Here is a 240,832-nt window from a genome sequence, read left to right on the forward strand (position 1 = left end):
AGTGTTTTCACTGCGTTTTTGCCATTGAGTTTATGCTACTAAACAATGGGTAGCCAACTTGGCACCCTCCAGATGTTGGACTCCATCTCTCACCATCCCTGATCTTTGGACATGCTGTGTGGGGCTGATGAAAGTTAAGAGTCCAACAGCATCTGGACGGCCCAACATTGGCTATCCTTATACAGTGGTACCTTGGGTTAAGTACTTAATTCGTTCCGGAGGTCCGTACTTAACCTGAAACTGTTCTTAACCTGAAGTACCACTTTAGCTAATGGGGCCTCCCGCTGCTGCCGCACCGCCAGAGCACGATTTCTGTTCTCATCCTGAAGCAAAGTTCTTAACCTGAAGCACTATTTCTGGGTTAGCGGAGTCTGTAACCTGAAGCGTATGTAACCTGAAGCATATGTAACCTGTGGTACTACTGTAGTAAGAATGTAACAGATTCTCATACAAGCCTTCCAAGTGGACATTAGATTTAGATCTTGTTCACCAGGATTTTGACAGCAAGGCAGATCTTGGACAGTATCTGTTGAGGATGCCCTAGCTCTGAATTTCCTTAAGTTGTACAGTTATTCTTTAGAAGGCCTATACCCCCACCAAACTTTGTATTGTGACTATTTTCCAATATATTAGTGATACAATGTGGTTCTGGAAGCCAGCAGTATCAAGCAATCTCCTGTTGTCCAACTTGCCAACCTCTTCGATGATATTCATCAATATGGCATGCCAAATGCTGTTGTAACGCCGTGATGGCGTCACTCAACTGCTGGATGGTATGGGCCATGGTCTGGTTGTCCTGAGCCAAGGTCGCCAGCGCAGCCACCGGGTCGGCCATGGCTTCTGAATTACCCAAACGCACCCCCAGGAAGGGGGAGTGCGGGTTGTGGCGGGAGCAAACTGTGCTAGGCCCGGGGGCTAACCCAAGCCACACGGTCCAGATTTGGTACCGAATCCAAGGATTCCATGAGGAGTCAGTCTAACAGGGCCAAGGCAGGAAACCGGGCTAGGTCAGGCACAAGGTCTCAGGCAGCTTCCAGCAAGCAGCAATGTTGCTCCCACAACCTGGGGCGGGGTCCGGCAGCCTTTTATCTCTAACGGGGTAACAGCCGGTCCTGATCCCCCGGTGACTCATCTCCGTCTTGCCCAAAGGCGAGCACTCAGGTCTCTCCTTCTCTCAGACCTGAGTCTCTGCAGCTCGGGAGATGTCGGTGGGTTACTAGACCCAGAGGCTGCCTCAGCCTCTCCTGACCCAACTGGTAATGGAGCAAATGTACGTGATTGCACAGCAGGCGGCAACGAGGTAATTCTTACATCTGGAGCCAGGGCAGGCTCAGGCTCCTGACTCGGCCCTGCTGGTGCTTGTTGCAGGGGAACCTGTGCAGACTGGGGCTCTTCAGAATCAGGCCCCAGACTCGGTTCAGATGCCGCCTGAGGCAGAGGATCCGGTGCAGACTGAGACTCCTCCAGCTCTGAGTCTGAGCACGAGTCCCAGGCCACCACACCTTTCTTGATTTCAAAGGTGGACAGATGGGGATGTTTTGAAGTGGCTTTCCTAAATGTCAGATAAAGCAACAGGTTGCTCCAGACTGTTAGTTGCACAGAGTTTAAATTAAAAACAATAGGACTTGTCATGACTAACCATCCCCAGTGATTGGAACTGAAGTATGGTCCAACACAATGTCTTTTCAAGGAGAAAATGTTAATAGCTTGTGCTGTCGGTGCTGTTCTATATAGGATGGTTGGGGTGTGTGTGCAACAAGCATTGAAATGTTCCTGACATGCCCTTCCCATAGCCCATAGGGCAAGTAGAGTAAATGTTATGAAGAACATTGTTCTGAAAAGTAACTCACCAAACTGTTTAGTTGGACTGCAGACAAGCTATTGCTTTAGAATTCTGTGATGCATTCAGCTGGTCCTCCAGCAGCAAGGCTTAAGTAAAGTTTCAGTTTGTTCACAATACTGTTCTAGAACTGGCAGAGGCGCCCTTCATCCTCTGCCCTGGAAACTCTTAATGCTTATCCCAGAATTGAGGACAGTTCTGTTTAGTGAATGGTAAAAGAAAAGCAGTTCGTTGTTGCACAAAGGCACTTTCTTCTTACACTGTTTTCCTTCACTTGTTCCTTTCCAAGATCCATCCCTAAAATGTCCTAAGTTACTGTTTTCTTTCTGGAGCCACTTAATATGCGTTCTTCTTTCAGTAATATATGAATTATACATTGTGAAGGAATCCTCCATTTCATAGAATCATAGAGTTGTAGAGTTGGAATTGTGTTGAACCAAAGATGAACTGTTCCGGAAGCTCTGCAACACCATCGTGGTAGTCAAGATAACCCCACAATTAATTGGCAGTTGTTCTAACAATGACCTCATATATGTTTATATTCACTTGCTTTAAGCTAATTGGACTGTTTTGATGTTATCCTTATCTGTGGGACTGGAGTGCTGGGCTCTGAGCCCAGAAAGGGGAACTATCTTTATTTGCCACCTATGCCCTCATGAAGTGATATGAAGTCCTGGGCAAAGTGACTTTTGTGTATAAAGAATGTATGAATGTTTGCTTAGCTGGGGACAACCCATCTATTTGCTGCAGTGCCTGTCCCGTGCCTGTAAAGCCTGGGAGACCTGGTTGGCTGATTTGCTGTAAGTTTACACCTTTCTTTTAATACAAAACTAGAATTTATCACTCCTTTGATATCCCTACATCCACTCACACAGGTTCTCCTTTGGCCCTGTGGTTCAGAACAGGAAGGGACCCTGAGGGTCATCTAGTCCAACTCCCTGCAACACAGGAATCTCAACTAGATCAAATTCAACTTAAAGCTAAAGTACCACACGTAGGGAGGGCAAGATTGTCCTTCAACAGTTTGTACTTGTACAGCATATCTGGTCACTGTCCTCCCCACTATGGTGTGATGTATTTTATTTCTATTGCAATAGTCTTCCGGCATTTTAAAAGACTAGCACTTTTATTATGGCACAAGCTTTTATGGATGATGTTCTGTCTCTACTGCCAGATGCCAGAGACAGTATGCCTTGGTGAATCACAGGTGAGGAGTGCAGTGTTGAACCCAGGTCCTGCTTGCAGACTTCCCATAGGCATTTAGTTGGTCAGTGAGAAGAGGATGCTGGATTAGATGGGCCTTTTGGTCCAGTGCAGCAGGACTTTTCTTATGTTCTTATATCTTAGGAATGCTAAATGTTCTATTTGAACTACTGATTAACAAGGGCTATATAAAGTAACTGGAGGACTAGTTACATAGTGGAGGTCACCCTGATAAGGTGGGTGGAGGGAAGTACTCTTAACTGAAAGTCTTGATGTTCACTGTGCAGAAGCATATTCAATCCTTGGGCATATTGACTACATATGTAGTTACTTACATATGTTGTTTGTCCCTGTCACAACTACCAACAATCAGCCACCAATGGTGAACCATGTAGATCGTGTACAAGGTGGAGAAACAACATGGGTAAACTTTATGGCAGAGGTAGGGAGCCTGTGACCCTCCAGATGTTGTGAACACTACAACTCCCATTGGCCTACCCCTGCCTTATGGGTAAAAAACAGAAAAAATTAACATGAAGTTGCTGTCTAATTCCAACCTTTGTCAACTTTCTGCTCAACGCTAATGTGCCTGATGAAATTTGTATCTGATACCAAATGTTGTAGTGCCATTCATTTTTGAAATCATGGAATAAATATCATGCTTCACTCCATGGCCACGATGTGGAGTTCCAAGCTTACAGTGGGCATTTTTCCAATCTCCTCTCACACTACAGGCACTTGCACCCCTGTGAAGCTGCTCCTGGAATATTACACAAATGGCTGCTATTGGAAATACTGGTTAATAGTCATTCTTCCCCCTCTGCTCACTGTCCTGTCCAAGAAAATAAGTGCTTTCAACTCACACAGAACTTTTTGGCTCCTGGACCAACACATGCTAATACATGAAATTACTAGTAAAAAGCTACAATCAAGAGGTCACTGTAATAAATGGGAAGTTGCTTCACTGGCTTGAAGCCTGCTGAAAAAGCATTTATATATGCAGAAGCACAGAAGGTACAACAGTCATTTTGCCGAATTTCTGTATGCTTAAGACTTTGATTAATACAATTGCAATTGTTTTGCTAATTTTGTTTCCTAAGTATCCACACTCAAAAGCTTTGATGTTTATTTTTTCATAGCCCATCCTTCACCCTACGGGCTCAGGGCAGATTATGTCTATAATAAAATTACAGAAAATGCTGTAAAATTCACAATGAAAAGACAATCAGAAATGGAAGACTATTATTTATGCCAGCTGGGGAAAAGCTGTATTATTGTGTCTAAATTCTAAGGGAGGACAAGTTGTATTTTCCATACGGTAATGATTGCATAGTAAGGTGACTGAGTTTACCCTGACTGGGCTAGAAAGTGCCAGATTTATGTATAGGCTAAGTAGGCTGAAGCCTAGGGCCTCTAAATCCAGGGGGCCTCCCCAGCCCCCAGCCTCCCCTCTCCCCAAATTGCAAACCCAAGACTTCATGCAAGGGCAGGGCAACTCGGTCCCAGCAACTATGAGACTCAGGGCCAGCCAGTGGGGCCCAATTTTAAACTCGAGGGCCCAACTTGAATTTTTTTGTGGGGCCCTAGCTCACAGCCAAAGTCTGCAAAATCTTAGAGATATAAATCCCTGTGCCAAGTCATTTTCACAAGGTCAGCAAAGCCATTCAGAAATCAGTCCTATTATTGAGTTCTTGTGCAAGCTTGTACAGTTCACTTCCGGATTTTTTAAAGGAAAATTGGAGAAGATTTTGATGAGCTTGAGAAACAAAGCAAAAGCAATCTTGCCAAATGCTAACCACAAAACAAGGAGACAAAGAGTGAGGGAACGACAAAGAAATGACAGAAGTGCACCTGATGCCTTAGATGCACTTTCTTTAAGAGATAAGTTTAGGATAAAATCATTTATTCCTATATTGGATGCACTTGAAGCCAATTTAAAAAGAACTACTGTGTACAGTGATATTCCACAATTATTTTCCATTCTTGCTATCCTGATAGCATCCAAACAAGAAATTCAGCAAGGTGTTGAACTGTTTATGGAAGCATACCCAGAAGATATTCCTAATGTGGAAGCAATTTTGTGGCTATTTCTTAGCTTTATGGTCACTAACAGCTCGGGAGAGAGTAGTTTTTCAAGACTCAAAAGAATTAAAAATGAATTAAGGGCCATAATGTCTCAAGAGAGGTTGTCCGCATTCTGTACATTGAAAGTGACAAACTTAGACAAACAAATTTTGATGAAGTTTTCTGATGTCCTTTAGAGGAGACACTGTGAACTGCAGAATTTTAAATACCTGTCATCATCCTTGGCTTCACTCAAGTGATCTTTTTCAAGAAATCGGCAGACTGTGGCAGAAGTTAAAGTCTTTTCTGTTAAACACTGACATCTAGTGGTGAAAAATAAAACTACCCTTTTAAAACGGCAATATTCTACCATTTCCTCTGGTTAAGAACATACAGTTTAGTAAATGTTTATGCATTTTAGTCTTCTGAATTCATTTAAATATTTATGTATTTAATATAAATTTATTATTCAATATTTTATTTAAAAATCAGAACTTTAAAAAAAATCGCACATCAAACATTTCTTTAAAATACCACCTTCCCCTAGCTCCTCTTGCTATATTGTGCTATCTTAAATCTTATTCCTGAAACTCTCTCCCAGCTAACTCCTTTGGTCTTAAAAACGCTTCAAATTATGTAAATTCCAACTGCTGACACACCTTTGAAAAACTACTTCTAGTTTATCCTACATTCCACAATCCTTTTCCACATTTCCATAAATGTCTAACCCTCTTTAGGCTGCAATCCTATACCCTCTTACCTGGTAGGAAGTCCCATTAAACGATTAGACTGCGTAGAATTGCACTGTTGGTAAGCGAACTCTGAAGAACTTCTCTTTGATATCCTGCTGACTATCTCCTCCATCTTTCTAAAACTCCAGAATAAAATATTTTTGTAAGTTTACTCAAATTATTAGCAACTTAACCTAGGAAAACAAAATTTCCTGCTTGATCATTTTTCATGTTGCAACTGTACTCCTTTTACTACGAAATACTGACCATCCTCTAGTCTCACACTCCAAATTTATGCTCTGCTTTTATTATCTTTTTTATGTTAACTATTGCCCCTTTCCTTAACTCAGAAAGGGCAGAGATTTGCTGGTAGTACAGAAGGAGGTCCAGAGGGAGATCGAGCAAACTCCATTGAAGACAGGGAGAGGGAAATTATTTCCAGAAGCAGAATAAAGTAATAAAGTAGAATAAAGTAGCTAGCCAAACTGCTAAGGAAGGTGTGTCTTTTCAAATCATTTTTGAAATGATTTGAAGGCTTAGTGTCTTAGAAGGCTTAGTGTCTTTGGGCACAGGGAACATAAAATTGTATTATCTTGAGGAGCAGTTTCTACAAAGATGCACATTGGCACATAGAACCAGCCAGGTCACTATGGAATAAAGTTAGCCCAAAGGAGTTGTGTGACAGAAATTTATTTATTTTATTAAATTTATATCTCACCCTTCCTTCCAAAGGAACCCAGGAATATAAAAGCAATGGCAAAACTTAGTATTATGAGATATTTGTTTCCTTTTAGCTTAAATATATTCTGTAGGTTTTGCTTTTTGAAAGACAGAGGAAGTGACACATGATAAACCTTTCACAGCAGGGGAAGCCAGTATGGTTCCTGGTTGTTAAGAGCTGTAGTCCAGCAACATCAGCAGGTCACCACATTAGGTACCTCATTAGTTACCTCTGCTTTGCACTTTATGAAACTATGATATTGCCCCTAGGTTACTAATAGTTAACCTAGATGTACTTAGCTAGGTTTTCTAGAAAGACAAGTGTCTATAAATCTAGTAAACAGAATTAAAATAACTGTAAAGGTAATTTTAAACATACTTTATCTGTCTATCTGGCCTCAGAAAATCCTTTGAGCCATCAGATCTGTGTATAACACTTTATAGAAGTATCCACAATCAGTTCATGGTTTTCATCCTTGGCCAGATATTCTATTCACAATGACATAAACTGAGGCAATACTAGGCAAGAACATTGCAATACAGTATACCTTAGATGGAAGTAAGACATGGCAATGTTGTAAGTCTGCATCTTTTATTATAGAATCTACAAAAAGAAAAAGGAAATCTAGGATTAACATTTGGAAAAGTTGGTCCAACTTCATGCAAGATAATCTTCACATACAATCCTCATTCTTTGAAACTTCAGTGATTAAATTCATCTTTTTTTTTAAGAGTTGAATTTGTATTGATGTCTTAGCTTCAATTACCATTTTAATAAACTATTATCAGCTTCCTGAAAATCCTTACTATTTTTAAATTTTATTTCTTAGACCTTATTTTATACAACCTTTGTAGCACAACTTGTACAGCACTGACTCAAATAAAAGTTGTTGTTGTTGTTTAGTCGTGTCCGACTCTTCGTGACCCCATGGACCAGAGCACGCCAGGCATAAAAGTTGTAAGCAGTCAAAAATTTGGGCCAACATCAAATGTTACACTAAGAACTAAGCAACTGCCACCAACCTGAGCTGCTACTACCAGAACTCACCATGAACACTTCCCCTGTTCTCTTAAATGGTAATGGCACCCTCCTGAGACGTGCCAGAACCCACCCAAGAGGTGCCAGAACTGAGTTCCTCCTGAAAAAGAGCCCTGGTAATTTGACATTTCTACATATACCTTGTCAAGGAAGAAGCTAAGTTAAGACATCACATTTCCCCCTTTCTTTTCCTCCTTTCCTCCCACTCCAAATTAGTAACTCAGCAATTTATACTGCAAACTCCTTGTGCTAGAATTTGAAGTATAAGAAGCTGTGCACACCAAGACTACAGTGCTGTAAATAATAGCTTTCTCTCTCAGCTAAATGTTATCCTCCTAGCACGGCAATTTTAAAGCATTTTGCAATGTGCTGCTTCTTAGAGGATCACACATTTTTCTAATGCTTCAACAGACACATTGGAGACTGTTTGAGAAGTTTCCAAATTACCCCAGCTTTGGAATTCAACCGTGCAGAAGGTATGAAAGACAAAAAACCAGCTAGCTAGTGGATGGGCTCTGCTTGGTTTGTGGATGCTCTTTATGCTGCAAATATTTGTTAGTCTGGACACAACTGTTCTGGGTTTATTCAGCCTCCCAAACCTAAAATGTCCAATTGACAAAATAGGGTAGATTGTGGGTCAACAAGTCACTCTCCCAAGCTGGGTTCTAAACAGTGAGGCACACAAGCCTCATACCAAGTGGGCTGCAATAGTATTTTGACATGGAACCCATGGGTCACCCCCCCCCCAACAGCCAGTTAAGCTAATCAAGGTGCCAGGCTTTTGAAAGGAGGTGCAAGGCTCTGGCAGGGTCTTAGAGCTCTCCCACCTCCTTCACAAAGCTGGAAAAGTGCTCCATATGCCTTAGGAAGAAGGAAGGACTCTAGGACCCTGGCAAGAGCCCTTATGCCTCCTGCCCATAGCCTAGCCTAGCACCTCATTTACCCAGCTTTGGGAAGGCAGTGCAAGGACTGCCTCCAACATTCTCTATCAGTGTATGTAGAGGAGCAGAATTTTAAATAGTAATAAAATTTCTGAAACTGGCAGGTTAGCTCATTTATATATTTCATAACTGAGATTCAACTGCACTTCAATTTGGTTTACATTCATGCCAATGCAAAACTGATAAAATGTAACTGTTCTAATTGAGATGTGTATCAGGAAATGCTGATGTGGCACCTGTGGGCACACATGCTTTCCCTGGTGTCTCCCTTGCTGAAAACCCAAATTCTACTGGAGTTATCAGTACTGGTTTTAGTGCTTGGTTGCAGTGTTTGTGTGATGCCCAAAAGAGTTTCTCCAGCTTGTTAAGTATGGCCCCTAAAGATAGGCAACAGCTCATACAATTTCAGTGAAGGGTAGGCTAAGAAGAAACCCAAGACAGGCAATCTCCCTAGTGCATCTGAAACACTTCAGAAAAGTCTCTACAAACTGGGTGAACCGATGATAAAATGGCAAATCAGGTTCAATGCTGGTAAGAGCAAAATGACACATACTGACCAAATCTATACACTAATGGCATCTGAATTCACTGCAGATAAATTCATGGAGGATGGACAAATTCATGTAGATAAATTCATGGCGACTAGCCATAGTGGTTTTATACTACCTCCATGGTTAGAGGCAATAGATCTCTGAATATGAGTTGATAAACACGCCAAGTGGGGAGACTGCTGAAGTACTCATATTCTGCTTGTAGGGATACCCTTTGGCATCTGGGAACAAGCTGCTGGAGTAGATAGATGCCTTGTGAGGAATGGTTGAATGAATTGGGTATGTAGAAGAGACCGAGAGGAGATAGGATAGCCACCTTCAAATATCTTAAACACTGTTGCATGGAGCGAGCTTGTTTTCTCCTGCTCCAGAGCCTAGGACCCAAACCAATGGGTTCAAGTTAACAAGAAGAGATTCTGACTAAACATCAGGAAGAACTTTCTGACAGGAACAGTGGAACAGACTCCCATGAAAGGTGATGGACTCTCCTTTCTTGGAGGTTTTCAAGCAGAGTTTGGATGTCTATCACATATATGATCTAGTTGTGATTCCTGAATTGAGGGGTTAGAGTAGATGACCCTCAGGATCCCTTCCAACTCTACAATACTGATTTCATGATCCACCCAACAAAGGAAGCATGCTTTTTTCTTATTCAATCATTTTCCCATATGCAAATTTAATCAAAACTCATAGGGCAGATCTACAAGGGTTGGTTTACTTGAACATCAGCTGGGGCTGGGGTGGGGGGAGAGATGACAAAAGCAGGACATGACAAAGGTTTAAAAAACTGTGCATAGTGTAGAGAAAGTGGCTATTATTTTTTCAAGGGTTTTTTTTAAAAAAAATTAATTTCTTGGTTGAAGGTTCAAGATATGTAAATGAAAATATTTCTCCATCCAAACGTAATTGGCTACTACACCATTTGGTGAAGGCCAATAGCCAGGAAATGTTTTAAGCAGCAGCAGAAAAATACATGACAGAAAATCCACTTTCGAAGGCAGCACCTGTCAGAGTGCTAAATCCAGACAAACAGGGTTAGGCTAAGGTTACCAGATTTTTTTTCAATGAATCCAGGGACACTTTTCAACTTCCTACTAAATAGATGGATTTTGTCAGGAGACTGATTTGTAAATCCGGGGACTGTCCCCGGGAAACGGCGACATCTGGTAACCTTAGGTTAGGCCAGTGGTAGAACACAGAATTTACATGCAAAAGGAAACGCTGTTGACTTCCATGCGGGCTTTGGAAGCAAAACTGAATTTCCACTCGGCGTCTGCCAGGGAGCCTGCGGAACTCACATCCCCTGCCTTCTCCCTCTTAACCTCAAATGTAGATGGCCTACCACGAGGGTCGGTCCACGTGCTAACAACTTTTCCACGAAAAAACGTAACGAGCTGGCCCTTAAAAAACACTTCTGTGATGTTAAAGAGGGGGGAAACTCCGTTTTAGATCGTGTGTGAAGAACAAGCGTGTAGCGAGGTGCGTGTGTGTAATGCTCAGAAACGGGGTGGAGGGGGGATATTTGCCACGACTTACTCCGGCGGAGATAGGCAGGCACTACTATCAGCCGGGAAGAGCAACGAAATGGACCCCATGCGGCGGAAAAAAAACCGACTCCTGCATGTAGGGATTTCCATCCAATATTGGCGCGTCCTCAGCCGCCAGTCATGAAGCGGAGCCGATTTCAACACGTTCTTTTTCGCTTCGGCCTACGCGGCAAGCTCGGCTCTAGGTTTCCTCAGCAGCGGCTGCCGTTCCCGCCTTTCCCAGCCAGCCTGAGGCGGCGCCGCTGCCCTACAACATATCCTCGCCGAGTAGGCCTCCCCTCCGCGCGCATGCGCCGTAGCGCCAGGAAGCAAAAGGCAGGCCTTTCTTTACCACCCTCGCCTCTCGCTGCCTCCGACACGACGACGCGGCCGCCGCCATGCCGAAGCTGAGCAAAGAGTCCAAGCAGCGCCTGCAGCACTTGTTCAAGGGCGGGCAGTTTGCCATCCGGTGGGGCTTCATCCCGGTAGTACTCTATCTAGGTCAGTCCTGAGCTGGGGAGAGCAAGTAGGTTGCCGCGGGCGGCTTGGTCACGGGAGACTCGGTATACTCTGACTTGAGGCAGGCGGCGGGGGCGGGGCGGGGCAGCTTCCCGAACCGTTAACGGTCCGTTAACGATCTTCCCGTCAACGGCTGTTTAGAGCGCGCGCGGCTTGGCTTCTTGGAACGCGGCGGCGACAGTGACGCAACCGGCGAGTCACGTGGCCGATTCCCCTCAGCTCCTCGTGATTAGCGCGGAGAGTTCCCTGTGGGGCAGAAGCAGCTCATTGCCCTTGTCCGCTTCCGTTCCCTGAACCCAAATTCTCCGCTTCACAGCTCACTTTAGCGCTGCTACTTTCGGATTTAACCTAGAGAAAAGGCAAGCAGGCTGTATCGTGAAAGCCCTTCTGTTTTTTCTTTCCTTTCCTAGTACTCGTTAGAAGGCGAGCTTGTGTGAATATGGTGATAGAAGGATCTCCTGTGACCTTGAGTGTTTCCCAAACTCGGGTCTCTAGCTGTTTTCGGACTAGAATTCCCTTCACGCCTGACCTCACTGGTCTTGCCCGCTAGGGATGATGGGAGTTGTAGTCCCCAAAACAGCTGGCTACCCGAGTTTGGGAAACACCGCTTCAGACTGTCTGTGGGCGCTGAAAGCTATAACACCTTGCAAGAAGAAAAAATTATATCCAGCAGTAAGCTGGGCTACATTTGTCCCTCTGGTGTGCTAGCTTTCTGCTTGAGTGAGCTGAATGGAGGAATAATCACTGACAATCTCCCCACCCCAGTTTGCAAGTTGCTTATAAACAATAGTTTTAGCTTTCAGAATTCTGTATTTCACGATTATGTGAACTCCAAAATGTGTTTAGGCATGACACAATGGTAAACATGGTTAAATTGCTCACAGGTGTGTTCTTTCATTTGTGGTATCAGGAGTTTGCTTAAAAGTCAGCAGATTTCTGAAAACTAGAGGCCAATTTTTAGAATGTTCTTAGTCAGAATTTCCCAGGCCAAGCTCATTTAGTTCAGCAATGATTCTGTCCTATGAAGTGTCATTGACTTCTTTTTCATTTGCTGGGAAATAAATTATTCCATTATCCATGGGCCTGTTGTGCAGGACATTTCTTACTGAATTCCATTAACAATGCAGTAAAGTCCTATTTATTCATAAGATCAGAGACTGTCTTTCTCTGTTTGGTGGATTCGGTGGGCAACGTACATCATGCCACAAAATAAGGACTGTTTTAGATGTCAGAGATACTTTAGAAGAGTATACTTTCTTCCCAGGCAGATTATCAGTGCAATTCTAACTTGGAAGTAAATCCTAATACATTTAATGGGGCTTACACTCAGGTAAGTATGGGGTTAGGCTTGCAGCCCAAGTCACCTGCTGGTGCAGAGGAGTGGGGTTTTCAATGTGTGTTGCTGACCATGCAATAGAATGGACCCCTTTCTTTGCACTTCTACTTGATTGAATGTGGGGGTGGGGAGTGCAGGAGACTATCAAAGTGCAATGTTATCTATTACATTACTGTGGCTAGTCATGTGCAATTCTAGAAATATTTATTATATGAAAAAAGCAATAATATATTCATGATATAAACTGACAGATACATTTTTTGTAACTAGGTTTTAAGAGAGGTGCGGATCCTGGAATGCCTGAGCCAACCGTTCTGAGGTATGTTTTCACTAGTTAATACCTCTGCAGAAATAATGCCTGCTAAAAGAGAAAATAGAACATGTGCTTTGTGATTAACTTGGAGGGGAGAGTTTGAAACTTATGCTACAATCCTACACTTCCTTACCTAAGAGTAAGTCCCATTCCATTTATACATCTAGGATTGCAGTTAAAGAAATATCACACAAATTATGTTTTAACTGTTGCTATATTCTCATGTAAGGTGTAGGTCAGGATTTGGTGCTACCATTTTTTAATTTAAGGGACACACCTTAAGAAGGAAATGTTTTATCTTTTGGTTGCTGACTTAAGTATATCATCAAGAGATATGACCTGATTGTGTCAAGTCCTCTTTCTCTTGGAATGAGCTTGCTTCAGTAACATTACAAACCAAGAACTGGTAACCATCGAATGATTTAAACACCGACAGCTTACCCTGCTTGAAACTGAATTTTTAAAAAGGCAGTGTATGTTGGTTGTTGTTTGATCAATGTACAAGGCATAGGCCTTCTGTTTCATTTTGTTGTTGCCTGATGGCACTAATAAGGCCTTGTGGAAAATATGAGTAGTTACATGTTAACAGTTGGAATGAGGTGGAGAGTATGAGCCTATTAAAACTAGACTAATAAAGTCTAATAAAAAGCCTAATAAAGCCTAATAAAACTAATCCACTCTGAAGCCTAACAGTTTGTTTTCCAAACAAACTGTTAGTCTTCAGAGTGGATTAGTGGGAGAAACCTTTTTTCTTTTCCTTTTTTTGCTGTTGCTGAGGCATGAATAAGTATAAAGTTTATCTGAAGAAGTGTGCATGCACACGAAAGCTCATACCAAGAACTAACTTAGTTGGTCTTTAAGGTGCTACTGGAAGGGAAAAAAAATTTTTTTGTTTGTTTGTTTTGACTATGGCAGACCAACACGGCTACCTATCTGTAACTATAAAGTTTATGAATGACTACTAATGTCACTCCTACTGAGAGTAAGTCAATTTAAATCAGTGGACTTAAGTCCATTGATTTCAGTGGGTCTGTTTTGAGTATGATTTAGTTGTATATCACCAGTCAGAATCTACCTTCCATGTATTGGTGGACTCCCACCATTCCTGGGGCTGATATGAGTTAAAGTCCAAAAACATCTGAAAGGTGACAGGTTCTCCACTTGTGTCCTATGTGAGCTCAGAGGTGGTTAAAAATTTGCTGTTGGTTTAAAAAAAAAAATCAAAACAACCCAGATTGGAAGAAGAACTTTCCTTTCTTATAAAATTCTGGAAGTACCGTAATTTTCGCTCCAAAACACGCACTTTTTTGCTCCTAGAAAGTAAGGGAAAATGCCTGTGCGTGTTACAGAGCGAATGCACTTGACCGGAGCCATGGCTGCCGTCAGTCAAGCAAAGCGGGAGCCACTTGCAGGGCTTTGCACGGCTCTAGCTTTGCTTGCTTTACAGCCAGGAGGAGGGGGGGGGAGCCAAGGAGGAGAGAGGGAAGGAGAGCCATGGCAGCAAAGCGGGCAGCAGCCGCTTACACGCGAGGAGGGACAGACGGGAGCCATAGCGAGCTGGAAAAAGCGCCCCGTAGCCAGCAACAGCTGCTGCAGCCTCAGCTAGCAAAGATCCGTGTGCTCTCTAAACGGAGCAATGAGGCTGCAGAGGGACGGCAGGACACAGGAGGGCTCTGAGCCACGAGCGCAGTGAAAACCAGTAAAAAACTTTTTAAAAAGGCTGCTGGGGACAGGAGGGCACGGGATGAGGGAGAGGGGGAAATTACGATTCTCCCAGCGTCTCAGCTGATCTGCTGAGCAGGACTTGGGTTGCAGGGGATTCGCCATTAGCTGCGTAAAGCAGCAAAGAGGGAGAGAAGGAGCAAAGCGGGAGAGAAAAGGAGCTGCTTACACTGCTGTAAGTGGCTGCTGTCCGGTTGGCTCCTTTAAAGCAACAGGGCTCTTTCCCTCCCCCCTCCCCGCTCAGCTCGCCGAAAAGCTCCTTTTCCACACACCCCACTCGAGCTCTTTCTCCCCTTAAACCCCTCTCCTGCATCATTAGCAGCATCCTTCTCCACCCACCCCACGCGTGTTCCTTCTCCCCTTAAACCCCTCTCCTGCATTATTAGCAGCATCGTTCTCTACACACCCCATTCGTGTTCCTTCTCCCCTTAGACCCCTCGCCTGCATTATTAGCCGCATCCTTCTCCACACACCCCACGCGTGTTCCTTCTCCCCTTAAACCCCTCTTCTGCATCATTAGCAGCATCCTTCTCCACACACCCCACGCGTGTTCCTTCTTCCCTTAAACCCCTCTTCTGCATTATTAGCAGCATCCTTCTCCACACATCCCACACGTGCTCCTTGTGCCTTGAATGCTTTTCCTTCCCTCCCCACTTAAAGTGTGGTTACAAAGCACGGATCCAGATGGATCCTCAGGATTTTTGCACTGGGTCACCCCAAGTTCACCATCAGATCACATAGCATATCCATGGCTACAGCCTGCACCAAAACACACACACGCACCCACTGTTTCATGGGGCTGCAATGGCGCAAAAACGTGGTTACAAAGCACGGATCCACATGGATCCTCAGGATTTTTGCATTGGGCTACCCCAAACTCACCGTCAGATCACGTCTGTGGCCACAGCATGAACCACAAAAATCATACATCCACTGTTTTGTTTAGAATATTTTTTTCTTGTTTTCTTCCTCTAAAAACTACGTGCGTGTTATGGTCAGGTGCGTGTTATAGAGCGAAAAATACGGTAATAGAAAAAACCATTGAAGCTTTTCATTAATTTCTCCTTGCATTTATGGAGCTTCTGCATGGTGACACTTTATTGTATGGATGCTACTGAGACTTGGCATTAATGTAACATTTTATCATTTAATATTCTACAATCTGCTGTTTGACTGCTGTTTAGACTCCTGTAATTAAACTGTCATGTAAAATCCCATTGTCTGTTTAAAAAATCTGCAGGTGATCAATTTATTGAATTTTATGTCTTGTCATCTGCCTGTGAGCTTTTGCATTTATGAGATTTAAAAGATAAAATGCATCTGCTTCTTAATACAAGACTTTCTTGTATTATCCAGTATGTTTAGCATATGCAATTAAATGAGACTTGTTCTGTTAAGTGGAGAGCATGATGCCCAAATTGGTTTTGTTCGATTGAAAGCAAATTGGCTTTGTTGGATTGTATGCAGCATACATACAGACACCCCCAATACACATGTACTCGCCAAGCATTCAGCACACTAAGCACACCTGCACTTACATAATGTGCACATGCGAACACCCCTCCTCACACTCACTGCATATACAGCATACCCCCCCCCCCCATACAGCACATACATTCACCAGACACAGATACACATAACTGGTGTGTTTCCAGCATTCCCCACTCAAGTGCTGTCAGGGAAGAGTTAGAGTTAGAAGATTCCAGTTTCCCGGAGGGAGAAAGCTTTCCCCAAGGGGGGGAGGAGAGCAGTGAATTGAATAGAAGAGAGCAACAGGAACAACAGGGAGGGACCGGCTGTTCCCAGGAAAGGCAAGGGTTAAGTTCTAGCTTAGATTCGGAGGAGGGGAGATACAAGCCAGCTCTAGCCAGGAGGTTAGAAAAAAGAGCGGGATATTTTGAGAGTGGCTGGTCATGGAAAAGCAGAGCTCAGAAGGTATCTGAAATAAGTGACTCTGAGGAATAATAGTTAAGAACCGTTTATAAGATTGTTTTGTTAATATGCAATAAAAAGTTATAAAAGAACAAGAAGCATTTGTGTGGTGATCTGAAGAGGACAACGACCAGGCCTGACAAGTGCCTTAGAGCTTTTTCCGACACTTTGGGATCACCGTTTTTTGTGACTGGGACCAAAGTGCTATTAATTTCTGCACTAAAAGGTGGGGTTTCCATTACTGTGTCCTGAACCAACATGTGGTATTAAATCAATCATTCATTCATTCATTCATTCATTCATTTATTTATTGTGATGTGTCACACATATTTGAAATGGTAGTAGTAATGAAATGGGTTGGGAAGGTAAGGGAAGAATGTGCTCCCCTTTAACTATTTTATATTTTTGTCAGTCCTCGGAATCTTGAAGGCTGCGACCAGTGGATGGGCAGAGAGAAAAAATGGATGTGATCATAGTGTTTACTACTTTGGGGGATAGTTTAGTAATTGGGGTGGACACTGACAGTGAACTCTTATGTTTACTCAAAAACTGGGACTCAATGGGACTTACTCCTAGGTAAGATGGCATTCTGAATACACAATATCATAAATTTGTTCGGGATTGAAATGAGTGTAAATGAGATGAAGCATTGAGAAGATGCCACCAATTTCTTGTTTGTGGCTTGAACCATATTATTTAGTACCTAAATAATCTTGCTGACTTTTAAAAGCAGAAACTGTCTTTCTAGCTATTATTTGGCCTTTCTAACCAGTCAACTGAGCTGAGTATCATAACTTCACTCGCTTATTATGTTACATGTTTCATCTTTGATTTCATCCTGGTATGAGTGATAATAGATAGAATAATATCTAGAATTTTATTTCTAGAGTCCATGATGGGTTGCCAGGTTCCCTTGAAAATAATAGTTGGGATTGTGAGCATTTTTGGAGAGCAGTGTAATATGCATAAGCCTTAATATTACTTGTCTGTGTCAATCTAGGTTAGTTTCAAGATCAGTCATAATATTACAATTTCTTTAAGCCACCTCAGAATTGCACTGAAAGAATGTGACAGTATACTAAGAAAGAAAGAGAGAGAGAGAGAGAGAGAGAGAGAGAGAGAGAGAGAAAGAAACCAGAAGGCAGATAAAATACCCCCAAATGTATTCTACAGTCACATGAGTGTTAATTCCATTTTATATGGTTGGGTGCATTTAGCACTTTAAATATGATGGTGTTCCTAATGGCCACCTCAGTACCTGTTATGTATTGATGATTGAATTCAAACCTGAATCCAAGCCTAAACCCCACCTCTGTCACTGTTGGGTAGCCTAGGCTGACTATCCCTCAGCTGCAGGTGATTATCAGAGTGGAACTGAATAAAGTATCCCTAGTCTCTTCTAATGATTCTACATTTGCTCTGTTCTGTTAATTAATATGACTTACTTGCATCTGCACTGGCTGACCTTCCACGGTTGAATACATTATTGAATGTGTAAAGCTGCAGCTCTGTACTCAAATACATAATAATTACAACATTGAAATCAACAGGACTTGCTTCTCATTAGACATGTATAGAACTGTGCTGTAAGTGACAAAGTTGTACTTTTTAGTATTTCTTGAAAGAGCTGTTCTGCTGGTAACAGCATTATAAGAGTTGTGATCAACTTAATTTTTTCCCCTTTTTTCTTCCTCCACCTCTCTTAGTCTGCTATGGGGATGAAGGAGTTAACCACAGCATTATGGAAGCCGGCTGCTGAGCAGGAAAAAAAGATGGAGATGCATGCATTCCAAAGGCTAGGAAAAACAACACTGAGCTATGCCACTGGCAAGCAGACTTCCCTGACAACATGGAATATGCTTACAACATAATGGACTTTCCATCTGTCTAATTTATTTGTGTTACACTTTCGTTTTTTCCCTTTAGAATAAATATTTTGTCTGAAATTCTTTAATGAGGAAATCTAATTTTTGCAGGTCATGACACATGTTAAGACTCATTTCCCTTTACATCCAACTGCTGGATTTCATAGAATTTTTGGAAGGGACCCTAAGGGCCATCTAGTTCAACCCCCCTGCAGTGCAAGAATCACAGCCAAAAAATTCCAGACAGATGGCCATCCAACTTCTGTTTTAAAAAATCCCATGAGGGAGAGTACTATCTTCCGAGGTACTTTGTTCCACTGTCTTAACATCTCCTGCAGTCAGAAAGTTCTTCCTAATGTTTAGTCAGAATCTCATTTCTTGTAATTTGAATGCATTGGTTGGAGTCCTATCCTCCGGAGCAGCAGAAACAAGCTTGCTCCATCTTATGTGTGACAGCCCTCCAGTTTTACTGTGTTCAGGCTAAACATAGCCTTATTATTTCAACCTCATCTTTGTAGTCTTCAGACACTGGGTTGTTCGTTCATGGGTTGGACAAAGTAATCTCTTTGGTGACACTGCAGAGGGAAAATGCTGCATATGCATAATCAATAAGCATTATCTTCAACAAGGCCCTCCTTTCCACATACCTACAATAATAGTACAGACAGTTGAACCTTGACAAACCTTAGGCATGTCTGGGAGCCAGAGACTGCAGCTATGAAGCTACAGAAACCTAGAAGGTACTGTTATTTTTTTTACAAACCTAGCTTTCCTGGCAAGAGCGGGGTGGTGATATATCTGTTTGTTAGTTGTGGCTTGGAGAAAACACCATACTTCAAAAAGAGTCCTGGCTACTTGTGAGGAAGCCATTCCTAAGTGGTAAGGAATGTACCAACCAATAAGCCACTGTTTAGTTTTCCATTAGAATGTGTTTGACGTAGTATAGGGGGCACTGCTATGTGTTCATCCTTTGCACGCACAGAGAAAGAAGATCAATAATTGCTTTACCAGTGTCCAACATTTCAAAAGCTCACTGGATCAGCCCGTCAGTTTACATCAGTGGCTAAGCAAAAGCTTGGAACGTCAGGAAGATTTGATCAGACCCCTGTTAGTCTTGGCAGTGGCAGAAAAAGAAGTATACAGTGTTGACGTGAGTGAAGCCCAGTGCCCTAATGGGGGATGCAGAGCACTGCTCTCCAGTCAGTGTACTGACAATTTGTTGAACAGAGATGGGGCTCAAAAAAACACCCTGCCTTCCCCCAAAGAATAAAGGGGGTAACTAGCTGAGGAACCAGTTGTCAGAATCTGCTAAGATTTTGATAAGGTCTGAATATGTACATGCCTATACCTATCCACCACTTTGGTGATGACCTCTGGCTGCTGACTTGCCAACAAGCAAGATTCCCTTAGGTCTACTGTTCCCAGTATAGTGTCTTCAGACACACCCCTTAGCACTCTGCAAGGCCCTCTGCTCCTGGTTTCAGTTTGGGATGGGGGTGGGGTGGGAGTGTCTTTTTGAGGTTGGGTGTTTCCTGTTTTTTTGTTCTCTGTTTTATTTTTGGAGGGGTGTAGGTGATTTGCCAGTTGTTTGTGAGAGGATCTAAGCATAAACCATTTGGGATATTTCTTTAGGCCCCACATGACAGCTTCCTAAATTTCCAAAAGTGACCCTAGGCCTAAAAAGGTTGGGGACCTTACTATGTCCGGACTCATACTTGACATCCAATAAAGATTGATATGTCAGTACATTTAACTCCATGATACATGTTCTTTCGGTTCCCAGAAAAGTCCAGGATGCAGAAGTTAAGAGTTGGTGTATGTAGCCAGATGGCAGTTCTGAGCGAGTCAGACTATTTCCTTCTTGCTATGCCTGAAGAGTGCCCAGTAAAGTAGAAGGATGGTGAGAGGAAGCTGCGTCAACGTTGTAGTGCAGTTAAGAGAATGAATTATGAAATATCTGGTCCAAGCTTCACTTCAGCTGTGGATTTGCTGAGTGGCTTTGGACAAGTAGCTGTTTCTTGGCTTCAGCTGCCCACCTATAGGTTGGGTATTGTAATACAGCATTGCCTATCAGGGCTTTTCTGAGGATTACTATGATAATGCGTTTGGATTTAAGTATTTAGAAAAAGTACTACATCAAGAGATCTAATGAGGAAGCAGGACAAAGATGAAAGACTTATTTGGTTCAGTAGTACTTCCAAAAATGTACAGAAAACTGCAGTCTTAAGTATTATTAATTCACTCTAACTGCAAATGTCTATTAGGCAGACTTGTTACTTATATAATAGAAATATCAATTATCAAAGTGCATACAGGCATACAGTGCATACAGGCACATTCCAGCATGCAGCAGCCGCCCAAACAAAACCCACTGCTGTCTTTTAAGAATATCATCTTCCCCCTTTGGGAAAAGAAAATCAGTCTTCCATCATGCCTTTATTGTGGCTATCAGAAAAGGAAACATCAGCCAGGCTCCCTTCCATTGTTCCTACATTCAGCTTCGGAGAGCCTGTTACCACCCTCCATCTGCCATTGTGCAGACTACCAGAGGGATGTGGGGAAGCAGCCACCCCTGAATTGAAGCAATTTGTACAACGGAGCGTAATGAGCTCTCTCTAACCAGTACCTGAATGGGAGTGCTGTTTCAAATCTCAGTAGCAGCAGCATGAAGGGGTGGATAGGTGGCCTGAAAACTGAAACATGCAAAGGAGAAGCAACATAAGGTAATTTAAACAAATTGCTACTTTTTGTTACTATTTCTTTTGTTGATGTAGTTTCCCACCGTTGTTATTTAATGACAGGTAAGCTGCCTACTTATGGGACGCGGGTGGCGCTGTGGGTTAAACCACAGAGCCTAGGACTTGCCGATCAGAAGGTCGGTGGTTCGAATCCCTGCGATGGGGTGAGCTCCCGTTGCTTGGTCCCTGCTCTTGCCAACCTAGCAGTTCGAAAGCACATCAAAGTGCAAGTAGATAAATAGGTACCGCTCAGGCGGGAAGGAAAACAGCGTTTCCGTGCGCTGCTCTGGTTCTCCAGAAGCGGCTTAGTCATGCTGGCCACATGACCCGGAAGCTGCACGCCGGCTCCCTCGGCCAATAAAGTGAGATGAGCGCCGCAACCCCAGAGTTGGCCACAACTGGACCTAATGGTCAGGGGTCCCTTTACCCTTTACCTAAGCTACCTTAGGATGTGAAAATGCCAAAAAGTGGAATATAAATCAAAGGCACAAAATTGAGTGTGAGCAATGTGATATATGTAGTTTGACACACACACACACACACACACACACACACACACACAAATTCAAATTTAATCTTCCCCAAATAAAAGCAAACATAAAAATATGAAGAGCCCTTGCAGTCTGAAATGCATCTGGTCTCTAACATTAATTTTAACCATTACTGTAGTTCGTTTTCTCTCTCTCTCTCTCTCTCTATATATATATATAGAGAGAGAGAGAGAGAGAACTAATATATATACATGGAGCCCATCCCCTTGAAAAACAGCCCACTGAAAATTCTGTATGTTCACTGGCCCCAGAATGTAAAATGTCTGTTGTGAAGAATGGAGTAGAATATATTGAAAGAACAGAAGCACTCTGTACTGCAATCTTTTGTTACAGCTCCCATTGGTAACATTACATCTCATGTTTAACATTTTCTAGCTCACTTTTGGAATGAACATATGTTGAAAACATTTTGATCTACTAAAAGTATTTGCAGTAAACCTGATATAAACATGGTATTAACCCATAATACAGATGCAGTGCAATGAAGTAGTTTTTTAATAATTTATTTGGTTTATTCTCCATAATGCCCCAGGGTGGGTTACAACAGTACAGTATAAAATATTAAATATTAAAATCAGTTAAAGCAGCAATAAAATAGATTGTCTTTTACTGTAAATCCATACAAATTTTTGTTTTTTAAAAAATATATTAAATATACTTTCCCAAAAAAATATGGTATAATTTAGCTGTATATTCTCGATCCATAATTTTCAAGTAAAATATTCAGTGAATACTGAAATGGTGTGGTACTGACTCCCTGTTAAAATTGGCTGTGTCTTGGGAGTAAAAATGCATACACAAATTTAATAAATATATTAAATATCATAAATAACTGCAAATAGCATATTCCCAATTAAAGAAACAACATAGTGAGTTCTCAAAAAGGAGAACAACATGAGCCTCTGCTTCAACTGCAGATGTTTTGAGAACTGATGTGCCCAATTTTTAAAAGGCATTAGAACTCCTGGCCTCTCATAAGACACGAAGAGCCCTTGTAGTTTTCTGCATAAATAAAGTAAAATCTTGAAGTATGAAGTGTTTGATAAGTGTAACAGTCCAGCCTCTGTGTTCTCGAAGCTTTGCGGCAAGAATTTTCTGAGCGGCTGGATCCGGCAAGGTCACAGTTTCAGGATTGTTCATCTGTTAAGGGGAGGAAATAATAAAAGTTGCTGGTTATGGTGCTGTTTTTTTATCAGACAAATGGATTTTACTCATCTTCAGGCAAGATGCTAGTTGGACGTATTTACAGATTGCAGAACCCTTTGTAACATGCAGTGTTATTTGTTTAAGTTATCTAGGAGTTCTCTAAGAAAAGGGATTGATTGTGAATCCACTCTGGGAACTGTAGTTGTCCAAGGAGAATAGGGGTCTCCTAACAACTCTTAGCACCTTTAACAAGCTACAGTTCCCAGGTTTCTTGGGGGTAGGCCATGACTGTGGAGGTTTTCTATAATCAAGCGGTAGTTGAATTTTATTAAATAAATAAATTATAATGCTTTTAAGCGCATAATGCAGATCACTCAGAGGAACAGTTATGCATACACTCTTCCCATCCAGAACCCAAAATATTGTTGGATACAGTTTCTCTCTCCGTATTCTCTATCTTCAACCAAACTGTTCACACAGCTAACTTTTGTAAGGGACAAGTTCTGCATTATAACCCCTAACCCTTTTTCCTATATAGGAATTAATTGGGTAATGGTAAGAACTCACTGTTTCAAAAGTTAAGGACCTACTTAAATTGTATTTTAAAATACATCCATAGAACTTTACACATAGACAGGTCCTAATTCTACATGGAGGGGGAAATTGAAAAGTCTTTTTTCCCCCTTTGTCTATCAACCTAATACATAGTCCCCCCTCCTTATTAATAAGGCTTATTGTTACAGCTGTCATAAGCATAACTAACAATGGTTTTTTAGGTTATATATTTGTTTGGTTTTCCATTGCAAACCACCCTGTGATCCTCGAATGAAGGGTGGTAAAGAAATTTAATAAATTAAATAAAAAGAAGTAAAACACCAAATGGGAAAAAATGTTTCCATTTAGTGCCTATAGTGTTATGTGTCCTCAACCAGAGTGCATTGTGTGTTGTCTTCCAGAACTTCATAATCTTCTCCCTCCATCTCCTTATCTCCCAGAACATTTATGTAGGATTAAATGTAATAGAACTTACCATTGATCTCAAGGTATTTGCCAGGTGTTGTGTGCTTGGCCGAAAAGTTTCTGCAGTCTCAACAGAAGCCTCTTCTAAATATTCAAAGAATGTCCCGAAAGCATAAAGACCACTTGAAAGTCTTCCCAGACATGTTTCCTAAAACAGGAGAATAAATAAAAAGTTGTTAACGGAAATTTATGAGTCAGAAATATTACACTCATTACATTCCTTAACAAATATTTTATGGTGCAATAAAACTGTATGACTGGGGTAAGCAGTCAAAATACTCTGAGTTGAATAAAATATTACGAACAGCTTTGGAAATAATATGGTTGACTATATACACCAAACAATCATTCCTACTTAATTCTTGCTTTCATGCTACACAAATGCACAGTCTTTATCAATCCAGACTATAAGTGCTGTTGCTTATGTAGTTAACATCAGCAGGCTTAGGGAAACCTCAGCATTTGCAAACATATTAAAAATGCTTAGTTCTAAAAAGGGAAACTCCAAAAAGAGCACAATGAGGTCTGAGCATGTTCAGTAACCATAGATTGAATGCTCCTTGACTATTGCGAATGGGATGGAGTGGCAGGAATCCTGAACAGCAGAATTCACCCAGCATTTTGTTGTTGGTCCCACTGGCAATGTATTAATAAACTTGCCTTTTCAAATCCAGTGTCATAGCATTTATCTTCTTGAGTGATCTTTGGAAGGTTGAGATTATTCACGGCCAGTTCCATCTTGCCTTGACAGACAGCCTCCTTCTTACACAGCTAGTAAAACACAACAAGGTTTAATCAGACTTTCCCCCCCATGACCACTTTAATGTTATATTCCAGACCATCCATATACCCCATGGAAGATGTAAACCTCTCTCCATCGCTGACATTCATTAGGTGGTCCGAAACTGCTTTTCCTGTGGTCTTCTGACCCCTGCAGCTATCCCTAATCTGAAGATGCAGCAGTATTCGCAATGCTAGGTCAATTTCAAATCGGAATTGTAATGTCTACTGAGAAAAAGGGATTCTGAATGTCAATTTGCAACTGTAACTCCCACTTTTTAAACATTTCCTATAAAAACTGACTTAGGTGTGCCCCTGCATTTTGAACTTCCCTGCAAAATATTGGGTTTTCACTATGTTTAGCCAGGGTACCAAATTTCCCAACCCCGGAAAGCAAAACAAAAAACGAGACTTCAAATCTCAAATAATTCATTTTCCTATAAATCTTAACTTCTTTGGTGAATATTAGTATGAAGTAATAAGTGAATAAGGAAAGAGAACAGGAATGTATTGAGCACTATATTTTTATGTATAGAAAAGCACATACTGCTACTAAAGCAAATGTGTATTCCTAAATAAGGGTGACCAATAGAAGACGATACATCATGCTGAATGATTCTCCTAGAAATACCCAGCGCTTCGCCATCACTCAAACTCTGGCCATCAGCCCATACCTAACCATGTCGCCTCAGAAGTAACTCCCAGGTAAGTGGCACACAAAAGTGCTAGCTTGGCCCCACGACTGTGGGTGCCCGGGGCCGTGGGTGCCATGCAGCGTGCATGGCCCTGGCACCAAAATTTGTGGGTGCCTAGCACCTTCATGGGGAATTTTGTGGGTGCTCGGGCACACAGGGAGCTGGCGGCACCTATGGCAGCACATAAGGCTACAACTTAAGTTTGCATATATACAAGGAATGTAGGGTTTAGAGGGTTACTGTATGGAGGCTCTGAAAGTATTGGCGTGCGTGTGTATTTTTTTAAAAAATTACACAGATTTATGACACAGTAAAATGTCTCAGTGTGGCGTTCAGAAAACCAAAAATATAAAGAATGCACAAAATAATAACAGTTGAAATAACAGTAGAATGCCAGAAGATATTTTTTAAAATTCGTTCAGAAAAGGCTTGAGTAAATGAAAGGGTCATAATCACGCTGAAAGAGTAGGTTGTTCGAGGAAAAGTATAATAGGCTGATGAGATAGCAATACTAACTGCACCATCTGGACCAAACTCAAGGGCAGCCCCATAGAGGGTGCATTGCAGTAGTCAGTTCCTGAGATTTTCTCTGCCCAGGAATGGCCATAACTGGCCAATCAGCTGAAACTGGTAGAAGGCACTCTTAGCCACAAGTGACAAAAGTATCTCTACAAATTCGTTCCTTCAAGGAAGCACAACCCTGGTCCAGAGCAGGTAATGAATGACCAACTTCCTGACATGGGAACCGCCTACCCACATGGTTTACCTGTTGCTTTATCATCCTTTGCTTTGTGACATACTTTGCATACACAAGTTGTGTTTTAAATAAATATAGTTCTATTAAATGCTTCCTATGTGTATACTGCCCTTTCCTGGTTTTGCTCTGAAGGTTTCTGCTCTACATTTCGGTATCCTCACAGTGTTGGATGAGGGTACAAATCCCCACTCAGCTCTGAAGCCCAGCAGGAGATCTCTAGTCACTTCTAGGCCTAACTTACTTCACAGAGTTATTATGGGGCATAGGAACCAGCTCCTAAAGGCTGAGGTTCCTTTGCCGCTGCCCTACCAAATACTTGAGGTGGTCGCATCCCATAGTTGATGAACATTGCCATTCAAATGGTTTGAGAACCCTGTAGCCCACCTTTAGCCCCTTGGAGGAAAGGTGGGGTATAAATATAATTTTAAAATCCTTTAGAAATTCTTGGGGGCACTTCAAACAAAATTCTTATTGGGCACTTACATTGTTGGGAGTTACCAAATAATAATAATAAAAAGCACTGCTCAGTCCTGTATCCTGCCTTTCCTGGGTTCCTGTACAGGGCTGGCCAACTTCCAAGAGACTGTGATCTACTCCCAGAGATAAAAAGTGGCAGTGATCTACCCCCTTTTTGGGGGGTTGAGATCAAAGTTGTTGACCTTCTTCAGGGAGGAGAAAAGCCCCGTTTTTAGGGGTGCAGGGCAAAGGTGTTGAGCTATTTTTAGGGGAGCCAAAGTTTTTTAACTTCTGTGGGATGAGCCACTGATCTACCGGTGATCTGCCACAGACATCCAGTGATCTACTGGTAGATCATGATCTACCTGTTGGACGTGCCTGCATGCTTTTTGGCCTGCTAGAATCCACTTCACTGCTGCTGTTCGTTTGCAATAAATGCTTTTCTTATCTCAACCGTCCTTCTGCAAAGAGATCTGTCTCTAGCTGCTGGTGTCCTGGGAGCGCAAACGCCCCAAGGCGTTGTTTGTTGCGAGGCTCTGTCCGCCCTTGAACCATTGGAAAGATGCACTCCCTTCTCCAGGCTTAGGAGCAGAAGGAGCTCCCGCACTAAGCTTGAAAAGTTGCAACACCCCAGCTAAGAGAAGGAAAGGAGATGCCCGAGTCCCCGCCCCAAGAAAGGACGCGTGCTCGTTTCCCCTGGCGCTCTGCGCGCTTGCTCTCACCTCTCGAGTCAACCCGGCCGCTCTTCCCTGCAGCCAGCGCGCCAGGTCCACGCATTTCTGCAGCTGGAGGCGCTCGGGTGGCACCGTCCTGGCCGAGGAGTCGTCGCTGAATTCGGACTCCCCGGAGGAATCACCGACAGGCATAGCCTCTGCCCTGAGGAGCAGCAGCAGCAGGAGAGCGACGGCAGCCCCAAAAACGCCTGATGGGAGAAAAAGGAGGAAGTTAGGCAAGCTGAACCAAGGAGGTTCCCGCCGGCTGCGTGCCAGGCTGCCCGGCCAAGTTGGAGACGCTCCCTTGCAGAACGGGAGGAGCCCGCCAAGGCGGCTGCCAACTTACATGCCAGCGGAGCCTGCATGGCCTTCTCTTCTTAGGCTTGACCCTCTTTGCTGCCTCGAGAAGCTTTGTAGCTTTGAGGGCTGTAGAGCTGAGTGAGTTGTAGGGCATTTCTGAACCTATTTATTGGATGGGTCTGACTGCACTTGGGGAAATCCAACGTTGATTAAGAACTACCGCGTTTTTTTTGCGGTGGTTTCTTTTTTTTAAAAAGTAGTATAATGAACCATGGGGGCATCTGCTGGGAAATACTGGAGTAAGGCGTGAGGTCACAGGGAACTGAAGATGCCTTTTAGCCTACTTCGATTAATGTTCTTGTGGACCGCTTACAGACTTTAAAGGGAGGCATGTGCAAGGGAGACGGATGACCCCTCTTTCATTTCCTCTCTGTGTGTGTTGGAGAAAAAAAAAAAAGTTCTCATGAAGGAGTGAGAGTAGTCATTTGAGATAATAAACAAAAAGCAATTCAGCTTTTTCTTTGGAAAAGCTCTGTTATGGAACAATGCTGGCTATGGGGAAATCCTAGTCCAAACTGCATCCAAACTGTTCCATAGCAGCAGGGAGTGATCACACCCACCCCAAGCAGCTCCTATGACTGTGCGCACATGTCATGTATGATAAGGATGCGTGGGAAAGCACACGGCACAATGCAAAAAGTAGGTGGGAGCCTCTGTTGCAAGCACAGAAAGGGCTGCCCTGCAGTATGGAGAACAGAGTAATGGTACACAGCACATGTGCAGCCCATTGGGGACTCGCCTCAGGTGCAATGATAGCTCCATCAGTATTTGATCAATGCCTCGGCCACCTATGAGGCCCAGGGCATCTTATGTGAGTGCCATGATGCTTGACAGTGCGCTTCAAGACCTTGGAGGCTTCCAGCCTCCTGCACCTGCTAGAGAGCTGGCTCACAGGCCACCAGTGGCTCCTGGGGAGATTTCTTTGGATGGATGGGATAGAGTTGTCAAGGGCCTGCGGGTCATTCTGCTCTCCTCCACTGATAATACAAATTACTAATCAGTATGCAGAGATAGCCGTCCCTTCTCCTTCTGACACACCTCTCCACCCAACACTTCTCAGCCTCCAGGCCCTTGTCCAGGGTCCAAACAAACTCATAGATCCACCCTGAAAAAAATCTTAGTAAATAGAGTTCCTGGAATATGTCAACAGCACTCTGGTCTCTCGCTGTACATAAGGCTTGCTTTTATGATCAGTTGCCAAGGTTGAGGGAGCCTCTGCAGGCTGCTCTTCTCTGTTATCCTGGGATCATATTACCTGTCCTCACTTCAGCCTCTGATTTGTTCACATGCTTAAAGTGTGAATCAGGTTGAAGGGAGTAGAAAGATCATATGTTGCCCTTCTGTGAATCAAGGTGCTGTACGTAGTCAGCAAGGATAAATGGCTGAAATGCACTCAGTTTTCTTTCTGTAGATAGAGGTCTCTGAATCTCAGTGGCTTAAGAAATCTCTCTGTTAAGACATTTTAAGGACATCTTCACTGCAAAATGCTAAAAAAAGTGGTTAAAACAAAAAGCAATGGACATCAAACAGAAAAATAAAAAACCAAAGGATTTTCTCTAATATGCTTATTATCTAAAGCATTTTTACAGCAAGTGCCGTGTCAGCTCGCTTGCAGATGATTAAAGTCTTGGTAAAATACTTAATGGTAACACATCACTAACTTTATATATTGTTAAATACAGATAGAGAAAAGTGATTTCTTGCACCATCTTATTGCAGAAAGAAGCACTCTGGTTTAATGCCCATGACCTGTTCCATGTACACATACAGAAAGTCATTGGAATCACACGTTTACGTTAGGCTAGTAGATAGTTACCACCAACCATCATGACTACCTCTATCCAGGTTATTTCTGTATAATGCAACAGGAATTTTGTGGCTGTTGCATGGCAAGATCTTTGGTTCCTCTGCTTTGTTGCCACACAATACAAACTAGTTGGGAAATTTTAATGGAAGAATCTGTTCTTCTCCCTTCTACTCCCCTTTTTTGCTTTCAGCTGAAACTATTTTTAAAAATGACAACTACAGGCCTCCTAGATAGTATATAACTAGACATTTGCTCAAAGTACTGTACCACACAAATTGCCTGTGACGTACTGGGGAACTCTCTGGGTGCATTGCAAAACCCTTAGTCAGTGCAGCTTTTCAGATTTTTATGCTTACTTCCTGGAGAAAAAATGATATGTCATGTTGCCGTTTGGCTTTGTAGGACATAATTTTTCTATGTGGAAAGTATTCAAATCAAGCCTTCTGTTCTTATGAAAAAGCGGAACAGTAAACAAATAAAGCCAACAGAGTTATAAAACGTCTTCTGCATTACTTATTGGAATTGCCACAAAATCAGTGCCAAGGATTAAAAATTGATAATGGCCCTTTAAAAAAAATCTTTATATGATAAATTGCCTTGAACAATCTTATCAAATCCTACACAGGAAAATGGGATGGCAATGCTAGTGGCACTGTGACCTCTTTTTACTCTTAAGTCACAAATGTTGGGTACACACATGACGTAGACCATACAGTTGCCATGAGACAGCACAGCCAGGAGCAACAAATGTGAAGAGGCACTATTTGTGTGATCAAATGCAATCACAGCAGTAGATATACACTTGCTCCAATTACTGCTATGGAGGCAGTTCTTATTTAAAAGGATGGCATTTCATATGACTTTTTGCTTTTGTTTCTAATTAATTGTTTTCATGGCGGTTATATTACTGATAGTTGCTTTGATCTGCCAGGAAAGACAGTTGCAAAATCAGTCAAATCATTTAAAGAGTGCTTTCGGCACGCAGTTATAGCACTGGAACAGACCTCAAAAGCAATCTAGTCCAACCCTGTGTGCAGAGAATCCCAATGGGTAGAGCTGAGAGAGATTCACACACACACACACACACACACACACACACCAGTTTCATCCAACCAGGCCTCTGTTGACAATCATAGAATTATAGAGTTGGAAGGGAACTTGAGGATCTTCTAGCCGAGGAGTAGTCAACCTTTTTATACCTACCGCCCACTAATGCATCTTCCTTGATGGTAAAATTTAGTTACCGCCCACCAGTGCTTGATGGAAGGAGGATTCAGCTTGTGCCGTAGAACCCCCTACTGCCCACCTAGAATCCTAAAGCGCCCACTAGTGGGCTGTAGGGGCCAGGTTGACAACCCCTGATCTAGCCCAACCCAATCCAAAGCTATTTAAAACAGGGGGATGGTATGGGGCCAACCAGCAGCCTGTTGTGGATCAGTTCTATGATTGTCAACAGCAGGCCACTGAATGGTAAAACCACAGCTATCCAGGACTTAATCCTGGTTCTTTGATGATAATAGAACTGTCTCTCCCCTCCATAGCTCCCTCTGCCTCTACAACTCTGATGGCTCCTCCCTGGGTCTCATCACCTCCTCAATACCTATGAAAAAACATCTCTCCTTCCTGCACCTGTACCAATAAAAATAAAATGCAGATTTGAGTTTACGTGAGGGCAGGGGGACAGGCCCTCACCCACCCACCCCTGCAGAGCATTATAAATGTAGCCTTCCAACTTAACTTAAGGTTGTCTCCCACCCACCACAGCACTCCCCATGAGACCCCATTGCACACAAATCATGTGCTGGGGGGGGTCGTCAGTATTGAGGAAAACATTGAATCAGGGTTCTAATGTTGAATTCTAATGGTGTGCCCTCTGCAGCTGCTTCAAAGGGCACTGCTGCTATTTAAAGGAAGGATTTGATCATACACTGGCAAATTCAGCTGTCTGTCACAATTATAGTTGATTAGAGGGTCTTGTGCAAAAAGTCTGCTCCCCAAAAATATTGGGTTTATTGCAATAAGGAAAGTGAAGGGGAGATGCGGCTGAAACCACGGGGTGACATTTGGTTGGCGCACTGTCATCTAATCTCCACTCAAACAAATCAAGATGAATGCTCAGTAAACACAGTGCCTGGAAGTGACCTTACTGTCTTCTTACATTTTCTAGTCTTCAGTAGAAAATTAATTAAAAACGTTCAGTTTCTTGGTTGTTGCTTCAAGTGCCCAGCCTAAAAATAGCCTAAGAATTGCCATTGACGCTTGTTTTGGGGAAGTTCAGATTTTTTCTCTCTCCTGATAATAGTTCCGAAAATGATTTCCCCCGAAGGAAGGAGGGGACATTGGCCCATTCAAAAAAATAATAATGAAAGAGATACAAAACTGTGAATGGTGAAAGAAAACAGCCTGAGTTTCTCTGGACTCAGTTTTTTTATCAATGATCTAGATTAAGAGGAGGAAGGAGTCCTTCTCAGACTTCGTGCTGGTCCACACTTCTGCTTGTCCTGGAAAGCACAAGTCCAAGTGGTTTTGCCTTTGTCCCACCACTTTCCCCTGGAAAACAAATGGGAATCTGCAGAGAAACCAGGAGCCACTTCCCCTTTAGTCCCACAGAGCTCTGTGAACCTGCACAGCAAGCAGTTAGCATTCTTTCTTTCTCTCTCTCTCTCTCTCTCTCTCCCTCCCTCCCTCCCTCCCTCCCTCCCTCCCTCCCTCCCTCCCTCCCCCCTTTCCAATTACAAGGGCCATAGGAAATGGATGGTGCCTATGCTGTCTTCAAAGGCAGCCCTAGGTATAACACATTGCAGTAATCTAACCTAGAGGTTTCCATAGCACAGACAACAGGAGTTAGGCTATCCCTGTCCAGGCAGGGGCACAGCTGGAGCACCAGCCAAAGCTGATGGAAGGCACTCTGTGCCACCTGAGCCTCGTGCCACAGCAATGGACCCAGAAGTACCCCCAAGCCATATACCCTCTCCTTCAGAGGAAGTATAACCCCACCAAGATCAAGCAACCTCCCATCCATCTGGTCTAGGGAACCACCCATTAGCAGTGCCTTAGTCTTTTCTGGATTGAGCTACAGTTTGTTGGCTCTCATCCAGTCTATTACTGAGGCAAGACAACAGTCCAGCACATCACTGCCTCACCTGCAGATGTAAAGGAGAAGCAGAGCTGAGTGTCATCAGCATATTGCTGACAATATACTCCAAAACTCCAGATGACCCCACTCAGCCGTTTCATATAGATGTTAAACAGCATGGGGAGTAAAATTGGACCCTGAGGAAACCCCACATTGAAGGCTGCATGGGGAGCGCTCCACACACATCACCCTATGGAAATGACCATCCAAGTAGGACTGGAATCACTGCAAAGAAGTGCCACCCACCCTTAACTAGGACAGCCGCTCCAGAAGGATACCATAGTTGATGGCATCAAAAGCTGCTGAGATGTCTAGGAGAATTAACAAGGACACATTCTCCCTGTCTCTCTTCCAACAGAAGTCCTCTGTTGGACGATCAAAACAATTTTCTGTGCAAAAACCAGGCCTAAACCCTGACTGAAATGGATCTAGAAAATCAGTTTCCTCCAAGAGCACAAGGATCTAGAATGCAAGTGGTTGTCCTGACTGATCCAACCACCTTGTCCACATCCTTGAGCCTTACTAACTTTCAACCTTATGGCCACTGTGTGTGGTGGGGCTATTGTTTTTGTATGTTATTATGGCATGTATTTTTGTGTTTTAATATTTTAAACTGCCCTGTGATCCTCGGATGAAAGGCGGTATAGAAATTTAATAAATAAGAAATAACAACCGAAACTCATCTAATATAACAGGACTATAATCTATAATAATAATAATAATAATAATAATAATAATAATAATAATAATAATAATAATAATTTATTATTTATACCCCGCCCATCTGGCTGAGTTTCCCCAGCCACTCTGGGCGGCTCCCAATCAAGTGTTAAAAACAGTACAGCGTTACATATTAAAAACTTCCCTGAACAGGGCTGCCTTAAGATGTCTTCTGAATGTCAGGTAGTTTCTTATCTCTTTGACATCTGATGGGAGGGCGTTCCACAGGGCGGGCGCCACTACCGAGAAGGCCCTCTGTCTGGTTCCCTGTAGCCTCACTTCTCGCAACGAGGGAACCGCCAGAAGGCCCTCGGCGCTGGATCTCAGTGTCCGGGCTGAACGATGGGGGTGGAGACGCTCCTTCAGGTATACTGGGCCGAGGCTGTTTAGGGCTTTAAAGGTCAGCACCAACACTTTGAATCGTGCTCGGAAACGTACTGGGATCCAATGCAGATCTCTCAGAACCGGTGTTATGTGGTCCCGGCGGCCACTCCCAGTCACCACTCTAGCTGCTGCATTCTGGATTAATTGCAGTTTCCAGGTCACCTTCAAAGGTAGCCCCACGTAGAGCACGTTGCAGTAGTCCAAGTGGTGGTTGGTTCACTATGGTTCACTAATCACTATGGTGATTAATCAAATCCTGTTTATACTGATGTGGAAGTAAGTCCCCTGAACACTGAACACAATGAGCCCTGCTTCCAATTAACCATGTAAAGGGTTGAATAATATTTTGTAAGGGCAAGTGAGGCAGCCACTGAAGGCACATGTTTTACAGTTAGCTTTCCTGGAGATTTGTATATTTTATTTAAGAGATCTGAATACAGCCGGTGTGCCATGGATGCAGGCTTCTTGTTTATGCTCCAGAGCTATTAAAGAGACAGAAACCACACCCAAGAATAAAAATCCATTATAAATATGTGATCTTCTCTCATCTTTGAGGAGCTGTCCTGGGCCACCAAATTGCCTAATGGACTTTTGACTTTTCTCTGCTACAGAATAGCCTGCTGAAACTCAGAATCTCACACCGACTAAACACCCACCCACGTCTGGCGCAATGTTAAACTTCCTCACAATGCTTAAAGTCATGATTTTTTTAAAAAAAAACCCACAAAAAAACAAAACTCCTTTTTCAAATCCACTACCAAATTTATTACGTAAGTCAGAGTTTCAAGTCCTGGCCTCTTTCAAAACAGAGAGTGAAGGTGAAAATACACATCAGGGTTTTAGAGAAGTAGGGATACTCTGAACGCCCTTCTACTGTGAAATGTTTAAACAGACCAGTTTCTTTTGAGACTTGAATTCTGTGATAATGAAAGTTTGTTATATTTGAACCAGATCTGGCTGTTTGTGGCATTGGCTGGCTGTCCTCCCCTTAAGTTTACCAAGAAAGCTTATCGCCATGTCCAGAGTACTTACAAACAGGATAAGCCTATGAAAATCGGTGCACTTTTTAAAGGGTCAGGCTAGGGAGTATATGTCCCATCGCAAGTGGCGCTGTGGTCTAAACCACTGAGCCTCTTGGGCTTGCTAATCAGAAGGTCAGCAGTTCGAATCCCTGTGACTGAGTGAGCTCCCGTTGCTCTGTCCCAGTTCCTGCCAACCTAGCAGTTCGAAAGCATGCCAGTGCAAACAGATAAATAGGTACAGCTGCAGAGGGAAGGTAAACAGCATTTCTGAGCACTCTGGTTTCCATCAGTGTTCCGTTGTGCTAGAAGTGGTTTAGTCATGCTGGCCACATGACCTGGAAAACTGTGTGTGGACAAACACTGGCTCCCTCGGCCTGAAAGCGAGATGAGCGCTGGACCCCATAGTTGCCTTTGTCTGGACTTAACCGTCCAGGGGTCCTTTACCTTAACCTTTATATGTCCCATGTGAAGCATGAGAGGAGGAGTAAAAGCTCATCCAGACTCATCCAGGAAGCCTGGCATCCTTTTTATGGTGTGATGATTTGTGATGATAATGGTATCAAGGCAATTATATGTAATCCCATTTTCAATATACTTGAAAACCTACAAAACCTTTGGGGTGGGCATACGACTAGTCCTGTAGCTACTTGATGAAATCCTGTAACTTTTCATAACACACAGCTTTCACAGCCTTCCCCCCCCCCCCCGCTTTTGTTGCTTTGTACCACATCGACGAGGCCAAGAGGGCAGTCTTGTCGTCCAGAACCTCCCTTCATACACACCGTCTAGGCTTGTGCCATGGAGAGCTCACTTCAGTGCTGCTAACACAGCAGTTTGACTTCATCCCTGGAGACACACTCCTTTGTCTCTGGAGACAGACAGATGCCAACCAGGGCAAGATGGCAATCAAGGGGTAACTTTAGGGAAGCATAGCAGAACAATTAACAAATCAGAATGAAGTGCAGACAGTCCAGTATAAATCCACCACAAATACTCTGTTATTGCGTCTATGACATGTTGCAGAATATACCTGTAAGAAAAAGCCAGCCTGATTTCGGCTTATACAGAAACACCTTAAGACTGATGGCTACCGACAGCCTTTGATTAGCTGCTAGTAATGTCTGTCATTTTGAATGCTAGGCTCACCCCATTCCAAGGGACACATAGCCAGCTCTCTTTTCATATTGCCTCTGTCTTCAGTCTAGATTTTAGCTGCTGCCCTTTGCTTATGAATAAATACTGACTACACAAACACACACACATGCTGTATGAGCGAAAGAGTGCTTTGTGGTATTGTGGTTAGAATGTGGACGTGAAATGAGATGTTCATCATTTGGTTGCAACACTCACTGCTTATCTTTGGCAAGTTGCTACCTCTTAGAGTTGTGAAGCTGAAGAGCAGTGAAAGGGTTGCAGATAATAATGCATATAGGGTAGCTGGTAGGCAAGATACAAAATAAATTGCATAAACTCATATGCATCTGATTGCTAGCTTTTCATATTGCTAGGGCTGAATTCTATACCTATTTACTTGGGAGTTCAACAGACATTGATATTGTTCTGCTTTCTGTTAGCTCCACTGAAGTTACTCTAGTTGGAGCCCTGCATGTTGAATGTGTTGCTTCACAGGTCTTAGTAGCCAATCCCACTTTCAAAGATCACATCTTGTAGGAGACAGAGAGCATCCCTTTAATTCACCCAAGACTGTGGAGATCAAATCTGAGTCGGTTCTGATAACATGTTTCCTTGGTTTATTTAATTTCAGTATCATTTATTTACAGCTGTTGTCAGCTGGGGCTGATGGGAATTGTAGACAAAAACATCTGGAGGGCACCAGGTTAGTGAAGGGTGTACTGTAATATAAATGAAAACAAATCAAAATGCAGCAAAGAAAAATCCCACAATCAATAAAAAAACCAACATCTAAATGGAAGACATATAGGATTATACAGCTTTTTTTTTCATTTCTTTTTTACATTGTCCGGTTTCTGGAGCATCTGAAAACTAAGGTGCAGTGCAATCCTGTACAGTAAATGTCTACTCAGAAGTAAGCCAGATTAAATTCAATTGGATTTACTCCCAGGTAAGTGAATATAGGATTGCAGTCCAAAAGGTTTAAAATCAGCAACAAAAAACAACTTAGAGAATGTTTGCTGAAATGAAGCAATCTTTGTTGTCGATTGGAAAGTGAACAGCAAAGGTTGAGGGGTCCCTGCTGCCGCAATTTCTAGTGTGTGTTAACATCACAATGACCATACATTACTCAGAAGTAAGCCCCGCTAAATTCCATGGCTTCTAGATGTGATTGGAGTCTGAATAACTGAATTGCTTAGTTTTAGAAGTTCCAATTGGCTTAGGGTGGACTGATTGACAAGGAGGACTTATCAGTGTTGTGCTCCCCCCTATACATTTTTGCGCATTTCTCCCTCTCTCCCTAGCTTCTTACAGAGTAAAAAGGAAGGGAAATGAGCAAACCAATCCACTGCCCTACCAAAGCCATTTCTGAGGGATTGAGGTGCTGGAGACAGAGGCTAGACCTGCAGATGGTGATTGTTTTGATTGGCTAAGCAGAGGAGATGGGCAGAAGCATTTAGGAAGCCTCTTGGTTGGTGGAGATGTATTAATAATGACTGTAGACAACAGGAGAAAGACTGGACTATGACTCTGGAGGTTTTGGGGGGGCTCAGAATCTTGGGGGGGGGCTCAGAATCTTGGGAGGGCTATGCCCCAGTTTTCCTAACAGAGGGGCCTCCACTGTACACCACACAACTTGACAGGTTATGTACTCTTATTAATAAGGTAACAGATGAATCACTATATCCTGAACTGAACACTTGCTGCATTGCAATACTTAATAAGAAAGGAATTTATTTATAGGAGAGGCATACAAAGGGCAATGCAATAAATAATGAACTAAATCCTGTATACAATCATTTCCACAGATCACTTCTCTATGAAGGGATCGTATGTGAACTTTTTCAATGTGCTCATTAGACCTAGCTTGAAAGCCAAACATGGACACTTGGCCAGCAGAAATTGAATATGTATTCATTCTCTTCTATCGTCCCAGTTTTAGTTGTCCATACCAACACTTCTTTGGAAGTCTTCAATCAGACAGTTCAGTCTGTACCAATACTGACTCATTGCTTTTATTAATGCTTGACTCAATAGAAGGCAAATATGTCTATGCTGCCAGCAGAGTTGGATTACCCAGGGAATAAAGCAAATTATATCTTCAGAAACACTATAAAATTAATGAATGTTAAAATTATGCTTGGATTGGTAATAAGTGGTAATTAGTGACAAAAGCTAATAAGATTATGTAAAATAGGTATTGATAAATGGTTAAAAATATCGACGTAAAATATGTTATGGTATACAGCTAAAATATTTGAAAAAGGGTAAGAATTTGCTGAATTAAGTATGTAAACGGGAATACAAAAGGGGGGAGGTGTGAGGAGGTCAAGAACATAAGCATATGAATTTGAGGATACTGGGAAAAATGGATTTGTTTTATTTTTTTTTCTAAATCTAGCTTTTTTAATTAGCTGTTGTTTTTCTTTTGTGTATTTTTTTGTGTTTTCTCTTTTGTAATGTTCACTTTTATCTATGGCTTTTTGTTTTGTGAATTTTTATTTTTCTCTTTTGTAAAACTTCAATAAAAAAAATTATTAAAAAAAAAAGAATAAAGCAAATTAACCCATTTTAAAGCATTTCTAATAAAGTGGTGCTGCCCTCACCCCAGATCTCAACCCCATGGCACATTTGGGTGACTGCTATGCCTACTGGCCTTTTTATAACAGGCTCCACCAATTGCCCATCTTGGGGGGGGGGAGGGAGAACTTTAAGATCTATTTTAAGTTTCTAAACAACATACTGTATATGCCAGAGGTGTGTGTTCTGCAGCTGGTGCTATTCCTGAGAAGACTATTCGGCAGGTCAGAGACCACTGAGCTTCCTTTGAAACTGGATTAGCAAGGCCTCCCCAGAAGAGTTTAAGTCATGGGTAGATTGGTACAGGGGAAACCAGGTCCCAATGAATGCCATTGCACAATGTGGGATTTTTCAAAAAGAAAAAAGGATGCAGTCATGGGAATATATACACTCCAACCCCAAATAAATAAACAAACAATTTAAGATTATTCTGAAATGATGTTTTCAGACTGAAGACAAAATCAGGACAATGTGTGTTGCAGGCAGGGGTACGTGGAACCACAGGAAAAGGAAGTGTGTCCCAAGTATCTCATTCCTAAAGTTGCTCTTGCACATAAATTAATGGCATGGCTATGCTTGTCTCATGTATCTTCTATATATACCCACCAGAATATTAGTTGGAGTAATTGCAACCAGAGTCTTGAGTTAGCAAGGAGACAGTCAGTTTCCTTGTTTAGCATTCCACTGTATCCAGAACCACCATCCCCTTTTTTCTTTATAATTCTGTGTAGGGGATAACTGGCCTTCCTATTATTATTTATTATTTATTGGATTTAGATACCACCCTATTCTTGGAGGTTTCAGGGTGGTTCACAGTCTCTGTTCCTTGGAACTGATTTCCCATCTCTGCATGCGCTTTTTAACAAGGCTTGCCAAGTACATAAACTTTCAGTTGTTGTTTTCTTAATAAAGGAAACTTCTGGCAACTTGAATGCTGACTAATACATTGGTGAATGTTGTCAAATGCTTTCTCTTAGGAGGTCTTAATCTGAAGACTATGTAAAAAAATAATAATCCCTTTCTTTCACCCTTGTGTGTTCTTCCCTTCTATGGTTGCATGTAGGACTAAGCCATGGTTTTACACAGCACAGGTTAACGATTAAGCAAATCATGGCTTCTTGTTTCTCCAATTCATGATTTGTTTTGCAGAACAAGGTGAACATCAGGCGTGGAGTGGTCAAACCAATAATGGTTAAGGAATGGTGATGGGCTCACACATGGGAAAGGAGTGGAGCAAGGGGGAAGCTGCTCGGACCTATGCATTATAGGCTCGGGACAAGCGGAAGTGTGATTGAACCCCTAGTGGCCTCTTTGCTTCAGCAATCTATTTAAGTGGGTTGAGTTGCTTCCTGTTACTTTTATTAGACAACCAAGAGTCAGAAACCCATGAACTACTACAGATCACCAAGTGATCTAAGCAGACACTCATCTTCCATCTTTCTGCGGCTACGGTGCAGGTTTCTCAATATGAGGCTGCTTTTCGTATCTTGTCTGAGTAGCGCACAAGACCAAGGGGTGTCGAAGAGAAGACAATCTGAAGTATAGGAATAACTGTGGGTGTAAGCCAGAGACAGAACTACTTCTGGGAAAGATATGTTAAGAAAGATGCATCCTGAGATAGCGGTTATGGGAGTACAATCCTAAATGATTCTAGATGACTGATTCTGAAATAAAAGGGAAGAATCTAAGAATGCATCCTAAGCATGCCATTGTTTGGCTTTCTCAGGAAGTACATATATTTAGGTGAGCCATGGTGGAGGTTGCTTAGCAACCTGCTGTGTCAGGGAACGCTACTTGCAAAACAGAGTTTGACAGCCTTATGCTTCATGCGCTTTTCAATCCACAATATTTCACACAACACTGACTGCACTTTCATATGTTCCGATCTTCAGAGGTGACATACAACATCAAACTGTATTAATGGAATGGTGCTGTTATCTCTGTCACATGTGACATTGTCCCCCAGTTCCACGGGACTGGGAAGAATGAATTTGAGAATGGATGGCATCACGGTCTGCCTGTTCTCATTATAATTTGTCACAGGCTGTTATCCATGAAGTGAGGATTTATTCCACGTGTCAAAAAGAAAGAGAAGTTGTGGGAGAAACGTGTGTGTTTGTACAGGCCGAGAAGGCTACAGATTCAATTACAACCTTCCCTGGCTGATTTTCACTGTAGGCCCAATTTCAACATGACAAGGTTGGGCAAGAAGAAATTACCCATGCTGCCTTTCATGTACCAGAGTCTCATATAAACTGGGCCCTCAGCTGGTATGTGTACATTTTAGCACAGCTGGGACACATGGCCCAGACAGGTGCTGCAATAGTGTGCTGTCACTACACACATAGCAGTCATTTTTAAAATGCTGGACATGTGCAATGCTGCACAGGTAAACTCCCCTTGTCCTCCTACAACGCATTTAAATTATATCATGACCATTATTTGTTATGGCATGTTAAGGGGGAAAAAGGCAGGAGAAAGGAGTTGTAACAACAGCCAATTAGATTGTCCAAGTCATATTTATCAGTCTTCATCCTTTAGCTGCACTCTGCAACAAAAATATTTGGGGTCCATGGTGAAAATATATTAAAGTATCTTGAAGAAACCCTGTAGAGTAGGGCTGGCTACTCTGTGGACCTCCAGATGTTGTTGGACTCCAACTCCCATCATGTTGGCTGGGGTTGATGGGAGTTGGAGTCCTGCAACATCCGGAAGGTCACAGAGTACTAGCTGCCTTTGCTATATAAGACATGAACTCTCAGGGTCAACATGTTAAGGAACTTCAGAGGTTTCTGGTTTGCTAATTAGCAACTCCACAGGGCTGCTTTCCAGCTTGGGGAATTGGGGCATTTGGGCAAGTCACAGGGTATGCCTATCATTCGAGAGAGTACAGTATGACAACAACCTCAGGCAGCTGATGTTGGGTGTTATGAAAGGGAAGCAAATTGTTTTCTAATTTATTCCTCTTGTCAGGGACGGGAAGAGGCACTTGTGAGATTTTCTGCTTCAGGTGTCAAAGTTACATCACCGGCCTTGGGCACTATGATTAAGCACCTTGACTGAGTTGCAAAATTTATTGGGCTGGTCCTGTTTGAGAGAAAAATTAAAATCTTTCCCCACCCTGAGGCTGTTCAATAAAGGAGGAAAGAACTAAACACACTGTATTAGAACACTCCAAAGCAGTCCTATGAAATGTTCGTTTGCAAAATGAAGCCAGGGAAGATCCTGATCATCCATTTTCAGAGTCAGGACTAGTTTAGCTTTCATAGGTGGAATTTTAGATATGACACTGAGCTACACCTGAAAATTAGCTCAGGCTTAAGAGAGATGGGGGGGAGGGAGGGAGGGAGAGTTAATAATAACAAAAGGAGGAGGGGTTTGGTATGTATGAAGCAAAAGGAAGAACAAGGAAACAGTAGGTCCATAGAGAAATGTTAGCAAGTGGCAGAGAGAAAGTGGAATTGCTCAGTTGCTACCGTACTTTGTATCAGTTTATCACACAGGGGAAACTGTGTTCTACCCTAGAAAGAACAAATCAAATTATGGAGAAGTAAAAAGTAAAAAGATAGCATGGGATTATCTAGCCACTCTAAATGAAACCAAGTCTTCAGGGCCAAATGAACTGCATCCTGATACAGTGGTACCTCTGTTTACATACACTTCCAGTTACATATGCTTCAGGTTACAGACTCCGCTAACCCAAAAATAGTACTTCGGGTTAAGAACTTTGCTTCAGGATGAGAACAGAAATTGTGCTCCGGCGGTGCGGCGGCAGCAGGAGGCCCCATTAGCTAAAGTGGTGCTTCAGGTTAATAACAGTTTCAGGTTAAGAACGGACCTCCGGAACGAATCAAGTACTTAACCCGAGGTACCACTGTATACTAAAAGTACTATTAGATGTAATCTCATGTTTTTAATTTTCTTGGAAAACAGGTAAAGGAACACAAAACCAGAGGTGGCCAAATGTTGACCCCATCTTTAAAAAAAAAATGGAGGGAGGGAATCTAGTCAACTATCCATTGGGCAGCTTGATGTGAATACCTAGAAAGATTCCAGTTTTTATAGAGTTGTTAGAGAACAGTTCCAAAGTGTTAAAATGTAAGTATTTCTGACATTCGGTGATTGTCGGTGATTGGTGTCAACACAGCATGATAACCTGTCAACGGGGGCGGGGGGGGAAGGTTTTAGGAGGTAGTCATCATACTAGCTAAGGATTACAATCAGTCATTATTTGGGGTTTGCTTATAAAGTCCGCAACCTGCTTGCACAGGTTTCACAAACCACAGGTTGGGGAACTCTGCCCTAGATTGGGAACTAAGAAGATAGGTAGGTGGGAACTGGTCAAGGACTGACTGAGCTTGGTAAGGAGGTGCTCCACCTGCCCTCCACTGGTCATCAGGCCTACTTGGCATCCTTTCACACATTGATATGATTAGGATTGCTCCTGCGTGGAACATGGAGAAGCCTTTACAAAACAATGGCCCTGCATGTTATAGTCAGAGAGGAGGCTCTCGCCGATCCATCTTGTGTTCTTGAAATTTTGAGACAGTGCCTTTTTTTTAATATAATGACAGTAACAATATTGGGAATCTGCAGAAAAAGGAGAGGTGGTTCCGACATTTACATTAGAAAACAAAACAAAAAACGAATCTAAGGAGGACTAAAATTCACATTATTGCCTGTTAGTACAGGCAGATGAGTTTTCCTGTGAAAGTATTAAGCAGCTTTGTCATGACTGCCATAATGATATGCTGCATAAAATCAATTTCATGCAGCAACCACATTCATTGGGGGGGGGGCAGTGTGTGTGTAGGGTGGGGGAGCCAAGAGTTGTTGTTTCTTCTGAGAAGTGTTCAAGAAATGCTGTACCAGGTGGGAAGATAATGAATATGCCCGAGGCTTATTCTTTTGCAGGTGTTTCTGAACAATTCCACCTCATTTCCTTCTCAACTCCCTGTCCTTTGTCTTTTGCCCTTCAGGCAGAGAACCTTTGAGCAAACAAAAGGTCATGCATAAAGCATCTTTCTGTTAAACTTAGCTAAAACCAGTCTTGCAAAAAGAGATTTTAACTACACCGTTGGGTCATTTTTTCTCCCTTTCCAATAAGCCACCTTTTCTTAACTGGGCAAATCAATGCAGAATTTGAAATAAGAACCCCTTCCTCACTTTAGGACTTCTGGACAGATCTCTTCCAGTATCACAACAGGCAATGTATCCAGACTACATTAAAAAAAAAAAAGCAATTGCACTTAGTCTTACAAAGGGATCCAATAAGAGTACGGTATTTTGTTTTGTGACTCATTCCCCAAAAGCTACTTTGTACCCTCATGGTTTGGTCCTAACAAGAGCCCTTGGCAGCTTGCAATTAAATTTACATTTACAATAAAATGTGAGAGCACAGAACAGAAATATTAAAATATTAAACACAGGAGTCTGTGATGAAACCATAAATATCACAGCTAGGTGGGAGGATTCAGCAAAGACCCAAACCCTAGCTAAACAAAAGCATCTTCGAATTATGTTTCAGAACTTTACATATTCAAAAAATCAATTGAGAACTAAACATCTCTGGGGTTCTTTCCACAATTGAGGTGGCCAAAAATGAAAAGGTTCACTCTTGTTTCCACTTAAATTCCATCTCTGAACATGGAACAAGGCCTCAGTTGTTGAACATAAGGGTAAAGGCAGGTTTATATGGGACTGGAAGAATGGGTCCTCAGATATCCTGGTTCTAAACTATTTAGAGCTTAGTGTAATAAAAAGCACGTGTGTTTCTGTCTTTGCATTTCTCTTGTTGTTGGCTCCAAAGCTCTAAAGTCTTGTCTACCTCAGTGTCTGATATGCTGTGGTGCCATTCTCTTCTTCTTCTGCAATTCCTGTTCTGGACTCTGAATCCAAGACTCTTCGGTTGCTTTAAAAAATTGCAAAATAAATAGATTCTGTAATTAGGAATAAATAAATAAATAAATCTAACTTTCCAGATTTATGTAAAATTCTAACCCTAGTCTGACTAAGTGCTCTTGGGTAATTGGCATTCTTCCTGGAGTTAGTTACACTTTAGAGAAATCATTAGGTGACCAAGGCTGCAATCCAAACTTCCCTTGTGCTGGGATGAGGTAGAGGGTGTTGGATTGGGCAAAGTTGTCCCTCTGTTTCCTTCTGCAGGCTTGGCTGAACTTCTTTCAGCACAGATCTCCCCCTTATGCCCACCAAATGGGGTATTCCCAGGGCAGGCACTGAGCTGGCCTGGAATCTGCTGGATACTGAGTCACTCTCACAGCCTTTACTGGCTAGCACTGGACATGATCCCGGCCTGATTGCTGCACCAGCCTGGAACTGGCACAGGGATAAGGTCCCAACTGCCTGTCTTCCTGCTGCCGCAACTGTGTATGATAGTGACTCTGCAGCATTTACCTGGGAGTAAGTCCCACTGAATTCAGTGCGACTTAATTCTCTGTAGTCGTGGCTGGGATTGCATTGTAAGTCTGGCTCCAACCCAATATTAATAGAAAGGGCTGGTTTTTCAACTAGGTTTTCTTTAATTTTAGTGTTCTCAGTGTAGAGAAAGATATCTGAACTAACAACGAATGCTCAATGATGGATGCTCTGACCTCTGATTTATATGCCCAGCAGTATGAAATGTATCTTGGCAGCTGACAAACACCTTTCACCATCCTCATGCCATTTTTGGCTCCGGTGATCTTTAATTATGAAAAGCAGGGTGATGATAATAGACATTAGCATCTATGCGACAGTCCATATCATCAGAGCAAAGCAGAAATGTCTCATGCGCTGATGTGTTGGTAGATAATTAATATCACAACTTTCATTTCACTGGGTATCTCTTCCAATATTTGAGACAACTGTTAGAAGCAAAAATGTAGCACAAATGGCAAAGCTTTATTGTGATCTGTAAGTGATAACATCTAATTAAATCTGTCTGATCCTATTACGCAGCCAGTTGCACTATCTTATTAACTGTCACATACCTGGATTTTATTTGAGGCCTGTTTCCAATGCCCATTACTAATTTCTGTCTCTTCAACCTTTGCCTTGCGTGAAACTACAGTAAACAATATGCATGGGAATCCAGTGCTTAAAAACCCATTCCTTTGTGTCTAGTTACAGTTTTAATTTATTCTCTTGACTCTTGGCTGAAAGATGCTTTTTAAAAAGTAAACATTTTGTTGTAGGCTCAGGACAAAGAGTTAGATGGCTTTGCAAGGGATTAAGTACGTAAAAATCATCTCTGTAAGGTGTACATTTTGAACACAGAGAACTACCTCCACACAGTTCACAACTGTGGCAGAATTCTGAGGTTTCTCTAAGTATTTGTTAAGACAGTCTCAGGAACACCCATGTATAACTTATTTTACAAGTGAAATGACCTGTAGCATTGTTTAAATGCCGGTCTTCCTTAGCCGCATGGTCCTTTCTCCGCTCAAAAATGATCAGGCAGAGCAATCCAAACTACAGGAATCTGTGGTTGTTGGTAGTCTGTCAGTGGAAATACTATTGCATCCAAAACTTGCTCAGTGGTAGCTGAGAGGGGCTATAGCCTGGGGAAAGCCCATGTGCTCAGTGGTACCAAGCACATGGCCACACATTCTAAGCAGCTCAGGGTCAAATTAACTGTGTACCTCTGTATGAAATGTCCTGGCCACTGAGGGTCCTCTTCTAATGTCACTGCTATGCCACCTTCTGAGTTGTGGTTGGTAGAGACGCATGAGACAGTGTTTTCTAACTTCCAAACTGTGGAACTTCCTGCCCTGGGAGATCCATCTAATTTCCTTGCCTCTGAGTTTCTGCTGGCAATTGCAAATGTTTTCATTTAGGTAGATTTCTAGCCTGTGTAACTGTCTTTATTTTGCTTTCTGGGTTCTCTGAATTTATAGTTTTTGCCCACCTTATATATTTATTCATATTTTGTTGTTATTACAGTTTATAGTTTTCTCTTATGTTATCTGTCTTGAGTGTTCTATGAGTGGAAAGGGCAGAATATATATTTTTAATAAATCAATAATGTTAATATTATACTATTTTATTTTTTTATATAAAACGAGGGGCTGCCTATTTCCCCCCCAAATACTATGAAGTGTGATAAACTCCTAAACTCTGCTTGCCTCATTTGTTTCCTTCTGTTTTCAACTTCCAGGAACGAAAGAAGAATATCAAAAAACCAGTAGTCATAGTAGGCAGGATATAATTCTGAAAACAGGATATTTATTTTGAAATTGTGCCATGGAAACTGTATTGCATATGCCCATGGAAAAAAATATGAATGAAACATGGCAACTGGGGTTTTGAAATTCTGAAATATCCTGAACATGAATAGAGTTAAGAATGGTTTCAATACTTTAATTCCCTCACTCCCTTCAGATTTCTGAATACGAGAAGCAGTGGAATCAAAGCCACACAGACGTCACTGGAGGACAAGGAGACAGGATGTCAAATGAGAGAAGGCTTTTGATGTAACCGAAATGTAATCTATTTCCCCCCCTCAAGACATAGTTTAAATTTCAGTCATCCTAACTGTAAACCCTCGAGGTGACTTAAGTTTTTGTTCCTCTTTTTCCACTTTCTCTTTCTCTTTTCTGTATGAAATTAATGGCACCACAATTCAAAACCAGAAGGAAAGTAGGTAGATCTGTGTGAGGCAGTTGTTGGCATTCCTCTGTCTCAGGAGGCAATGAAGGAGTGCACCCTTGCAGGTGACGTCAAGCAGGGTTGGAGGAAGCGGGGTGAGGTGGGGGCGGACCACCCCAGGTGTCTTCGCTGAGGGGGGTGCCATTTGGTGCACCGCCTGCCCTAGACTCCCAAGCCTACCCCAAGCCGTCGGGGGAAGGGGGCATTCCCCCCTTCCTCCTTTGTTTTTGCAGCTCGGGGGAGGCTGAAACATCTGTTTGTGCTAGCAGGAGGCTCCATAGCCAGATGTCTTGGGAGGAAAGCTTTATTTAGGAGCAAGGAGAAGATCCAGCTGTAAACAGTGACCAAGCAGATGACCAGAAAGAGCTGGAGCTAGCAGTGGGACTACAAGTCTCTCTGTTTTCTCTGGACCCTAACTGGGTTAACAGCTCCCTACTGAGTTCACCCTGGCACAGTTCCTGAAACTTCCCGGCTTAGCTCCAGCACTAGGTGCTGGCTACGAACACTTGCAATTGCCAGCAGAAACTCAGAGGCAAGGAAATTAGATGGATCTCCCAGGACAGGGAACTTATTATTAAGCTCTTAAGCTCTCTCTCTCTCTCTCTCTCTCTCTCTCTCTCTCTGTGTGTGTGTGTGTGTGTGTATTTAAGCTGACCATGGAATATATTGAGCTAGAATGGCTGCCATGCTCATCTGGTTGTGTTCTGGTCAAGTTTCTGCCACCATTTTGCATTACAAAAGCATGGCAACTTCGTAGAGAAAATTGCCTTTATATAATGATAGGTGGTTGTAGACTGGAAATAGGATTGGATTGCACTTTTCTCTGCATGCCTGATATTGTGTTCTGCTCCTAAGTATTGCTGCAACAGTGGCACAAGACTTCAATTTTCTGTTGCTGATTCCATGTGACTCACGTCCCAGTATCTGTAGTCTGTGAAACAGGGGCTGTCATTCATCATATGTGAGCCATTTATCTGGCAGAACAAGCTCTACATTTTAAAGGTTCAGCATGTTCTCTTGTATTTAGCTTGACTCATCATTTTCCCATTCAAAATCAGTTTCTGCTCCCATGAGAAATAACAAAAATACATATTTTAGTAATGTCACTGTATTCTGTCTAATGTAACAGCAGTGATTTCAGATTTTGAATCAGTTATTTGGATCAGCTGGAAGTAAAAAAACAAAAGCAACCTCTCTGCAATTAAGCATTCTTCATATTTTGCGTGTCCTCTTATTTTTTTCAGAGCTGTTGGTGACTAGTTCAATTTGAAGTCTCCTATTTTGAAAAATCAGTATGAAAACAGAGGAGAAAGAATGGGTGTACCGGCAGGCTGAACAGAACAAGCATGCATAAAAGTAATACTGAAACTACGGAGGAGCGCAGAAAGAAACACATCAGCAAGACAACTAGGATAAAGATGATGTTCTACAAGTATAATGATCAGTCCATAAGCAGCTGTTACTAATGATAACTAAATGGAATTTCAGTGTTCAGAACCAGTATACCTTTAAGTACTGGTAACCAAAAAATAGGATTGCCTTGCTGCCCTTATGCCCTCCTTGTGGTTATAAGAAAAACAACAACAATGCACTTAAACAATGCTGCAGCCCAAATCTCTGCTCTGCTATGGGGCAGGGGTGAGTGGGTTGGATGAGTAGGGGAGTGCCTCTGCCCAGACCAAAACAGTTCTGCCGGCCTTTGCCTGCGGTGGCAGCAGCTGGTAGAGCTCCCCACCTGGCTTCCCAATGTTGTGTGTTGCTGGCAGTTACAGAGAGGGCAAAAGGCAAGGCAACAGTGGCAGGAGTGGTGGGTTGGCCCACACGGCACACCCACCTCCCCACTGCCTTGACCCTCGTTCTCTTGGTAGCCAGCATTGGGAAACCAGGTGGGCAATGCTACCACACCTGATCTACCCACCCCTGGCTGCTGCTAGCCTGTGGAGTCACTTCATCCATGCCAGGAGTGCTTGCAGGAGCCGGGCCCTGTGACTGGTAGGGCCTCGCAGGACTGGGGCCTTCCTGAGTTTGGCCTGGAAGGGCAAGGCACGGCCGCGCAGGTGAGACTTGACAGAAGACTCGTAGCACCTGGTGGCAAGGGCTGGGAGGGGTATATATGACCAGCATTTCCCTCTAGCTTTTTGCCACAGCAACATGCTACCCACCTAGCTGTGCTTCAGCTTCCTGACTCCTGGTCTTCTGACTCTTGGCTTCCTGACTCCTGGTTTCCTGATTCGTGGACTCTTGGCTTTCGGATCCCTGGACTGCTGATTCCTGCTTCCCATCCTCTACCCTGGTCCCGACGTACCAAGCCAGGACTCCGACTGCCTGTAACCCGGACTGTGACAATCCAGCACTGAGCTCCCCATTCCACCCACCCAAAGTGCAAGCGGGTGGAAGTATTTCTGGTGGGATTTTAAGGCACAAAGACTTAAAACAGGGAGGGGCTGAGCTGGCCTGGGACCCACCTTCCACCTTGAGCAGCGTGAATGGCAGGGCCGTGGGTGCGGCAGTAGCTATGCTGCTCCATCATTCCTCATTGCTGCCCAACCAGGGTTAGCCCTGTTGTGTGTGTGTCAACTCAAATCAGTTGACTCCCAAGGTTACTCAAACTGCCTGTCAACATTTTCACAATTAGCTTGCTTATTTTACTTTGAGTATTGTATATATCTATACTAGCTTTCCTCTACAATGCTTTAAAAACTTTTATATCCCTTGAAAGTGCCTCTTATCACCATGCAAGTGATACCAACTCATGTGAGGGTAACCTAGGAGACCAAAGGCCCATATTAACCTGTAGCTTTCATTAACAACACAAATGTATGCCAATAATGCATTTAATGCTATTGACCTAGTAATACAGTATGTTGCACTGTTGTAAGGTTGTTGTTTTTTTTACCCTTTTCCTGACCATGCTAAAAATATACCAGAGTTCTCTTTCCAAAGAATTTGCTTTAAAGAAAATAATTGTTCTGAGGAATACTGTTTATCAGCAGATAAACCATTCTCTAAATTCTTGAAGTTAAGCCAAAATAGTCCCACATGTCAACTTGCTCTAGAAGGATTCAATAACCGATGTGGAAATTGTTAATATTTCATATTCCTTTAAAACTTGGATGATACTTAAAACAGCTGAATTTCATTTAAGATGAGAAAATTATGGTATATCCCTCCCCAATCTGTATTGATACTACCATATAAAGTCAGCTGAGAACCATATTTTACCCTTCCTTGTACAATTTGTCACTCATTAAAGCAGCATTCGTAATCCTACATAGCTGAGAGTAAGCACCATTAAATTCAGTGGAACTTCTGAGTGCACATTGCTAGGTTTGCACCTTAATACAAAAATATTTATATTGGAAGGGAGAATGTTATCAGGCAAATTCAACTGACCAAAAGCTAAAGCACTAACTCTTTGCTGATATATTCATACTTTATAGCTGGCTTAACAATTACGTTGAAAAAATGTAATCACAAATCAGCGCTGGAATCTAGTTTGGAATCTAGTTTGGAAGGATCTCGGATCATAACAGTTTGTCTTGGCATTCACAATGTCAAATCTACAGTGAGAGAATCTTCCCCAATTAAGGGTGCAATTCTAGAGTTACACTGAGTCTCGGGGCCATAGGATCTGGGATTTTGTCTTTTTCCCATTTTCCTCTTGGACTGAACACACATTTGATATGCTGGCAATTCCACTGGTTTATGAGCATCAGGTTCTGAATAATGTTGAGTATAGGGTTAGACTCCCCACCCAGAATTGGGAGGCCTAGCTATAGGGCGGTTTGTCTTTTGTTTGATTTTGTTTCTGAAGAGGCACAACCGATGCATTTTGACCTTCTACTGTTCACTGTAAAGGCCCTGAAGGGGCAATTAATTTTCAACAATTTATATATATATATGTAATGCATGCTGTTCTCCACAGTGCACATGTACCTAATTGCAGTAACTAGGCATAAATCTAGAAGCCTTTTAGCTACAAATGCATGTAGGATACCTCCCCCATACACCTGCCGTGTCACAGAGATAGAGAGAGGATTTAAAGCCATAATGTACTTCTACAGCCAAACCACGAAACAACTCTTGCTAAAGATTTGTGAAGATTGTTGTATTTGTACAACAAATGAGAACTACAAAGATAGAGAGACATGAAAACTTTGTTGGAACACGTGAAGTTTAGACATCAAGGATTCAGATGAGAAAGTCAAAGTCAAAGTTTATTAGATTTGTGAGGTCCATGCCTTTACACAAAATACCATAAAACATTATTAAAAGATAAACAATAAAATTATAAAAATAGCTAAAATTCATGCCATGCTGTCCCAGCAAGGAAACTACCCAAAAAACCTCGCCATTCAGGAAAGAAGATACAGCAACAGGTTAGGAGAGCAATGGGAGGAACCTCACCATTTCCTCCAGGAACCATACCCTAATTTTCATAGCCTTCACCACAAAGACCGCTACCACGTGAGAAATCCGTGGATCAGCGTCCACCAGTAAAAACTTTACTTGGTCCTCAGGGTTGGCTATTGATTTGGGAATAGTTTGTAACATCGCATCCCTGAAGGCCGAATAGATGGGACAATACAACATGTAATGTGTGAGATCCTCTTTGGTTTTCATATGACAAGGACATATACGCTGCTCTACTGGGATTTTTGCATATCTGCCTGACAAATAGGCCGTAGGAATGGTTTGAAAACGGGCCATGGTGAAAGCTCTCCGAAGGGTGGGGTTGGTGATATTCGCCAAATAATTGGCGCAGGTTTTGACTGTTTTCAGTCGGGGAAACCAGTGGGAGGACCCTGGGTTCTGTATTTTTGTGATATCTAACAGAGCGTCTCTCTCCAGGATCCATTCCCGAACTTTGTCCGGGCTCCACAGTTTGAGAATATTAAACTCCGGTAGGGTGTATCTAACCAGGATCTCAGATAGGTTTTGACGCCAAGTGGTGTTCTTTTGAAGAGATACAAAGGCTTGTTTGGCCAATAAGGTGTTTGAAGTGTTTGCAAGGTTGATGTAAAATCGTAGGAATCTTAAGAGGCTGTTGGAACGGCTTGAAATTTTGCAAAATTATTACCTCAAGAGGATTCTAGGCCTTCCTCAAGGAACACCAGCAGCTTTCTTGAGGGTGGAAGTTGGATTACCCTCTGTGTCTGCCAGGGCCCACTTAAGATTCCAGATGAGAAGAGAGGAGCCATTCAGACACTAAGGGATAACTTGTGTATTTAAGTTGTGATATGATGGCAGACACATTTTCTCAGGAGAGTTCAGACCAAAGGAATGCCTTAGGTATACTGTGAATACAAATGAACGAATACAGATGAGCAGTTTACAAATGGGAAATTGTCATGGTCAGCATATACTTTTATAAGAATATAATAAGAACTCTGCTAGGTTAGGTTAAACGCCTCTCTAGTTCAGCATTCTGCTCTCTTAGTGGCCAGGCAGTTGTCTGTTATTCATAGGCATGCTATAAAAACATAAGAAGAGCCAGCTGGGTTAGGCCAAAAGCCCATTTAGTCAAGCATCCTGTTCTCACAGTGGCCAACTAGATGTCTGTGGTAAACCTGCAAGCAGGATCTGAGCGCAAGAGCCCTTTCTCCTCCTATCATTTCTGGCAACTGGTTTTCAGAAGCATTCCCGCCTCCAACTGTGGAGACAGAGCATAGACATCATGGCTCGTAGGCATCAATCGTCCTCTCATCCTCTTTCAAAGGCATCCAAGTTGGTGGCCATCACTACTATGTATAGTAGTTTAACTATGTGCTGTGTGAAGAAGTATTGAAGAAGAGTTTGCGTGTGTTTTGACTGGAGGAATGACAAGGAAGAAGGATGCTCTGATGGCGAGTTCTACACCCATAGAAACAGAAAGTGGTTAAATGAACATAAAGCTGTTGGGAGCAATTACATTGCTGTAAGATCCACCCTAAGACATATTTCTCATTGTCAAAAATTCAAGCACAGTTTAAATGTAATTGTAATTTTCCGATGGGAGACTATAGTTTAAATATAGGTTAGCTGTGATTATCTAGTTGGTACACCGACTGAACTCTTCTCAGATTGAGGCAATACTTGGCAATGAATATTGGAAGAAAATGTTTCACTGTTGTTAAAGCAACAAGATAGTTTCACCAAACCGGTGTGCAGCATTCCATCAGCATTTTTTCCTACAATGTTTTAGATGATGGGTTTTATCTGAAGAGGATTTTCTATTAGGGTTGTCAGAATCAATGAATGATTATAATAAGGGGGGTTGTCTAGTTGGGGGAAGTTTCAGAGGATAGTTTCAGAAAAGGCTGTGGAAACAGAACATTATTGTAAAGAATTAACATGAGATAACAGTTAATCAGAGAAGTATATATTGTAATATGACATTGTGATGCTTGGGGTTGAAAAACCATAGCATACTCTGAGCATTGTGTACAAAATCTCAAAAATCATTTGAAATCTCATAATCCTGGAGAATTTTCATATGAGATTATAACATTAGATTCAACATTCAGATACCATACAGGAAGTCTCAGGCACTTCTGATATGTATGTGACTGTGCATGTGTGCAGCATGCCAAACCCGGAAGTAATCCAAAAACATCACAAAAAGAGATGGAACAGGGCGGGGGCAGAATGGATTCTTTGTAGGCCTTTTTAATGGTGTTTCAAATATACGTGATTTCACTTAAACATGTGGTGCCATGGGACGTAACCCCCACTTAAATTGGGAGTTGGGAGTTGAACTGTAATAAGATCAGTACACCCATTACTAGTTGCACTAAGAACAAGTAGGACCTGCAAAAAATTAGCCTCTCCTCATAGCAGAAGCTTTCCTGTTTGGCGTTGCAGCCAAATACATGCTCCTTCAATAACTATAAACTGTTACTGGCTGCAGCAGAGGATTCCATTCCACACACTTCCTGCTTTTCATTTTGCCTTTCCAACTGATAACCAATTGACCGCAGTAAAGATTGAGTGATTGATTGATACCCAGCATTCCATGGCAACTCAGCATGCAAAGTCTTCATTGTGTTGTTTTGGGGGGTTGCCCCCTTAATATTTAATTTTTTTAATAATTTGTACTTCTATAAACTTCAAGTATGCTGATACCTCTTCCTTGATTCCTTGCTGTTCAGAGGGATATGATTGCATGGCATGCAGTAAACCCCACACTTCAAGTTTTGGTGAGTCCTAGGGAGCACAAACTGATGGTCTTGGCAGACAGCAGTGTTCTATTCACATGCTTCTTTGGATCCAACTCATATCCTATGTTAAGGTATTGTTATGGGTACCATACAACCCTGTGTTATGAGCTTCAGACTCCCCTGGGTTATGAGTTTCTGGGTCCCAGACGCTGAACCCCTGATGAGGAAACCGCCTGGAGTGATGGGCCATTAGGAGAACAAAGGGAAGGTGATGAGCCAGTAGCAAAGCCAAAGAGAGAGGGCTCTGTTCCAAATGACAAATCAACTCAGAGGTAGTTAGAAGACAAAGGCAGCGTTTGAAGGAGAGTTTTTAAGGTTGGCCATGATATGACCTAGAGGGAGAAAGGTTTCAGGCTGTTAAAGGCAGAAAGCTTGAGAGACAGTTAGAGCACGATGGCTGATTCCTGTTTGATTCCAAGACTTCAGCTATGAGAAAAACAATACCCTTTTGGGGTGTTAATGCTGTGAAACCCATCCATTGTAGGCTAAGGTTGTATATATGTGTAAATAAACCATATATCATAAAGACATTGCAGTCTCCACTGTGCCTCGTTCCCAAAAAGAAACATGAACCCTGGAACTCCTGGAATCTTGTATTGCTCAGAGATTGGAATGGCATGCAACAATACTTAATATGGTGCCAGATATAACCCATTGTCACAGGCATTATCGGCTTACGTAAAAGGATTTTCCTTTTTTAATAGTAAGGGTGGTTATTACTTGTTCTGCAGAATTTCACTCAGTGGCAATGCAATGAAGGGTGTAGGGGACTTTCACATGATTGTACTTCCTAGAGCATTCATGTGTGGCAGAGCTGTACTTGCAGTTTAAGAGGTATTTGGCAAAAGTCAGATGATGCATTTTTCTGAGTGGCGGCAGCAATGGATAGAATTAATTAGTTGCCTCAAGAATACTTTTGAATCTAGAATATATCACAGCAGTTGACTGATTCTTCTCTTGATTGCCCTAGACATGCCCCAACATAAAATCTAGTTTGCTCCTCCTGAGTAAAAAAAATCCCCTATATGAATAGTGAGAAAACCAATTAACTTGAAAACGGAAAAGTCAGATGTCATGCAAGAGAGTCTGCAATGAGTCAGCATCATTTGTCGTAGAATGACTTGGATTGCAGCATATATGCAAACGAAGGACTTCTTAGGTTTCTTAAAGGTCTTAGTAAACAGTTATGTTTTTTCACATAGCGCCTTGGTTTTACTTTCTAAGTGCATTATGCAAAGGCACTCCCACCACAAAATACCCAGAAACATCTTGTGACGATATTGTAGTAAGGCTTGAGGGCTTTCCTCCCGCTTGGTTGCATAATTTGACATAGTTTCTATTAAATATACTGTTGCTCCAACATTGCCTACGTGTGTTAGCTGCTGGTTGTGAACTACTTCTTCTTTTTAATGTCTGAATTCAGAGTACATCTGACATGGATCCCCATCCTATTGCACCACAATACAAAGCTATAATATTTTCTGCAGTGGTCAGCTCCTGGTACTATGTAGAAGGAACTGCAAATCATGCTCTGTGTGGTGACCACTGTTGTTCATGTACTGGTAACCTCAAGGCTGGGTTACTGCAAGGCTGCCCTTGAGTTTGATCTGGAAGGTGCAGCTGGTACAAAATCCAGTGGCTCAGCTGCTCACTCTGGCAGAATATCACCAATTAGCTGCTGCGCTAAGTTCAAGGGGCTGGTTTTGGTGTACTGTATGATTGCATCTAACATACATTTAACTTGTACGATTTCAACTACATGCAGTTGACGTCCAGCTGCTTGAAATCCCACAAGTTAAATGCTGGCATGAGAAGAGAGTCTTGCTTTCCAAGCAAGGCTCTCCTCTTGGAAGGTCTGGGATGCTCCCATGAGATCTAATGGGAACTTGGGAGGCCCCATGGCAGGCATCCCCAAATTTGGCCCTCCAGATGTTTTGGGACTACAATTCCCATCATCCCTGACCACTGGTCCTGTTAGCTAGGGATGATGGGAGTTGTAGTCCCAAAACAGCTGGAGGGCCGAGTTTGGGGATGCCTGCCCCATGGGATCTTAATTTTGGGGCTGGTGTCAGAAGCCTCAGGATGCTCACATGGGGAGTTGGTTCCAAGGCTTTGAGAATACATATTTTTGCATATACACGAAACCCTTGGAACCGAACTCCTGCATAAGACATTATCATACTGTATAGAGCTTGGGACCAGGATAACTCAGAGGTAATCTCACCCCTTATATAATCAATCAGTCACTGTGCTCTGCCAGGTGAGGTCCTCCTGCAGATACCATCTTCTCAGAAGTTCTGTTCCTTATACTGTAGGAACTGGGCCTTTAGTGTTATTGTACCTAGCCTTTGGAATGCCCTTCCCTTGAATATTAGACACCATCTCTGCTGTCTTTTTGGCACACATTGAAGACTTTCATCTTTCAACAAGCCTTTGAAACCAGATGTCAAAGAAAACAACAACTACCAGACTTTTAGAAGACATCTGAAGGCAGCCCTGTTTAGCGAAGCTTTTAATGTTTGATGTATTACAGTATTTTAATATTTTTTGGGAAGCCGCCCAGAGTGGCTGGGGGGGCCCAGCCAGATGAGCGGGGTATAAATAATAAATTATTATTATTATTATTATTATTATTATTATTATTATTATTAGCTGATATCTTTAATTTGCAGTGGAATTTTTTTAAAAATATGCTTTTATTGTTTTATTACTTGTTTGTTGGCCTGGGCTCCTTTGGGAGAAAAGGGTGGGATATACTGTGGTACCTTGGTTTACAACCATAATCCATTCTGGAGGTCTGGTTGTAAACCAAAACAGGTTGTAACTCAAGGCGCACTTTCGCCAATGGGGCCTCCCCCCCCCAAAAGGCTTGTACAGTGGGTGCTCGGGTTGCGAACGTGATCCGTGCGGGATGCACGTTGCAACCCGCAGCGTTCACAACCCATGTCTGCGCATGCACGGGTTGCGATTCGGCATTTCTGCACATGCACAAAGCGCGATTTAGCGCTTCTGTGCATGTGCGACTGCCAAAACCCGGAAGTAACCCATTCTGGTACTTCCAGGTTTCAGCGATCCGTAACCCGAAAAAATGCAACCTGAAGTGGCTGTAACCCGAGGTATGACTGTAATCCAAAAAAAAGGGACACGCACTTCCGGGTTTGAAGTGGTTGTAATTCAAAATGGTTATAATCCAAAACGGTTGCAAACCAAGATACCACTGTAAAATGAATGAATCAATATTGTACTACAAAGTAGTAAATGTTGGATACTGTTGATTGGGGTAATATATTGGATATGATGGGAAATGAGACCAGGAAAACATGGTATATATATCAAGGTGATTCATGGAAGAGGCTAATGAACACTGAATTACACCCGTCACAAACCAAATGCAGCAAAGGCAGGATCAAATGGCAACTAGAGCCTTTTGTAAATTGTTTTTTTTTTATATAAATTTTTATTAATTTTCCAACATATATTAAGACACAATACAACTGACAATACATAAACAAACAAACATATAAACACGTATAATTTCATAACCTCTTTTTCTTAAACCTTGTTTCAACGACTTCCCCATACCTCCCTTTTCTGCATCCCTGTTTTAAACTTTTCCAGCAACCCCTAATTTCAATTACTTATAATTCACTTTCCTTAATCCTTTTTCTCTTACCCAATTATTTGTCACTGCAATTCTGTTTTACATTACCCATGACATTTTAGCACTCATTAATTTTACAACAGTTCTTAAGATAAACTTTAAATTTCTTCCAATCTTCTTCCACCGTCTCTTTTCCTTGGTCGCGGATTCTGCCAGTCATCTCGGCCAGTCCCATATAGTCTGGCACCTTCGTCTGCCACTCTTCCAGCGTGGGTAGTTCTTGTGTCTTCCAATACTTTGCTAAGAGAACTCTTGCTGCTGTTGTAGCATACATAAAGAACGTCCTATCTTTCCTTGACACCAATTGGCCTACCATGCCCAGGAGAAAGGCCTCTGGTTTCCCTTTTGTAAATTGTTAATGAACTGTATTGAAATGAAACACATAGAATATATGTAGAGAGGATGTTGTTTTAAGCTTTGCAGTTCTATTCCTAGTTCCATCAGCTAAAATCACAGAGGCTAGAAATTTGCCTCCCCCACACTACTTCAAAAGCTGCCTTCTCAGTGCACCTCTACACTGCTGAGTGTAGTGAAGGTCATATGGAGGAGTGAAAACCAGAAATGTTGCCGTGCTTTTGTGCTTTTTGCTATCAAAAGTGCTGCATGTAGGAAGTATTCCTTTCTTTTATACTTTTGCTTTCATTCACAAATTAAATGTGATAGATTAATCACATAGATTGAACAGCTACCACAGTCATCTCATTACCGTACTTGCTAATTTTATTATAAAAAAGTATTTGTCATATCATCTTGTTTTGTCTTTCTGGATCAGATGGCAAAAGAATTGTCATAGTTTAAAATGCAAGTGGAATTGGAGTGTTGCTGTCTCCCACCTACTTAAACCTCTTGATTTACATAAGGTGCTATTTTCAGCATTATGGGAATCATCAGCAAAATGATTACAGTTTTTGCTGACGACAGAGAGAAATTTAGTATAAATGCCCTGACTATTTTTATCCCTGAAAATCACGTATTATTATTATTCCTACCAATAATATAGTGTATCGCACCAGTTTCTGCAAAGCATTCATGTGGATTAAAATGTGCTCTTTTTCCAGGTTTAGAAGGAGACTCGATCCTTTCTGGAAGAGGAGGGGGGGAAAGCTCTCTCTCAAATGCATATCTTAGCTCAGTGGTTCCCAAACCATTTTTTTAAATTTATTTATTTTTTGCCTTACAGGCCACTTGAAAAATGCTGAGGGTCTTTGTGGACCACATAATGACTTTTCTGCCTTTTGTGGTAATATACTTTGCTAGAAGATGCATGATTTGTAATTATATTTTTATTGTTTCTTTTATTTTGTAAACATTGTGATTTATTGTATTACAATCCGAATTCCACAGACTTCAAATTGCAATATATAAAATATAAGAAAAAAGAAAAGCAACAAAAAATACAGCCAGAAGTCAATACAATTTTTTAATGCAATGGATGTGCTGCCTCCCATGCTGTACAGTATAGTTCCCATATGGACAATCCACAGGTTGAGGCTTCCAGTGCAGCTCCAGTCACTCTCACTGCTAAATTCCCCAGTTCCAAAATGCATTCTGTCAACCCACCCAACCACTGTTTGGCAATCAGGCAGGGGTGGCATCAGTCAGGGGTGCCAGTACATTAGTTGGGATTCAAGGGGCTACATGTGCAAAGGATCTTTGTTGGCCTATCCTTCTCATTGCAGACCCTTGTAACCCCACCCCCAATGTTTTTGAAGGTTGGAAGACCCTTTGGAAAGGAAATCAGCAGAATTCAAAGGGCTGTGGTTGAAAAGACCCCCTCCCCTAAATGGAGACAATTTCCAGTCATACTCAAGAATCTTGTGAATTTAATCATGGTAGGTGGCTTTGGTTCACCTCACCCCTAAATGCATTGGCCGCTGTGACTACCTCACAGAGTTTCCTGTAGGGGCAGATGTTGATGTTACATATAAATAATCTGTGCATGCCCTGTTTGCATTTTGCTTGTAAAGGCACACATTCTCCCCTGCGCCGCATAGTGTAGACCCTTCTACAGGGATAGGGAGCTTCTCTAGGATCTGTATAAAAATAAGCAGTGATTTCCCCCCCCCTAAAAAAATTTTAGGGGCACTCTCATTTTGACTCAAGAAAAAACACCATTTTATAGTTCAAATTGGGAAAAATAAATACAGTAAACAGACAAAAGTACTTAGATTCACAAAATATTTAGGGGTATGTGTACCCCTGCATCCCCCCTGGAAAAAGTACTGAAAATAATAATAAGATGCATTTAAGTAGCTTATCTTTAAAAGGCATTGCCGTTTCCTTGATCCTTATGCAGAGGGCTTTCCTCTCAGCCCCACATCTCTAGGCCTTTTTGAAGTTTCTTACCGCCTCTATATTGCACCTGAGAAAACGGGGTGGAAATGCAGGAAGAGACCCTTGGCAGTTCTTATGAGAGGTATGTCCAAAGGTATCATATTTGCAATTTGGGAGTTAAAGGTAAAGGGACCCCTGACCGTTAGGTCCAGTCGCAGATGACTCTGGGGTTGCGGTCCTCATCTCGCTTTACTGGCCGAGGGAGCTGGCGTACAGCTTCTGGGTCATGTGGCCAGCTTGACTAAGCCACTTCTGGTGAACCAGAGCAGCACACAGAAACATGCTGTTTACCTTCCCGCCGGAACGGTACCTATTTATCTACTTGCACTTTGATGGGCTTTCGAACTTCTAGGTTGGCAGGAGCAGGGAGTTAGTGGCTTGCAAAAAAATGAAGTCTGATTCTGAACAATCAGGAACTGCAAATGGGCAGTTGGGTGAATCATCCTTCCCCTGCCTTTTCCCCCTGAAAGAAAGAAAAGATCTTAAAGGCAAACCTATTAATTCTGAAACAAATAGCATTTATGCTTCTAAGCTGCAGGGCTATTACTGAATGTACCAATTCCAAGCAAAGAGAAAATGTTGCAGCACAAAAGAAGCTCCTAGCAGCAGTCAATTTGTTAAGAGTATTACTTAGAAACAATAATTGCTCACATCTATGCAACAAACTACTCCTCCCACAGGCTCAATCACTCTTTACAAAACTTCATGCCATAATTTTCATGCCTGCTTCACAGTGCACAGTATGAATCTCTGTTGCTAAGTCTCTCTTCATTTGTTCTTTGTTCAGAACCTCCGTAGATTATTCAAAGTAACAAGAGTCCAAGATGAAATGTGTATTACACAAGAGCTACATTGCTCCTAGTGAACTACAGCCACCTTCTGGGAGAATGCATAGCAGCAATTTATTTTAAGAACCTGGTTCAACTTTCAGAGAAGTCATTGCTGTGCTGGGCTTTCGAGGGTCCTATGGTCACCCCTAAAATGTCAAGGAAAAAAACAGGCCCCATGAATGGTCACCTTCAGGTGTTAAAGGAGCCTTGAATGCTTACGAGTTGGTGAAGTACAAGAATACCGAGGTAGCTTCATGAAACAAATGTAGTCAAACTGTGACATTTGTGGTTTTGTTGCCAAATTGGCACCATCCATGCCCAAGAGAGGAGGTAGCCACAGTCTCAGGGAAACCCCATAGTTTGCAGAAGTACAAAAAATCCTTAGGAAGACATCCCTAAAGGGGAAAATCCCCTCAAATAGTCTAATGAGGGCCAAACCTGATCAATGTTCATGGAATCCTGACTGACTGCTAGGGAAAGGAGCAGAACTGGGGAACTGGGGAACTGGTGCTGGTGAGAGGAGGGAATGGAATGGTGTTGCCTGCAAAAAGGCAAGGCTGGCTGGCTGGCATACTACAGAGAAGCATGCTATACGGTACTTCGACGTTTTGTTGCAGGTTCCACTTGTAGATTGCCAGGAGAAATTAGCCAGTTTTTGCCAGGCCATCTTTGTTGGTTGTGCTCACTGTGGTGGTGCCTTCCAGATGTTTTGGACTGGGTGGGGCTGATAAAAATTATAGTCTAAAAATATCTGGTGGACACCTGGTTGGCAAAGGCAGAGTGACACAGACAAGTGAAGAAGATAATTTCACAGCACATTATGAGTTAGCTCACTCTCCATCTACCATCCCCATCCATCCCCATTGTTGGATCCCTGTGGTTACTTGAAGAAAAAGCACCTTCCACATACAAATTAGAACTGAATCATAAAATGGAAATTTAAAATAAGGCTACTATAAGTATTGAAAGTTAATTCCATCAAAATCAATAGGATAATGAGGACGGTTATTCTGTCAAGATTTCTGTTTCTGTTTATTGTAGTACGTCCATCAGTTGATAGAACTAAAAAGTTGATAGAAGACCCTGGGCAGCTTTATCTGGCACTATAAATGGCCCAGATTTTATGTCAACACTGTGCAAGCCCCCAAACAGAAGGTAGGTTTAGTGATCCCTGATTTACGTAAGTATACATTAGTAGGCAGCAAAGTTAAGGTGGCTGAGGACCTGGTTATCTCATAATGATGAAGATTTATACTACCTGGAACAATCGTTTACTGAAACCCCCATGAGAAACTTTGATGTGGGCAGCAAGAAATGAGAGAGGAGAAGCCATGAAACGAAACATGATATTGTCACAATTACTGAAGTGTGGGATGAGTATAAGAATAAATTAAGTCCAGATATTACCTCTCTAGCTTCTATAATAAGACATAATAGAATGCTTAGAAGAAGCTGGGTGTCAGATTTCATTAACTGGGAAAAGAAAGGGGTTTCAATATTTGGAGATTGAATAGACAAGACAAGAAAACTTTCAGAATGCAGGATGGTTGCCACTATGACATAAATATTTCTATTTTTGTTGTTGCTGGAAATACTGGGCCCATCGTATGCTTAAGACATGAATCAATTTGGAAGTGAAATGCAAGTAAACAAAACAATGGGGGTCTTGTTTAAAAACAAAAACAGAAAAAAAACCCAGTAAGATTTTGGTGGATTTGAGGAGGGGAAAAACAGTTAGTAGAATAAGATGGAAAAGGGAACCGGGTTGGTCAGTCTCAGAACAACAACAGAGCAGCTGGAGTCAGGGTGAAAGATTGTCATTAGGTTTATCCATTCTTGCAGCACAATAGAAATTATTATTGTGGTAGTATTGCAGTGGTGCAAGATTAATTAAATTCACTCAGTGACTGACTTCAAATGTTGGAAATGTGCAGCATGCAATGCACATGTGTTATATGTATAGTGAAAATGTACAATTGTAACTAGTTACTGGATATAGATAGTATGATGTATTTCAGACATGATTGGGGTCACATTAAGTCTCACCCCAATGCTGATCCCGGTCAGTGTGATGAGGTGGCCATGAATTAGAAACCATTGGTCTGAGTATTGTTGGTAGCAGCTACGAGAGTGCGGGGAAGAAAATGGAAATGTCCCAAGCCCCTTCTGACTAGGAATGGTTAACAAAGTATTTGGAACTGGCTGAGATGGATAAATCAATAGACTAGATTCAAAGGAGAGAAAGAAGATGCAGAATGGTAACTTTGTTGAAAGGTGGTATTGCTTTGTTCATTTTTGGAATGCAATGTATGGCAGTGTAAGGCTTGAAAGAAATGTTTCTGTAATAAATACAGTATAATATTCTGTATTGACTTGTATCAGGACAAATCTGTTTGGGATGGGAGCGTTACTGTGAAATATACATTTTCTTCCCTGTCAGAAATGACAGTAAGAAAACAAGGCACTTGATTAAGCAGGTCCAGTATTGGAATACTTGCTTTGATGCTATTTGGGCCTAACACATTCCTGTTCATTTGCCCCTAGAGTAGGTCAGGGCAGCAAGTTGGTTGGGGCTTTTGAAGCATCGTGCCCCATTGTGTAACAGAGCTGGTGTATCCCAGTGTGTTCTTGAGAGAAAAAAGGGACAAGTGATTCTCTGGAAGGAAGATAGTATGCGATAGACCAGCACCAATGAAAGCTGCCATCACCTGTATCAACGTGACACGTGGTTGTGAATTATATATTAAAAATACAGACTAAAATGGAAAATGTCTATTGCTTGGTTGGGACTAAATAGGTCTTTCCCCTCACAGACAAAGCAGAAGAAAGACAGCTGACACAGTAAGGAAATCTGTAGCTGATGCACTGTGGTAAGTCCCTAGAATGAGGTTTCTGGCTGTCCCTCACTGGTCTTTTAATGAGTGCATCATAATTATGCAGATGCTTGACTAGGGGATTGCCCTGAGGAAAGCTCTAATATAAGTAATTCTCAGTCAGATTAACTGCGGCTTATATTGGCTCAGCTTTTCAGTGGTCAATGGATTCGTTTGGTTTTAGGTTTGTAGTCCAAAGGCAATGGTAGACTATGCCAGAGAAACTGTATCCCCACAACACTTCTCTGACAATGTGAGTATGAGACCCTGTTCATGGATCTCTCTCTCTCTCTCTCTCTCTCTGTATATAGATAGATAGATAGATAGATAGATAGATAGATAGATGATAGATGATAGATAGATAGATAGATAGATAGATAGATAGATAGATGATAGACAGATTAATACTGGGGCCACAACAGCAAAGTGGGAAGGTTAAACCCTTTCCTTCTGCACTGTTTCCTGGTTTAATTCACTCCTCCCCAAAGTCTCCTATTACGTCAATGGAATTAAACATGGGGGTACCATAATGATACTCAAAGTGAGTGGAGCAGGGATGGGGGATCCTGTTGTTCTCCAGATGTTGCTGAACTACAGCTCTCATCATCCCTTGCCTTTGGCTATGCTGACTGAGGCTGATGGAAGCTGAAGTCCAACAACATTTGGGGGTCGCTGGTTGGAGCAGAGCTTTTCCAGTGAAGAGGGAAGATGGAGGTGGACATGCTGAGGCTAAGCCACTTGAGAAGATATTTTATCACCAAAAGTCACCATTAATGAATCCCTACCATCCACCTGGATTTTGCTTTTTCTGGATTGTACCCTCCACTCCAGTTGTACTTCTGGAAAAGTGACCTTTGGTTATTCTCCTTTCCTACACAGCTCTCATGTCAGCTGTAGCTGGAGTTGTGGTTAACCAGTGCAAGACCGCAAGCCTTATTTGCATAGCTAGTCTTCTGGGTAGTTTAAAACAAAACAAAACAAAACAGAAGTGATTTTGCCTGCAGGTCAACCTGCGTAGGTTGTGGGAAATGCCCACTGGAGCTGCTGCTAGCAGTTTTTAGCAGATTTCATGGTTCTTCTCCACCTAGCTAAATGCTAGTGTCAAGGTTAGTACTAAATTTGTAAATAGTTATATACCCTTGCAAGCAATTCCTTGGTTAAGATGACATCCTGAAGTCACTTCACATACAGTGGTACCTCGGTTTTCGAACGTCTCCATTGACGAACGTTTCAGTTTTCGAACGCCGTAAACCCAGAAGTAAATGCTTCTGTTTTTGAAGAATTTTCGGAAGTCAAGCATGCCACACGGCTTCCGTATTGAGTCTTCCGTATTGAGTTTTTGGTTTTTGAACGTTTGGAACTCAAACAGTCTTTGGGAACAGATTACATTCAAAAACTGAGATACCACTGTATATATTTTACTTGTTGAAAACTGCATTTTGGCTTCCTTCCAGTTTGACACAAAACCAGTTGCAGTTGAATGTGACAGGTTTTCTTTTTAAAATTCCACTGTCCCCACCCCCAGGCCCTCAAGGCAGCATACCTGGCTCTCCCCAAACTTTATTCCCACACAAACTATGAGAAAGATTAGTCAGACACATAGTGACTAGCTCAAAAGCAATCAGTAAGTTTCATGGTTGAACCTGGGTCGTCCTGCTATGAAATCCGACAAAAGGTAGCCACTTCATCACACTGGCTCTCAGCCTGTGGTTAGATGGTGGACTTCAGTCCTATTTAGACCTTCTTCCACATATTCCCTGTAATGTACTGAGTTGAATAGGATCCAAACTGCAGCAGCCTGATTGGTCCTAGAACAATAGGATTCAGAATGCAGCAGTCTGATTGGTCCTAGAACAATGCAGCAGTATGATTGGTTGGCAGGAACCACCCAATCATGCTCCAGATAGAAGTGAATCCACAACCTGATTGGCTTACAGTAGAATTCCGGAATTAGCCAATCATGTGCAGCCCATTGTGTAAATAATGTATATAAAGCAGATACTTTGAGGGGACTTCCATTCATTCCTCCTCACCACTATGAGCTGAATAAAGAGCATGAAATCACTTTGCGACTCTGAGTATATTTCATTCCCAAACACATACAAAGGAGAACAGGGGCCACAACTCTTGGGCCTGCTGCCAACATCCACATGGGAACATAGGAAGCTTCCTTATGCATGTTCACACCATCTTGCTCACCTAATGCAGCACCCACATAACTCCCAGGGCAGAGTGTCTGCAGAGAGCACACACTACCTCTCTGGGACCTAGGAACTTAAGAAGCTGCCCTACACCATGTTAGGCTGTTAGTGGATCTAACTCAGTATTGCCTTTGCTGACTGGCAGCCCAACCTGGAGTGCCAGGGATTGAACCTGGAACTTTCCGTATGGAAAGCAATTTGCTCTACCACTGAGCTATGGACCTTCCTATAACGGTTGGTAGAATGTCTATAAAGTGGAAGCTATGTTCATAGAGCTGTACCTGTGTTTGCTCCTCGTAACAAGCATGGCATTCTGAAGACAGTGGGGATGCGGTGGTGGGTGCACAATGCACAGGCTAAGGCCCCCCAGTGCAATCCACCACCCCACCCCTACACCTGTTGAGTAGGGCTGGGCAATATATTGATATATCATCCAAAACTGGTTTCAAGTCCATAACATGATATAGGCTTCATAATTTTTTACCTGGCAATATATTGAGATTCATGGTGTGTGTGTGTGCAAAAATCACAATGTGGAGAAAATCCCGTCAAGCCAGCCAATGCCTTTATATAGCTCTACCCTTATTTCAGAGATTGTAATATATCAGTACAGCATGATGTTTAGCTGGTAATTTATTGCAAGGTTGAAAACCAGATATCACCCAGCCCTACTGTTGAGCATGCATGCAGAAGCTAAAGAGCTGTAATGTGCACAAGGAGGAGGCTGAGGCCAAAATTTGACACTACTCCATCCCAGCTCTCATGCTGCCTTCCCAAAGCCGGCTAAATGAAGCACTGGGCTTTGGGATGGAGGTGTGAGGCTTTGATAGGCCCTCCCACCTTGTTTCCCAAGCTGGGCAAGTGCTAACTAGGCTTCAGGAAGCAGGAGGGAGGACTCTAGAACCCTGTTAGAGACTCACATCTCCTTCTCAGAGCCCAGTTCCTTGCTTACCTGGCCTTGGGAAGGCAAGGAGATGGCTGGGGGGAGGGGGGATCAAAGGTTGCTGAGGGCCACTTTAAAAGGCCTTACTGTTAAGTAAGGGTGCATACAAGATAAACCGCTTTGAGAATATATGTTGGGAGGGAGAATCTCACCATTGGTTTGGGCAGGTAGTTCAGAACCTGGCCTGTTTCCCCCCCTGCGTATGAGAACAGATAAAGAAGAAATATATTGGTACAAAGGTAACTTCCAGATGTTGGGCAACTTACACTTTCCTTTTGATGCAAATGGCTATTAACTGAAGCAGTGCAATTTACAGAGTTTCCTTTTGATCTTAAAAAATAAAAATCCGAAACTTGCAAGAAATGAAAACTGATTGCTCCCAAAGGAAAGGCTTTCTTTTTCTTGCTTTTTATATGATGTGGACATTTTAAAAGAAACTATGAAAGGCTGGTTAACCCATTTATCAACCTAATTTATCCTATATAAATTATTCTGTAAGCTATTTACTTTAAGAACCTTTCCGTCCTGACCCTTCCTCTGTAATCAGTGCTCAGGTGTCTTAACAGCAATCTGCAAAATAGATTTAAACCCGCCCCCCATCATTAAATAATGAACTAAGGTATATTGGTTATTCCAAAGAGAGTGTGCAGAAATGGAAAATATTGATGGGGTTCCCCCCAAAGAGTATAGGGTCTAAAATTGTAGGTGTGTTCAGCTTGTTCTATAGGTGGAGTCAAAAATAATGTTATGCAGGGTCAGCTAGAATGGGTGGGGATGCAGGTGACGCTGTGGTCTAAACCACTGAGCCTCTTGGGTTGCTAATCAGAAGGTTGGCGGTTTGAATCCCCGTGACAGAGTGAGCTCCCATTGCTCTGTCCCAACTCGTGCCAACCTGGCAGTTTGAAAGCATGCCAGTGCAAGTAGATAAATAGATACCACTGCGGTGGGAAGGTAAAAAGTATTTCTGTGCGCTTTGATTTCCATCATAGTGTTTCGTTGCGCCAGAAGCTGTTTAGTCATGCTGGCGACATGACCCAGAAAGCTGTTTGTGGACAAACGCTGGCTCCTTTGGCCTGAAAGCGAGATGAGTGCTGCAACCCCATAGTTGTCTTTGACTGGACTTAACCATCCAGGGGTCCTTTACCTTTTTTATCTTTAGAATGGGCGTATGTGAAATGTGTCAGAGGAGGAGGCTTGCTACCAAATACCTCACCCCTAATCGCAGTCACCACCTTAGTCCCACTTATAACGGGAAAGGGAATACTAGGTTGCCCTGTGATTCTTCATTATTTACTAGAAATTGCATTGACTGTAGAAATTAATACTGTAGTTGCTTGAGAACTGTGTAATATGACACACTGTTCAGATACATAGTAAAACACTGGCATTATGTTCACTGAACTAATAAGCTATGGGTCTATAAAGCTTTAGGTCACAGTAATTTCATTCTGTATTCCACCACAGACTAAAGGATTGCATTTCTAGGTTAACTCTTATTCACATTCATTTCTCCATAAAACTGTTAAGGTGGTAGAATGCTGGAAGATATCATTGTGCTATTCTCTCCAGATCACTGAGCTAGTTCAGAGGAAATATATTTTCTGATTAAAGTTAATTATATTAAATAATATTCATTCTCTCTCTCTCTCTCTCTCTCTCTCTCTCTCTCTCTCTCTCTCTGTGTGTGTGTGTGTGTGTGTGTATGTGAAGCACACAGATAAAAGAATAATGCTATGCACAGAGAGCTATAAAGGAAAATGAGGACCTAAAGAGATGGAAAAGAAAGTATTTCTTGTGGGTGCTGTATGTATTCATTATGGCTTGGGAACCTCTGGCCCTCTGAATATTGCTGGACTACAGCCAGTTCTCAACATCCTCCACCACTGACCATGCTGCCTTTTGCTGATGGGACCAGAGGGTTACTGGTTCTCCACATCTGGTGCTAATATTTGCATTAGAACTCTGGCCATCCAATGCTACTAGAGAATGAAGTTCAAATCAAAGGGCATTCACTTACTCAAAATAAAATAGTGTTTAGCTAACACTAATATAACTGACGCGGGTGACGCTGTGGGTTAAACCACAGAGCCTAGGGCTTGGCGATCGGAAGGTCGGTGGTTCAAATCCCTGCGATGGGGTGAGCTCCCGTTGCTCAGTCCCTGCTCCTGCCAACCTAGCAGTTCAAAAGCACGTCAAAGTGCAAGTAGATAAATGGGTACCGCTCCGGCGGGAAGGTAAACGGCGTTTCCGTGCGCTGCTCTGGTTTGCCAGAAGCAGCTTAGTCATGCTGGCCACATGACCCGGAAGCTGTACGCCGGCTCCCTCGGCCAATAAAGCAAGATGAGCGCCGCAACCCCAGAGTCGGCCACGACTGGACCTAATGGTCAGGGGTCCCTTTACCTTAATATAACTGAGGATCAACTTCAAATAACTGTTAACACACATACTACAGATTCAGAATAGGATTTTGTTCTAGTTTTGCACACTAGATGGTGCCAGTGTACTCACTGGTACTTATCTGGCTGGCAAAGAAGCTTTTTAAAAAAAGAAAGCTGTAGAAGCCTGTTACTGTGAGGCTGCTGGTAAAAAAAGAAGAAGCAAGCTTAACATTTGCTGTCCATGTGCCATATTCTTTATGACATTAAGATGCATGGGACATAGAGTTGTTCCAGCATTATTTGGGACATAAATGGCAGTTATTCTTATTAAATGCTATGTTCTGAAAGGCTTAAAAAACCCACTATTCTTTAAAAGCCAATTCACACAACCAAGCCTGCATAGCAAGAATGCGGGTTGTATAAGCCTATCTGGCCTTGAGTTGCGGTTTCTTGTTTGAAATATTGAAGTCAAGTCATAGAATGGCTAAAAGAGCATGATAATATACACAAACTACTTTATTTATTTACAGAAGATGCAGGAACATGGGACTTGTGTGTTCAGTTAGTCTGGTGATCTTTGCTGGGCAACTTTAAGGCTCCTATTTCCCCTTTTTAAAGTTTCTTATATTTAAACCAGACTTCAGTTAGACAGCCATGAAAAATTGAGGGCATCTTCAAATAAAGGACTGTACTCTGACAGCCATCCAAGATAGAGGACTATGCTCTATAAAGTAGAACACAAGGGTTTACGGTGCCACTGACAGTGGTATCACAGGTGCCATTTGCAACCAGATATTAAGCAACTAGCTAAAAAGGTGGTAAATTTGGGATGGATAGTGAACCTGCCCTAAATGTTAATTATGCCTTTTTTGCAGTCTGAAAGCCAGGCTTTGATCCTGCTCCATTCTCAGGAAAGCATTGTGCTGAAAGCTGTGGTTGACTTGTTTGTTAACCACCGAATCCAGGCCTTTTCTTTAAAAAAAGAACACACACAAACCCTTTTTTTTTTTACTTTAGTAATTACTTTTGTGTGCCTCACTGCCTGGGTCAGGAAACATCTTACAAATTAGGCCTAAGGTAAGCAACGCAGGCCAATGACATACACAGTTCAAGCATCAACAAGACTTCCTGACGCCCCCCTTCTTTCTCTATTGTCTTATTATTGTTCCCACCCTTAATGCGGAGATTCCAAAGTTGCTGGAATAAATCAAGGTATAAGGTTGCAGCAATCTCAGAAATGTCTCTTCCCTGTGAGAGCTGGGATCCTCAACCAGTTCAATCATGCTTGTTTGCTTCAGGTCATGGATTCTGCACTTCTCTTTAAAACGAATATCTGCAGGGATTTATACAAAGCTGTTCTGGGAATTCCCCTGACTGTCAAGGTTTTCAGCGTTCATACTGATCTGAAGCCACTACCCATGCGATAAACCTCTTGAATATTATTTTTGCTCACTGGTAATAATATGCTTTGATTCTCTCCTCTATATTATATGTAACCTCTTGAAGTGTGATTCTCCTTCAATGGATTGCTCCCCCCAATAAGAAGTGGAAGTATTAAGTCTAACTTGAGTCCAATTCAGTGGGCTATTCTGCATTGTTCAACCCCCATTTCAAAAGTTTTTCAAGATGCGGAGAGCTGCAGCGTTGGCACGTGTCAGAGCACTTACAAGAATATCCGCCATACCACTGAGATTGACTCATGCAGGCTCTGCCGTATGAAAGCAAGCTGTAAGCTTTAATCCACTAATCAGTGTAATTAATCAGCTATGGCTATGATCCAAAGGTGTGTTAAGATGAGGCAGTGCAGAGCCACACATGGAGCCAAAGCTGTTTTGTCAAGCTGTTGTAGCACTTCCCCAAGGCAACAAACAAGCTACCATTCAGTTTGTTGAAATATCTTGTCTCTTCAGCAGGGGAAGCTCTTTATAACAGAAACAGTAAGGTAAAGGTAAAGGGACCCCTGACCATTAGGTCCAGTCGGGACCGACTCTGGAGTTGTGGCGCTCATCTCACTTTATTGGCTGAGGGAGCTGGTGTACAGCTTCCGGGTCATGTGGCCAGCATGACTAAGCCGCTTCTGGCAAACCAGAGCAGTGCACGGAAACACCATTTGCCTTCCCGCCAGAGCGGTACCTATTTATCTACTTGCACTTTGACGTGCTTTCAAACTGCTAGGTTGGCAGGAGCAGGGACCGAGCAACGGGAGCTCACCCCGTCACGGGGATTCGAACCACCGACCTTCTGATCGGCAAGTCCTAGGCTCTGTGGTTTAACCCACAGCGCCACCCGCGTCCCTACAGAAACAGTAAGCAAGCACAATTCTGGCTGCACACATGTCACCTCTATGGATCACCACCTGAAGCTTTACTCACTCAAGCAGGAGGAGGTGGAAACCTCAAATTGATTATTTCCTCACAAGACAGCAGGCACTCCTTGAAATGTTTGTTGTTGCTTGGCTTCTGGGAACGAACATGGCTGCTTTACTTGCTTATAACTCTTCAGAAACTGAGGCTGGCAACAGGGCCTTCTTGGTGTTGGCACCAATTCTGTGGAATGCTTTCCACAGAGAGCAAGGCTGATGCAAGAGGCCAACTGAGGCAGGCAACCTTTGTTCCTGCATGCAGCTGCTGTGCGCTACCCCCCCCATTGTTGCTGCATCAACAGTGGCTGCATGGCAGTACCAAACATGTACAGGACCATGCACCAAACAATGACTCGTTCTGACAATGGACCCTAGGAGATGTTGGGTCTAAAGCAGTGTTTCACAAACAGGGGCCATATGGTTCTCTGGGCCCCCCACAGGATATTCCAAGGAGGCACAGGTGAAAATTGCATAAATGGGGGGCCATGGCTCAAGACTAGGGGGCCACAGAGGGAAGTGAGAAGTGAAGAAAAAGGTTGAGAAACGCTGGTCTAAAGAAAGGAAGGCATTGGGGGCAAAGTGGGTTTGAAGAGTGTCTGTGCTAATATTGGTTTGCTGTAGTGGGAACAAATTTCACAGTAGTACACTGCTGAACTATAGTAAACGGTTAAACCACAGAACAAAACGTGGGTGACCTGGTGTTGCTGGACAGCCCTGCAGGAGCACTGCCACACTGCAAGCAAAGCTTCTAGAGGGTTAAATGGCTGTGGATGTGTGGCTAGGCTGCACAGATCCACCACTGATCCTGAGCCACAAAAGGCTCAGTGCGGCTAATGAGTGGGCCAGCCTTGACAACGAGATGCACCAGGCTCCAGTATTGTAGTCCTTAAGGCATGAATAGAGAAGCTGGCTTTTTCAGAGCTAGGCTCATCCTGCTATAGTTACAATGAATTCTGCTGGCAAATAATAATAATAATAATAATAATAATAATAATAATTAATAAACAATTTTATCATATATACCATGCCCATCTGGCTGAGTTGCCCTGGCCACTTTCCCCTGTTTAGGGAAGTTTTTAATGTTTGATGTTTTATTGCATTTTTAATATTTTGTTGGAAGCTACCCAGAGCGGCTGGGGAAACCCAGTCACATAGGCCAGGTATAAATAATAAATTGTTGTTGTTGTTGTTGTTGTTGTTGTCATGCAGCTGCTATTGCTTATTTCCTGTTGGGTAGGTAGGTACTTTTATTATTTTATGTTTTGTTTTTTCTCTGTTATATCACTGCTTTTGTATTGCTTACAGTATATACGAATGTCACTTGATTTACAGTGCAACCCTATACAAGTCTACTCAGAAGTAATTATTTTCATCTGAGCATATTCCTTTATAAGTGTACATTGACTATTAACCTTAATGCTGTATTTGTAAGCTTTTTTTTGTAAGGTTCTTTGATAAGAGAAAACAGGAGATAAATTATTAGAATAATAAAATAAAATAAGGAAGAAAGAGAGAGAGAAAGAGAGAGAGAGAGAGAGAGAGAGAGAGAGAGAGAGAGAGAGAGAAAGAAAGAAAGAAAGAAAGAAAGAAAGAATTGCTGATAAATTCCAAGCTGCAACACTTTGCTGATGGGGCAATGAGTAATTGTCTGGAGTCAACTGATATCAACAAGCTCAGTCTGAATTAAATCAAGGATGATTGATGTTTTATTCACAAGCACTGAGAGACCACCAAATATTCTGAGATACTGAGGTAGGCAATGCTATTTAATGAAAACTATGCCCCCAATAAATATTGATGACTCCTTTCAAAAAAGAATTCCATACATGCTTGCTTCAGGATGAAAGCCATTGTTTCAGTTATTTTCCTTCTTTTTTAATATCTCAAGCTGGTAACTATATAGAAATCATTTTGAACTTCTGGGAATCAAAGAGCGCATGAGAAATGTGGGCATAGAAGGTAACAACATGAGAATCTTCCACCTTTCAGAGCTGTGAAACCATATATGAAATCTGTCCACCCTGGAAGGTTTTCAGAGACAGGGAAGGGCCTTCAGTAACAGGGGCCCTGATCCAGAAACCATAGTGGCTAACAGTGCAGTCGCAAAACAGGCCCATTCTGAAGCACTGTGGAGTTCAGTGGAGCTTACTCCCATCTAAGTGTGGGATTCCAGAATAAGGCTGCAGACCTACAATATTTATGTGGGTGTAATTCCTGTTGAAATTAGGGTAATTTACAGCTCTGACCTGTGCGTGTTAACACAGAAGCAAGCCCATTTTAAACCAACAGGAAGTTGTTTTATTTTTTAAAGGTTTATAAACCACTCACATAAAATATCAAAGCAGTGTGCAAAAAACTGAAATAAGCACCAAAAATAGCAGTAAAAAAGAAGCAGCAGCAATTAAAAATATCAGTCAGAAGAACCTTGTTAAGTTGTGGGTGAACATATCAGACGACACAGCGATTCTTCAAACAGCTCTTGTTTATTCACAGGCCAGAACAGAACTGAACTGAAGGACTCAGCCAGCCTGCTTATATAGAGCTCCAGTACAACGTAACTGTAACAACTTTCTGTAACTATCCAATCACTGAACGTCACTTTCGATCCCTTATTTGCATATGTGGACCTGAGTAAAAACTATCTACAGTATCACCCTGCTGGCCCAGGGTGGGAACTTCAGTACATAACAAAGCTTGGGTAACTAAATAAAGAGTAGTAGATGAATTTGGACAAATGGATGGATGGATGGAAAGAAGCCACTTGGGAAACTGATAAGGAAACAGCACCAGTTTCTCACCAGCATTTGCCACTCCCAGTTGCCGCTTGCCCCCAACAGCCAGGGAAAGGCGATCCTGTTTGTGTGGGGTCCTGATCTGGATCATGTTCCTGATCAGAGTCCCAAGCAGAAGCGGTTTTAGGGTAGCACAACCACTGTGGCCACACTGGGTGCCATGCTGCAGGGGGCGCCACAACAAAGCTGTAGAATGGAGCACATGGCACAGGATGCTGCTGAAATTTGAGAGCCCAAAGTCTGCCACTGTCCCAAGTGGCTGCTTTTCCTTCAAAATAAAAGTGGCAAACTTAAATATGCTTTTTAAAAATGTATGCGTAAGGAAACATAGTTCAGACCTAACTTTAGCTGTACCAGGCTGTTTTTTAAATAGAGCATTAATAAAACATGGACTAGAATGGTACAGGTGAGAGATTTCAGTAAAAACGTATTTAATATTTTTGCTTGTGAGAAAGCTATCATTGTCTGTTTATATAAGTAGTACATAAACATGAGAAGTGGTGTATTTCTGCTCAGCTTGGAGGGTTCCACTTAGGCTGTCAGATCACATAAAGTCAGTCAGCAGAAACCCTGGGAAGCTTGCCAGAAAGGCAAAGCTGTGCTAGGAATATATAACACAATTTCTAAATAATTCTCACTAGGCTGACCTGGCGACCTGAAATCAGCAGAATCATGATCAACAGACCTATTGTGCAGACTACTTTTTTTTTGCAAGGGGTGCTTAAATATGTTTCTTGTGTTTGTAAAGGCTAGAATTCACATTCTGTTCATAAATTGCTCTCTTCTTTTGATCCTGCATTAACAATATTCACTGATAATATATTCCAGATTAAGGCAGCAACCGTGAACCCCAGGAAGTAAGTCCCACTGAACACAGTAAAATGTACTTCTGTTGTGATAACATGATCATGACTTGTCCAAGGTATCTCAGTGAACCAGTGCTTCAGATGTATGGTATTTTGTCTACTGGATAATAATACCACTGGAGCTTGTTCTGGTATTTATGTATGATTGCTTGGAAATTAGTCCAATGGCATAGGATTGTGCTGTGTGACTGATGCTACTAGATGTGAGTCTGTGTGTGTGTAGATAGATAGATAGATAGATAGATAGGAGAGAGAGAGAGAGATGATAGAAAGATAGATGATAGATGATAGATTAGATAGATGATAGATGATAGATAGATAGATAGATAGATAGATAGATAGATAGATAGATAGATAGATATAGATAGATAGATGATAGATAGATAGACAGATAGATATGTACTACATCCCAGCAACAATGGTCAAAATTCACCAGCTAGGCTACTTCATTGGTTCTGTGAGCACACTAATACATAATGCAGCAAAAGGCTATTTTTTTGCATTTGAAATACACATGCTCCAACCTTATAACAGAGATGGTCAGTGGCGTAGCCTGGGGGGTGCAGGGGGGGCTGGCCGCACCGGGCGCAACATCTGGGGCTTAGGGTTAGGGGGCGCAAATCCACGGGTTAGGGGGCGCAAATCCACGGGTTAGGGGGTGCAAATTACTTGCCTTGCCCCGGGTGCTGACAACCCACGCTACGCCACTGGAGATGGTAAACCTGTGTCCCTCCAGATTTTGTTGGACTACAATTCCCATCATCCCTGATCACTGTCTGTGCTGGCTAGGGCTGATATGAGTTGGAGTTCAACAACATCTAGAAGACACAGGTTCTCATTCCCTTCTCTGTAGTATAAGGCCTACACCCTCATATGGCTTTTGTTGCTCAGCAATGTCTCTTTCCTCTAAATAACAGCAGACAAAAAAAAAAAAGTGAGTAGGATACTCTTGCCTGTAGCTCCACTCCCACCCCTTAGTCACATCTCATAAGTACCTGGTGTGTGATGCTGCTTGTGGGCTTAGAGTAGGTGTGAAGAATCTCTGGCCGTCCAATTGCTGCTGAACTACAGCTCCCATCAACCTTGGCATGCATAGCCGATGCCCAGAGGTGAGGGAAGTTGTAGTTCAGTTACATCTGGAGGGCCAGAAGTTCCTCACACCTGGCTTAGAGCCTTGTGGGAGCCACTCCATGACTGCAGGCTAAGTAGATGGGAGAGCTACCCGTAGCTTCATCCTTGGCCGTATTTGCTTTATCCCACCTGGCCAGGTCTCATAATTCCTAAGGTCATAAGTGCTTGTTTAGTGAAAATTGGACTGAAACCCCAGCCTGTTCATTGCATCCTTAATTGTGCTTTCTCTGTCCTAGGTATTTGAGTTAGATTGTTTAAAACTAATAATTAGCCTGCATTGGCTAGCTAGACATTGTTTTTGTCCAAAGATGCATGTGCCTTTTTTTAGCTGCCTGGAAATCTAGCAATCTTTTAAAACAGGCAGTAACAGTAAGCAGCAGCTCCTCCTGTGACATCTAAAGCATGTGATTTTGCTAAGTGCAACTATCACTGACTTCTTCAATAGCTGGGATTGTCCATTAGCGCCAATGCCACTAACCCTAAATTACCCAATCAATATGCAGATTACACCAAGGACCTGGCAACTGGCAATCTGTGAGCTAAGACAATTTTGTCTGATCTTGGGACTGGTGGTAAAAGTTCAGCTTTTAAAAAGGCTTCTTGACTTTGCACATTATAGAACAGGAAACACAACTGCTCCATAAAAACTTGGCGTAGATTCACACAACTTGTAACTGGAGAATCTGAATACAGTATTACACAACTCACTAGCCTTAACTTCTGGCTTGCAGTGTGCTTAACAACTCAATTGTTTTAGCATTCCTGCAGGCAAGCAAAAAAGTATGGATGTTTACCAAGTCCCTGATGGGCCACCATACATGGCTGATAGGTCACAAGTTATGCAAGCCTGAGTTAGATATTCTCTTAATAGCCTGATCCCTCTAATTGCTAATCTCACGGGGTTGTTGTCTCTGTGGCACAAAGTCACATCCTAACCCCAGTTACCTGGGAGTAAGCCACGTTGAATTAAATAGGACTTACTTTTGAGTAAGACAGGGTTTGGGTTGCACTATTAGGCGCACAAACCAAACAAGCACATGAAGTCAATATACAGTTGGATTGAAATTTATAGTATGATCACCAAAGCCTATTTACAACTAGGTAGCTCTGCAAATCTAGGAGATGAACAAGTAGCTAAACTTTAAAAGAGTGTGTGAGTTCTCTGGGCCCATGTGAATGTAACTGATCCAAGTCAGTATGGCTTTTGTCGGGCAGCAATTTTTCTGATCCCAGAGGCCAGAAGATGTTGGTCTTTTATCTTTCCCCACACCCTTTTGGTGAAATGTTTAATTATCTGCCATCCTATATATAATTTTTAACATAATACTAAACATACTTCAGGTGCATAATTGTGCAAATATGAGGATAAAAGACTTAGGAAAATGCTTTCTGGCATTTGAGTGTCCTGTAGAATAATTAAAACAAGGTTCTTGTGCAAGCTGTGGTGTCTGCCGTTAGCAATTTGGGTTTAGCAAAATTATTAATCCAGAATCAGGCAAGGAGACAAAACCATCATCTTTCTTCAAAAATGGCGGTTCCATAGAACAGAGGTGTGTGCAAAAGGAGGAAGCCTGATATTTTGAAATGTGCCACTACAAGGTCACACGTTTGTCCATCCACCTGCATATTTGACCTATTTGGCTCCCTTTGTTTAAATTCAGTCAGAGCAAGCAGTAAAGAGCTCTTAATGTTTCGGTCTACTGCAGGTGTTGAGAAGCAAGAACAAGGACAGAAGCACATGTTGGCAGAAAGTTCTTTATCCTCCCTTCCCTTCCCTTTCCCTTTTGAGGCTCTAGCCAAAGCTCTCTGATCCTTATCAGCAGCTTGCAGAGCCCTTCAGATGAAGTCATCCAGGAAGTTTAATCAACCCTGTATCATTGTCACTACATCCTAGACATTTGTGTAGTAGAACTCTGCCTGCCACAGTGATCTAACTTACGACACCAGCCAGAACATCTGTTTAAAAACTTACTACATCCAGGCACATGTGCCTTTGACTGAGTTGCTTATTCCCTCTCATAATAATGTTGCAAAGCATCAGCCGTGTAGAAGAGAATATAAGCAATGAACATTTAACAGAACATTGTCTGTATTCTAGCCTTTGGTTTAACATATTCCATGCACACTTTAGGGAAGGCACTACATTACTCAAATACTTTGCATTAAGAAGGTTTCACATTCAATTCCGGGCACCACCAATTAAAAGGATCAGGTGATGAAAAGACCTCTGAGACCCTGCAAAGTTTCTGCCAGTCAAGAGTAAGCACTGGGCTGGAGGGACAAGAGGTCTGACCTGCAATATAAGGCAGCTTCCTATGTTCCACATTCTGTAAAGGTGCCCTTTACATGTTTGCATAATTATAATAGGTAAAAAAAAGGTAAAGGTAAAGGACCCCAGGACGGTTAAGTCCAGACTAAGGCGATGATGGGGTGCAGCACTCATCTCACTTTTCAGGCCAAGGGAGCCAGCATTTGTCCACAAACAGCTTTCCGGATCATGTGGCCAGCACGATTAAAGCGCTTCTGGTACAACGGGACACTGTGATGTGTGCCAGAGCACACAGAAATGCCGTTTACCTTCCCGCCACAGCGGTACCTATTTATCTACTTGCCCTGCTGTGCTTTCGAACTGCTAGGTTGGCAGGAGCTGGGACAGCGGATTTGAACCGCTGATCTTCCAATCATCAAGCCCAAGAAGCTCAGACACCTTTGCACAATTATAATATTTGGTTGTTATCCTTATTAAGTTATTTCTCCCCCACCCGTGGGTCAGTGTGATCACTACCAATGCCCCTTTCTGATAAATAAATTGAAGCCCTTCAGATTCTTCTCTTGGACATTGTTTATATCTGGAAGCATCATCAGGAACAACTCAAACTGTGGATCAGCACAGAAGGGAAGCCAGCGATTGAAATATTCATACTGCTGGTTTGCTTATTAAATTATGCCTTAGCATGAACACAGAAGCATGAGGGTTCTCAGAGATGAGATTGTGGCCACTGTACTCCTTCCCTGTCTTTCCACTGCTTCACTGCAGAGAGTGACGTCATGGTTTGGTTTCGTGTGGTGTGTCTTCCAAACCAGGGTAGTGGTTTGTCTCCTCCAGACAAACCATGGAGTATACCACGTAGAGCAAACCTTGGTTACCTCTTGTGGTCTGAAGCAAGACAAACCATGAGTTTGGATTTGGATGAGATGATAAGCTGAGCCACAGCAGCACAGCGGCATGAAGACTAGGGAAGGAGCTCTCCTCTTCAGAAGCTCACGTTTATGCTAAGCCATAGTTTGGCCTAGTGCTAAGTACAAACCAGCTCATAGTTTAATACTACTCTTAAGTTTGAAATATAATTTGCATGGCACTTTTTTCTCAGCGGTGAAGTTATGTGACAGTTGAGAAATTTCAACTTCATCTATAGTGAGTGACATTTTATGGCCGCAATGAATTCCATATTTTATTTCACAGCAGTGAAAGAGACTTCCATGCTGGGTATAGATAACTAGAAGTGCCTCTGATCTCATAAAATAATAAGTAAAATGTCAAGGAACTTAACAATCAACACATCATTTTCCTCCTTACTTTCCTGCTACTGCATAACGTTAAGCAATGCATCATTAAACCAAATAAATGTAAATGTCTGAGAGGAAAATCTTAGTAAGGTTTGACAGTCCCATGATAGTTGATCATGTGGGGCTTAAATATGTAATCCTCCATATTTAAGGAGGATTGCCTCTGTAGGACATCAAATGAAAGCAAGTAAATGAAAATAATAAAATATATATAATATGACATTAAGCTGACCTAGATTCAGTCATGGTTTCAGTAGACTTTAGTTAGCCAGGTGCTTTAAATTGTAGATGTTTAGAATTGTGTTCTGTTCTGTTTCAATATTTTGGGGCTTTTGTTTTGTCTTGGAGTATTTTTGTTATGCATATTGCTGATTTTAAATTGTTGTGTGAATTAATTTTCTTAAAACTGCTGTATACCATTTTTTAAAAAAATATTTTATTAATGCTGTATACCATTTTGTAGAAATAAAGCATCACATAACATCCCTTTGTTTTCAGTGGGTTTCCTCTAAGCACAACTAAGTCTGGATCCACTCCCAAAGCAATACTTGTTTTTATGACTGTAACTGTGTTTTACTTATCTTAGTAACTCTACATTGTAATGTTAAAACTTGCCTTGGGACCTTATGGTGAAAGACAAGTAAGAAATCTAATGCTGATGCTGATAATCACCATCATTTTAACTTTTGAATTGTCACACACCACCCTGAGTGGCGTGAGATTCCAGGAGCATACCAGGGTTTGCTTTCCTTTATGGTAAAGGTAAAGGGTAAAGGGACCCCTGACCATTAGGTCCAGTCATGGCTGACTCTGGGGTTGCGGTGCTCATCTCGCTTTATTGGCCGAGGGAGCCGGCATACAGCTTCCGGGTCATGTGGCCAGCATGACTAAGCCTCTTCTGGCGAACCAGAGCAGTGCACGGACCTTCATGGTACATGGTTTATTTACACATATACTCAACCTGAGCCTACAATGGAAAAGCTCACAGCATTAACACCCCAAAAGGGTCTTGCTTTTCCAATAGCCACTGCTTTGGATTCAAACAGAAATCAGTCATGGTTCTGACCCTCTGGCTTCCCAGCCTGCTGCTTTGATTCCAGCTCACATGACTACACTCTCCACTCTTGCCTTTGTGTTCCTAACGACCAGGGAGTTTGAGGGAGGTGGGCCCCACCCATTTGTCCTCTGGCACAGAACCACATCATTTGATCCCTTAATAGCCCATTACCTAGGCCAGGGGTCTGCAAACTACGGTCCCCAGGCATAGGGGATCAGGCCTGCCAGGGTTCTAATTCTGGCCCGCCTGGCCATTTAAAAACCCACCGCAAAGCCGAGACTCTCGGCAATGTCGACGGGAGGAAGAGGCTGAGGGGCGATGGCTCAGCCAGTGAAACTCCACGCCTGGTTTACCTCAGTGCGGGCACATCTCTGCCAATCAAATGCCGCATGGTGCTGAGGTAAACCAGCCACGGCGTTTTATTGGCAGAGCTGCTGCTGTTTGGTTTCTTCTTCCCGCCGCCACCTTGGTGCTCCTGTGGCTGTTGCCACTCTGCGTCCCTGGAGGAGGACAGCTGGCCCGGGCTAGGGCTCAGCGGGGCTGCAGCTGCTGTGCTCCCATTGGTGGCCAACGTGATGATGGAGGCTGATGAGGCCGGTGGCGAAGTGGCCCAGGCAGCGGCCTTCACCTTCAGGGAGCAGGAGGACAAAGGGGCAAAAACGCCCGCAAAGGGCAGCAGCTTCAGGTAAGGAACCAGCTTGTCCTTGTCTCCGTCTCCATGCTCCTTGAAGAGGTGCACTGGGCAGTGTGCACCGCTCTTGGCCAGCTCCTGAAGGCTCCCGGCTTCCGAGGCGCCCAGCTCCCACGAGCACGCCAGCCCACTCTCCAAAACTTCCTGTCCGGCCCCTGACAGTGTCTGATGGACAGTGAACTGGCCCCTGTTTAAAAAGTTTAAGGACCCCTGGCCTAGGCTATCACCTCACCAGGGAGCTAGTCTAGCTCTTCTAGGAATTTTAATCCTGGAATGCAGGAATTTGAATCCTTGCTTGCTAGTTTGATTTTCTGTCTGTTTCTTCTTCATCATTCTCTAGCTGTATCCCCTCTCACTTAACCCCTCCTGCCTCAGAACTTCCAGTCAGAATGGACTTTCCGGCTCAGATTCTGTCTTTGCACCTGCCTCTTGGTTTTTAAATTGACTATCCTGCCGTTGTGCTCCAGTACTTCATCCAGCCTCAGTCCCAATTGTACTGGATCTTGCACTTCATCAGTCTTTCAAATGTTCAGCTGCCTACAGGCCAGTGCTGACAGCTGATATATGTGCAGGCTTTTCCTATAGTTACTATCTGCCAAAGTGGTTGTGTCAGGAGGGTCTAAATCAATGGCTGAAGCAAACAGCTAAGTGGCTGGAGTGTAGCAAAGGTCAGTATATGACCAAACAAAAATGGCAAAACTTAGGCATTTTGATATACAAGAGTAAATATGTTCTGAACACTTAATTGGTATCAACTAATTAGTGCTTTTAGTGCATAAAGTTAGGGAACTGGCACACTAGAACAACGAAGTGCACTGTTTATGCAACATATTTAATGGGGATTCCATTGATTATTGTTATTTTCTCGTATTAGGCACCTTAGGAAGTTTTGCATGTTGATGGGGCTCACCAGTAGCTTTTTGCTGTGTCTATAGGAAAACACAGCTTAGTTTCCTTTTTTTGAAATTAAGCCTGAAATGGGATTTAAAGCCTGATCAATTTCCATAGAACTGAAGAAAAGCATTAGCTTGCTGGGGGAGATGCGGGAGAGTTCTTGTTTATACCTTACTGGACCAGGAGGTGCATTTTTGCTACTGAACACCTGTCAGGTCTTACAACAAGAGCTGTGCTGTGCAAAATATATCTGGATTCAGCAAACTAGCCTTTGTTATGTGTGGGAGCAGAAGGGGGGGACCACCTCCACATCATCTTTTCAGTTGTCACGGAAGCCAGAAAGGCCTATTGTTCCTTGCATTACAGTTTTGGTTTTTACACTGAAAGTAATCACCCAGGAGTGCCCGGGGCTCTGTTGGGCTGAATGCGCACTGGCTGCCCACAGTGGAAACACAAGTACCTTGCTGATTACTGATGTTTTAACAATTGCTGGCTCTAGTGAGAACGATACAGCTGTCTGATGACGGGAAATGTCGGAAGCCTATGGAGGGTTGTCTCCCAATAAGTGTGATTGACCTTGAGGGCTATTTGCATCCTGTTCTAGATGGCTGCCTTAACTGGGTCATGGTCGAACATCCCACGTAGAACAGGAAAGGCAACTTGACAGCCCTCTTTTGTGAATTGTTCCAAGCAACATTTTAATCTGCTCAAAAACTACAGGCAATACAGTTGCTGCTTTTATCAGCTACATTGTTCTTCTAATACCTAGTGAGAACAAGATAGGACTGGATCATTCTGTCGGAAGGCTTAAATTTTGCAGTGCCTTACTTGAAACAGCTTGTTTAATAATGGAGCTTAGATTTGCGAGCTTTTTGACTTCAAACTTCTTTAGAATGCAGATTTTGTTTTATCTCTTCTTTTTCACTACTGAATGAAAGAAGATTTGAAATCATAGAATGTAGACATGAGGATTTTTTTTGTTTTGTTAACATTACAAGAGGTGGGGGGAACATAATTATATTATAGGCTTGTCCTACCTAATTTCCTGTGTGCAGCTGATGTAACAGTGCATGTTCACAACTTGGGAAGGGTACTCTCGCATGTGACTCTTGATAATCCCAGACAATTTTTAATGTGGGGCCCAACATTTAATGTAACACTGCATTCAGTATGTCTGAAAAGTGGGGAAATGTATATCTGTCTTCAGACAAATCCGTCAAGGGGTGTTGGCATTTACATGTGGATGTTACGGTTCACCATTTTGGACATTATTTATAAAATATGTATTGTTTTGTGGGTGTGTTTTATAGCTATATGTATAGATATAAGGGGGGGTAAACTTTAAAAATGAATGTGCAGTACAACATGCGGATAAAAGGCTAGATAAAAGTACTACCTACATTAGAAATGAAGTAGTGAGGTTTAGGACCTAAGCCTGGGGGTAAGGCCAGGCGTGGCCAAACTTGGCCCTCCAGATGTTTTGGGACTACAATTCCCATCATCCCTGACCACTGGTCCTGTTAGCTAGGGGTGATGGGAATTGTAGTCCCAAAACATCTAGAGGGCCAAGTTTGGCCATGCCTGGGGTAAGGCAATAAGGCTTTGGCCATGCTGCTTAAACTTTACTCAAGCACTTGATCACAAGATGAATCATGACCCCCCCCCAGTTAACATGCTTTAGAATTGCCCTTCAGTCAAAGAGACAAATTCATACCAGCAAACCAACTGGGGGGCTCATCTATACAGTTGCAAAGAAAACGTTTTAAGTGTTTTTTAAAGTGCAACATACAATGTGACACTAGATGTCGATGGTGAGCCTTATGGAAAATTCAACGTATTTTAAAAAACGCTTAAAATTTTTTTAATCAGAAAGGTTTTTATATGTGTCTAGAGTCCACCTGGGATAGCCACTGCTGGTTGTGGTAGTGCATGTTAAATGACACTGTTGTTGTTTTTTGTTTGTTTTTCCCAAAGATCGGTTTGCACTACGGGTTTCTTCCTCCTACCCTAAACAGAAGTCAACACAAGACCTTTTCAGTGGATTTGCATATGCTGAGATCAGGGCTGGATTTAGGTTTGATGAGGCCCTAAGCTACTGAAAGTAATGGGGCCCTTTATGTGTGATATTTTAGGGAGCAGGCTAGCAGGCGGGGTCCATTACTTACATCATAGGAGCCTACACAACACAAAACCCTGTTGCTGTATGTAGGTTATATTTTATTTGTTTTTTATCTTATATTTTGGAAATGTACATCCAGTTGTTTTTTTTCTTTAATTTTTTGGGGGCCCCCGAAGAGAGTGGAGCCCTAAACTATAGCTTGTTTAGCTTATACGTAAATCCAGCACTGGTTGAGATAACTCATCCAGAAATATTTCCAGATATGTTGTGGTATGATCTGGAGTAGAATGGAATCATAGGATAGGTTGGGCACATGAAGATCTCTTGAAGAGGTCAACTCATTCAGAATAAAACTCTTTGAAGCTACACTGAGCTTCCCCATGAATTGGACTACTTGCACAGACTGAAACAGTCCAGAGATGTGCACAGTTAACTAACTCTGTGCACTCAGTGGAGCTTTAAACTTATTTTTCTTTCAAAAGGAGGTTCCTGCTCCCCTCCTTGTGTTGACTGGCAAGCCAGACATTATGAACCTTGGGAGCGTGTTAAAGGCTGTTTACAGGTTAGCAAGGAGGGTCTACCTTTAAAATAAGTCAGAAGGCATGTGAAATAATGGAAATGACTGTGGTATTTAAAAAAACACCCCTCCATTAATTATGGAACTGTACAATTCTATAGGTGAAAAACATACCAGTGGGGTCTTCCATATATGTGTCTTGTGAGTTAGCAAATGAACGACCTATTTATTGAAAGTGTTATATTCTATTACACATTTAAAAGAGCATTCCATGCTTGTTTTTATGACAGTGAAGACAGCATTTCAACCAAGCAACACAGGTGGGACAAATATTAAGCTATGCTGTCTGATTCATTATAGGAACACCTGCAGCAACTCTGCCTCACTGACTTCACACATTGTCAACAATTCTCACCATAAAAACCTATTTTGGGGAGTTTATATGGCTGCATCTATAATTTGCTTTAGGCTTCGATGACACTTCTGAAATGTGTGGGAAGAAACTACAGTGCTGGTTTGTTTTTTCCCTAACTAATGTTCTGACTATTTTGACTTTGTGAAAACCAAACAGAAAAATGAAGTGAACTTATTTTGGGATTGGGAGTTAAGACTTATGACCGCAATATGAAATTTAGCAAAATAAGAGTTTATAGTCTGGTTCAATTGTATTTGGATTAATTCCTAAAAGTCATATTTGAATAATGCTATTGTTAATTATCATTGTTTGTTTACTTGTGCTTTTTACCATGTAGGTCTCAAAGCAGCATAGAACAATAAAATATATAATATAAAAAATTTAAAACTTAAATTAAACCTCCAAAATTTAAAACCTCAAGGATTTAAAATAGAAAAAAAATGTTTAATTGGCAGTATCTCAAAGGTTTAAAGGAATCTAGTTATTAGAAGCTTCATTATTTACTATTAAAAAGGACTTTTGCATATACTTTATAGCCAACTGAAAGAAATCTTACAACATTTGCTTGTGGTTGTGCAATGTATGTATGTAATGCAAAATTCCTGAGGAATGTGTATGTACTATGCACAAGGTAATGTGTATTGCGCTTTCTTCAAATTCATGATCGCATGATAAACACACATTGCTGAGGAGCGCTTTATGGTTTTAGCTCCTGTAGTGCCTGAAGCCTTCACATTTCTACTAGTAGATAGTCACAGTTGACCTAATTCAGCCTTGACAATTGCTGATATAGGCAGTTGGAGGAGCTGTCCGAGGTAGGCGTGGGCGGCACCATTTTGTGGTGGTTCTGGTATTACTTGGATGAACATTTCCACAGGGTAATGCTTGGGGAGGGAAGCGGGTGGTGCTGTGGGTTAAACCACAGAGCCTAGGACTTGCCGATCAGAAGGTCGGTGGTTCGAATCCCCGTGACGGGGTGAGCTCCCATTGCTCGGTCCCTGCTCCTGCCAACCTAGCAGTTTGAAAGCACGTCAAAGTGCAAATAGATAAATAGGTACTGCCCTGGCGGGAAGGTAAACGTGCGCTGCTCTGGTTCGCCAGAAGCGGATTAGTCATGCTGGCCATATGACCCGGAAGCTGTACGGCCAATAAAGCGAGATGAGCGCCACAACCCCAGAGTCGTCCACGACTGGACTGGTCAGGGGTCCCTTTACTTTTACCTTTAATGCTTGGGGAGGGCTCTTTGGGCCTTCAACATGGGGTTCCTCAGGGCTGGATTTTATTATGTATTTTGTGTTCTCATTTTGTATTTAAATGTTGTGAGCCACGCTGGATCTTTGGATGAAGGGTGGTAGACAAATAATAACAATAACAACAATAATTAATAAGGGAGCCTGTCACCTCTGCTTCTTGAGTGGAGATGGCATTAGCAATGTATCTGAGTGCATGAGGGAGAACAGTAGCAAATCAGTCCTGAGACTACAGATGGAATGACGCAGAGGTTTTTTTGGCCTGCTAGAAAACTAATGGGGGAACAGGATTTGTTGGACTGTTAATGCTGTGAAACCTCCATCTTCTGCTTAGCCTTGTTAATATCAGCAGAGAGACCACACCTAACTCCCCCCCCCTCCAGAGTAGCTCCTTATATTATGATGAGTATGATGGGAGCATTTTAACTACCTGCAAAAACAAAGGGGGAGGGAAACAAAGCTACAAAGAGGAAGCCAAATAAAATTCAAGGAGAATGCAGGGGAGCACTGAACATATTAGGATACGAGGAGATAAAACAAATATTTGGATGGAGTTTCTGCAGCTTTTGTATTATTAAACACATCTACCATTTAGAAAGCCTTTTCTTTCACATGCCTGAGCTTTCTGAAATTCCCAAGGAATCCAGCTGAGTCTACTTCAATGCCTTTCCTGAAGGCAGACTGTCAAATTGCTATTCTTCTTATAGAACAGGTGGTGTTAAAGTGTGGCTGAGGGAGGCAAATGTACACCTTGAAGAGCTTTATTTTGTTTCTCGCTCAAGGGACCATTTCAAGGTCAGTATCAAATCTGCGAATATTTTTTGTTTCTAAGCTGCATTGCCAATATGACTATTTTTGTCTATGCATAAGGACACAATCCTGACTCAATAGAAACAATGATAAAAATATAACATTTTAAAGTATCTATGCCAGCAACAAAAGCACTTGGAGTTCATTTCCTATAGCTGTTTTTTCAACAATCACTTGAGTTGTTAAAAGTCAAGGTATCTGAGCTTTCTTTCACCTGAAACAGAGAAGTCTCTAGATATCATTGTTTAATTTAAGGCATTTCTATTCTGCCCTTCAATTCAAGGTTGGGAAGAAAAGCTTTAAAAAACTTATGAGTTTCTCCTCAAGGTTCAAAAAAGAAGAAGAAGTTTCCATAGCTCTCTTTTTGTAGCTTTCAGATCTCGTGGTTCTAAGCCTGTTTCATATTTTTGACTGCTAGACTGGGATCCAAGTGAGAATAACCGCAATGAGGGACTGAACTGTACGCCTCTCCCACCCCCTAAGTTTCAGAAGGATGCATAAAGATCTACACTCAACTGCTCAAATATTCTCTATGATGTTTTCTGTCCTTCCCGAAATGGACAATTCTCTACCCCATCACACTTCTTCTTTCATAGAAGCATAGCTGCCTCATACCAAGCCAGACTCTTGCTCCATCTAGCTTAACATTGACTATATTCACTGGCAGTTTAAGGGAAGAGTCGCTCTCAGCACTACCTAAAGATGTTTGGGAACTTCTGCATGTGAGGAGGTGCTCCACATACAGAAGGTTAGCCAAAGTGACTTTAAAAGTTTTCAATTTTGACCTGTACTTTATTATTCTTTTTATTGAAACCAGTGGGATCTGAAACCGATTAAACTGGACTGCATTACTCCCAAATATTTTAAGTCATTAAGTCATCACTGTGCTGCCACATTTAGAAGACTGCATGCTTTTGCTCAAGATTGTGTGATATGGAGCAGTAACTACTCTTTGATTGGTAGTCGCAATCACAAATGTAGTTCGAAGTGTCCACCCTTTATCCATAAGAACGTGGGGGCGGGGGGAGGATTTATTTTTATTACTCCTTGCCCATGGTGGATGTGAGCAAAGCGAAAATGAAAATTGTTTAGATGGAGGTCACTGATGTTTGCTAAGTAACCATGAATATTATTCGTTAAGGTTTGGATTATAAATCCTCTGGGCAAGAGACATGGGATGTTTGTATTCTGTATGAGATCAAATATGTTGGGGACACTCAATAATAGTGCCCACAAATACAGTTTTGCAGATGAAACAGGCAGGCAGAAAATTAAAAAGGAATTGTATTGACTTTTGCAATTATTTATTTTTAAAAGTCCAACAGCTGGCGCACCCTAGAGAAACAAGCTGATTTGGTACCCAAGAAACAAATGGAATCACCATGTACTACAAACAATTGCATGTATTACAAACAATTGCTTAGTGCTGTCCTATGTTATCAAATGTGTTGAAAGATGGACCAGGTGCTTCTTGGCCTCCTACTGTTTTGCCTAGGAGAAATGTATTGTTCTGTCCCCATAAGAGTGAGGCCATGAACAATTGCCTGGGGCAACCCGCATTCGTTGCAGCTAACCAATGCTCTATAACTGAATCTTCTATAGTGTTAATACATTGCAGCTGTGTATCCATCTTCATTCCTGACTTTCTTTTGAAATTATACAGATGTTGTACTTTTTTCCTCCTTCATCGCAAAATGATGGCACTTAATCATTGCATTTGGGTTATGCTCCACAACATATGGTGTGCCTAATCTAATTTTAATTAATTTAAAGAAATATTAGGAGCAGGAGTGCACATAAACATTGTCAGAGATTTTCTGTAGCATTCCCCTCTGCTTGAGTGACAAGCTATTATTTAAAGTTGTGAATCTGCAGAAGGTGAACAGTGACTTATATCACTGCCAGTGCCGGACTTAGGGGTCTCAAATTTCAGCAGCATCCCGTGTTACACCAAAATTTAGAGCTCCCCTGCCTCTCGTCTTCCATTCTATGTTGCAACTGAAGCCCTTGAGTCTCTGTGGCCAGTGCATCCGAACCAGTCACGCTCCCCTAAATCTGCCTCTGATACTGCAGCAAAAGCATCAAACGCACATCTGGCTGTGCAGGTGGTTTGCCCCTGTCCACACACAACTGAAATGCATGTGTCAACTATATCACATATATCAAATAAGGTTCCAAACCCACAGAAGAACAAATAAGAAACTCACAGAAAATCACTCAGGAGCCATGAATCTAATTTTGCAAGTGAAAACTGTTTTGCTGTGGAACTGACGCCTGCTTGATATGGCATGGTAGAAGAACAGCTGTTGAAAGCGAAATGAAACTCTAGATTTCTGCTGGGCTAATTCATGTTCCTTGTGCAAGCTTAAGCAGCTCTTTGGATCCTGGCTGCAACTGGCTGCGCTGCGTTGCTGGCAGGCGCCATGGCAAACTGCCTGTTAGGCCAAGCCAAATGAAAATGTGTGCTGGACTGTGTTTCTTAGGGAGTCTCTTATGTTAATCAGCCCTGCAATTTAAAAGCTGGCCTTTCCCCTGCAGATTCACCCCACCCTTATATCCCGGGGATAGATTGATGCTGGATGTTGACTAGGCATCATCTTTGGGACCCAACACTAGCATTTTTGGGGTGGTGCTGCTGGTGGCTTGTCAATGGGAAAATAATACAAGGAAATAATAGGTTAAAGATTCTTCTTAGGCCATAGCAGTATTTCTGATCTAAACCAACGACACCCACCAGTTGATTTTTGTGAAAGGAAAATGGTATGAAAGAAAAAGCATGTACTTTTTAAAGTATAAGTGCTTAAAATAACATGCGGTTGGGCCCTCAATTTCATGACCCATGAGGAAATATATATGCATACAGAGGACCAAACAATTGAAAAACCAGTCTTAACATTGTATTCACGCAGCCTATGCATTTTACATCTCAACTTGGATCATGCACCTATTGAACCCCTGATTTATTTCTAGGAGTTTTGTGTGTGTAGTACACGTTTTCACATCCTTAGAAAACAAATGGTTAGCTTGTCTCAACAGAGAGCATTTCTTCAGTTTAACCTTGATCTGCAAGGGGGGCAAGGCAGTATATTAGCAACGGCATTTTTATGACACAGAAGCAGAGATGCCCAATAAAAGTGTTAACAGCTTTAATTTCCCCAAGGAGACATAACAACCCCAACCCTTTCCTCTAATTTGTTAAAATGACAATATTATTGGTGACGTGAGCCAATATTTGTAGCTGAAGTACAGCAGATCCTGCGGTCAAAGCAGTTTTCTTGTTTAGGCCAATGTTCTTTTCAGATATATTAAAACAACAGCGACAATGCAGGACTGTGGCTAGAGATCGAGTCACATATTTCAAAATTTGAAAAAACACAAACACAAAAACCCAGCTTGGATTTTACTCTTAGTTCATTTTACTCTTCGTTTAAAACCAAAATGTACAAACAAACAAAAACACACACACACGGAAGATTAATAAACGCAAAGGCAGAACTGAACAGAAGTATTCTGCACTTACATTACTCCTGGAAAGAAGGAGGTACAGTTGCTCTGTGTTGGTGGAACGGCCACTATATCCAGTGGGTGCTTTGCCTGGGAGGGGAAAGACACACAACCAGAAAATACAAAATAAAAATAAAAATCAGAAGCATAATGGGCATCTTCCCAGAATGCTTGGAAACTATACCAGTGTCCACCAATCAGGAACTGTGCTAGCAATTATACCCACATCACCCATAAATGCCAGAAGCCAATGAACTTATTATAATGGGGATGTGCCCTCAATCCATCCCCTGTATAACAACATACATGATGCCACAGCTCCTCCCATCAGCCCCAGTGGCACAACCAGCAATAACCCTGTTGCTACTAGACTCCAGGTATCCTTCCAGGCAAATGTTCAAATCCCATTATGTTCCTCACAACCACTGTTTTGGAGCATAACCCTCCATAACGGGAGTATCATATAGTAGAGCATCCACATTGAGTAGAGTGTTTGTACAGAGCATATACAACACACACACACACCGGACATAGTAATGTAGGAAGTTGCCTTATACTGAGTCAGGCCATTGCTCTATCAAGTGCAGTATTGTTTACACTGGCAACAGCTTGCCAGGATTTCAGACAGGATTCTGTCCTGTGGGGTGGGTTTTAATAGCTAGGAGAGGCATATATGAATTGCAATCTATCCCTCTAGGTGCCCACATGTGTGAGTTGAACAGAGTTTATAGACTCATCCTTGGCAGCAAAATTAAAATATAGGAATTAGGATGTAAAGCCTTCTTCCTCCCCTCTAGCTCCATAGGGACAAGATCAGATTTTCAAAAAGGTCTACCAGCCCTATCAGGGCAATGATTTCAGTGATTGATAGGAAGTTTTGGAGGAAAAACAAGGGTGCCAATTTGGAGAAAAGATTAGAACTCATCCCTCCATTCTCCTTTTCACCTATTGAACTTGATAGACTGGTATAATGCAATACAATATGAATTTTAAAGGTCTGCCTCTTACATGTACCACTATACTGGTGTTGTCTCTCAAGCAGTGGGCCAGGAACCAGCTGTAGACCTTGGGCTACTTTCAGGCTAACTTTGTTGCCAGGTGCCTCTCACTTAGAATCACAAAACTGTGGAGTCTGAAGGGACCACAAGGGTCATCTAGTCCAACCCCCTTCAATGCAGAATTTTTTGCCCAATGTGGGGCTCAAACCCACAACCCTGGGATTAAGAGTTTGTCTGCCTTGCCCCTCTGGCCTTTTGGTTGGGTCAGTGCCAGCACCAGCCACTCCTTGCATGCTGAGTAAAGTTAGCCAGGAGACAGAGAAAAGGTCAAAGGTCTCCCTCCATTATTTCATCCTGAAATTGTAAGTGGCAACAGTTTGTTGTAGCATATGTGTATATGCAATACATATGTACATAACAGAAAGTTGTTAGAAAATGGGAACTGTACCATATTGTTAAACCATTGCTACGGTTGTTGTTATAGACTGAATTTGTACCTAGTTACCAACTTACAAGTCAGCTATTGGGCTGGCACAATAACACGTCCCTCAACTGGGATGTAGTTCACCCATGAGTGTACTGAATTTTGATAATCTCAGAACCTTAAGGGAGAGCTGTTTTGCCATACAATAAACATTTATTGTTCAACAAATTTGTTGACAACATAAAAAATGTGAAAATGGGCTTGCCGGATTGATGGGAGGTGTGGATATTTAAGATATGGCATTCGCTGCTCATGTGCCTTGTTTACCAAGCATCAGCTAGAGAGAGCCAAGCGCACAGGCCTGAACCCCAAAACCTAGGTGTGCAATAATCACAGGTGAAACGTCACACTTTCTTATATATATATGTGTGTGTGTGTGTGTGTGTGTGTGTGTGTGTGTGTAGGAGTGACTCTGAAAGGAAAGGATGAGCGGCACATTCTGGATTCCATTAGTAAAACTTGCTCATTATTACTTTTTAATGGAAATAATCCAGCAAAGTGAACATTGTTATTATTTATTTCAGAACACACTTCAGGTAAGACACCTAATTTGAGGTCTCCTGTGTGATTTCCTTAGCTTTCGAGAGGAAGCGAAACGGGGGTGGGTGAGTGGAAGGAAGGAAGGGAAACAGTGGCTTCCCCTGAGGTGCCTGGAGGAGCGTTTTGGGCAGGAATAGAAAAAGAGGGAGAGGTTTCAGGCCACAAGGTAAAACAGTACGTCGTGACTATTGTGCCCGCCCCTTTTCAGGTTACCTGGACTTTTGTTTGTCCCCGTCATAGCCAGGCGGAGAGAGGAACGAGAGAGAAGGGGAGGGAGGGAAAAGTGGCGGGGTAAAGCGCGCCAGGCTCCTGCCGCATTTTCCTGCACCTGTGCGACCAAGACTTCCCGCCCGGGCCTACCTCGGCCGGGGGCAGCGCAATTTGAGGAGCAGGCAGGCGTGTTCCCTCCCTGCCCCCTTCCCAAGCCCAGAAGGGAGGCGGGGGACGCCGCTACTGCTCTGACAGCTAGGAACGCCTTCGCCTGCAAGGCGCGCTTTGCATAACAAGCGAAAGGTGTATGTGCGTGCGCGCGCGCGCGCGCCAGCGGGCTTGAGTGAGGCTGCTGAGAGGCAGGAAGAGGGACGCGGCCGGAGCGAGCAAGCGAGGGAGGGAAGGAGAGAGGAGGGGGGGTGTCTCCTCGGGAATGTAGCATGCATGGCTGGGGGCTCCGTCAAGATGCAGCCCCTGTGTGACAGGGCCGACTCTCTGCTCATCGGCAAGAGCTCCGCCGGCGCCAGAGACCAGGAGCAGCAAGTGCAGCTGCGGCAAAAGCTGAGGGAACTGCCGGCGCTGCTCCGGAGCGGACTCACGCTGCGGAGGAAGAGCTCAGCCGCCGGGGGCCGGGTAAGAGTGTGTGCCCGCGCGCGTGTGTGTATGTGACCGGCCGTATGCCTCCCAAGGTACGGGATCTGCCCTGCATTTGGTAGTTAAGCCCCCACCCCCACCGGCCTCCACAGGGCAAAGCCTTGGGGAGTTTTCTCCGTGCGCAGGCTTTGCACTTTGCAGCGGGGAATGCAATGGCAACGCGGCGCGCGAGACACTTACACCCATAAAAGAATGGGATTGGGCAACAGTGAAGCTGCAGCCCTATATATATTGGCACCCTTGCGCAAATCTCGTTAAAGTCTGTGGAATATGCACAGTATTTGTGGCGATTCTGGGGCCTTGAATTCCCAAACATGCTGAAGTTAAAGAGAGTTAACGTCCTGTAGTTGTGGTCGCGGGTTGGAAGGAGGCCTTGCGCTATATGGTACTCTGGCTGTGGACAGAAAAGGAAGAGTAGAGGACGCCACTGGCTTATCTGAGGAATGATTTACTCGAGAGAAATTAGGCTTGCAGACCCATCTTTGACATGCTTACTCAAAAATAAGCCCTGCTGCGTTCATTGGGGTTGTCTCCACAAGTAAAATGTTGTGCCATTTCTAAATGTATCTCAACTTATTTTGCTGGTTTGCAGTTTAATGTGCTGTGGTGCTCAGTAGAACTTATTCCCAGGCAAGGATAATAGGTTCTTCTGGTCATCATCCCCTGGGACAAGGTAGCATGTGAATTGGTTGATCATAGATAACAATCTATGATGACAGAGGACGAGATGGTTGGACAGTGTTCTCGAAGCTACCAGCATGAGTTTGACTAAACTGTGGGAGGCAGTGGAAGACAGGAGTGCCTGGCGTGCTCTGGTCCATGGAGTCATGAAGAGTTGGACACAACTAAACAACAACAAGATACAATCAGCAGCAATTCTCCTGGTCCTTGGTCAAGGAAATTTCTGCTGGCAGTTTATAAGGGTTGTCCCTGTCAGAGCAGATAGTTACCGTACCTTGTGTCTACTGGCCCTACTTGTTTGCTCCATCCATCTTTGATATATGTATAGTATAGATTCTGTATTCCATTGATGAATCATCAGATAGGGCTGCAATCTGATCAAATAATTTTTAGCCATATCTACTGTTTACATTTGCATACGGTAATTTTACATATACAATTCTGAAGCAAGAAGCATACGTTGTTTTTGGATGATGTATACATGTGCTGTAGCAGGCATCATCTTAAAAGAGACATTCTTTCTGTGAGTTTGTGAGAATGGGTAATCCCTCTTAAGATGGTGTTTGCTATTTGCAGTTTTTAGAAGTACTTGTATTAAAAATGTGCTTGCTTGGGGGAAAACATGCCTATTGCAATTATGCATCTCTGTAAAGAAGTCCTAGGTTGTCTTTATGATCTCATTCAATCTGTAGACATAGAATCATGGAATTGTAGAGTTGGAAGGGACCACGAGGGTTGTCTAGTCCACCCCCTGCAACGCATGAGCATTTTGCCCAAAGTGGGGCTCAGACCCATAATGTGCAGCTCAAACCCTGATAGTCTAATGCTCTACTAACTGAGCTATCAAGGCTCATAAAACAAAGCTTTTTTCACATGTAACTTTAATACTAGAGGTAGTTATGATTAATTATAGCTGAATTATGTGATTATATCACCCATATGTTACATTTGATGCCACGTTCATTGCTCTGAAAGTCTTTTTAGGGATTGTTCATAGCTATAACTGTTCACTTGGATCTGACATTTGGGAACATGTGAATAGTTCAGGTTGGAGGCAAGATTCCTCATGGGGATAGGTTACCCATGGCATTTAAATGCTGTTGTATGTAAGTTGTTCATATGTCAGAATAATTATCTTTAATGTTATATGCGTGCCCAAAGCTCTCTTCAAACAGTAATTACATATGAAGATTATACTTGTATGGCATCTAGAAGCTTTGAAACGAGGTTGCTCATAAATAGCATCCTAGTTAAGGCAGACCTTCATTAGTCTATGAGTTATCAAAGCGTAATTGTTGTTGTCATCTCCCATTTTGCAAGTAAGGGCATCCGGATATTTAGTACAGGTACATGACAATTGCAAGGCATCCGAGTGACAAAACCGGAAACGTAGCTAAAACTCCTTGCCTTCCAGTCATACATTTCAGAAACTAGCTATTAGTCATAAGTTATGTGTACACAAACAAGAACAGATGAAAAATAAATTGTAAAGTTGGCAGCCTGATATATGTGGGTGATGTGGCTTATTTTGTGTCTACAACATCAGGCAGACGTTGTTTATTCATTAGGCAATTAAAACATTCTGAAAACTTGATCAGATATAGGTAAGAACATAAGAAATCCCCGCTGGATCAGGCCAATGGCCTATTTAGTCCAGCATCCTGTTCTCACAGTGGCCAACCAGATAGATGCCTGTGGGAATCTCTGAAAAATGACCTGAGCACAAGAGTCCTCTTGTGGTTTCCAGCAACTCTCTCCTCTTGTGGTTTCCAGCAACTGGTATTCACAAGCTGTACCCATTATGACCAGTAGCCATTGATGACCTCATCAGTAAGTATGCATGTGCTCTGATCACAGTGGAAATGGAAATATAGATCTTTACAATGGGAACATGTGACGCTTTGACTTGAAAAAAGCATAAAGACTGCATAGTTCCCCGACTTCCAGAGTGTTGCCTCTGGTTGCCTATCCTTAATGCTGGCAGCACAGCAGCAGAAGAAAGTTTCAGGCTTGACTAACAAGTTGGGAGACCAAACAGTGTATGCTAGTTTTATTGAACTGGGTAATGTTTGAAAAAGACAGGAAGATTCTACATGGTAGTTTTAATTGTGAAACTTTTTGCAATGGAAATGCTAGGAAGGAAGGTTATCTGCGGTTTCTCAAGGGCACTGGTATGACGATGACTCGAACAGCAAAATCAAAGAACTGTAGAGAAGTTCAAGGTGGGAATTATTGCGCTGCAATTGGATATAATGCCCTCTATTAGCTGCTAGTTGTGGGGGACGCTGTACACAGGTGGCAAAGCATTTAGAAAGCACTGTTGGTGTGAAAGGTATGATGGATGAGATGTTGAGAGACACGGTCCTCAGCCAACCTGGCATGTTGTGACATGGCTGTGGACCCACCCACATGTGAGCTTGACCATATAATGCAATTGATTTATGTGGGAGTGTAATAAGGTGAGGCTTAATGAGCAGCAAGGGCTCATGCATACATGCAAGCAATCCTGCTGCTGTAATTGGATGCTGCTAGCACTTTGTGCATGCTAATGTGTGGTTATTGTTATTGCTGTGTGAAGCTACGTGATAGCAAATATGTCTTGAAAACCAAGAGAACCAGGGACTCAATGTGGCATAGTGGTTAGAGAGCTGGACTAGGGCCTGGGAGACTGAGGTTCTAGTCCCTCCTCAGCCATGAAGCTAACTTGGTGGCCTTGGGCTAGTATCTTTCAGCTGACCTACCTCATAGGGGTGTTGGGAGGATAAAATGGGATGGGGAGGGAGAGCCATGAACTCCTTAGAGGAAATGTAGGATAGAAATGCAATAAACCAACCAGCCAACTAACCAACCATTTCCTATATTCCTATGTTGTAGGAAGGCAAGGGACCACAATCTGTGCTGTAGATAGTGCAGAAAAAACTCATGTGTCAATCAAGTGTTGTAATGCTGGTATTTTCTGTTGAAGCTTATTTTGTATATGTGAGGCCTATATCTACTGCTATACCTGTATGCCATATTTTGTATAGAAGTATTAAATAAAGGGGATAAATGCATCCTGTTGCTTGGTCTTGTGAGAGGCATTTTGCTTTGTTTTCATAATATAGTCGAATAATGGGTTTTATATCTATGATACTCATTGTATGGTTTGCATTAGTGCATGGAAAACCTTAGGTCAGTAGAGTAAGCCAGTCCCAATGATTCCATGAATATTTGAAATGGGTGACTTAGTTTGTACAGAAGTAGCATTTACTTTGAAGCTGTAATTTACATTGGTGGCCTTTATTTTTTTTTATTTTTGTACAGCCTGAGCGTTTATTGCCATGGAGATTCCATTTGGATAATTTGTAGCAGGTGTCATTATGCAACTAAAAATAGACCCCATATGTATAATACTGAGCTTTTCTTATTGTAATCCTCTGTTTATGTATTCCCTAAGTGAAATAAATCAAGATTAGAATCTCTTGGCTTTTTCTTTACCCTTTTAACTGGTCCTTGCAGCAACCGTTGAAGTACGCGAACAAAGGATAAAATACTACTATTTCATTTCAGATATAATCAGCAGCTAAGGTTCTTTCAGTTGTTAAATGTTGCTAGTATTTCTTCCTTTTATGTTGATCTAAAATATAACCAACACTCCCCACACTTTTAGTTACTTATCTCTCTTTTGCATTGTTTGGATTAATGTAAATTTCAGGGGTGGGGAACCTTTTCAGCCTTCTGGACCAGATCCTTGGCTCCCTCACTCCTTGTGGGTCACTTTGACATGTGGCATGGCTGCCTACCTGTCAATCAACTGGAATCGCCATGGTGTCAGTTGAAGCAATTTTCCTTTGCTGTGTAGCTTGAGATCGTTTTCCTGCAAAAGAATATTCTGGCCAATCCCATCTGAGCTTGATGTCACCAATGATCAGCTGATCTGCACTGTCTTCAAGCCTCTCTTTTGGTGGGCATTGACTACATTCCAGAGTTCGCTTTTATCAGTTTAGTCAATTCCAGTAGGGCTTGAAGATCGATAGCACCGATCAGTTTGGGCAGGGATTGTTGGCTAGCCTCCTACATGTGAGGTCTCGAAGGTGGCAACATTCTGTAGTGGCTCCCTGTTTGTTGAATGCTCTCCCCAGGGAAACTCGCCTGGTGCCTTCATTATATATTTTTAGGCACCAGGTGAAAACATACCCCTTCAACCAGGCCTTTGGCTGATTAATATTCTACAGCCTTTTAATTGTGTCTGTGGGAAGGGGGGTTATTGTTTTGCTGTTTCATTTTACTTATTCTCACCCTGGGGTCTTACGATGAAGAGTGGTATCTAAATCTAATAATTGAATAACATAAAATAGCCTTACTTCCAGGTTAAGACTGCAATCCTATAAGTATACATAATTAACATGTAAGTAAGTCCCATCAAGGGCAGTTGGACTTACTTTTGAGTAGACATGGATAGGATTCTCATATTCAGCCTCTATTTCTGTCTTGCATTCTACTACTACCTGTCATCCACCCACATCTGAAATTTTATTTTGAAAGGTTCTAAGATAGGTTACAAAATGAAAACAAAAACAAAAGAAAGCCCAGTGTAAATAGCATTGGAACAATTAAAATCCACAAAAATAGACAATATAATTATAATATGATAATGTATTTCCATTTTGTAAATAGCATTGGAACAATTAAAATCCACAAAAATAGACAATATAATTATAATATGATAATGTATTTCCATTTTTTAACTGCTACTTTTGGAGTTCCACTGTTGAAGGAAGTAAATTTATGAATACCAGTTTGGGAAAGTGTTCTTATGCCCAGGCCCTTCTTGTGGGGTTCCTATAGGCATCTTGTTGGCCACTTTGAGAACAGGGTGCTGGTCTTCATAGGTTATTGGCCAGATCCAGCAGGCTTTTCTTGTGGTCTAACTAGTCACATTTTCCATTTTCCATTAAATGTAAATTATTTATGTATTGATTTTTTAAAAGTTTCTGCTGTTCTTTCATGTTTTAATTTTTGTATATTTATTTTTCACCTTTGCATTCTGCTGATACTTTTCTCATTCTCATATTTTTCTTTTGTTACTATGCTTTAAAAATATTTTATTTCTCATTATAGAATTTATTGTATCTTTAGCAAACAAAAAACAAAAAAACCACACACATGAGAAATGACTGCCTGCTGGGTCTACTCCTTAGTAACTCTTTAAGGAATTGCAGCCTTAGAACAAATTCTGTACAGCCTTCCTAAGTCTAAAAATACTACTAAATTCTTGAGTAGTATTTAATTTTGTGAGGGAAGAGATGCTGGGACCGAAGTTTATCAGCACCCTAATCCCTGGTGTACTACTCTCCCTCTTTTTTACTCAGAAGTAAAGAAAATGCAGTCTGAACATGTTCTGTGGATAATTTAATCTGTTCATATACCAAATTTAAACCTTTACATTGGAAACAGACACCAGACTGGGCTCCAGTGATCCCATTTAAGTCCAGCAACAAGCCCATGAAATAAGTTTCAGTGAATGTAGATCAATGTTCCTCTTAAAAAAAGGAAGAGGCGGAGGAGGAGCAGGATAGGACATGATTTTCTCTCTCTTTTAGCCAGGATGCCAAGTTTAGTGTCTCCACATGCAGTGCCTAGCTTCAACTTGTTCTGTGTTCACCCCTTAGTACATGGGTCAGCAAACTTTTTCAGCAGGGGGTCAGTCCACTGTCCCTCAGACCTTGTGGGCAGTGGCATAGCGTGGGGGGTGCAGGGGGGGCCGGCCGCACCGGGCGCAACATCTGGGGGTTAGGGGTTAGGGGGCGCAAATCCACGGGTTAGGGGGCGCAAATTACTTGCCTTGCCCCAGGTGCTGACAACCCGCGCTACGCCACTGCTTGTGGGGGAGCCGGACTATATTTGGGGGGGAATGAATGAACTCCTATGCCCCACAAATAACCCAGAGATGCATTTTAAATAAAAAGACACATTATACTCATGTAAAAACACACTGATTCCCAGACTATCCACAGGCCGGATTGAGAAGGCGATTGGGCCACATCCAGCCCCCAGGCCTTAGTTTGCCTACCCATGCCTTAGTAAAGGTAAAGGGACCCCTGACAGTTAAGACCAGTCGTGGCTGACTCGGGTTGTGGCGCTCATCTCGCTTTACTGGCCGAGGAAGCCAGCATACAGCTTCCGGGTCATGTGGCCAGCATGACTAAGCCGCTTCTGGCAAACCAGAGCAGTGCACAGAAATGCCGTTTACCTTCCCACCGGAGCGGTACCTATTTATCTACTTGCACTTTGACGTGCTTTTGAACTGCTAGGTTGGCAGGAGCAGGGACTGAGCAACGGGAGCTCACCCCGTTGCGGGGATTCGAACCGCCGACCTTCTGATCGGCAAGTCTTAGACTCTGTGGTTTAACCCACAGCGCCACCCGCGTCCCACCCATGCCTTAGTAGCTTCAAGCAAATTTCTACCTGTCTTTAGTGCTGAGAATGCTTTCCGTTTGAACTGACATGGACTACAGTTGAAGCATAACCGTACTGCACTCATTCATGGGTTTCGAAACCACAAACTTTTTCCTCTTAATTTTTAATTCTGAGGAGCAGTAGATGGATAAAGTTTGGGAGAGCATGATTATATGTAGAAACTTATTCAACAACCCCAGTTGTTGGTTTGTGTTAACATCTGAAAGCCCTTGACTAGCCTAAATAGTAATTTAGCAGCCAAACAGCAGCCAAATAGTGAAGCCAGTATAAGTCTTGAATACCACTTATTCTCTTTAATCAAGGAAAGAGGAAGACCTGCAATTTATTCAAGGCTGTGCATCTTGACATTTGAAGATGTGTAGCAAAGCTCAATTCCTTTTTAAGTTGAAGAACAAGATTTTGATCTAATGCTGAGTTTGGTGCATATTTACAGAAAAATTAACTTTATAATTTTGAGTCAGCTGCTACAAAATACACTGAACTTCTTGAAATCTAAACAGGTGTTCTTCTTGAGCCAGTTTTTGTTGACTTCTTCCATGATACCAAAGCTAACTTATCACATTAGGTAAACATCCCAAAATAGCCGAGGTGTTTAATGTGCATATTTTTTGAAGAACAGCTGACATAGCTGCTGTTAGTTTGTTTTTCATTAATGCTGAAACAAAACAAGCCATACTAAATGTGAAATAGTTGAATCGGCTCAGTTTTTAAAAGTAAAACCCAGGTCTGTTGGTGTTCTTGGTACTTCAGGTTCATCAATCCAGGAATAACCTTACAGGTTCTGCGTCTAGTTTCTTCTGTCTGGTCCTCTTCCTCTTGTCTGTATCACTTGGATCTATTATGGTGGAATATCTCTGCCTCTGTATATAGTTAGGTCTGGTTAACATGTGTTGCAACGTTTTCTCTTGCAGCTGGGTGGATGCTGGAGCTGATGGCCTCTTTCAGTCTTTGAACTCTTCAGCTAAGTGTGATATGAACCCCCCACCTCCCAACACATCCACACACAGCAAAGTCTCTGAAATTGCTTATGAGCCGAGATTAGAGCACGGGTAGGCAAGGTGGTGCTATGGTCTAAACCACAGACCTTAGGGCTTGCCGATCAGAAGGTTGGTGGTTCGAATTCCCACGACAGGGTGAGCTCCCGTTGTTTGGTCCCAGCTCCTGCCAACCTAGCAGTTCGAAAGCACTTCAAAGTGCAAGTAGATAAATAGGAACCGCTCCAGTGGGAAGGTAAACGGCGTTTCAGTGCGCTGCTCTGGTTTTGCCAGAAGCAGTTTAGTCATGCTGGCCACATGACCCGGAAGCTGTCTGCAGACAAACAATGGCTCCCTCAGCCAGCAAAGCGAGATGAGCGCCTCAACCCCAGAGTCGTCTACAACTGGACTTAACTGTCAGGGGTCCCTTTACCTTTACCTAGGCAAGATTTATCTTTCCTGGGCTGGATCGGTCCCATGGAGATCCCTCTGGGTTGGATGGCGCGTAAGTGTGCACACCCGTGTTTTTCAGCATCTGTGCGTGTGTGCCTACGATTTCCGACATCTGTGTAGACGCGATTTCCAGCACTGGGCAAGCAAGTCCCCGCGCTGCGCTGGTTTAGCACAGCACATGAGCAGGCGGCTCAGTTCAGGAGCAGCTCATGGGCCAGTCAAACGACCTCCACGGGCCACTTCCGGCCCGTGGGCCTTAGGTTGCTGACCCCTGATCTAGAGAGATGACACAAAGGCATTAAACTATTCAACCCCAATCAAACTGACGTTAGTTGTAGCTAAGACTGCCATTCTGTGCGTGCATACTTGGAAGCGAACCCAACAGATTGGGATTTATAGAGAGCCAGTGTGGTGTAGACAGCCAGCGAAGTGCAATGGTTAAAGTGTTGGAGTAGGACCTGGGAGACCGCAGTTCAAATCCTCACTCAGCCATGAAGCTCACAGGGTTACCTTGGGCCAGTCGTGGTTTCTCAGCCCAGCCTACCTGCCTAACCTACTTCACAGAGTTGTTATGAGGATAAAAGGTGTAAAGAGATAACTTTCAGCTCCTTGGAGAAAAGGTGGGACCTAAACATAAACAATGGATAAGGTAGCATACGAGTAAACCTGAATAGGATTGGACTGAAAGCAATGGGATTTAAGCTATTCACCAAGTGGTTTTACTGAGTTTAATAGGAGTTTGTCGCAACTAACTTTAGTGGATGAGGGCTCTTGTAATTTATGATAGCTTAAATTCAGAAGGGGCATGCATGTGGGATATAGTGCACATTATTAATGAGACACATTATTAATGAGTTGCTTAAAGATAAATACAGTGTTTTAACTACTAAAGACTGCACAATCCTATGCACCCAGTGAATGTAGATATAGTGACTTCTTAGAAAATATGCTTATGGTAGTGCATTTTCAATTACACTCCAGTGTGTGATCACCCTCCGCTTTTAGGCTTCAGTGTTAATTCACTGGAAGACAAATTTCAGTCTGCCATCTGAAAACCAGAGCAGCTGTCTGAAACGCAGTTTAGGAAACACAACATACAGATTGTTTTTCAAGTTTTTTAAAAAAACTGTTTACTGAATGTTTTCTAGTATATTGCCAAAATTTATTCTTTGATCTGTTCTTCTCCCTTCTAAAGTACAAAAGCTACAGAATAGTATATTATTCAGACACTTCTAAGGTGAACCTGACATGGGAATAAAAGTAGCGAATATTTTACTTGGCTTCCTCATTATTCCTTTCTTGATGGTACTGAACGGAATTACCCATTCGCGTCCAGATCAAATCTTTATGGTGAGCTGTACCATATGACTCCCATCTCTCTGCCTGGTTCATCTACCCTTGCCTTGCACTGGGACTCTTTGGTCTTCCAGTCTATCTGACTTCAGCCTCTGTCCTAAGCCTTTTAGTGCTTGTTTCCAGCAGTGTGGCATCCATCCACCCTACCTCTCTTTCAGTTCTATCTCCATGTGCTCCTTACTTTTGGAACTACCTCTCTAGATCAGGCCTACCTGCATGCTGTGTTAATTGTGTGGATTTTTTTTAGCCCTTTAATCCTAGGTAGAGGTATGTGACCTGACCTTCATAGACACTACAGTGTGTAGGGAATCACAACCAAAACAGTTGATAGAGTGCTGTGGGAGTTTTTTTCGCTATCACTGACAACATTCTTTTTACCGTAGAATCATAGAATTATAGCATTGGAAGGGACCCTGAGGGTCATCTATCTAGTCCAACCCCCTTCAATGCAGGAATCTCAGCTAGATGACAGGTGGCCATGCAACCTTTGCTCAGAAACCCCCAAAACCTGCCTTTGGGGACTTTTCCAGGAATGGCCTCTCGTTCAGAGAAAGCAACATAGGCAGTTATAGTATCACAATAAAGCAGAGCAGGCGGAAAATTTCATTCTGAGCAATGTGGAGCTAATAGATCCAGTGTTGACACTGAATTTTGATAGCATCTGTTCAAGGAGACTTTGTGTTGGTTTTGAGAGATGCAAGTGGCCTTTGTAACTTTTAAAATAAGATCTTACTATTCTTCGATATGTATTCAGATTGCTTATTCGGGGTCCCTGGAGGAGACTCAACAAAAGACTTTGGATGACTCAGTCCAAATATCAGAGAATAGTGCATATTCTTGTACATTTACACATATAAGTGGCACTGGCTGCCAATTAGCTTCCACGCTAAGTTCCAGAAGCTGGTTTTTGGTGTATAAAGCCCCATTCACTTTGGACCAAGATACCTAAAAAATAATCTCACCTTTTGATCACTATGTTCTGCAGGTGAGGGGCTTCCATCTCATCAGCAGGTCTATGCCTCACAATACAGATTCTCGGGACTCAGGAGACAAATGAGGGCTGAAGTCCTCAGATGCATGTTGGAGCTAGAGTACATTTTTTTTATTATGGAGCCAGAATAAATTTCTGCCCTTATGCTACTCTCAAACTTTCCCACTATTGTATAGATAGAATTACTGCAACCCCCTCTGTATCTGGTCAGAACTGAATTCCATTGACCTCAGTGGGGCTTACCTCTGGGTTAGTGGGCATTGGATTACATCCTAAATTGGTTAATGCTGGCATTTAAAATTAAATTTAAAGTCCGAGTATTTTTTGCAGAATTTCATAAGCATTTACTGGCATAGCTTTAACATTAAATTGAAAAAATGAGAAAATATTGCTGGACCTTTTATCTCCATTTTGATTCTTCCTATTAAACGCTTGGGCGTACTTTATGGGGTATGTTGCAATGGATTTCTTTCTCTCTTGCATTGCATCTTACAATGGGTTTATGAACACAATTCCCTGTGCATTTTGCTGCCACTAATTTCCCTTTCTGTCAAAAGAATTGAATGACCTCACCTATGGCAGGATGTTGGAAACATGATGTTAAAAGTAGAGGTATTTCTGTCTGAATGTTTGGAGGTCCATTATTGCAAAAATGACGTTGGAAATTCCTCTTGGTCTTTCTGTTGCAGGCATTTCCTTCCAGAGTTTCCCTCTCTTTGAGGAAACGACTTCACTGTAATCTTAGAGGAAGTAAGAGGATGTAAACTACTGATTTCCATTTTTGGTGATACTTTACAGTTAATTAAAAAAAAAAAATCCAAGGAACTCGCTATTAGCTTTTGTAATAGCAATGGTCTTCCTAGATTTGCATGAATGGCTTTTCACCAATATGTCACCATTATGAGGGTAACAAGAGCCATATAGCTCCTGAGTAGAAGTGGATTAAAAGCAATGCAAAAAATTTGGCTTGGAGTTGACCAGTGAGGGACTTGGGCCTTCTGTAACATATCACATGGAGCACCATAAGCATAAAGGAGAAAAGGGGATACAGTGGTACCTCGTGTTAAGAACTAAATTTGTTCTGGAGGTCCATTCTTAACCTGAAGCTGTTCTTAACCTGAGGTACCACTTTAGCTATTGGGGCCTCCCACTGCCGCCAAGGCATCGCCACACGATTTCTGTTCTCATCCTGAAGCAATGTTCTTAACCCGAGGTACTATTTCTGGGTTAGCGGAGTCTGTAATCTGAAGCGTCTGTAACCCGAGGTACCACTGTATGTTCTACTATGAAGCTGCAGCTCTAGCTTCAGAGTTGAAAATACATGAGACACCTCAAGACCACTTGCCGTTTACCACAATCACAGTGACAGTGACGTGTGGTTCTTTTTAGGTGGCTTAATTACTTTGGCAACAAAAAGTTTACAAAATCTGTATTTCCCCAACATGGATGTGTATGTATATCCATGTCTTTATTTTTACCTATATAATTAGGTGTATGTGTTTTTTAGTGCTCTCTTGATTTGTTTTTTTTCTTAGTGTTTTAAAAAGCATGTATGTTTTGAAAACTGACGTTGATTTATAGATTTGCAGTATCTTGATTTTAACAGAGTAGGAAGTCAGTGACACCAACTGCTTTAAAGTGGGCTAGGTGGAGAGCAGTAGGCGACGAGGCACTCAAATCAGATGTGCTTCTCATGCATGGAATACTCGAAAGGTATGTTCCATGGCATGTTGGGACTTGGGTTTTGATTTTGGGGTTTTTGTTTTTTTTTGTTCTGCCGTTCTGGCAGAGCTGAAAATACTCTTACCCACAGGGAATATAAAGAACAATATGCTGTAATCCAAGAAAGTGGATCAAAGTGCAAATGATTGGCAGTTGGATTTATAAATCCAATATCTTGCACAAGTGCTTTCACTCAGTTTCAATTTGCTCAATTTATGTGGGCTGCTGCTGGATGAGATAACACAATGCTGAGGAAGAAGAAACAAAATGGACGGGAAGTTCTTGTATGGAACGCCATGATTCTACCCAAAGTGCAGCCCTTTCTAAGGATGTTCAGCAGTTTGGCTGGCAGAAATAGGGAGCTAAGGCTGTAAAACAAGGTAGGGCAAAATGCAACAAAAAGAAACACAGCCTTGCTTCATACATTGATACAGTGGGATAGCTTCCACTTGAAAATTTGTGTGCCGTTCCGCATGGGAAACTTCGTGAAATGGCTCTGTGTGTGATTTTGATAATTTAAGCCAGTGGTTTTCAACCAGTGCGCTATGGCACCCTGGGGTGCCTTGGGTGATAGTCAGGGGTGCCGTGGGCAACACTGGCCTCTGTTCACTTTTCTTTTCCTCCCTCCAGTCCCTGTTGGGCCTCTAAGGCTGGGGGCATCTTCCGAGGCCCCTGTGGGGTGGTATGAGGAGGTGCCCCAGGCACTCGAGCGGTGCCGCTGCTGCTTGGATACACCAGTGATTGAATCTGCATGCAAGGCAGATGTTCTGTGACCCTTCCCTGTGGGAGTTGCAGCTATAATTCTCTCCTCTGGCCTAATGGGCCCAAACAAGTCCAGTCTTTGGGAGCAGTGGGGTGTGTATTGTTTAGGTTTAACTCTTCTCTCTGTTTATCAGCTAGGTGTGCTGAAAAAAGGAAATTTGTGCCTCTTCTGTTGATCAAATAAACAGTAAAGTTTGGAAACAAACAGAGACATTAGCACGTAGACTGATGGAGGAATGGGGTGCTGAAGATATGCATGCTAGCAAGAGTAAATGGGCTGTAAAGCATTCTGGCACTTTTTATTATATGCATATTTAATCACAGGGAGAGCGAAGGAGGTCTAGCAATGTTCTGTGCTGCTCTTTTTTGCTGTTGTGCTGTTTGAATTTCATAGAAGGCAGAGTCCTGAGACTTCGGTAGCAACCTTTGAAACAATAATATATTGTTTTACTTTGCATACATATAGGCAGAGGGAGTTGTAATATTTCACAAATGTGGCACCCAGCCAGTCAATTATTTCAATATGCAGCTCACACACTTACCATTACCCCCTGTAGAGAGAGGTACAAATTTAATTATAATTATAGCTTATGCTGTATGACCCACTTACTCTTCTGTTGTTGTTGTTGTTTAGTCGTGTCCGACTCTTCATGACCCCATGGACCAGAGCACGCCAGGCACTCCTGACTTCTACTGCCTGCCACATTTTGGTCAAACTCATGCTGGTAGCTTCGCAAACACTGTCCAACCATCACGTCCTCTGTCGTCTCCTTCTCCTTGTGCCCTCAATCTTTCCCAACATCAGGGTCTTTTCCAGGGAGTCTTCTCTCCTCATGAGGTGGCCAGAGTATTGGAGCCTCAGCTTCACAATCTATCCTTCCAGTGAGCACTCAGGGCTGATTTCCTTAAGAATGGATAGGTTTGATCTTCTTGCAGTCCATGGGACTCTCAAGAGTTTCCTCCAGCACCATAATTCAAAAGCATCAATTCTTCGGTGATCAGCCTTCTTTATGGTCCAGCTCTCACTTCCATACGTCACTACTGGGAAAACCATAGCTTTAACTATACGGACCTTTATTGGCAATGTACAATAAGACTGATCTGAACAATGCATCTGCTGTTCTAGATCTGGCCCTTTTTATTAATATAGTTATATTAAAATGTGACAGTAATATTGCAGAGGGTTGGACCTCTTGGTCTCTTCTGTAAAACAAAACTGGTTTTGTTGGGTTCCTGCTCCTACCAGCCACAGTCATCATGGCCAGTGGTCAAACATAATGGGATCTGTAGTCCAGCCATACCTTCTCTATCCTTTCCCTACCCCCAGGATGTTCAAACAGTGTAATACAAAGTTAACAGTTTAAGAAACAAATAGGAAGTGTGGAATTTAAAAGAGAAGCCTTGGAATATATAGGGAATCAATTTCCTGAGCCAAGTGATGGGTTGGTATGTTCTAATGGGAATGGGAAAACCCCGATATTGTATGTGTGTGTTTTAAAGTATTTTATTGTTATTGTCAAGGCTGCCCAAGGTCCCAGCTCACAAAGGACCAACGCTGCTTTCTTATTAAATACAAAGTCTTTATTGAAGTTCAGTTTCACTTCCAGAGCCGCAGCGCGCAGCCCCACGTCTCAACTGTCAGACCGCTGATGACCCTTCTGAATCTCCTCCCCCTGTACACCAATTTAAGACCCTCGCCTTGCTCCACCTTTTCCGCTGCTCCTTCCTCCTCTGGGTCCGCCTGCCCGCCGGGGTCTTGCCCTTCCTAGCCTCTCCTGACGCTGATTCCCCTGAGCCTTCTCCCTCCCTCCGGCGGGCTTTAGGAGCTGGTTCCCCATCCGGGTCTCCTGCTGTCCCGCGCGCCTGTACATTTGAACTTGGCGCGCGCGCCCAGCCAGCAGTTTTCCTCCTAACTGTTTCACTGCTGCTGTCACTGCTTCCCCCTTCGGGGGGGCTAGCTGCAACTGACCTCCCCTCCATTCCCCCACTCTCCGATGGAGGCGTGGTCAGCCCTGACTTACTCTCCCTCCCCTCCGGAGGAGACGCTGGCCCTGACACATGTGACTCTTCCCCCCCACTACGCTCTGGTGGGGAAAACGGTCCCGATCCTCCACTGCTGCTTTGGGGTTCCCCTCTGGCTCCTTGTTTCTGATGCGTCCCCCCTGGGACCCCCCTTGCCCTGACCATCGGAGCCCCCTTCTGGGAATCTTCTGATTCGCTGGAGAAGCTCATGGAATCTCTCGGGCCACTGTCATAGTCCCCTACGCTTCCCTCGGATTCTTCCCCTTCGCTCTCCAGTTCCTCTCTCCCCAGTGCTCCTGCTCCTGATTCCCTGACAGTTATGTATAATTTAAATATTTGTAATTTTTGGAGAGCTTTCAGTCTGAAATTTGTGTATTATTAAATGTTGTAATAAAGACGTAGATCGCGTTCTGTGAGCTAAGCTGAGGGCTGACTATCAGGGGGAAGGGAACAGGGTAGGTTGTGTTAAAAACAGCAAAAGAAATTAAGTACTTCATAGACAAAGTACCAGCACCAATATTTTGAACATTCCTATGAATTTGCTGCCCTGATGCTTTCAAAACGTACACCCTAATGCACCAGCAGCCTAACAGATTCTTTGTCATGCTTTGAATGTTTGTTAGATAATGATGGTGATTGTATTATATTTTTTCTTGCAGATTATAACCAGAAGAATTTCAAATCCCTATCTGGAAAATCCTCCAGGCAAGGTAATTTTTTTAAAACCTCATTTAACAACTCTTTCATGCCTTCATTCTTTTGAGATACGTATTTCATTGATGCTGCCTTGAAGCTAGGTACATTTGTTCATCTTCGAGTTTGTAACAGCTAATGTGGGTTACAGCTTTCTAATGTAAATATATTTTAATATCGCTGATAAGGAATCCCTTATCCAAATACGAAAAGCTTGGTGAAATCATGCTTGTACTTGTCAGATGCATTCTGTAACTTTTATGTAGTGCTAATGCTATAACCTTGTATGCTTGCATAATTTATTGTTTGTCCAATTTGTCTTTTCTTTTAGATTTATGGAGAGGGTGCCTCATGCGCTGGGAGAGCTCTCAGAAATGTTTTCATTCTACAAGCTTCTGATCTGATGAAAGACAGAATGTCTCTGATGGGACTTTGCAGGTAGCCATGTTTGCCTTAGTTTAACAAAACAGTTTTCTCCTTACTATTTCTCACCCCCTTGCATTTGCAGCACTGGACTGGCTACCATACGTTACCTGCACTGGCAGATATCTTCCTGGGGCAAGGAGAAGCAAACTGTCCCTCCTTATCCTAGAATGTTTTTCGTATACCAGGATCCTATTACTAATGACAATGAACTTGGATGTGATCAAAGCTGACAGTTTTGATTATTAATTTTATTCCCATTTTGTGTTGTGTTGCTTTTGTGTGCTATTCCTGAAAATATTTTGTTAGTAACCTGTGCTCTGGTTTAACAAACTTTGTTGGATCTAATATAATGTATGTATGTGTTACCGAATAATAAGTGCATCATGTTTGTGTTTCTCTTCTCTGGTAACTGGGGAGGGAATCTACAAAGGATGGAGATTGTTTTCATGACCCTGTCATAAGAATCTGCCCTCAGGGAGGCAGTGTAGCAGTGCTTTGACTTCAGCGATGTTTCTTACCTTTTGATTGAAATGCAATCAATAAAAAAATAATCTTTTATTTATAGCATCTGGTATATGTTCTTTGTAGAGAAACTTCCAGACTACTTGAGAACAAATTGATTAGCTAACCAAACATATAGCAAAACTGGTTTTCTTGTTTTTATAACAAATAATTGAAAGGATCTTTAAAAAATGCAGTTCTTTTTGTAAATTGCCATCTTTAAAAAATGCATGCAGATTTATTATTCTGCCAAACTGAAAAATGGTGACGCTGTCTGCCAATTCTTTCCTGAAAGGATGAAGTTTGCTCACATTTTAAATGTCGGAGTTGGTTTGTGGACTGTGCAAAGATCTCATACATGTGCCTGATGTTTAAATGTGTTGCCTCTCTGTTGCCAACATAATATCCCATGTTAATGGTACAGCCAGACTTTAAGGTTGGGAGAAGATGAAATAAGTGACTTCTAGGGAAGTTACGTTATATGTGTGGATTAGCTTGTAGGGAAGCTAGTAGAAGTTTAGCCTGAGGGGGATGTCTAGTTGCAACTAGTTGCATCTTGAGATAATAAGGAAGAATCTTCTGGAGGAGGAGAAATTGTTTGCAGGATGAAATGCAAGTTGTTGAACGATGTGGTTCATTTTGTACTTCAGGATTGGAGAACTTGTAGCCCTCCAGATGCTGTTGGGCTCCAATTCCCATCAGCCCCAAACATGATGGCCAGTTGTCAGGAATGATGGAAGTTGTAGTGTAAAATTATCTGGAAGGCATGAGGTCCCCCATTCCTGGACAGATTGGGCACTTGCAGACAGTTGCTGCTTTTTGGTGACATACAGTCGTACCTTGAATCCCAAATGCCTTGTGAGTTGAATGTTTTGGCTCCTGAACGCCACAAACCCGGAAGTGAGTGTTCTGGTTTGTGAGTGTTCTTTGGAACCCGAAAGTCTGCAGCTTCCGCGACTTCCAATTGGCTGCAGGAACCTATACATTTGTTTACAGCAAACATAAGAGTAAAAACAAGTGGACAACATGAAATTTCCCCAAAATATACGCTCAATAACACACGAACAAATAAAGCAATCAGGGAATTATCATCGAAGTAATCAACTAGCCAAGCATAAAGAAAAGCATAAAGAAAAGGGAGGAAATCAAATCGCTCAATCTTACAAATATCACTACATAAATCCATAATTTTTTTTGCTTGTTTAGGAGAAGTTGCATTGGATCTGAACTCGTAGACTGGCTTTTAAAGCGCTGTCCTTTCATAAAGAGCAGATCTACAGCAGCTGGTATCTGGCAGCTCCTACTGAATATGAGAATTGTGTTATCAGGTCAGTTTTATGAAAGCAAGTCTAACCTGTTTTACGAAGGTATTCAATTTCCCTTCCTGTCCTCATCTTTCCCTGGGCATTAGATTTATTATGTTTACAAAGGGGGAGAGAAAAAGACAGATATCTGTTGTTCTGTTGGGCTCCCTCTGTGCTGCTTTGGTATATATTTCACATGCGATCTTTCATATCCTGAATAATTATGATGAGATATTTACTAGATATTTTTGCCCAGGGACATACTTGTCAACTTTCAGAATGTACATTCTTTTCTCTCCCCTACTCCCTCCCTCCTTTTACCTTGATACTTTCCTTATCCTGTTGCTAAATACTGTGCAGCTGAGTAAACAATATAGTAGTTCACCATATGATTATGGTGGAGCCTTTTTAGTATATTGAAAGGAACTTTTGACTGAAGAATTGCAAATTCTGTCCCTGTTTCCCCTGTATTACGTTTTAGAGAGCAAGCTCTGCATAACAAGGAGTTTACATCTTGTACTCCATAAAGTGTATGCACACCGATGACCCTATATTTTATAAATAAATGAATTCTTAAAGGATGGCTTTGAATAAGGAGTACTCTTTACCTTTGCAGCTTTTCTTCTGTCGCTGTTTTCAGGCTCACAATCATTTATCCACGTTCAGGCCACTGCCAAGTCTTCTGCCTCCTTAACAAGAGATGGCTCCCTTTCTCCATTTATTGCTGAACCACCTAGTCACCTCTCATCTAGACTGTTGTGGTTCTTTACATGTTGGGGCTCCATTAAGCCTTGTCTCATGTCTTTGGGAATTTCAAAATTCCCTGTGTAATGTAATTTTTCTCTTCCATGGCTGGGATTGTGTCTGCTCCATTCTTTCAAGCTTCATGTCACTTCTGCACCAGCTTTTATTTACCCTTGTCTTACTTTGAAGGGATTCTGTGTCATTGCCACTGACTATAACTTGATTTGTACATGGCCTTTGCAGCATGGTAGCTGCTTAAAAAAGCAATTCGTGAAGATTATTCCAACTTCAAGCTGTCTGTGTAAAGCACCTCCTCACACACTTCCAGCCATGCTAAAGCAATCCCTGTTTTGGGTAATTGCTTTTGTTAGCATGCTTGATATTGCAGGAGAAGCTGCTTCACATGACTTCATGTTGGGTTTTTTATGTTGCTTAAAATGTTGAAATGGTATCTGTATATAGCCCAGTTCACAGTGTGTTTTCCACATGATCTGTATTCAAAACGTCTCTTATATGATTGGTCTGTACGTGTGAACTAGCCCTTCGTTGTCAACTGAAGCTAAATTACTCACATTAAATTACTCACAATTTTCCAATACTTGCTTAGCAGTTACTTCAAGTTTTTGGTTTTGTGGCAAGCTGATAGAAAACACTAAGAGTAATAGAATTATCCCCCCCCCCTTTTTTACACAGTGGATAAACAGATTTATTTTCAAGACAAGTACGTTTTCTACCAGTTCTCAGCTGATGAGTGTACATATCTTTTCTGTGAATATGAAAGAGATGATGGATGGAAAAATGGTGTGAAACTCTTATTGCAGCTAGTGCCTGTTATTCCTCCAAGGATTAATACCTGTAACCTGTAAGTATATTCTCCATGCAATTCTTACTGAAAGTTCGGCAGATGACTGGGTTATATCTGTTAAATAATCTACCAGTCTTCCCTTCTACTTTATGCATATTATCACAGAGGCTGTTGCCTGTGAAAACTCCTACCATAATCTTCCTACTTACATTGTATAAACTGTGTGGCTACTTGGTTTGTGTTACCTAAATCAGCCTATAGCTGGCCCTGTATTATTTATAGGAGGCACTCTTATGGGAAAGAAGTCTTGCAGCAGGCTAGCCATATTTTATTGAATGATTTTAAGTAAGTTTGAGTTACTATAGTAACTTGTATCTCAGTGGTTCCCAAACTGTGGTACATGGAGCTCAGTTGTTCACAAGCTTCATTCAGGTGGTCCACGAAGAAGAAGTCCACATTAAATATTCATATCTGTTTTTAATTGTATTTTTATTGCTTTTTATTTTTCATATTGTATATTTATTGTATTACAATTTGAATTCTATCTATTAAGAAATTAAAGAAGCAATAAAAATACAATTAAAGATAATATAGCATTGCAATTGCTACAGCAGGCAGCAAAATCATTTAGTGGTCCACCAAGACCTTCAGCAATTTTCAAGCAATCCGGGGGGGGGGGTGAGTTTGGGAACCACTGTAATAGAGGGTCTAAGGTCAGGTAGAAAGGAAGTGGACAGGCAAGGGTGCTGTCTCTTCATAAGCGAGGCATAGGGCTGATGGGTCTCCTTGCTGTAAGTGTTCCTGTGCACTTATGAGATAAGGGACGCGGGTGGCGCTGTGGGTTAAACCACAGAGCCTAGGACTTGCTGCTCAGAAGGTCGGCGGTTCGAATCCCCGCGACGGGGTGAGCTCCCATTGCTCAGTCCCTGCTCCTGCTAACCTAGCAGTTCAAAAGCACGTCAAAGTGCAAGTAGATAAATAGGTACTGCTCTGGCAGGAAGGTAAACAGTGTTTCCGTGCGCTGCTCTGGTTTGCCAGAAGCGGCTTAGTCATGCTGGCCACATGACCCGGAAGCTGTACACCAGCTCCCTCGGCCAATAAAGCGAGATGAGCGCCGCAACCCCAGAGTCGGCCACGACTGGACCTAATGGTCAGGGGTCCCTTTACCTTTACCTTACACTTATGAGATACATAAGCCAGAGGCCTCCTCCATTGTAGACCTGAAAGTCAAGAGGCATCAAAGAAAGGATGTTAATTTCATGAACTGATTTGAATCAACTAGCCAAATTCACAACAATAAGAGAGGGTGCCAAGGGCAAGCTGGGGTTAGGCTGGGTCCCAGTTACTCCAGTTAGGTTTTCTCTGTAGTTCATGAGAAGCTGCCATGATGAAGACAAGTCCTGCTTCAGCTCAGACCTCCTTGTGCCCCTCATTTGATTACAGATAACAGGGTGGTGTCTTGCCATCCTTTCACTGACCTTAAAATGCAAGAGTTTAATTCCTTTGGGTATCATTCCTGAAGCAGGGCTGCAGTTCAGCCTCTGTATATGCCACTGGAAATTATTGTACTAGATTATTGTACTGTGGCATTTCTTCTTAACTTGGGCAAGTTTGAATAAAATAAAAGCACTTCGAGGAAGACAAATTGATGGGACACTTCAGTTATAGCATGACATGTCTTGGTCAGAATATTTTAGTCCACACACCTCACTTCCCTGTTTGTTTTTTAAGCACATCCTTTAACTTAAGGTCTAATTCAGCTTTTCCAAGGTGGTGTTCCCAATATGTTAAAGGCTCCTATCAACCTCAACCAACATTCCTAATGGATGATGGATGTTGTAGTTCACATTATCTGGAGAGCACCAGGCAAATCAGAGCAGTCATTTACAAACCTTTCCTTTTTTAAAAAAAAAAAATCTTTTTGTTTTAACAGGAGCAATAGAAAAATAGAAGACACAACTGAGACCAATGCTGAAATTCTTGCCCGTCTCACTTCTGCGGTGAGTCTTTCGACAAGCTTTTCTTTACTGTATTGAAAAGTGATATGTTTGTGACCGACTGTGGTCTCAAGAAACTGTAATGCTCACATCATGGTTCTAATCTCTTGCGCATAATTTTAATGGCAATAGATTAAAACTGTAATATATTTGTATTTTGGGCTGCAACGCTGAAAGATTCTCAGGGTGGCTGTCAGGGAACTGCCATCGGCTCAGGGGCGAGAGGGAAAAGGCCGGGTGGATTACAGAGAGCCCCCAAAGATTGTGGGAAGCAGCACTTCCTCAGCGGAGTAAGGTAGCCACGCCTCTAGTGGAGAGGAGTGGCAGGGGGCGGAGGAGGCAAGGCGGTGCCAGGACACCTTGCCGGAGGAGAGCGGGGAGGAGGGAGGTCCCCCGTTACCCAAGCCTTCCTTGGGCAGAAAACTTCCGCGCAGAGAGGGGAGGCGCAGATTGGGCGTCAAGAAACTACTCTGCTGGGGAAGGTTTAAGGACTGCCCACTCTCAGATTCTGTCAGTGAATGAGCAAGACACGGAATACAGGCGCTTTGCATTCTAAAGGTTTTATCACTAATAAGAAAGCCTTAGAACACGCTTTGGAGGCATATTGCCTGATTGCTCTCGAGCAACCAACAAACCGATACCTCTAACAGTGGCTAAAAATTAAAACAGTTACTTTTTTAAAATAAATCATCGGTATTAAAATACAGGCCAGTAGAGCGTTAAAACATTATGCACGCTCTGCCAATGTGCGCGATGACCCAGAATATAACCACCACGTAAATAGGAGGTTGCCTATATTTAAAGCAAGGCAAAATAGTCGAACTATTTGAGTAAATAGTTTTATTGGAATTGTTGGGAGTCTAAACCCCATACAAAATTTCCACAAAGTGAACAAAGGTCTGCTTTTATCAGTGTTGAAATGCGTGCAGAAGGATTGTTTGCCAATTCAGAGTGTAACAATAATCGACACATAAAATACTAATGTGAATTTTAGCCACATGAACTGAAGCCAAGGCTAGTGAAGAACTAATTATGCCTGCGTGTGTAATACTGCTTTTCCTGTCACTTGGCAGAATGCTTTTTAGAACCAATGAGGTATGTTTTCTTGTATCTCTCCCTGCTCAATTCCCACAAGGGTTCAGTATCTGTAACTGAGCTTTAAGAAGGTATATTTTCTCAGAATTAATAGTACAAGCTCCTTTTTCTCGAGTCTGGCTAGAACCTGTTGGTAAAAGGAAACACATACTTGTTTGAAACAATGGAAGGGCGAGGGACTTCTTGAGCGATAATAGCTGTGTGGAATGGTGCCAAGTTGGTCAGGTTGCAGGAAACAACAGCAAAGCATTTGCTTTTGTGTCAGAAACATAATATATTAATTATTATAAATTACATTTACTGCTTTGTCTTTCCACCTGATGAGAAATCCCTCCTAATGTGACATAGTATGTAATAAAGTGTAATACATGTGAAACATAAAAGAACGAATACAGTGGTACCTCAGGTTAAGTACTTAATTTGTTCCGGAGGTCCTTACTTAACCTGAAACTGTTCTTAACCTGAAGCACCACTTTAGCTAATGGCGCCTCCTGCTGCCGCCGCGCGATTTCTGTTCTCATCCTGAAGCAAAGTTCTTAACCTGAAGCACTATTTCTGGGTTAGCGGAGTCTGTAACCTGAAGCGTATGTAACCTGAGGTACTACTGTATTTGATATGTGGGCTGCATTTGAAAATGGTACAGAAACTTGAGGGTCAAGGAGATGGGTTGCTGTTGTCTATAGAAATGTCACCGCTCTCTCTCCATTTCTCTGTCCAGTTGAGTGGGGGTCTAGTGTGTATGTTTCTGGTGTAGGGCAGTTGGGATAAATTAGGGATTCTACTGGTTTACCACTTGCCTCGCTGCCCAGCAGTCTCCCTGCCTGAGTTGACACAATTTTTCGATTGACTTGCCTAAGATCCAGGACAAAGCACTGCCTTTCAGAAATCCCCCACCCCCTCAGATGTCAATTCCACCTTTGAAATTCCCTTTGAAATGTATCTGTGTGGGGGCTTGTTGTCTATTTGTATGGTTGCAAGTTGTTTTGGGTTTCCCTGGGCAAGATAAAGCGACTGACAGATTTAATAAATAAAATAGAAGCATCGAAAAATAGAAAAACCCAAGAACAGGAAGGAACACAAACATTTAACTCTATTGTATTTTATTTGGCTTTCTTGGAAGATTTGGTACACACATGCACAACCCCTGAGAGGCAAAGCAGCAAAAGATTTGAGCAAGTGTCTTAACATCAGGATGCAAATATTAACCCATCCTTACTAGTCTAAGATATCCACACGCACACACCCCATCTCTAATATTATTTAGGAGCCTCAAAATGAACTAATTTTTAAAGCTGGCAAAATATGTGGAAAGCATAATGAGAAAGAATTAGTCTTGCACTCTGTTAGAACAAAAACTAATTTTCCCCCAAAGTTCGCAGGATATTGAATATACAAGGGCATTCTCCACTTCAGGTTTTAAATCTGCAGAAAGCCTTTAATTTGTGTTTTTTTAATGTAAATCTTTCCTGGCCTGAAAATGATTTTTTTTTTTACTGTTCCTTTTCAAAGAGAGATCCGTGGGTTCCATAAAGTAATAATTAAATTTGGGTGATTACAACCTTTATGAAAGCTGCTTCGGTTTTACTAGTCGACACAGTGTCAATCTCTTGACATTTAATGTTCAGTAAGTTTTGGGCTGCATATGCAGGAAAGGTCCTGAACATACTAATTGCATAAATTGATTGAATGATTCCTTGTGAATCTGACAGTAGTCTCAGATGGTATCTCCACGATGACTGAACTACAGTATTCGTCTTTTCCATGGCCATGTCATCTCTAATCTTGTAACCATGATATCTGACCTTTTCCCTCATGATGATCCATCTGGGTTTCAACTGTGTAGACTTTAAATTATTAAAAGGATTATTAAGGGGATATCAAAAATGATTAATATGAATATGAACTCTTGCTGATATATGGAAGTGCTGGGTGCTTGGAGCAATCTCAAGCTAATGCCAATGTGCAAATTCCATTTCCAATATTGAAAGTTAAAGAAAAAGGAATTCTTGGGGATGCCTCAGAATTCTTTTTCTGAGGCCTTGTGCTGTTCTCGTTTTACTTGTTAATTTTTCCACATATGTCAAATGACTTTATGGCAGTTTGGGGGAACTTTGGTCCTCCAGATGGTGCTGAACTAAAACTCCCATCATCCTTATTCTTTGGTCACACATGCTGGGCATGATGGGAGTTGTTGTTCAGCAACATCTGGAGGATCAAGAGTTCCTCACCTTTGCTTTATGGTACCAGTATTAATAATTAACATTTATTTATATAGCACCATTAATGTATGTGGCTCTGTGCACAATTAAAACAATAAATTCTGCACCAAAGGGTATACAATCTGAAACAACAAATATGAACAGTACAATAAAAATCAGTAGTCTAATATGCACAATACACAGCCTGTTACACCCAGTGAATAAAACTAGGTAGCCAGACCAAAGCAACTCAGGGGAAAACAATGTTTTAAATAGAGATTTGAGCATATGAAGTGAGGAGGCAGCCCACAAATGTGCTGGAAGATGATTCCAAGCATATGGAGTAGCAAGAGAAAAAGGATGGAGACACAATAAATGCTTGGATGAATAAGAAGCACAGAATTAGAAGAACAAAGAGAGTACTAGACGTATATTGGGACACTAAGGCTGAGAGATGGGAAAGAGACTGACCATGAAGAGCTTTAAAAGTAAAGATAAGAGGCTTATAAAATATTTGAGTTAACGGGCAGCCAATGAAGTGGCTGTAGAAGAAGAGAAACAAAATCTGATTGTTGCACCAAGAAAATAATCTTCCCTGCAGCGGTCAATGGTTGCTCTCTTGAGGTCTTTCCAAAGTTCAGCTATTGTTAACCTCACAGTCATTAAAAGGTGGCCAATAGAAATCTTAGAATCATAGAATCATAGAGTTGGAAGAGACCACAAGGGCCATTGAGTCCAACCCCCTGCCAAGCAGGAAACACCATCAGAGCACTCCTGACATATGGTTGTCAAGCCTCTGCTTAAAGACCTCCAAAGAAGGAGACTCCACCACACTCCTTGGCAGCAAATTCCACTGTCGAACAGCTCTTACTGTCAGGAAGTTCTTCCTAATGTTTAGGTGGAATCTTCTTTCTTGTAGTTTGGAACCATTGCTCCGTGTCCGCTTCTCTGGAGCAGCAGAAAACAACCTTTCTCCCTCCTCTATGTGACATCCTTTTATATATTTGAACATGGCTATCATATCACCCCTTAACCTCCTCTTCTCCAGGCTAAACATGCCCAGCTCCCTTAGCCGTTCCTCATAAGGCATCGTTTCCAGGCCTTTGACCATTTTGGTTGCCCTCCTCTGGACACGTTCCAGTTTGTCAGTGTCCTCCTTGAACTGTGGTGCCCAGAACTGGACACAGTACTCCAGGTGAGGTCTGACCAGAGCAGAATACAGTGGCACTATTACTTCCCTTGATCTAGATGCTATACTCCTATTGATGCAGCCCAGAATTGCATTGGCTTTTTTAGCTGCCGCGTCACACTGTTGGCTCATGTCAAGTTTGTGGTCAACCAAGACTCCTAGATCCTTTTCACATGTACTGCTCTCAAGCCAGGTGTCACCCATCTTGTATTTGTGCCTCTCATTTTTTTTGCCCAAGTGCAATACTTTACATTTCTCCCTGTTAAAATTCATCTTGTTTGTTTTGGCCCAGTTCTCTAATCTGTCAAGGTCGTTTTGAAGTGTGATCCTGTCCTCTGGGGTGTTAGCCACCCCTCCCAGTTTGGTGTCATCTGCAAATTTGATCAGGATGCCCTTGAGTCCATCATCCAAGTCGTTGATAAAGATGTTGAATAAGACCGGGCCCAAGACAGAACCCTGTGGCACCCCACTAGTCACTCTTCTCCAGGATGAAGAGGAACCATTGATGAGCACTCTTTGGGTTCGGTCAGTCAGCCAGTTACAAATCCACTGAGTGGTAGCATAGTCAAGACCGCATTTTACCAGCTTCTTTACAAGAATATCATGGGGCACCTTGTCAAATGCCTTGCTGAAATCAAGGTAGGCTACATCCACTGCGTTCCCTTCATCTACCAGGCTTGTAATTCTGTCAAAAAATGAGATCAGGTTAGTCTGACATGACTTATTTTTCAGAAATCCATGCTGACTATTGGTGATCACAGCATTCCTTTCTAGGTGCTCACAGACTGTTTGCTTAATGATCTGCTCCAGAATCTTCCCTGGTATTGATGTCAGACTGACTGGGCGGTAATTATTTGGGTCCTCTCTTTTCCCCTTTTTGAAAATAGGGACAACATTTGCCCTCCTCCAGTCTGCCGGGACTTCGCCTGTTCTCCAGGAATTCTCAAAGATGACTGCCAGTGGTTCTGAGATCACATCTGCCAGTTATTTTAATACTCTTGGATGCAGTTGATCTGGCCCTGGAGACTTGAATACATCTAAACTAGCCAAGTATTCTTGTACTATCTCCTTAGTTATTCTGGGCTGTGTTTCCTCTGCTGAATCATTTGATCCAAATTCTTCAGGTCGGGCATTGTTTTCTTTATCGGAGAAGACTGAGGCAAAGAAGGCATTGAGGAGTTCAGCCCTTTCTGTGTCCCCTGTTTGCATTTCACCATCTTCTCCTCTGAGTGACCCCACTGTTTCTTTGTTCTTCCTTTTGCTACGAACATACCCATAAAAGCCTTTTTTGTTGCTTTTAACCTCTCTAGCAAGCCTGAGTTCATTCTGTGCTTTAGCTTTTCTGACTTTGTGTCTACACGTGCTGGCTATTTGTTTGAATTCCTCTTTGGTGGTTTCCCCCCCTTTCCATTTTTTGTACACAACCTTTTTAAATCTTAACTCAGTTAAAAGTTCTTTAGATAGCCACCCTGGCTTCTTTAGGCACCTTCCATGTTTCCGTCTCATTGGTATTGCCTGAAGTTGTGCTTTTACTATCTCCCTCTTAACAAACTCCCAGCCATCATGGACTCCCTTTCCTTTTAGTATTACTGTCCATGGGATCTCACCCAGCACTTCCCTAAGTTTTATGAAGTCGGCTTTCTTAAAGTCAAGAAATTGAGTCCTAGTATGCTTGGCTGCTCCTTTCTGCTGTATACTTGTCTGCAAGGCCAGTGAGGAATCTGTTTGACCTTATGCTCTTGGCTGAGTTTGACATCCAACAAATATCCGGGTAATTGAAGTCCCCCATTACTACTGTCTCCCTTCCTTTTGCATGCTTGGCCATCTGTTCCAGGAAGGCATCATCTATGTCCTCCGTTTGGCTTGGGGATCTATAGTAAACTCCCACAATGAGGTCACTGTTATTCTTCTCTCCCTTAATTTTGACCCAAATGCTCTCACTTTGGCTTTGAGGTTCTAAATCTTGGATCTCTTCACAGGTATACACATCCCTGACATATAACGCCACTCCTCCTCCTTTCTTGTCTGGTCTGTTTCTCTGAAATAGATTGTATCCCTCCATTATTACATTCCAATCATGGGACTTATCCCACCAGGTTTCAGTGATGCCTATTATGTCATATTTAGTTTGCTGTACCAAGAGCTCAAGCTCATCTTGTTTATTTCCCATGCTTTGCGCATTAGTGTACAGACATTGAAGTCCATTAATCATTCCCCCGTGTCTCTTATTTAAGGATTTTTTCCTCCCACCACTAGGTCTGCGTGCTGTTTGCTCCATTTGGTCTATGACATTTGGATGATCATCTTCATCAATTGATAGACCCCTACCTTCAGGAGGAGTCTAGTGGTATCCCTGTTGTTATTCAAAAAGAGATTAAGGAGTGTCAGTTGCAGTGATGTGTTATCTTTTGAACTTCATCAAAAAGAGCAACCCAAAAGGATTGAGTCTGTGGACAGGACCACCAGATATGGCATTATGTACCCTTATACCACCCCCATAATAAGGGATAAGCTGACAGTCATGTTCCAAAGGCAGTGATGCATACTTGGTAAATTTTTTAAAAAAACTTTTTTTGGTGAAATTAAGTATGTGCACAAAACCTTTCTCACTTATTATTTCTACGTGCTTATGTGGCTCCCGAAATTAGTATTTCTTTTTTGAAATATGGGATCCAATCTCATGCTTTCCCAGTATTTCCTACATTGGCCATAATGGTCACAGCAATAGCTGTTTGCCAGGAAAGAAGACTGCTTGGATATTAATCTTTGCATTGTAACAAAGCACCACACATGTGAATAGATTCATTGGCTGTATGCTGCTGCTGATAATAATAATTTCAGGACATTCAGTGATGTTTGGGGTGTTGTAGAAGCAATCTTTTACCTTTATTGTAGAAAAGGAACATCTCATGACATAAATATTGGGTGGTAACCAATGAAGTGCTTCCTCTAGCACAAGGATTTTTGATTGTGCAACAGAACTTCTTCTCCATCTCTCCATGTGTGCCCTGTGTGCCTTCCCTCCCCCCTCCCAAATCTACCTCAGTGGTTTGGGAGAACCCCCAGAACAGATTTAGGGAGCCTGTAGGAAGAGGATAAGTTTTGTTGTTTAGCCAGAAGTGCTAACAGAAGCACTTCGTTGGAAACCACCCATTGTGTTCTATAAACACCCAGTGCTGATCCATTAAGCTGCATGGGAGAGGAGATGATGGCACTGATGAAACGAACAATTGCAAATTGTTTTCCTCTTGTGTAGCTATCTTTGCTTATGCCAGTTGTGTTAATGTGGTTGCTAATTGCTGAACTGAATCAAATATATTTTTTATGAGCATACTGCCACTTAGGAAATAGCACTATCCTATCTGAGTTCATTCAGAAGCATGAACAATTTTCAGCGGCTCTTTCTTTTGGACAACTGTGCTGAGGATTGTAGCCTAACTCTAAGAGATCCAGATTGCTAGAGTAGATGGTTTGCTCTGTGTATGTAACAACTTCCTGCTTATGGGCACGACTGTAACACTTTGTCTTTTTGGTGTGTTAGGTGCAGAGAGAATTGGCGGCTGTTCTTGCTATTAAGGCAAGAAAATCAGGTGAGTGTATCCAGATTTGGATTTTGCATTTTTAAACCATATTAAAAGAAAGAAATATAGTATAAAGCTTATTTAATGTGACAAGAACTGCTTGACATTTTCTTCTGTTTTCCTTCTTTCCTACTCTTCAGTGAACTTGATGAGCTATTTTAATAATTGATCCACTAGTCTAAGCTGTTGGTAACAGTTTCTCCTACAAGTCAAGTGTTCCTTTTGCTTATCTTTTTATATTTTGTAAATTAATGCTTATATATCCATTGCCTTCAGTTGAAACGTATAAATTCAGATTTTGACGATTTTTTTTTGTCACCACCCATGCATAAGAGTTATGTTTTGCAATGGTACCATATGACTTTTTCCTTTTTAAAAAAATAAATAAATCTTTCTTGCTAAATATAATACATGAGTTAAATCACAAGGCTTGCCAAGGTTGCATGAACCTGTTCTTTTTAAAGCTGAGCCCATCATAGTTCGGTTTAGGCATGAACATGATGTGTGGACTTTGAGAAATATACAAAAGGGATATACCTTAATATATTTCCTGTCCCCCCCCACTCCTTTACCTTCTGTTAATATTACTTGTATGTATGCATATGCTCGTACCCCTTCCAATCTGCGCCTCATCCCGAGGGACAAGGGTAGGGTGAGCAAGGATTACTCACCTCCGTCACTGGTGCTGTGCAATGCCAGGTGCAGAATGCTGCAGCGAGACTCCTTACGGGGTCTTCGCTGCGAGATCACATTCACTCGGTGCTATACCAGCTGCACTGGCTCCTGGTGGAGTACAGGATCAGGTTTAAGGTGCTGGTTTTAACTTTTAAAGCCCTATACGGCCTAGGACCCTCGTACCTACGGGACCGCCTCTCCTGGTATGCCCCACAGAGAAACTTACGGTCCTCAAATAAAAACATCTTGAAGGTCCCAGGCCACAAAGAAGTTAGGCTGGCCTCAATTAGATCCAGGGCTTTTTCGGCTGTGGCTCCGATCTGGTGGAACACTCTGTCACAAGAGACTAGGGCCCTGCGGGACATAACATCTTTCCGCAGGGCCTGCAAGACAGAGCTGTTCCACCAGGCCTTTGGCCAGGGCACAGCCTGACTCCCTCCCTCGGCAATCTTCGCGGAGCTCTGGCCCAATGGTTGCCAGTGGCTTGAATTAATTAATTTTATAATGAATGATTTTAGAGTGTTGTTTGTGCTGTACTTTTGTACTGTTTTATTGTTGTTAACTGCCCTGAGCCCGGCTTCGGCTGGGGAGGGCGGGATATAAATAAAATTTATTATTATTATTGTTGTTGTTGTTGTTGTTGTTGATACTCAACAAAGGCAAATGGGATACATGGAAAAGCATAACTGCCTGATTCGTGGCTACTCTCTGTTTGTTCCATGTTTCAGGCATTTGTCAACATCAGTCATTTAATGTTGTGTCAGGTACAAAATGAGAGTTTCCAAAATGTGGATGTTGTGGACAGTTAGTGAACAGCACCAATAACTGCTTGGGCTTTGGGTTGGTGGAGGAACTAGAATAGTGTCATTGGCTGCCCCAATATCTGTGGAAGGGTGCATGAGATTCTTAGGGGTGTTTCTTTGGGGACAATGAGGCATGGTGGAGTCTACAGTGTCTTTGAAATATGACTTATTTACACATATTTACACGGAAGCTTTAAGTAAAGAGAGATTTCATAGCATTCTCACCTCAGGAGGGGCCCTGTCCTTCACCGCAGCCCAGCCTTCACATCAACTCATCCAGTTTTCCTCCTTTTCCCACAACCCCTAAATTTCAAAAGGATACTGTTATGTACTGAAGTTCTCACCCTGGGCCAGCAGGGGGATACCGTAGATAGTTATGCAAATGAAGGATCAAAAGTGACGTTCAGTGATTGAATAGTTTGTATGCAAATGAAGGATCGAAGGTGACTTTCAGTGATTGGATAGTTTTAGAAAGTTGTTACAGTAACAAGGTACTGGAGCTCTATATAAGCAGGCTGACTGAGCCCTTCAGTTCAGTTCAGTTCTGGCCTCAGAATAAAGAAGAGCTGTTTGAAGAATCGCTGTGTCGTCTGATATGTTCACCCACAACTTAACTGATACATTTTTTCCTATATGCCCCCATCACCTGCAGAGCCTTCCTGGTTGATAGTTTCCATTGATAGCTTAATCATTTGCTCCCAACACCTAGGCGTCCTAGGGTCCTAGGCCGTCATTCTTAACGACTTCTATCCCAGGTGAGGCCCTGGCCTGGAAAAAAGACTTAGCCTGTATTTCCCACTGCCCTGGCATCTTTCCGTCAATACTCCAGATTGGCATTCACTAACTCTAGCAGTTATGAGTGCCCTTGCACCCCCAAACTCTGTTACCCTAGATCTGGAACAGTATTATTGCTAGTGGAATTAGATCTTAATTAGTGTAGTACAGTATTTTAGGTATTAGTCACACTGCAGTGCCGCTTTGAGTAGTTGAAGTGGCAAGTACAGTACTTGGAGGTTTGAGTGTGCATGCAGGCTTTTTAAACTATTGAACTGAACACTTTACTTCATATTACAACATTTTTTCTTTTGAAGTAATGCATGTAAGGTGATTTCTGGACCAATCGTGACTGTAAAAGTTGATTTAAAAGTTAATAATTTTTAAAATAATAAATCAGGCAGGCATAATTATAGTACAGTTTTATCAATACACACTCTGATAATAGGAGCTGGTTTAATAGGGTGCTTTGATTACTTTTTTCAGTGTTGCAAAATTTGGGAGCTCTGTTGATGGATGTGACATTCATATATGGAAAAGCATTAGCTTTTGAGTAAAGATTTGCAGCCAGATTATCTGGCAACAGTACTGCTGTTATTTTAAAGCTTTAAGCAAATTTTGCTGGTGTGGGATGTACACACTTGCAAGTAAGTGCCTACTGTGAACTGACTATGAAGGAAAATGTAATTAGAAATCCCAAAAGATCCATTCCACAATGCAGATGGCTGTGTATGAGAATCAGATGTGTCCTTGTTATAGTGGAGAATTCATGATTTGCTTCTTCAAAAAGTAAATAAGGTGGAAAGAACTGGATTATAGAAAAGCATAACCAGTAATAGTGTTTTCTGGGGTTGAACCAGGAGGATTGTGCCAAATAATTTAGGAACTTAAATGAGATTTGGACGTGATTCAAAAAATCCAAAGCAAAAACCCTACAGCAGCATATGAAAAGAAACCGTCATAATGATAATTTAAGGACTTTTTATTGCAAAAGCTATTCCACCCGATTTAAAAAGTCTTTTGTGTAGGATTGTTAAGCAGAAGAATGAAGTGTCTCTGAAGCCAAGTCATGCGCTGGTAAGAAAAATAGTGTCAAGTTGTTGTCACAACAGGAACAGACTTGAGGAGAAGTATAGGTTATCAAAAATGCAATTAATTCTTCTAAGACAGCAGAGAAGAGAAGATCTATCTTCTAAACAGGACAGTAATGGGGAAACTCCTTTTAGTATAGGATGCAGAAGAAACAGTATTGGGATTATAAAGATACCATGACAAAGTTCCAAAGAACCTCACAAGTAGTTTTATGTGCCCTTTGGAATAATCGTGCTTGCTTGATGCCCATGTTACAAAGCCTGGGGAGTTTTCAGCAGCGGTTTGTGGTACATTGAAGGAAAGCAAGTTTCTTTAAAAAAGAAAATCCACGGGATTCTTTGTTGCTCCTGCTGTAAACCTTTCTTTGAATGAGGGGGATTGTTCTGTGAGTCAAACGTAGAAAACTAAAAGAGTTAATTTTAAAGTTCTTTATTAGGCTCTTATAAAGACAACAGAAGTACATTGTTTTGCAGGTTGAAAAAGTGCATACCTTTCATACACTATTAAGCTGACACTACAGTATTAGATGAATACGCATCTATTAAAGGGGCGGGGGACCCAAAGGAGCTAGAAACAGTGATGGCAAATATTTCCTAGACTTGGTGGCTATCCAAAAGTTTCTTCTTTACAGGACCCCTGTCTCGCAAGGGAGCAGGGTTGTGTTCTGACCTTGTGCTTTATCATGTGAGCAGATAAATAAATATATGAGTCTCACATGTCATACTATTTGTCTAGTGTGTTGCACAGTACACCAGGTGCACTGCCTAAACCCGAAGTACATCTCTCCTTTCTCTAAAAATATGCAGTCATAAATAGGTAAAGGTAAAGGACCCCTAGGACAGTTAAGTCCAGTCAAAGGCGACTATGGGGTGCACTGCTCATCTTGCTTCAGGTCAAGGGAGCAGGTGTTTGTCCACAGACAGCTTTCTGGGTCATGTGGCCAGCATAACTAAATCTCTTCTGGTGCAACGGAACACTGTGACGGAAAACAGAGTGCACAGAAACGCTGTTTACCTTCCTGCCGCAGCAGTACCTATTTATCTACTTGCACAGGCATGCTTTCAAACTGCTAGGTGGGCAGGAGCTGGGACAGAGCAATGGGAGCTCACCCTGTTGTGGGGATTCAAACCCCCAACGTTCTGATCGGCAGGTCCAAGAGGCTCAGTGGTTTAGACCACAGTGCCACCCGCCGCATTAAAAAACTCAGTATAGAGAAGCCTAGGTGAAATGTTGTAACAATGTCTACTTATTTAGCTTCCCTTGTAATGGCATCTTAGGATATTTCTGACAGAAAGATCTGTAATGTAATTTTTGCTGAAGATGCCAAAATGATATTGGAATATATGAAGAATTCCAAATCCCAAATTTGTTAGAAAAAAATTAAATTCAACCACAGAGGGGCTGCTTACCTAACTTTATTCCTGTTTGTTCAGATTTCAAACTATGCCCACAGAATATCTGACTGGTAAATTCTTTAATATACTAACATAACAAGTGACGGTCATTGTATTTGTGGATCAGGCCAGGTTGAATACATTGTCCACTGTATTCGTTATTGCCCTTTATACAATTCACCTAGGAATAGATCCCCCTATTCATTCCAATATTCTTTAGAAGGTCAATCAGATGATTTCAAAATTAGATGGTAGCTTTACATGCGCTAGCAGCAAGAAAGTTACAAAGCCAGAAAAATATTTACTGCCAAGGAGATTTTTAAAATCTAAATTATTTTGGGAACTTTATAATTTTAAGTGTTCATAGTTTGCAGCTCTGAAAATGGATATGCTTTAACTTGTCTTGGTTTTTTTGTGATTTTATATATTAATGGCCACTGGGTACAAACAATTAAGAGAATGACGGGCAAATATCATTGATGATGGTTTCACATGTCATGTTATCATGAGACATGTTATCACTGACAATCACTTATATTTACATGTGGAACAATTAGGTTAACTGATGACATGGAGAAAAAAAACCTATTTCAGGAAATGGATTTAAAATAATAATAATTGGTACCCATTGTAGATTATAAGTCAGTGTACATAGCATTTTAATACTTGTTATTTAATGCAAGCATGCCTAGTTTCTGGTGCTTAAATTTGTGGCTTATCTCTCTTGCGGTCAATTTAGCTAGAGTAGAGAAAATGAACACTAATTAACTCCGTGTGTAATGCAATGTCAAACAGGCCACATTCTAAATTTTTAATTTTAATTGCAGATGGCTTTTTTAATGATAAGACTTTCTTCCTTGCTTAACATCCTGCTATAAGCTATCATCTGCTGCTTATTTCTAAACACTACCAAATACTCCCTTATATTTGCAGAGATGGGCTGGTAGAATCCTGTTTCCTATTTGGTATCTTAGAAACAGATCCTTCGGGACTGATTCTCTATCTGGAAACTAAACTAGCATAATGAGTAGCCTTCTCTGCAAATTCAATATTAGCTTTACACCTCAGGTTAAAAAAAAGTTAATGACCATTTGCACACCAGAGATAGGAATTTTCCTTGCATTTCATAAGGCTTCCAATTTTAAAAAATACAGCATTATGTTGGAGTAATGTATAGTTAGATTAATTTAAATTACACGCTATAATCACGAGGACACCCAAGAACACGTCAGCGAGAGGGGGGAAGTCTAGCATCAATGACACTTAAATTTGATACAGGCAGTTCTTGCCACAATGATCCCAATGGATAGGAGAGATACAGAAATGACAACCGGGATGTAAAAAATTGATATGCTTGCTTGGTGGGAGGAGGAGAAAGAGCTGCATATGTAGCAAGAGCTTTTGTTTTGTGTGCATATTTGCATTTGCTGCAGCGGATTCCACTATCAGAAACAATTTGCCTTTCAAACTAAAAACCTCTTATCTCTCGTGGCAGGAACTGTTGCTGCAAAAGCAACGTAAAAGTCCATTTTATATGGGTGTTTCCTATATAGGTAAAAGTAAAGGGACCCCTGACCATTAGGTCCAGTCGCGGACGACTCTGGGGTTGCGGTGCTCACCTCGCTTTATTGGCCGAGGGAGCCGGCGTACAGCTTCTGGGTCATGTGGCCAGCATGACTAAGCCACTTCTGGCGAACCAGAGCAGCACATGGAAATGCCATTTATCTTCCTGCCGGAGCGGTACCTATTTATCTACTTGCACTTTGACATGCTTCTGAACTGCTAGGTTGGCAGGAGCAGGGACCGAGCAATGGGAGACACCCGCTGTGGGTTAAACCACTAATATTGCTATATATGTATTACTAATTTGGATTCAGACCAGTATACCTTATTGAATCAATGGTGTATATATATTTATACATTGGTATTTAGGGTTTAGTCGTGTACTCCGTCGTGAAATCTGTTCAGCAATGTTTTTAAGTCTCAGCCTTCATCCTTAACCATTCTTGTTATCTATGCATTTTGGCACATGCAAAACCAATGATGTCTCCCATCTGTTTTTAGCCATTTTTTTCATTTTGGGAAAGATTTGTATTCAGCTGGTTTGAATAGCTCTCTTTGTGACACTTTATGCGACACCTTAGTTCTCTGCCAACTAGCTGATAGAGAGCATTTTGTATGCTTTCATTTCAAAATATATGCATAGGCAGGACAAAGGAAGAACCACACAACTTAATGACAACCCAAAACATACGCAGTATTGAATTCTTGCATTCTAAGCCATTTCAAATCTTTTCCTGAGTTTTTTTTAGTTTCTTTGCTTTATGTGGTTTTACAATCCTCCATATAAGATTGACGATACATTGCAAGTATTATACCTTGTTTGGTGCTATATGAACATAAGAAGAACCTGCAGAATCAGGTCAGCGGCCTGTCTAGTCTAGCATTCTTTTGTCACAGTGGCTAACCAGTGGAAAGCTTTATTATTATTTAAGTTGTCATGCTGTGGAACCTTCATCTGCTTAACTTGCCTCGACGCTTGTCAGTTGCAGCTCATTGACAGGCTCCCCTTGCTAGCTTGGTCTATATTTACATCTACATAAATGACTGGCTGTGTAGTTCTAGTGCAGGCATAGGCAAACTCGGCCCTCCAGATGTTTTGAGAGTACAATTCCTATCATTCCTGACCACTTGTCCTGGTAGCTAGGGATGTTGGGAGTTGTAGTCCCAAAACATCTGAAGGGCCGAGTTTGCCTATGCCTGTTCTAGTGCATTGTTGTTTAGTCATTTAGTCGTGTCTGACTCTTTGTGACCCCATGGACCAGAGCACGCCAGGCACTCCTGTCTTCCACTGCCTCCCACAGTTTGGTCAAACTCATGTTCGTAGCTTCGAGAACACTGTCCAACCATCTTGTCCTCTGTCGTCCTCTTCTCCTTGTGCCCTCCATCTTTCCCAACATCAGGGTCTTTTCCAGGGAGTCTTCTCTTCTCATGAGGTGGCCAAAGTATTGGAGCCTCAGCTTCACGATCTGTCCTTCCAGTGAGCACTCAGGGCTGATTTCCTTAAGAATGGATAGTGCATAGGCATTAGGAAATTTTTGTGTGTATGGTCCCTGGAATTTGGTCTGTAGAAAGAGTTGCCCTTAAGTCCTGTGGCAAGGAAGGAACCTCCCATGGCCCATTAACACACTCCGAATTATTATGGTCAATTAGTCTTAAATGCTTTGAGATCTCTTCCTGCAGATTGAAGAACATTACTAATATCTGAGTGGGTCAATGGTACATGGGTGGAGTCGTCACATCGCCAACAAGGGTACTAGCCTGTGTGTCTGCTGAATCATTCAGCACAAAATGGTCAATGGTAAGTGTTAAATGTTAACACCCTATAAAGTTAAAGGGAGGAAATTCACACCTTCCTAGACTTTATTGTTTCTAGTCTGTTTGGCTGCAAAAAATTCTTCACCATAATTCATTTGTTTGTGTAGAGAAATTTATCTCGCCAACCAGAAGTAGTATAATTTTTTTAAAAACCTACACAGTGCAATGGACAAGCCAAATGCCAAGAGTTTTATGACTTTTATTGTAATTAGGAATAAACACTTCAGATTAAAAACAATGTTGTTTTTTCAATCAAGGCAGTTCTGGACTATGTGTGACACAAAATGAGCATATGCAATAAGCTAACAAGAAAGGTGAGGTATACATGTATTTTATAAAATATATAAGCAGCCCATACATATTCAGAAGCTCTGAATAATGCCTTAGTGGCTAGCTTTAAAATATAAATATGTTGTTAGGACCTTATAACTTCAGATGACGCTACTATTTTTTTTTAAAGGAATTTCAGTGCATTTGCCTGGTGTCTCTTGTAATGTGTGCTGTTTGTATTTAAATACTATTTTGGATGGAAGTGGACACCCAAGATCTAAGGAAGCAATACACAGTGGATCACATATTAACTACATTTAAATTTAAGCTTTTGTTCCTTTGGAAACAACCCCCTTTTCTGTATCACAACCAGGCATAGTGTTATATGTACTACATACATACTTAGGCATATCTTGCTATCTCTGGTGATGATTTGTTTTTCTTCCGCATCCCCAGTTCATTGGCTAGATATCCCCAGTATCTCTATTCCAGCTATTAAACCCAAGCTCCTTTTGTTAAAATTCCAAATTCTAGAAACAGAAGATTTCAAAAAGTTGATACATATTAAAGACGCATAATTGGAATTGATTTCGCTTTAGGGGTTGTGTAACTTTACCCACAGGTCTGATTATAGACCCTTGCCCTTATGTTCATCTCTCAAGGTCCCCTGCAAACCATCTCTTGTGTGGGGGTTCCGTTTGCCAGATTGTAATTTTAGAACAGAATTATCTCCAGTTGAGTGGTAACCTACTGGAAAGCAGGGAGTTATAATAGAAGTGCTGAACCAGTCTTAATTTAGGCTGCAACAAATGACATATGATTATTACCCATCTTAAGTGAATCTTCCATTAAGGTCAAAGTAGGTTATTTCTCTCTCTAAAAGAGCTCTGAAGAAATTAAATAAGCCTTACTTAGCAGGAACAATAATCCCCTTTGTGTATAACTATACCGAGTCTCTTTCCTGGAGCAAGCCTTTACATTATTATTGGTTTTACAGAATATCTTGAAGGGAAAATCCTTCCTGAAGCCCACAAGGGAGCAAGGAAATTAAATCAAGGCATAGCCTCCTGATCTTTAAGTGACCATTAAAAAATCAACAACCTGAACTCCTTCGGCTCATTTGCAGATGGACGCATTTGAAATTGCACTTCAGCAAGCTGATGCTCATTTAACATCCTCTCATTCTTTTATTCATGGTGACCTTTTCCATGGCTAGAACAGGATTTATAGGATAGGTAGAAATGGGGAGTGGCTGATTGCAGTCTTTGCACTCTAGTCACACTGTGCATGCCACACCAAACAGATGTGTAGCTCTCATAAACACTGCTTTTGTATTTAAAACAATAAAAGTAGCTTCCTTTGCTCTTGGCTGGAGGACGAATAGAGGAGCACAGTTTATGTTGGCAGAGCAGGAAATTTTATTGCATGGCCTGGCTACAACCCAGAGATTGTAAGTCATGTCAGATTTTGAAGGAACTCTCAAAGACTCAACATATTCTAGCATTTTTCTCACCCCACCTTTTTGCATTACGGTGGTGATAAAGTAGGGAATGTTCACTTTTAAAGAAAAAAAGAATAAAGTTGAGTACCAGAAAGTGTAAAATTATTGCCCAATTTTGATACTTTATGAGAGAAATTCAGCATCGTATTTGCACAGTACATTTTGCACCACCTAATTTCCACAGCCATATGTTTGTTTTAGTATTCATGAGTTCTTGGGGATATTCATGAATTCTTAACTGTAGCAAAAATGCAGCATATCATTTTCCTTCTCAGGTGATTCATAAATTTGAGCATAACATGCTGCAGTTTAAAGAGTTGATATTGTTTTGATACCAAGACAGACAATGCAACCTGCTCCTTTACTCATCTTTAGCTCCGATGTATCTCCGCTCTTGCTTCCTGTTCTGCCTGGAACTTCCTCTTAGAAGCCATGTCTTTCATGAAGTTTTGGCTTTTCATGAAGTTTTGGCTTGACACTAAATGATGTTCCCTTTCTCTGTCAGGCTTCCCTCTGCCTTTGCATTTTCACAATGGGGAGGGGGACAAATTGTAAGCTCCTCAGAGCAGAGATCTGTATCTTTGTTTCTGCTACTCTGTTAAGTGTCATATACATTAGTGGCATTATGGCAAAATAATTATTCCAGCTCTGTTGCCTGGAGTTTCATAGAGCTTGAAAATTTGATTTATAGACAGCCCGTTTGTCTTGAGATTTGCTTGATGTACAAAAGAGGCAGAAGAGGCATTTTCAGTTCCTTTACTTCCCCACAGGATAAAAATGCTACAACAGAATTATTTTTAAAAAGCATATTTATATATGGTTAATATAAATTTTAAAGCACATTGTGGTTCAGCATGTACCTGTATATGACATCTATGACCTTGTGTAGAACAAAGTATATGTGATGTGGGAGTTGCCCTGATGCCTTAAAAGCTTTAAAATGACCACCATATGGAGGCCCAAACTGGCTTTGAGAATAAGAGCTTAACTCTTTTTTCCCTTGAGCTGTATTTTTACCAATTGAAACTGACTCATCTGAGTTGCCGCTTTTTTATTTTCTATACATTTTCCAGTCTAAGGGCATTCCAGGGTTGGGGGTTGAATAGCGAAGGCCCTTCTGAGTGTCGGTTATTATACAGCCTAAGCCCATCAGAGGTGTGATAAGTGTGCACACACACACACACACACCACCAGCTGCAAGGCCTGGGGTGGATCATTGTCCTGGCTTCCTTCAGGGAGTGGATCACCACCCCTTAACCTGCTGGGACCTTCCTGGGATCAGACAATTATGCCTCCTTTTGGACAGAGGTGACTCCATACCTTGGTAACTTCCACATAGGATGATTACAATGGGCTTCATGTGGGGCTGCCCTTGAAGATGACTTGCAAATGTCAAGCTGGTCCAAAATGCAGCGGCCACATTACTGGCTGTGGCTTCCATTAGAACTTTTATATCCACTGGTTGCTACTGCATTTCTGGGCCAATTCAAGGTCCTTGTGCTAGTGTTTAAAGCCCTAAATGACTACAGCCCCAAATATCTGAAAGACCGCCTCCTTACTCACAGCCACTCTAAGGTGCCAAGATCAGCAGAGGGGGCCCTCTTGGTAGTTCCTCCTCCCTAACAGGTGAGTGATGACGACTTGAGAGAGCCCTGTGGCAGCTCCTAAGTTGTGGCATTCCCTCCCCAAAGAGCTGTAGTCTCCACAGAGGTGCACCTTCACTGTGCAGCTTTCATCAAATGCTGAAGACACATCTCTTTAACATGGCCTTGAGACACACATTTTAGGACTCACTCTAGTTGTGATTGTAATTCTTTTTAATGTTGTGTTTTGTATTGCTGTACCTTCTGCTCAGGGACCTTCTGATGAAAGTGGGGGAATGAAGCCAATAAGCCTGTATTATAAATGTCTTTCATTTCCTCTCATTTTAGCAATGAGTCAAAGTGGTGAAAACAGCACTGAAGAAGAAGCAGCTCAAGACGATCTGAAGGATGTCTATGATGCACAGGTAGAAAAATATTTCCAATAAGCATTCAGGAGCCTGGACTTCTGTTTGAAGTAATATCACTTGCTAGGGTAACACTTGAACCCTGTCCTGAAGAGAAAGATGACTCCTATGCAGTTCAGCATGATATTGAAAGTGTATTGATCTTGCAGTTTCCTGCAATTAAAGTTCTAATATCTTGGCAATCTATGTGACTGTATAGACCCTTCTTGATATTTCTTACATATGCGTTATGCCATTAGACTTCATCATCCTGATTTTTTAAAAAATAGTCTCTTGTAGACATGGCTGCGTTTGGACACAACATTGCCATAGATTTGCAAATGGGCAGGTGCCTAAGCATGCTTGAGCAATCCCTACTTAACTCCTTCCTTCATGGAGCTGATTGTCCCTACTGAATATCCTAAAATCAGATTTGTAACTTACAGAATTTCATGTGTGGAATCTGTTTCAGTCACTCTTATAAGGTCACACTAGACATGGCACAGAGTATCTGTGATGAATGTTTTTTAAAACTTTAATAGTAGTTGCAGTGCCTATCCCAAATCAGGTTTGTGGCACTGATGAAGGGGCATTCAACCTTCCACCATGCCATTTATGCCAATGCAAAGTTCCCCACAACCTGCTATTTCCCCCACAGATGATGACATACATAAGTATTTCCTGCACTAGGTCTAGTTGCTCCAATACACTAGAAAACTCTGCAGGTATTGATAGAGGTGGATGGCTTATTTCATTCAGAAGTAAACAGAATCCGTTATAATTAAATAATTTATCCCAGTGCAGCTGAAATGATCCTTCATTTAGCTGCTTCTCATGTCTATAAATTTCCTCATCAGTCTGGTTCTGCATGGTATAATAATTAGTTTATCTGAATGCTCATTTCAAGGTTTTGTTGCTCAATATTTAAAAACAAAAGAATTCATTAAGTGTTCATCTGCTCTAATAAGCAGCATGCTAATAAGATTATATGGGTGGATTATAGAAAACAACAGTAATTTAATTTCAGTGAATTCAGTCATTCAATTTGTGTGGAAGCTACTTGACAAAATTTGTGAAATTTTCAAAGGGCATATTAGTTACTGTCTTATTTTGACTTTGTGGAAATTGTTTGGAGTATTGAAACGGGACAAAAACAGGTATTGACAGGACTATATCCTATGGGGGGAATTCATTGTTGTGCGGGTGGACTTTGACTTGTGCAGTGGGACTTCGCCTTCCTCTCCTCCCCTGGCAGTTCTCATGTGCCCCTCAAATCTGCTCCAGAGGGTTCCCCAACCCCCAAGCAGATTTTGAGGGTGCAGGGGGGCTGCACAAGAACGTGAATCCCATTACGCAAGCAGAGACTGAGAGCAGATATGATAGCCATCTTCAAATATCTTAAGGGCTGCCACATGGTAGAGGGAGCGTATTTGTTTTCTCCTGCTCTGGGAGTAGGACTCGAGACAATGGCTTCAAGTTACAAGAAAGGAGATTCTGACTAAACCTTCGGATAACTTTCTGATCGTAAGAGCTGTTGGGCAGTGGAACAGACTCCCATGAGTGGTGGTGGACTCTCCTTCCTTGGAGGTTTTTAAGCAGAGGTTGGATGGCCATCTGCCATGGATGCTTTAGCTGAGATTCCTGCATTGCAGGGGGTTGGACTAGATACTGGTGTTATCTAAACACCCAAAAGAGTTTTTGGGCAGAGAGCTAACTGAACCAGTTAAAGTCTTCAAATCTGGGAGCTGTGTATAATCTATACCTTTAAAACACATTAAGCACATGTTTCCCATCAGATAATTCTGGGCGCTGAAGCTTGTTAAGGGCTGCTGGGAACAGTAACTCTGTGATGGGTAAACTATAACACCCAGAATGCTTTCAAGGAAAGAATGTGCTTCAGATGTGTTTTAAAGGTGTTTAGTGTGTACACAGTTTAGGTCATAAGTTTTGAATCATCTGGAATATGTGTCTACTGTGCAGAGCATCAAAATTGTAGTGCATTTTTGTCTGTGGGAAAAGGCCATAATTTTATACTTGCAGGCTTGAAGTTTTTAAGACTAAACCCTGAGCTTAATTATTTTACTGGAGTCAAATTTGGATTGATGTCCATTTGCAACCATTGCCCAAATCCTTAGACCAGTCTTATCTGTACCTGAATGTGACTCAAATTACTCTTTGCAATCAGAAGCTGGTTTTCTTATTTTCATACAGTCATGGCTCAGGATATTCAACTGCTGGTTTTAGTTGTATTTAGATCTCTCTGGCTTGCTTCCCTTAGTTGTGCTTAACTCACATGAGAGCAGTTGGATGACAGCCATTCACTTAAGGTTATGTTTTTGTGACATTTCACCACAAAACGTACTCACTGTAGGTCTCAGCAAAGCAAGAGATCTCTTGAGACATGGTCTGCTTGATACTTTTTTTCCCCAGATATCTGCACAAAGAACTAACTACTCCAATACTGGTTTCTGATCTAGGATGCTTAGCTGATGTTTATGCAACTTTTCTCCTTGCAGATTGAGACAATCAGGTGGTAGCAGAGCCTTGCAAAATTTATAGTGATTTTAATTTGTATATTTTTTTTTTTTAAAAAAATCAATTTTATATGTTCAGTTGTGTTTTTATTTGTACCTTGTACATAAATTGTAATGGCTGGCGGTTGATTATTTATCTATTATCATTCAGTGAGAATCCGGTCAGCAGCATCGTCTTGCTCAAGTATGGAACAGAATCTTGCCAGTCTCCTGCTTCCCTAGATTTCTGATCAGGTGGCAAAGTGTCAAAACAAAGTGTCAAAACAAAGTGTCAAAACACTTGGCAGGACAATGACTGGCACACCAACTGATTATATGCACACTACCTAAATTATCAGTATCAAGGATGAAGTACCGTATTTTTTCGTGTATACGACTAGTTTCCCCCCCTAAAAAATAATGTCAAAAATTAGGGGGTGTCTTATACATGGATACATCTCCCTCCATTTTCTTAAATCTGTGTCCCCAGAAATAGCGTCTTATACATGGGAGCGTCTTATAGATGGAAAAATATGGTACTTATAGCTTTCCAGATATTGCTGGACTTCAGCTCCCATCATCCCTGACCATTGGCCATATTGGCTGGCATTGGTGGATGTTTTAGTCCTGCAACATCTGGAAGGAACAGGTTGCCTACACCAGCTTTATATGGTTTAATTGAGGGCACACAAAACTTTACAGATTTAGTGGAAGCAAAGAGAACAGCTTTTACAGTTTTATTTGCAGCCAGCAGGAGTTTCTGTGGTCCTTGTGTAAAGCTAGATTATCTCTGAGGGTAAATCTTGCTTGGAACCTCTTTGAGTTGAACGTGGTGAAAGCGATTTGCCCTCTATTTCTCTGGAGATCCAATATTTCACCTTCTTGCCACTTCTAGCTTATTCATTTATCAATGTTACGGCTTTCCTCTAGGGACGTCTTTTCCAGGACTTGCTTTGCAACCAAAAGGGCTGTGTCAACACTCTGGTCAATGACTGTTGCCAAAGCCAAAAAAATAGCTTGTAATTTTTCTTTTGTGTAAAAACACAGAAACTTCTTGTGCTGTTTTGGAGTGTTTCCATACAAGTTGTGTGCTTTAGGAGCCTGATCCATTCAACCCACATAGGAATCAACCCACACATTGATGGGGATAACATACATTAAAGCTTAGAGTGGGAATATTTTTCCATCCGGTTAATTTGATGAGTATCTTGCTACACATACCTCACATGTATGCGTAAGGCAAAATGCATGGGAATAGAATGCTATAATGCCAGACTCCATGCGTTGGTTTGGAATGTGAGAAAAGGCTTTATGTGCATGCAATTGCAGAGATAATCAGGTTTTCCCAACCATAGGTATAGATCCTGTGCTTACATTGTCGTGTGTGCATAGGGTCTAGTCTTACCTTTGAGCCAGTACACAGAGGATAGGGCCAACAAGCATGATTTCACTTCCCCATCATTGTAAATATGAAAAGAGGGTGTACAACTTGTGATTTATTGAGGTTTGCTGGCACTCTCTTTTCTTGACTGGTTTTTGCCTTGTTGAACCCCAGATCATACAGATAAATACTATGAGGATAATATGCTGATAGTTGAGGGGTTGTCTCTAACTTGTTGGGGTGAACATGAGAATTAGTTTGTATATTCCAGACTTCTGTTTCCATTTGCAGTAACATGAGTAGGCATAGAATAGATGCACATACACCACTAAATACAATAAATAAATAAAATCAAAATGCTATGTTGGTTCCCATGGTAGTATTATGATCACGAAGCAAAGCACTCACTTTTATACCTTTTTCCAGTTCTGTGTGTCTGAAGCACACAAGAATTTATTTATTTTCTCTGCTATCATTTGCTCTTGACTTATTTCAGTGGTTGTATTTTAGCCATAAAGAGAAGGGTGGAGTGTGAGAAATAGAAGATTGTCCTGTTATTTTTAGGGATGACTCTCCGGCTCTCCATCCTTTTCCAGGGCTGTTCTTGGCTAACTTTCCCATGGATTTCTAACCTCTTGCTTCGGTTCTCTTATGTAACAGGAAATAGGTTGACGGGAACAAACGCACTGTTAGCATATCAGCTGCACACATAATAGCAGCTGATTTAGTTCATGCTGTCTTCATTTTGCTAAGCAGACACTATGTAGCACAAAAAGAAGGAAAAAGAACTTCGGGAGCCTTTTCACCCCAGGGAGAACATTTTAATTTTGCTCTGCTCAAAGCTGCAGAGTTGAGAGGAAGCTTGATGTGGAATATGTTCTTCTTTTAAAGTTAGAAGGTCTGGAGTGTCATGTCCTGGGATTGTGGATTTAAGTATCTCTTTGCTTTCCCTCCAACTCTCAAGGCAGGAGTTATGTGCAAGCTTCATGAACGAGAGGATATTGGACGCCTTGAACTCGTCCAGAAACTGGCAAGAGAAAACCTTCTACAGACAGATAAAAAAGAGCAAGAGAAGACAGATCAGGTAGGACATTTTTTCAGTTTTTGGTTTTCCAGAAGAGTAAGCTCACTGTTTACAGTTCTGCAAAGTGAGTCATGGCTAGTTCCCAATGGAATCAATGGAACTTAATTTGAGTGCAAGTCTATGCATGTCAAGTCAGAAATAAGTTCCCTTTAGGAAAAGTTTGCACTCTCCTGAGGAGATATTTGTGGAAACCAACAGTTCTAATGAAATTTTGTTGTTCAAATAACATTCTTTCAGTAGAATCTGAGATATTAAGAAACGCATTAAATGCATTCAAATTGATCCGTTTTTACTTTATAAATATTTTAAATGATTATATTGCTTTTTCATTCGACCCGGTTTACGTAGAAATTTAACACTGTGACCAAACATAAACCAAGGCTGTAAGTGATAGAATCTGGCCAAAAATAAATAAATCAAGCAGTCAAATTAAATTAGCCTTTGAATCAGCTGCCAAGAGTCACTCAGTAGGATTTACAGCCCTTCTGCAATACTGTGTGGGGAGAATGGGCTTGATCTCCCTGGGAGGAGGTAAGTCTAGGGCTTCAGGGGCAACTGTGGAAAAGGCCTTGTGCCTAGTAAATTTTATTTCCTATAGCACAGGTATACGTAGGATGGCCTGGTTGCGGTATCACAGTTGCCTTTGTACATGGAGAGGCAATCTGGCAGGTATGTTGATGGCCAGCCATGAAGGGCTTTGCAAATATGCACAAACACCTTGAATTGGGCCCAGAAGCTGACAAGGCAGCCTGTGCAATTGCGGCAAAACCAGGTTGATGCATATATCGCCTCCCAAGATTTATTATGGGAACAAACCATGGTATTCTGAACCAGCTGCAGCTTCTGAGTTGTCCTAAAGGGCAGTTTTGTACTTACTTTCTTCTTCTTTTTAAAAATGAACATGGTTTAGAGGCTACTTGGGGAAATTTTTTGTTTGGTTGGTTATTCATCTATTTTTAAGCAAGTATATATTTCAACCCATGCAGTCTCAAGGCAGTCTGCAACTTTAAAAGACAACCTAATGTGCTCTTGTTTTAAATTTTGCCTGTTACATTAAATACAAATTAAAATACAGAATTCACTAATTAGAACAGTCCTCAAAGCCATCCCTCCCTTTCCCCAAAACCTAGGTGAAGAAATGAGTAGAAACAAATTCTATCCTAAAGTAGTTATACAGATGGTAGACATTAAATAAAAGCCCCACGTGCTTTGTTGGATAAGTTGTTTTGTTCTCTCTATGATATTTTGTTTGTAGAGTAGAAAATATTTTTCCTAGCTGCATGCTAGTTTAGAACCGCCCAGAAACAAAAACAAAAAGGTTGTAGCAGTGTGTGTGTGTGTGTGTGTGTGTGTGTGTGAAGAGATCATCAATATTTTCTTTAAACACAAACTGATCTTGCAGAATCCTTGTGGCAAGCTAGCAAAATAACATGCCAAAATGGGGTGGACTTTTTGTTTTTGTTTTTGCTTTCCTCAAGCAAACAAAGGAAATTAAACCTTATTTGAGAGCACCACTGAAATTTGTTCAACAGTACCGTAAATTGCACTTGAAAATTATCAGAGAAGAGAGAAAATTTCAGAGAAATTCTGATGGTTGGGGTTGCATGGTTTTAGCACACTTTCAAGGTGTGTGAGGGGCATTTGTGTGTCTTCTTTCCTTCATCTAAATTAGGGTGATCCAATGCACAGCCTGAGGGCCAAAGCTTTTTTGGTGGGCCTTGGTAACATTTGATGTCCACCCCCTGGGCTTTGGGAAGGGAGGCATGAGGGCTCTAACAGGGCTCTAGAATCCTCCCTTCTCCTCCCCAAAGCCTAGTTAATGCTTTCCCAGCTTTGAGAAGGATGTGGGAGGGCTCTGGATCCCTGCCAGAGCCCTTGCACCTGCTTTCTAAAACCAGGCACCTTGCCTAGCTGCCTTTAGGAAGGAAGCATGAGGGCTAGCCAGGGGGCGTCAAGTTTTGGCGTCCCCATTTCCTTGCGATAAGGCAGAGTGTGGATCACAGGTTCCATGTCTTGCTTCCTACTTGGTGTAAAACGTTGGGCTGCCCTGCTTTCTGGGTGTCTGCACTTTCTGAAAACCCCACCTTGTCCTCAGCTGGACCTTCCTGTAAGCATGGCGTCTGTCTATTGTAAACCACCCTGTGATGTGGTGAAGGTTCAGAAAACAAGGGCTAGGCCATTGTTTCTCATTATTAGGAGATTGGCTCTTGCAACATTCCCCCTTTCCTATAGTCTTGTCTTTCCTATGGCAATAATAGATTATATCTTGATAAGGACAGGTATCTTCCAGTCATTAAGACCTTTGATCTCTGCTGCTTTGTACACAACCTGCAGACTTAAAAAAACTTGATGCACTGATGTCTCCATATAATGATTTTATCATTCCTGTTCATGTGGTGAATATGTTATCTAAATGCACCCCCAGGTGGTAATGGTTAGCATGCTGGAAAGAACTACTGCAGGCTATAGCTTGTTCAGGCATGGTAAATATTAGCTACTAATGCATAAGGGGCACTTTAAAACAACATATTAGACAAGACCAGTGGAAACACATCAAAAAGTTTTGGAAGCAGAAAAAAAATATATAAGCATATGGATGGACGCAATCCAGCAATTTGCATGATTAAGACTGACTAGAATTTGATCTTCCTTGGCACACAATAAAAGAATGTTTGGCAAAATGCAGGATATTGACTGCAGCCATTTTTTATTAATTAAAACGGAGTTTTACAGCACCTTAAAGACTAAATGGTGCTATTCAATGCTAGACCTACTCAGAGGAGACCCAGCAAAGTTAATGGGCATAACTGACTTTAATTCATTAATTTCAGTAGATCTGCTCTGAGTAGGACTTTGTTGACTACAACCCTAAAAAAAGCATAAACTTCTGTATACTACAGACTACTTCGCTGAATGCATAAGCGCTGTACTGAGTTACAGATACATGAGGTAGGTACACACACACAGAAAGCGCACGCTTGGGATGGGAGAATGAAACATAGAAAAGTATGGACAGTGTGAAATACCTGGCTTAACAGTGGTAACAGTTGTTGGTAGAAATATATCCCAACTTTGGTTTGCCTATTCAACACATGCAAAGTGCTAAAAAAAAATTTGGTTCAATCCACAAGTGGCAGCATTGACTCTCTTGATGTATCCTAAATCAGTGTTTCATGTTGCAGTCTCACTTTGATGTTCCTTTCCTCCAGGATGACAACCCTTAGCTCAGAGTTTACAAAATTACCTGGAACATCGAAATGTTCCATCACTGTTTCTTAATAACTGTTTCTGATGTCAAATTTGTGAGATACAGTCATACCTTGGTTCTTGAACACCTTGTGACTCGAACGTTTTGGATCCTGAATGCCAAAAACCTAGAAGTAAATGTTCCGGTTTGTGAATGTTTTTTGGAAGCCAAACGTCCAATGCGACTTCCGCTGCTTCCGCTTGAGTGCAGGAAGCTCCTGCAGCCAATCAGAAGCCGCACCTTGGTTTTCGAATGTTTTCAGAAGTCGAATGGATTTCCGGAATGGATTCCGTCCGAGAACCAAGGTACGACTGTATTAATATATCTTTAATGCGGTATCATGCATGTAGAAGAAGAAGAATTCAGCTCTGAAAATGTAAATGTAAATGGATGAATGCATTTTCTTTTTTATATCTTGCAAATTTTGGCATATAGTTAGACCCAAAACTTGCACAAGGGTTACGTTCCAGGGGTCCTCATGCAAAAGACAATTCGTGCAAAGTCAGGAAGACCTCTGGAACCCCACCCCAGTGCAACCATCCCTCCCTGTCCAATGCTAGTGCACAGAGCAGGCAAGATTACATGAGCCTCGCAGGGCCTTCCAGAGCCCGGTAAGCAAGGCAAAGGGCTTAAAAATTCTTTCCATGAAAGAGAACCCAGTGGGGGAAAAGGTTTTTGAGCCTTCCACCTTGCTTTCCAAGTTTGGGGGAAGTCGTGCAATGGCTGTGGGTGCTTCTGATGTTTTTTCCTCAGTCTCCCCCCTCTTTCTAGTTATGTAGGTATGTATGTATGTGTATTTATCAACAAAACACACAAGACTATGATCGTGTATGTAAATTGCACATAAAGTTTTGGGCCTACTGTGTGACTTTTTTAAGGTATTCCAAGAGGTCTATAAGGATGAATGGCATAATATTTGGTTTTATTTGCATGGCATTTCTCACCATGCATCCTTAATTGCATTTCTCACTATATAGCATCCTTAAAATTGCATAGCTTCTTGCATTGCCTCCTCTGTGATGAACCAAGCTATTTGCACAGAGAGAAAAAAAGGGCACATTGTGACCCAGCAATTATGTAGATTCTGCTCTTGCTCCAATCTAGACAGACAGCCTGTGCTAGAAAAGGTGAATGGCAGCTAGACTCACTTCCCTGTTGGTGTTTAGTCGTTTAGTCGTGTCCGACTCTTCGTGACCCCATGGACCAGAGCACGCCAGGCACTCCTGTCTTCCACTGCCTCCTGCAGTTTGGTCAGACTCATGTTTGTAGCTTCGAGAACACTGTCCAACCATCTTGTCCTCTGTCGTCCTCTTCTCCTTGTGCCCTCCATCTTTCCCAACATCAGGGTCTTTTCCAGGGAGTCTTCTCTTCTCATGAGGTGGCCAAAGTATTGGAGCCTCAGCTTCAAGATCTGTCCTTCCAGTGAGCACTCAGGGCTGATTTCCTTAAGAATGGATACGTTTGATCTTCCTGCAGTCCATGGGACTCTCAAGAGTCTCTTCCAGCACCATAATTCAAAAGCATCAATTCTTCGGCGATCAGCCTTCTTTATGGTCCAGCTCTCACTTCAATACATCACTACTGGGAAAACTCACTTCCCTACATGACCCTAATGTTCTTCCCCTTTCATCACTCTCTTTTCTCCTTCTGCTCTAGCTCCCAAGGTCTTGTTAAATGTTTGCATCTTTTTTTAAAAAAAAACACCAACAAAATGTGATGAAGAATTACTTAATTTGCATATATTGTTCCAGGTGTTCCAGCTAGCATGCATGTGTCTCTTGAGAAACCGTTTAGCCCTTGCATCCAAGGGATTTGCTTCTCGGAGTCTGCTTTAATGTGAAAGGTATCTGGCAACAAGTAAGGCCAACAAAGTGGCAGCAAAAATAATATTACAGTGGTGTTATAGAAGCATATTTTAAAGAAATCATCTTTTTTTAAAAAAAAAGGTATGAAATATATATACCCGTCTAAATTTTCCAGTAAAGTGAAGCAAAGCCTGAACTGTGCCTCTACTTTCATTGGAACTTCTGATTATTAAGAATTGTTGGCCTCAGCTGGTTTTTGAATGGCTCTTCCTGAAGAGGAAGTGTGCCTTTTCCTCCCTGTACTTTCCCCTAAGTTCTGTTGTGCATTAAATTGAGTAGAAGCCAGGCTCAGACTGCTGGATGACTGGATTAGAGATGGGTGGGTAGGTCAAAAGAGGTGAAATGTATGCCAGCAGTTTTGTACATATAAACTGAGTGTGGAAAAAAGGGTCTGGATTTATTTTACTTTATTTCATTCTACTGCATTTCCACATTTTTCTCCAGAGGTGCAATATGCTTTTTATTGTGTCTCTTCCCATTGTACCAAAAATATCTGAGTTGGGACTGGGATTGTAGCCTGTCTGAAACCTTGGAGAACTGCTCCCAGTCACTGCAGGCAGTACTGAGCCAGATAGATGAATGATATTACTCAGTATAAAGCCTCATATTGGTTCAGAATACTGGATGTGTTAATGAATGATAGTATTATATACTTATCTCATTGAGATAATTGAATGATGATTAGGCTTAATCCATAAACAGACACAAGGGACGCGGGTGGCGCTGTGGGTTAAATCACAGAGCCTAGGACTTGCCGATTTGAAGGTCGGCGGTTCGAATTCCTGCGACGGGGGGGAGCGCCTGTTGCTTGGTCCCTGCTCCTGCCCACCTAGCAGTTCGAAAGCACATCAAAGTGCTTCTCCGGTGGGGAAGGTAAACAGCGTTTCCATGCACTGCTCTGGTTCCCCAGAAACGGCTTAGTCATGCTGGCCACATGACCCGGAAGCTATATGCCGGCTCACTCAGCCAGTAAAGTGAGATGAGTGCTGCAACCCCAGAGTTGTCCGCGACTGGACCTAATGGTCAGGGGTCCTTATAAACAGACACAAAATCCACATTGGGGGGGGGGAGGTGAAGCAGTCAATTTGGATTTTTCAGTACTGAGATTTCTCCTGGTTGTTTTAATTGTATTAATAACAGAGTTGTTGCAAATGGGTTGAAGTGAATATTAGAACATTTTCAGCTATGCACAATACCTGTGGGACCTTACACTGACACAAATAGATCCACTGGTGGAAAAATAGGAAGTATGTTATCTCTATTAACTAGGTTTTAATGATGGCTGTCAATGAGAGTGCCTTATAAGAGGTATAACTATGAATGGAATCTTAAGATAACTCTGTGATTTCCCTGTCCCAGGTGTTATGTCTTTGTGCATTGAGGGAAGTTAGGGAGGAAATGAATGAGCCCCAAAACTGTACCTAATCTCTGTATGTGTAGACGTGGAGAGGAGAAATGGTCATGATTCTATAAGCAGCACCTCCAACCACTAGGTGGTGCTGTTCTATGTTCTTAGGGCTTAGCTGAGTTTCTATTTTTCATCTTGCAGTTCTGTCAGTTTAATTTTAAGACCTCTGTGTCTGTTATTCTAAGCAAGTTTTACTGGTAATCACAACTTGAAAATGGAAATAATTCTTACTGACGGCAAAGAAACTTGATGGTTATTCAGCTAGACCTGAAATGAATGAGTACCTGGATGAATTTGAGCTTCTTGTCTTAGTGAAAGAGTGGACTTAGGGAAAGAGTGCAGCACCCCACAGTTTTTCTACAGTGTGATAATAAGGCATTTTATCTGCAACTTACCAGTGCAAACTGTGACTCGTGAAAGCAATCTGTAATCAGTTAAAAGCCATGAGATAGACTTAGGTCTTTCAAAATGCAGGAAGGAATGGCAAGAAGCCCAGAATAAAATTTAAAATACTAACTGACGCAAAAGAAAGAGGTGGATTTGCCCTGCCAGACCTTAAACTTTATTATGAATCGGCCGCATTTTGCTGGCTGAAAGAATGGCTGCTTCTTGAGAACACAGACATTTTGGATTTAGAAGGTTTTAATAATGTTTTTGGGTGGCATGCATATTTGTGGTACGACAAGGTTAAAGCTCATAAAGCATTCAAAAACCATATTGTCAGGAAAGCATTGTTTAATGTTTGGATAAGATACAAAGACTTATTGGAGAATAAAACCCCAAGGTGGTTGTCACCAATGGAAGCAAAGGCACTGAAAAAGTCCAATATGGAGGCCAAATGGCCGAAATATTGGGAAATATTGGAACAAGAAGGAGACAAACTGAAATTGCAGAGTTTTGAGAAATTAAAAGACAAGGTGCGAGATTGGCTTCATTACTTTCAAATAAGAGAGGCCTATAATTCGGATAAAAAAATTGGCTTCCAGGTGGAAAAATCAAAATTGGAAACTGAATTGTTAGAACCCAAAACTAAAACACTTTCAAGAATGTATAACTTGCTGCTAAAATGGAACACGCAGGATGAAACAGTTAAATCTGCTATGATTAAATGGGCACAAGATGTCGGTCATAACATTATGTTTGCTGACTGGGAACAGTTGTGGACCACAGGTATGAAATTTACGGCATGTAATGCCCTAAGAGAGAATATTATGAAAATGATATACAGGTGGTACATGACACCAGTCAAGCTTGCAAAAATCTATCATTTGCCCGATAATAAATGCTGGAAATGTAAAGAAAATGAAGGTACATTCTTTCACCTTTGGTGGACGTGCCCAAAGATTAAGGCTTTCTGGGACATGATCTATAATGAAATGAAAAAGGTATTTAAATATACCTTCCTGAAGAAGCCAGAGGCCTTTCTCTTGGGCATAGTCGGCCAATTAGTACCAAAGAAGGATAGAACTTTCTTTATGTACGCAACAACAGCAGCAAGAATACTTATCGCAAAGTATTGGAAGACACAAGAGCTACCCACCCTGGAAGAGTGGCAGATGAAGCTGATGGACTATATGGAATTGGCGGAAATGACTGGCAGAATCCGAGACCTGGGAGAAGAGGCGGTGGAGGAGGACTGGAAGAAATTTAAAGACTATCTTCAGAAATATTGTAAAATTAATGAATGTTAAAATTATGTTTGGATTGGCAATAAGTGGTAATTAGCAACAAAAGTTAACAAGAATATGTAAAAAATGTACTGATAAATGGACGAAAATATTGAGTCATAATATGTTATGATATAAAGTTAAGATAAATGAAAAAGGGTAAGAATTTGCTGAACTGATTATGTAAATGGGAGTACAAAGGGGGGAGGTGTGAGGAGGTCAAGGAAACAAGCATATGAATTTAAAGATATCAAAAAAATGGATTTGTTTTTTTTAACTTCTTTTCTAACTATTTGCTTTTTGTATTTTGTATCTTTTTTTCTTGTTTGTTTTTTTATGAATTTTTGTATTTTTTGTGTTTTCTTTTTTCATTGTTTATCTTTTTCTGTGGTTTTTTCATTCTGTAAATCTCTATTTTTTTCTGTAAAATCCCAATAAATATTTATAAAAAAAAAAAAGCCATGAGATAGACTTAGGTCTTTCAAAATGCAGGAAGGAATGGCAAGCTAGGGGGAGACAAGTCAGGAAATCTCTACATATTAATTTAATTTGAGAAAGCAAATTGATAAGAGCTTTCCCTGCTTCTCTATATGTCCATGTGGTGATTTAAGTGAAGCAGAACCTGCTTGACCAAATATAAAGCTGGCTTTGCAGAGAGAGGGCCACCTCATAAAAGACTATTGTGTGAAAAGCTAGTAACTGGGGAGATTCATAGCCTGCTAGTTAAAGAAGACACAATTTTAGATAAGCCAGTGGACCGTATTGTATGCAGAGTTCAGAATGTGAAAGCAGGTATTATTTCATTAAAGGTGTATGCTTAGAGCAGGCTTTCTCAACCTTGGCTCTCCAGATGTTGGACCACAACTCCCATCATCCCTAGCTAGCATGATCAGTGGTCAGGGCTAATGGGAGTTGTAGTCCAACAACAAGGTTGTAGTCCCAAGGTTGAGAAAGGTTGGCTTAGAGCAATTCTCATGACACCAGCAGCCATCCAGGAACAGCTTTTCACAGCATCTGAAGAAGGTCTAGGAGTCTCCAGCCCAAAGGCATTTGCAGACAACGTGGAGAAAAAAGGTCAATTGAAGCAGAATTTCCCATGCAAGGGGAAGATGTATCAGAGAATCTGGAAGTTTAGTGTATAACTGAAATATCGGCCATGCTGATTGTTGAGAGATAATTCATATAAAGCATTTTGAAATGAAACTCTTATGCAGAAAAAGAGCAGCTTACAATGATCAACAATAAGACAGTCCCTGCCTGTAGGCTTACAATCTAAAAGTCACAGCACAAATTTAAGTCACATGCTTTGAATTTTAAAAAACTCACAGCCATTCTCATTATCCTCCTAAAATAGGTTGGTAAATATCCTAAGATCTTTTAATAAATATAGCTTTCAAGTTTACATAGTCAATGTTCAGTGAACTTTATACAAATAAAAATGTTCTTAAGTATTTTTGTTGCTTATGACATTAAAATTTAATGTTTCACTTACAGCGCTAGGCACAGTGCCATGGGAGTTAAGTTTGGGCTGGATCCTTGAAGTCCAAATGCCACAGGAAGGTCTACTTAGGGCGTAATCAATGGCTGATCCATCAAGAGAATCTTACAGATGTTCTTGATGCTACAAATCCTAAGATGACAGACAGACAGTCACGCACAAACACACACACACACTGCCTGGGCACGTACATGCACACTCACTGCACTGCATCCTATTTTCCTCACATTCGGTATTCCCTCATGTGTAATTCCTGCCAGCAAGGAACATATGCAGCACCACTGCAATTTAATTTATATTTGATTTGGCTGATGAAAAGCTTGCAGAGTCCCTGAAATACCCTTGAGCAATTGCAGAATAAGTGACAATGCAATCTTCAAAATCAGCAAAATGTATTTATGTGTGATGCAGGTACCTGAGCGGTAGTAATGCTCTTGCTTGCTCTCTAGTTTGGTCATTTGCAAGCAGTGCTTGCAATGGTCTTCCAGCTTGATCTTCTTCCTGTCCCTCCCGCCTCACCCTCTGATTTCAAGCCCAAAGACAAATGTACTCTTTCATTGACTTACAAATTGATTGGAGAAGACTTCACTGAGAAGCTTCTTGCCATTGTGCAGAAGGGAAAGGGGAAAGGAACTATTAGACTCAGTATACATGCTATCATCAGATGGTTTGAGATTTGCTCCTCATCTGTGCTTCACCACTATATAGAAATCAGCTGACGAAGGAAGTGACGTTTCTTTCTGCTTTTCTCTCCTACCATGTGAAGCTGACCAGGCAACATGTCTGGGCTTGAGCGCTTTTGTTAATTGCTCCTGTTCATAACTTATTTCATATGGAGGAGCAGCTTAGTCTGGAAATGGTACATAAGAATTGTAAGCTATTTTTTAATGAAACTGAGTGGGCAAGTCATTTTTCTTCTGGTTGAAGATAGCTCAAGTAGGGTTTTCTTTAAATATATATATAGGATTGGAAATCATGTCTGTAGTCCTATATCCACTTTCCTGGACTAATGAGTCAACACGTATAAGATTGTGCTATAGAAATCATAATTCCTGGATTCATTTATATGTTTTTCTTGGTGATTTAAAACTATTTAGGTGCAGTGCTAAGGACATACCCAGTTGGCACCTTGCTATTAATATGTACCTCCTCACAGAAGGAGACTTGCCTCCAGCTCTTCCGCTCACTGCCCAAGACCTCTTCACACATTACTGTTAGAGACGGTGACCACACTAGGGCATTGTGATCCCACATTGTGCTCATGCTGCAGAATTTTGACAGCAATCCAGGCTTCCTGTCGCCTGCATTATGTGTGGCAATATAGTCACGAATGCACTTGTCACACATGAACGTATAGATGTGGGATACATGCAGTTTGATGCATGTGAGTGATTCTGACACAGACCCTTTACAGTGGGCTTTTGTTTTCTTCTGTTTTCAGTCCTTACTTGTCAGCCATCCTCTCATCATGTTTGCGAAATAGGGGTAGGCTTTTTAAAAAAGCTCTGTCCATACAGTGCATATAGGTTGAGCTGTCTGTCTGTCTGTCTGTGTGTGTGTGTGTGTGTGTGTGTGTGTGGTGGTGGTGGTGGTGGTGGCGGCCATTATAGCCTCTCTGGTTTGCAAATTTCCCCATGGGCCCTTAAGGTCAAATGCCGTATTTTTCACTCTATAAGACGCACCAGACCACAAGACGCACCTAGTTTTTGGAGGAGGAAAACAAGAAAAAAAATATTCTGAGTCTCAGAAGCCAGAACAGCAAGAGGGATCGCTACGCAGTGAAAGCAGCAATCCCTCTTGCTGTTCTGGCTTCTGGGATAGCTGCGCAGCCGGCATTCACTCCATAAGACGCGCACACATTTCCCCTTACTTTTTAGGAGGGAAAAAGTGAGTCTTATAGAGCAAAAAAAATGATAGCTCTCAAAAACCCCTTCTGCTACTTGCATGGTATTATATTGTTTAAGAGTAAAGCCTTATTTTGTTCCTTTTGGAGAATAATCAGTGTAGTTGTTAACACTATAGCGTGGGGAGTCTAACATGTCATCCAGAGTGGCTGGGACAGCCCAGCCAGATGGGCACGGTTCAGAAAATAAATTGTTGTTGTTGTGATGCTGATGCTGCTGATGTCCAGTGTACTAAGACTCCTATAGAGCAGTTGCCACTTGGTGGCCCACCCGTGGTTCTGAGGAAAACACCTTGGCTTTTTGGTACTTTAAGGCTGCTATCCTGTATACACCCACCTGTCAATCACGTGGGGTCATTATGATATTAACATTTGACTAGTGAGGCCAATCCTGATAAAGATCTGGCCCTTGGAGCCAAAAAAGGTTTTCTACCCTTAACCTAGATTATCAAGCTTGATGACTCTATTCTTCTTTTGAAAAGCAAAACTCTGTTCTGTGGCCCCATATATACCAATGGCACATTAGAATGGTGACTTGGGTGTGAACTTCATCTACTGCTATGAAGCCTCTTTGGAATCATCCACTTGTTTGACGCTAGCTCTTGAATTAATCATCAAAGTGCTATATAGAAATAAGTATGAGTCTTGTGCAGAAATGTTAAACAAGGAGCCTATTAAAATACTGCCTTCTTTTGTTCTACGGTTCTGTAAAGCAACCGATGCATTTCTGGTGTAAATTCAACATAATTACACACAAACAGCACTGTGCTGCTAATAATGTAAAAATAATAAAATAAATCCTGCTGTAACCTTCATTCACTTTTTTTATTTTTAATCCCACCACATTACTGCATAATTTATTGGATGAAACTCTTCTTGAATTTTATACACCAGCACGTGGAACAGATTTGTATAGACAGGTGGAGTGTTTTCCACACCTGGGAATAAACCTTAATTAAGATATAAAACATGGTTCATTATGGGAATTTATCTCCTTTGGCGGCTTAACTCATTTCCTGTGTGACACAGGAGAGAACACAGGCATGTCAATACGGGAATCTACTCTGAAAACGTGAGCCCTGTAGAAATAAATGGGGCTGGTGCCAGTCCAGCATTTTGAGAATTGGATCAAGTCGGAGCCAGGAAAGAGTGCATGTGTCACTTCTGCTTTTATGACAGTTTAATGGTTCCAATCCTTTTACAGCCTCTCACTTCCAATTTACCATGTGCATGTTAAGTGCTTGCCACTGCAAGCTCCCCTCTCCTTTCCATAGACAATATGCCTAATGTACATCAGCTGCACTGCATTGTTGCAGAGAGGAACCGAATGCTAAATGAGCGAGGGCTTTTATAGAAATGAAAGCTGGGGCAAAACTGCTTCATCGTGGGAAAATGGTGCCAATGTCACACAGTCTCATAGCTGCCTGCATGCATATTTTACAGAACACTGCATTCCGTTTCCCCCCCTAGGTATATTTAAAATTTTAGGATTTAATTTGTTCGCCCCTGCTTCGATAAGTTTCCTGCAGTTGCATGCTGCTGCATTTTAGTAAATATATTGCATTGGGATGGGGTGAGTTTTAAAACCAAATGTGTGTATATATATTTTTCTTCTAAACACAAGCATTTAAACTCCTTAGTGTTAAGTTGTGGGTGAACATATCAGACGACACAGCGATTCTTCAAACAGCTCTGGTTTATTCACAGGCCAGAACAGAACAGAACTGAAGGGTTCAGCCAGCCTGCTTATATAGTGCTCCACTACAACGCAACTGTAACGCTTTCTGTAACTATCCAATCACTGAACGTCACTTTCAATCCCTTATTTGCATATGTGGACCTGAGTGAAAACTATCTACAGTATCCCCCTGCTAGCCCAGGGTGAGAACTTCAGTACATAACACTTGGGGTGTGCAGTTTATTTTTTAAAAGATTATCGTGTTTGAACTAAGGATTTGGAGCTTGAGCTAAGTTCTAAACAAGCAAAGGCAAATACAGTGGTACCTTGGTTCTCAAACTTAATCTGTTCCGGAAGTCCGTTAGAAAACCAAGGCGCAGCTTCCAATTGGCTGCAGGAGCTTCCTGCACTCAAGCGGAAGCCCGTTGGAAATTCGGCTTCCAAAAAGCGTTCAAAAACTGGAACACTTACTTCCAGGTTTTCGGCGTCCGGGAGCCGATTTGTTCATCAACTAAGCTGTTCGAGAGCCAAGGTACCACTGTAATCTAAAATACTGTTTCCCTGGAAAATTATTCTGATTCACTTGTTGCTTATTACCTATGCCCCTCCTGCTATTTCTGGAAGATGTGAAGCAGGATGTGTGTGGATTTTGCAATGGATGTGATCTCTTAACACACCATGGAAGGTTTTTGGTGAGATCCGCTTCATATGTCATAAAAGAGAAGTGTAAGCAGTGTGTACTTTCCCCCCTACTTTTATCATAATTTCAAACCAACTCGAAGGCTTTGTGCATGGGAGTGGGCAATACTTGTATTTGTGTTTAAGTATTTGGAGATTGAGGAGCTGTGCCACTATCTGATGCTTCCGGTTGTTGCTGCTGTTGTCATCACTTTTGCTCATTCCAACCATATTTGGCATTTTGACATAGGCTTATGTAGATGTAAACATGCCTACAGGTTGGGGAGTGGGGGGTGACAGCTGTTTTTTATGCTTTGACACACTGTATTTTAAAACCCCACACATAGGTGACTCTTTTCACTCTAGGACCACGGATATTTGATCAACCCAGAAATGTGAACTCCCTTCTGACCTACGTTGGGCATAAGATTACAGTGGTACCTCGGGTTACAGACACTTCAGGTTACAGACGCTTCAGGTTACAGACTCCACTAACCCAGAAATAGTACCTCGGGTTAAGAACTTTGCTTCAGGAAGAGAACAGAAATCGCACGGCGGAGGCGTGGTGGCAGCGGGAGGCCCTATTAGCTAAAGTGGTACCTCAGGTTAAGAACAGTTTCAGGTTAAGAATGGACCTCCAGAACGAATTAAGCTCTTAACCCGAGGTACCACTGTACTTCAATATTTTATTTTTACGTATTTCCTGGTCTGCCATGATGGCTATCTGCAAGCTGTTCTAAAAAGTTTTTTTCCTGAGATGCACAAAATAATGGGGAAAAGTTTTCTTTCACTGATATATTTTGAAGAATTAAAAGAACCTTGGGTGTGTGTGTGTAAATGGATGGTTACTAGTATGTGCTTTGCATTGTTCAACATAAGAGAATTCTTGGAGATTGCAGGACAAAACAAAACATGCCAGTGTTTACTTAAGATGCTTTGCATTTCATGGCAGCTACCATGTGACTTAGTTGTTACCATGGTAGCTATGCATTTTTCATTCCCTAACTTCCATAAATGCTCAGATTGCCCTTGTTGGGATAACTTATTCCCTTCTTGAAGTTGTATACCACTGCGCAGAATAATGATAATGAAAGCAATGCCTGGAGAGAGAGAGAGAGAGAGAGAGAGAGAGAGAGAGAGAGAGAGAGAGAGAGAATGAGCTCTGTTTTAAACTGATAGAACTATGGATGATATATAAAGCAATTTCAGTTATTTTAGTCAGAACAATTATTCTAGTTTTAAGCTCCCCTCCCCTTGTTAATGAAATAAAACAACGAACAAATAATTATTAGAGGCAACAGTAGGAAAGGTAAGATAGCAATGTACCATTACTATATTATTAGTGGTCCAGCCCTCAATAAATGGCATATCAAGAATGTGTTATGCACAAGCCCCACTGACATGGGTGGATTTTTAATTGGCATTTGTATCTAGTTCGATAGGAAGGATAGCAAAGCTTCTGGAACGAAAAGAGCAGGCAAAGTGTGAGTATTCTGTGTAAAGATTTATTTAGCATCACTATACTGATGAAATATATCTTAGTATTACTGCGCAATGAAGTTTTTTATTCTATCTTTTTTTAGCTTTAGGAAATGCCAAATCCTCGTAACTAGAGAGAAACCGATAAAATATTTGGAATTGTACTATCCCGGAACTGACGTAAAAAATACTGCACTACATAATTTCTCTCGCAGAGGAATGGCAGAAACGCCAGATAGTAACGGGTGGTGTGTATGTGTGTTTTAAGGAATAATGCAATGCATTTTTACTTTTGCTCTGTGTTTGCAGTGCTTTGAGATAAGGAGCAATCCTGTCTGTTTCATAGAGCTACTGCGGTGGTCTAAAATAAGCAGTGTGCCTCAAAATGGCAGGAGCACTTGATAAATCCTGGATAAGATGTTCCTTTCCCCCCACTGTGTGGATGTTTCTGTGTGATGTATAATATTGTTAATTTTCAAGCAATGAAATATTCTTCACTCAGCCTCAAAAGGAGAAAAAGCACCTTTTTATCTCCCTTGGTGCCTTCAAATACAAAAGAGATTGAGCCCTCATTGATATGCCAAATCACACAGGGACATGATTGAGCATTTTTTTTAAAAAACCCGATTAAGAAATGATGAAATGCTCCTACAAGAAGAGTGGGGCAGGGTGTTAATTCCCTTCTGGCTTCCTGCTTAGGATATACCCTGTGATAGTACAAACAGAGCTTCAGCTGCAGCAGCTTAAAGGAGTAGCCCTTGGGATGTAGGTAGAAGGGTCCAGCTGTACGCCGCTGACTTCTCAAATCCCAGTCCCTTGCCGAAAACCGACATGTGTAATTGTAGCAGATCAAGGTCCATAAGGGAAAGTGGTCTTTAACAGGCACAGTGGTTTTCAGGTGGTCCTTCTGCTCCTATACCTCCTAATAAGTCATAGGGTAAAGGTAAAAGGCCCCCTGACCATTAGGTCCAGTCGTGACCGACTCTGGGGTTGTGACGCTCATCTCGCTTTATTGGCTGAGGGAGCCAGCGTACAGCTTCCGGGTCATGTGACTAAGCCGCTTCTGGCGAACCAGAGCAGCGCACGGAAACGCCGTTTACCTTCTCGCCGGAGTGGTACCTATTTATCTACTTGCACTTTGAAGTGCTTTCGAACTGCTAGGTTGGCAGGAGCAGGGACTGAGCAATGGGCGCTCACCCCGTTGCGGGGATTCGAACCGCCGACCTTCTGATCGGCAAGTTCTAGGCTCTGTGGTTTAACCCACAGTGCCACCCACGTCCCTCAATAGGTCATAGGAATGCCTTTATAACGAATGGGTCCATCTAGCTCAATTTTGTCTGTGCTGCTTAGCAGTGACTCTCTGAGGTTTCAGGCAGGGGACACCCCCAGTTTTAGCTGGAGAATCTGAGGACTGAACATGGGAATCTTCTGTATGCCGAGCAGATCCTCTGTCATTGAGCCATGACCCTAAACCTGCCTTTCCTCACCAACATCTCTCAAAAAGGTACCTTACACTGGCCCGTTTGCACTGGGTTGGGATATTGCCTTGGCTGTAGATAGACAAGCAGCACCATGGATCCTGCTGCCGTAATGTGACCTTCCTGCCTGTGGCTAATACTAGCTGTGAGAGAGCGTGAGACAGAGTGAGTGATTTTCATCCATACTGTCGCAGGGAAGGAAAGAGTTATACCCTCCTGCCTATGTGCCATGTTCCTAATCCATCCTTCCCCTCCCTGTGCCAAGTTAACATGTTAAAACAATAAAATAAAGAAAATTCACAGAACTTTTCAGTGATACGCTACAGTAGTTTGGCACTACTGCGTTGCTCACCCAATAAGAAGTCTAGAGAAACAGAACACCATTTTCCTGCGTCTAGGAGTCTAGATATTATTTCTGCTCCAGTCAGAGTACAAGGTTTGAAAGTCTCTAGTACTTGAGCTTATCCGCTCATACCTGGTACACTCTTGACTGGAGAGAAAATAAATCAAGAAGCCAGAGTAAAAAAAAAAAAAAAAAGTATGCATCTCTATCCTTTGAAAACCATAATAGTTCTAAAATGCCATGTAAAGATGTCATAGTATTTTTGAAAAGGTTTCCAACCCCCCTAAGGTATTGCTGGATAGTAAGGATGCTTTCTTCAGCTGGGTATTGCTGATGTTTTCGTTCTTTATTTACTCAAGAAATAAGCAGGAGGTTCAAAGAGCAGTGCAGGCCTGATTTTTCTCCTTTATTTATTCAATGAATAAAACCGGAGGTTCAAAGAGCAGGGCAGGTCTGTACATATTCCTTGCTTCCTGCTCAGGGATGTACAGTGCAGCATTACAAATAGAGCCTGAGTTGCAGCAGTTTAAGGGATTGGCCCTTGTGACATAGGTAGAAGGGCTGTTTCATAGCTGTCAAGCGTCCCTTATTTGGCGGGACAGTCCCTTATCCCAGCACCATGTCCCACTGCTGTCCCTTATTGATGGTGTCCCTTAAATCTCCCGGGTTTTAAAGGAAGCAGCTCCTCTCCCTCCCTCCCTGCCGGCCAGGGAGGAGGGAGGCTCCAACTGTGTTGCTTGGCTGCGTTGCTCACCCAATAAGAAGTCTAAGAATGACTGGGGGGTGGAGCTTGCATGCCTTGTGCTGATCAAATCAGCTGCGTTGCCTGGGAACTCGCCTTTGCTCAGCGCTTCCCAGCGGAGAGGTGACAGTGGTTTTCCTTGAGGCTTGAGGCTTCGTTTGATTGCTGGCTGGGCTTTCTGCTTTTGGCTCGGAGGGGCTCAAAAGTTGAACATACCTGTGCCCGGAAAATCCCTTATTTTGGCTGCTGATCCCTTATTTTTGAGGCTGCCGATCCCTTATTTTCGAGGCTGCCAGTCCCTTATTTTCAAATCTGTAAGTTGACAGCTATGGGCTGTTTGAAGGAGGTGGTTGCCACCTCCCAGAGCAAGGCATGGCTCATTGACTTGATAAGTGGTAAGAATGCCCCTTGCTTCAGCAAAGGAACAATTGGGAGTTCACTTGGACTCCCAATGGTTCCTTTGATGCCATGATGTTAGTTGTGGTATGAGTGGGCATGGTTTGGGCCTGCAGACCAGATACTCCCCATTCCTGATTGTATTGCATTTATATACTGCTCATAAGTTTTAAGATCTCTTGGCAGTTCACAACTTGTTGTTGTTGTTTTTGTTTTAAATAACAGTATGCAATCCAAAGTTTTAAACCAGTTACAGTTGTACCTTGGATCCTGAACGCCTTGTGACTCGGACGTTTTGGCTCCCGAACGCCGTAAACCCGGAAGTGAGTGTTCCGGTTTGTGAATGTTCTTTGGAACCCAAACATCCGACACGGCTGCTGCAGCTTCCGATTGGCTGCAGGAAGCGCCCGCAGCCAATCGGAAGCTGCGCCTTGGTTGTCGAATGTTTTCGGAAGTTGAATGGAATTCTGTTTGACAACCAAAGTACGACTGTATAAAGAAGACAGGACCTCAGAAGAGAAACCAACTGAAAGCCAGCATTAAAACAGCAACAGAAAATCAGTTGAAAACCACCGAAAAAAAGCAAAACCAGGAAATAACCTTGTGCAAGACCATACAAATATGCCAATGGTATAAGGCATAACAATGCTGATGGTGCCCCCCCTTTTTAAAGGATTGTATGAGTGGTACAGCAGAGGACTGATTCATCAAAGAATTTAGAATATTCAAATAGTTCGTAAAATAATGCAGACTTAAGATAATCTCTTGCTTATGATGTCACATAACCCACCTTGAGTTCTGATGGTGTTTGCAGTAGCACATTTCACACTACATTTCCTGATGCCATTAACATTCTGCCCCATGAATTTTGGGGAGGTGAACTTATTTTCCCAGCAACAACATATTAGTTTGAATGCTAGGAAGATGCTATATCCTCACAACAGAAGAACTATACTCAACGGACTGCACTTTTATTGAGATACAGACAAGTAATTGGGAAAGGTCCTTGCTATCCACACTGTAACTTGCCTCGAAGTTATTAAAGTAATTGCCTGTTTATATTACGCGAACTGACTTCGAATTTTTGGAAGTATTTTTATAATCTCTAGGAGATATTGTTGTAGTATCTTTTCATTCGGAAGACAATGTCCTGGGGTTGATCTTGGAATTGCTGTGAGCAAGCAAGGATACTTATGCAACAGCATTATTTTCATTTTTAGAATTTATCTTAAGCCTGGGCCAGCTGCTGATGCACTTGTTTGCTAAGCACTTTATTATGAAAAATGACTCATTGCCCTGCAGACCGATGAAAAATAAAGTCCAGGTGGTAGGTAATTCTCAAAGGATTAACATGTACCCAATGTGCCTCAGGTGTCACCATAAGTGCGTGTATGTAGACGTAAGTTAGTTTGAAGTTGATGAGACTTCTATTTAAATCTTTTTTGGGTCTTGCTGCTTACATAATGCAGTTCCTAGCCATGTGACATTACATTGTGTAACTCTGGGTCTGGATCTCTGGTGGTTTTTGTGCCTCGGGAAGAGCAGTAGAGGTCTGAGGAAACAGACCAGAGGCTGATCAGATCAGCAAACAGAGAAGAGTGTGGAGCTGAGGCAGGGGAAGCCATACAAAACAGGAATTGTGATGGATCAGTGATGGAGCAACCCCTTTACCAGAAGCACAGTCCTTATCTGGTTTCTCTCCCATCCCCAAATACATAGTAAAGGTAAAGGGACCCCTGACCATTAGGTCCAGTCGTGGCCGACTCTGGGGTTGCAGTGCTCATCTCGCTTTATTGGCCAAGGGAGCTGGCGTACAGCTTCTGGGTCATGTGGCCAGCATGACTAAGCTGCTTCTGGCGAACCAGAGCAGTGCACGGAAACGCCATTTACCTTCCCGCCGGAGCGGTTCCTATTTATCTACTTGCACTTAGCTGTTCCTAAATTGCAGGGGCTGGGGGGGCGGGCTATGAGATTCAGCCTTAGTCAGGGATCTCCCTATGCCTGGTGTAGTTTGGACCTGACTTTCCTTTGATCAGCCTTTATCAAACATTGATAATTAGGCCACAAGAAGACGTGGAAACGACTCTTCAATAGTCACAGAAAAATAGACACAAAAACTGCTTACTGCCTATCGCCTTGAGGGAAAGTGCTCAAGGCACAATTGTTTATTTATTTTAGAAACATTCCTTAGATGTCCTTCATCGAATGATTCTAGGATGGTGTATAAAAGAGAGAAGAAAATGCAATTCACAGAACATACACATGCTGTTTAAAATGCAACAACATAAAAATCCGGGGGGGGGGGGGGAATGCAGAATCCCCAAAATAATTGACAATCTTAAAATTGCCTGTGCAAATAGGAAGGCCTTCATCCAGCAACAAAAAAAGCTTGTAATGCAGTGTCAGGATTGCTATATTTACACTTTAGGGTGTTCAGAGCCCTTTGTATGCGTTATCTAACTGTATTTTTTACAACGGCCCTGTAAGGTTGAAGTAAGCAAAAAATGTAAATCGGTTTTTGTCTCCATTTTGCAGATGGGAGGGAAAACAAGCTTGAGAGAAAGTGGTCACCTAGTCATAGGAAGGGCCATGAGTTGGATCTCAGGCCCTTAGCCAGCCTGCTTTAGTTTTATGACACGCGTATGCGTTTACATATAAAACCAATAAACGGGTATAGGTGGAGCAAGTGTGGGAATTTCCGGCCTAGATAAATTGCTGCTAAAAGGGTCGTTTTGATTCCTCTTTCTTTCGCTTTCTTAAATAAAGCCTCTTTGTATAGTCTTATGTGAAAAGAGGTGAACTTGAGGTCTCTTAAACACTGTTTTACTTTCAGGTAATTGTCGTCCACTGGTTTGGGAAAATAATTTAAAAAATAATCTGAATTCATCCTCCCTGCCTCTTGGATTTTCCTTGCCCACCTTACCTCAGTTACAACCCCAGGTTGCATAGGTACATTGCAGCAGTAGGTCGTGGGAGAAACATTGGATGTATTTTCTTCTTAAATAGTATAGTTTTAGTATGGAGGGTATCCGCCTCCCCACCCCTTGTTCCATTTGAAAGGATTTTTACTAATTATGTCTTTATAATAAAGTTGCTGCCAAAATGACAGCATCAGCATTATTATTATTATTTAAAAGAAGTGCTTTGTGCATGCGTTATTTCACTTGATCTTGTGTTTAAGAAAATATTGACAGCAGAGCAGTTCTGATTTGTTTCAGATAAAAAGGATTTTCTTGTCTCGGCATATTTTGATAAATGTTGATATTTCATGATGGCTGCATTTTCTAAAGGTAGGATGAGGGCTTTTCACTGTACAGGTGTATGTCTCTGTCACGGAACAGCAGTTTCACTTAACCTTAGCATTAAACGACTTCGGGCAGGATGGGGGAAGGCAGCAACAGAGATGGGGGTGCTTATCGTGCCTCTATGGAGGGTTTTTTCTGTAGTGGAAATGATATTCAGAGTGTAAGCCCCCCCCCCAGTGGAATTATGGATAGTTCCTGTCCATGGCAAGTGAAGACGTTCTTCTAGGACCCTGGGAAGTGCCCATTGCCACCTCCTCCTTGTGCATGGATAAGTTTCGGGGGTCTTGGGGAAGGGGAGGAGGAGGAGACGAAGAAGACAACGAAGAAGAAGCTGAAGAAGAAGGAGGAGGAGGTCGAGGTCCTGTTCACAGCAAGTAGGGGTATGGCTCTACTCCCCAAAGTCTTGCTCATGAAAGCATTTAATCAGGAGTGCTTTTGTGAATCTTCCTACTTGTGACATAACATTTCAGAAGCTGCACTACATGGTTTAGTTTCCTTGGGAGGAAGAGCATTGGAGACTTAGTAGCCTGGTTCAGATATAACTTTCCTAGCCCAGCGACAAACCATATAAATAAGTTGGAATTCTTGTTACTAAATATACCAAGCGACAAACCATAGCAAGAATATGTAGCAAGAATAAGCAACAATCCACAGCAGTCTTTTTCATCTCTTTCTACACTAGAGTAGACTTTCTGGTTTGCTAAAGTGCTCAAAGGTGCTCTCTGTGATCAAGCCAGGCGCGCGCTTGCACACACGCAGACGCACACAGGTACGTTTCCTTATGAAACAGATGAACTTCTACTTCCGCGCGTTTCAAAATGGCAAATTCTAAATAGCTGCATTTATTTTAGCAAAATTGGGAGGGAGTTTTGTGCCACCTTAATAGCTGCATTTATAACAGCAAAATAGCATAAAAATGGGTCGGCTTTGTGGCATCTTAAAAATTTAATTTATTGTGACTTTTTAAGGCTAGAGCCTGCTTCATTTGATGTTAATTTATACTATGCTAATGATGGGAGTGCTGTTTGAAGAGATGCTCTATATAAATTGTTTGCATTCTGTACGCACCTGCCCTTCCATAATTGTTGAATTATTTGCATTCACATTTAAAATTTTGTAGGGTCAAAATAAGCAGAAAGGAAATACTGAAAAAAATATAATACTGACTGAGTGAATTTTTTTGTCAACAGCTTTCTCAGATACTTCCCTTTTAGAATTAAGCAAAATGAAGCATCTTAAGTTAATGAGTTTTAGCCAACAAAGGTGTTCCATCAGTGCAAGGACTTATGCTTGTGCAGCAGGACTTCTCTTCCCGCTCCTCTCCCTGGGTGTCCCCCAAATCTGTTCTGGGAGTTTCCCTGACCCTCCAGCACAGATTTTGTGGGGGGGGTGAGGTAGAGAGCAGGTGTAGTGGAACTTCTGTTGCACAAGTGGAAGTCATTGCACCAACAGAACAACTTCACTGAGTACAACCCAATTTTGTGTTTATGTGTTGTGAACCGCCCTGTGATCTTCGGATGAAGGGCGGTGTTCAAATTAAACAAGCAAGTTGTGAATTGTTCCATTGATTTAAATGTGTTTGATCTAGATTAGTAAATACGATATATCTATTCCTGAAGTCATAATTGCATGACTTCCTAGTATGGCCTTAATGGTGACACTGTGGGTTTGGATGTCCAGAATGCCTACCTGGACACTTAAGGGGTTCAGAGAACTCCAGACAAAGAGTTTGGATTTGATATCCCACTTTATCACTACCCGAAGGAGTCTCAAAGTGGCCAACATTCTCCTTTCCCTTCCTCCCCCACAACAAACACTCTGTGAGGTGAGTGGGGCTGAGAGACTTCAGAGAAGTGTGACTAGCCCAAGGTCACCCAGCAGCTGCATGTGGAGGAGCGGAGACGCGAACTCAATTCACCAGATTACGAGTCCACCGCTCTTAACCACTACACCACACTGGCACAATAAAGGAGGCTTCATGTTCTCTATTACAATACAGATACATATATTGCTTGGGTATGTCCCACATTATGTTGCCTGTACTTCAAGGGTGGAGAATATTTTTCAGCTTGAGGGCTGCATTCCTTTGTAGAAAACCTTCCAGGGACTGCATGCTGGTGGTGAGCAGGGCCAAAGGCAAAAATGGGTGGAGCAGTTGATGTGACTTTTTCCCTGGTGCAGTAGGCTGCATTCTAGCCTACTATTCCTACTCATTCTTCTTAGCTTTTATAAACTCTAATATGTTTGCAGAAGAGGCTACAAAGACTTCTTACAGATGACTAATTCATGCATATATATCACCTACGTAATACCTTACTTGCATCCAAATGTGCAAACTGTCCATTGGAATCCATTGCATTTTGAAGATTTGACATAGAACTAACTATATGCAGATGTCCTTAAAGAAACTCCCCCCCCCCCAAAATTTTCCAATTGTTACCACAGCACACAGAGTTGGATGAAAGAGTTTTCAAGCCATTTCCAATACTATGCCTGAATGACAAACGAGAGAGAGAGAGAGAGGTTTAATTCCACATGTATGAAGAGAATTGTAACATCACTAGCATCTGACTTCTGAATATGTTGCCCTTTGTAAGGAGCCCCCAGTGCTACTGGTACCTTCAAAAGCTGCTGGTTTAGTCCCCCCCAATGTACCTTTGCCTTATCACTCAAGGTCATGCCCTGGTACCAGCATCAGATTGTGAGAAGCTGGAAGAGTAGACAAGCGTTAGATGCATCAGCACTATCTACTTTTGCTGTGTCAGTTTCAGCAGATGCAGCTGTGAAAACAAGTTTCCTGCTCTGCATGGCCTTATAATAAAGGTATTGCTTTTGTTAATGGATTTAACTTACAGCCTTTTTTTAAAAAAAAAATTGCTCCGCTGCCTCCTATTACAAAGAGCTCCCTTTTGTATTTTAAAGTCACTGTTCATGATTCAGAAAGTCAGTGTATAGACTTGTGTAGTTTGAATACCTTATTTAGTTAACACAGTCATTTGAATTGGTCTTTTATCTCTCTTTTGTTCTTGCTGGTACTTAAATTGGCAGGGTCAGATTTTCTCTGAAACTGTCCTGCATACTTTTATATAACAGGGAAGGAAAGTATTCTAACTGGCAAGTGTAAGCAGAATAAGTAGCATGTATCTGCTGTGGTTTATTCTTGAATAAGCTTTATGCTCAAGATAACTGAGTCATATATCCAGTTCATCAAAAGAGACCTGCACAAGTTAAAACTTGCTCTGTAAAGGGTCCTGGTTAGTTCATTTCATTTAGGGGCATCAACATTTATACTGGATGTGATCCAGCCTAAGCTATGCACTTCTAAGTCCCACTTAGTGCTTAACTTTGGTTGACTCATGCACATAACATTCCCATTGACCTGAACATGAACTCTGGCTGAATTGTGGACCCACTCGCAGTGACCCCCGCCCCAGGGAGCAAAGGACTAGACAATGTAAGGTGTACCAAACTGCATAAGACAACATCCCGGGGTTTAAAATTGTCCGCAACTTTTATTGATTACAGTTGTAGGTAGGCTTTGGTTCAGATATTGGGTGTATGTTCATTCTCAGCCTCCAGTTGGGGGGCTAACACTTAAACAGTGTCATGCCTGGGATTATAGGACCTCCTCAAGATGTGGGTCTACCTAGGTGGCCCTCTGAGGCCACTGCCAAAAGCCAGGTGCAGCCAGCCTTCATAGCCTGGCCCTCTAGCCACCTGATTGGCCAATTAAAAACCCAGTGCATGGCGGGCTATTCCGTCCTCCTTTGCCGCCGGCCGGGGGAATTCCCCAACTCCCAGCCACATGATGGGGAAGCCTTTGCTCTGTGGAGCTGAGGCCTGCTGTGACGTGCCGCAACTGCCACCCACCCAGAGACTGGGTAAGGGAGCATTGTTTATGGTGGCTCTCATGAAGAAAATTTGATTTTTTTTCTGATAAAAGGAAGCAAGTGCCAATCACTTATGTGTGTACACAGGAAAACTTGGGAGGGGAGCATTGCCAGTATTTTCCTTCCAACAAAATTGTGTCATACCACCTGAGGACCCCAACTATTAGTGGACTTCTGAAAATACAAAAAGTGGAAGCTGAAGCATGTGGTAGTTTGTATCCCAACCAGTACTGAGTGTTTGTTTGTTTGTTTGCTTGTTTGCACCAGTTATTTATTAGTTGCTTTTCAGGACCAAGTCCTCACAAAGTGGTGCATAGAGATAAATAAAACAATAGAAACCCCAGGATTCTTTACTCATTTACTTTGTTTTTATAGAGTGGAGAAATAAATGGTATAGAATGAAGTTCCAGTAGTGAAAAATGAAGTTAACCATCAGTTTAAATGATCTTCATTATTTACATAGTTTTTGTTTTTAACTGGAGATGCAGTAGCCTATATGTGAGAGGAGTGCTATTGAAAGCCTATTTTTGCAGGTATAGTTCAGTGCCTGTGAGCATCTGAATACTTCAAAAAATGAATTGAAATCTGTGTGCGGGGACTTCTTTTTAATGCAATAATTTTTAGGTTATGGTCTACTCTTATCTCATTATTTTATGGCTGTGTTATAAATTGTAGGCAACAAAAGCATATACCATGAAATGAAAGTGCAATTATGCTTCAGTATTCCTGCAACATGATGTCTTGCTAATGTCCCCAGGGAATTTTTCAACAAATACCCTATGTTAATTACCTCAGTACCTGTATGTCTGACATGGCAAAAATCTAATAATTGCAGTGTGTGTGTGTGTGTGTGTGTGTGTGTGTGTGTAAGGGAGAGAAAAATTAGTAGAAAAGATACTCCTGAATTTACATCTCTTTGGGGTAAGACCATTTTTGTGTGTGCAGGTTCCTCCAGTGTCTAACAGAGCATGATTCTACTATTCATTAGTTTCTGAATTCCTTCATGCCATTAAGAAATAATGGAGAAGAAAAAGGTTAACCATCAAATGACATTGCATTGTAATGTTCCCCATCTAACATAAATCTTCTCTTGCAAAGGGCCATTTTAATTTTAGAATACCAGTTTGATACTATCCAATGTTTGTATTCTTTCAGGACGTACAAATAATATTCCTGCATATTAAACAGTATCACTGTAAGCCACATTACTGTTAACATTGGACTTAATTAAAATATAATTAGACTATGGCTTTTGCTGAGCCTCTTGCTACACTGGGGGGTTTCTCGGAAGCAACTAATGGGAGCCTTTCATCCATCAATATGTTTCTTTATAGACTATTCAGTCAATACCAAAGCCTTATTCGGTGCTGTATCATCACCCATTTTGTGTATATATGCTATATATGCAGCAATAGTCATGTTCAAACCTTCACATTTAGAGGACCTAGAGTGGAAAAAGTCATCAGGGTCATCTGTGAAACCCAGATATAGTTTTGCATAGGATCATGGTCATCTGTTTGCACATTTTGCCCAAAACCTTTAGAAGTTTTTGTTTCCAAAAGTTAATTATTGAAGTTGTGAGTTTTAAATGCAGGAAACAATATCATGTGGGGGTTTTTTCCCTGACTGGCTTCATTGTCTGTCCCAAAGAATGAAAGTAGCTTCATCAGACTGTATATTTTATTTCTGTAGCAGCTGCACCCTTGCTGAAATGCTGTAAAGTATGTTTTTTATGACTGTCAACTGCCTTGGCAGTTTAATTTTATTTGTTTAGTCATTGGCCACATCAGTAAAACATAACATGCATTAAGCGGAAATGCTCAGTAACAGTGAACAGCAGCCCATTGAAACAAACTGGAAACTGGTAAAGATACTAAAATTCCTTTCTTGTTCTTAACCACCCGCTTCATTTATGCGCTTGAATATTGTATTTTGCAGTTAAAGCGTAGACATACACTCTCTGTGCCTCTGGGAAAGGGGAGCTCTGCTAAAATTCTGGTGCATTGTGAATTTTCAGAATGTAAATCAAGGGCAGTGACTGCTGCAAACCGCGGCACTGAGAGAGAGAGAGAGAGAGAGAGGGAGAGAGAAAATGTAGCTCTAATCAAGGCTTCCCCCACCTTCCTTTTGTCAGTCCCTGGAGATTTCACTCATTTCTCTCTCTCTTTGTCATTTGTGCCCCTCTCCAAATTAAAGCTGGATGATGAAGTGACTACTATTCAAGTGAAGGAACTGGACCAAGATGTGCTGGTGCTTAGGAAAGTGTCGTCACATAGCCCAGCCCCCACATCAGGGAGTGCCGAGAGTGATTGGAGGTAAGAGTTTTTTCCTTGGGTGCTCAGACACAGCCGCGCTCACAAGCTGACTGCAGAGCTCCCCTCAGCAGCCAGATGAACTCGGTCGCTGGCAGCAGAACTGAAGGGGAAAGACAGAGCAGTATGTAGGGGGAATACCTTTGTTGTTTTTGCCCTGCAGTATGGGAAGTTCCAGGCTGAGGATCTTTGACCCGCACATAGAGAGGAAGGATTCTGCTCTGTCTCTAGGCAGGGAGCTGCCTCTGCCCACGTTTGATGTGCCTTATTTTAAATACATTGATGAGGAGGATGAGGAGGATGAATGGAGCAGCCGCTCGCAGTCCTCAACGGAGGATGACTCTGTGGACTCTCTGCTTTCTGACAGATACGTGGTGGTATCCGGGACACCAGAAAAGATTTTGGAGCACCTCCTGAACGACTTGCACCTGGAAGAAGTGCAGGACAAAGAAACAGGTAAACTGCAACCCTGTACCGTCTACTGAAAAGCAGCTGTCTGCATCCCCTGGTGTTGCTGGAACACATAGTACAAGTATTCAGCCATGTGCAAGTATTCAGTATGATGTTTCCCTGCCAGCGTTTTCACTTCAAGTGATTATAATTTACAGTATGTAAGATGTTACTGTTTCATGTGCATTGTGTTTAAATTTATATTTGATCATTTTAAGCTAGTGTGTCATCAGGTTTGGGCAAAAGGAGATCAAACCTGGGAAAGAAAAGTTACTTTTAAGAAATGATTGCCCCCTCCCCTTTATCCTTTTCAGTAGCTCATTTGCATCTTGATATATAAAATGCAAGGTACTGAAAGAAGGGTGTGTGTTATGCAGGAGGTGACACGCATGAGGTAGTAAACTGAGGTTTATAGCTGCTAGGCAGATACGTCCACAGTTATTTTTGTAATGTACTCAGCAGATACTTGTTTAATACCAACTTCTTTGAATTAATAGCTTACCTATTGCACCCATAGCAATGCTGTCGTGTACAAAATGCAATACTAATTACTCTTCTCCTGTACCATGAATCTATGCAAACTGAAGCTATTGCTATATTGATCAGGTGTCTTTATTGTGCATTTTGTGTTTCAGTACGTTTTCTTATAAATTCAGATGTTTACCATCCTTGTAGTGCTTTGACAGAGCATTCTGAGGTGTCTTGTAGACTTCGCTTCATGACACGATATGCAGCAATGTCACCTGCTGTAGTACTTATCTGTCTTTAACCAGGAATTGTAATTTTGTTCCAGCCTGAAGCAATTATTATATTGATCAGACTGCTTGACGTGCAGGTTATTTTTCAGCTTGATCTCCCGACTTTAATGCACACTTTGGTGTCACTGAAGCTCCTTTGGTAGTTTATCAGGATCACCTGCAATTTATTTACAGTTTTAATTAAAGCAGCCTGGTGGTTATCCTTCAGAGTTTTCAATATGATTGCAGAAGGACTGTGAAACGTAGTAGGCTGGAAATGGAGTTGGTCCCAGGGTTTGCTTTTTCTTATTGTTCTCAATGGAGCTTCAGTGCACATTCTTAGTGCTCTTTTCCAAATGAGATTACTAAAAATAAACACATTTACAAGGATTAAAAGGATTAAAGCATAAATAACATCTGTGAATTCCTACAGCACTCTTGAGCCAGGTTCTCTGTCCACAAATCAGTGGAATATTGTCAGGCACGAAGCATTTGTGCTTAACTGCACAATGTGGTTTTACTACAGAATAAACCAAAAGAAAAACCAAGTGTGTGATTTATTGTGCTGTCCATTGAGCTGCTTCTCTGTGGCCAGAGATTAATATTTTGTGCAGAGAAAGCACCGCTGTCTGATTGCTGTGCTTCCTCAGGTATAATCATCATAATAATGTTGTTTGCAATTTTACTGGTGCCAAATCATAGGCTATATAATAGAGGTGGTTCATGCCAGAATGCTCTTGGCTAGGTTGCATAGATCCCATGGGGCAAGGGGAATCCCTTCTGGTTCCTTGTGCATTTTGGTTCAGAGCAATTGGTTAACCTCTTCCCGTAGATTGCTGTCAGCTTTATTCATACATCTTTGGACTCCTCCTGAACGAGGATAGACTCCCTGGGAATGTAGTGCATTATTGTTAGATGCTTTTAGTTTCTAAAAAGAGTGCCCCCAGATAACATTTAACTGTTCATCAGCTCATTGTTACGTTCCATTTCCGCCTCCTCGTTTCTCAAACTTAAACCCAGCTGCTCATTAACATTTTATTGTTCTATAGGTGAAAAATGGCCATTTGAGGACGGCTGGCTGAGATGATAATATATTTTGTGGTTGGCTGATTCCCCTCTACATCCTTCCATCCTTATCACACCCCTTGAAAGCTGACGCTGTCAGTCATGTCCATGTAGCAGGGTGCGTTTCTAAGTACAATAAATGAACTATAAATTATTTTTTTAAAAAAAATCTGTTAAGCTGAAAGAAGTGGCTCAATAAATTGATTTGAGATATATTTTCCAATATTACATTGTGGATGTAGGCAAAATAACTAGGCATATGAACAACTGCAGGGCGCACATTCTGGTAGCAAAGCAGCATCTCTCATCAGCTGTTCACTGCAGTCCCTTTTGCTGCTTGATGTTGAGGATCGATTCCATAAAGCTTCTCAGTAAATATAGGTCCCTTCCAAAGTCCTGTGCAGGACTTGACTTAATCAGGATTCCCCTGGCTTAGTCCGGCTGATAGATCTAAATAGTTACCTGATGGACTGGAGGCAACCTCTGGCTGGGCGTTTTGGACCCTTCTGTGCTTGCCCTCAACCAGTTCAGCGTTGACTGTTGCTACTCCCAGCTTCTTCTGAACTGCCAGCCTTGTGCCTGTTCCTGTGCTCACGTTTTGCTTGTGCTGCAAGGTTGGATTGGGTAGGGCACCAGATCACTGATCCTGTAGAACAGTTTCTCTCCTAACAGTCCCTCTGAGCCCACTGCAATCCATGAGCTTTTCTAGCTGTCGTCTGAATCTGGCTGGTGGCCAGGCAATATTCTGGCAACATTCCAATTCATTCTCTCATTATCCTCCTCCACCTTGAAGTTCGCCATGATTGGCTTCAAGTGAGCGTGCTCAAAACCAGCACATGCTATTTCCAAACTAGCACATGCTGTTTTCAGTAAGCCGAAGCCAGAGCTGCGCTACTTGTTGGCCTTAGTGAGAACTTTTGGCCGTTTGTGCACAAGGTTTGAATCAACATTTGCTGTTATGCACATCTACAAAGTTTCATTTAAGCTCTGAATCTGTGCATCCTTATGGTCATGTCCAGACACTTCGTGGCACATTCTTAAATGAGATACATATGAAACTGTCATATATTGAATCTAACAATTGGCCTGTATGGACCAATATCAGCTACTTAGACTGGCAGTGGCTCTCCAGCGTTTTGGGCAAAAGCTATTATTCCCAGCCTGGCACGTGACATTTGTAGTTAAATCTCAGGGGTTGAGTCTGGTGCTTTCTGCAGCCGAAGCTTGTGCTCTGCTGTTGAACCATGACCCTCTCTCCAGGATGTGGATATATAGGAGTAAACAAAACATATGCAGAAGCTGCTGTAGGCGTTAAGAAACAAATGGCAAAAGCCAAAAAATAAAAGCAAGCAGAGTGCCCCAGGGCTCTGCCCTATGTCCTGTGCTGTTTAACATTTTTATAAATGACTTGGATGAGGACATAGAGGGGATGTTTATCAAATCTTCAGTGGACAAGAAACTGGGAAATATAGCTAGCATTGTAGGAGAAAGAATCAAGATTCAAAATGATATTGACAGGCTGCAATGCTAGGCAAAAATGAGCAAGATGAAATTTCTCAGGGGTAAAGTCTTGTGTTTTTTGTGTGTGTGCGTGTGCGCGCGCGTGTGCGTGTGCACGCACGCACACACACAAGGTCCAGGTCCAGGATGCGGGAGACCTAGCTTTGGAGCAGTAAATTGGTCTTAGCTGTACATGAGCCAGCATTGTGATGTTGCTGATTTAAAAGGCTAATGCAATCTAGCATTAACAGAAGCATAGGGTCCAGATCACGAAGTAATACTTCTCTTCTGTTCAGCATTGCATCTTGAATATTGTGTCCATTTCTGCAAGACACATTTTAAGGAGGACATTGACAAACTGGAGTAGAACCATAGAATTGCAGAGTTGGAATGTACCCCGAGGGTCATCAAGTCCAAACCCATTGCAATGCAGGAATCTTTTTTGTATGTGCAGAGAAGGGTGACAAGGATGGTGAGGAGATCTGGAAACCCAATTCCTATGACTAATATTTGCTTGTTTTGCCCTGGATAGGCAAATTTTATGGGGGGGATGGGACAGGATAGGGCTCTTCAAATATCTGAAGGTCTGTTTTACTGAAGATTGAGCAGACTTGTTCTCCATTGCGCCAGAGAGCACAATTTGTACCAACGGGTGGAAATGGCAAGGAAACAGATTTCAACGGAATGTTAGGAGAAACATCTTAATAGTAAGCAGATATTTCACAGTAGAACAGACTGCCTTGGGAGGTATTGGGCTCTTGTTTGCTGCAGATATTGTAAGCAGAGGCTAGACAGCCATCTGTCAGGGATGCTGCATTGAGCAAAGTTTGGACCAGATGACCTCCAAGGTTCCTTCCAGCAATATCTATGATACCTTCATAGGAGGATCCCTCTCAGTCTCTCCTCCATACCAATGTGCAATGGCTGACAAAGCACTCAAAGTCCATTTCTTTCTTCTGCTTTGGTGCATAGATGTTTTTGTGGTTCAGCAAAGATGTGGGACATAGGCTTTTGTAAGCTGAGAACACCTCTCAGTCACTTGATTTGACTATCACAAATATATATAAGTACACCCATTTTTATATAATATTCTTTGCAGCTTCTAAAATCAAGGTTCGTGCCTGTTGTCCTAAATTTATCAACTTTGCTTCCTTGCAGTTTCCATTCATTGTTCTGGTCCCGTCCCCCACCCCATTCCTCATTATGCTGAGTGCGAAGTTTTCTGTTCTTGAAAAAAGGGAGGGTAGCAAAATCTTTCCTTTCTTTTTCAAATTTGTCTTCTTTATGTTCAGTCAAAATAAACCTATGTGCTCTTTGGTTTATAGACCCTCAAAGTACCTGAAATACAAAGCAGCAAGGAATCACTTTATTTAGAGGCAAGTCAGCAGGCCATTTTAACCTAGTATTGACTTCTCTGCCAGCAACTGTCTCTGGCAAAGGTCTGTTCCAGCCTTGCTAGTGGAGATGCCAGAGATCAAAAGCTGCAATGCATGAATGTGGGTGGATGGCTGCATTGTATACTGGGATCAAGGACGGCACAGTATACCCAACTGCAGTGAAGTCATGAATGTCCATAACAAAAAAGGATTAATTACAATAACCAATTTTCAAGACATCACCTGTTCCATATTCATAGCCCTTTAATCTAATCTGAAAACCTCTGTTTCTCTCCAAAATCCTTTTGTGGGTTTTGAGGCACAGAGATTGCAGGCTGTCAGCCACTGCTGAATATTCAGCTGTTGATAGCTACGTCCTCCTAATGTTGTGATTGCACATAATTATGATATATTCTGTTGCTTTTCCTTTTGGATCATTTGCACACAGTAATATGGGGAAGTTCTTTTATTTTCTTAGATTCTGTCCACATTTTCTTTGGATGCCTGTTTCCTAACAGCAAAGCAGTATGTCCACAGTAGGGCTGGGCAATATATCAATATATCGTCCAAAACCGTTTTGAAGTTCACATTGTGATAATTGTTTCATAATGTTTGAGGTGGCAATATAGCGCAAATCACAATATGTGGGCTAAGCAATATCTGGTTTTCAACATCGCGATAACTCGCCAGCTAAACACTGCAATGTTATCAGCAGCTAAACCTCACAATATCACCAGCTAAATGGCAATGTTATCACCAGCTAAACATTGCAATCTACCACAATCTCTGAAATAAGGATGGAACTATACAGAGGTGAACAGGACAATGCCCTGGCAACTGCTACTACTTAGGGGTCTAAAACGGATAAATGGCAATATTATCAATCATTACAGACTCAGTTTCATCAGCAGACAAGCCAAAATGCATCCCAACAGGACTTTTGTTTTTGAGCTTGGCTACCAAATGGTGGTATTCAGGACAATTCAAAGTACAGCAATGAGTCATAGTGAATGCAAATAATCTGAGACTGCCTGGTAGGAGGCAGAAGCAGCAGTGGCAGAAACAGCTTGCCATGACCATGGTACATGTAGGCAGTAGTGGCGAAAACCTTCAAGGTCTCGCGGTGGCAGCACAATTAGTGGTGGCCTGCGAATTCTCGCAGCAGTGACGGGAGGTTGCAGCAGTAACCGTGGTGGCCTGCAAGGACTCAGAGCAGTGACAGGGAGTGGCGGCAGTGGCAGTGGACTGCGAGTCCTCGTGGCAGAGGCCTGCAGGGACTTGTGGCAGTGACAGGAGGTGACCATAGTAGCGGCATCCTGCAAGGCCTTGTGGTGGCAACGGGAGATGGCGGCAATAGTAGCGACAGCCTGCAGGGCCTTGTGGTGACAGAAGCAGTGGGGATTGTGAGGCCTTGCCATGGAGACAATAAGTGATGGCGGCCTGCAAGTCCTCCAGGCGGTAGTGGGAGGCGGTGGCAGACGTTGTGACAGGCTGCCTCAGTGAGGCTTTGCAGGCCATCTCTGCTTCTGCCACCATCTCCTGCCGCCACCACAAGGCCCTGCAGGCCACTGCTACTGCCACTGTTATGACAAGGCTTTACAGGCCGTTGCCGCTTTTGCCACTGCTGCAAGGCCTTGCAGGCCACCACTACCACCACCACCATGACAAGGCCTCGCAGGCTGCCACCGCTTCTGCTGCTGCCGCCCATTACTGTGGTAAGGCTTTGCAGATTGCTGATTATTATGCCGCTGCTGCCAGGCTGCTGCTGATTCTGCCTCCCCCCCCCCCCCCAGCTATTGTTGATTCTGCCACCGCCAGGCTGCTGTTGCTTCTGCTGCCTAGCAGGCTTGCTTGCAGTCTGGCAGTCCCAGATTATTTGTACTCACTGTGACTCATCACCATACTTTGCATTGTCCTGAATGCCACCGTTTGGTAGCCAAGTCCAAAACCAAAAGTCTCATTTGGATGCATTTTGGCTTGCCTGCTGCTGAAAGTGACCATAAGGTGATTGATAATATCATCATTTCTCAGTTTTAGACCGTTAAGTAGTAGCAGTTGCCAGGACGTTGTCTTGTTCGCCTCTACGTAGTTCTTTCCTCATTTCAGATATCATGATACATTGATACAGTGGTACCTCTGGTTACATACGCTTCAGGTTACATACACTTCAGGTTACAGACTCCGCTAACCCAGAAATAGTACCTCGGGTTAAGAACTTTGCTTCAGGATGAGAACAGAAATCATGCTCCAGCGGCGCGGCAGCAGCAGCAGGAGGCCCCATTAGCTAAAGTGGTGCTTCAGGTTAAGAACAGACCTCCGGAACGAATTAAGTACTTAACCTGAGGTACCACTGTATATCGCTAGGTTTAGCTGGTGATATATTACAATATTGATATCCAGTTATCACCCAGCCCTAGTCCACAGAGATGAAATGATTCAGAAACTTACACCTGTGTGGTGTTCATGCAAGAAAAATCTACTAGGTGTGTGTAGTGGTATCATGTTTTTAGGATTTAAGATCATCATAATTTTTTATATCCAAGTGAGGCTTATGCTTCCACCTCTGCCCACTTTTCATAGACTGAAATATGTATGTTTTCGTTCAATATTTGCCTCATATACTGGATAAGCAGAGTGTGCTGGGGGAGAGTATTTGTCTACAATATTGTAAAGAGTGTTCATAGAGGGGGAAAATTCTTATGAAACAAGTAGCTAGTAAGGAGCATGAACTATATAAACCACATCAGGCTTATTCTTAGTAGTAGTAGTAACAGCATTAATACTACAAGTTGTTTTTAAAAAAATTTACGAAGACTCAACCCACTGAGATTAAAAGGTAAGATAACTTAGGTCTATTAATTACATTGGGTCTATTCAGAGTAGTTGGAGACAACCCTAAGAGTTGTGTGGTTTTGTTTTGTTTTTAAATATTTCCAGCACTCAAGCAAGTCTGCAGAATTGATTTTGGACCCTGAGAATTCCATATTTGTGGTTCTTTTTCTGCATCATTGTTGAAAGAGCCTAGGCCCACCTAACCCCATAAAAAGCAGTAGTATATAGAATAGAATGCATTGCTCCTCCTCTTCCTGCATTCATTTTTTCCCATCCTCTTGCAGCCACTCTGCACAGTCCACTTCATCTGAAATTCCCTATGTAAAAATTGCAATGTAAAAACAGTGAGCCTTGTACCTTTATACAGATGTATATAGTGTGAGCACTGTACTGTATATCACTGTAGTATTCTGGAGAGTATTGTGTCTGGAATCAGAGGCATCTTGCCTCTGGAAACCAGTTGCTGGGAAACCAAGCACTTAAAGAGGACTATTGCTCTCATATCCTGCTTGTGAGCTGCCCAGAGGCAATTGCGTGGCCACTGTGGAAAGCGGGATGCAATGCTAGATGGGTGGGTTCTTCGTCTGAAACAGCATAGCTCTTAACAGTGTGTGCTGTTGCCACTGAACTCTATAAGGAGAAAGAGAGAAGATAAGTGGAAGGGCTCACTTTTGCCCATTTTGTTCAGTGTTGACCATGCTGATCATCAGCAGCTGTTTAGGACTTATACAGCAGTTTCTCTCAGCCCTGCCTGGATTGGCCATGTGACCCTCTGCCCCAGTAACAAATCAGTGGTCAGCTTAAATTCAGATCTCTTATTGTCTCTTATTATCTCTTACTGAGGTATCCAAGCTGTTTCTATTCTGGGATGTTGCACCTTGCTAGCCAGTAGCCGAGTATTTAGAGTTGGCCTTCCCAGTGAGAAGCCCTAACTATGTCTACTGGCGAACAGTAATCTTTTTATACTCTGGACAAATGCCTTTGTTTCATATGTAGTAATTTAGTTTAGCATTCCTCTGGTCGTATTTCGTTAGCTCAGTATAAATGACAACTGTTACAAAACACATTTCAACCTGACCAGTAAAAATGAAGCAGTTTAATAAGCTATATTCAAAACTTGCATGGAATCTGCTTCTTAATTTTAAACAGCACTCAAAATAGGAGCAAGCCATATCTTGCAGGTCGCAGGTATGTAAGAATTCACCCCTTCCCATGATTCAACAATCCTTGGATGCTGGGGCCTTTTTCCTTAGCAGCTGGGAATGTTTCTGTACTTGGAGAATGCACATTTATTTGACTTATCATATATAAAAATACTACAGAATACAAGAGCACCGAATGCACCAAATTGTAGAACAAAACCCTTACTTTTAGTGAGAGAGCACAACCCTGTTTCTGTGTTCATTGTGCACATTCATTCCAGTGTTTCCAGTGTAGCATAGGCTCAAAGGTTTCTAGTACAAAGATTTTCTTGTTTGTAATGTTTTCTGTGAAGTATAAAAGCGTATATTCATTGCCGTCCCACAGCATTTGAAGGATGGCAAAGTTAAAAAACAGCACTCCTTTGCAATATGTTTATTAACAAGTTGAGCCAAAGCTTCCATCCTTAACTCTCTAGCATTCTCCCTCTCCCTTTTCCATCAACTCACACTAATAAAGATGTAAGAGGTGGGGCACCCCAAGGATCTGTATTGGGGGATGGTGCTTTTAAACTTATCCATGAATCATCTGGAGTTAGAGTGAGCAGTGAAGTGGACAATTTTTTGGATGACACCAAATTATTATGGTGGTAAAAGCAAACTTGGATTTCAGAGAGCTTCAGAAGGATCTCTCCACACCAGGGAAATGAGCAATATAACTGTTTCCAAGCATCTGTTTCTGATGATAATGAGAACTAGAACTACGTGTTATCAGAATACTGGTGACTCGATGCTCCAAATTGGCCGCTTACCCCATACAGCCATGGGCGGCCCATCGCGATGGCTCCCCCATCAACCCGAAGCCATGCCATGTTTGCCCCTACCATTAGCTTCTCTTCCCTGGTCGCTGCAGTGCCTGCTGGTTCCTGCCAAACCCATATTTGTAATTTCCGGTCTGTGCAGCGACCTGTGGGGCGGACCATGCGGGTGGAGGCTCTGCTCCACTCCAAATGGTTAAAAGGCGCCCAGTGCTGCTCTTGGCAGCGCAGTCGATCACAGAGCATCACCCGCCCAGCCCACCCTCTCACCTCTCTCTTTCTTGCAGGCTAACCTTTTTTCTTTCCAGATATGCGGACGTTGCTATGGTTTTAACGATGGTTCCTGTTTTTGTAGGTCCAGGAAGGAATTTTACTTCCCCATAGCGATTGTCACAACTTTGGCAGTTTAGGCCTTGGGACAGAATCCTTTAGCCTAACATCCGTAGAAAGGGTGAAGTGGTGACTTACCCGCTTCCTGAGGCGGCAGTAACAGGGTACTTCGCTAGAGGGGTCATGAGGGGAGTCTCTGTTCACAAGCGCACGATGGGTGGGCCATAGAGCCTCCCACAGCAATTTGGAGAGGGATCAACTGCACACACACATGTTTTGCGTTGGTCCCATCTTCCCCCAAATGACCCTGTCATGCCTCAGACCCCCAGCAAGGGGCTGAAAGGGATACATGCCCAGTGCCTATGCCAAGGTTTACCTACTTCTGAATTCAATAAAGTTGTGGCCATTTTAATCCCAAATATGTTGTCGTGTCTACTCATTTATCTGAGGCCAGGCTCCTGGGGGACGGGGAACTGTCAGGGTACGCAACTCCTCATGACCTCCTCCAGTACCTTCATATAGATGTTAGAGCAAGTTGTGAGGAACCTTTTCAGTTTTTAAAACCTTGTCAGTTTTTAAATTAGCAATGACTAACAGAAAACATTTCTTTCAGATTGTTCTGTGGGTCTGGGAAACAAATCATGGCTACAGACAGTTCGTTCAAAGTTTTTTTTTAGCAACCTAGTTGGAAGTGTGTGAAGTTGGCCAGTGTTTGCATATGTGATGTGAACACTAGACAGTCCACGAGGGTCTCAAAGCATAGATAGTTTTTGAGGAATTACATAGCCTGGTCCCAAGCAATTTGGGATTTATAGATTAAAACCGGCAGATTGAATTCCTGGGGACAAATTGGAAGCAGTGCAGGTTTTTGAATCGTGGCGCAATATGATCCAGTCAGCTAATTCCAATCGAATATCTAGTCACCATATTCTGAACTAATTGAAGTTTCTGAGTAGTTTTCAAAGCCCCACTTACAATGTTTTGTAGTAATCTAAAAGTCTTGTAGATGCTCTTCAGGAGAGACTTCAGTTAGTATATTTTATAATACAAATTGTACACAGCAGAAATTCTGAGGGAAAGCCATAGAATATTATTGATGCTTGTGTTCAAAAGCCTGTGAAATGAGCATGTGTATTGTGCATAAATAAAAGATCAGGGAACATTAAAACGTGAGGTGATAGTGGAGTGAAATGGCTATCTTTTAAGTAAAACACCACCAACAATATTTAGTAATGATTCATTTAAACTAATCACACAAGCAACAAATCTAAGTAAACATGGAACAGTTTGGTCACGCAACTGAGGTCACACCTCTTTAAGGATGAAAATGTAACTTGATCAGCATCAAATAAAAGAGCTCTTTCATGAAGGTGTAGCATTAATCTATTGCATGGAGCAGATGGCTGGAAGGAACAATGAAGGCTGCACAATGGGTCTTTGCACAGTAATACTGTGTTTTTGCTGTCTAAAATTGTAGCTTTGGCAGTTGCTGTGAATAGCCCTAGGCTACTAAAATACAAATAATGTTTATCCTGCTTGCATTGTATCTGTGTATCATCTTTAAACAGAACAAGCAAATACTTTTATTATTGCTTTTATTGCAGTGTCACTATGAGGCTGTAACATCAGCTTGCAGTTTGAAGTTGTCATGGTTTTCTTGTGTGAAAGGAAATCTCTCCTTTCATTTCCTTGGCTTTGTCATTAATAATAGTGGAAGATGTATTTTTAATTATGTATTAGCATGCACTGATATGGTATATTTGCATCAGTGTGCTATATTGTTTCATGTCCTTGATAATAATTATGCATGTAGTACTTTCATTGATGTTAACAAGTCTTAAAAGCAGTTTAAGTAAGAATAATTAGGACATTTAGAGAATAGAAACGTAAGTTAAATGCAGAATATAGTTTAGCGTTTGGTTAGACCAGATCAGGACCACTGTTTTTTGTAAAACACGATGGGGCAAACATAATGAGCAACTGGCCATTAAAGAGCAAGAAAAGGAAGCTTTAGCTGCCATTTAAGAGTGATATCATTTTTTAATAAAAAAAATACAGGCAGCCCCACCCTATTTTCTACAGAGGTCATCCATTAGGGCAACCAAGGCTGACTCAGTTCCATTAAGCAGCTTCACTGCTCAATTCTAAGTTAGCTGTAACTTCTGTGTCATCTTCAAAGACAGTCCCACATGGAATGCATTGCAGTGACCAATAGGTTACCAGAGCACAGACTACTGTGGCCAAGGTACCTCTTTTCAGGAACAGCTGTAGCTTGTGTGTCACCCAAAGTTGGCCAACAGAACTCTGGGGTCACTTGGACCTCCAGATAGATTTGGAGTAATCCCAGAATACACACCTCCTGCTTTAAAGAGAGTGCCATTCCATCTAAGCCAGGTAATTTGCCCAAGTCCCAGACATGCCAACCACAGAACTTCTATCTTGTTGGATTCAGTCTCAGTTTATTGTCCCTCATCTAATCTGTTACAGTGTCCAGACAGCAATTCAGCGCCCTCATAGACTGGCTCATATGGCATATTGATGGCACCAAGTGCTAATGCATCTGACCTTGCCCAGTCACTTCATATAAGCCAGTGTTTGGGAACCATTTTCTGTTTGATCCCTGACTTCTTGTGTGGAACCTTCCACCGGCCGCATCCAGGTGGTGGGTGGGACTAGAGACAAAAGTGGGTGGGACAATGGATGTGATTCTTTTGTACTGTAGATGACATTCCCACCACAAAAAACAGAGGTTTCTATGCCGATAAATGCCCCGCTCTCCATTCTCCCTCAGCATTCAAGAAGGTAGAGGGCAAGGCCAGGCAGGGTATGCAGCCTGTTGAGAGTCTCAAGGGTTGGACAGAGAGGTCTGGCTTGAGGTTCCACACCCATGAAATAGATGTTACAGCATGAGGGCCAATATGTGGCCCTGCAGTACCCCATTTATAGTTTTGCTCACCGTGCCTTATGTCAGAGGTGTTAATTCTTCGCTGCTTTCTCTCCTCCTTGATGAACAAAAGGAAACTGCACAGTAATACCACAATTCCATGCATGTCTGCTCAGAAGTAAACCCCGCTGAATTGAATGGGAGTCGCTCCCAGGTTTGCAGCCTAATTCTCTTTCTATTTTATAAGCTCCAAGCTTCCAAAGGCTCCTTACTTATCACACTATTTTTGGCCTGTATGAATTGTTTATGGCTTCTGTTGGAAGTAAAGCAAGCCAATACTGGCACATAAATGCAAGATTTCTTTCCAGCACATTACTAGCATCTTTATTTTTGTACCAAAAAAGGGATGTGGACGCCAGCCACCAGCCAAAATTAATTTGGAAGCTTAGATTGCAAGGCTTCCTGGCCAACGTGTCCCAATCTTAAGTCAATGAACTTGGAGAAGTATTCAATAGTAATCAGAGAAAAACATAATGAAGCAATCTCTGTCATTTACTGTCAATGGAATGTGCTCAATGCAACTAGGACAAAAAGAAAATGTTGCTTGTTTTGATGGGTGCTGGGAAGAGGGGGATGCCAGTATTGTGCATCTAATTTCTTCAAACTGTGACTGTAACAATAGTAGTAGTAGTAGTAGTAGTAGTAGTAGTAGTAGTAGTAATAAACCCATTCAGCTGTGTTCATGTAAATCAGGAGTGAGAAACTTGTGGTCCTCCAAATGTTGCTGGAGTTCAACTCCCATCATTCCTGACCACTGGAACTGATGGGAGTTGTCATTCAGTAACATCTGAAGGGTACGGTGTTAGGCGCCCCGTCTAGATAATGGTAATAATACAGGTTATCCCAGCTATGAGATAGCTATGGAAATGGGTGCAGACCAAACTTCCCTGGAAGAAGTTATTTTTCTACATATGATTGGAAATCATCCAAGCTTTGATTTCTGAGCATATATAGGAACAAAAGGATGAGCTGGAGCACAGTGACTCACTACTTGCCTGTCAAATGAAATAGTTACCATCTCTTGAATTATTAGCAAGGAAATATAAAATGCAGACTTTTATTCTTCACCCCTAGGCAATTGGGGCCTGGATAGCTTCTAGTGATTATTCCTAGTCCACAAATAAAAAGACATAAATGATGGTGCAAATATATTGGAACAGCAGTATATTTTTTCCATCTAGTATGGATGCATGCCACTTAAAATAAAGGGATGTTTAATCAAACTCTTTTTTCATGTTCAGGTAACTTCAAGTTAGCGACCATGTTTAACAGTAGCAGTAATTGGTACATAACTCTGGCAAAAGATATTAACTCTCTTTTCAGGCTTCAAAGTAAGGTCAAGCATATTGAATGCTGACTATTTAAATATTTCCCAAAATGGGAATATTAATTTCCCGAGTGTAGGATAAATTAACTAATTTGGGTACCCTAATGCCTAAAATAAATAGATGACTTGCTTTTTTGGTGCAGAGAGACTTCTATGCATCCATTGTTGGAGGATACAGCTGTGTGGCAATTACTTTAATGCATTATCAGCACATTACACGTTGGGAGGAAAAGGACCATGAACACAGAAAACCAATGTAATTTTCATTTTCTCTCTCTCATATTGTGTCCTTATGTTGGTGTAACATTTTTCATTTTATAGCCTAGTTCTCGCTTTACGGCTTTCTTCAAATAGAAAAGCTATACCCACATAAACTGCAAAGATGCGCATGTTCACAGTCAATTATCAATTATTGTTAGTCAAAAAAAATTTGAGTATAACTATATGATTCCACAGAGGCTCAGTGCAGAAATACAAAAGACCCACCCTCTTGGAAGGGAATTTCAATATCCCTCTTTAACTGTGGTGTTAAGCATTAATGCAAAGCAGAATTCCTACTTAGGTAGGATTTGAAACCAAGGTGAAGTGCTAAAATTTGTTTCAGTTCTTGGTTAAATGATACCCTGGTTTGGCTTAATGTTCATGCTAATGTAATTGCTAATCACAGATGGGAAAGGGGAAGTTCACTTCTGAGAGAAACATGAATCAGGAGGAAGTAGACATCCTTTAGCCCATTTACAATCTCTTAACTGTGGTCAAGAGCATGGGGGCATTGAATGTTTGGTCATGCAATTGTAACTGGCATTAAAAGCATGTTTCCGGCAAAAGACGTCCAGCTGCTGTTTCAGTTCACTACAGTAATAACAGGCTGCTAAAGTACATATATTCCAGTGCTTCGGTGTCTTTGTTGCTGGTCCTTTTTTAAAAATAACAACACCGCCTCCTTATTAAAACCTGATGGGCAATGCATTTGCATTACTGAAAGATTTGGAACATTGCACAGATTTTTCAGAAGTCATGTCTAGAGAAACCCCAGCCTGGCAATTTTCTGCCCTGAGGCATGACTGTTAATTTATCTCATTTTATGAATTTTAGTTTAAGGAAGTGATAAACAACCATGAGCCAGAGAGCAATGGATATCTAACACGATTTTTTAAAATGTTTGCTGAAGCCCTGGTTGATTCCCCTCCCCCCATGTTAAAATAGCAAAAATACATCTTCTTAACTGAAGCAGGACTGTCTTTTCAGTATTTTCAGATGTACAGTGGTACCTCAGGTTACAGACGCTTCAGGCTACAGACGCTTCAGGTTACAGACTCCGCTAACCCAGATATAGTGCTTCAGGTTAAGAACTTCGCTTCAGGATGAGAACAGAAATCGTGCTCCGGCGGCACGGCGGCAGCAGGAGGCCCCATTAGCTAAAGTGGTGCTTCAGGTTAAGAACAGTTTCAGGTTAAGAACGGACCTCTGGAACGAATTAAGCACTTAACCCGAGGTACCACTGTATTCTGTATGTATTTCACAAGACATCTTTTCTATTACTTAAAAGGGAAAGGGTTTTTTTTAAATAAAGACATATCTTTATCAAAAACTCTTATCCATGAGCACCTGAAACTTACAGACTTTAAAACAGAGATTTGTAAGTTGTGTTAGGCCTCTTGGTTCTAGCTTAGGTATGGGGAACCTTTGGCCCTCCAGTTATTGCTGAACTACAGCTGTCATGCTTGTTGCAGCTGATGGGAGTTATAGTTCAGCATCTGTTATAGCTCCTCCATCCTAAACAGTCATTTGAGGACTTGCAGCATTTCCCAAAATGCCATTATTTCAGGCCCACATTCAGTTTTATATCACACTTATAACTCACGTTTTTTGAATACTTGTGATTCAGCATGTTAGTATTACAAGTTAATACCCCACCCCCCACCCCCGGTTATGGCTTTGTGTAGATTTATTTAAAATTATACGTCTGTGTTCCCTACATATTGAAATGTTAAAACCCAGTGTGGAATTGATTTGGGTTCAGAGTGCTGCAGAGTTTTCAAAGGAAGCTGATTAGCATGAGCTATTGTTATGCAGAATGTAATGATGATATTATAAAACTCTCGTCTGTCACCGACCCAGGTGGTCTTACGATATGGCTGCACAAAAATGGCTGTGTAACGGTGGAAGTTGCAATTTGTAATTAAAATTGTTTTAACAAAAACAGAAGCAAGTAAAAGAACAAAAAGACCTGAACAGAGCTGGGAAATATCTAGGAACAGGAATGAAATTGGTTAAAGCAGGCATTCCCAAACTTGGGTCTCCAGCTGTTGTTGGACTACAATTCCCATCATCCCTAGCTAATAGGACCAGTGGTCAGGGATGATGGGAATTGTAGTACAAAACCAGCTGAAGACCCAAGTTTGGGAAACCCTAGCTAAAAGTACAGTATCAGTAATAAACCTTGGAGTATTGATGCTTTATTTGTGGAATGCCAGCAACTGTTCAAGACCTGTCATCTTAGTTCTTAATACTAGTCTGTTGACCATGAAAATATAGTTGGCACATCTGTGCCTCCTTATCCCCTTATTCCCTTATCTGTGCCTCCATTGATAACAATGCATCATGGCCAGGTATTCCTTTTCTCCAATGTGTGTGTGTGTTTTGCAATCCAAAATCTCATAATCTCCCCCACTTCCCGCTGCTTGAATTGATTCCTAGCCCAGATTCTCTTACGAGCCCTGGGGCAGCAGACCAAGTGCCCTTCTAGTCCAGAGTCCTGTTCCCACAGTGACTAGCAGGTTCCATTTAGTTACCGCAGGCACCAGATTAAATGGCTTTACAATGTCATAAGACAGTGGATATTAGCCATTGCCACGTCTTGTAACAGCAGCTTCACAAGTTAAAGAAATATGTCCTTTTCTGTCATAAATCTCCTGAAAGTCAGCTTCAGTTGGTGACTGGGAGTTATTTTATTGAAGAGAGAAGAGGGAGGAATCTTCCACCCAGTGTACATTGAATAGTGTTAAAAACCTCTGTAATGTTTCCCCTCAGATATATTTTATTATAGTTAAATTCCCTTAAATGCATTAGCGTAGGGAAGATGTTAGATCATTGTGGTTGACCTTTTCTGCACCTTTTTTAAGCTCTACAATCTTTCTTCTCAGAGATGAGACGACCAGATCAGCATGCTGTATTCTGACAGGAAAGAGGGCCAAGGAGCAGGGAAACAAGCTCATGACATCATAGCCACTATAGACTTGTGGGATTAGTGTTCCTTTCCAACCTCGTTTTCTCAGATGGGTTTCTCTTCTCTTCTCTTCTCTTCTCTTCTCTTCTCTTCTCTTCTCTTCAAAAGGTGGTAGGCGGGCAAAAGCAAGTAGATTGATGGGTTTGACATAGAAAGCAGATTAGACTAGTCTGCATAGCCTACCAATGCTTCCATCAACACCCAGCATCTGTAGGTGGCTGACAAGAACCCATCAGGGTCCACCTCAGATGCTTGCTGTAGATTCCCCCCTTTAAAATTTCAGACCTTGGTGCTCCAACTGGGTCTAGCTGCCATTTTAATTTCCCATAAGGCCCATATTGGGAGAATGGTGGGGAATGGTGGCTAAATTTAGCTACCTAGCACAAGTTTGAGTACAGCCAGTGCTCATCATAGCCAGGTAAACCCATTGTCAGAGGGCACTTTTCCCAGGAGTTGGCCCTGCCAGCTACTCTTAGCATTGAATAGAAAATGTGGTTATGTGTTGCTCCGATGTCAATGTTTCCCATTTGTTTCACCTTTCAATTAGTAGAGGATGAGCTCATGCCAGAAGCAAAGAGAGCAGCAAGGCTTGCGCCTGAACACCTCTGTGGTACACACCCCAATGGTGGTGGAAATTCAGAGGTGCCATGGCTGTGTTGTGCTCCTTCAGTATGCACTGAAGGAAGTTTAGAAAAGGCCCTGGTTGCAGGGAGGGAGAGAGAGAGACACTTGTGATAAATTATATGCAGTCTACAGTGCCAAATAGGGTCACAGGAGATGTGAGCATAAAATGACAGTCTTCAAACTTCTGCATACTAAGCCCCGCTTTTATGTGTAGTCTGTCATCTGGTCACTGTTTTGCCATGCTATTCCCCTCCTACATTAAACTTTAATTCTGTCACAATCCATCATACGGGATAAAAGCTGCAAGTGAGATGTATATTCGCTCCTCTTGCAGAGAAACCTGCTTGAAACCCGCCAATGATAAAATAAATCTCAGCGCAGTTTCCCAGGACACTCCCAGGACACAAAATAACATCTTGTTTTTCATCTCACACCACACATGTGCGCACACACAGAGACAACATTTATAAAATAAAAATTGGCTACTACTTACTTATTTATAGGTCATCCTAAAATGTATTTGTGACAGGTTTAAGGCAGTCAAAAACAAATTCGTCATACATCATACAATTAACATGAAATTAATTGCTACAAGATGAGTACTAGCTTAGATGGCTTTATTGAAGAGTTAAACAAATTAATGGCATATGATTTTTTATCATTCATGTATTAAAATTATATCTTTCCCTCCCACCCAAAGTAGCCAGGACAGCATGATAGGACTATCAGTGGCTATTAGCCATGGTCATTTCTTTCTTTTATAAGACGTTTTGTTAATTTTCAATGTATAAACACAATTACATAGAGTTTCCCTCCCATCCCAAATTACCCCCCCCCCCACTTTCCGCCAGGACAGATCAGTCTATTAAGTTTTGCCAAATCCAGTTTGTGATTCCAGTGGATGCCATTTTTCAGGATTATCAATTGAATATTTTATAAGAGCATGCCAAATTTTAATAAGGTCAGTGGAATTATCAATGGAATGTTTTATAAAAGGATGTCAAATTTCAATAAAGTCATCTGTCTCTTGTATTGTTCAATCCAATGAGATATAAGCAAAGGTTCCATTCCTTTCTGTGCTACTAGTATGCATGCCGCCACCAGAAGAAAAGTGGTTAATTATTTGTAACAGACGTCCAGTTGCTCTTCTCTGAAAATGCTTAATAACCCCAAACTTGAGGTACAGTCTACATGTTGACCCCGTGATATGGCTTATGGTCCATAAATACACTCTGCTAGAAGGGCTGTACATGGTCACTTGCCCACCACATGTGGAATGTTGTACCTATCCTGTTGCAGCCTCTCCAGCACTGGGATGGGAGTGTTTTGCTGATGTAGCTATATCCTAATGGTGTCAGATGCCATTGATGTAGTAATTTAAATGTGTTCTCTCATATGCGAGTTGACACTGATTTAAAAGGTTTTTTAGCCCATAAATTATTCCAGTGCACCTCCTCAGTTTATATATCTAGGTTAGATTCCCATTGTTGTTTTATAGAATTACGTTGTCCAATTGTTAACGCATTAATTATTTTGTGAAGTGTAGATAGAAGCTTTTTTTAATGTTTGTGTCTAAAATTAAATTTTCAAATGATGCTAGGAGTTTTATAGAATGTGCTTTAATTATCATTTCTTTAAGAGGCTTCTGACCCAAATGCTTTAGACTCTGGGTGTTGTCACAATACCTTGGAAAAGAAAGATACCAACAGAATAGTGAAAATGGATCTGGACCTGGGTGATATACAGATTGCAGCTCATTCAAGGAAAAAAAACAATGTGTAATATTGGACAAATCATGTTATGGCCTCTGTTTTCTTCCAGCTGGAAACTGTAAAATATAATTATGATCCCTTGTCATGGGGGAGTGCTCTCATTTGTGAGGATAAATGAAGAATTATTATATTATACAATGCAGTACTATACTGAGTTAGAATAATTCCCCAGGCAGCTGATCTATGTTGGATTTGGGAAATTGTGTTGTTTTACTATGCACTTTACTTCCATTGTTTCTTCTGTTTTTAGAAGATGGCTAAAACTACCTTGAACCCACCTTTTTGTATAAATATACAAGTAGTTATATGTTAATGCAACTCATCCAGAGCTTCTGCCAGTGGAAGCGTTGCCCATCAACCTCAGTCAGTTCTCAGCCCAGCCCCTGTCTGCCTGGATTGTGCTATAAAACACAGTAGTACCTCAGTTTTTGAACATCTCCATTGACAAACGTTTCAGTTTTTGAATGCCTTAAACCCAGAAGGAAATGCTTTGGTTTTTGAACACGCCTTGGAAGTCAAACATGCCACGCGGCTTCCTCTGAGTGTAAGATCCTGAGGCCTAGCTATCGGTTGTTGAGTTTTCGGTTTTCAAACATTTCAGAACTCGAACGGTCTTCCGGAATGGATTACATTCGAAAACTGAGGCACCACTGTATTGTTATAGGATGTGAATGTATGTGTGAGGTAGAACAAAGAGGGACAGTTTAAAAGTCGCGAGATGAAGTGTTAGTCCCTTTTAGAAAAAAGTAGAACAAGAAGATCTGCTGCATGGCAGAATATATTTATTTAAAATTCAGATGAAGACTATAGATGGAATCCTGTTTATATTTAATCAAACCAAGTTGCACTCTTAGAGCTGTTTCTGCAGAGCTTTGCTCACAGCTGAATGAATCATTTGCAGTGTGTAATTTGTGGTGAATTTAGTTTCCTTTGTGGAAACATCCGTCAGCAGAAAATTTACAGATGTGGTTCAAAAGCACTTAAAATATTTTACATGGCATTCTATTTCCACTGTAACATCATGTTACACTGGTTATTCCATGTTGCTGCTCTAAAATAAAGCTTGGCAACTGTTGGCTGTTTCCTTAAATGCCCATTGTATGCAATTATTAATACAGAACCTAGGCTTGGTATCTTAGAATGATGGGGCTGGAAAGGTCTCGGATTCCTTCAAATTCATTCTGCATGTTGTGGCAAGATAAGGTCCCCTTCAGGTTATATTGTAGAACACAGTGTTCCAGATAATGAAAATGAGTTAGATAAGCTACACATCCACAGCGAAATCATTGCTGCCTCAACTCCAGTTATGGTAATCAACTTTGGCCGTGAAACAAATTGCATTGGCAGAATCTCTTTTTTAGAAGAAAACTTCTTATGGACTCCAGCCAACATCCTTAATCGTTCACACAGTCATGTTCCAGAGAAAGGGGCAAACCCCAAGATCTTAAGGTTCAGGCATTCTTTTTTCAGTTTGAAATTATTAGGCTGATTGTAAAAGAGGGTTCTGATGATAGATTAGTATGCCAGTTTGTGGGTGGCTATATAAAGTTTGTGTTAATGTGTTTTCTTCTGAATTTTCCATCATTTTCACTATAATTATCTGTAGTGTCTTTAAAATTCAGTTTGTTCACATGTTACTGTGACACCTGTAAGCACATAATGTGCTTTCATGGACCTGCTCTTGCCACACACACTCAGCTTTAATTTGGTGTGAAAGAAGCCTGCCTTATCCAATAAAATGTTTTGTGTCCCCCCCCCCAACTAATCACTGCAGAGGGAGAGAGAGAGAGCTGGGGAGGTATGCTTGTAGGGCCCCCAATTGTTTTTGTGGTTTGTAAAATTGTTATTGTTATTGTTAAGTTAAATTTGTATACCACCCTGAAGATCACAGGGTAGTTCACAAGATAAAAATACAAATTAAAAAATAAAATACATAATAAAAGAGCAGCAAAATAAAATGAACCAATAGTAAAAGGAACCTCCCACAGACCATAGAATGTTAATCAGCCAAACGCCTGTTTAAGAGAGATGATTTGGCCTGGCTTCTAAAGATATGTAATGAATATCTTTTCAAAATACAGTGTTACCTCGGAAGTTGAACAGAATCCATTCCGGAAGTCTATTCGACTTCCAAAACTTTCGGAAACCAAGGCGTGGCTTCCGATTGGCTGCGGAAGCCGTGGAACACACACTTCTGGGTTTGCAGCATTCGGGAGCCAAAACATTCACCTTGCAAGGCATTTGGGATCCAAGGTATGACTGTACTATGATGACGATGAAGGCCCCAGGCGAGTCTCCTTGGGGAGAGCATTCCACAAATGGGGAACCACTGCAGAAAACGCCCGCTCCCATGTTGCCACCCTCCAACCCTCTCCTGATGTCCGGGTCAATTCATATGGGGAGAGTGAGGTATTTAAGTCCTGAGCCATTTAAGGCTTTATCAGTCCAAAACGTTGCATTGAATTGGACCCGGAAACAAATTGGCAGCCTGTGCAGTCAAGCCAGGATCAGTGTAATGTCCTCAAATTGTCGTTGTCCTGGTGAGCAACCTGGCCTTGGAATTCTGCACCAGCTGGAGTTTTCAAACCGTCTTCAGAGGCAACCCCACATATAACACATTGCAGTAATCTAACCTAGAGGTTACCAGAGCAATATACTCATGGGCCCAAAACAGTTGGTGACCACTGCCCATGACTTCCTTTGTTCTATACTTCATCTGAAGCAGGAAGTCACATATCTTCCTCATGGGCACGACAGCTAAACTCCAGATTTGGTACCTCGAGTGCCACCATGAACAGTTCAGGAAAAGTGGTCTGTAAGAAGGGAGGGAAGCCATAGTCTATAGAGCAATGAATTATCTCCTCTCTGTCATTCCTTTCCAGTTAAACTGTTCTACAGTGATATTGTGGTAAGAAATTATTTATTTCTTTGGTAGCTTATGATTTTGAGTTATGTAATTATAGATACATTGCTTCTCATTTGTTTATTGTGGTATAGCGGATGTATCTATTTTCATGATTGTAAAAATTATTTATGAGTAGATATTAAAATACAATTATAATAGCTTATGATACTTCCAGAAAGGCAAATTGCTCATCAAGATAGACCAGTTTACTAAGCAATGTCCTGTAATAGTACCCTAACATGTCAAGTGTTGAAATACTTCTCAGGGAATTGAAACTAATTGAGAAATGGTTTAGTGAGCTTTAGTCTAGGCTGCTACTCCACAGTATTACAATTCAGTAATTAGACATTATTTACTTCAAGTTATTTCATTTTATTTACTGCCTAGTGTTCATAAAGTGTGTTCTTTGTATAGTATATTGAGCGGTCAGATGTTTTGAGCTTTTAATTCTACACAGAAAACATACTGAGGAAATATTATAAGGGACAATATGATATGGGTGACGAATTATGATATGCAAGCTGCTACCTGATATATTCCTTTTGAGGGGATTTTCTGGCAACATGTCTACTCTCCTACGAAACATCACTTTCTAAATATGCGTAATGCTTCAAAACAATATAAAGCCTTTTGAGAGAGGGACTAAGTCCAGACTAGCATAAATGCCCAAGGAAACGCTATTGCAGACAATTCTGATTCCTGATAACTCTGGTGTCCTGGTAACTGAGGTTATCAGGGACCAATTTAGCTCTCACTGGACAAACTACAAGCTGGAGGCCATAGGTCGCAGCTTGTAGTTTGGAGAAAGCTAAATCACAAGCCCAGGTTCAGACAGCAGCAGAACAACCAGGGCGGAGCAAAGCAGCTGCAATCTCCCACCAGAGCCTACGTGATCACACATTCATGCTAAGCCATGCTTTGACTTAGCACAATGTGTGAGCCAGACCATTGGCTCCAAAAAGCTGCTTAACTGTCACTAAGATGGAAATTTGCTGCAGCCAGGCAGGAGGCTGAATGGAGGAAGTGTGGCTTGAATGCAGACAGCCTGCGTTATATCTGAGAATAAAATATAGGGCTCTTTAATTGTCTGAAAGCACTTCTAGGTGTTCCAAAATTTTATTTTCATCCGTAGCTATCGTTTTTGTGGCTTTAATGGGAATGCACAAGGGTGAAGTTGCTCTTTACAATTATATTTTGCGAATAAACACCTGTGTGATCTAAATCTTGTAGGACTGCTTGCATCGTCTACACAGTTATAAACCGAGCCTGATCTGTAAATCTGTTTCCGAATTCAATGGCTCTCTCAACGATTGTATTTTAAGAATGAACTATGGGAGTGGAATTGCAGGGAATGAGGTAGTTGATTCCTTAAACAAGTATACAAAGAAACAAATTGTGAAAATCTCTATTCATATTGCCCTTCAAAGAGTAGAGAGGAGAATGGATAATGCCCTTTAGCTTACAAGTTGTGTTCAGCATTTTACATTGAAGGAGTGTATTTGTTACATTTGTGAAGACAATAGGCTCCATAAGCAAAAAACTGCACAACTTAAAACTGGCTCAAAACTGTGGGACAAAAATTAAGCTTGTAGGAGAAAAGATATTAGGATATCCTATCTATCTATTTTTATTTTGAATTACATTAAGAGATTAGTAGGTAAAAACATAAGAAATTAGTGTCTTACAGGCTTTCTGTTGCCAAAACATGCTATGCAAATAATTGCAAGTTTCTGAATTAATTATCCTTTAAATATTACTTAAATAAAATGTGGGCTTTGGCCATAATGGCAAAACTAACCATTTATATAGAGACAAAAGAGTGCAGACTAGACAGTAGTGCAATAACTTCATAGTATACTGGAATCTTTTCATTGAACAGTATAAAATAATTTACTAAATCCAAATATAAAAGGTAAAGGGACCCCTGACCATTAGGTCCAGTCACGGACGACTCTGGGGTTGTGGCGCTCATCTCGCTTTATTGGCCGAGGGAGCCAGCATACAGCTTCCGGGTCATGTGGCCAGCATGACTAAGCCACTTCTGGTGAACCAGAGCAGCGCACGGAAACACTGTTTACCTTCCCGCTGGAGCGGTACCTATTTATCTACTTGCACTTTGACGTGCTTTCGAACTGCTAGGTTGGCAGGAGCAGGGACCAAGCAACGGGAGCTCACCCCGTCGTGGGGATTCGAACCACTGACCTTCTGATTGGCAAGTCCTAGGCTCTGTGGTTTAACCCACAGCGCCACCTGTGTCCCTTCAATCCAAATATAGTTTGCTTTTAATTGATTTGCATCAATTGAGAGAGTAGTAAATGAGCTCCTGGCCCTCAGGGAAGAGGATTTTTCCTTGAGGCCAAGGTGGTTGACCTGAAGAAGCAGAGAGGGTAGTGCATGCTGCCATGGAGAATGAGTGTCTTGGGGAAGGAGGTCATCACTCTGAGAAAAGGAGGAAGTGATTCTTAAGAAGGGACACATTCCTTGTGTGATGGGTAGTTATCCTCTCATGCCAAGGCTACTCCTCCAGAAGGTTGAGAAAAGCTGGTAGTGAGCGATTATGTCTTTAGGGACATAGGAAGCTGGGTATGTGATGGGTCTGCAGACCGCAGGATTTGCCTGCTTGGTGAGAAAGTTGTGGGTGTCGCCTCTCAGCTAGATAGCCTGGTTGATATGTGTTGGGGAAAAGACACCAGTTATGGTGCAGGTTGGCACCAATGACACTGGGAAATGTAGTTGTGATATTCTGGAAGCAAAATATAGGCTTCTGAGTTGTAGATTGAAAGATGGCTTTCTCAGGGATGCTGCTGGTTCCACATGCAGTGCCAACTAGAGTGGCACAGCTGTGTAGTCTCACTGAGTGGATGAGACAATGATGCCAGTTGGTGAGGGTTGGATTTGGTGGGCACTGGGGGATATTTGGAGATAAGCTGGGCCTGCACAAAAGGAATAGGTTGAGATGACCATGCTATCTCTGCAGTACGGACTACTGGAGATGCCTCTCCCTGCCTTTCCGTGAGAGCATTTACAATCAGCATTCTTGTTACCTTCTGAGGGTCGCTCCCATTCATTGGAAGAGAACATCCACTTGTCTTTTAGAATGGTGATTAGGAAATCCTGAACGTTAAACCTCCCGAGGTCTTATTATCCAGTCAATTTCACGCATGCATGTAGAGTTCAGTGAAAATGGGAATGTGCAAATGATGCAGAAATTGGACCCATGGAGTTTCATACTTCTAACATGGAGCTCTTTCTATCTAAAGCATGATTGGCTTTTGATTCTTTAAACTAGAAAACTCTGCTTTGAAATCAGTGGGATTCAAGAGGCTGCCAGAATAATAGAAGCTTTGGATATTTTGCCTATTATCTCTTTTTTTAAACATTTCAGCTGGTAAAAAGACAATGCTAGATTATTTTTAATGTTTAGCATTATATATAGAAGATGTTTCCATACTTCAGGTATTAATCGCACCAGCATTTGAAAATTGCATTTGATTTCATTTTGATTATTCATTGGCCATACCCAAGTACCTGCTTCACAGCAGTAAATCACATATCAGTCACAAGCCTATTAAATCCTTTGTCTTAGGGCTGTCAGACATTAGAAATTTCAACTGATGAATTGCCTGACTTTTAAGTAGTTAAATTCAAATACCTGCACTGGGAAATCACAGAAATGTTGAGGATACTAAAGGGCAAGTTCAGTTATTTTTCCAGTTTGGGATCAAATAAAAGCCACTAATTGTCATTAGAAAGCAAACTTTAATATTTCTGTGTCCTTCACAGTATATTGATAAAGTCCTAACAGCTGGGTACCAGGTTACCATCTCCTATAGGATTTCACTCAGGTTTTAATATGTTGTAAGAAAGGCCTTTCTGTCCTTTCCCCACCAACGTCTGAAGTTCATTTGGTAGGGATTTGGTGACTGAGCCCTGGCTGGTGATCTTCCAATGAGAAATATATTTTTATTCATGCAGTCCGTGTACATAGTTACTTTATATATATTGGATACTACAAATGTTCCTGTAATAAATTTCATTTTCTTTTAAAGACACAAGTTGCGAATTATTTGTCCTTTTACTGTCTACATTTTGGGTATTCCAAGCTATACAACTAAGAACCACAGACTGAATATGTCAAACAATTCAACTTTTGGGTGTTTTATTTGGGTTATAGCATTGTATAATTGTGATTATTTCTAAACCCATGGCATACATATCCCCTAGTACAGGGATGGAGGTGTAAGAAACTGAAATGAGACATGTTCCCCCACTGATGGACCACAGTTCTAACCCAGACCCCTTCTAGTTTATGAGTCTTTAGCAAACTAATCAGTGATCCAGTTCAGTGATTTGGGATGAGCCTGGGAACACAGTGTTTTTGATACTGAGTGATCTTCCATACTTATTGCCACTTTATTCCTGTCATGTTTTGAGTATTAGCTATGACATCATGCCTACCCAACATTTTAGTTGTACTGTGATTTAAAAATATATATATATATTTCAACTTTCTTTGCAGAGACTCTTCTAGATGACTTCCTTCTCACATATACAGTCTTCATGACAACAGATGATTTGTGTCAAGCTCTCCTAAGGCAATATCCTTCACTGGTGCATTAATTTAATTTCCCCTAACCCACTTTACATTAGCTTTTAAATATGAGTCGTGGAGGAGGACCAAATGAACCTTCTTCATTTCTTAAATCTGAGATTTAATGTTTCCTTGGTTGTGGGTTCCTTAACTTGGAATACTTATTGTGCTAAAAACCATCAAGGGAAGGAAGAAATTATAGATGTTTCTTGCAGAAAACGAAAAGTATTGCACTTGGTGTCTCAGTGGACTTCACTTTACAAAGACTGGTTACATGAAGATGAGCATCTTAAGCAATTTCTCAAGGTATGTCCACACAGCTGCATTTCAACACTATATGATAATGTCATTGATATATGCTTGTAAATTGAGAAACAGATGGGAAGTGAACTTATTAAATGCAAAGACAACTTTATAAATTACTATAATTTAAGGGCATCTCTCTCTCTCTCTCTGAGCATGGGTGGTGGACCTTTTGCATGTGTGGCATGGTATGCATTGTGGGATTTATGATGCATCTTTACCACAGCAGGTGAATTTGCCTAGTCAGTCCCCCACTTCTGTCTGCCTACCCCATGTCGCCTTGCTGCGTAATGGAGAAGCCTGGAAAGATAAACCTACCAAGGCACTGGGGTGAAGCTGTACAATACTGAAATGTGCACTTCACTTGATTGCTACCATCTCAAACTCTGGACTTGATTTGTGGCATATTTGCCACTAAGGTTCACCACTACTATTCTAAGATCATAATCAGTGTGGTGTAGTGGTTAAGAGCGTTAGTCTTATAATCTGGTGAACCGGGTTCACATCTCCGCTCCTCCACATGCAGCTGCTGGGTGACCTTGGGCTAGTCACACTTCTCTGATGTCTCTCAGCCCCACTCACCTCACAGAGTGTTTGTTGTGGGGGAGGAAGGGAAAGGAGAATGTTAGCCGCTTTGAGACTCCTTAAAGGGAGTGAAAGGCGGGATATCAAATCCAAACTCTTCTTCTTCATCATCACTCTGCCTCATGACTACCATTTGACTCTAGCACAATTCTCTCTGTTGGAGAGTTGATATTAAAGGGAATCTATCATGACTAAGATCTGCAGCTTATTTGATCAAAATGCATGAGGTGGTCTATTTTTGTGATCTTTTATAAGTTTTGTAAGTGTGTCAGCATTATTGAAGCATTAGTGGCATTTATGACAAGTGTACCACCATTCAGATAAAACTAATCATCCTATTGTTGGGGGATCTGTTTGGAAAGACATTATTAAAGGAGTTAAGACAAGGCTATGTGGGGGAAGAATCTTTCTTTTGAAAAAGAACCATCTGCATGCACATTGTAGTAAGGGAGAGTGAAGAGAGAGTGACCAAGACTCCTGCTAAGCTGGATCTGCCCAGAACTTTATGCTAAAACAAGCTCAGGAGCTAAACCTAACATGGGGAAGGACTGTAGCTTGGTAGCAGGTCATCTGCTTTGCACACAGAAGATCCCAGGTTCAGTACCCAGGATCTCCAGGCAGAGCTGGGTGAGAATCCTGGAGAACCACCGCAAATCTATATACACAATACCAACTCGGATGGTTCAATAGTCTGACCCAGCATAAGGCAGCTTCCTATGTTTCTATTGTTGTTTTGTTTTATTAAAGGCTTATAAATATAAAGAGATCTGATCCTGAGATTTGAAATTCATTACTGCATTCAAGACAGTATAAGTACAGTCTACTATTTGTTAGTATTGCTGTTGTACTTTCGATTGTTGGGCGGCAGAGCTGTGATGAATCTAGTATTACGCCGAGGAGAGAGATGCTTGGGAGCTTATGGGAGGCTTTAAGTAACATCCTGAAGTGTCACTTTAGAATGTTTGCACTGACTAATGAGAGTTGACACTTTTAACACCGTTACTTAGGAAGGGTACGGAGACTGCCTCTTAAGGCATCAGCTATCGTTGACTGGTGGATGTGTTTTAAACAAATTATGCGCTGAGAGATTTTAGCTTGAAAGCATTTGTGCAGTTTTGCTTTAACAAGCTAACAACTGATTTCCTGAAAGGGGTGGTATGATGTTTTGTACTTTAGCCATCAGATCAATTTGATTGATTGATTCTCTCTCTGTGTGTGTTTCTCTCTCTCTCAACCACTCCTTACTTTCAAGACAATATACAGGAATGTCTTAGACGATGTCTACGAATACCCTGTGCTTGAGAAAGACCTGAAAGAATTTCAAAAATTGCTGGGAATGCATCGTCGTCAGTAAGTTGTTGCTTTGCTTTTTAAGGCCTTTTGCAGAGTTATAATTAGTTTTCAGTTGACAATTTATGCTTTTGTTACTTGAGTGAAGTGAGGCCAGAAGCAGCATAAGTGTCATTCCATGCATTTAATATTTGTTCAGGCAACTACAAAGGAATAATTTGATACGACATGTTTGACACATACAGCGTTAGCAGAAATAGAGTAATTCTGATTCCGTCACACTAATTCATCCTTCTACTATGACTTGTATTGTAAACAGAAGATTTGTAGCTAGTTGTTACATTAATAGGTCTTTAATATTTGCAGTAGGGAAATATTTAAGAATTTAGACAACAGAACCCGTCGCAAACCCACGCACTGTGCTCTTTGGCTGACTGTTGTCCCAAACTCAGGCACAGCTGGCAGCAGACCAGAGTGAAGACTTTTCCGCTCTGGTCTGCCACCCAAGCACTGCGCCCCCTCCCAGTGCCTCGCTGATGGGCCGCAACTGCCACCCTCCCTGTGGCTGGGTGAGCAGCCATTATTGATTGCTCTATATGGGAAGAACCTTTGAGGTAGTGGCCAATCCTTATCATTTTTTAAGTCTGTTGTGGTCACGCCTGATTTCCTGTATTTTTCAAAATACAAGACGAGTGAATGAAATTATTTCACAGTTTAAAACAAGTAATTGCTCAACAATGGTTGACAGTGTATTCCTGGTTACTTCTGTATTTTCCTGTTAGCTGCGCTAGTGGTTCTGAAATTTTTGCACATTGCAGCCTTCTTCCTTTTTCAGACATCCTACATTCCTTTCAATTTTTTGACTGTGGTTACACCATATCCTAAAGCAGCTGACAAAATTGTGGACCTAAGTTGGAGATTTAAGCACAAATAACTGTGTGTTGTTTTCTTACAGGAGTGTGAGCTAAATACATTTGGCTCCTACATTAAGACATGCACTATGTTATATGATGAACAGTCATTAAATTTATATAATTGTCGAAAGACTGGATGTTAAGTATTGCCAAAGAACTTACTGGCTGAAGATGCTCTACGTATAGATTCTAAATAAACTTTAAATTCCTACATTGCTGGTTGGCACAGAATGCTGATCCATTTGGCTTTTAGGTGTGCAATGTTAAGATCTGCAGTATTGTAAGAAAATTTCCATAGGAAAATAAGCACTTAAATCTTGTAAAATTATTTCTTGTCATATGAAACAAGGTGCTAGTTGATGACAAGCACTTCTGCCTTACATACAGTTGAGGTCAGTTGCAGCACCATGACTTCTCAGTAAACTGCAAGCTTATATCTGCACAGGTCGTATTGAATTCAGTAGGACTTATTTCCAGGTAATGCTACACTTGTTCCTAGGGCATAGCTTTTAATGCCCTCTTCTCTTTGCTCTTGTTAACGGTAAAGATCTGGAATATATCAACAGTTAGTTTTTGAATAGCGAGACTAATGTATTGTCTTTTTGTTTCAGCACTGTAGATGAATATTCACCTCACAGAAAGGTAATGCATATAATTGGTTACTGGTGTGTACCTTTCTTTTTTTTAACTGTCTAGTTCTTTCAATCAATAATGGCAAATGAAACGCTGTCCTGTACAGGTAGCATTGCTAAAAGCATTTGTTCTTGACAGTTCACCTCTGCTTCTAGTCATGCAAGCTAAGCTAAAGTCGCTCTGGCATTATTAGTGTTTAACTAGTCTGTTCTGAGATGCCAGAATTCAGTAAAAGCCAGTCAGCATGTTCTTGCCTGCTTCAAGTTAGACAGCTCTGAAACGGAGCAGATTTCAGCAAGCAAATCTGTAAGAGATACTAATTGCAAATGTCAGGGGGCTCTGTTGGAATAGAGGGTGTTGTGTAGTGTGTGGGGGAGACACACACACACACACACAGAGAGAGAGAGAGAGAGAGAGAGAGAGAGAGAGAGAGAGAGAGAGAAATGTTATCCAAAAATTTAGGCCAGAATGTGTTGCTGTGGAAATGTGATGTTGTGGTCAAGGAGTTCACTTATATTAAAGCTTAGGGGTACAATACTCTTCAAAATATGACAGTGGAAGCATAGAAAGCAGAAAATAAGATTGTGCTGAAATTTATTACAAAACCTTCTTGCAGTTATTCTCAGAATTCTTTCAAATTTGTACTACCTCCACTTGTCCAAAATGACAGCTCCCAGTTTATTTAGCCCAAACAGGGGGGTGGATTTCCTGTCCCTTTTTCTTTTCTTTTTTTTAAACTGCCCAACCATTTGCAGTCAGATTTATTTTCAATGTTTCAGTAATTGCATTTTGTTCATTTTTCTTTTCTTCCACCTCCCTCCCTCATAGCATAAAGCCATTTTACATCAGTTCAGTCTCAAGGAGAACTGGCTCCAGAACAGAGGGACTGTGAATGAAACAGAGGAAGGTAAGCATAATGGATGTGGAGCAAAGGAAACAAGGAGGATGTCATTATACTATATTTTTGCATATATGTTGGAAATAAAGAACCTTTTTCAGTGACAAAGGTAAAACCACTCAAAAGACCATAGAGCTATGAGTTGAGAAGCATCCAATGCAGTGAAAATAGCATTTAGTCTTTTGTCAAATATGGCTCTCTTCCTATGAAAATGTAAAGCGTCAACTGCTACATTAAATTTTCTCCCAGCATCTATAATAAGGATAAAAAAAATCACATGATGGAGGTGAAAATATATAATATAAAATAAATTGGATATTGGGATCATTTCATGTATCTAGATTTCAACCTTTCAGGTGGAATGCCTTAAGAGTTTAATATTAACTCAGCTAAAGATGAAACCTGAGTTGCCAAAATATATGTTTGGCCTTTAACATGATTGATTGGGTAACCTGTGGCCCTCCAAATGTCCCATCGTTCCTGACCATTAAGAATGTTGAATGGGGCTGATAGGACAACTCTAATCAGCATGGGCATCGGCAGGAATTGACTGAGTGGTTACACAGCCTAGGTAGCTAAACCTGACCTCTGAAAAAGTTGTATTCTTTCATTGGTTGTCAATTGGTAGACCTGCTCTCCATCTAGTGGTGGATCTGGTGCCCAGATGACTGCTTTTGGCTTACTGCTGAAAACCTCAGTACTTTGTCTGGCTAATTTCATCTCCCCCCAACCCTTAATCAATTGCATTGCTGCTACAGTAAGCATCATAACCGCCCCCCCCCCACTGCACTTCATACCTCCCTGGGTAGCTTAACAATACTAGACTACACTTCAGCGTTTTCTTCTATATATCCATCCCACTCCTGTCAGCAAAATGAGTATAACAACACTTTTCAGGACTGGGGTAACCCACACTCTCTCATCTATGGTCCTGCCTACTGCAGTTTGATAATGATGGGTGGTATCTGCATTGGCATCAACAGCATTTTTTAAAACTGCTTTTGACCTAAGTTAGAAAGAGCTTTAGTCTTTGCTACTATCTTTTGTTTTTGATTTGATGCACAGGTACACTAAGATTCTGGATATCTGAATGGTTTTCTATAGTGCACCAATCACCTCTCCGCCAACTTAATACCAACTTCAGTTGCTTAAAAACAAACCAAGATAAATAATGGGTATTCACTCTAGTTTCCTCTTTGTCTAATGGGCCAGATCTGCTTTCCTAAATGCCAGTCATTGCTATGAATTCATTCATTGGCTAGAGTACTTTTCTAGCTCCCTCCCCCAAAAAAATCTCTCCCCCTGCCCAAGCTGATTTATGAAAATAAAATGATCCAGTTAAGGGGAGAATGCTAATGGGTAATGTTTCCCCAGCATAGCTATCCTCTCTGAAGAAGGGTGTCCTTTGCATGAAGAACTAAATACTGTGCTGGTCAGGTTTATTGCCAGTAAAAAAAAAAAAGCAAAGGACCTCTGGACAGTTAAGTCCAGTCAAAGGCCACTATAGGGTTGTGGCATTCATCTCGCTTCAGGCCAAGGGAGCTGGCATTTGTCCACAGACAGCTTTACGGGTCATGTGGCCAGCATGACTAAACCGCTTCTGGTGCAACGGGACACCGTGACGGAAACCAGTGACAGAAACCAGAATGGTGGTGCTGTGGTCTAAACCACTGAGCCTCTTGGGCTCACCGATCGGAAGGTCGGCGGTTTGAATCTGTGCAACAGGAGGGTGAGCATCTGTTCATCTGTCGCAGCTCCTGCCAACCTAGCAGTTTGAAAGCACGCCAGTGCAAGTGGATAAATGGATAAATGGATATCGCTGTGGTGGGAAGGTAAATGGCATTTACATGCGTTTTGGCACTCGTCACAGTATCCCGTTGCACCAGAAGCGGTTTAGTTGTGCTGGCCACATGATCTGGAATGCTGTGGACAAACGCCAAATCCCTTAGCCTGAAAAGCGAGGTAAGCGCCTCACTCCATAGTCATCTTTGACTGGACTTAACCATCCAGGGGTCACCTTTATTGCCAGTATAGCATTCTACACATTCAAATTGTGACATGGTTTTGGTCTGGAAGCAGTATTAGGTTTTTTTTGTCCTTGCATTTTTCTAGGAAGAGGAAATGTGCCTGTAGGTCCATGTGGCAGCAGCTGTGGCTTCAGTTGTCAAGGAATGACTGTCAAACCAGATGTTAGCCAAAGCATCCCAGCAATTTGGAGATGTTGCACCCTTCAGTGAAATCTGCGTCTGTCTGTTGATTGAAATATTTTCTCTCTTTTCACAGTTTTTTGTCGTGTGTATATAACAGAACATTCTTATGTCAGCGTAAAAACTAAAGTATCCACTTCAGCTCAAGAGATCTTGAAAATTGTAGCAGAAAAGCTCCAGCATTCGCAGGAAGACTTGGCTCTGGTGGCTCTTTCATTCTCTGGGGGTAAATTATTTTCAGCTATCAGTAGACCCAGTTTTATTCTCCTTCATTTTCTGTATCTTATCTATAAAGAGAGGGCTGGCACTTTCTAGTGCAAGGATAGGGCTGTTCCCCTATGGGTCCACAGCTGGATGACCATAGTTACAATAAGGAGCTACTTAGCAGAGAGGAGTTTCCATGGCAACTGCTAATTCTTTGGTACTGTTGGATAATGTATTTCCACATCGGGTCTGGATTGCAAAGGAGTGTTCTCGTGTTCAGAAACATGTTATAAGGTTTGCCATTAAGAGATAAATCTCCCAGTTCATAATTTAAGCTAACCTGAGAGGTAGCTGTAAAAAGGGAAGCGACTGTGAAAAAGATATTTCCCATTTGGACTAGCTGAAGTGTATTTGTACATGGAGGAAAGAAGGGGGAGGAAACTGAAAAATATGACTTCTGGAAAAATGTATGTTTTGTAAGACAATGTAAGTAATGGGGTCGCCCCCCAGTTTTAAAAGACCCCTGCCTAGAGTCCACAAATCATTGTGAGAAATAAGTTTTCACATTTAATTCTTAAAAAAACAACAACCAAGGCCCAATTACCTGCCCCTTTTGGGGGGGAAATTAGACTACTGCTGTTGATCTGTTTGACCAGCCTGGCTTTGGTATTTTACAGTAGGATTTTAGAGTCCCTGGAAATACGCTTAATTTTGTTACGTCATAATATATGAGGAAAATGCATAGAAAATGGTTAAACCAAAAATGTGATGGGGTTTATCAAAAAGCGACTGAGTAGATTTATTACACAGTGTAAATTCAAAGGTGCTCCTCTGATGTACATGTGTGTGCCCGACACATATAGACTGCTCTGTTTCAACATGTTTGCTATTTACTGTTTTCTGCCCATATTAATGAGGCACTTTTGCTGCATAAGCCTCATAGCAGTAGGTCAAGAGCCATTACACCCATTCAGTTCAGGGATGTTAAGACAGGAGACGGACCTGAAAGCAACAGGAGCAATAGGAGATTTAGTTATCATCTGCCAGTAGGGGAGTAGTAGTAAGTGAATGAGATTGGGCTGATAGATAAATTCCTGGAGAAACTACTCTTAGTGGTTTCAGAAACTATAAGAAGCATATATGTACTTACTCACGAGAGATACAGTGAATTCTGACTGTAAGAATGCATTTTGTTCTGCAAAATATGTCAATATTTCTGTTTTTCTTCTGTACTAAAGAAAAGCATGAATTACAACCAAATGACCTGGCAATCTCCAAATCCCTTGAATCGTCGGCTCGTATGTTCATATTTCGGAAGAATCTGACAGATACTCTGGTAAGGTTGTGTGTGCAGGGTTCCAAAATCTTCTGGTTTCCCTCAGTACCCAAATTAGCTGTGAGTTGTAAGGTTGTACTAAAAACCATGCTAGGTACCTTTACTAGGCCAACCAAAGTGTTCCAAAATAATGTGCAAGCTTTTGAGTTCTCTAGAACTCTTCTCTCTCGGAAAGGAGAGAAAAAAAACAGCTGGTGTTGAAGCCTTGAGTCTACATCAGCTGAGTCTTGAGAAGGTAATAAACAGCCAAATGAGGCTCTGTCTAATGTGCTGGCTTCATCTAATGTGTTTTCTTTGTATGGCTGTAAAAAGCGTTTAAATTGCATAGTTAAATCCTGTGGACTTCGCTTCACAGTAATCTTTTTACACAACCTTTACAGCCAGGCAAACATTATTAGAAAATGAGATTAATTATTTTTACCAAAGCTTTATAGAGATATGTTTTATCTATACTGTGAATTTTGTTTTAAGTGACACCTGCACTACATGCATCTTAAGACGGGTAATTCAGCCAAATGGAAACTGGCATTTCTCATTGAGGGAGAGGGCATTCATACTAACTGCTTTGGTGTTGAATACAAGCCTTTGTCTTAGAAGAAAATATCACTCATATGCTGTGTATACCTGCTAGGAGTTTGGTGTCATATCAACTTAAGAACTAATAGATAACAGCTTGGTTTTACTCGCTTTGGAAAAACAGATGCAATCTAAATGTGCACAAGTAACAGCCAATCTCACCTTTAAGGGACAGCTGTTTCATTTTCTTTTTTAAAAAATGTCTTCATGTCCAGTGTGTCTAGAATCAATCATTTTTCACCGTAGATTTTTTTAATGAAGTCTTCTATCATGGATTCTGAATGGAACCATGTTTGGCACTCGTACTATAAAATATAATGCATTTGTTTTCTGTTGAACATAATAAAACATTTTACTTGGAACACAAACCTCGCTGGTGTAGAAATTCAGTTCACAGGCCAAACACATTTGAGATGTTGGTTTCAGTATAGCTGTGTTCAGGCATTATTAGGAATGACAGGATCTGTCCATTTTTGTTCTCTCGGTTTCTAATTTTTCCATTCTTAAATTCAGCTCTCCACATTTTGCAGAAATTTGGGATTTATTTTTTTTAATCCTCATGAAAATTATTATTTATTATTAGCATAATAACGAAAACAACCATAACAACAACAACAATTTCATTATTTGTATCTTGTGCATCTGGCTGGGTTTCCCCAGCCACTCTGGGCGGCTTACAGCATATATAAAAACACAGTAAACCAACATATTAGTGTGAATTTCTCCTAATAAACACTTTCAAACTACAGTTTTGACTAATGCACACATTTCTGCAAGCAATTTCTCCTAATACAATGCATTTTTGCATGTTATTTTCACTAATATATTTGTTTTTATGCACACTTTCCCAGTATATTTGCATCTTTGTAAACATTGTTTGGCTGACGAAGTTCAAAATTGCAAATTATTATCAATCAGTCAGTCAAATTATATAATTTGACTGATTGATTGATAATAATTTGCAATTTTGCACTTCGTCAGCCAAACAATGTTTACAAAGATGCAAATATACTGGGATAGTTGTTTCAATTATCATATTTCAGAAAGTGCGAAATTGATCGATTTGTCTTTAAATGCATACTCCATCTCCCCCCTTCCTCAGGCATTATGTTTGAGTCATAAATATTAGCGGGAGCATGGGGCATAGGGTCATGTGTACTGGTTCTGTCCCCATTGCCTGCATAAGCACTCTTTCTACCCTCTCAGCTTCCAACCTTTCTGGCTAGAGTAGAAACATCTGAAGATGAATATTTACCTGCTTTCACTTCAGTGCATATATAATCCCTGCATGATTGGAAACACTGTGTCTGATCACACTGAGGTTTCCATGAGCATTCAGGTGAGCATGAGTAGAAGTCCCCTTCAGATGTTCCTTTTTCAACATGGGGAAACAGAGAGGGCACAATATGTGTGGCCTGATGTCACTCACCTGTGCTTGTATTTTCTGCGCAAGCTTTATGCCTGAACTGGGCTTATGGTTTTTTGTGATGTGTTTTGGTTGGGTTTTGCGTGTGTGTGTGTGTGTGAAGTAATTGATTCTTAAGAGTGGTAGAGTTGCCTAATGCAATAAGAATGCATTGATCTCCTTAGCATTGAAAGCTAATTCAGTCTCAGAGCCCATAATTCTTTCAAGGCAAACAGTTTAGACAAGGTACTGAAAAAACATTGCTTTATGGTCAAGATTTCAATTATGTATGCTTGTTCAGGAACTATTTCAATCTGTTATTGATTTAGAACCCTTTTGCTGAAAATGAGGAAGCCCAGCAAAGGTCAGTGAGAATTCTGGGAATTAACACGTGGGACCTTGCTTTGGAATTAACAAATTTTGACTGGAGTCTCTTCAACTTGGTTCATGAGGTAAGGTGCAATGGATGGAAATGCTTGCTCAGTTCTCCAGTTTGGGCTGTTTTCAACCAAATGTTTGCTCATGTAATGCCTTCTTCTGTTCATCTCATAGTATGCAACTTTCTGTGACCAATACAAGGGCAGGATACAAATGGGTTAAATGTTGAACCAAAATTCATGTGCATAAGTAAAATGCAAAGTGTCTCTCATTGCTTAATGGAGCTAATTTTTACTGCCACCCAAATTAATTTTAAAAATCTAAATTACTTGAGACTTGGAGGAACTAAAAAGGACAGAGTTCATCAGGCCGTCATTAGTTCTCAGACTGAAACCTATAGCAGCAATTAGTGGATGCCAAGTTGGAAACAAACCGTTCTTGCATTTTTCATAACTATGTCCAGGAGGATAATTGCTGAAAATCTCACAAGATTACTTGAAATTCTGGACTTTTTCTGAACTGCTTGAGGTTCGTTCATAAATTATTAAAAGGAGTTGTCTGGCCAAGTATCAACAGTTACACTTTTCAGAATGGTTAAATTCTCATTTGCATTTTTTAAAAGCCTAATTACTCTTTTAACTGTCTTCCAGCAAGAGCTGATATACTTCACCTTCAGCAGAAAGGGCAACGGGGAAAACACTGTGAATCTTAGTCTTCTGCTTCAAAGATGCAATGAAGTTCAACTCTGGGTTGCTACAGAAATACTCCTTTGCAATCAGCTCTGTAAACGTGTACAGCTAGTGAAAAAGTTCATTAAAATTGCTTCTCAGTAAGTTTCAACCAATGTGAATGTTGAATTCACAATCAGTCTTTTAAAACTGTACTCCAAAGTTACCAAATGTTTTGTCATCTGAACTAAAACATGGATATGTTGTCTATGTATTACCTCATTTGCTCAGCAATTCTAGTATCAGTTGACTTAGTACACTGGCATTCAGTTAAAACACATTTTTAAAAGTGTTCCTTCAGACTAGTTAAAGTATACTGTGCATTTATACCCCACCTTGGAAACTTATTGAAGAGCATGACATAAAACCCTAAAATACATGTAATAGGAATTCCCATCTGTGTAGCTTAGTGTGAAAAATACAGCTATTTTAGATAATCCATTTATAATGCAGTGTACTCTGCAAATGTCACTCATTAAATGCATGACATCCATCCATTTTTTGCAGCAGTGTTTCTTGAGTTGCATTTTGCAAGCATGTAAATTGCAATTTAGTGTTGCTGAGAAAGTGAAATTCTCCCACCAGACAGCACTACCATTGTTAATGCAATTGCTGTGTGGAACATAGTTACATAGACAAGCAGGAAGCACCTGTTTGATAATCCAAATGTGACCAAATAACTGATCAGGGGAATATATAGGTTGCACATTAATTAAATTTGTGTCAATAGACAACAAAATAAACTGGAGGTTGCAAAAGAAAAAGAAAAATGATTCAGGATTGTAGGCATATGTGTAAACAACATTGGGAGAGATTTAATTTAGATAAGCTCAAAGCTGTGCTACTAAGCAATACTAATTCCAGGATAAAGAAACAGAAACATGATTGCTTGTTAATGATTGGCAGTTTTGAGAAGACATTTGAATCTTAATAATAGAAAAATGAAACATTTGGAAGAAGTATGCCACAGTTTCTAATAAATATAGTGAAACCTCTGTGCTTATTGCTGCACTTGGACTATCATATCTCTGTATTTTAATCCAAGATGTGAATGAATTTCAGAGGTGGATTTAGGGGAGCACAGCCAGTTTGATTGCACAGGGCAGTGACCCTCAGGGACAGTGCAACTATTATTAAGAATGGAGTACAAGAAGCAGCCCCACTTGGCTCTTCCTTGGCACAAGTGAAATGTGCAAATTCACATGAATGCACAGCCACAAATCTCACGCTGCAATCCTAAAAATGGGGTCAGGTCCATTGAGCAAGTGGGACTTGCATAGGATTGTTCTATTAGTCTCAAATCCTCAGTTGTTTTTAAAGTCAAATGTCACTGCACACACTAAGGGGACTGTCAATAGGGCTAAAAAAGAAGAAGATTACCTGCATTGTCCCTTTAAGTAAAACAAAAAAGGCACCAGGGCAGCCACAGATCAGGGAACTCTGGAAGCACCTTTGAAGGGGCTAGTGGTTATATTAAAGTCATGAGTTTTGGCAGGGGGAGGTAAGTTACTCTCAGGACATTAAAGTTGAGGAACAGAGAAAAACAGTGATTTGGGGGGCATCTTATTGGGCCTGCACCTAATTGGGTCGCTACAGAACTTAGTGTTAATATACTTGGAACAGTTAATCTACCATGCTTCTCCACACTAGTAGTATTAAGGCTTTGAATATATAGAAAGTTACACCATGTGTGTGTTTTTTGTATTTTTTATTTTCATAGCTGCAAAGCCCAAAGAAATCTGAATTCATTCTTTGCCATTGTTATGGGTCTCAACACTGCATCCGTCAGTCGGCTTTCTCAGACCTGGGAGGTAATACAAGTACTTTGTTTTTAAAATTCATTAAAATTCTTGTTTTAGCTTGCAGCCCACAGGCCAACCTTGGCACACCTAGGAGGCCAATTTGGTTCATGAGGTCATTTCCCCCAAATCACACCCACCCACTCTCCAGCTGACATCACTTGTGACATCAGCTGATGAGCAGGAGGACAGGGTTTAATCATGCATTGATTGTGTGCCCTGTTCCCAGCGGGGAACAAGATTCTGCAGTCAAGGAAGCAAGATTTAATTTCTGCTCATTAGCAGATGAGTGGGGATTAAAGCATTAAAGATGTTGACTTAGCAAAATACTGAGGAGACGGACAGATATATGGATCCCCCATGTAGGGTAATTGAGAAAAGATTTGGCTGGATCCCTAGGTCTAAAGTATGGACCTAAACACAATTTCCATCACGAGAGAGCCCCAGCAGAGAATTGAAAAACACAAAATGATGCAGCACAGTTAAACATGGGAATAATAGTCTGATAGACCTTTAAAATATCCTGTTCTAGATACTTATAGCACTTCCCCCCTCTCACAATAAATAGACCACATAGTTAGTAAGTTTAAATACTTTACTTACAAATGCCAAAGGTTGGATTCATATGTTGTCCCATGCAGAACACAGGTAGAAATACTGGGTTTACAAAATACAGAAATAGTTCTAAGTATGTGGTCTAAGCATGTAGCAAGCAAACTCAGGCTTGTCCTATCTCAGCGGGTTCACATGATGAAAGAGAATGAACAAAGGAGGAAACTTAACTTCCTTTCAGGTGAGGGCTGTGACCTAGCTGAGTCTAGGAATACATTTCTGTGGTCTTAACCCCTTTGTGCATTAACTAGGCCTAGGTTTGCTAGTTATGTTTGATGGCAATTTCCCACAAAGACCAGAGTTGTTTGAAGGCTTAAGAGGGTATGGCAGAACCCTTCGAAGTGGCTTTGCCCTCCCTTGGAGAGCTGTCTCTAATCCTCAAAGGGATTGTAACAGATTCTTCTGTCACATGCACCTGCGTTGTTGTGAAGTAGGAGAAGCTGCAACGGAGTCATTCCCTGAGTTTGAGGGTGATGGAAGAACCATCAGGGCAGCATGGTGCACAATCAGGTACTGAGAGCCCAGTTCCAAGTGGTTCCTTTAAATCTTGGGGTGACACTGGGAGATAGATGCAGAGGACACAATTCTTCCCTGTTTAAAATAATAAAATCAGAAAAACTAGCCTTCCCCCTGAAATGTAGCTCACTACAAGGATATTTTAGTATCAGTTCAAGCTAGCACTAATATACTGTTGATACGTTTTACTTTTTTAAATGAAATAATCAGAAAGGCCTTAAGACAAATGAGGCAGACAAAGATGTTAGTGAATAAAATGAAGACAGATTTTAGGAAGCAATTATAAAAGAATTATGAGAGGGGCAGTCTCAAAATGCAAAAGGATTTGCATCACTCTTAAACATTATTCATGATGAGCAACTTGATTTTTTATGAGTTTTTTTTATGATGGCTAGTCACTGAAAGAAATATTAAATACTTTTCAGCATACTTGGATTCCCCCCGCCCCCCATCGAATCTCATTTCCTTTGATTTTTTGTGTGTGTTTCAGAGAATCCCTGGAAAGTTTAAGAAGCTGTTTGCTGAACTTGAAAGTTTGACAGTAAGTATACTTTCTACAGAAAAGACTTTGATTTCTCCAGCTGTTCTCTTCCAGAGCTTAATGCAGTGATTAGGAACCTGTGGCCCTCCAGATGTTGTTGGACTCCAGTTTCCATCAGCGACAGCTGGGATGCCCAATAGTCAGAGATAATAGGTGTGGCAGTTCAACTAGATCTAGAGTTTCATCAGCCCTTGGTTGATGTAAACCTCATCATCTAAAGCTGGGATCCTTAGCTTTTTAGCTTACTGCAGACATATGTAGTTCCAAACTCTCTATTCGCCCCTGGAGTGAATGGCCTCTTATTTCACTCAGTCAGTCCTCTTTCTTTGAGAAACATTTATCTGCCTCGTTTTCCAAGGAAACCTTTTATATTTAAAGCATATTGAGCTTGTGGGTGTGTAACAGATTACAAATGGCCATCCTTTAGAAAGGGTATTGATTTTCTTCTTTCCTTTCATCGCAATCAAATTGTTTCGGTAGGACCCTTCCCTGAATCACAAAGCCTACAGAGATGCATTCAAGAAAATGAAGTCACCGAAAATCCCCTTCATGCCTTTGCTCCTTAAAGGTAATATACAGTTTGTCCACATTAAACATCTTCCTAACGTTATGTATTAGTACCAAATGGGTGAGATAAAATTTTATGCATATTGCTGCTGTTCTGTGCAGGTTTACCAGCGAGTGCAAGGTAACTGAATGCAGTGCAGCTGTGCATATAGATAATAGATATATGTTGCACATTATGGATGGAGAAACCAAGGATCAAGAAAAGAGATTATGTGCTGACAAGAGAGGCAGCAGAGAGGGTGAATAATGGAACTGTAAGATAAGATGAGGCCTAAGATAGCTTCTAGAAACCCTTTTGTTCTTCAGCTGAGAATTCAAAGTTAGCTTAATAAAAAGCCGTTCTTTTCCTGTTTCCGTTGTCCAATAAGTGAGATGTCCTAATTAAGGAGAGCACATGTTCGAAAGTAAAATCCCACCCTACTGTAGGCTGGCCATCTTTAATTCTGATAGGTTCCCTGCTCCCCCCTTTTTCTGATGACCCTGGGATTTTGCTGTGCTTTCTTCATGACCGCTGATCTTCTGTTGCACCTTCTGCTGCCTTCAGCCTTGGATGATGGAGGCCACAATTAGGAGGGCCCATAGCTCAGCTGTACAGAATATGCTTTGCATTCATCCTCAATCTTCAGTATCTTCATTTAAAAATTAAAAAGAGATATTGGAGCCCCACTGCTGGTCAAAAGATGATTAAATGAACTAATGATCTAATTCAGTGTAAGGCAGCTCTGTTTTAAGGCGTAACCGCAGCTCAGTAACAGCATGCTTTGGATGCAGAAGCCGCAGGCTTCCATACCTGATAGGTCTGGGACAGGCTGCTTGAGAGCTACATGTCTGTGTTGCGGACAGTACCAAGCAAGATGGACCTATGGACTGCCTCTTCATAAAGCAGCTTGCTCAGTTCCTGCCACCTCAGGCCTTAACTAGTAATGCTAAGCCAAAACTCTCAGCAGCATGTCTTGCTCTGTTTTGTGCCTGTGATCTTGTAGTCCCTACAGGCTATGTATAATGGATATAGGTCACACTTGGGTGCATCTTTTAACGGAACACATTGCAGTGCCTGCAATTCTGCTGAGCACTCGGCTTCTTCCAATAGCTCTATCCTACGATTTATAATCGGCCTTTGTTTCTATCTTCTCTAACCACCCCGCCCCTCTTCTCTGGAAAGCTATCTGTAGAGACTCCTTTGAGTCACCAGAAATGGCCTCGGCTGCCTTTTTCCCTTTTCTGTAGGCAAAGGGATTAAAGCCCTTTGGCATATCTTCATATAAAGAAACATCTCCTTAGCACAATGGGATTCATTGTTTGGGAGTGTTAACATATTGCAACGAAGTCTTTAGTTATAAAGTCATCTTTGAAGAGGCTGTGTTTTAGGGCGCAATCTTTAAAGGAAAAAAAAGTCTAAAGGTCAGGGTCAAGGTCAGCACAGCCACCTACAATGTTGTGTGGCTTATATGGGTTTTGTGAGCCATGCCTAGTTACAGTTGCTTTAGGGTATCTAGAAATTTTACCTCTTTGCCATGACTGGAACGTGCACATACCTGGTATATCTGAGGGTGACGACAACACTTCCTCCTTTGGATGCCTCATCTTTTTTCATTCTCCTTGGGCACTGTATGTGTGTGTGTTTCTTTCTGTCTGTGTCTGTGTCTGTGTTAGTATATGCCCAGTACTAAATTATTCTTGGGGCCTGGTATCACCACCCATAGCACTCCTGTGGAGAAGTCTGTCCATCTTGACATTTCTAAGTTGTTGGATTCCATGTCCTCCTTCACGTATCTCCATGATGCTCCTCCCTATTATTCCTGTAGAGTTTGTATCCAGAAATAACCATGTCCCACTGCTTTTCTCCATCCCACCAGGTTTCCATTTTGTCAGCTATTTCTATGCTCTATTTTAGACCAGTCCCTCCAACTTGCCCATCTTCACTTGGAGGCTTCTAGCATTAGCATATGAATGCATTTATCGTCTTTTCTGTCTCTGCAGATGTCTTTGGGGCATATGTTTCATCCCCAGAGTGCTTTGGCTTCTTTCAATGTACTTCCAATGCCCAGTTCTCTGGACAGTTTTTGAATATTTTCATCCTCACTTCTGGAGGATGATTTGTCCCAAACTAGATGCTTCTCATCTCCTATCGGCTTTTCCGCAGCAGACATTTTAAAAGCAGCTGTGCCTTTTTTCTTTTTTATATAAAGTGCTTTCCCCCTCCCCAGCAGCCTTGAATGGGCCCTCCCAGGAGAAGTGTGGGAGGGAATTAACACCTTTTAAGTAAGAGTAAGTAAAGCAGGTGTTGGAAAGGAAATTTGAAATAACCCCTTTCTTAAATAGGTAAAAAGTACCTCAACAACAATACCCCTTTTTAAGTAATTGAATTTCTACAGCAAACTCTGTTGTTTCACAGACAGTGCTTTTGAGAATCTCGCTGATTTTTCAAATATTTAATAAAACACTGTTTTGCTCTTTACAATACAGCTCAGATGCAATTTTCTGCTCCACTGAATTTATCCAGGCTCATAGTTGTTGGCAGCAAAGCAAATTTCTATCCTTTTTTTTTTTCATTCTTTCTCCTCCCTCCCTGTTCCTCTTAAGGCTTTTACTTCAGTCTTTAAAGTTTTTTAATAAAAAAAAGCACACTTCAGGCTTTTCAGCGGAATGCCTTCTTTATTAGCATTGACAGTAACAATTTCACCTTCTCCATTTTGCCTTAGTGACAGGGCAGGCAAGGCATTGCACCGGGGAGTGTATAATATGCTATGTTGACACCTGAGTCTAGGAGGTGAGATTGACAGAAAGCACAGCAGTGTGGAAAGAGCGGAGAAGTTAGCATCAACCAAGACATCCTGTTTCAAAGGGACCAGTTCTGAAAAGTTTAGGAAAGCAAAGGAACGCATTAGTGGTCTTGGTATTTGCAGCATTGCAGCCCTTTGTTTATGCTAACGTCTGAAGAAAAATCCAATAGGAAGTAGGTAGCTGATTGATGCTGTTTATATTGTTCTGCCAGATTTGTATATGTGGGTGTGTTCCTTACAACAACAACAAAAGGGACCACCCTTCTCTGCAAATAGGTATGCCCGTTTGTTAGCTCCGACCCTTAATCAGAAGAAGAGAGCCAGTGTGGTGTAGTGGATAAGAGCAGTAGTCTCGTAATCTGGGGAACCGGGTTCGCGTCTCCGCTCCTCCACATGCAGCTGCTGGGTGACCTTGGGCCAGTCACACTTCTCTGAAGTCTCTCAGCCCCACTCACCTCACAGAGTGCTTGTTGTGGGGGAGGAAGGGAGAGGAGAATGTTAGCCGCTTTGAGACTCCTTAAGGGGAGTGAAAGGCGGGATATCAAGTTCAAACTCTTCTTCTTCTTCTGCTGCTGCTTCTGCTTCTGCTTCTGCTTCTTTTTCTGTTGCCATGTACAGATGTGCTCTTTAGGGTTCTAGGTGGCTTCTTTCAGGATAGTCAGCTTTGGCCCAGAAGCCTCCAGCTACTGATCTTAAAAGTTGGACAAATTTCCTGTTTGTTTTAAAGCAGTGGTTCCCAAACTTTTTTTTGGCCATGCCCCACCTACACATCTCTACAATCCTGATTCCCCCCCTACCCCGCCCGGTGACATATAATTCTTATTATTCAAAAAGGGAACTCCTATTCACATGGAGGAAGCCTGAAAGATTTAACTTGGTCTAACACATTCTCGAATTGCCCCCTTTAAAAATCAAATTGCCCCCCTGTGGGGTGTGTGCCCCACGTTGGGAACCATGGTTTTAAAGTAAGGGAGATGTGTGCTTCAGCTGTGGATGGGGGGGGGGAAGAACACATATTTTAAAGAATTGGAAGGACTGAAAAAGTGGAAATTCACAGATTCTGGTTTCCTAGCTGAACTCTTCAGCAAATAATGCAATAATGTACAGAGGGTTGTAGAGTTGGAACGGACCCCAAGAGTCATCTAGTCCAACTCCCTACAATGCAGGAATCCCAGCAAAAGAATCCCTGACAAATGACCATCCAGCCTTTGTTTAAAAACATCCAATGAAGCAGAGTCTACCACCTTCTGAGGTTGTCCATGCCACTGTCAAATCGCTCTTATACTATAATAATAATAATAATAATAATAATAATAATAATAATAATAATAATAATTTATTATTTGTACCCCGCCCATCTGGCTGGGCTTCCCCAGCCACTCTGGGTGGCTTCCCAAAAAAATATTAAAATACTCTAATACATCAAACATTCAAAGCTTCCCTGAACAGGGCTGCCTTCAGATGTCTTCTAAAAGTCTGGTAGTTGTTTTTCTCTTTGACACCTGGTGGGAGGGCGTTCCACAGGGCGGGTGCCACTACCGAGAAGGCCCTCTGCCTGGTTCCCTGTAACTTGGCTTCTCATAGTGAGGGAACCGCCAGAAGGTGGACCTCAGTGTCCAGGTAGAACAATGGGGGTAGAGACGCTCCTTCAGGTATACAGGACCGAGGCAGTTTAGGGCTAAGAAAGTTCTTCCTAATGGTCAGTCAGAATCTCTTGTAACGTAAAAAAAGAGAAAAGAACCTAATGTGCATGATTTCATCAAGAAATTGACAATACATAAACTTCTGCTTTTCTAATACTATTTCTCCTCCCCCCCAGTTCTTTAAAATTTGAGGCTTTCCCCTTTCTCAGAGTTTTTCACCGATAAGTTCAGAGAAAATCTAAGAATAATGGAAAACCGTGTTACATTACTGTCACCATTTCATGCCATGTAGCGTAAAAATGGGGGATATTTATTTATTGTGTTTATTAAATTTCTATACCACCCTTCAACCAAGAATCACAGTGCAGTTTACAAATTTTGATGTTTGTCTTGTTTTTTTTAGATGTAACATTTATACATGAAGGGAATAAAACTTTTCTGGATAACCTTGTTAACTTTGAAAAGCTGGTATGTAACATTTTCTGTTTTTAAGTCCAATATCGTTGCAGGGCGGGAGGCTTGCTACATTGTCACTTATCCACCTTCCATTTTTGTTTTGTTATTTCTAGTTCTTCCGAATAGTGTTTCTTTAGAAGCAGGGGTACTGTTTATTCCTCATTTGATTCTGCTTTCCCTTGAGAGTTTCTACAATAATAGTAGGATAATGAGCTATTAACCAAAGGTTCAGCTAGACGCCATTTTATTATCTTTTCAAAGATTGGACACAAGAGTAGTCCAATAAAAAAAAAAGAATCTGCATAAGAATAAATCAAAATATAAATTCCAGTTTGCTGTTTTTACTAGTGTCAGGTGATAATCTTTCTTGTCTACTAGTGGAACTGCATATTGTTGTGATATTTTGGGCAGGCGCATTTTTAATTTATTACATTTATATTACACTTTTTGTCTGCCAATGAGCTTATAAAATGGTATCTGCATTTAATTAAGTACTTTCTTGCCCAAATACATTTAACTCCGACTACAACATTATTGATCTCTCTTTGAAATGTGTCACATTAGCACGAAAAGTAAAGTAACCCCTGATGCACACATTATTGTGACTTTATCCCCAGCATTTAGGTCTTCAACATACTTTGCAAATTTTACTGCTGCTGCTATTTTAAGAGGCAAATCTGCTGCAGGGCAGCCAACAGTTCTGCCATTAAGCAAAGGTTGTCTTAACGATCTTTGCAAGAGGGGGAAGCAAGATGGCTGGTGTGGGGAGCACAGCCTGCAAGAAAACATGCACCCAGGCGTGCCGTATGGCTAGAAGACAGGATTAGTTATTGAGAGCAGGGCACAACAATGGAGAGATCGAGTGAAAGACACATTCTTTCATCCTGCTCCCAGAGTAAAGGGACCCCTGACCGTTAGGTCTAGTTGCGGACGACTCTGGGGTTGTGGCGCTCATCTCGCTTTACTGACTGAGGGAGCTTTACTGACAGCTTCCAGGTCATGCTGCCAGCATGACTAAGCTGCTTCTGGCAAACCAGAGCAGTGCATGGAAATGCCGTGTACCTTCCCGCCGGAGCGGTACCTATTTATCTACTTGCACTTCTTTGGGTGCTTTCGAACTGCTAGGTTGGCAGGAGCAGGGACCGAGCAACAGGAGCTCACCCTGTTGCGGGGATTCAAACCACCAACCTTCTGATCGGCAAGCCCAAGAGGCTCAGTGCCTCCTGCCACAGTGCCACCTGCGTCCTGCTCCCAGAGTATAAAGGGACAAAAACTGAAGACTCGTAGCTGCTTCGAAGTTTATATTAATACTGCCACAAATGGCATGTTTTTGCACCAGGCAGAAAACTAGGAAGAGCTGCTCTCTTGAATCTCAGGGAGGAGCCTCATTATGAGTTCTTGGTGGCTTGTCTTGCAAACAGGACAACTTCAGAGCCACATTATTAGAAATATGATTTGCACATTGGTAATCTGGCATTTCCACAGAGCTATTCCATTCAACACATTTTTATAACTCACAACTGTGGCATGATCTGTATTATGCCAAACAAAACAGGGGCTAATTTTTTAGTAGGCAATCAGTTTTTCTTCTTCCTTGGAAGCTAAGCAGTTTGTGCTTTTATTTTTTTATATAATATCACTAGTGAGATCTAATTTCAGACAGGTTGCTTCAGGTTTAGCTACTAAGAACTGTTTGGGTCTAGTTGAATGTCTCCTCTGCTTATATTGCAATTGTGATCAAATAATTGCAGGAAAACATTATGGACCAAGCCCTCAGCTGGAGCAAATCAATGTAGCTTCATGAATCTATGCCAGTTCAAATCAGCCCAAGATCCAATCATACATGTGCAATGAAATTCGAAAGGTTTTCCTCTCTCTAATCGGTGCAGCCATCTGTGACCTATATTGCCTAAGAAAAGAACAGCATAGGAATGAACTCTTTTTAAATAACTATTCATACTAAACTATTGCAATTCCAGAGGCATACTGGGTAGAATGTTTTCTCTGAAGTTAAGAATTCTCTTCCTTCTTATGTCATGCCATCTAATCCCCATTTAGATAGAAGCTTCATTCATTTGAATGTCATTTCACTAATGGAAAAAATGTGGGGCCTGCCTGGATTGCTAGTCATTTTTGTAAACAATGCTGATGTTAACGCACACACATACTGAATTCTTATACCGCAGATACATGCAGAATTCAGATAATTTCCCACTGCTCCTGCAGTGTATCAAAGCAGCCCTGAATCAATGCTTGAAGTTATCCATGATAGCTTTCTCTTAGAAGATCTTACATTTTCACACACACACCCCAAAAAAATCTGGAAATGGGAAGAGAATATGGCTTGCCTCCCATGCTAAAGGAAAGGTCATGCCTACTCCTCTTGTACAACTACCAGAGTAGCTTTTTTTGTAAAAAAAAATATTCTATTGGATTAATATTCAGTGGTGTCTTTTGTATATTATCTTCGCAGCACATGATTGCAGACACAGTGCGGTCTTTGAGACACTGCAGACACAACCAGTATGGTGAGTAAAGATTTCTCTCTTTAGCTAAGCTTTGAGCAAATATAAAAACCTTCCTCATAGCAGGTCTCTCTGACCAGCCCATATGACAGCAATAAACCATTTTTTGCCCAAAGCAACAGAGACTTATGGTGGGCATCTTAAAGACTATTCACTGTAGCATAAGCTTGAGAAATACAACTAAACCAGTACATCTGGCGTTCACATACACCATTGTATATTGTTTTTTGACTGCTTAGAAATAATCCTATGAATGAACTAAAAGGATTTACGCTGAAAAGGGATCAACTTTCTTGTTTGATGCAATATTTTTTTGTTCATATTTTCAATTTTGTTCATATTATTCATGATTGAGGCTATTTGTCTGAGATGATAGACCTTTTCTACACATATAGAGAATGTATGCATGGACAAGTTACTTCCTAGCTTAGAGGTTATCTGAGGAGAGGAGATATGCAGAGCTAATCGCCTTAGGCCCAGGTGAAATTAGAAGTCTTTGGAGAGTCACCATCCTCAGCCATATTCTGTTTAATTGATTATCACAGTTAGTCTGGAAATAAACCTCTTCTTTTTTATTTGAAATGTTGACGCCTGTAGTTAATTGCATTTTGGGCATGTGTTCAGGGGGAAGAAGCTGTTAACTAACTGATCTCATTCATTCATTTTTCTTTTGTCTAGGAAATGAAGTTCCCCAAAAAGAACATCAGGAGCTGAAGCCCTACGTCCATCACTTGCACATCATCGATAACCAGCAGATGTTGTTTGAGCTTTCTCATAGGATAGAGCCTCGCGTGTGAGTTCACGCAGATTCACATACCTGCAGCACTTTCAATTAAGTGAATGTTTATGCCAAGCATGTTGCTTCCCTTGGAGAGAGGTGAATGCTGAGTTTTATCAGTAGCTGATGCCATAACAAGCACAGCCATCTCTTGCAAAGCAGAAAGAGGAGCTGTTCGCAGCAGCCTTCCGGGATGAGAGAAATGCCATATCCATTCAACTACAGACGGGGAAAGAGAGAAACAGCATTATTCATATACAAAGACTTGACTTCTTCAAAAAAAATAAATCTTGGTCCAGAGTAGCTTTCAATTCAGACTCTTATCAGTGTTAAATTGGGGGGAAAGAAGACATTGTGTCACTATGAAGAAACTTTTTAGCAAGCAGCACTAGGTGAGAAAGGCACTCATAATTTTTCACACACGGATGCGCCTCACTAATCATCATAAGCTGCCAAAAGGATTGTTTGTTGCCAAAAAGAAAATAGATGAAAACAGAGAAAAAGAAGTACATACTGAGCAAACTTTCCTGGGATATGTAGCAACCACTGCTGCATGAACATAAAGAATGACAACCTGTTAGAGCACAGCATACAGACTCATTCAAACAAATTGTAGAATTGGACAAGCAGCAGGTGATACTTCATTTTAGCAGCCTTCCCTTCTGAATGTGTTCCACAGCATAAAGCAAAATTTCACACTCTTAAACTGTTTGCAGCAACAAGTGCAGTGTTTCTACACGGGATTGAGTAGCGGAGTGCACAGTGCTTTCTTGAATGTTTCTCTCAGCTTTTTTTTTTTAATTAGAACTCCCTTTCCAATTAGTCTAATTTAGATAATCAAGCTCATGAGCCGACATGCTTATAATTTATTACAAAAGGAATGCAGTATGCTTTACTCCTTGATATCTGTACCATAAGATTACTGCAGTTGCCTTTAGATGGGTGTAATGTGACTTCTAAGCAATGGTTAAGTAAATAAGCAAGAATCTATGAGATTGCAACAACCAGCAGCTTCCAACAGGGGGAAAGACCTCAATCACCCTTAGGTTAAATGTCACAAAAGCAAAAACATCTGTACCTCAATATTGGAGGGGTGTTCTGGAATGTTTGCCAAGGGCATTACTTACACTGCCAATGAAAACTTTTGCTAATTGAAGTAGCTCCCGTACCTACCCACTCAAGGAACTAGATTTCTGTAAGGGTCTTATGGGTCTCCAATAAAATTAGCATACAAAACTACCTGAGGGAAAGCTGGAAGAGCTACTAAGTGGCATGCCCATCAATCATTATTATTAAGACTGAAAATGATAAATACTTTACAGCTGTGTGAAACCTAACCTGCTGTGAGTGCGCACACTTCATTCTTTTTCACTTTGAAAGACCAAATAGACCTAAGGGCTTATCCACACTATTAGTTCAAACTTTCAAGCTGTGGGGCTTGAATCTGACAAGAGGCACCTTTTCATATTGTCTTGAGAGTAGTCAGTTTTGGTTCATGTGGGTGAGAAACTCCTTGAAAGTCAAGCGCTCTTTTTGGAATCACAGTGCAGTGCAGCATAGCAGAGGATCAACTATGATGGGTCCTATCCAACAACTTTTTTGACAATTCCATAGCCACACTTCTGGCAGAAGTATAGCTCTCTAGCGAGGGAAATGTGATACTCTCTGGTGCAAAACTGGTTTCTTGAAGATACCTGAATCTGATGATTGCAGATTTCTTGGGCTATATACTATCTGGAAACTTGTTTCAACTCCTTTCTCAAAAGCTTGTATCAAAGGGTCACAGCCTTTAATGTCAAAACATGAGTCAAAGGTGAACAAAGAATGGCAGTAAAGGGTTGCAAGGATTTGCCTAGTGAGTGTGATAAATACGATGCAAAACAATGCATTTCACTGTGAAAAATCTATTTATATGCATCTTTATACAATATACTATTTTACAGAGAAAATGGGAACATACTTCTTGTGATACTATGCCAGACAGGAGATACTGTGGGTAAAATCTAGTGTTCTTTGACATGTGAGTCTACTAAAGCAAATGAATTCTCCTTTTTTATTACAACTGCTAGGGTATAATCATTCAGGAACTTTTTTCTGCACAAGCTCCTCCCCAAGGGATTGTGTCCTATTGGAAGAGAAGTAAAAACAGCTTTAAGTGGTAGGGTTTTTTCAGCAGGGTGGAGATTCTTTCCAATGCATTTTGGCCTCCCCAGTATGAAAATTGTGGAAATACTGTACAGTGTAATGTAAAGACAAGATGTTTCAGAATTGTAACTATATTATGAATATGCTATACATGTTCTCCTGGCAGCTGCTTTTTTTAACCCAGTAAAAGGGAAAAACTGGCTGCCCTTTAAGTAAATATTCAGTATGCATTTATGTAGGTGGTTGCACATGTTAGAAACAATCCAGATAACCTATTTAGGCATATGAATGGAGTTTTATATGAGGTTTTCCCTAAAGCAACTCAGCTGAAGAGGCAAGGATTTTTTAAAAAACCGAAAAGCAGCTTGTCTCTTAGGCAGTGGGATTTGCTATGACAAAGAAAAAAGAGAGCTGTTGGGCTGCATGCATTATTTCCAACTGCATACATGTAAGTAGCTTTATTTTAATTGCAGTTGTTGTAAATAACCCCTTTTATGCGTATAAGGCTAACTTGGGGGTGGGGAACTGTCGGGCCCAATTAGTCTTAGAAGTTATCAGTTCCTCATCTGTGGTGTTGAGCCACCAGACCTTCAGGTAGTAGATCTAAACATAATAAAATGAGGTTCTCATGCCCATGTTTGCCTAAAAACACTAATGCAGAGGGAACATTGTACGAGAGAATCAGGACATGGTTGCAAAGTTCATAGGTTATCATATATCACCTTGTCGGAAAAGTTCCCAAAGGCAGGATATAAATTTATGAAATCAAAACAAACCCTTCCCACACCTGTTATTCTTGTCAGCAAAATGCCCCTGACATCCATATGTGGGTTTTGAGACCGTAAGAAGCTTGACTGTGTGAGTAAAAATGGACTGGGGGGATTATTTGATTGATACAAGACTAGTTAACATCACACCCCACTTACTAAATCTTCACTTGTTAATGCCACCTTGCCCACACATATACATTGACTAGCATGTGTTTGCTGGTATAATGTACAAATCCTACCACAGTTAATCCTTTTTTCTTTTCTTTTTTTGCAAGGCAATAATGTATTTTCAGCTCTGGCTTCCTTGTTCAGTTGCTGATTTGAAAGTCACTTCCCAATTTCATGAGAGGACTTGTTTTGCATATTCTTGAGTGTGGTACAATGCAAATATGTAATGATTTTTAAAAAATATTTAAATCTCTATTAGATTTGGCAAAGCAGTGCTGTACTCCATAGGCAGTTTCCCTGTTGCCAGTTACTGAAGTAACGGATAACATCTTAAAGATATTCAGTGGCCAGGATTCAGGCAAAAGGACAAGCCAAAACTAAATTACGAGCACTACCCCTTGTTTGCCACAAATGAACCAGTGTTATGGACTTTGATTTGGCCTGGCATACATGAGAGATGGTTGATTGGCATATGTATAATATAAGGCCCATGAAAGAATAGGGGAATGGTATAGAACTCCCAACCTTCAGTATCAGTAGTATCAAACTTTATTTCGGTCACAGACCAGCATGAGATAAAACATAACGGATAAACTGAACACATATGACTTAAAACAAGTAAGGAATAAAAACTAGCAATTAAAAGGAGATTATATCATACATACTTAAAAAGATAGAAACAGGGACAAACAATTAAAAGCAGCTATAAGGGAGGGAGTGTGAAGGAGTACAGGTCATGCATTTTGGGCCTAGTTTGTGGCTCAAACCATCCTTGGACAAATATCCACCATGGCAGCGAAGAATCTAGCTAGCAACTGAGTGTGTAGCATTTGGGTTTTCATCCTGAAGAAACAGGGAAGTATAAAGTTGTTCTGTGCGACCTGGGAATTTATGTAGTGCAGTGGTACCTCTGGTTAAGAACGTAATTCGTTCTGGAGGTCCGTTCTTAACCTGAAACTGTTTTAATCTGAGGTACCACTTTAGCTAATGGGGCCTCCCGCTGCAGCCGCGCGATTTCTGTTCTCATCCTGAGGTAAAATTCTTAACCCGAGGTACTACTTCCGGGTTAGCAGAGTCTGTAACCTGAAGGGTCTGTAACCCGAGGTACCACTGTATAGGCAAGATGAACCTAGCTCCTATATCTATACTGGCAGTGAAAAAAGACATGTTCTGTTTCTAGTTGCGCATAGCCACATGGGCCTTTCTTTTCCTCATATGGTGTCTCCCTAAAGCAGCCTTCCTGAAGGGCCTGGCAGCGGATCAGAGTGAAAGCCCTTCGCTGTTTTGGAATTTCAAGGTTGGTTATATATGGCATCTGGGAGGTGAAGTGTCTTCTGGTTTCACTGATTTAAAATTTCGGGGGCTTAGCTAGATTCTGTCTACCAAGTATGCAGAAACGATTGTGCTTTTTAAAATACTTTTTTAGTAACGCTGACACACACTGATACACTGTTACAAAGAAGACAGTTATTCTCAGTTGTTGTCTTACTGCTAAACAACCAAATGGTAGGGCTTCTTGAGAAGTGCACTCAGACTGCGTTCTGTTAAAATGTACAATTTTTGTCTCCAGGGTTCAGCTCAGGAAAATCAGGTGTGTAAGTTTGCAGCACAGACAAGCTATGGGCAGTGCTGATTGGTTAGTACCTGGGCCATCACAAACCTACCTCTCCCCCATCCCTGGAGCAGTTCTGCGACTTTTTTTTTAAAAAGAAAAGATAGTTGCTTTAAAGAAAAAAAGGGGGGAAAGATGTCAGATGAACATAAATAAATGTACATATGGCACTTCAGAATAAAACATGGGCTGCCCTTCTGAAGCATGAGGGAAGAGTTAAGATTGATGATTGAACCAACATTCAGGTAGGTAGTATGTAGATCTTTCATTTACAAATGGGAAGGAAACTGAGATAGCCCCCTGGGAGAAAAAACTGCTGTTATTTCTGTACATACTCTAAATCTCACTGGCTTTAATAGAAAAATGTTAATATATGCTTTATTCTCCCATTAAAATCCAGGGACTCAAGAGTCTCTAGTCCTAGACACACTCACCTGGGAGAAAGTTTCATTGAACACAGTGTGACCTATTCTGGAATTAAACCTGCATAAATTGTGCTGTAAATTCTGGCTCGTTCCCCTCTGTTAATCTATATATACAGACCTCAGTAGTTGTAAGAGAGTCAGCAATTAAAACAGGGGTTAAGAATAAACAGTGTTCTGCAGCAGTACTTTGATGTACAGTCTCTTCATGACTTTAATGTATTAGTTTCTAGTAAGCAAAGGGGAAAGCTGCAACAATTCAATGAAAAAAATGTGTTGTAAAAAAGCTACAGAGTGAACTGTAAATATTAACCTTTTTAGCAGAGTTAAATTACTATTTATTTGCATAGCCTATTTATTGCATTCTTCTAAACACTGTTAGATACTGGGGCACTGTCAACAAATAGAGGAGAGACTACTTGCATTGTCCATTCTACCATCTCTAGAGTGCCCTCATGGTGTCAACTTGCATTAACAGTAATAGACTAGATTGCCCAAGCCAAGGTTATTTGCCTAACTTCTCAGGGACCACACCTTGTACTTATCCAACATTATTAGAACTGGTATGTATGAAATGCTCTGATTTACCAGGATCACGGTTGCCAATGTATTCCTTTACATATTTCATGCTTGTTGGCCTCTGTATATATCATTGTGTTGTGTATTTATGAGAGCTAATACTGTAAGCAATTGCTAATAAGCAATAATTTATATGTCGAAATGGCCAAGCAATATGAAGGTAAAACTTGTAAAAGCAAATGTTAATGTTTAAACTTTTTTAATATTGCTTTTCAGAATATAAAACCATATTAATTAAATTGTCTGTGTGAGTCTATATTGACCCTTGTTTCTAAATCGCAGACTTCATGGGCTGCTGCTGTAGAACATGAGCATGAGAGTCCTGCTTTCAAATTTCAATATAGTCATTAACTCCCTGGGTGACCTTAGCCAGAACATCATTTCTCGGCTTTACACACACACACACACACACACACACAGAGAGAGAGAGAGAGAGAGAGAGAGAGAGAGAGAGAGAGAGAGAGAGAAATATGGGGTTGATAATAATAGCCTAGCTGATGATTGCTGTAATGATTTCTGAGAGAATGCTGGGAGCAGTTATGGAAAGCAATGGGATGGTCACTGGTCCATAATATTATCCACCTGCAGCCTCATCAGCAATATATGCAGTCCATAAGTTAGGGTTATTTATATCCAGTCACAGCAGCGGCATAGCCAGAACATACAGCATCTTAAGTTTGAACTGAAAGACAAAAATGATCTTCCAAAACCTGAACGGTTCTAATGTCGGGAGCAGCCAAGCTCAAACTGGGAAATGACTGTTCTGTGCACGGCTATACCTTACTGTGAGCTGCTGAAAATAGATTCAGTTATATAGAAAGAACAAGCCTCATTATGCCCTTTCTGGATGTTCCTCGTGATTTGGCCTAGTTATAAATGCTTCTGATGGTGCATTCTGACGGTACAGATGAATTGTGCCTCCAAGTTACCTGTCTTCCTCTATATTGTCATCTAACTATGACAGAACGTAGTGATCTCTTGTGAGGATGAGTAGAAAGAAACTAGGGAGGGACCTATGGAAGGGATGCTGTGTGTGCAACTGGTTCTAGTGCTCCTGGAACAGTGGCGGACCTTGCCGTATCAAATTTCATTGGCACCCTGTAGATGCTAAAATCTCGCACCCCACCCACCCACCTCTCACCTTCCATTGGATGTCATAGTTGTGGCTCCCCCTGAAGCTCTTCACCCCATGTGACCACACCGGTCACACTCCTCTAGATCCACCTTTGTCCTGAATCACCTTTTACTGTTCCGACCCCATTCTTAGTACATCTCTGAGGTTCTATACACTTAGGTGAAGCATCACAAGGAGTCACTGCCCCCATATTTTGTTATATGCCAACCCAATCTCTCAGCAAGAGTCTCCAGAGGTACCTGCTTTCCCAGGATTCAGTTTCAGTGGAAACTCGTATCTATTAGATATATGGTTTTATTTCCACACATATAACCTGAACATAGGATGGAGGGGTCACAGCATTAAGACCCCTATAGATCTTGGCTTCGCCTTTAAATTTCCAGGGGACCTCCAATAGCAACCTGTCTCTCTGTCTGCAGCTTCCAGCATTCCAGCTTTCCCCCCTTACACACACAACTCTAGCTATTGTTCTCCTATGTACCAGCCAGGTGGGGGTGGGGAGAGGCCCACCCATTTGTTCTGTGGCACAGAGCAACTTTTTTGGTTATGATAAATTGCGGTACTTAGCTAGCCAGCCAAAGCCATTACCTTAACAAAAGAACTGGCTTGGTATGCTTCCCTCTATTTGTTCTACATTCACAAATATAGGAGGTCTAGGGTATTATCCAGACTGATGTCCCTCCCCCAACCTCATAACAGTATAAACCAGGGAGTCTGTGTGAAATCATTGATCATATTCCTTCTGGAGTGGGTACAGTTAAAACTTTAAATTTTAGTTTCTCATTTTTCTGGTCTTGGAAGTTCAATTCACCACATTTCTGCAGCAATTCTTAAAAAAAAAAGTCTGCATACTAGTGCATATTCTTCCTATTATACACATTTTTGTATGCAGTTTTATTGAATATGCATATATCTGCAAGCAACGTTCCCTAATGCATTCTTGTATGCTATTTTCACTAACAAATACTTTTTATTCAGATTTTTAAAAAGTTTTGGGGAAACTTTTAACCGCACCACAAAATTCAGGGAGGTGCATATTCTGACAGAGATGGGTTCATGTTGGTACTAGAGAAGGTCATGTTTGTGCAGGAGAGCCCATGCTTCCTCTCTAATATTGCTCAGAGAAGTCTAAGTTCCGATATACACTGTCATGAACTAGCAGGACACTGAAGAAGGGTAAGGGGATCCCAGTGAGCGATGTAACCATAACTGGTGCACACCAGGGCAAGCTGAAGATGGGAAAGGGGAGATTGGGGACTTAGGAAGTACTCAAGGGACATCAGAGGACATCAGAGGGGCAGCTGCCAGCTCACAGGAGACAGGGAAAGTGGACACATCACAAGAACCAGAAGGGTCCTCGTCTCCATGAACAGTGGGAACAGAGGGAGACTACTTTAAGAGACTAAGAGAACACAGCCAGCTTACTAGTTGCTCAGGTGAAGATCATGAGACTTGTTAGTTGTGGGAGGAGTTTTGTGAACACTCAGCTTGATGAAGCTCAGGGCAGGAGAGGATCACATGCTTTGTTAAGATGAGAGACACAGCTACTTAGCTGGAGCAAGCTCAGGTGCATCAAGTAAGAATGGGAGGAACAAAAGAGAAGGAAGGCAGAGACTTTGTGCCCGCTCAACCTTCATCGTTGATGGGCTATGGCTTGGCTGTTTCGGAAATGCCACTGGGCTCACCCTAGGATTCCAACCCTGGGTCTTCTTCAGAGACGGTAACCAGGCCTTACAGTTTCACTTTGAACCTTTCTCATTGCATTGGACCTGAACCTGTATTTGATCATTGAACTTTTTGACCCTCTGCTGTTGGCTTGGGATTGTGTGCACTTTTGGGTTTTACCTCAGAGTACACTGGGGTTCGAGGCTTACACATAGTATAATAAGTCTGCAAGTTATGCACATTTAACTTGTGCATATACAGCTTTACGCACAAGGCAAAAATACAAATTAAAGCAGGTGGGGAGGGGGTGGGGTTTCGGGGGGGGGGATGATTTTGGCAATTCCACCCTCCATTGAACCTGATGTGTTTTGACTATACATGTTTTTGACTTTGGGTGCAATCCCTGGAACATAACTCCCATGTAAGTTGTGGGCTTACTGTAGTTTCCTTCCCTTTTGTTATAACCCTATCAATATAACTTGAGAAATTCTGAATTAAGATGCCTAAGAAGAGCTGCTAGGCTTAATCAGTGGTGACCAGCCTAAACTAGTAGTCAAGAAGATCTTCCTGCTGCCCAAACATGTGGAAGCTAAAACAAAAGTTTGCCACAAAAGGGATTTCCTCATAACTAGTATGTTCTTTCCAGGATGTAGACATCCCAGTGATGCCTGCAAAACTGCAGACATCACTGACATCTAGTGTCTTGAAGGCAGGATCCCTGCTGACTGTTTAATCTGTGATTTTGTGATTTCTTAGGATGGGCTGATTCTGTGCCACACTTGCTTTAATTTGTGCATTAGATTTGTTGGCTCTATGCTCCTGGAGGAGAACGTTTACTGAGCTTTTCTGTTGAACCTTTTCCTAGTTGCTTTTGCTTTCTGTTTTATGACGAGAGTGCACATCGATGCTGTCTAGATGCTAAAAGGAAGAGTACTATGGCATTCTGATATGTCGCTCACAGCAGCAAGTCAGAGTAGTTCAGACTGTAATGGTAGGAGTTCCACCCATACCATTAGCCAAAGGTCTACCATGTCTACTGAGCAACCTAACACTCGGCTAATAATCAAAATAAGGTTTCGGTGTGTGTTAAAGTAATGTGAGAACCTGAATTATACCAGCTGGCCAGTTAATTGCCATTTGATGTTACTGCCTTTTTAGCTGTCCTATGAAAGCTCGAGAATCAACTGGTACAGAATTTGGAGTGTAGAAGAATAGGCTTCACAGAAAACATCAGTAATAAAGGTGAATGCAAGAGGTGGCACTATATATGTGGGGGTGCGTTATGATGAATGTTACCAGGCATTTGGGGGCAGCAAGGAAGATGAGGTGGTCCATACTGAGTTTCATGACAATTATTGGATTTTGACCTCTGTGAGCCAGATTCCTCAGCTGCATGGCCAATTTGGGTGGGAAGAGCTACTATTCCTTAAGTTTTCTCCTTCCACACCCACAAGGCGAGATGAACCATATGGTACAATTCTGTGTTGACTTCAAGCAGCAGTGTAAAATAAGATATATTGGGGAGGGGGGTGGCAAACTGAAGATAATGCTATAGATGTGGTGTATTTGGGCATCAATTGATGTTTCTCCTTGTTTGCATGGCACGGCTTTGCCTCTGCATTTTGAGACAATGGCTCTGTTTTCCATGCAGTACAAAGATCGGCTTGCCTGGCATTGCTTGTACTCTTTCAAAAGAGCTGGCTTGGCTTCCGTTAATCGCCTCAGGATTACAATTGCCTCCTTTTAATGGCTATTATTGCTTTCCCTACCCTGTGTCATAGCTCTGGGTGGTGGGAATTGTACTTTCAATACATACCCTGACAGGATTTAGCTATTTCCTGTTTTATACTTTCCTCTCATTATTGTACTTATAAAACATGGCTCACTTGAAGACCTGAATTTTATTTGTTTCTTTGTGTGTTTATTAATACAGCAACACACTGGGTCTAATTAGAAAATTGTTATCTACAAGATTGAAGGATTTATTAAACATCAGTGCATATTTCCATATCTGTAAGTTTATATGGATATCGTTTTGAAATATATAAGATTTCAGGGATCAAATATGTACCTTGGCTTTGGTTTCTTTGAAATGAAGGTGACTAGAGACTAAGGGCATTTCTGCATTATAATCTTTAAATTACATGTATATACAAGCTGAGCATAAAACTAGTTCACAGCATCAACAATTCAACAGATCCTGCTTACCCATTAGGTTTCTGGGGGGCTACCAATGCTATAGCTTTAGTTTCTTACAGAGAGCAAGTCAGGACTACGGTATGTGTCTCTTTCAGATCTGGTTTCAAGACTGCCAATATTTTGTTTCACATGCAGTTTGATGACATCACCTCCAGCTAAGACAGAAGGGGAAGAAAAATATGTCCCCTTCCAGAAATATCTCTAGGTGTTTCTGTGGCCAAACATCATGTATACTTGGCCATAGGGCGGTTAGTTATACATTGCCAAACATGGGGACTGTATCAGACATACACACGGCAAAAGAGGACAACAGTTTGAATGATATTTGCATATAATGATCAATATGTGTAGGTGAAATTTTAGAAATAATTACTGGTTTAAAGATAAGAAAGAGTAGGAGTAGAAGCCTTGATGTTGCTCAGCAGATTGTGATCAGAGGACTAAGCAGGGACACAATTCACCACTCTAGTGAGATGCATCTTTCTTTAGAAACCAAAAGAAGCTCTCAGATTGAGGACATCAGGGCTGTTCTCTGACAGCCCTTCAAAATAGAAGGCTTTGCTTTTGGAAACATCCTTCTTGGACATTTCTCTAGTCATGCAAAGATCTGTTCTCTCAACAAGAGGGACTAAGCTATATTTAACTACCTCTTTTTACAGCCTTAATAAAAAGATTTTGTGAGATGCCCCTAAACACCCCAAGACTGAGTATAGGAGCCAACATCTAGGGGTTGAGGTCCCTAGGCCCCCCAATAAAATATTTGAGGCCCCACCCCAAAGTTGATATGTCAAAGAGTGTATGTGTGCCATGTCATGCGACAGATTATGTGGGGCGGGGTTGACGTAGGTCCTCCAATATTTTGTTCAAGTTGGCACCCCTGGAGCTAAACATGCTCAGCAGGCACATAATCCTGGTTTACTATTGAGAGGAAGCCAGAAGGAGGCAAATGGAACCAGGCAGCTGCAAGAGGAGAGAGGAAGAAACACATATTTGCAAAAAAATGACAACAGAGAATAATCTCATTGTCTGGATAGATCAGCAGCAGCAGCATTATTTATTAAATTTGTATACTGCCCTTCATCCAAACATCACAGGGTTGTTCACAACATAAAAATACAAAAGGAGAATACATAATAAAACAAAAGCACAGCGATCACCACCACCACCCAACAAGTTTATAAGGCCATAGAATGTTAATCAACCAAAGGCCTAGTTGTAGTGAAACGTTTTTGCCTGGCGCCTAAAGAGATGTAATGAAGGTGCCAGGCAAGTTCCAGTTGCTGGGAAGCACAAGTAGGGACAGTGCTGTTGCATGAAGGCCCTGCATGTGGGATTCTCATAGGCATGTCACTGGTCACTGTGAGAACAGGATGCTGGACTTGATGGGCCCTTGCCTAACCCAGCAGGGCTCTCCTTACACATTCTTAGGATTTAATCAGGATGCTGGGGAGACCCTACATTCCTAGGGTGGAATCACCTCTTCATATCTAGCTTTCTTTTCATAGGGTACCACATGAATTTGTACCAGCAAGCTTCTGTTTACAGCACCAGTAAACAACAGTTGTGCAGACAGAGAGCTTTCTGCTGTCGTGTTAAATGACACAAAAGGCATTTTGTCAGAATATTTGTTAGCCTACAATATGAAAAATGATGGTAATCCTTATATCTGCTTATGACTGTCAGATGTAAGGAATTGTAGTCCCCCCCCCCACTCAAATTACAAAGAGCTATACCTAATATGGGAAGCGGGTGGCGCTGTGGGTTAAACCACAGAGCCTAGGACTTGCCGATCAGAAGGTTGGCGGTTCGAATCCCTGCGACAGGGTGAGCTCCCGTTGCTCAGTCCCAGCTCCTGCCAACCTAGCAGTTCAAAAGCACATCAAAGTGCAAGTAGATAAATAGGTACCGCTCCAGCGGGAAGGTAAACAGCATTTCCGTGTGCTGCTCTGGTTCTCCAGAAGCGGCTTAGTCATGCTGGCCACATGACCCAGAAGCTGTACGCCGGCTCCCTCGGCCAATAAAGCGAGATGAGCGCCGCAACCCCAGAGTCGTCTGTGACTGGACCTAATGGTCAGGGGTCCCTTTACCTTTACCTTTTATACCTAATATAGGCTATATTAAACTGCAAAACCCATCTAAGCATCACAGCACAAAAAGAGAAATGGGCTACAGTGCTGTACGGTCCAGGCCACACGGCTATGGAAAGGGACTGTGAATGATCCTCTTACAAGGAAAAGTAGATGCAATAACCATGTGTTTGATTTGTTTCCATTTTGTGTTGCAAAGCACAAAGAAACAGGATATTCCAGCTGGTACATTAATATTTACATATCTGCAATAGGAATCCTTGAGCACCATCTAGTGGCTTTTATATTTATCGCTGTTCTATAATAGCAATGATTAGATTCAGTGGATGAAAATAGATTTTAATTACTTGAGTGGTTAATGTATTTTAGGCTGTCACCAGATTGAAGAAATCTTAGTCAATTATGTGAGTTTTAATTTCGATCAATTAAATTGAAGGGATATTGCATATGCAAAAAGTTCTGAAGGAAATAAAAGCCTATTTCTTTGTTTTTTAAATGATCTGCACTGAAGAGGCTCCATCCTTCTCTTGTACAGGATGGAATTCTGCATTTTGTTAAGTACTTGCATGAAAAAAGGATTTAAAAAATTTAAAAATATGCTGCTAAATTACTTAGCAGAAGATAGGACAATGGAAGCGGAGAAGAGATGAAAAACCCAACTACAAAGGGAGGAAAAGAGGCTTATCTTAGCGAGCCCCAAAATGAGAGCCACCCTGGCATAGCTGTTTCTAGCTAAATGCACCAGCCCTATGATAGTGAGAACCTGTGTTTAATTCAAATGCATATTCATTATTAAGCTGGGCTGTAAATTAAAGCAGCTAAATTTAACCACATCCAAACAAATGCTTAACCTGATGGTTGAAGATTTCTAGTTATGCTTTGTATTACTGGTGCAGATTTAATTATTATATTAATAATAAATACATTCAGTTAGTCAATCAGATTTCTATTGTTTGAGCCGCTGGTAATTATAATATTCATCACAAAAAAGCAGACAGACAATCCAATCAAAACAGAAATTAAATCGTATCAGTTTCCCAAGCAGATTATCAAGACATAAGTTTCCCAAATCATTTTGATTAAAAAAAAAATCTGCTTGGCAGGCATCACTGTTTTGGATCCAAAAAGTAGTCTATAATTTTTTCATTGCTAACATATATAAGACTATGCTGTGGGTTACAAACTTGTCTCGATCGCTTGGCAGCCTTCTAATTTGGAAATCATTTGATAGACCTTATAAGGAATGGATGAAGAAATCTGTTTCAAGGTGAAATTGTCTTCAGTCTGGTCTGATCCACATAGGCAATGGCAGTCATGAGCTGGCCTATTAAAGTATTTACCATTCAGGTATTCTTAATCTGAAATCAGCTGAGAAACCAGGAGGAAAGTTAATTATTGCAGACAAATAACCTTTTTATGGTAGGGTTTAATTTTAATGTACCAAACTGAGGACTTGGAATTATTCATCTATATTCAGTGTTTGTTTTCAGCAGAGAAAGCAGGGCAGAATGTTGTAGTAGCTTGATGTTGACTTAATCAGGTTCCCCTGTACAGTGGTACCTCAGGTTACATACGCTTCAGGTTACACACTCCGCTAACCCAGAAATAGTGCTTCAGGTTAAGAACTTTGCTTCAGGATAAGAACAGAAATCGGGCTTCGGCGGCACGGCAGCAGCAGGAGACCCCATTAGCTAAAGTGGTGCTTCAGGTTAAGAACAGTTTCAGATTAAGAACAGACCTCCGGAACGAATTAAGTACTTAACTCGAGGTACCACTGTAATGCCATCACAGGATACAAACATTCAGAAAAGCTCTAGCAACTAACCGTTCAAATGTGTGTCAGAGGAGTATTCACCTGAACATTCTTGCATACACAATTTAAGATGTGTGTGTATAAAAAGAAACATGAAAAGCAGCCCTCTGGAAAATGCTACTTCTGAAACTCTTTATTCTTCCTCTGAAAAATATGCCTGAGCATGCATAGACTATTGCCGGAAATACCATCTGTTTAGCAACTTAGTTATATCTCTGTCCTCATTGGCTTCCTTGACATTCCACTCAGCACTTCTTTGTCTTCTGGATGACTTAATCTGGTGCCGAAGGGTGAGTTTATAATGACAATGTGTAGGATTTTTACTTGTTGTGAGCACGCCAGCTGTGCTGGTGTAATATATTGATGGCAAGCGCCAAACATTTTGCAGCCTTGTGGAGAGCGGGAGGGAAAGCTGTTGTTATAATGCAACTCATGTACCCGACAATCTTAGCAGGTGTCACTATGGTAGGGGAAGTGTGGCTTCGTTAGATTGCGGTCAATAGCTACAGCTGCAAGATAATGGAGAGGCAAGGCTGAAAAGAGCCACACAAAAAATGCCATGGAACTAAAATCTTATTTTTTTAAAACAGTAAATATTTAAAGTTATGATGAGGCCTTCCTCATGGTCCTGCAATTATCCAGTGGCTGATATTTTTGCATCTGTCATAAAGGTGTACAGGTGACATACTTCGATGTATGAATAATTCCATGAGCAAGGGATGCAGGTAGTACTGTGGTCTAAACCACTGAGCCTCTGGGGCTTGCCAATCAGAAGGCTGAAAGTTGGAATCCGCGCAACAGGGTGAGCTCCCATTGCTCTGTCCCAGCTTCTGCCAACGTGGCAGTTTGAAAGCATACCAGTGCGAGTAGATAAATAGGTACCGCTGTGGCAGGAAGGTAAACAGCGTTTCCGTGCACTCTGGCTTCCGTCATGGTGCTCTGTTGTGCCAGAAGTGGTTTTGTCAGGCTGGCCACATGACCCAGAAAGCTGTCTGTGGACAAATGTAGCTCCCTTGGCCTGAATTGAGATGAGTGCCGCAACCCCATAGTTGCCTTTGACTGGACTTAGCCATCCAGGGGTCATTTAGGTATTTACCTTTACCTTTACCTAATTCTCTGAGCCAAAATTTTTTTGGGAGAAATTCAGAATTTCGTTATTCTAAAGATTTTAGTTTTATTCTGTGCACTCTGCAGTTGGCCCATGGATGGAATTGTAGTCTTGTGAAGCTGGCCTTGATTGCAATAGGCCACAGGGCGGTGGGACCAGGGATGTTATTAGGAGGTGGCCAAGAGGGACTGAACTCTGGGTCTTTTGCACTGGGCACCTGCCCTTTCCTGCTTTGTTACAGTGGTATCTCGGGTTACAAACACCTCGGGTTACAAACACCTCGGGTTACAAACACTTCAGGTTACAGACTCCGCTAACCCGGAAGTAGTACATTGGGTTAAGAACTTTACCTCAGGTGAGAACAAAAAATAGCACACCAGCGGTGCAGTGGCAACGGGAGGCCCCATTAGCTAAAGTGGTACCTCAGGTTAAGAACGGTTTCAGGTTAAGAACGGACCTCCGGAACGAATTAAATACATAACCAGAGGTACCACTGTATTTTATTAACTTTGCTTACAAGGTGGCACAGGCCACTGCAAAGCACTGGTGCTGGTGAGACCCAAGCTATTGCCTAGAGGCAAATGTACGGCACAAGCCAGTGCCCCAAGCCATTTAAAGAAGAGACAACTGCTTAGGTGGGCATGGTCCAGAAAGGTGGCTCATACAGTTCTCAAAATAAAAAAAGAGAGGGAATATTTATTACAAGTAATTAGCAGTTTTATAGGTAGGACCTACACCATACTTGTAAAGCACCCAGTTTCCCCCAAAGAATCTTGGGAACTGTAGTTGACCTCCACAGAGCTACAATTCCCAGCACCCTTAACTATATGAGCTGCTGATATCAGCATGGGCAGCTGACCTGTCAGCAATCACATACTTGGGTGCCGCTGACTGAGGTGCCTCCTGCCTCAACCACCACTTCCCAATAGTTTATGATAAGCACGGGAATCTTCCTCCACACAATTGCTTTTCAGTAGCAGCCAGAAGTTACTACAGTGGTACCTCAGGTTAAGTATCGTATTTTTTGCTCCATAAGACGCAGCAGACCACAAGATGCACCTAGTTTTTGGAGGAGGAAAACAAGAAAAAAAATATTCTGAATCTCAGAAGCCAGAACAGCAAGAGGGATCGCTGCGCAGTGAAAGCAGCAATCCCTCTTGCTGCTCTGGCTTCTGGGATAGCTGTGCAGCCTGCATTCGCTCCATAAGACGCGCACACATTTCCCCTTACTTTTTAGGAGGAAAAAAATGAGTCTTATAGAGCAAGAAATACGGTACTTAATTCATTCCAGAGGTCCGTTCTTAACCTGAAACTGTTCTTAACCTGAAGCACCACTTTAGCTAATGGGGCCTCCAGCTGCCGCCGCGCCACCGGAGCACAATTTCTGTTCTCATCCTGAAGCAAAGTTCTTAACCCGAGGTACTATTTCTGGGTTAGCGGAGTCTGTAACTTGAAGCGTCTGTAACCTGAAGCGTATGTAACCTGAGGTACCACTGTATTAGTAATTTCACATGCTGCCTCTCTCTCCAAGCAAATGAAAAAGGCAGACTGCTGGTGGCAACATATCCTGCCAGCACTGAGTAAGGATCCCTTGCTTCCAGCATGGCCCAGCTTCTACTACCATGTCCCATAACTGGAGGCATTTCTGAAAATGGACACACACACACACAGAATGAGCGCTTATATGCAGAAATTATGAACCTCTGCAGGGCTGGCTCCTCAGCCACCTACTGAATCTGGCTGAAGCAGCAGTATCTCTGGTGGCAGCAAAAATAATAAAACAGACCTGCATGCAAGTCACATGTAGCAATCGTACTAGGGAAAATTGGGGTACCGATGGCTACAACTACATCTTGTTTGAAGGCCTCTGTGAAGTTGGGGGGGGGAATCTACAGTGTCTGTAGCTTCCACCTTCTACCCCGATAAACTCTATACAGTGGTACCTCAGGTTAAGTACTTAATTCGTTCCGGAGGTCCGTACTTAACCTGAAACTGTTCTTAACCTGAAGCACCACTTTAGCTAATGGGGCCCCCTGCTGCTGCCATGCCGCCAGAGCATGATTTCTGTTCTCATCCTGAAGCACTATTTCTGGGTTAGCGGGGTCTGTAAACTGAAGCGTATGTAATGTGAAGCGTATGTAACCCAAGGTACCACTGTAATATGCATTTCCGGAGCATTTGACCACTCGACTGTCCTTCATTTGCTCCCTTCATTTGTCCCTGCTTGCCTCTGAGAGTGCTCTTCCTTGCAGTTGTTTCTCCCTCACTGACAAGTTGCTCAGTTTGGCTGTTTCCAGCAGCCTGTCCGCTCCAGTGAGAACACTCTGGTATTTTCAACAGGGCTCATGGCTCATTTCTTGCATTCTTCCCCTCACTGACAAGTTGGTCAGCTCTCTCAGCCGAACTGAACTGAACTGAACTTGTAGCTAGCTTTGAGATATGTTGGTGTGTGTGCATGTGTAGGGGAACTAATCATTCACAAACAACTGGGGGTGCTTCTTAAAACCAGGTTAACTAATACATTTTAATTAATCTTTAAATATTTATGTAGGGTTGCCATATTTCAAAAAGTAAATTTGCTGACACTTGCAAAGAAAAACACCTAAATTGTTGAGCTTTTGGGGGAGAAATTCCCCCACAAAATAGTGATTTTAAGCTTTTGGAACTGTTTCCACTGCTTTTTGTGGGTTTTCTCTGACATTTTGCAAATTTGGCAAAATTCTCTCCTGGCGCCATTTTTACACCCAAAAACCAGGACATGTCTGGATTTTTCCTGACGTATGACAACCCTGTCTTTATGTGAATGAATCATTTGAAAACGGGCACTAAAAGGTACAGGTGGTGATCATTTTGCACAAGGGTTCTGTTCCCAGCCCCTGTGCACATTGCTGGAGCACATAGAAGCACGCCCCACCCCATTCCACCCCCATACTGCCTTCTTCTGGGCCCAAAAGGACCTGCATGTCGGTGATCGTGCGTCAATTGGATGTGCCTAAAATGGTCACCCCCTATATGGGCAGTAATATGGATTTGCTCAAAGGAAAACAAAAAAGTGTGATTTGAGTGTAACAGTAGCATTTCTAGAATACAGTGGTACCTCAGGTTAAGTACTTAATTCGTTCCGGAGGTCCCTTCTTAACCTGAAACTGTTCTTAACCTGAAGCACCACTTTAGCCGGAGCACGATTTCTGTTCTCATCCTGAAACAAAGTTCTTAACCCAAGGTACTATTTCTGGGTTAGCGGAGTCTGTAACCTGAAGCGTATATAACCCGAGGTACCACTGTATATAAGTTAGTTTAAAGATGTTTCCCGATATTGAGTTACAATCCACATTAACTACATTCAAAAGTGTTGCTTTGGAAAACAAACGTGAGTATTACAGCCAGTAATCTTGGCATCTGAAAGCATCCTCAAGATCGATTTGCAACAATGACTTGACATATTTGGGCCTCACCATTTCAGAGATCTTCTCTTTCCTGATCCCTGAACTTATCAGTACAGTGCGCTTTGCTGGTTTGTCTGACCATCACATCCAATATTGTAGTGTGGAGTAGGAAGAAATGCTTACTGATCCTCTTCACAGCAGCTCTTTCTTCTGCAAGTCACAGCCCACCCTCAGAAACTCCTGCTGATCTGCTCGCTTGGCCAGATGCTCTTGCCAAACACCCACCTGGCCCAGCTGTGTCTTTCAGCAGCACTTGTCGACTGCCAAGGCAGCTTTTAATCTTTCACTTTTCAATGAGTGCTAAAGTAGTACTTTTTAATTATTCTTTCTTATTCTAGCTACTTAAAACAGCAGTAAAAGGAAGCAAAGTTATTTGTACAGCTCAGCTGACAAGAGATTGCTGGCTTGATTCTGAAGTGTGTGGCAGCGCTATTATGTTATCAACTGGGTGGACCAGCAAAAACCACCCTCAAGGCATCTAGATTCCAGTGGCTGTGGCTTCTAGGGAGCTGTTTTCATTTTTCTAGGTTGCCACTCCTCTAGGGTTTGAGTATTCATTGAGGGAGGGGAAAAACTCAGAACCATCAAATCTTTTTGTAATCGTACAAGTAGCAGATGCGGAGCCAGAATGCAGCCTTTCATTTTGCCACTTTTTATGCCCTACAAATTCCATTCCTTTCATAATGGATGCCTGCCACTTTGCTGTTATTTAAAAAGTAAATAGCCTTCCTGCAGGAAATATAAATAGGAACTAACTTGACTGTAAAACGTACCTCCAGTTGCCGCAGAAAGAATCTATTGAGCGGAAAGGAAAGCTTCAGCTCAACTATATTGAACCCTCCAGAATGTAAGAGTAGCCGCTTTTGACATTGCAACCCTGGAAAGCTAGAAGTTCTACCACAATTATGGCATATGCTGTCCCTCTTTTATGGTCACTTGTAAATCCCTGTCCCCGATTTTGTCCCTATTTTGTAGAAGCTGTGTTAAATTTTTGTTAGTGAGAGTTGCTAACGTTGTCATTCATCAGGGTGTATTGGCTCCCTTCACAGAGCCTTTGGAAGTTTAGCCTGCAATTCCATGCATGCAAAGATCTCATTGAACTCAGTGGGAGTTACTTCTGAGAAAACCTGTATAGGATTGTGCTGCTATATTTCTGAATGAGTGCATGTTGTATTTGTGCATATTTTGGTTGGCACATGAACACCAAGACATAGAGATTTTTCTTTTTTGAAGTTTTTTTTGGGGGGAAACAAACCATGAACCCAAAAGTAACACTAAAGCAAACCAAGACTCAGCTCCCAGCAGCTCAGGAGGAGGGAGAGGGGAAGTAGCAAAGCACATGCAATTTTAGTCCCATGCCTAAAGATGACATGAACCCATATATTGTTAGAGAAAAGCAAATACTTTTCCTTCTCTTGAGTTTGCATTTGATACACTTGTTACTTT

At 41.7% G+C, this 240,832-nt stretch overlaps 3 protein-coding genes and 3 long non-coding RNA genes across 8 annotated transcripts; 3 read left to right on the plus strand and 3 right to left on the minus strand.

Annotated features, from left to right (window-relative positions):
* Positions 1-10,679: 10,679 nt before the first annotated feature.
* TOMM7 (translocase of outer mitochondrial membrane 7) lies at positions 10,680-18,383 on the plus strand. Its single transcript, XM_083578954.1, is given in 4 exon segments — positions 10,680-10,976; positions 10,979-11,116; positions 12,741-12,789; positions 18,144-18,383. Coding segments are annotated over 4 exon segments (423 nt in total). The 5' UTR covers positions 10,680-10,756; the 3' UTR covers positions 18,160-18,383.
* IL6 (interleukin 6) lies at positions 17,439-93,700 on the minus strand. Its single transcript, XM_083578934.1, has 7 exons — positions 93,577-93,700; positions 91,358-91,431; positions 27,168-27,367; positions 24,418-24,528; positions 23,768-23,905; positions 21,484-22,731; positions 17,439-21,112 (listed from the first exon to the last, which is right to left on the minus strand). The coding sequence occupies exons 3-6, from the start codon at positions 27,309-27,311 to the stop codon at positions 22,564-22,566; spliced, it is 561 nt and encodes a 186-aa protein (XP_083435060.1). The 5' UTR covers positions 27,312-27,367; positions 91,358-91,431; positions 93,577-93,700; the 3' UTR covers positions 17,439-21,112; positions 21,484-22,563.
* On the plus strand, positions 93,600-226,172 carry RAPGEF5 (Rap guanine nucleotide exchange factor 5). 2 transcript variants are annotated; one of them, XM_083578594.1, is made up of 26 exons: positions 93,600-94,206; positions 110,307-110,357; positions 110,672-110,778; positions 112,474-112,595; positions 114,009-114,177; positions 116,054-116,120; positions 124,141-124,189; positions 135,999-136,075; positions 140,913-141,032; positions 168,806-168,924; positions 169,289-169,377; positions 196,489-196,567; positions 196,722-196,866; positions 198,701-198,798; positions 200,264-200,294; positions 201,114-201,192; positions 203,467-203,616; positions 204,833-204,930; positions 207,241-207,363; positions 207,940-208,118; positions 209,738-209,828; positions 211,435-211,485; positions 211,966-212,053; positions 216,882-216,946; positions 219,408-219,462; positions 220,138-226,172. In XM_083578594.1, exons 1-26 carry the CDS (start codon positions 94,018-94,020, stop codon positions 220,254-220,256), a joined length of 2,610 nt encoding a protein of 869 aa, XP_083434720.1. In that variant the 5' UTR covers positions 93,600-94,017; the 3' UTR covers positions 220,257-226,172. The 2 variants fall into 2 exon arrangements, with proteins under 2 accessions (XP_083434720.1, XP_083434721.1); XM_083578595.1 differs by having other exon boundaries at positions 93,627-93,876.
* Positions 140,856-152,272, minus strand: LOC310745862. Of its 2 annotated transcripts, none has more exons than XR_014540400.1 (3): positions 151,864-152,272; positions 150,712-150,849; positions 140,856-140,993 (listed from the first exon to the last, which is right to left on the minus strand). It is a non-coding gene; the product is annotated as an uncharacterized lncRNA (long non-coding RNA). The 2 variants fall into 2 exon arrangements; XR_014540401.1 differs by having other exon boundaries at positions 151,835-152,272.
* On the plus strand, positions 175,833-186,730 carry LOC310745883. Its single transcript, XR_014540424.1, has 3 exons — positions 175,833-176,053; positions 183,583-183,695; positions 186,565-186,730. It is a non-coding gene; the product is annotated as an uncharacterized lncRNA (long non-coding RNA).
* LOC310745856 lies at positions 212,065-220,385 on the minus strand. The gene is made up of 3 exons (XR_014540390.1): positions 220,277-220,385; positions 218,701-218,843; positions 212,065-214,906 (listed from the first exon to the last, which is right to left on the minus strand). It is a non-coding gene; the product is annotated as an uncharacterized lncRNA (long non-coding RNA).
* Positions 226,173-240,832: the final 14,660 nt, after the last annotated feature.

This window comes from Podarcis filfolensis (genome assembly GCF_964270895.1).
Source record: "Podarcis filfolensis genome assembly, chromosome: 12".
Taxonomy (NCBI): Eukaryota; Metazoa; Chordata; class Lepidosauria; order Squamata; family Lacertidae; genus Podarcis; species Podarcis filfolensis.

Bases quoted from the DNA above. Each gene is read 5' to 3' on its own strand.
- IL6 (XM_083578934.1), bottom strand. From the start codon at position 27,311: ATGCCTGTCGGTGATTCCTCCGGGGAGTCCGAATTCAGCGACGACTCC. The intron at 24,529-27,167 runs GTGAGAGCAAGC...GTGTTTTACTAG, and splicing joins CGGCCGGGTTGACTCGAGAG to CTGTGTAAGAAGGAGGCTGT. The intron at 22,732-23,767 runs GTAAGTTCTATT...TCCCCTTAACAG, and splicing joins CAAATACCTTGAGATCAATG to ATGAACAATCCTGAAACTGT.
- RAPGEF5 (XM_083578594.1), top strand. From the start codon at position 94,018: ATGGCTGGGGGCTCCGTCAAGATGCAGCCCCTGTGTGACAGGGCCGAC. The intron at 196,568-196,721 runs ATATCCTTCACT...AACTTGGAATAC, and splicing joins TGTCAAGCTCTCCTAAGGCA to TTATTGTGCTAAAAACCATC. The intron at 209,829-211,434 runs GTAATACAAGTA...TGTGTGTTTCAG, and splicing joins GGCTTTCTCAGACCTGGGAG to AGAATCCCTGGAAAGTTTAA.